Genomic DNA, 288,358 nt, shown 5'->3' on the forward strand with positions numbered 1-288,358 from the left:
CAGCTCCCTTACATGCTTTGACAGGATTGAACAAGGTGTTCCAGTGGGGAGGCAAACAGCAGAAAGCCTTCGACACCTTGAAAGAAAAGATTAGTACAGCACCTGTACTAGCACTGCCAGACCTACAAAGACCATTTGAGATCCAAACTGATGCCAGTGACTATGCCATGGGAGCAGTGTTGACACAACACGGTAAACCCATATGTTATCATTCTGAGACTTTTAATCCTGCAGTAGTTAACTATCCTACCTATGATAAAGAATTGTATGCATTAGTTCAGAGTGTGAAAAAGTGGAAACATTACTTAATGGGCAAAGAAACAATAATACACACTAATCATCAGCCACTTCAATATCTACACTCCCAAACTAAGTTGCAACAATCAAGACATTACAGTTGGATGGGTTTTCTACAACAGTTTCATTTAGTCATCAGATATAAAAGGGGCATACATAACCAGGTTGCAGATATGTTATCAAGACCCATTATAAATGCATCTACCATACTTAAGCATAATTCTATGCTGCATGAAAGCTACATAGAACAATATGCTCAGGATATGGACTTTAAAGATGTATATGCAACATTGAGTCAAGGCAAAAGAGTAGAAGAATTGGACTATCATGTGAAGGACCGACTCTTATATCATTGTGGGAAACTCTGCATTCCACAAACTGAGAGAGTAAAGATAATTAGGGAAGCCCACACTTCTCTGATATCAGGTCACTTTGGGGTAAGTAAAACAGTTGCACAGCTGCAAAGGTTCTGCTATTGGCTGAAAATGAATGAAACAATTTCTAGATATGTAAAGGGGTGTGCTATGTGTGCAAAAAGCAAGCCCAACAACAGAAAACTAGGCTTATACACTCCATTACCAGTTCCTTCTCACCCTTGGGAAAGCATTTCCATGGATTTTGTTGGAGGACTGCCCAAATCTAGGAAAGGTCATGATTATCTATATGTTGTTGTGGATAGATTCAGCAAAAAACAATGTAAACTTTGAAACGGGAACTGATACTGTTACCCGTTTTGTAGAGATAGCAAAAAAGTGACCCGATTTTGAAAAGGGGTGATGCAGAACACACATGTTTTGTTTAGAGCATAGTTTTTGGCACTTTAATTTTTTTTATGTACATTACGTTTTAGAATGACAGTGAATGGTAGTGATTTTCATGCTGATTTTAAAAAGTGGTTATTCTGCATCACACCCTTTTTTTAAAAGACCTATTTTTTGACTTTATATTTTCTAATGTATGAAATGTAAATAATTATTTTGTAAATTTAATAATTTTGGAAGTGATCTTCTTCTTCATATTTTCTTGTTTTTATTTTTTTTTATTTTTTTGTAGTGAGGTTTTTATTGATTTGCATATTTAAAAAGAAGGTCGATATCTTTTATTTTCGATATTCTACATATTTATACATCGCTAATTAAATTTTCAATCCACATGAAATAATTGTCTCTAAAAAACAAAAATAAAAATATATATAAAAAAGACAAAAATAAAAGATAAAAAATATTAAAAAAAAATTATCTCATAAACCATAAAAGAATTTGGAAAAAAAAAAATATATATATATATATATATATATATAATTAAGTAAGTAAAAATTGAGAAATTAAAAAAAAAACATTAGCAAAAACTGGGAAAAAAAAAAAAGAAAAAGAAAATTAAAAACAAACTAGTTTAAAATATATATATATATATATATATATTTAACGAAAAAGATTAAAAAAAACTAGTAAAATTAATATTAAAAAAAAAAACAAAAAATGTTAAAAAAAAATTATCTCACAAACCATTGAAGCAGCAAAGGCAGAATCTTCATATATGGTTTTCGTTCAACTGTACAAACCAACATATTCCCTCAACAATCGTTTTTACGGCGACCATATAAAATAAAATAATTATTCGTGTAAGTGAAATATAGAGACCTTTTGAACCAATATGATACTGGAGTAATGAATATCACTTAATGCAGGCTTCATAAGAACAGAGCTGTTGCTCCATAGGCAGACGTGGGACACCCGAATTTATTAGCTGTGAGGCCACTCCGCCCACCGCCGCGCCACCACGGGCGGCCGGGGGGTGGATGGTCGATTCCCACGGGCGGCCAGGGGGCGGATGGTCGATTCCCGGAATCGACCATCCGCCCCCCGGCCACCCGTGGTGGCGCGGTGGTGGGCGGAGGGCCTGCACCGCCGCGCCACCACGGGCGGCCGAGGGGCAAATGGCCACCAAATTTATTTTTATTTTTTTTAAAAAACAAAAAAAAAAAATATTAACTTTAAAATTTTTTTTTTTATAATAATTTTTTTAATTTTAAATTAAAAAAAAAATAAGTTTGTTTTAAAATGATTTGTGATTTTATAATAATTTTTTTTTAATAATAAAAATTTGTTACAAAAAAATGTAAATTTTAATTTTAATTTTTTATTTTTTTTAGAAGTATAAAATGTAGGTTTAATTTTTTTTATTTTTTTTAAAAGTATAAAATGTAACTTTAATCATTTGTATTTTTAAATAAAAATAATAATGATGATGATGATGGTTAACGTCCATTGAGACCAAATAATGATCTATCGGACCTAAAAAGACAAATTATTTATTTTGATTTAAGATTTTATTCCTATGCTCAAAAAGCTTGGAGAGAAGCCTCCCGAGTTCACCATAATTTTGGCATTGTAAAAGGCTAGGAAGGTCAGTATTGTAACAAAGGTTTTGAAATTGAGATCTAATGTGGTTGTATGCAGGGCACTATAAGAGGAAGTGGTTTTCATCCTCGATGCTCCTATTCTCACAAATATGGCAGATCCTTTCTATCCATGGCGTTTTAGGAACTGTCCAACGGCCAGTTTCACTATGGAGCTCATGAGAATTCGTTCTAATCTTTGCTATATTAATTTTCTTCTTTGAGCTAGTTAAAATAGAGAGATACTTTTGATCTTCAAGGGTGGGGTTGATGACCCTCTTATAATAGCTTAATTTTCTTTTAGATGCTAAATCTTTCTCACACCACAATTTTTCTTTGAACTTAGAAGTAACAATATCTTTAATGTTATTTATGTTTTGCAAAGCATCATTCTCATTGATCTCCCAATAGTTTAACCAGGCCCTTGTGTCCTTATGCCATCATCGGTTAAGCCTTAGGTGGTTTTGGCTGGAATTTAAAGCTAGCTTAGGAAGTCTATGATTGTCTATGTTATTGAGCTTGTGCTTGTACACCAGAAACCTGAGCATAGCTAGGCTCTCAATAGGAGAAAGACCTGCTTCTATAAGGAGAATAGGATAGGGTGTATTACTTTTAATTTTCAGGTTATAAATTATAAAACGCTTTTGGATTTGCTCAATCTTTCTCCATGATTCTCTGGAGATGCTGCATCCCCAAACTTCACAGCCATATAAGATAACAGGAATGACTAAAGTTTCAAAGAGGAACTTCTTTTTATCCCACATTACGAGGTTTGCAGTTTTACAATTATTTTCAACACCAAAATAAGTTTTCCATCCCCCATTGATCCTTTTCTCAATGCTATGGTTCCAGTTGAGCTTGTGATGGATATCAATTCCTAGGTACTTGTAAGAATACACTTCCTCCAAGTTATTATTGTCATACATAAAATTAGCGCAAGTGTCCTTCTTGGATTTGATAATCATAACTTTTGTTTTGTCAGTGTTAACAGTCATACCCATGGTAGAGCAGAAATCCTTAAGAAGCTTGAGTTGCTTATCAAGATCAGAAGGGCACCTTGCCAAAAGAACAATATCGTCAGCGTAGAGAAGAAGGATAACGACTATCCCAGCTAAGATTGTGCCACCACATCCTGCTTCTTCTAAATAACCTTCAAGCTTATCGATGTAAATGCCAAATAGGGTAGGGGAGAGGGGGCAACCTTGTTTAACTCCGATGTTACACTTAATATCTTTTGACCACACCTCATTGTTCTTTAGCTTGGCAATTACATTCTCGTATAGCCTTATAGCAGCAGCTCTCATCTCAAGAGGAATCTTTAGCTCTTCTAACATATTCCAAAGGTTGTATCTAGGAACCGTATCGAAAGCCTTTCTAAAGTCTACAAAGCAGCAAAATAAATTGGATTTATCATTACGACATTTCTCCGCAATGATCCTAAGCGTAACAAGGTGATCTGTTGTTGAGTGATGCCTTCTGAAACCTGCTTGGCCTTTAGCCCGCTTACCTTCACTTTCAAGCCATATGCTTAACTTTTTTTCCAGAATACTCTCGTACAACTTGGCTAAGAGAGGGCTGATCATAATTGTCCGATAATTAGAGGGGTTATTTGTATCTCCACTTTTAAAAATAGGGATAATGAGGCTCTCAGTCCAAGGTTTAGGGAACCCTTGCTTAACAGCTTGGTTGAAAAGCTTGTGGATGTGGGGGATGAGGACATTTTTTTTTTTAAATTATGATTTTAAAAAAAATCATAATTTTTTTTAATAAAAAAAAAGCTTGTTGAAAAAAAAAAAAGATTTAAATTTTTAATTTTTTATTTGTAAATAAAATATGTATGTTTAACAAAAAAATAATTACACTTTTTTTTTAATATAAAATACACATTTTTTTGGTTTTTTTTTTATAATATAAATTTATTTTTGTTTTTTTTTAATATTAATTTTATCTGTTTTTTAATTTTTTTCGTTAATTTTCTATTTTTTTTTTAAATTACTTTGTTGTTATTTTTTTTCCCAGTTTTTTCTAGTGTTTTTTTTTAATTTCTCTATCTTTACTTAATTTTATATATAAATATATATTTTTTAATTTTGTTTTTTTTTCCCAATTTTTTTTATGGTTTGTAAGATAATTTTTTTTAACATTTTTTGTTTTTTTATTTTTGTCTTTTGTATATATTTTTATATTTGTTTTTTAAATAATCAACATTTTAATCTTAATTTTAGTAGTTTTTAATTTTTTTTTGTTAATTTTTCTATTTTTTTTATCTAGTTTGTTTTTAATTTTTATTTTTAATATTTTTTTTTTCTTAATTTTTCTATTTTTACTTACTTAATTTTATTTTTTTTAATGTTTGTTTTTTTATTTTCCATTTTTTTTTCTTTTGCCAATTTTTTTTTATGGTTTAGAAGATAACCTCTTTTTTTCCCATTTTTTTTAAATATTTTTTTTACTATTTATTTGTTTAATGTTTTTTTTTTTAGTTTTTTAATTCTTATCATTAATTTTGTTTTCTTTTTTTACATTTTTATGATTGATTTTCTTTTTTTTTCATTTTTCATTTTTTATTTTTTATGTTTTGCTTTTAGTATATATTTTAATTTATGTTTTGTATTTTTTTTTTTAACTGTTTTTTAAAGTGTTTTTTCATTGTTTTAATTTTTTTTATTTATTTTTTTATTTTATGTTTTCATTATTTTTTTAAATTTAAAAAAAAAAATGTTCTCCCAACATTAACAGTTTTCGTTTTGAGGGTGTTTTTTAGATAATTTTTGCGCAAAAAATTGATTTTGACCGCCATTTTTAAAACATGTTGAAAATTTACCCCAAAAAAATTGTGTTATTCCAGCATCTACACTTTTCGTTTTTAGCACTGTTTTTGATGTTTTTTCGGGGTTTTTTGGCCAGAGTTCCCGTTTCAAAGTTTACATTGTTAAAATGTGTATTTTGATACCCTGTAGTAAACAGACTACAGCTGAACAAACTGCAAAATTATTCTTTGAACATGTAAGGGTTCATTTCGGATTACCCACTTCTATTGTATCTGATCGAGACACTCGATTTGTGAGGAAGTTTTGGTCAAGTCTGTGGGAACTAATGGACACCAAGTTAAAGAAAAGCACAGCTTTTCATCCACAAACAGATGGTCAGACAAAAGTAGTTAACTGGACGGTGATCTAGTTACTGAGAGGATATTGCAGCAAATACCCTAAGCTTTGGGATGAACACTTGTGTTATGTGAATCATGCTTACAATAGAGCCAAACACTCTTCTACACAGAGATCTCCTTTTGAGACCTGCTTTGGGTTCGTACCGAGGTCTCCTTTGGATTTTGTCTTTGGTAAAGATACCATGGCTGATAGACACAGTGATGTGGACAAGGCAACTAGGTTCATTGAACAGATCCAGGAGATCCACCAAGCAGTATAGGAACAGTTGGAAAGGAGCTAGGCCAAGTACAAGGCTAGGCATGATAAGCATCAAATGGATCATAGTTTTCAAGTTGGAGACCAAATCTGGCTGTATATCAGCAAGGACAGGATGCAAGGTGAAGGTAAAAAGCTAAAACCTATCAGGTATGGACCCTTCAGGATACTTGAGAAGGTTGGTGAAAATGCCTTCCGCCTTGAGCTGCCAGCTTACATGCACATTTACTCAGTTGTAAATGCAGACTGTTTGAGGTTGTTTGAACCTTCAATGATTGAGGACCCTAAAGAGCAGAGTCAATTACCTTCTGTTGACGGCCTGCTACCTGAATATCTAAATGAGTTGCAGGAAGATACAGTGTTGGACAGGAAGGTAAGGACGACGCACAGTGGACAAGTGGAATACCTCAGGATTGGGCTTAAAGGTTCGAAGCCGAGCAGTGCGAAGTGGATTGAAATTGGACAAGTGAGAGAGCAGTTTCCTCACTTAATCGATGCTTGAAGAAAACCAACTTTTGGTGGTCCAAAAGCTTTTTCAGTGAGAATGTTGTGATCCGAATTGGATCCACAAAAAACTGTCAAGAACCTTGACTGTATCGAGTTGAACAAATCTTTGAAAATTCCAAAATAGTGATCAAAAACGCCTTAAGCCAGTGGCAATGGCCGCCAACGTGGAACGACGAGGACCTCGGTCAAAGCGCGCTGACCGAGGCCCATGGAGACTGCGCAGGAGGTCAAAGCAGCCCTTGGGAGCCCCGGATCGAGAAAAGGAGGCGATATCGCTGGGCAAACAGGGCCAAAGTGGAAGAGCCTTAAGCACTCGATCACGTTGGGAGCCGGAGAACCACAAGTGGAGAAACAAAAAAGCGCTAAAGGACAAAGGCAGGACCCACGCTCTGGAAGACCGGCGGTATTGATCGGGGCACCCTTGAACAGTAAGAGGTTTTGGAGGAGAGCTGAGCGATCCCACTCAGTGATCGACGCATGGCAGCGGAGGTGAGAGAAAAATCGTCGTTGATCGCGCGCTTTCAATCGAGCAAGTCAACCGCGCTCGATGTGCATATGATGTTGGATCTGGAGAAGCCCAGATCGGACGGCTGAGATTGCGCTCGATGGAGGAAGCGGAATCGACAGGGGATTAAGCCGAGTTCTAAAGAGATTTGGAGTCTGTTTGACCGCCACGGTGGAGAAAGAATGCATACACGACGTAAAGAAAGAACGAACCGACGAAGCGTGCTGGCACCAGTTAGATGGAGACACGTGGCCACTGCCTGAGCGTTCGTGCTGACGTCGAACAAGGAATTCCAAGTGCAGTTGCAGAAGGTGAATCGCCGCAGGCGAGAGAGGAACCGAACATGCAAAGGGATCGAATGACTAAAGCCATGAATAGAGACAGTCAGAACAGAGATCAAGTGGTAAGAGACAGAGAGAAGAGAAGAGTTAATTGGAAACCCGAATTGAGAGGAGTCCAAGCAACTAAGAGAGACAGTGAACACAGAGAGCAGTAAAGCCAAGCAGAGGAGACAGAGGGCTGAGCTGACCACAGGCAGCATCGAGCACCAGAGAGCTTGAAGATTCAAGCCTTCCCATAGAGGAATCTGTCCGGATCGAGCATCACAGTTGGCTCTTTCCACTGTAGACCAAGGGTCACAAAGCTGGTAGGACGAACAAGAGTTTGTGTACTCCGAGTGGCTTGGGGAATCCAAGAACCACCCTGCCAAGCAAACCTGCTTCAGGAGAACTCGCATTGAGTCCCTGTATGTGTAATACTCTGCTTAAAGACACAATAAAACAAGGCCACCACTGAGAGCTGGACCGGAGATGTAGCCCTCGAGAATAGGGTGAACTCCTTATTAAAAATTCTTGTGTCTTTGTGTTGCTTACTGTGTTTCTCTGTTGTCTTTCCACTTATTTTCTATGTATTGGCAATCTGATCGATCTGTTGTTTCAATAACACAGAACACACACACCAGCACATGAGTCTGTAATACCTTTTGTTTAATAAATTTTCAAACTGAGGTCACTCATAGGGTGATTATCAGATCAGTTTTTCAAGCTTGTGCTTGTACAAAGTAATTGTTTTAGGGCCTCACATTCAATGGGGAATGTTACCACAAAATCTAGCACCTTAGTGCAAGGATTCACTAGGCACTCTAGCTTAAGGGAGACAATGGGATAAGCCACAACTGTCACGTTAGTAATTTTTCCCTTGTTGTTCTCTAGATAGATACTATCCCCACAAGGGAGGCTTTCTTGACGGATTTTGGAGATTAGATAACATAAGAACACCCATCCTAAATACCCTCCAATGGTTCCATTAAATGAAACACCGAAGCATAATTTTCAATAAAAAAAAGGTTCTACGTAAGATAAGGTATTGAGTTCAAAGTACCTATGGCTAAATCTAGAGGGATTGGACAATTCTGGAGAGGCTTAAATAGATCCAAACACATGTTACTTTTAAATTAATAATTGTTGTTGTAAATTAGGGTTTTAAGAAGCATAATTTCCAACATGCAAAATTTATGACAACAATAACAAAAAACCTATAAATAATGAATAATCGTAAATAAATAGAGGTTATCAAATGAGTAAATGAGGAAATAGGTTGCATGTCAACCTTAAAAAGATGGTTGAAAAAATGCATAAAAATTTATATTTTTCCTTTTCAATTTAGAAGATGTAAACCTAACCCTAGGAATAGGATGTCCAATGTATTTTATGTTATTAAATGAAGATTTTGTCGTAACCTAACTGCAAATTACCCTAAAAAATAAAGTAGTGTTTTAATTTCTTTTAAGGATTGATAAAATAAATAGATTAGTACATTTCCTAATCCTTGGGCATATGGAGTCAATGAGCGAGGTGTATGGTAGAATACATGATTGGAGTGAGTAATGAGAGAGTAAGTTTCTCCACCAAAATCTTAACAACTTTCATTCAATTAGAGATTTAAGTGCAGGGAAGTTATACTAAGGTTCCTTGATGGAAACTAGGTAAAAAAATTGCAAAAGGAGATGTTAGAGCCATCAAATATACAATATATTAAGATGAAAAATTAAGTGAAACCTAATGCTACAATAATTGAAAAATGGAAGAAGATACTCACAATAAAGTTTCACAAAATTACCATTGAATCACTTCATCAATCCAAGAGAAAAGTTTCTCCAATCACAATGTCCTCTCTAAGGAATTTCACTATATCAATGCCCCATTGTGTCTAAGAGAAAAAAGGATTAACATGCACTCTCTCAAGTGATTAATCAATGTGTGATAATGGTACTCTCCAAATTGACTTCCCTCTATTTATATGAGCCCCCCGAGTTGATTTTTAGTAAAATTGACTAAAATCCCTAAAAATTATAAATTATGTGATTACAAGTTAAGTAGGTCAATGTCAATCTTTATAGAGCTATCTCAACGATAAAACATAACAAAAAGTATCCTTTTATCCCACATGTGAGAAAAAGGTGATCAAAGGGTGACATCATCCTCTAAAAGAGAATATCTCCAAGTGTGCCATAGATGGGTCAAAAAGTACTCCTCACTAAATCATCTCGTCATCAACAAGTGTCTAGTCATGATGCAAATCCTCCTCATCCATATGTCATCATCACTCCAATCCACATAATGGGGTTGTCATAAGGCGAGGGCATGATGTCATCATTTATAAAAAGTGTATTGTCTTTATGAGATGGATTTCAAGTCATCATCATCGTCATCATCAAACTAGGTTAGAAATAAGGAAATGTCCAACAAGAAGGTACAATATTAACTCAGGGGCATTCTATAGTATTTGGGTACATCTATCTTCTAGGTAATGTCCTTGCTTTAATGTGTAGTGTTCTAGGCTCTGGAGGGAAAAAGAAGGTCATTATTAGTGTTGGATACATCCCAAGGTCAATGTTCCTCATAAAGTGGTCAATGTCCCAATTTTGGTGTATAGAATGGTAATCAAATGTGGTTGGAAATCCTCTTTAAAGTTCTATAGAATTCTTAAACAATACCTCAAGGGATGGTATTTAAGGCTAGAAGTAAGAAATTGAAAAATACTCTCAAAACAAAGTGATATCATTATCATAGGTAAAATAACCATAAGAGTAACATAGTGGGCCATATCTAATGCAAAAGGAACAAAAGTACTTCACACAAGTATCATATTCAAATGTCTCTCTAGCTTATGATTTGTAAACAATTGCCATGCTTAGATATGGAAGAGTTATCCAAAGGCCCTATTAGGTGCTTCCAACTCTAAGAGGAGGAACAATTCAACCCATAAATCATCATGTGCAAGTGGTTAGTGATATAGTAAGGGTTTACTTACGGAGAATGCCATAGTCTTTGTACCACCTATGAAATTCCATCATCCTTTAGTGTTATAATATGAAGAGGGAGAAATTGAGGGACCTAAGTTACCCCTTTCCCCAGGTTATTTTTACCACTCCTCTTGTGTGTCTTTTTATTCAATGGTTTTATTTTTCTTACATAACTTGGGTTACAAGCTTTCATTTATACATTATTTACCCCTTAAAGATGAAGAAAATGATCGCTCATCAGGGTTAGGATATTCACAGTTCCTTTCATTTTGATTTGCTCAGAACTAGGTGAGGGATAATGAGGGGGGTATAGCTAGGATTTTTCCATGCACTTTCTTATATATAAGATTTATTATTTTTCATTTTATCATCAAGGATCATGATCTTTCTTTCTTTTTGCTACATCGACCTCTTCGTGTGGATTTTTTTGGTCCCCCTTGCAAGAATGAGGAAAACAAGGAACTAATATTGGTGACAAATAACAATCAACTTAAATATGGGATGTGAAGACAAGGGACAAATGGAAAGTGTTTAGTATGGGTTACCATCGACATGCAACATCAATTAGTGCCTCCTATTTTTCCCCTCCTGGATATTGGAAATGTGGATCTCAAGGAAGGTCACATTTGGACTAAAGGAAAGGGATAACCATCGATATGAATCACGAGAACAATAATGCAACAAAAATTAGTCTATCATCCAATTCAACTTGTGATCCATATTAGAATGCCCCTAAGCATTAAATGAAAGCAATTGATTATGAAAATGATTAGGTACCTTATAACAAATGAACCACCTTTATCTGATGAGTAAGAAAGATAAAATGAAACATTTATTAAAGCATGGATGGAAGGCTAATTATCTTTGGATCATTAGAGGGTATTTGGCTAGGAAGTTGAACAAATAGGACACATTTTTTCCCTGGGGATTACTCACTTGGGTGGATAAAATATGGCTTTGGGACATGTTCTCATCGTAGAGTGCATGATCCATGTGCTTGAATGAAGAGTGCATGATAATCCCAACAATCCTTGGTACTCACAAACCTATTACATGTATCACTCTAAAGAGACTATTAGTAATAACAAATCATGGTGCTAATTGTCACCCTATGATATGGGAAAATCAAAATTTTCAGCTAAACTATGACAATACAAGAAAATCATCTAATTATGCAATAAATTCAGCATGAAGAAAACAAGGGAGGATGTAAAATCAAGAATGTAAGACACACAATCCTACCTACTTCAAATTAGCTAAATAAAAGACTCTAGTTCCACTATAAAGTTACAGAAGCTTGCCATATATTGGTAATGGAAACTTCATACCTTGAAGGTTAGACAAATAGATATAATCAATGCATACCTTTCCATGAATATTATAAGGGTAAGGGTTGTCTCTTACCAACATAAGGTCTCCTATCTAAAAACAATCTTACATATGATTAAGCTTCCTTTTTACCTTGTACCTTATTTTCCTTTTGGTATTCTAATCACAAGGATTTGATTTGAAGAAGGTAAAGAGTCTACTTGGCATATACTTCTTCCAATTTCCTCATTTTATTTAAGAATTTATGACCCCTTGAGGGTTTGGGGTTTAAAATGCTTCCAATCTATTTCAAGATTCAAAAGTTCAACATGCTCATATCTTCTTTCAATGGGATCAATCACATCTTCTGAAAGGGGAGAAAAGATGAGTCATCATATTGATCCTTTTTTGATGTCTTTGAATTGATGGGAGGGTATCCTTTTATAAATCCTTGACCAATATCATACATATGATCATTGGACTCCTCGATGTTTTCACCATGATACCTTATAAAAGGTTATCCATAAAGGATAAATTGTTTTCCATCAGAGGTGGGTATGGTAGCATAAAAAAAATCCATTTGCAAGTGCCCACCTATTGTGGTTAACAATTTTCTTGATAAGAGCATACCCCAGGCATTAGGAACATCCATGACACCAACATCCATTAACATAACAATATCAGGGTTAGCTACCAAACAAACCTTCATATATTTAATCAAACCATAAATTTGGATAGAATTTGAATCAGAACCACACACATTTATATAAGGTCTTGTAATTTTAAACTCTAATTGTTTCATGACCTTCAATGGCATCACATTAGCATAGGCACCATAATCAAGTATACAATTATGAAAAATTAAGTCATTGACTACTAATGAAAGGAATAAAGGTGTGTGTCCTCCATTTCTACTATCATAATGCATTTTTTGTAAGATCACAATAGGATCCTAAGGTTTTGTATCAAGGTTAAGTATTTTCTTTATTTTACCTCTTTGAGGATTAAGCTTAGCCAACTCAAGAAAAGGAATATGAACATTCACTTTAGTGAGCACCTTTCCCAAATCCACATCTAAAGAAGCATCATTATTCCTTTGGTGCATGTCATCGATTTCTTCTAGCATAATGCATATTTTGTAAAATCACATGAGGATCCTAATGTTCTCTATTAAGGTTAAGTATTCTCTTTATCTGACCTCTTTGAGGTTTGAGCTTAGCCATCTCAAGAAAAGGAACATGAACATTTACTTTAATGAGTGCATCCCCAAATGTAGGTCCACATCTAAAGAAGTGTCATTATTTGTTTGTGTTTGTTTCCTATGCAAATATGCTCTAGTGCAATTATTTGGTGGGGTATCATTGTTGTTTTCCTTAGGATTTTCTGTGTTGGGTGTGTGTTATATTCTTTCCAAAACTACCCCATGCGCGGGGGGGGGGGGCGGGCGGTATCCCCCCTTGTACATTGCGGCAGGTGTAGTAGGGGGGTCACAAGGGGGGCGGTATCCCCCCCTGTACATTGCAGCAGGCGCAGTAAGGGGGTCACAAGGGGGGCGTAAAATTCTTTTTGGACCCTATATTAGGTGGGTGGACCTACCTATGGTTTTGTGCATTAATTTCGCACATGGTTTTGGGCATGATGATTTTTTGTCCATGGTATTTTGTAGATCCGGTCAAGGGAACTACGATTATGTTCTAATCTTGGGTTAATGGATTATGGTTTATGGATGCTTCAGCATGTATATATATGTATTGTAACATTGAAAGGAATGTAATGAAAAATCAATCTGGTAGTCCCAGTTTTGGGATCCAAGGGAAAATATCTGTGTATATATGTTTTATGTTTTATGCTCTTGCCATTGTTTATTTTCTATTTTTTAGAATTTGTATGCAGTTAATTTTTGTACGGGATTAAAACCTACATTTGGTATTGGAGTTGTTTTCGCTTCAAGGGGATGCCTTTGCTGTTGAAGGGTTTTGATCGGCCCTGTGGTAGACCCTATTCAGTAGGAGAGCTATAAGATCAATTCTTGTGGTGAAAGAAGATGGAGAGAAGTGGAAAGATAGAGATCAAGAATTTTAATGGTCATATTTTGAGTTGTGGAAAATCAAGATGGAGAATCTATTGGTGGATAAAGATCAGTGGATCGCGGTAGATCCAGGTACTAAACCGACAACAATGTTAGTTGAAGACTGGGTGAAGTTGGATTGGAAGGCAAAGAGCACAATACGATTGTGTGTCTCAGATTCAATATTGTTGAATGTATTAGGGGAAGCTTCGGTGAAGGCTTTATGGGACAATTTAGGGACTTTGTACCAATCTAAGTCTCTAGTGAATAAACTATTCCTACGGAAAAATATGTATAACTTGAGGATGAAAGATGGAGACTCGGTGACAGAGCATCTTAACGCCTTTAATACTATGGTAAGCCAATTATTATTTGTTGATATTAAAATTTCAAATGAAGATAAGTGCATCAGTTTGTTGTGTTCTCTACCAAATTCATGGGATAGTACGGTTGTTGCAATAGGTAGCAATGCAATTTCCTTTCAGTTTGATGAAATAGTCTCATCCTTGCTATTGGAGGAGATGAGACAGAAAAATATAGAGGTCCAAAATGGTGATGCCTTGTCTGTACGAGGATGGTCCCATAACAAAAACAAAAATAAGTCCTCAAATGGGAGATCGAAATCTAGAGGGAGATCTAAATCTCTAGGAAAACCTATAAAGGTGTGTTGGAAATGCATAAAGGAAGGGCACTTCAAAAGGGACTGTAAATCTAAAGCTTCTGAAAAAGGAAAGGGATCTGATGATGCTCCTCCTGTAGAGGCAAAAACCACCTCAGATGAAGGTGGGGATGTGTAATTGGCTTCTTCTTCAAGTACACATGTAGATCATAAGGCATGGTTGATTGACTCAGGTGCATCCTTTCACATCACTCCCCATAGAGAGTGGTTCTGCGAGTATGAGAAATATGATGGTGGTGATGTCTTCTTAGGGGATGACAGGAAGGCTAGAATCGTTAGTTGTGGAAAAGTCAAGTTGAAGTTGCAAGGTGGAAGGATTAGAACACTTCTGGGTGTTTTGCATATTCCTGCATTAGCCAGAAATCTGATTTTTGTAAGCAAGATGGATGATGCAGGTGTAAAAACAATGTTCAAGAAATATACCTGCAAGATGGTTCGGGGAGCACTGGTATTGATGCAGGGAGTTCATATTGGAACTATGTACAAGCTTCAAGGTAGCATTGTTATTGATGGGTACAATAGTTCTATGGTTCCTGAAAGTGGAGCAGAAAATCTATTGGTCTCTGGAGAAAATACCATGCTATGACATCAAAGGCTTGGACATATTGGAGAGAAGGGCCTTCGAATACTTCATGGTAATGGCATGGTAGAAGGTATGTCTAATTTCTCTCTATGAAAATTGTGTATATGGGAAGCAAAATCAGGTGAGTTTCCCCTCTCATGCTAAGAGGGCGAAACATATATTAGAGCTTGTGCACAATGATGTGTTTGGGCCTATGTCGGTTCCATCACTGGGTAAGTCTATGTACTATGTATCATTTATAGATGACTTCTCAAAGAATACATGGATGCATTTTTTCAGGAAGATATCTTAAGTCTTTGACAGGTTTAAAGACTTTAAGGCTCTTGTGGAAAACTAGACAGAGAAGAAGATAAAGGTGTTGATGAAAAATAACAGTGGAGAGTTTTGCAAGAAGGAATTTGAATATTTTTGTAAGAAGTGTGGTATAGCATGACAAAATACTATTCCATACACACTTCAACAGAATGGAGTTGTAGAAAGAATGAATAGGACATTGATGGAAAAGGCAAGAAGCATGCTTGGTGGTGCCGAGTTAGGACATGAATTCTGGGCAAAGGTGGTGGAGACCGCATGTTACCTGGTCAACATATCACCTTCATCAATGTTGGAGGATAAGACTCCACAAGAGGTATGGACTGGTAAGAAACCTTCTCTTTCACATCTGAGGGTATTTGGATGTGATGCATATGTACATGTTCCAAAGGAGAAAAGAACAAAGTTGGATAGTAAATATGAAAGGTGCATCTTTATTGGGTATAAGGATGGTTTAAAAGGTTATAATCTTTGGAACCCAGAAACAAGAAAGGTTGTGTACAACCGAGATGTGGTGTTTAGAGAGGTGAAATATGTTATTAAACATGAAGTCCTACCAAAGGAACCTGAGAAGATAGAGTTTGAGCTAAAGGAGGAAGAACTAGACTCTACAGCAGAAGAGGAATTAGAAGATGAAGAGCCACAAATTCCAGCTATGAGAAGATTTCGAGAAAGAAGGCAACCAAAAAGGTATAGTCCATCTACTTTTTGTTCAAATTTTTCTTTATCTATTACTGATGATGATCACAGAACTGTGAGGAAAGTAGTAGATTTAGAGGATGGCAAAATCTGGAAAGAGGCCATGGTTGATGAAATGGCATCTTTGCACAAAAATGAGGCTTGGGATCTGGCTGGAAGGAAACCCATTGGCAACAAATGGGCGTTTAAGAAGAAGATGAATGCATAAGGCAAGGTGGAGAAATACAAAGATCGGTTGGTAGCAAAAGGTTATTCCTAGGTGCCGAGAATTGATTTTGGTGATATTTTTCCTCCTATTGCCAAGGTAACTTTTATTAGATTACTTTTGTCTATTATTGCTTCTTTTTATTTTTAGGTAGAACAAATGGATATGAAGACAACATTTCTTGATGGGGATATGGAAGAAGAGATCGACATGAAGCAACTTGAAGGTTTTGCGTTGAAGGGTAAGAAAGAACTGGCATGCAAGTTAAAAAAGTCTTCGTATGGGTTAAAATAGTCACCAAGGATGTGGTATTAGAAATTTTATACATTTATATGGGGACTTGGCTTCACTAGAAGCAAAGCATATCACTATGTCTATTTTAAATTAATCGGTGACAATGTTATTTATTTGGCCTTGTATGTGGATGATATGTTGTTGATTGGAAATAACAAAGAAATTATCCAGGAATTGAAGACCGAGTTGTCCTCCAAATTCGACATGAAAGATCTTGGCGCTGTAAACTGTATTTTTGGCATGGAAATTAAACGATATAAGGCAAAGAGGAAGCTCTGGTTAAACCAGAGGAAGTATGTCAAGGCACTACTGTAGAAGTTTAATATGCAAGATAGTAAACCAGTAAAGGTTCCTATTGCTGTAGGTGCAAAGTTATATGCTGAACAGTGTCCTAAGACACAAGAAGATGAAGAGGACATGTCTCGTGTTCCATATGAAAGTGCAACCAATAGCCTGATGTATGCAATGGTATGTATTAGACCATACATTGCACATGTCGTGGGAGTATTGAGAAGGTTTATGTCAAAACCAAGGAAGGAGAATTGGACAACGCTGAAGTGGGTTTTCAGGTATTTGCGTGGCACTAGTGATTATGGTTTGTGCTACGAAGGAAGACCAGGATTGGGTAGAGTTTTGGACATCCATGGCTTTCTTGATGCAGGCTGGGTTGGAGATATGGATCAAAGAAGATCTACAAGTGGGTATGTGTTTAATCTATTAGTATACTCCTCATTTGTCATAGAACCCACCCGCAACTCATAAAACTCCTTAGCTTTATCATCATAGTATCTCTCAAACAAGTACTTCTTATTGAAGAGTCTTTCAAACGCATGCCAAGTCAACTTGTCCTCATGTATGTCCTTGACATTCTTCATGTCTTCCCACCAAATATCTGCTTTACCTTTGAGACTGAAAAGGGCTATCCTTGCTTTCATGTTTTCTAAGTAATCATGCAATCTAAAGAATTTCCGCATGCCAAACAACCAAGCCTCTGCATCCTGAAATATCTTCATCTCTCCATCAAAGGTAGGTGACTTTACCTTCTTAAACTCATCGGCAAGTATCCCCTATAGTTCCTCTTGTACAGATGATAATGATGTTGATCATGATGTCTATCAGAACCAGAACTAGAGTAATACCTATGTCTGTCACCCTTCCTATCCGGAGTGTCCAACAACCTGCCATCTCTGATAGTGTCAGATCTATCTAACCTGTGTCTACTATGAGACCTGTTTCCATATGCCCCATTAGTTCTATCCTCATGTCCATGGTTGATCTGAAGAGGTCCCTGTCGCTGCAAATCTGACAAACTCTGAAGTAATATCACATTCACCTCTACTTGTTTCTCTTATGCTTGCATTATTTTGTCGTTGTCTTCTTTGCAGAACCTTATTTCCTTCTTTAGGCTTCTCAAGGTGTTTGCTAAGTCAGAAGAGTGCCCCACACCATGCTATCCATCTGATTGGTAGGGAGATTATATGTATTTTACCACCTTGCTAGCCATCTGATCTCTTTCCTGCAAGGCATACTATGTCAGCTAAACCAAATCACCATAGATCAACATACCTTAGCATACTCAGGGAGGATACCTTGCCTGCAAGATCATCAAATCAGTGTGATGCATGTACAACATAACCATGATAACATATAGACATATATCAATAAGTGCATCAACGCATAACCATAATACTAACTAGGGTCCAGTCGTCAATGCAAGGCCATATCAACAATGCATGTTATGACCTCATGCATGACAACAACTAATAATCCAGTATACACATTGCCTCATGCAACTATCCACTGACATAAGCAATGCCTAATCAACTACACATACACATAACTCCATGTAGTTGAGCATAAGCGATCAATTCTTGCAATCAACTTACAACACTGATGCATGCAATCAAATAACCAATAATGCATGTAATTGTATAACCAATCATATACTGATGACGATGCATTCCATAAAACCAACATTAAGTTCCTCATGATGACCTTACTTCTACCATGATTGATATGATGCAATGCAACAAGCACATGGAACGCAAGTGTAAGAGCCACACACGCAACTGACATGCATGCATGACCAATACATCCACCCATATCTGTAGCACCAAATATGAACCAAAGAGTGTGACCATGCTCTGATACCAATCTGTAACACCCCCTCCCAGGTCAACCCAAAGTAACCATGCCAACCAGGCTAAACATGAGGAGAGATTCCATTACAATCAAATTCAACCTCCTATGTCACCTTAAGGCAGTGGAATCGATGGAACATCACATATAGTCATCCAACATCATCAATAGACCTCTCAGGAGACAAGTCGGTCACTCAAACAGCATGTCCTTGGGTCCCACTGTTATTCTGCAGCTCTTAGCTCTCAGTCGCTCTCATGCTATGGGCAAGGGAGTGACCAGCAACTCAAAGTCACTCTCACAGCCCTGCCTGCTAGCGACCATGGTCCAAAATTGCCAGTTCTATGCCAGGGACCCCGGGATTTGAGCCACTTTTCTAGCCCAGAATCCCAGCCTTTGCCCTAAACTTGTTGTAACTTTTAGAAATAATTAAAAGCATGACATTTGATCAATCAAAATTCACCCTCAGTACTAAGCCTGAGCATCCCCAACCGGGACTGGAATTTTGTCAAACACTTGGCATCAATGCAACCTACAGGTCCAGGATACAAGATAGAGAATAAATTACTGAAACAACTTATGAAACATAACTAGAAGGATCACCTCCTTCTCCATTGAACTACTAGATCATCAATTAGGTCTTGCATCCATCCATTTAACAGTTACAAGTAAATACATGAAATAACCATGACATAAACCAGTCACATAACCATGCTTATAACCAACATTAAACCATGTAAATAATAGAGATAGGACAACCATTAAACCCATATATAAATCAATTCAAAAGTAAGAGAACTTAGCTTTTATTAATCATAGGCAAATCCGACCAAGTTCGGGAATTCCATGTACCACCCAACCATGGACATGGCTCAACCAAATCTCTCTTTTAGTCAGTCACCCCCATGCCGTATTCCAAGCATGAATGTGGGATCTCATAAAACAACCGATCCAAGAACAACCAAGGGAATTCAGAGGTTAAACCAACTCCACCCTCATTCAACCGTGATCACACCAAAATTGGTGCTCCAATCACAACTGAATAGAACTTGGAATGCCATCCGGAATCCATCACTATCCTTGAGGAATTTTCCATCTCCTTGTCTCTCAGGATTTACCGCAATCCAAACCCAGATCACTAGGCCCTAAACCGAGACTGCTCCCTCAGGCTTTACCGTGTATCCCGCCAAAACCAGTCAAGGGATTCCTAGGCCTTTGGGAATGAACCTTGAGACCACCTCCGCCCTGGATTCCGAAATCCATCCGACAATTCCAAAGTTCCAAAACCAAAATAAACATCCCAACATACCATGACATCTGAAAAAAGGCTAGGCTATGCTAAAAACCACTGTCATAACCCGACAAAACCATGCCACCGACAACAAGAGAACCATACACCAACATGAAAAGCCATACATGTCCAAACCAGCTAGGAAATCACACATGCAAAACGTTACCTGCAAGTATTCCTCCTAAAGCTACTTGATCCTGCTTTCCTTTCCTTGATCCTTTCTTGCTTTTCCTTTCCTTTCCTTGCTTTCCCTTTCCTTTCCTTACTTTCCTTTTCCTTTGCTCCAAACTAGAATGCACCAAGAAAACTTTAAGTGACCAAGAGAGCGAGAGAGAGAATGAATAATGAGAGAGCTCCAAACTTGAACTTGACAAAAGCCATGAACTGATCCTCAAAAGCCTTTTTATGCATGAGGCCTCTAATTTCTTCAATTTCCATTATGTTCTTTCAATTTCCTCCTCACATGCAACCAGTGACCTTTCCCCTTACTTTTCTCCTAATTTCCTTAATTTTCATAAATAAATGTGCCAAAAATGTCTTTTTTCCTTTTAATGCCTTTGCCTTAGCCTTTTCAAATTTCCTTAGCCAACACACACATCCAATGATGCCCACTAGGATATATTTGCCCAACATTAAGCTTGGAATAAGTGTCCCTTACCTGTGGTCTTATTTTGCCTTTATTAACTCTTATTACATGAAATTTTCACCAGGGTTGTTACATAGGTGTAGGTGCACCTGATGTGGACTATTGTCTTATAGCAGACGTATTGGTCGAATTTAGAGACAAGATATATATGTTGGACAATAGTGAACTCAAAAAGGTGATATTGAGGAGTTTCATGTGAAACCATATTCAGGTCACCCAGGCTACTAGAAGACATTGACCGCAGTGAATAAATTTTATTATTGACCGAATCTGAAGAAGGATGTAGCAAAGTTCATTGCTATGTGGTTCGATTGTTAGCGTGTGAAGGCAGAGTGTAAGCATCCAAGTGGATTGCTACATCTGATTACAATTCCAGAATGGAAATGGGAGGTAATTTCCATGGACTTTATCACAAGTTTGCTTAGGACAATGAGACATCATGATTCCATCATGGTTGTTGTGGACAGATTGACAAACGTTGTGCACTTCATTCTAGTGAAGTCTACATTCTCAGCTAGTAATGTAGCACATGTATTCAATAGAGACGTAGTCAGATTGCATGGTGTTCCAAAGAAGATTGTGTCTGACAAGGATGCAAAGTTCACTTCCAAGTTTTGGAAGGAGTTGTTTGCAGGTTTGCACACAAAGTTGACCTTCATTACAGCTTATCATCCAAAAATAGATGGACAAAATGAGAGGGTCAATAGGATATTGGAGGACATGTTAAGGATGTACGTGATGCATCAACAACGAAAGTGGGAAGAGTATCTTCCACTGGTAGAGTTTGCTTACAACAATGAGTATCAAGATTCTCTAAAGATGATTTTGTTTGAGGCATTCTATGGGCAGAGTTGCAATACTCCCATCAGTTGGGGCGATCCAGTTAACATGGTTTTGAATTGACCGGACATGTTGGCGGACATGGAACAGGAAATGCATGTTATAAAGAATAAACTAAAGGCAACACATGATAGGCAGAAGAGCTATGCAGATCGAAACAGGTTGTTCAAGGAGTTCCAGGTTGGGGAACAAGTGTACTTGCACATCAAACAAAAGAAGAGCGCCTTACGGATTGGATCAAGTGCCAAGCTAGCACCACGGTTTTGTGGACCCTTTAGTATTATTGAGAGGATAAGGTTACTAGCATATTAACTTGCACTGCCTCCGATAGTGAAAGTCCATGATGTTTTCCATGTGTCATTGCTTAAGAAGTATGTTAAATATGTTGATAATTTTATTAACTAGTTTGTATTATAGGTGGAACCAGATGGATAATCCAGCTGGAGCCTCAGTGTATATTGCAGAAAAAATGTGCTCATTCTCCGGAACCAAGCAATCGAGCATGTTAAAGTGTGGTGGAAGAAATTTGGGCCCAATGAAGCTACATGGGAGATGGCAGATGAGATGCGGGCTATGTATCCTTCGTAGTTTACCGGTTGAGGCAAAGCAGTTTTGGTACGGTGTTTTGGTATATGTCTTTGGTATATATTTTAGTACATGTTTGATGATGTTTTGGTATATGTACATATGTATACCGATGTAAATATTGCCATGAGTTGTGTTATAAAGCTCCAATAAGCAGTATGGGTGTCACGTCATTATAATTGTTATGTTGTTATGTCATCACATTGGTTTTCTTTTCAGCAGGGTGATCATTGTAAATACTGCATCAAGCTATGTTATAAAGCTCCATGGCCAGTATGTTTGCTTTTGAACGGTTTTACTGAGGTATAGGTGTGGTTGAACACTGAGCATGGTGTCCCCTAAGGGGGAGGGTTCTATAACATATGTGGTGAAAATTCCATGTAATAAAAAGTTAATAAAGGAAAAATAATAACCACAGATGATGAGACACTTAGTCCAAGTTGAATGTTGGGCAAGACATCCTAGTGTGGGTGTTCATTTGGTTTATTATAGCTAAGGAAATTGTTAAAGGCAATGGCTAAGGCTTTGGAAAGGCAAAATGGAATTTTTTGCACATAAAATAATGGAAATTAGGAGAAAGGAAGGTGAAATGTCACAGGTTGCATGTGAGGAGGAAAATGAAGGAAAATAATGGAAAATGAAGAAAATAGAGGCCTCATTGATAAAAATGCTTCCAAGGATCAGTTTGTAACCTTTTGTTCTCTCATTTCTCTCTCTATCTCTCTCACTCTTGGACACTTAGAGTTTTCTTGGAGCACTTTGGCATTGGATCAAGAAATGCAAAGAAGGCAAGATGAAGAAAGGAGCAAGATCAAGCAGCTACACCAATATTCTTTGTAGGTATCGATTTGCATGTGTATTTTCCTTGCTAGATTCGGCATGGATGTATTGCATGTGGTCCTTTTGATGTTATGGCATGGGTTTTTCCAGATGTGACAATGTTTTTAACCTAGCCTTGCCATTTTCGGATAGCCATGGTGTGATGGGGTTCTCATGTTTTAGTTGAGATGGATTGTCGGATGGAATCGAAGTTGAGTGAGGTGGATCTCTGAATGATAGAACACATAGCCTAGTGATCCCTAAACCAGACTATGGATCACGATAAAGCCACTGGCCTAGTAACCCCTGAGCTAGACTGTGGGTTGCGGTAAATCCAGGATTGTGTGCCTCGGCGGGACTAGGAATCCTTGTCGGTGACTGGTCAATGAATGGCAAGATATATGGTAAAGCCAAGAGGTGGATTGCTCTCTGTTAGGCCTAGTAATTATGGGTTGGGATCTGTGGTCTCGGTTTAGGGCCTAGTGATCGGTGTGGATTGTGGTAAAGGCTGAGAGATTAGGAGATAAGAAAATTCCTCACGGTGTAGGTGGATAAATCTGGTGGCATCCATGCTTGTTTGGCCTAGTGATCTTGTGGAGATTATAGTAAAGCATGTTATTACATGTATATTGTGTTGGCCTAGTGATCTAGGATGGATTACGGTAAAGCCTAGTTTCTATTGATGAGGGTGAGGTGGTTTAGCCTCAAGACGCCTTGGTTGGTTCTTTTGGTTTGAGTCCCACATTCATGCTTGGAATATGGCATGGGGGTGAATGGTTGAAGAGAGATTTGGCTTAGCCATTCTACAGTCAGGTGGAACGTGGTAGTCCCATCTCGGGTTTAGATTTTGCATCAGTGATATGAGGTTACTTGCCTTGTATATCTATTAGTATTGTACTGGTTTATATTTGGATCATATGGTTGTGATTTCCTTAGTGTTTCTATTGCTATTCTACTGGTTATGTATATGTTTTATGATAATGGCTATGTATGGCTCTCATCATGTTTTTACTTGTAAATGAATGAACAATGTATCTATGACCTAATAGATGATAATGCAGCAAATGATGTAAGGGAAAAATGCTTCTTAACGATTCTCAGATAAGTATGAGATCCCTATACATAAATCTGTTGTTTACACCTGTAGATTACATATTTGCGATATGTTTGATGAAATGCTTGTCATGGCTAGTATGGGTCTGGTTAAGGGCTTGTTCAAGTATTTGCATTTGCATCATTGTTTCCTTGTTATCTTTTTGTTACGAAGGTGTCATTCAATTTTGGGCAGTGAGCGAGGCTTTGGACTTGAAAAAGTGGCTCAAATTCCGGGGACACTGGCACAAGACTGAGCAAAATGGTCCTTGGACATTGGCATGGCTTGTCATGAGAGCATCCAAAGCCTCTTGGACGCTGTCAGGCCCATATCATGGGAGCATCCAGAGGTCTAGTGGTCTAAAACCTCAGTGGGACCCAGGGGCTAGCTACCTGAGTGTTTGGGATGGTACCTGGGAGTCCTGTCGCTGATGTGGAGGGTATGTATGTAGTGTTTTCGTCAATTCCACTTCCTTAAGGTCACATAGGAGGTTGAATCCAATCATAGTAGCCTCTCGTCACATGTTTACCTCGGTTGGCCGGTTACTTGGGTAGATGTGGGAGGAGGGTGTTACAGAGTGGTATCAGAGCATGGTTCACCCCTCAGACTAGATGGGTGGTGTGTTGGTCATGCATTCATGTCATTTGCATGTGTGTTAATCATCCTTGTGGTCTATGTGCTTGTTGCATATGCATGGTGTCAGTCATGGTTGTAGTGATGTCGCCATGTGAAAGAGGATGTTGTTGTTATGAAGTATGTCGTCATGAGTGTATGATTGGTTACATGTTGTTTATGCTTGCGTATTGTCAGTATACGTTGGTATGGTTGTTGTTGTCATGCATGAGGTCATGGTATGTGTAGTTGATATGGTCATGCATTGATGACTGGACTCTAGCTAGACTGATGGTTACATGGTTATGTGCTTATGTATTATATGTATATATGTTGTCATGATTATGTTATACACGTATTATGCTTATTTGGATGATCTTATAGATGAGATATCCTCCCCAAATTATGCTAAGGTACATTGGTTTATTCTAATTTGGTTTAGCTGACATAGTATGCATTGCAAGAAAGAGATCAAAATGACTAGCAAGATGGTAGACTACAAAGACTCTCCCTATGAATCAAATGAGCAGCGTCGTGTGGGTAACTCTTCTAATTTGGCAGACACATTGGGAAGCTTGAAGGAAGAAATAAAGAGTTGTAAGGCGAACAATGACAAAATCATGTAGGCACAAGAGAGATAAGGAGAGATTAATGCAATACTTCTTCAGAGTTTGTCAGAATTACAGCGATAAGGGCCACTTCGAATCAACCATGGATAGGCGGAAAAAACTAATGGGGCATATGGAAGTAGGTATCATGGTGGTCACAGGTCAGATAAAGAGTTGTAAGGCGGACAATGACAAAATCATGTAGGCACAAGAGAAATAAGGAGAGATTAATGCAATACTTCTTCGGAGTTTGTCAGAATTACAACGACAAGGGCCACTTCGAATCAACCATGGATAGGCGGAAAAAACTAATGGGGCATATGGAAGTAGGTATTGTGGTGGTCACGGTTAGAGATGGCATATTGTTGGATACTCCGGATAAAGGAGGTGATGGATACAAGTATTATTCTAGTTTTGGTTTTGATAGGCATCATGATCGTCATCGTTATCATCCTTATAGGAGGAGTGATAAGGGATACTTAACATATGAGTTTAAGAAAGAAACGCCACCTAATTTTGATGGAGATGTGAAGAATCTGGAAGATGTAGAGGCTTGGATACTTGTTATGAACAAATTATTTGAGTTACGTGAGTACACATATAATATGAAGGGCGAAATGACTATCTTCAAGCTGAGAGGTAAGGCAGGTATCTGGTGGGAAGATGTGAAGTGGGTTAGAGACATCAGGACAAAGGAATTTAGTTGGCATGAGTTCAAGAGGCTTTTCAGGAAGAAATACTTGTCAGAGAGTTACTACGACAGTAAGGCCAAATAATTCTATGAGCTAAAGATGGGGTCAATAACAGATGAAGAGTACATGACTAAGTTCCTGGAGCTATTGAGGTATGTACCATATCTTAAATATGAGAAGGCTAAAGTTCAACAATTTGTCTATGGATTTCCATTAGCATTTAGAGATCGGATTGAGTATGATGAGGCTCGGTCACTTGAGGAAATTATTGGGAAATTGAAGCATTTCTATGAACAATCAAAGCATAAGAATGAATCTCAGCAAGGATGCAAAGGGAAAGACAAAGGTAAAGGTAAATGGCAGCTGAAAAGAGCAAGGCCTCAGAATGCAGACAAGAAAGAAAATGTGGCACCACAAAGGTTCAATGCAGCTAGACAAGGACATGGGTCACATCAGCAACATAGAGGTGAGAGTATTTGTATGTTGGAGTGTTGAACATGCGGTAAGGAGCACCTTAAGAGAGATTGTCCATAGAATCAAGGTGGTAGGCCTTAGATATATGGTGTGTAGGAGGCACAAATTTTTGGGGATGTTGGTCAGAGCGTTCCTCGTATTTATGTAACATTTCATAACAAATAGGCAAACCATCAAACATCTATTATTGAGATGGACAGTAAGATTTATGATCGAGTTATTTCTATTTTGATTGACCCTGGATCTAATTATAGCTATGTTAGTCCTGAATTGGTGGATAAGTGTGGTTTGAGTAAGGAATTGCATGCAAAATATTGGTTAGTGTAGTTGGCTACATGTACAAAGAAGCGAGTTCATCATTGGGTAAGAGCTTGTGCATTTGATTTGAATGGTATGCCTACTGCAACACATTTGAATGTGTTACCATTAGGATCATACAATATGTTGTTGGGCATGGATTAGTTGTACCTTCATAGGACCAAGGTTGATTTTTATGACAAATCCATTGAGTGCTTGGATGACAATGGAGAACTGTAAATCTTACAGGGGAAGAAGAAAGCCACATCAGTTAGGATGGTGACAACTATGCAGGAAAAGCGCAATCATAGGAAAAGGTGTGTGTTATTTGTCATACATATTTCTAGTGACAACGACAAGGAAGTTGAGGATGCAGATGTTCTCAGCAGGTACCCAGTTCTACAGTGGTTTCAGGATGTATTTCCTGAGGAGATTTCAAAGTTTCCACCTCACAGGGAAGTAGAATTTGCTATTGAGTTAGTGTCAGGGGCAGCTCCAACATCAAAATCACCTTACAAGATGAGCACACATGAGTTGGTAGAGTTGCAGTTGCAGTTGAAGGAAATGTTGGACAAGGGATACATTAGGCCAAGTGTATCACCATGGGGTACACCGATATTGTTTGTGAAGAAGAAAGATGGTACTCCCATATTGTGCATTGACTGCAGGCAGTTGAACAAAGTGACCATCAAGAACAAGTATATGTTACCGAGGATTGATGACTTGTTTGATCAGTTGAGGGGGTAGTAGTGTTCTCAAATATTGATCTGAGATCCAAATACCACTAGGTACGCATCAAAGAGGAGGACATTTACAAGAATGCCCCTAGTTTGAAAACTATGACACAAAATTGTGTATTGGATTTGTGGCAAAAGGTTGTGAACTGTCTCATCAACAAGCTAAACTCGGATCTATACATAAGGACAATAAATTATGACCTATAACATCTGAAGCTTAAACTTATGGCACTTGGTTGATAGTTCATTTTTGAAAGTAGTCTTTTTGACATAGTGTTGGAGTAGTCTAGTGACAAAATTAAAGTTTTTGGATAACATTTTGGCTTACTTGAAGACAACTTTGGAGTAGAATAAAGCAAATAAGAAACCCAATTGAAGCATTATTTAAAAAATATCTAGGACCATACTTGAAGAGACCTAGAAATGTGTTTGAAGGTGACACTTAAGTCTTGAGCACATTTGAAATAACATTGAAAACTTGGTTGAAGAAGAACAATTGTGTTTAAAGACTTATTTGGAGCATCTTGAAGTCCTTGTTAAATCAGCCTTTGGAAGCCCTTATTGAAGTCCTTGTTTGAAGCAACTTTTGGAAGTTGTTGTTGAAGTCTTTGTCGGAGCAACTTTTGAAGGCCATTTGGAGAAGTCTTATTGAAAACTCTTTGCATTGACTTGAGGACTTGTGTAGTTGATCTTGGAGCACCATTGATGTCATCCATTGAAGCAATATTGTCTAAGCCTCATTGAAGTAGTGTTTGAAGAAGATTACTTAGGCAATTCTGAAGAGTTTTGAAGACACATATTGAGCCATGTTGAAGATGACCTTGATGGACTAGCCTCTAGAGCATTTTGAAGAATTGTTGAAGTAGATATTGGAAGGGCTCATTGTAGAAGATATTGGGAGCCTTGGAGAACTATTGAAACCACTTTGAAGAACAAAAGAAATGGGTTGTAGCCCTAGAGTGTTGGAGTCCTCAAGAAGACCAGGTTGGAGATAAGAGGGTTGGAGTCCTCAAGTAGACCAAGTAGGAGCTTGGTGGTATAATATAGGTTGGAGCCTGGTTTGATTGAAGATTGGAGTCTTCATCTAGAGTTGGAACCCTGAAGGACGTGCATAGGTGTGATTGTACAAACTGGAAATTGAATCGTTGTAATAGAGGATTGGAGTCCTCACCATTCGTTAATAAAAATATTTATTTTACTATTCATTTGTGTGTTTTGTTTTAAGTGATCTTAAATGGTAAAATAACAATTGTAAAAGGAAATATAGATTCACCCCCCCAGTATTTCCAACATAAGTCTGCTCCTGGACACAACAAAATACACAAGAAGTGATTACATTGCTTTTTCATGCTTTTATCCATTCAAAGGAGGACTAGTAAGTGGCTCTAAAATTTCAAGCTGGAAGTATACTACAACAAACGATTGACAGACCTACATTTTGCAAAACTAGCCCAATAAAAAGACAAACTTACATTAGCAATTCATAATCAATTGAGTGCATTGCTTGTGGAGCTTTGATTTTCACTTGTCTCCATGTGTATTTTCAGATCATTTAGTTGTTTGCACAAGGCATCAATTTTGTCACCATGGTGATTAACTTTGTCTTTAAGTTGTTGGAGTTTGTCCACCAAAAAATGATTGTAATAGTTTTTGATGGATTTTCCAGTTCAAATCCATATTCTCAAGGTGCAGTTCTTCAAAATGTTGTGATTGCTTCTTTCCAACCCTATTACCACTTGTGACTGTTGGGGATTAATTTTCTGAACGACATTGGACAATTATCAAGGAGAGGGAGCCAATTTCTAGCGAAGACAAGGATCATATGAAGCAAAGGCAACGAGGAAAGGCTAAATCACCACTGTCGGAGGAAACACCAGGGGAGGTAGATGGAGGCAACTTTAAAACATAGAGAGGATCGGGGGGAGAGATAAAGGGCATAAGCCACTGGTAATACAATAAACAAATAAGATAATACCAAAATGGAAAACAAAGACCAAGAGATATGCTATAAGTAGAATTGAAGGAAACTACAAGTGGCAAAGGAAATTGCCTCCAAAAAGGTTGGAAGATACGTGTGAGTTTGAGGTGAGCTGGGTTGCCCATGGAAACTCTGAGGAAGAAAAGCCTGAAGTTTATTGCACTATCTTTGTTTAGATGAAGGTAAATTGTGGCTCCCCAAATCGACCGAGAGGACGACAACGCACTAAAGAAGGCAATTGTTCTCCCACGAATAAGTCTAGTGAGAATGTTATCATCCCCAACTAACATAAATATCCAAAACGAGCCAGAGAAAGCAATTGCGTTATCAAAAACATGGATAAGAAGAATTCTGACTTCACAGGTTAGCCACCCTCAGATTGCTCGAATCGCCCCCCATAGTGCATTGTGAGTTCCACTCTCCACCAACAACTCAATTAACCATACAATCAACCCAGATTATTCAACCCTCATGACAATTGAAACCATCAATTGCAAGAATAGTCTCCCTACTTAGAGAGGTGTTTAATCGACACCATTGCAAATGCAATCACCATGAAAGCTAAACACAAAATTCATTGGAATCCACGAATTTAATCCCAAGGACAAAGAACCCACACACAACATAGATCTCCTCACCACCAAATTCCATAATAAGACACCTCCTTGAAGCCATCAAAGTTTCAGATACGAGATTAAGATATTGAATGTAGTACCATTCAACCGCCTCTCTTGGTGGACACGAGTACATTGGGAGGTTGACCTTTGCATGACTTTCATGCTCATCTTCAGGCCCCTCACTTCGTATGAAGTGCCCAAAATATGAATTGTAAACTTTGTTATTGTTGCAAATGAGAGGGATGAAGAGGGTTACTTGGGGCCGGGGGGGGGTGGCTCACATTAATGTTATTTGCATGATTTTCTATAAGATAAGGGCTTTCTAAGCAACTCTATAAAAATTGATATACGTTAATGAAACAAAATTGGTCATGGGATGTTTTGCCATCCAGATAAGTCATTGATGTCGGTCTAGCCCAATTTAAAGAGGCACATGAGATTTGCTTGCTTATCTACTTCTCTGTTTTGAAATCTGAGGATATGGTAAAAGGTCTTACTATGAAAGTGGTCAAGGGCACCCCAAATTCTGTGAAGAAGAAGGTTAAGTTGATTGTCCTTAGGAAAATAACCTCTATAGAGATATTGGATGGTGAGGAGAGAATCTCTCACTATCACAATCTAAGTAATTTATATTTCTTTTGCCAAGTTTAGTCCGAGCAAGAGGTCATACATTTCAACTTGATTGTTGGTCTTCTTGCCTAGCCCCCAGGAGTAGTTTAGCACTTGTTTTCCATTGGATTAAGGATAACCCCTCCCCCTCTTGCCACCTGTAACAATTTTTTTGTTTTTTGTCTTTTGTTTTTTGTTTTTTTAACAAGCTTGAGGCCCCTGAGAAAGGGGGCCTCATAGTTGGCCTTGGATTCGAGGACTTGGAACTTCTCATTACAACAAAATATCAAAATACCAAGATACTAGCTTGGAATGGTTCTATATTCAAATAGCCCATTATTGTAACAAAATAGAAATTGAACATTATTATTTTTTTTTTCTTTTTTTGTAAGGTAACTCATTGGAGTAATTTGGTGAAGCCCGAGATCAAATCTAGTGACTACCACTATAACACCAAGAGTATATCCAACAGCCTGTAAGCTAGATATACAAGGAATTTATAACCTAACAACAACCGAGACTTACGAGGCTGGGGGAGCCTACTCCTTGAGCCTTATTATAAGGAGCCAAAGATGTCCCCTCGTGAGATTTGAAAGCGAGTAAAAGGAATAACATTTGAGTATACCAACCATTCAATCATCCCATAAAAAAACTAGAAATGAAACATTATTCACATAAAAGAAAATAAGAAACAATTAAAACACTTACACACCTATAAATTTGAAAGACTGTTCTCTAAGTTGAAAGAAAATAAGAAACGATTAAAACACTTACACACCTAGCAGTAAAATACACCTTGTTTTGAGGATGAACCACATTAGTCAGTTCAAAACGTCGACCCAATCCTTACAATGTGATTAATCCAAAAGACTATTCTCTATAAAATACACCTATAAATCTAAAATAATAAGGCACAATAAACATTTAGCACTGTTTGTTTGTATTAATAAAATAACCCCAAAATGAAAAGTGACAACCCCTATTTATAACAATATAACCACAAAAATCTTAAAATTTAAATCACCTCTAATAATAATAATCAAAGTATGACTATAAAAAGTGGCCCAAAAAACACAAAAAACCTTAGCTTAAATCACCTATAATAATCAAAGTATAACTCTAAAAGTGACCCAAAAAACAGAGAAACGAAGGTTAAATCTCAGCTATTTATTCATTTCTCTTTCAAGAATTGATTGTCATACACATTTGTGCTGTATAAAAAATGTGAAGCACACTCCTCGAGACCACACTTTTAATGATCCGACCAGAACCCCATAACCGTTAACCACCCCTTATATCATTTGCCCCCAGCACCTTGAAGAACTAGAAGCGTGTAAAAATTTTTTATAGGTACAAGGTAAAATGGTTACCAAGTATTTCAAATAAATTGCGAAAAGCTTCTAGACGAGAGTTTCAGTATTAAGCAGAGGAGCAAAGGTTTCAAACCTTGCCGGGGAGCCGATTACAATAAACCATCAAACCAAAGGAAAATCCAAAATCCATTGAAGCCAAACGACCAGAAGGAAAAGGGTAAATGGATTCCATGGATGCCATGCTAGCGCAGGTACAGGGGTTTTCAGCTACCAATGACGATCTCACACATCTTCAGGGATTACTTAAGCAAAACGAGGAAGCTCTACGAGAGCAAGGCTCTAGACTGTCGTCCTTGTTGACTCAATTGGACCCTGCCAAGCACTCTCTTGGTTATCTATACGTCTTGTAAGTGCATTTATCCAGGCTTTCGCATTCATTCTTTTCCGCATTTGTGTTCGGTTATTTTGTCTTATGGTTTACGGTTCGTGTGTCTGGGCCCTAGGGTTTAAGTTTCTTGAGTTTGAAGTGTTGAATGCGAAAGTTCTGGGATGGCTCCGATGCAATATGAATTATAATTTTGATGAAATGCTGCTAACAATTTCATTGGACCATTGGCTTTGATGCCTAAATACTAACTTCTAAAGTTCCTGGATGAATCTGGTGCAATATTTAGTATAGTTTTAATGACATTCTGTGAACAATTTGAGCGGACCAATGCATTTCGGCAAGAGTAGCAAGATTGCTATCAACAAAATACAAAATGGACCATCTGTGGTGAAAGTCGGTGTAGGCCTTCTGAGGCACGGTGAAAGTGTAGTCTGCAATAAGCATGGAATTACATTTGAGCCCTGAGCTTTGCTAAATCAAAATGAAGACTGAAATCATAAAAACATATACTTATTCCATCTTTCGAGTGAATTTTGCATTAGGGCTTGGAAAGCATGTAAGCAAATATTCTGAATTCACAACTCGGGTTATGTCTTTTAAGCCCATATATTGTTGAAGAATTTGGCCAAATTGATAAACCTCAGCGAAGAGAAAAACAACAGTCTATAGAAAATGGTCTTGCTTTGTTGAGTAATGTGTACATGGTTCTGTTTTTAAGTCTATTGATAGTTTGCGCATGTTAGTTTATTAGTGAAGTAATAAACTAATATCTTGAATTTGCTGATTGGTTATGCCTTTGAAGCCATTCCAATAAGGACTTGTTTCTCTGTTCAGATCAACAGTGCATTATGCTATCCACCAGATTTTCATTCTAGCAGTTCTCTACCTACCTGAGTGGTTTGTTTCAAAAAGATTAGTTGGATGCATGAATTGACTTAACATTCTTGCTTAACACTTGCTTTCCCTGATATCCAGCTTTGATTTTCGACGTCTTTTTCAAAGTCAGGTGGTGAGATCGGATCTTAAGTACACGGTCCATAAAAATATGAGAGGAAACAAGATAGAACCGAGCCTTTGCGAGTGAATGAGATCAGTGTTGCACTAATTGGGAAAAAATCGTGATTTATTTGTTTAAGCCGATTTTTTGAGTTTTTTTTTTTTTGGTTTTGTTTTTTTGTTTTGGTTTGGGTGTAATGAGGAGGAGGAGGAGGTGACCCAAGCTACCCCTGTCACAAGTAGAGGACATGGTCTACCTCCTGTGGCTCCTAGTTCTTCAACTTCTAGAGCACAATAGAGTCTACTGCCAACTCCACCGACATCTACATCTAGAGGGGCAAAGGAAATCAGTAGTATTAGACTTTAGTTATTTGGTTCATTTCATTGTATATGACATTATGACTCATAATATGAGATACATTATTATATTTTTTGTTGATATTTTGAGGTTGAGTTGGGACTCAGGAGTCAGGACTTACTATTCAGGACATGATTCACTGTTATGTGTGATTTTAGCACTAGAAATGATATTAAACATCTTATATATTAGTTCTTTTATCATATTTATGTGTCAATGTATTTATTTTATGTTGTAGATGGTTAAGATATTAAAAAAATTGAAAAAAAATGAATATTTTTGTACCAAATGATTTTTTTCCCGATTATTACCGAGTTTTTCCCGATTATTACGATTTTTTCCCGCGCCGAATTAATCCCGATAACAATTAGTGCAACATTGAATGAGATACTGTACACTGGGATGGAGAATACATAGATATCTATTATGGCAATTGTCTTGCTTCTTAACAGGAAGAGACAGAGTCCCTACACAATTTTGTGATCAGATGCAGACATTCTGGAACAAATTATCTAGCAAGGAGATATAAATGTATCTCATATTATACATGCTATGTACATTGTAAATGATGTCTGCAACCTTAACAGGAGTTCGCGGAGTCCTTACACAAATTTGTGATCAGTTACAAACATTATGGAACACGTTGTCTAGCAGTAGCAAGTAGCCATAAATATATCTCATATTATACATTCTATGTACATTTTAAACTTTGAATGCAACCCTGAAAAGAGCTACTGGAATGAAATCAATCTTTTGAAGCAACAAATAATAATATGCCGAAATTTTATATTTTCCACAAGCGAAGAAAAGTGAAGCACAGAACGCAAAATAAATAATATGGGTTGCTCCTTTTAGAAATGCCTGTTGCCATGATATTTGATGGCTAGTGCAACCTTTAAAAAATCCACTAGAATGAAATTAACCTTTTAAAGCAACAAACAAGAGTATCAAGAAGGGGTCACTAATGTAGGTTGCTCTCTTTGTTTACTGAATTGGTCCCCAGTCATCATATGGACTGTGTCTTGGATGACAAATATTGAATAAATGTTGCTTGCTTCACTCATAACTACAGCCATTTCCTCATAGATGCATGCTGATCCCCGTGACTGTAAAATCTAGTACCTTAGAGCAAAGCCTCACTAAGCAATCTAGATTGAGAGCAACAATGGGAGAGTTACAACTGTCACCTCAGAAACTACTCCCTTGATTTCTGTGGTTGGATACAATCCCTGCAAGGGAGGCCAACTTCCCCAATAGATTGTAGGGATTAAGTAATCCAAATGATTTTAGGTTAAACACCTTTTAAGGGTTCTCATAGGGTTCTACTACGAGTATGTAATATTAGTGTTTTTGATGATTTTAAGGTGTAATTTCTAGAGAGTGAGTTCAAAGTTCCCTATGTTTAAATCTAGAGGGCTTAGCTAGACCTAAATATGTTCAAATACGCATCCAAACACATGCAATCAAGAAATTATACTTTGTTCTTATAAACTAGGGATATCAACCAACAATTTACAGCATGCAAATATTATATAACAGCAACAAGAAAACAACTCCTGAATCTATAATAAACAAGTGAAAGATTAGGGCTATTTAATGAGTAAACAAGGGAATAAATTACAATAATTTCCAATGGCTGAAAATACATATAACAACAGTAGAAACCATAGATGTTAAAGTTAATTTATGGCTGAAAATTGCATGTTAATGATATTTTTACTTTTCCAAATGAATGCATGCAAAGTCTAACCCTAGGACAACAAGGTCCAAGTTAAATAATGCTGAAGAATGTAGATTTTGCTGTAACCTAACCTTAATTTACCCTAGAAAACATGAAAGATAAAAACTTAAGGTTTTATTTATTTATTTTATTGGATTGGCACAACAGATAGGACTAGTGCCTTTCTCAATCGAGGGCTAATGGTGTCTAAGAGCAAATAAATCCATGGAAGAGGATCAATGGAAGCAATTTCAAGGAGAGAGACAAACTTGTATTTCCCAATTCCTTAAACCCCAACATCTTTTTGTTGAAAGAAGTTGTCATTGATGTCAAAGGCCTGTCCAAATGAAAGAGAAAGTTACATATTCAAATAATGCATTTCGAAATACTTTTTTTGGATTTTTGATGCCCCATTTAGATACCCTATATTTGAATGCAATTTTACTCCATTTCCCTAGCTCAAATGGAAGCATAACATATATGGTTGGAAAGCTTACTCTGAGGCCTTTCCAATGGTATATGGTGTTGATTTTTCTACAAGATGCATAGTAGAAAACAATTTTCTACCAAATAATTACTTCCTAATGATTTTCACACAATATTCTTACGCCATTGGTATCATTGAGCAATTGCACTTAAGGAAAATATCAATAGTAAATGCAACAGAAACAATAAAGATCATAGAAAGACACCCAATAAGTTGATTGGGTGTGATAACCCAAGCGACACCTCCACTCATATTTGGCTGGGTTGACTTGACTTCCTGTGCCGACATGTCACTACATAAATAAATTTTATTTTAATTTTTCTAGGCCAACTTGGAGATCCCTTTAGCCATTCAAGAATACCTTTCGATGCTACAAAAGATCAACACTCCCTCTTAGCGAGGGAGCTATTCTCCTTAGCTGCAAATAGATTCCCCCTTCGCTGAAATTTCTCTTCCACAAGAAAAGTTCACGAGCTTGCTATGTTGATGTAGCGTCCTGTCACATGCATGTCTATAGATATAGACCACTACATCCTGGAGCAGGCAATGTGAGTAAACGTATCCATCTCCTCTAGTCAAATCCACATGGCTCCTCAGGAGAAGGTCTACCCCTGGGCCATTCACCCCTTGCCAAATCAGCATGGCCCGACCAAATCAATATGGCTTCTCAATTGAATGCATTAATCTCCTCTGTTCAAATCAACACGAACCAGTGAAATCAACATGGCTTCTTAGGAGAGGATTTGCTTTTGGGCCATTCACCCTTGGCCAAATCAACGTGGCTTCTCAGGTCAATGCATAATTCTCCTATGGTCAAATCAGCATGAACTAGCTAAATTAGCATGGATTTTCGGGAGAAGATCTGTCCAATACTGCAAGGACATCAACACTCCCTCTCAATGAGGGAGACATACTACATCACGCCAAACTTGTCTTTGAACTTGAAGTATACAAACTTCACTCTATATGGAGGCCTGGTGAGAATGTCCACAATCTGCTTGTTTATGGATATATACTGGAACTTCACTGATCCTCTTTGCACCATGTCTTGGATGAAGTTATTTAATCTCAATATGCTTTGACCTTGTTGATTTTCTAGAGCAATCAAGACTAGTTTTAACTACTTTTAGTGATACAATTTGTCTTCTTTAGAGCATTCCAATCATCAAGCAACTATACATGAAAAATTTCAACCATTAACTATAGAGCAACAATAGAGATCACAACAAACAATAAGACAAGAGAGATCACAATAAACAACTATAGAGCAACAATAGAGATCACAACAAACAATAAGACAAGAGAGATCACAATAAACAATAAAACAAGAGACACCAAAATTTAGGCCAACGACCAGGGCAAAACCCACAAGGGGAAAACCCAACAAATCTTTCCTTATGAGAGAGAATTCAATTCATCAAAATGTACATCAAAATATTCCAATCAAGATTCCAATTTATGACCTCAATATTGTCCAAGTCAAACCAGTCAAAGAAGGGAGAAAATAGTCAACACTGGTCCAAGTCAAAGTCTACAAAAGAGGGGCCGAATTTTAGCTTGTGGTCGTTGAGCAGAAGGGGTTGAAATTCGGTCTTGTAATCACCTTAGAACTTCAGTCAAAGCTTTGAGTTTGACCTGTGGTCAAACTTGTGGTCAATGGCCCAAAAATAGAGTCAAACTTTAGTCAACAAGCAATTAGTGATCAATCAACGCACCAAGGAATATTTGGCCTCTAAGTTTGGTCTAAATCTCGGTCAAACAGAAGCAAGAATGCCCAATTCAATGCTGGTCAAAGACAAAAATAAGAGAGTTGGTCAACGCAAACAATTCTCCTTTTTCTCCTTCACACATGTGGACTGTTCTTCTCTATTTCAGATCGAATGGATGAGTGGATGATGATGGTTCCAAATGAGGTCAACAAACTTCTATTTATATGAGAGTTAGGAGGAGCGTTTTGACCTCGGGGTAAAACCGATCCAATGAGTGGGGCCAACTTGTGCAATTGAGGTCGACCTAGTCAACATAGAAAATCATAATTTCTCCTTTGATTTGCCAATGAAGATATCAATCGTAGCTACCAATTTTCAACACACCCTCTTAGCTAGGGAGGTACTTTTCATTCTCTCTCTCTCAAGTTCAATCTCCCTGACCAATCCATTTCTCTCTCAGTAACAACCCAAGAGAGAGATTAGATGTACAAGTCTAATCATAAGGAAAGATACATAGCATCAAACACATCTCATAAGCCAAAACCCAATGGCATCGAGGTTAGTGCCCAATTGACCAATGGGATCAATTAATGAGGCTCGACTCTCCAACCATATGCAATAGTTTCTTAGTCAATCACAATAATTTTCGTGTGAGAGAATAAATTCAAAAACCCACTTTTACTTATCCATGTTTGACAATCTTTAAATCGATTTTGGTCCTCTCGAAGAGAGGACTCTAATGCCATAATTATCTTCTTCAAAGGAGCAGACCAAAGTGGAATTTGGCCCTAGTTGCCAAATTTAATACTCCCTCTCAATTAGGGAGAATCCACGTGACGAACCAGCAAACATTATGCATCTTGTCGTCATGAATCATCTCTGAATTTCATCTCATCTCTGCTCTGTTGAACACTGATATGAATAATAAAGAAGAATCGATCGAGAGTGAGTCACTGCTACTCTCCACCGAGAAAAGTTAGTCCACATAACCAAAGGGAGAACTCCAATCAGACTTGATCCCCAGTGATCAAGTTGAAGAAATATCATTCATCTTAGACATAAGGAGTACGATAGTACACGATGCATCCATCGGTAGTGCTATGGCCCCTATCCATTTTTCCAAACTCATTGGCTAGATGAGAGGTACTTCCCATTTGTCTCGGACTACATGGGTAGGATGATGCAAGAACATTAGCAGGGAAAGAATATATCACATCTTGCTCACAACCACTCGTAGGGAAAGGAGAAACCACATCCTACAAACACATGTGATAAACGTACGTAGGGAAAGGATGAACCACCTCCTACAATCACATATCACAATCATTGTAGGGAAAGGATGAACCACGTACTACACGCATGCAAAACACCAAGAGTAGGGAAAGGATGAACCACCTCCTAGAGTCACATATCACAATCATTGTAGGGAAAGGATGAACCACATACTTCCGCATGCAAAACACCAAGAGTAGGGAAAGGATGAACCACGTCCTACACGCATGCAAATCTAAGTCACCTGACACAGGGATTCGGGACACGTAGGATTCGAGATTCGGGTGTCGGATTCGGACACGCTGACCCCCCGGAACAGGACACGTTATATATTATTTTATTAAAAATATATATATATATATATATATATATATATATATATATATATATATATATATATATATATATATATATAAAAAATTAGATATCATATTTCTTACACAAATTTTAATTAATGATACAAATTTATTGATTTCAAACATAGATCTTCATCTATAGCTATTAGCATGCATAGTACATACAAAATTCAAATAAATGTCAGTGGTATTGGTCACATAAATAATAAATCTATTAAAAATTTAAATCATGATTCATAATTCATAAGTCAGCATCAAACAAAGGGCACATAATTATGCTTTATTGTTAGAACGCTCTCCTACTGCTGCTTTGAAATTGATCTCACAATTATCTTCTACAAATATAATAGACCTCTAGCGCCACACTTTCTGGTATTACCCTGATTAAACATGTCAAAATAACCCCAGGCTACTGATTTGTCTATTTCCAAGCCTTTAGAGTTATCTCTCTTTCCCCTTCAACAGATGTGATATCCCTCTGTACGCATATCTAATCTGGTGACAGACCTATCTAGGGGGTTGTGAAAAGTCTTTTCATTTATGGTAAGCTAGATTTCCCATATCACCATACAAGGCAAAGACATGTGACTTCTAACAGCCCTATCCTTATGCCATTTCCGCCAACATTCCTGTAGAGAATTCCCGTCCCACTTATAATCACCATCCACTAAGTTTGAAGCTTGCTCTAATACTTCCTTTGTGAATGAGCATTGCACAAAGAAATTTTCCATTGGTACATCCTCCCAACCATCCACAAATTTTGAAGCTTGCCCTCATACTTTGTGAATGAGCCGTGCACAAACAAATGTCACATTGGTAAATCCTCCCTTTCGCACAAGATGCACCAACATGGACCTTGCCAGGTCCCCCTTTTGCAATTATCCCATGTTAGGACCTTATTGGATCATATGATGCTTCTTTCACCATCCACTAAGTTTGAAGCTTGCTCTTATAAAGTTATACTTCCTTTGTGAATGGGCAGTGCACAAACAAATGTTCCATTGATACATCCTCGCTTTTGCACAAGATGCACCAACACGGACCTTGCCAGGCCCTCCTTTTGCAGTTATTCCATGATAGGTCCTTATTGGATCATATGATGCTTCTTTCATTCATTGACGCTTCACAACCTAGTTTTGGATCATATGCCCTAGAGGCCTTGTTTTTAGACCAAATAATTTCATCTGCCTTTGTACTCAGTCTTATAGTACTGTTTTTGAGGTTTTAAAGATATCATTTGCAGTTTCCACTCCTATCTCCTTGGATTCGCAATTGATCTTGTGACTTCAAACCTTGATTCCAAACTGAAGTTGATTCAGGATTAGTTTCCCTTGCTAAATAGTTTATTTCCTTACCTACTAAAAGAAATTTCAGATCTTCTTAGAGCTTGTAAATGCTAGTGCCCCCATCCAAGGATCTTCTTCGATTCTATCTGTTCCACTAGTTTTCCAAAACAATCATCTCCCTATTAAAGGAAAAGCTTTGACCACTGCTTTACACATCACTGATTGACTTGTATACTTTTTTGGTTCCCTTCTAACACAATCTTCAACCATTACAGGTTCAATGTGTATTCCAATCATTATCTTCCCATATAACCCTTCTAACCCGCGCTGGAAACGAGTCTTGGAAACTCGTTTGTAAACAGGACACGTTCTTCAAAATCACGACACGCTCAGCAAAATCGTGACACGTTCTAGGACACGACGTGTCATAAAGGGACACGACGTGTCATAAACTTTGGACCCGAATCCGTAGCGAATCGTGTCGGATTCGCTGGATTCGCGATTCGAGTGGGCTTTTGGACGAATCCGGTGATCTAGATGCAAATCAACAATAGTAGGAAAAATCCTACACGTGTGGAAAGGATGAACCACATCCCACCGACATGTCAACCACAGATCGTAGGGAATAAGCATCCTACATGTGGGGAAAGGATGAACCACGTCCCACTGTCAACAAATGCCTATAAGCATCTCTCACTGGGGTATTTGCAGGAGAAGGTGAACCACTCATCTTGCTCATATGCCATAGGAGAAGGTGAGCTGCTCATCCTATGCATATGCCATCAACAGTAGGGGGAGGTGAACCACTCACCCTACACACGTGTCATCAATCGTAGGGGAAGGTGAACCACTCACCCTACACACATGTCATCTATCACAGGGGATGGTGAACCACTCACCTTGTATACCGCACACCTATAGGGGAAGGTGAACCACTCACCCTATGGTTGTTCATAGCTCAATAAGTACCCCAAGCCTTCAGGAGCTCCCAAAGCTCAATGTTCAATATTAGCCAAGGATTCCTTCATATAGGGAATAATGCCAAGCTGTTTTTTGAAAGTCAAGACTAGATCAATGGGAGCCTCATAGCTTCATTTAGCAGCATATAGATGTATATATAGTAAACATATTGATTTACAACAGAGATCTCGATAGCACTTAGCAATCCTCGGCTTGCACATCTTGATTAAGAAAATATTTGACTACTCCCTCTTACACAAGGAGACCACAGCCTAAACTTGTTTTTCCAAAGTGCACAGTGTCCGTCAGACAACCTGCTAATCATGAGATTTGTCCACTCAAGCATGCCATAGGAATGTCCTTTGCTGTACCTTATAAAGTGGTATGTGAAGTACATCTTTTGCAATTTACAACAAAGGTGTGCTCAAATAGCTCACTGAAGTGCTAACTCAAATGTCTTAATAGTACGCCCAACTTATTGGTTTATGCATTCAGCCACAACGAAGCTCCCATACTTCAGTCTTTCATGAAATAAGGCGAATTATAGCATCTTACTGTTCACCATACTGTGTTTCAACAATTTTACAAGATGTCTGAATAAACAACCTGTCCATTATGTCAGATCTTAAAGCTAAGGAAGAAATCAACTCCCTCTGAATATTTGAAATGAGACCTTGCCCAATGAGTCATCTGCATAATCATTTGGTAAGAGGAGCTGTATAATCCATTCGACCTATTTTGCATGAAGAGGAGCTGACACATAGCTTTTCCCAGATTTCTTTAATACTTCTACTGCCTTTAATCTTCCTGAAGATATGGTCAGAAAAGGGTGGAGCAAGGCTGACATCAACTAATGCTCAGGTTCAATCGCATCATCAAAAAGAAAGGACAAGATCACTGCAGCCATCTCCTTTTCTCGGTCAAGTCTGTAAAAATAATGGTGATGGCTGGAACAATATCAGAAGAAAATATTTGTCATCACATTTGATTTTGTACTTCATGGTTGAAGGCTTGTAATGGGATGCCTAGTTCTTGTTTCTCAGGAAAAAATATTCCTAAGGTACTTCTCCCCTTATCCAAGATGCCAAAGTCGAAGGTACTGTATATAAGAACTGAGTATACGGGGGCAGGCATACTGTTAACCATCCTCAATTCAATTCAACATAGTTCTAGCTGATTGATAAGACATACTGAATTATGGGGATGGTGTACAAAAATTCCGTCATAGAAGTACTTAGATATGCCATGCACTTATTACTGTTGATACTCTGGGAATGCTGAAATGTCAAGCTAGTTTACTTCCAATAATACCTTTCAGATCATGTATACTGTTATATAGGAACTGCCTTACCTTGAGGTGACAAACTAGAGGTTTATTGAGATCATAACAGGAATACAGTTTGTCCTGCAGACATTGATTCACAAATCTCTGCTTGATCTAAAAGCTGAAGGTATAAAGGAAATGGGATGTCGGGCCTTCTAGAAAAGTAATGCCCTAGAGTATATAAAACCACAATGGGCAACGATGACACCGTGAGAAATGAAACAAGTCATCGAAATACTTAGTGCGAGCAAGATACTGTTCACTGTGCGAGCCAGAATATTAAACATCGAGCCACAGACCCACGTGATAACACAATCTGTCATATAATTTATCTGAACCATGGAGACAGTGCGATTCTTCAGAGAGTGGATGTGAAAGGTATCAAGATGAGGAACCAGTAATTGGATTTGTGTACAACCTTTAGATCTCACAATGTTCTGAGCCATGAAAAGGAATCACGATGCATATAGCGGAGAACTGTGCCAATTACAAGAAATGTGAGACCTATGTCTTATATCAATGCGAGACCATAAATGGAAACCTGTGCCATATACAGTGATTCCAAAACGAGACCATTTACTATTTCAGAGATGCAAGATTGATATACAAGGAGTGATAGCAACATTCAAACACTGAGAGCATTACAATGATGCAAATCCAATCATAGAGAAAGCAAAAGCGAATCCTTATTCAATAGAGACCAAATCCATTAAGCAATGTCATAGGGTGAGAGTTCTGAGGCAATAAGAAATTATCCGAGAGTCCTGAGAAAATAATAAATGGGAGTGCTTGTGCTAGAAAGAGATGCAAATTCTCGATCCAAGAAGAGATGCGAAACCCTGAGCCTTTTCGTAAAATTACAGAGGGATAGATAGTTGAAAATATCAAAACTGAGACATGCCATTCCATACTGTAATACAACTGAGATGTCATACCACTATGTTGCCAAACAAGTCTTAATTGTGATGATAGTGAAGTCATAACTACGATGACAATGAAGGCCCTCCATACAACTTTGATTACATTAATATAGTTCCAAGACATGCCATATTACTGATCTGAGATGGACTGTAATACTATTGTGTGATTAACTATTGTGAGATGAGACATGGAGATGCCATTTATACAACAGGATATCAAAACAGTGTAAGCAGTGAGATTATACAGATCAAAGTCTCTATACAAATTATTGTGCAAATTCAGAAGTCATCAAGTATTATGGTAATGTGGAAAGACAAGCGCACTGAGATAGGTGGGATCACATGTGATTACAGTGATGCTGAGACTCTGACTAGTGAATCGAGACCATATAGTAATATTCTCCCATACATATCTATTATAGTGAGGACATTCCAGAGCGTGATCATTGACTTACTAAATGCAGAGATACGAGACCAAATGCAGGGATATGAGACCTGTGCCATAGTGACATAGGCAAAGGTAAGATCCTGTGACACTGTCATGCGAAGAGCCCCTGTGCCATAGTGCCATAGGCAAAGGTAAGATCCTGTGACACTGTCATGCGAAGAGCCCCTGTGCCAAGCTATGCAAATGCAGTCTCTGAGCTAACCAAACGAAGATGCCATTTGCTTTAGAACAGTTCCATATGATTGATCTAAATCTTGCTTGGGCTTGACTTCTCTTAGCTTTGATCCCATGTTAATTTTTGAGTTAACATGTTCTTTGCATAGGATAGTTACTTCGGGGATCCATATTAGCCCAATTTTCATTAGCAATCACATAAAATTATTATCATGATAGTAACTGAAGAATGAACATAGACAAAAGGCGCAGAAGACAAGCCAAGACAAGAGGACACATGAATATGGCACAAGCCAGGGAAAAACCCCAAGAAAGGGAAAACCCTTGATCAATTCTTCTTATTATAATTATCAAATGTTAAGTAAAGAATGAGAGAGAGAGAGAGAGCACACATAAAGTCAAATGGAGTTGTCAATATGTTGAGCAATACCAGTATCCAGTTGTCAAGGAGATAACCCAGTCAAGTCTTCACTGCTGTATAATGCAGCCATTTACCGAACTTCAAAAGCAGCTCAATCCTGGATGTATATGCGACCTTCTTTACTAAAGACGAGGATGGCAAAATCACAGTCCAAATAGGACCTCCATCGAATCCGATCCAAAACTTGGACTCAACACCTGGAAACAAATCACGCACATACCTTCATGCTTCACTGTTTAGGGTCTGCTCCTTTTGCTATTAGCTTCACTGTTTAGGGTCTGCTCCTTTTGCTATTAGTCACAGCCTGGTTAGGGCTAATCACTAGATATCTTCAGCCCTAATCGTCTGCTCAAGTATCCTTCTAACAACTGCGACTACCTTCTTGTGAGGCTCCTCTATAATTCGCTGGCTAGTAGGGCTACTTCCAGCACACTGTGCAGACTCACGACCCTGGTCCCTTCTCAAACAAGGATCTAGGGTTCGACTCTCCTTCAAGCTTTAGTACAGGTCTGTGGCCTTATTACCAAAGATTCTGCCCACACAAAAGTGTTTCAAAACCATACTTGTCAAATTTAACATTCGACTTGTCATGAAAAACTGGGTTCTCAGAAATCTTTACACAACTTTGATTATCACAATATAAAATTCTTTTTGTTTTTCTACAACATTACGTTCCTCATACCTAGAGTTTACTTTCTACAACATTTCTCTTTCCTTTATTGTTGAACCTGTTATTCCTTTGATTGCCATTGCCTTTGAAATTGTTGTGGTTGTTGTTGTTGTCATCCCATGGAGTATCCTTCTTGTGAGGACACTCTCTAGCATAGTGGCCAAACCTGTTGCAATTGTAGCACCTTCATTTTCTTCCTTCTTTGAATCCCTGCTTGAATCCTTGACCTTGTCTTTTTGGACCAGCATTGTTCTTCCTCTTTGCATGAGCGGAGAAAGCAGTGGGTTCATTTCCATTTGAAGGCTTGTCTCTATCCATCATCCTCGTCTCTTCTTGAGTGCATCTAGCCAATAATTCATCGAAACTAGGAATCCAGTTATTGTTAAGAATGGTGGTGTTAAACACATCCCATGCTCTTGTGAGACCTCCAAGAGCGATGAGAGTGAGTTCCCTGTCAGCAACAACTTCTCCAATAGATAGAAGATCATTCTTGATTTCTGTAATCCTCATGAAGTAGGATTGGATGGATTCCCCTCTATCCATCTTGATGTCCTTCAACTTGTTCTTGAGAAAGAGGATTTGATTTGCATTGTTTACTTTGAACATCCCAATCAACTTATCATACATCTCTTTAGATGTTCCCAAATCAGAAATATAGGCAACCAAATGCTTTTGAAAGGAATCAGTGATAATTGTTTTAGTTTTGACCTCACCTTTCTTGCACTTTGTCTTTGCAGCAGCAGGTGCATTTGAAGGAAGCTCCACAACATTTCCCTGCACATAGTCGATAACATCATTCTCGTCCAAAGTCAAATCCAAAGTCATCTTCCATGCATGATAGTCAGATTTGTCCTTGAGCTTATCCTCGGATTTGAAGTATGATGTAGTCGCCATTGAAGCTAGACCAATATTCTTGTCCAACTCTTTCTTAGTGATTGCTTTTCTCTCTCTTGCTTGGGCTTTGTCTTCACCAGGGCTCTGATACCATGTTAATTTTAGTTAACAATGATATGTTCTATGCTTAGCACAATTACTTCAATGTTCCTTTAGCAGCCCAATGACAATTTCCAATTTAGATTTCCAGTAGCAATCACATTAACCATTAATCACGTTGACAATAAAAGTAGATATAACGTGAACAAAATGCAGAAGACAAGCCAAAACAAGAGGACACCAGATTTGACGGATCCAATGTGGGGAAAACTCTTTGATCAATTCTTCTTATTATTATATCAAAATGTTTAGCAGAGAGAGATAGAGTACAAAAGTCAAAATTGACTTGCCAAATTTAAGTCAAAACAGCCCTGTCAAAATCTGCAGTCAAACTTCAGCCCTAACCGGAGATGACATATGATCAACGCACCAGTCAAACTCCTCCTTTGAAGTTCGGTCAATGGCAGTCTAACTTGGCCTCCAACAGTGGTCAAATTTAGTCTAAAACAGTCACAGAATCTGTGGTTAAACTTGGTAAACCTGTGGTCAAATAGGCCTGCAGTCAACACAGGTCAAAGTCCTTTTTCCTCGGTTTTTGTGCCCAAGAATGCGGCCTGCTGAGACAGAAATATACCCAGAAAATCGAAGTCAAATGATGCCCAGAAAGTCAAAGTCAATGCTGGTCAAACTGCAGAAATTTCTGAGATTTTCGGCCCTGCAATTCTGTCTTGTAATTTCATCCTCCTTGTGCCACACATGGGAGAGAGAGAATGCCCAATGTTGTACGAACCAATGAGAGAAGGAGAGAGAATGTGTGAGTGATGAAGATGCCAAATGAGGTGAGAGGTCACTTGTATTTATACAATTCGTTGTGGGTGAAGAGTCACGTCCATTGGGCTTCATGAGCCTACATGTTGATGTGGCCGACCTGAACAATTTGCATCAATGTTCCACCAAGGTTCTGGGATGAGGGGGCGCGGGAGCGGCCTATGCAAAAGCTCCCCACCATTTTTTAGGAAACGTGGGGGAGCGTCAGGGTCTTAAAAACTTATAAATATAAAATATAATTTATTAATTGAGTCCACTATGACAATTTGGTTTGAATTGAAAGAGTCAAAACATAATGATAAAAAAAGAAATGAAAAAAATTCTTTGCTCCTAAAGTTAAAACTGTTTCTATAATCTATTTACTCAACTAATAGTCTAGACTCTAATACCTTCTGCGTTTAGGAAAGAAAAGGATATAATTTAAAATTTTAAACCTATGCTCAATTGTTCTGTAGTCTGCACATAAATGATAAATCTCTCAGCTCTGTCAACGTGTCCTGAATTAGTTACAACCTTTGCTTCAGATCTTTGAAGATGCCACTATTTTGCTCTAAAAGGGAGACCGAGAATCATGACAAGGTCTATTCATAGCAAGTGAATTCAGATGTATAAAAGACCTCGACCATTACAAACTTCCTCTTGCACAATTTGTATTGAAGATCAGATCCTAAAGATGTAAGTGATATGCCCAAAATAATGAAATATCCAGACCTTCAACCTCCTTTAAGGCTTTAAAATTAAAACTAGTAACATAATGACTGGCTGGTAAGTTACATCCCACTAAAATCTTGGTTTATAGAGCTGTGTTTTTAATACGAATGCATTTCATCAATGAAATTGAATAGCTTCCGACAAAAGGCCGTCATATGAAAAGTTTTAACTTAAATATATGCCCTTGGTACTAGTTTAGATAGGTCCTAAATAACAATATTGCGTAAGGATCTACAGGGTTCTGGACATTATACAAACAAGCCATCAAGTATACACAGGTCCCCATCTTTTGTATTGTTAAAACTTTAAGTTACTATAGCGAAGTTCTAGAGCGAGAGAATTTATTTTTCATGGATTCCACAATAGTACTTGCAAAGGGTCATTACAATATATACACATTGAGAAGCTGCATTCAACTCACACTCTTTAGCACAGTCAAGTTTGGTTGACACTGCTCTGAGATAGATGCTGTGATGATTGCCCAATCTTCATTCACATGCCCAATGATTCGGAAAGGGCTGTTGTACTGTGCAATGATAAAACCTGCAGAATATATTTAAAATGGAGACAAGGCCGTCATATGAAAACCAGTGTGGCCGTAGACAAGGCCGTCATATGAAAGCCTGCAAAATATATTTTAAATTTTAAATTTATAAGTGAAACATGGAAACCTGGTTTCTTTCGAGAAAGTTGCATTCATACTGAAATTAAAATATTTTGACACAAGGTTAGTTGGCGTGACTTCTATGTTTCGGATCTCATCGCAAGAGTAAAATCAAAATGTCAAAACAGAGGTGCTCCACGGAACCATGGTGACTCCACGGAAGAACTGATAGCTGGAAGAAAATATCAAAACATGGAACCTCCATCTGTAGACTAGTTACGATAGCATTGTTGCTTAAAAAAAACAGCCGTCAAGACACACCAAAGGGAAACACCGCCTCAGGAAAGGGAAACGTCCCCCTGGCACGTCCCCCTGAGTTTCCTCATTTTTGGGAGCGTGGGGAAACGTCCCCTACTCGTCCCCAAGTCCTCGGAGCGCGGGGGAGCAAGGAAACTAGACCCCTAGGGGGGGGGCGAGTCCCTGTGGAACACTGATTTGCTTGTGTGGGCATAAATTCAAAAATGCACTTCCGCTTGTCCAAATTGGATGATCTTTATATCAATTTTGGTGCTCTTGAAGAGAGGAATTTAATGCAATCATCATTTCCATCAAATGAGCCAAGGTGGAATTTGGCCCTAGTTACCAATTTTAACCTCTAAGTATGGGCTGACAACCATACTGCAATACTGCATGTCATAGGTTAAGCATTCTGTGAGTAAAGTCCTTGTTGAGCTCTCTACTGGTTCTCAGAGGTGTTAAGTCAGCCCCTTCTCTTGGTGGCCATGGTTTTGGTTCTCCAGAGCCCAACATATAAATACATGTTGCTTCTTCCAGCCAGCACACAAATGTAGATGGGAGCACTCTATTTTCCTTTTCTTTTGCTGAGAAACAAAAGTGTATTGATTCAAACTCTCTCAGCACTGCCTAGATCTCCGTTGGCCCCAGTTGCTTTCTACAGTGAACAAGGGAAACCACATAAAATGAGCATACTCTAATAACACCACTTGCATTTCACAACAATTTATGGGAATCTGAATTTACGAATACAAATTAACCTCTTCCTTATTAACATTTACATTCCTAGTAGCATTCTGACAACTTCCAAGGAAATGAATGCATCTAGGCTTACATGAGTTGAAGGGCATAATTCAATTTACATAATCCCCTAAGCATTATGTTTCCGACAAACCCCAAACCCTTTGTTCATCTATTGAGCTGCAGTTCTATCCTCCATTGGTATACATTTGTTTCATTTCTAGATTTGAAGCTTCAGGTTCAGGGAAAATCTACCACCCTTTCAGAGTTTCTCTTCCCAATCTTCTTGTAGAGGGGCTTTGGATAATCCCTCACAATATGACAATGCATCTCAAAAGAACGTTGCATCTATTAGGAATGTTGCAATAGTCCAGCAACTGTGTATAAATTCTTTGCCCTGACTCTGTATTTTGTACCAAACCTCCTTCATGTTGATTCCCACTAAAATCTTAGCATCTGTCCTGCAAAAACTTGACTTAAAAGAGGAATCTACTTAGATGAATTTCCCCAACAGATTGCGGATCATTTATAGGAATTTCTTGTCTAGAACTTTAGAGGGAGCCTTAACAATTACACACAAATCAAAATTTTGGTGTATTTCAGCCCCAGGATCGAAACATACATGCAAGGGCTTCAAGGATAGAAAAGTTGAATCCCAGATCTGAACAGGAAACCAACCCAGCCCCTGCCCCTGATGTAGAGTATTGGCCCTTAATCTATAATTGGCCTCCAGTACTGTAGCATCCAATTATTCAATGATTCCGTTTCTTTGTCTTCCATAGAATTTGCCAATTAAGGCCTTGCTTATGCAATCCATAACATATTCCACACCCAAATCTTCACCTACTACCATATGTATCCTTTTCTCTTTCTTCCTTATAACCATTTTTAGTATTCCTGCCATCCTTCATAACTGCTCCAGATTCTTTCTCTCTGACATCACCACATAGAGCCTCCAAATCCAAGTTTGCTCCTCACCAATCCCTTTAGCCTTGTCACTGGATAAATTCTCCACATACACCCAAACCCCCATTGCTTTTTGTGTCAAGTTAACCTTACTATCTTGTGAACCCTTGCTCTAATGTTTGTGTGTGCCTTCAGAGAGCCAGAAATCACATAAGATAGTTCCTTACACTTCTGGCTTGAATGCAGCTAGCCTTTCTTTGAACTGAGCTTTGGCACATTGAAGGCATATGACACATCTTGTGCTGGAGGATGAACAGAGCTACTATCTCCTTCATCACACCTGACTTCAGGACACCTGTCTATGAAGTTGAACAAAACTGCAGGATCTGTACCCAGCTGCATGCCCAAAACCCATAACGAATATTAATCCTGACATCACTTGACTGCCCTCTGATGCCTCCGATTCAAACATTCCAAATTCTATGCCTAACACATCCACTTTGCCTTCCCAAGAGTTTAGTCCTAGATTACTAGATCCCTCATGAGTCCATATCCACCCCTTTGTTGGGGTTCTCCAAGTAATCCACAAGCTGATTGTCTTTTTCCACTCCAAGGAAACCCTAGAGCTTATTCCTCCCCCAAATTATTGCTAATTCGTAATCCAATTAATCGAACTCTGGAACATATCTAAAAGGGGTTTATAATTAGATGGAAAATAATACCTTCCGAGTTTCCCAACCCATGCTGTGTGGGTACATGAATCATGATGTCAGGTATTAGATGGTTCACATGAAAATATTTTTTGATGTAGTATTCAACACTATTTTTCTTAAGAGATGTTTGATTATTACAATACTTTCTGGTTGATGGTTTACAATTTGACAGGGAAGCCTATTCATCTAGTTCAATTCCAAGAGAGCAGGTTGAGGGATTCATGCTGATTGCCTCCAAGTTTATCAACTCATGCTCAACAGAACAAATACGAATAGCTCCGGAAAAGTGTATGTTTCTGTGTTAAGTTCTCTTTAATGTAACCTGTACAATGGTCTAGAATCAGTCTCCAGTAAACTTGTGGATGCTGTCCTTCTATAATTTTGCTAATTGTTTATGTTCTCTCAGATTACTAAGCTTCTTTGATGTGTATTTCTTCTCACATGTGAATTTTCTACGAGATGCGCTTGCACTTCCACATTGTATTCATACTAGTACTCCAGTCCCATTGACCTACTTTTGTGGTCACTCATCAGACATTAATAAAATTATCTTATGTTATCTTATTTTATATTTTTGTTGAATGACGCAATAATTTCCAAATTGGGGTTGAGAACCACTTAGTATTTTCTGATTGAGGTGTTTTTTCGGCTTCTTTGACAGAGAATTTTTATAGATATGATATATATTTGCATTTCTCATGTCCAAGCAAGATTTCATATGGCTGAAAGTGATAAATCATGAGCCTTCTTAAGACATCTCTGTATTTGATGTCTTCTTGATTTCATGGGCACATCAGTTACCTTTTCTGTAGTGTTCCCGCAAAATTAAGTGCCAAAAAGGACGAAATAGCCTATCGATACCCATAGGCTACAATCCTCAATAAAGGGGAAAACCCCAAAATTTCCAATTCTGGGCAAGTTTTGGGGCTGCTGAGCAAAGAAACCCGGAGTTGGGGCTTGGAGTAAAGTTTACTCAATCAATTAAGGAAGTAGAGCCCCTCAAAGAAATCTATAAATTCAAGAGGGTTGGATTCATTCAAATCATCATTGGATTGGATCAATTACTTCTGTTTTCTTTGAGCCTGAGGCTTTGAGGGTTTTAAGACCCCTTTTTTCCTCCTACCAATTTCGGTGGTGAAAGATTCCACCCTAGTTGATTAACCTATTTTCTCTTCAATATTCCTCTTCCCTACTTTGTTTTGGGACGTGTTCTTTCTTTATACAAGGAACAACGAGAGAATTATCCTTTGAGGAAGCAGCAAGGTTTTCAGTCCCAATTCATCACTTGTAACTGTTTTGGCAAGGAGGTCATATAGTCTGAAGAACAACAAGCTTTTGGTATCAATATCCCCTTTGGAATCGAGCCGAGGCTATTCAAATTCAATCGAGAACGAGGCAACGACAAATTATCCTAATCCAAGTTAGGTTCTCCTATAGGAAGAAAGTCATAGCCTTCCTAAACTTATGTGGAGCTCAAAAAATCTTGCCGGAATAAAGCCAAAACCTTCTTAAACTTATGTTGACCTAAGAATTTAATTAAGTTCCTCAGATAGAACACCAAAGGACACCGCTCACAAACAGATCACAGATCAATACATCAGTTTCTTGACATGGTTAAAATCCTCAAAGAGGGAAACAGTCCATGGCCTGAGCCAATACGACCATTTCAGGCAATTTATTAATGTAAAAGAAAGAAAATTTACATAAACTTCTCTCATGAATGGTCACCTTACAAATGACCCTCCATGCTCTTTAAAGTTTAAATAGAGATCATGGACCAATCGGGTGTTAAGCCATGGATCAAGCGTTGGTGATATCGAGGAGAGAATGAACCGTCGGATCACTTCATGTCTAGAACATATTGTGACCGTCAAATTGTAAGTTACAAAAAATACATACTAAAGAAACACACTTTACCTAACTATACAGCAAACCAAGTTATACTTAACTATTTCCTATGTGTCGGAATATCCTAAAATCCCCCCTTAGAACAACTTGGGATAGGATTGAAGGATGTACAAATATGACACAATAGGAGAAGGAAAGAGGCATTAGAGCCTATCCCCCCTTAGTGACAACTTCCTGAACTCCAACATAAATCAAAATTTAGTAACTTTGCCTTTGTCAGAGCCTTTGTAAAGATGTTTGCAACTTGATCATCGATTGAACAATATTGCACTTCAAGAACATGGTCATGAATGAGCTTTCTGATGAAGTGCATGTGTAGTTCAATGTGTTTGCTGTGCTGATGTTGGACTGGATCTTTGCATAGTTGAATGGTGCTTTGATTATCACACCAAAGTGTCGTCAGATGATGCTAATGATTATCACACGAAGCCACATGGCTTCCTTACTAGCTTCTACGACGCCATGATTCTCTCTTTCTGTCAAAGAAAGAGAAATGGCACTTTGTTTCTTGCAAGCCCATGTAATAGGTCCAGAAACAAGAGTGAAGAAATAACCTGCAGTAGACTTCCGATCATCACGGTCACCAGCCCAATCGGAATCAATGAAACCAACCGATAGAGGAGATGCTTCTGCACTGTAATGAATCCCAAATTGAACTATACCTCGAACATAACGAAGTATTCTTTTAGCTGCTTTCCAATGACTTTCATGTGGGTTTTGCATAAACCGAGCAATAAGGCCAACAACAAAGGAAAGGTCAAGACAGGTATGGGTCAGACACAAAAGTTTTTCTACAAGCTGACGGTATAAGGTACGATCAACTTCAGGGGAAGTACAAGTGACTGAAATTTTGGCTCCAGAATGAAAGGGAAAAGGGACTAGTTTACAGTCTTCCATGTGAAAGTGGCGTAGAAGATCAAGGCATACTTGGACTGGGAAAGGGAAATACCTTCCTTGGATTACAAGACTTGAAGACTAAGAAAATAATGCAAGTGTCCTAAGTCTGTCATTTCAAACTTCTTTTTAAGGTTGGACTTCACATGGTTTATAAGGTTGGGATCACTACCAGTAAGGATAAGATTATCAACATAAAGAACAAGAATGATAAGAGACTTACCCACTTTCTTGGCACAGACAATATTATCAAAATGACACCTAGAAAAACTAGTATCTAAAAGAAAGCTATCCATTTTGGCATACCAAGCTTGAGGGGCTTGCTCGAGACTATAAAGGGATTTCTTAAGCCGACATACAAGGCTGGAGTTTGTTTGTATAAAGCCAGGAGGTTGTTCCATATAGATTTCTTCATGCAAGTCCCCATGCAAGAAGACAGATTTAACATCCATGTGATGGACTTACCATTTGAAAGAGGCAGCAAAGGAAAGAACAAGGCAGATAGAGTTCATTTTGGCAACAGGGGAGAAAGTTTCAGTATAGTCAACGCCTTCAACTTGTGAAAAACCCTTAGCAACAAGACGAGCTTTATGTTTATCAACTTTTCCATGTGGTCCAAACTTGGTTCTGTAAACCCATTTGCATCTAACAAGTTTTCGTCCCTTTGGAAGAGGAACAAGATCCCATGTATCATTTGCCACTAATGAACGATATTCTTCATTCAGAGATGCATCCCAATCTAGATTGCCTGAAGCTTTTGCAAAGGTGTCAGGATCATAATTCACTGAGGCTTGAGCTAGTAAAGAAGAGGCATTATCGAACTGAGAATGTGTATCTGTAGGATCACTTGCAAGAGCATCCGCTACATCCCGAGTAGCACAGACCCATTTTGGAACCTGAGGAGCTGAAGGAGGATCCCGAGAAGGTGGGGGAGGATTGTCATCCTTGCTGTCATCATTTGAAGAAGAAATATTTTCAGAAGTAAAAGGGATAGAGAGACCTGGCACATCCGCCGTATTAGGCTTGTAGGCTGATATATTTTCAGCAAACTTTACATCTCTTCTAATGATAACATTTTTCGGATTTAGGTGGAAGAAGTCTATATCCTTTGACATCTTTAGAATATCCAAGAAAAATACATTTTTCGAATTTAGGTGGAAGAAGTCTATATCCTTTGACATCTTCAGAATATCCAAGAAAAATACATTTTTCACTCCTAGGTTCTAAGGCTTTATGTTTCTCATCGGGAATATGGGCCCATGCTTCACTTCCAAAAACATGAAAGTGACTTACATCTGGTTTAATTGAGCTACATGCTTCTTCTGGAGTGATATTCTTTAAAACCTTAGTAGGAGTGCGATTTACTATATAATTTGCACAGTTAATTGCTTCTGCCCAAAGATTAAGACTAATCCCTTTAGATTGAAGCATACAATTAGCCATTTCCTTTAAGGTGCGATTCTTCCTTTCAGCTACACCATTTTGTTGTGGAGTATATGGAACAATATGTTGTAATTGAATTCCATGCTCAGTGCAAAAGTTGATGAATTTGTTGTTAGATATTATCAGATATTAGCTTAAGAATTTGATGTCCAGATTGTTTCTCAACAAAGGCCTTAAAGGACAAGAGCATGTCAAAGACTTCACTCGAGTTTTAAGAAGTATACCCAAGTGCATTTGGAGAAATCATCAATGAAGGTTAAGAAATATTTGTCGCCAGAGAATGAAACAACTGGAAGAGGACCACATAAATCACTGTGAACAAGCTGTAAAGCGGTTGAGGCGTGCCAAGAGACACGTTTTTCAAAACTATCCCGATGATGTTTTCCTAGTACACATCCGGAACAAATGCCATCTTTGCAAGATACCATAAGAAGACCTGTCACCAAATTTTGCTCACTTCATCATTATGAGCAACAAATATTGAGGGAAGAGTTGATGACCCAAAGTTGTTAAACTTATACAACCTTGTAGAATCATCAACGATGGCAGTAGCTAAAATCTGTCTAGGATCTCTTAGGTCCTTAATTACAACATCATGAGGTGAAAATTCAACGTGTTTACCTTCACCTGAATGAGTTATCTGATATACAGATAGAAGGTTGCATGATAATGTACGAACACACAATACATCATTTAATTGACCATTGTCTAAATGAATAGTTTCAGTCTCTACAACACTAAGTGTTGGGCATGGAATCCCCCCACAACATGTTTTGGGGCTCAAAGCCCAAGTTTTGAGTAATATTATTGTAAAGCCTCGCGAATTGCGGGCGTGAAGCGCAAATTGTATGTTAGAGTCATAGGGCTGTCCGCCTTAAGTTTTGAATATAGTGTCAGCGTACCCATGGTCCGCAGACCATGGGATTGTATAAATAGAGTGAGGCTCTAAGTTGTAAAGAAAGATGATGAAATCTGATAGATAGAATAAGATAGCGAGCGTAGAGTAAGAGTCTAAGTATCTTGGGTCATAGTAGTCGGAAGAGGCTCTGTAGCTGAGTGCGCAAAGGCCTAGTAGAGTCCGCAGCTGAGTGCGCGGACCCCTGCAGCTGAGTGCGCGGACCCTTGCAGCTGAGTGCGCAGGGCGGAGTTGAGTCTGTAACTGAGGAGGAAGAATAATAAAGAGAAGTTTTATTTGAATTTCGTGTTTCTGTTCTTGTGTTACTACATGTGTGATATCATTTGCAATTATACTGTTTAGTTACTGCGCACATTTGTATGAATGGTGAACATTGTTAAGTGTAACTGAAAGCATACAGATAAATTAAGTTAATAAACTAATATTGGGTTATTGATAAGGTCTTGGGTAATAACACTATTCGGTCCCCGAGTAGGGCTGCGCGAAGGCAGTATCTCAGGCTGCGAGGTATGGGTAAGCGCGTGTAGCGACGTGCGCGCAGGGCCGAACCATGGACCGCTTGAAACCATTAGATATCCCCAGTGTGCGGAAACCTAGTTCTAGCACCCTCCCATACTACTTCGGGTGAGACCTCAACTCGCGCTCCACGAAGTGTTGCCGAAAGGGCCAGTAGTACCGGGATTTGTTTGGCTAAATCACCTCCGAACCTAGGTCAGGCCCCAACAAGCCACAAATGGTTCCGTTGCCGGGACTGGGATCTGCATAAGGGATGTCTGATGTCGTGTTACTGGAATCCAACGAAGAAAGAAATTGAAGGGTGGTTAGACGAAAAGATTCACGAGTTCGCGGCGTAGGAAAACAAGAATCCAAGGAACAGTGGTTGGAGCGCTACTTATATACGGAAATCCACGAAATTTTCCTTGCATCCTTCCCCTTTGAGTTGTATGAGTGGATCGCGAAGCTAGCAGACAGTGAGGGAAGGTGTAGGCTCTCGACAAACCAATTGTGTGAACTCCAGAATTAGTGCGCAGACTACAAGCATCGGAAGATAAGATCGCGCGTGCTGTGGACCATTGGCTCGATCGAATTATAGGAGGATTTATCACCGAGCTCGCGGTAGACACGATAGTTATCTACAGCGAGGCGAAACGAATCTTCCTCAAAGGACTGCAAGGTAAGTACATTAAATCTTTGAAAAGCGGGTTATATCTATCAGCCTATAGGCCTTGTGATGATCACTGTAACCTGTCATCATGAGTTTCTGGCTTTTGGAATCCAACTTAGAGCGCTTAGCAGGTGGAATCCAAACATATGCAACTGAGCCAAATACTTTGAGGTGACTGATCTTAGGCTTACGGCCAGACCAAACCTCTTCAGGAGTCTTCCCTTTAACAGCCTGAGTAGGTGATCGGTTAAGAAGATAAACAGCAGTAAATACTGCTTCAGCCCAGAATTTGTTTGGAACACTCCTGTGTTGTAACATGGAACGAGCCATTTCAACAACCGTGCGGTTGCGACTCTCGACAACACTGTTCTGCTGAGGAGTGTAAGGAGTCGTTAATTGACGTTTGATGCCATGAATATCACAGAAGTTGGCAAACGCTGAGGAACAAAATTCCCCCCCATTGTCGGTCCTAAGGGTCATGATGTTACAACCAGATTCTTTTTCAACTAAGGTTTTAAATTTCTGAAAGGTACTAAGAGCATCAGATTTATTTTTTAGAAAATACACCCACATCTTTCTACTGAAATCATCTACAATAAGTAAAAAATATTTGCAAGCAGTGATAGAAGCTGTATTCATAGGACCACAAATATCAGCATGAAGTAACTGAAGTACCTTGGATGCGCGCCAAGATTCTCCATCTTTGAATGAAGACCGATGTTGCTTTCCCGCTTGACAGGCGCTGCATACCCCCAACTGCTGAGTCTGAATATCAGGTAATCCTGACACAAGTCCCTCCCGAGAGAGCTGAGAGAGATACTGCATATTTAGATGCCCATATCGCTGATGCCATAGAGTGCTGATGGGAGAGACACGTGCTGCTAGAGCTACTTCTAGAGAGTCACCGGTGTCAAGTAGCCTGTATAGACCATGGTCCTCTAGGCCAACAACAACTGTTAGACTAGTCTCCCTGTCAATAATGGAGCACTTGTGTGCACTGAACACAACATCAAGCTGAGGAGAATTCCTCATAATCTGGCTGACAGATAGCAGATTAATTTCCATACCAGGGACATAGTATACATTTAGAAATATGAGTGTGCGCCCACCAGACTAAATTTGAACTGTACCTCTGCCAGCTACTGTGTACTTTTCACCTCCGCCAAATACCACGGAATCACTGAAAGGTGAGAAGTCAATAAACCAGTCACGCCTGTGAGAGAAATGGCGTGATGCATCAGAATCAATGTACCATGCAGAAGAAGGAACATGATCTGAAGACCTTTTAGCCATAAAGGCGTAAAAGGCAGAATCTGTCTGCTCGGAATGTTCTGCAGCATTTGCTGTCTGATGTGGCCCTCCCTGTTTCTTCTGTTCAGAAGCAATCCTCTGTCGGCAATCTTTCTTCATGTGACCGAACCTGTGACAGTAATTACACTGCACACTTTTCTTCCTAGCAGGATCAAAAGGCTGAGAAGAGCCTTTCTGCTGAAAGAACTGAGAGGACTGATATTTTGCAGCAAATGCATTTTCCGAGGATACTGATGAAGCACTACTACCAAACTGCTGTTTCCACCGATCTTGCTGCAGAAGTTTGGTACATAACTCTGGAAACTTCAGATCAACATTTGTGGTGGTAATGTTGAGTGTTTCTATGAAGTGTTCATAGGATTTCGGTAGACTTTTCAAAGTAATGACTACCATATCTTCTTCCTCCATGGTCCGACCAATGGCTTCGAGCTGATCTCGAATGTCTTTAATTTTGTTGAGATGTTCCTGTAAAGACATATGTTCGTCCATCATGATGGAGAACAACTGATTTTTGAGAAAAAAGGCTCTGCTTTTGTCAGATGTCTCGTGCAGTTCTTTCAACTGTTGCCAGATTTCGGCAGCTGTCTTGCCAGAAGGAATCTGTGGTAACTGATCATCAGCGACAGAGAGCTTGAGAAGCATAACAGCCTCTCGATTTCGATCATCAAATTTATCTTGATCGGTACCAGTTGTACCGGGACGAAGCTCTTTGCCCAAAATGAGCTGATCAAGACGCCTGTATTCAAAAATGGTCAACATTCTTTGTTTCCAAATGTTATAGTTGCTGCCATTAAAGCGTTGATTTCCTTCTAACATCAGATTGGTGAGCGTGGCCATTTTCCCAAAGACAATACAGAAGTCCAGCAAAAATATATCTCCACAGTCTAAAAAAATAGCAATAGAGCAGATTCCACTGCTGTAGCTGTACCCTTCTTTCACAAGTCTGCTTGAAGTGATTGTATTGACTATACAGCTGCTGATTTAACACAGGCTGCAGAACAAATTCTCCACAGGCAGCCTTGAGCAAACAAATGCCAAACTTCAGAGATCAAGTTTCAGGTGATGCCTTTTCAAATGAAGAAACCGCAAATAAATTCCAAGAAAATATCAAGATGATTGTATGAGACACAGAACTTTAACAAATTCTGCCTTGAAAGAGTATGTGCAAATGTCAGACCGACGTGGCAGCTGCCCCCTGATAATTTACGCACCAGTGACTCCGAATCTAAGAAGGGGATTTCGACTCCAACAAATTCCAGGTTTCGAAACCTCTCAAATCCGTTCTTCCGAACGGCTGTTCACGCCCCTCCAGCTGAAGCTCCGACGCGATCTTGGATCTCGTCCAAAATTGAACTAAAAAAAAAACGGTAATTTCTGACGCAAATGAGAGGGCATAGGGTCCCGAAACCTTGATGCGACGATTAAATTCCAGCTCGCTGCGGTCAGTTGCCAAATAAATACGTAGACTTAAAAAATGAAACCACGTGAGCCGTCCACGATTGTATCATATCAACGAAGGGCCAAAACCTTTTCGGTCGGAGAATGCCGTCACGTGAGCTGTCGTTTTTGATAAATCCACGCTGCCGTTGTTTTGTGGTTCCACTGTCGGAGAATGCCGTCGTCTCAAATTTTCACGTCCAGCGACACAAGGCTTCAAACGACAAATAGACTGCTGCTCATAACACCACGATCCAGCTCCTGGGGTTGTGATGCAAACTGGTGATGCTGCGTTGGAAATGTGAGGAAGATGCAGTGAATCCCGCGCCCACTAGACGGTCACCGCCACAAAGAACTGTAGCGAGTATCCAAACAGAATCGGTATACCAGCAAGGGAATTTTGTTCTAAATCAGATCCAAGAGTTTCTTCAACTTTTAATTCCTCAGAGAAATGATAATGCAGGAGAAGAATCCATTTCTGTATCGAGATAGACGACTGTAAGCTTTTATCACAGTGAGCAAAGCCGAGGCTAAGACTCAGTGAAGGCTACCTGGCTTACAGAGGGCTCGACCTTAGAAAGGATTGAAAGAAAGAACTCAAGAGATTAGAATGCAGAGAGAATAACTGTTCAAGAAATCTCTTAACCTCGCTCTGATACCATAAAAGAATGTCGAATGAATTAATTCAGAATGAGCAAGAAGCTCAATGATAATACAGAGATATTTACAATAATAGAAACATCAAGTTTCTATGTAGAATATGGAAACACTCAGTTTCATCTAAGAAACTGCTTAAACGAAAAAATAGCAACAACTAAAAGAATGAGTATTAAATACTAATTAGGAATATTCTAATAGCTAGCAGACAGTCAGGGAAGGTGTAGGCTCTCGACAAACCAATTGTGTGAACTCCAGAATTAGTGCACAGACTACAAGCATCGGAAGATAAGATCGCGCGTGCTGTGGACCATTGGCTCGATCGAATTATAGGAGGATTTATCACCGAGCTTGCGGTAGACACGATAGTTATCTACAGCGAGGCGGAACGAATCTTCCTCAAAGGACTGCAAGGTAAGTACATTAAATCTTTGAACACTTGGCTTAAGATGCTATTGTGTGAAAAGCGGGTATGCGAATAAATTGATGTTTGGGGCTATGCGAAGTGGGAGGATCTATAGAAATGAAGGTAGCGCAGAGATAGAAAATATTGTGTGAAAAGCGGGTTATGCGAATAAATTGATGTTTGGGGCTATGCGAAGTGGGAGGATCTATAGAAACGAAGGTAGCGCAGAGATAGAAAATAGCCCCTTGATTTTACCGCGGTGAGAAAGTGAGGAAGAGCTCGCGAAAGTTTCTCTGAGGAGCGCAGTTAGTCTGATAAGGCAACCAATTCCACGCCTGCCACCCCCACCTACGCCACCACCAGTTTCACCATCTTCGCCTCCATCTCCGCCCACACCACCTCCGCCACCACCACAGTTCAATATGGCGAGCGTGATAAAATTGCCGGTATTCAGAGGAGTAGGGAACGAAGATCCGGATTAATTTTGGTTCGTGGTAAGGGTCGTATGGGAAGCACAAGGAGTCGTGGATGAAAATATAAAGAAGGCAATGCTGGTAAGCGCATTGCAGGATCGCGCACTAACATGGTACATTAAGCATTCTAATGACCATCCAAACGCGGGGATCGCAGATATCCAGGCTGCGCTGAACATGGAATTTAGCAGGCCAAAGTCGGAGACACAATCGATTATCGGGTTTAAGGAGATCGCGATGCTTCCAGGCGAGACCTCATGGGATCTGGACCAAAGATTGAAGAGTATGATTCGCGGAGTCAACATGACCTTGACGGATGGACAACACTGCGCATGGTTTGTAGCATCACTAACACTGCATCTAAGGACGGCGCTGTCGTAGCAGAAGTTATCCACCCAAGTCGAAGCTTTGGAGATTGCAATGAGACTACGCGAGACCTCAATACAAGATCTTGGCCTAGGAGTCCAACAAATCCACGCCCAACTGCAAAATTTGTGTCTGGAAATGTAGAGTTTGAAACAGGACAGGAAAACTCTGCCAAAGGCGCGCGAGGAGGTATGGTGCATAAAATGCAAAGGCCAGGGGCATGACAAAGACCATTGTCCAGTCTTCGCGAACTACTTGGCGGGAGGAGGGCCGATGCCATTAAGACCAGAGGCACAAGCAAGATCGAGCGCGGCGCCTGCATTATGGTGCGCGATTTGTCAGATAGGAGGAAAACATGCTACGGATAATTGTCATCTATTATAGAAGTATACGCAGACGTCCCAGCAATTGTTTTGTAATTTCTGCAGGTCGATAGGCCATGATGAGCGCACCTACAGAAGTTACGAGCTGATGATGGATCGAACTCCTACCTATAGAGTACAGACCGAAACGCGAGCCCTCGATCCAAATGCAGGGATGGCGCGTGCTGGATTTCAGGGGCGCAGACGAGGTCGAGGTGGAATGGGACCAGGAAGGGGTCGCGAACAGCTAATTTGTTACAATTGCGGAGGGCCAGGGCATTATGCCCGCGATTGTACAAATCCGACGAGAGCATCATGTTTATATTGTACTCAGTTTGATCATGAGACAAAGGACTGCCCTACACTGATAGCGAGGCTGCACGATAAAGGGATACTCCAGCCTCCCCCGACTCAGAATTTGCAAATGATGAGGTTTGAGCCGCGCAAAGAGGACCCGAATGTAAACATAGTGCTCAGAAGCGGTATCACGACAAGAGATGACAAAGGTAAGCAGCCTGAAGAAAGTGCGTGGGTTCGTAAGGCTCCTACAAAGGAACCTGAATTTGATTTAGAGCACGCGAAGGAGACATTCATGGAAGCTAAGAAGAGCTTCAATGAGGCCTCCACTTCAAGTAGTAAGGATCAATTAGAGCAGGAGATGGATCCTTCAGTGATCACTACCTTTTTGGAGACATGTATGAAGTTGCTGCGCGACAGCAAGGCTGTGAAAGGAAGTTGAGCACCGCTGAGGCCGAATATATTGTTGCTAGTATGGCCTCTTGTGAAGTTGTTTGGTTGAGGAAGCTCTTTAGTGAGCTGTTTGGGCATGTGTTGGATACCATCGTGATCCACTGCAACAACCAAAGTGGAATTTGTCTTTTTGAGAATCCCATGTTTCGTGATCGCTCCAAGCATATTGATATGAGGTACCACTTTATCTGGGATATGGTACAACGGGGAGCAATAAGGCTCCATTACATTGGGACTGATGAACAGGTCTTAGATATTCTTACTAGGCCCCTCGAGAAGGTCAAATTATTAACCTTCTGTGAACGACTTGGAGTTGTGGAAAGACGAGTTGGATGTTGAGCTCTGGGAGCTTTGGGGGGCTTGGGGTACTTCTTGAAGCTATTAGCGACCATAGGGTGAGTGGTTCACCTTCCCTTAGTGGTGCGCTGTGTACAGGATGAGTGGTTCACCTTCCCCTGTGATACCCCATGATGGTTGATATATGCATAGGATGAGTGGTTCACCTTCTCCGGCCGACACATCCTACCGGTGCAGTCCGGGACTCATGGGAAGTACCTCTCATCTAGCCAATGAGTAGGGAAATGAGAATAGGGACCATAGTACTACAGATAGACACATCGTGTACTATCGTACTCTCTATGCTAGGATGTTTGATATTGATCTGGGATCAATGGAGACTGACTTTGGTTCAACGGAGAGTGGTATGACACACTCTCGGTCATTTCTTCTTCATTATTTCTTCATGGTTTAGCAGAGCAGGGATGACAAAGATGGTACAGATTGTTAGATAGTTTGGCAGGTGGAGTTCTCGCTAGTTGAGAGGGAGTGTTAAAATTGGCAACTGGGGCCAAACTCCACCTTGGACAACTCATATGATGGAGATGATATTTTTATTGGATTTCTCTTTCCGAGAGGTGTAGGATTGATATAAAGATCATCTCATTCTGACAAGTACAATTGGAATTATGAATTTATTTCCTCTATGGACAAATTGTTAAGGTTGGCCAGAAGTCAAATGTAGGCTCATAAGGCCCAACAGGCATGTCTCTTCACCCTCAATGTTGTGTATAAATAGAAGAGACATTTTCCTCATTTGGACACACATCAACACTCATATTTCTCTCTCCTCTCCTCATTGGTTCGTACAACAAATAGGAGCATCTCTTTCTTCATGTGTTGACTTGGGTTGACTGGAAATTATACGTTGAAAATCGCAGATTTGTTTTTGGGCTATTACAGGGACATTGACCAGCGTTGACCGAGGGTCAAACTTCATCTTTTGATTGCGTTTTTTAGGCAGGAAATTCATTTTTCTTAGGCCGCAACTCTTGGCACAAAAATCGAGGTGTTTGCAGCTATTTGACTAGCATTGATTGCAGATCCGTTCACTGTGTGTTGACTAGGTTTGACCAAGAATTTTAGGATTGTTTTGGGCTGATTTGGACTATCTTTGGAGGCCAAGTTGACTGGGTTTGACTGCGCTGAATTGGAGGAGAATTTTTGCTGGTTTGACCAACGTTGACTTTCTGGTTAGGGCATCTTGTTGATTGCAGTTTGATTGGACAATTTTGACAGTGTTTGGGCAAGTAAATTTTGTATATTGTACTCTCTCTCTTTGTAGAACTTTTGAAGAATAATAAGAAGATTTGATCCAAGGGTTTCCGCACATTAGGGTTTCTCCTTGGCATCTGCCAAATATTGTGTCTTCTTGTCTTGGCTTGTTTTCTGCTTATTGTGTATGTTCTATCTGCATTTACTATCAATGTTAATGTGATTGCTAATTTGGAAATTGATATTGGGGTAATAAGAAAAATTGAAGTAAATTGCTCCAAAGTATCGAACATACCATCATTATCTAAAATGAACACCACAAGTTACAAGTTCTCATTTATATAACATGTAAGGGTGCACATAACCAAAATAATATCGAGTGCAATCCATCTCTGAACCGAAAATACATCAACAAATAGGCTCTAGATGGCCTCTGACATCCAAAAAAATCATGCTACAACAAATACCTAGATATCATCAAAATCATTGCCTATCTTGGGATCTTTGTCATTAATACCACTCTCAAAGCAATACGAGGGCTTGGTGCTCTTGATTAAATACGATTTCCATACCCTAGTACATGACAAAATACAATGGAAACATTGCAATCCGCCCAATCCTGAAAAACTGATAAGTCTACTGGATTTTGAGTGAGATCTAAAATTCTACTTTCTCCATATGAAATCCAATGAGGTTGGAACCACTCTCAAACATCTTGAGTCATTTCATGGTAATGTTAAAAATTTATGTTAAAGGATGAAAATGAAAAATAAAAGGTATATATATATATATATAAGGATAAAGGATAAAGATAAATTTATTTATATATATATATATATATATAGATGATGTTTCCATTTTTGGGAGGTGACATTTCTAAACATACCTGTTTCAGAAACTCTGAAACTTCTCGGCGTTTCGTGCAACTTAGGCTAAAAGTAACCCAAAGGTCATGTCTCATCATGAAAAAGGGTGTATCTCTTCTTCAAGGGGGCATGCCCTTGCCCAAAAATCACTTTCATTCTTCTAACAATGCTCTCTCAAGCTCAACGCCATCCTCCTCTAGTCCATGTCATCAAGCTCATTGTTCATCAATAGGGGTGTAACTTCCAATGTATAATGGAAGGTCTTCCACAAGGGTGTATCACCAATGCCCATTAATAAGGGTGCAATATCCAATGTATAGTGCAAGGTCCTCCACAAGGGTGTATCATCAACGTCCAAGAGGTATGAGTGAAGCATCATCAACATCCTCTAAAGGACTATGAACATATTCGGATCATCATCAAGCATGCGTTCAAGGAGTCAAGTAAGATAAACTAGCATGGTTAAAAGAGTCATTAAAGCTACTATTCTTTCTTTTTGCAACTGTGTCAACCACTAGGCAATTTCCAAGCCCTTCTCATTGAATGAGGTAAAGCAGGGAACTAGTAAGAGCAATTTACAACAACCAAACAGAAGAAAGGATAACGGATTAAGGACAAATGGTAAGTGTTAAGTATGAAAGGATATGGACACAACAAATCAATCAAGCCCTCCTATTTGTGCCCCTCGTAGATAGTGAAAGAACAACCCCAAGCTGTACACTTGATTTGGAAGAAAGGATGACCACCAAAGGTGAAATAAGGCTACAAGCACAACTTCCAAGCATCATGATCCATTCTTTGTTTTGAATCCATGATCCCTATGTAGATGCCCTAAGACTTTAACTGTAAGCATTTCGTATGAGACAATGACTAATGTAACTCATGGTAGATGTACAATCATGTGGTGAGCAATCTCATAAGTGGACGAGCTGACCAATGTGTAGGCGAGAGGTATTTGAGAAGCTGCAATCTGAGGATCATCTGAGACTGTTGGCTGGAAATTTGCATCTTAGGAGAAAATTTTCTCCTAGGGTTTCCCATGTATATGGATGGGAAATAGTCTTAATCTCAATTTGAAGGGTATATATTTATACAATCATTCCATGATATATGCTAAATAAAAATTTCCCTCCCAATTTTTTACATCGTTAAAATTAACCAACCGCTATATAAATTTGTAGTTTCAATTAAAACAAATAATAAACATACTTTTTTAAAACAAAATATTTAATAAAAATAAATAATATTTTTTCTTAAAAATAAATACAAAAAAATATTTTTTTTTTTCTTAAACACAAGGAATTCTGTAAGGAATCCCAAAGTGTTACAAATCACAAGATAAAGCTTCAGACACTAAGCCCATTTTGTTGGACATCCACATAAAGATGGATTTGGTTTATGTATCCATATGATTTTTGAGCATTGCATATTTGTATCTCAAGCATATCAGGAAACATGTTCAACCATGGGAATCAGTGCCCTTTTAACTTCCAATGGTCACAGCTGACATGTTATTTGTAGATCCCATTAGGAAATAAGAAATTGTAGGAGACAACTTTGCTAAATGCCAAGAATTCTATTGAAGCAATTTAAGAGCTTGGAAGAGAGGCGACATGTTTTATGGCACTATAGGAATATATGAATTTAACATGATTGCATCAATTTGAAGAATGGAGAAGTGAGGATTTGATGATGCAAAAAAAAGAACATATTCCTAATTCTCATTGTTGTAATCAAAATTTTAGGTTTTGTTATGTTGACAAGGTTCTTTTGTAGGTTAATATCTAAACTTAAGCAGGATAGAGTTTTTTATCCCAAATATAGGAATTTTTAATTTAGCTGTAGCCCACCGAGTTTCAAGTTCTTGCAAAGGTTTAATGCCCAAACCCCATCATAACATGAACTGATATATACATGTTAACATGCATTTAACTCGAAACATAAGGAATACTGTACCCTTTTTCTTTCACAGCTGATAAAAGAAATACATGCAAGCAGCACATACAATTTACACACAGTGTACACAGTTATTTTTGGTCAATTAACCCTGGAAAAACCCACAAGGGAAAAACCAGTTCGTAAGGATAATTTTTATTGCTTCTTAGGGAAATTTGTACACAGCAACTAACACAGGAATTCTCTCTTTTTGTAACTGAAGTCGCTGATTAGGTTCAGCAGATACATAGCAGAAATTTCTGCCTCCACACTGCCTCTAAAAACACTCCTCTGGAACCTCAAATACAATGCTGATCTACCCAGAAATTATTGCTGGAACAGATCTCAATTTCTGAGTTGAAAGGGTCCTGAAATTTAGCAGGCTGTCTCCTTAAGTCTCAGTCTGAACTGAGCTGAATGCACAGGGTTTGGACTGTTGTTTTCTCACCAGGAAATTAGCTGGGACTCGTTCTCAGCTCTCCAACTAATCACACACCCGTTAACTGTCATCTCGGTCCTGAATACAGCTAGAGATTACGGCCTCAACTTGACCCTGGAAAACGCCAGAAATATGGCCTCAACTCGGCCTAAAACCTTCTGCAAACTCTGCCTGAATCCTCGCCTCTGTTCTTGGCCTTAGCAGCTCTAAAATCTCGGCCTGGTTATGACCCAAAATCTTGGGATTCAAGCCTATATTGGTAGCTGGAAACTCGGGTTACCTTTCCCTGTATGCTGCCTCCTTTCCCTGCAATCAAACTCTGCCTCCTTGCTCTCACTCGAGCTCCTCTCTCAGCCTTCTGTGTTCTCCTCTTCTTGTGAGAAGAATTAATGAGAATAACCCTTTTCTTTTTCCTTTTATCCTTTTTTTTTGTGAGGGAAACCTAACCTTAGAGATATGATAGTTGAGATTAAATTTCAGCTCATTAAATCAAGGGTAGAGATTATTTCACTCTCTTGAACCCTTCTCATGTTGTCCCCCTAACTTAATGAGCCTCTTAGTACGTTTTAATCTTTTAGTACCATGTTCACTTTTTCTCTCATAAAGTGACTTTTAAAACATAAAAGTCACTTTAATAACATAAAGTTTACTTAGTACTTTTCACATAAAGTCACCTTTAATACACATGTGACTTTAATAGATTAAAGTATCTAGTACATATCTCATAAAAAATACTTTAGCTCCTTGACATTAATAAAACACATAATTTCACTAAACAAAATGTTTATTAATGTGTCTTCCTAGGCCAAAAGGATAAATGCATAGGAAACACTTCCTTGGTACCATTTTTCTCAACACTCCCATTTACCGAGGAAGTTGTTTCCCACCACTCCATCTTTATCTTTGAGGTGGATATGCTCACCCCTTGGTAACATCCTTTTACCTACTACTCTCGCCACATCACCATCCAACCTCTCTGGTGGTCTGCTCTGCCTCACTGACTCATGTTCTTTCTTCGAAGTACTATAAAGCCCTCTCGGCTTCCTCCTCCCTGAAGAAGTCTCTTGCACAAGTGTGGGAGCCTTGTCTCCATCTCTTGACACCTGTGGCCTTGATGAAGATGCCCTTGTGGCCGGTAGTGATTCTGTAACTTGTGTCCCTGTCACCCCAAAAGTTAGTGTTCTTCTCGACCCTTGTGAACCCTGAAACCTGTAGTACACTCCCTTGCCCAGGAGCTTGCTGCTCTACTTGATCATCCTCAAGTGACCTCCTCACGGTCTTGGCAAGCTGAAACATGAACCTGTAAAGTCCCCCCTCATGGACACCAATCACTAGCAGATGTTATGCTAGATCCCACAGGATATATCAAGACCTGTCCATCCCGAAACAACACAACCGGAAATCGATATTAGGTTCCTCCTCAGCCTCGGGACATAAAGGACCTCCGACATATTTAGAGGTGGCAGTGAGTCCCTTTGAAAGGATACAATCCCCACTCTTGCTACTCTAACCTTGGAGTTATCTCCAAGTACAACATCCAAGTCTAAACCCTCTGTAATACTCATAAAGTGCTCCCTTACTCTAGTCATATGGCAGGATACGCTACTGTCTATAAGCTAGACACTTGTGGATATAGGAATAGTGGCTAAGCTCACCACCAATACAAACTCTATATCAAACCTAGAGGCGAACTCCTCCACCTCAGTGGATGTTGCCACATCATTCTTCTTCCACTTCTTCTCGGGACACTTGGATGCATAAAGGACCTCCGTCATATTTTGAGGTGGCAGTGACTCCCTTTGAAAGGATACAGTCCCCACTCTTGCTACTCTGACCTTGGAGTTGTCTCCAAGCACAACTTCCAAGTCTTAACCCTTTGTAAGATCATAAAGTGCTCCCTGACTCTAGTCATATGGCAGGATACGCCATTGTCTATAAGCTAGACACTCGTGGATATAGGTCTAGTGGTTAAACTCACCACCAACGCAAACTCCATATCAAACCTAGAGGTCAACTCTTCCACCTCGTTTGATGCTACCACATCCTTCTTCTTCCCCTTCTTCTCGAGACACTTGGATGCATAGTGACCCATCTTCTCACAAGCAAAGCATTTCAATTTGCTCATGTCTTTCTCAAATTTTGTTTCCTCCTTTTGCTGCTTGGCCCCAATGGTGGACCTCTGCATCATCTTCTCGCCCTTAGTCGCAAGGGCAAGATGCTCCGCCTCATCTCTGCCACCACTCTGGCTGCCACTCTTGGCACACCTCTTGGTCTCCTCCTGGATGAAATCATTCCACATCCTCCTCCAGTCTGGAAAATGCCCTCTGGCCACAATGCCATGTATGAATCCATCCTACTGATTGGTGAAACCATCTAGTGCAATCTTGATCAACTAGATCTCGGGAATAGGTGGTTTTTGGTCACATGAGGAAATAGGTGGTTTTTGATGGCATTGAGAATGATTCTCTTCGCTTTTACATTCTTCTTGTTGAACTCAGTCAACTGAGTAGGATCCGTAGGAGGTTGCACAAGACTCTCCACAATACCTCCAACTCAAACAAAAGCGTCATTGCCTCCTTCCAAGTGTCAAAATTTTCTGCCCCTGCCAATTTGTCCTCCACCCTTATACCAATCGCCATGACCCTTCCCAACCAACAAAATTTCAAATCTCTCACAGATCTGTCACTAGGTAGCCTTCCTCCCTCTCAACCAATAGTCCTTTGGGTTTCTGAAGATGGTTTTAGGTTGTCTTGTCACTGTTCTAGCAGAAGGTAGCTTGTTGGTCTTTTCTATCAATTGAAGAAAATCTCAGATCTGAGGCTTCCTTTCTCAGACTTGGAGCTTCCCGTTCTCTGATACCATGTGGAAATTTTTGATTTAGCAATAGTCCACCCAATTTCGAGTCCTTGCAAAGGTTCAATTCTCAAACCCCATCATAACATGAACTGATATATACATGTCAACATGCATTTAACTAGAAACATAGGCACTACTCTACCCTTTTTTCTTCACAGCTGATAAAAGAAATTGGTGCAAGCAACACACACAAATTATACATAGTGTACACAATTACTTTTGGTCAACTGGCTCTGGAAAAACCCAAAAGGGGAAAACCAGTTCTTAAGGAGAATTTTTATTGCTTCTCAAGGAAATTCATGCACAACAAATAACACAAGACTTATCTTTCTTTTTGGAGCTGAAGTCACTGCCCAGGTTCAGCGGATACATAGTAGAAATTTCTGCCTCCACACTGCCTCTAAAAACACCTCTGGAACCTCAAATACAATGCTGATGTACCCAGAAATTATTGCTGGGACAAACCTCGATTTCTGAACTGCAAGGGTCACGAAATTTAGCAGTCTGTCTCCATAAGTCTCAGGCTGAATTGAGCTGAATGCACAGGTTTTGTGGACTGTTGTTTTCTCACCAGAAAATTAGCCGAGACTTACTCTCATCTCTCCAACTAATCACACACCCTTTAACTGTGACCTCGGTCCTGCATACAACCAGAGATTATGGCCTCAACTCGACCTTGGAAACCACTAAAAATATGGCCTCAACTCGGCCTAAAAGCTTCTGCAAACTCGGCCTGAATAGCTCTGAAAACTTGGCCTGGTTATCACTCAGAATCTTGGGATTCGAGCCTACCTTGGTAGCTGGAAACTCGGGTTACCCTTGCTTGTGTTACCATTCAAACTAGCAGGGGACATAAAGGGGATCCCTAAAGGGCAAATGCTAGGCCAAGGGCAACAAATGGAGACTTTGCCCATTTTCACCTTAGCTAAGGGTACCTTCTATTTATTGACTTTCACCGATGGGAGGAGACCTTGTATATTATGGAGTCACAAATGAAGGTGTTGATTTGGGGTAGCATCAAATGTGCTCTAGCCATGAAAATTGGTGGAGAGGCTAAAGCACATGAGATCTCCAAGACCCAGAAATGGTTTGGGGAAATTCTACCCGATAAGAGAGATTTTAAAATAATTAATATTTTTACTGGGTTCCTAAGTCTAAACTTAGGAAAAAAATATTAATGGGTATTAATATAAAACTGGGTTAGAAGGTTTTAAATGACATGGATCAAGCCAAATCTAATCTTAATCTTAGCCGTCGATTAGAGATTTAATCTCTGCTATTGAAGACTCAACAAAAAAAGTATAAGAGGAGGCTTGAGGGTCAGTTAGAGACACACCAGAGTGATTAGTCATTCGATTTTCTAGAGCGGGGTTTGCTAAGAAAAGTTGAATCAGTGATCAGTTTGCAGCGAGGCGCAGTGAGTGTTGCACAGAGAGGTAGAGATAGTGTCGAGAGACCAGCGCAGAGGCAGAGAGGCAGACACAGAAGCCAGAGCAGGCCATGCAGAGGCTAGCTGAGACAGCGTAGAGGCCAGAGGGCCTGCGTCATCCACGTAGAGGGCAGCAGGAGTGACGCAGAAGGCCGTAGAGGTTGCGCAATGCCTCAAAGCGCTGATGTAGAAGGTTCCAGGTTGACGCTGAGGCCATGTGGGCCGATGTTGAGTTTCAGAGGTTGCTGGAGAGGGTTTCGTGGTCTGAATATCTGTGTCTGAATAGAGAGGTATTACGCTGGATTATTTTCTCTGTCGGGTGAGCTGGTTTGGCACCCAGATGTACTCATGAAAAGACTGCATAATAATATAACCCTCAAAATTGCTGCATCGGTTTTCCGAAGTTGGGTTTTTCCGGGGACGAGTTGTCCAAAAATAACTGTCCCTTGTGTGTTTGTCTATTTCTTTCAACTTTTGATCTGTAGATGGTTGAGACTGTATTGTGTTTATATATGGTTAAATAACTTGTTAGTAATTAAACAAGTAGGCGAAATAAACCAGAGAATTCAGATAGAATTTCTAACGGGTTAGTCTTAGAAATTCCAACATGGTATCAGAGCATTGCAGATCACAGGAGAGCTGAAGGCACTAGCTGAGGCAGAGGATTTGCAGTAGAAACAACTGTCCTGAGAGACAGAAGCTGTTCCTAAGCAGAAAGTAGCAGAGAAGGAGTAACGCAGAGGGCCTGCGTCATCATTTCGAGCCAGAGAGAGGCCAGCGCAGAAGCAGAGGAAGGTAAAAGAAGCTCACGAAGAGCCACGTCATCCTGCTCAGCAAGGTAGGAGTGACGCAGTTGGCTAGAGGAGCAATTCAGCCTTGTCGGGATTGCGCAGAGCTAAGAGGCTCAGTTTCTTCAGCTGTTAGGGCCTAGGGAGCTGTGGGCACATAGTGGATTGTGAAGTTGGTGGGGTGCTATTGCTGTCGAAGCATAACAGTACCTAACGCGACAGAACCAAGGTAGAGGGAGTCGCTACCTAGGAGGATTTCTAGCCAAGAAATCCAGATCAGTGTTGTAGGAGCAAAGGGGATCAGAGAGGTGCAATTCGACTGTTGGCAGAAGAATTTCCAGGAGGGAAATCAAGACTCAAAAGGAGTCTAGAAGAGAACTTCCAGGAGGGAAGTAGAGACTTAGAAGGAATTGAAGAGAAGAGAAGAGATGGCAATGAACGGACTGAGGGATTATGACAGGTTGGACGGAGCATCTGACATTGTCATCTGGAAGGCCAGGATCATGTCTGTTCTGTGTGCCATGAGTGCTCATGTACCTCTAGAAAAGAGGTGGGGAGACATCGAGCTGTAGTTAAGAGGACTACAGGAGATGTGGGGCAGGATCCTTGAGGTACCCAAACTTTTGGATCATATCCGGCTACGGGAGCCCCGAGAGATGGGCATATCTTCCCTAGTTGAGAGGGAGAGATAGATACAACATTCTTGTCTTCACTTGGAGGAAAGAATGGAGGATTGGGTAATCATCTGGCATCCGATGCTCTTTGAGGATGTGTAGGGCATCCAAGATAAGAGTAGGCAAGAGGATCGATATTCTTTGAGGGTTTGGAACCCAAGATAAGAATAGTCCTAGGTCATACTCAGTGAACACATGAGTGGGTATATACCTTGAGAGACAATGATGAAGGGGTCTATAGTCATTGGTCTTACCAACATTGTGTTCTGATATGATGAGAGATAGAGTTGTCAGTCAAAGCCTTGCTGTGGAAACAATGTTGGTCATTATGATGCTAAAACAAATGGGTTACTAATCCGACTCTTCTTATGAGATCTCTCCAGTATTGAGAATAACCGTGTACCATTTATGAATACCTCCCTAGTTAAGAGGGAGTGTTGAAGAAAGTGTAACTAGGTTCGGTCTTCATTGTGACTTGTAATTATGATTTTATGTAAAGAAGAAACAAATGTATTTATTGTATTCCTTGCATCATGGGTTTCATGAGCAAGAAGCATTTTTCACAGGTCAAAGACTTCTTCTTGATGTCTTTATGATTTTTTGTCTTATCATAAATATAATAGAGAAGTCATGAAGTCATGTTACACATGTCAAAATTGCACTCCAAGACATTGTCACTATCCCTCTTGCAGTGGGATAAAAGAAAGGTAGTATTCTCCTTAAGGAAATGTCAGCTTACCTCCAGGATCTCATGTCGGCCTAACTAGAAAGCATAAGTCACTATATATATATATATATATATATATATATATATATATAGAGTGACCTCACCTCATAAATGACAAGCAATCTCGGAAATCTCTGATATAACTCAATACGGATCTCAGAGCGAAGAAGACAAGGGTATTATAGTGAGGAAGGAAGGCTGCTTCTAGTGCGAAGATATCTCAAATACTCTCGGGCTAAGTCTGTCTCATTATTGTCATTCTAGTGAAGAACCGAATACTGTCTTAGGACAGTGTCATTACAGTGGGGGACTACATCAAGCATTGAATTGTGATAGAAAAGGACCGAAGGAAGAAAGGCTCTCTTGGATCAAAGAAAGAGATCAGTGGTAGTCGAGGACTGGGTCTAGAACTGCAAAGAAAAGGAGACTGAGACTCTCTAAGAGACAATGACATAGCAGTACGAAGGAGGAAGACTGAAGTGATACAATGCGAAGAAGGAAGACTGTAATGTGAAGGCTGAAGCGTGCATAACATAATAACAAGTGTCTTGGAGGTAAACTTGTGTCAAGTATCTTTGTCAAGGGTCTTGGTATTCGTCAATTAAATCTCTATAAGAAGAGATTGAAGGGTTTTCCTCTCAAGAGGAGAGGTTTTTCCCTGGCTTGGAGCGTACATCTTGTGTACTTGCATTTTGTTGACCTTCTTGTTTTGATAACTGTTTGATGATTGAAGAGCACACTAACATAAAGAAGTTAACTCAAGTAAGCAAAAGAGGTCACAAGCAGTTATCATAGAGGTAAGAATCATTAATGTTAAATTGCCCTAGATTCTTCAACACCACGGGACTAGAATCCAAGGTTAATACCTAAAAGGGGTGGGGTCTAGGGGACAAGCGCACAGACCTAGCCCATTATTTCCACCGAATCCCCCCATTGATCCATGCCCAAAAGTGTCCATGATAAGCAAACTGCAATACTCAATTTCCAATGACAAGGCATGCCTTTAAGTTCATGTGGCCCACCTTCAAACATACGATCATGTTAGATGGGCGAGGGACCAGATGGCTGCCTCAGGTAGTAGATAAATGGCATAATGAGCTAGCTGGTGGCTGCAAGGGGCTGGTGGCTATCAGCTGAAGACCTTCTTGGAGAAAAAATTCTCCTAGGGGTAATACCCACAAAATGGTGGGTAACAACCTGTATGTTGCTTCCTTTCCTTGCAATTAAGCTTTGCCTCCTTCCTCTCACTCAAGCTCCTCTCTCAGCCTTCTACGCTGTCCTCCTCTTCTTGTGAGAAAAATGAATGAGAATAATCCTTCTCCTTTTCTTTTTGTCTTTCTTTTGTAAGGGAAACTTAACCTTAGAGATCTAATGGTTGAAATTAAATCTCAGCTCATTAGTTCAAGGGTAGAGATTATTACCCTCTCTTTTCCCCTTCTCATGTTGCCCCCCACACTTATTGAGTCTCGTAGTACTTTTTAATGTTTTAGTACCATGGTCATTTTTTCTCATAAAGTAACTTTTAAAACATAAAAGTCATTATAATAACATAAAGTTTACTTAGTTCTTTTCACACAAAGTCACCTTTAATACACGTGACTTTAATAAATTAAAGCACCTAGTATGTATCTCATAAAAAATACTTCAGCTTCTTGTCATTAATAAAGCACATAATGTCACTAGACAAAAGGTTTATTAATTTGTCTTCCTAGGCCAAAAGGATAAATGACTAGGTACCATTTTTCTCAACATCATTAATGGACTTATCTTTGAAATAAAGTAAAACTACTCAATTATCTTTACCTTGAACTTGATTGTACCTCTTAAAGATCTCAATGGATTGTTAAGAGCTTAACATTCAAGTATTAATTTTGTGTTTTATTCCCATTAAGTATCCCTCGCAATAATGGTGATTCCATGACCTACATATTGAATGAATGCTTGATAGGCTAGCTAATGCAATTAATAACCAAATCATGTCAGATAGTACTTTTAAGCATAGTAGCTCAAGGAATTAGCTCAACAGATTATTGGCAACGTTGTTGGGCATTTGGCTAGTTTTGTGCTTGTAGGTGCTTGGTTTGAACGCCCCTTGGCTAGGCACACTAGGTTACACCAATGGTTTTACGAGGTGTGTCATCTGTGAATGTGTGGAAACATCGCTTGGGTTTCCCCATGATGTTTTCCTTGGAGAAGAATCATAGAGACACATAGGGTTACCAATGCAACACACTTCTAGAAAGCTGGAACATGTGAACACGAAGAAAGAGAGTTGATTGTTGCCTTAGATTTTCTCAATGTATGCTATTTTCTCTTCAAAATTGTCATTGGACCATGCGTGTGCATTTAATATTTCTAATAACTTGTCTGCCATTACAATTTATGCCCACTGGGCTTGACTTAGGTACAATCACCGTTATAAGCACTCTTGAGTTCAGAGTCACCAAATGGATGGAGTTTAACCCTTTTGAAATTATATAATATTTGATGTCCTTCATAAATGACAAATGATTTCAAAAATATATCTTTTGTTTGAAGGATGATTTTTGACTTACCCTTGTAGGATGGGTTTGAAACCCTTGGAAGGGGTGGGAAGGGTTCAATTTTGATCATTGCTTGCAATCTTGAAGTCAATTTTGATAGGTCCAGTCATATTTATGGTAAGGAAATATTTGTTTATTTGACGTTTTTTTTGGCATGAGTCATAAGGATTGGTTTTTGATTACCTTTTTGAGTTTGCTTGGATTCAATATATATATTAGGATATGCTCTTTTTAAACTCCTTTGACAAAATAGCTCCTTTTGGTTAAACTGCCCCCTATAAGGGGCATTTCTATGCTTTCAAAAATCACCTAGAACATGCACATGGTCTTAGCCATATTTGGTTGCTATACTTTGTACTTCTTTGTGATGGTTTCCCTTATGCCTAGTTGTGGACATTAAGATTGTATGATGTTAATTTGGAGTCAAAATGTAGCTTGTATTATTTGTCTAGGTGAGGCCTTTGGTTTTCTCTTGACCCTTGCCTAGAGGTTCAACTTACCTCCTTAACCTTTACGAGTTTCCATTCCAAGGCATAGGACATACGAGTAGACTAATAGATGGATCATCTCTAGGTGGTCCCAAATTCAGTGTCCCCCCTCTAGGTGGGGCCACTGGTTTTCTCTAGACCCTTGCCTAGAGGTTCAAATAACCTCTTTAACCCTTTAGGAGCTGTCATTCCAAGCCATAGGACATACATGAGCAGACCAGTACATGGATCATCTCTAGGTGGACCCAAAGTCACCCTCCTCTAGGTGTGTAAAGTGCCAGGGCAATTATTTTTTGTGTCTTAGACTCTTGGTCGGTTACAAAATTACTTCCAGAATTCCAAACCATCCCAGGGTTGCGTCATAACAATTAGTTTGTAATAGAATTACAATGATCCTTGTAGAATCCCTTGACTGGCTAGAGTGACCTTTGCTTAGCGTGCACAGGAAGATGATTGTTCACATGATGATGTTCGTCCTACAAAATACTATCTCTCAGATTCTGGATTTTTTGTCATTAATTGCTTATGCGGATTTCAAACTTTAGCCCTCAAGGGGTTCAACTGCCTAGAATTTTTGATAGAATGCTTCAAATCACTCCTTGCTGGTCTTCAAAACTTCAGATGCCAGTCTTAGGACTTGGGAATTGCAGACAAAAGTGATATTTGCTGTGCCAAAAAAGCGTCAGATGAAAAAACCAAGAAAAATTGATGTTTATAAACTAGGGCGGAATATTTCACTACCGAAATTGATAGGAGAGAAAGGGGGTCTTAAAACCCTTAGAGCTAATACTCAAGAAACAAATGAGATGATCCATAATTGATGCTCCAAAATGAATTCATCCCTCTCATTTTTATAGATTTCCTAGAGGGGTCTCTTCTTCTAAAATGATTGAGTAAACTTTACTCCAAGCCCCAATTTTGGGTTTCTTCGCCTAGCTGCCCTAAAACTTGCCCAATAGTGGTGATTTTTGGGGTTCCCCCCTTTATGGAGGACTATTGCCTACGGGGTGTTGACCACTCTGTGTTAGCTACCCTATAGTAGTACATATATTTCAAAGGGGCTCCATGTTTGAGCAGTCAAATCTCCAGAATTCCATCATCATCATTCATCGGTTTGTCAGAATTGTAACCCAAATTATGCAAGTTTATTGTAAATGATGTTAGTATGACCGTTTACTTACGTAACAACACTTAGGTAAGCCTATGATTTTGGCAAAGGATTTCATCCTAGTAAGTTTTCTGATCTCACCGAATTATGTGTGTTTCTAAACACGGATAATCAACAAAGTTTTTCTTCCAACATAAACCCCAAAGCTAGGGTGGAATTCGTTGACAAGGTCTTAGGTGAGTCCTAGTGTTATATACAGTCTTTTGCAAAAGTGTGTGTGGGAATAACTTAAGCACATTTGGCTAATTATTTTATTACAAGCACACCTGGTTTATACTAGGTCAAATTGTGTCATAGAATTGGGTAAATTATTAATGGTCTATGTTTAAAGTTGTTTTCCCTTTTCAAGGGTTGAATTAATTGTAATATCTTGATGTAAAAATTATTTTGGTGCATGGCCCCTCATATTTAGACACCATGGCTAAAATATTTGAGGGTGGAAAAAATTATTAATTCCCTTTAGTGTCAATTAATTAATTTTTCTGACTAAATTAAATTAAAATCCTAAGCTAGAGAATTAATTAATTTTGAGTCAAAAAATAGTTATAGAGAAAATAACATTCTCTCCATGTGGAAAAACGAATTTTTGGAGAAGGTGGTCATTCCTGATGAAGAATTAAATTTGACAAACCCAATTCCAAGGCAGAAAAATCACAAGAAATTCTTTGAGGCCAAAAGAATTATTGTTTCAAGAAAGTTAATTTTTCTGGGTCCATTTATTGGAAGAAAATTCGTGGGTTCAAAAGAAGTCCAATTTTCAAGGTCCTTTATCAAGGAAATGATAATTTTTTACAAAAATTGAGCTTATGGACCAAGGTGATTAAGTCAAAAATGATTTTTTGAGGAAAAAAGGTCAAAATAATATTTTTTGGACCAAGAAAAAAAGGAATTATTATGGAATTCGAATTTCTTCATCAAGATCAAGGGACAAGATTTATTTTTGGCATGGATCAAGCACCAAGTTTCTGTTATTATCTAGGATCAAGTAAAAAATGTGCAACTTCTTGGACATAGCCATTTTTGACTTGGAGGAGGATCTAGATCTCTCTATTTTCTATATAAGAAAGCTATTTGCTCCTCATTTGTGATGGAAAATTTTGTAATCAAGCTCCGAGTCAAGCTCTCCTGGTTGTAATACTTTTTTATCAATAAAGCAAAAAGTCTTTGGGGTTTACTCTTGATGGTGTTCTTCTTCAGTTTTCTTGTGGTAATGTTTTTTGGATCATGTGCTTAATATTATACTGAATAAATTTTATAAATTATTATTTCTTTAGCCATTTGTTGGATCAACTATTTACACAGGTATCTTGTATTAGTTGATGGGTTTTAGAGAAACATTTTAATTTGATTTATCTAGCAGGTATCTCTAGATTTTGAATTTTATTTTGTTATCTATGCCTTTTTTGATCTAATGATTTGATTTTAAGTGTGTAGAGACTTCTGGTATTCAGATCTTGGGCATGAGGGGAAGTCTTAGGGTAGACCAACCCACTCTCAAGTCAAGAAAACTCAAGATCCCATCTGATTAAATTTCATGGCATAATTGAATAGACCTACTAACATAGAGCTTTTATTTGCTAATCCTGGAACAAAGTAGTATTCATATTCCATCTATTTAGATACTTTTATAAATACTTTTGTAAATATTTATTAACCCTTTTTGTATATAGATCTCTAACCCTAATTGTACATAATTTATTTCCTATGTAATTTTTTTTAAGTATTAGATTGATGTGGCAGAAGGATTTTTCTAAAACATTTTGTGTATGCCAAGTGGATTGGTTTGGTTATTGAGGGAAATTGATTTTTTTTAAGGCCTTATTCACCCCTGCACGTGATTTAAAGAGCCCTCGTACTCTCCTTCATCAACGTGTGGTCTAGCTGTTAGGGTTATGAAGGCTTCATTTTCAAATTTGGCAAAGGATCTATCACTAGAAGTTAAAAAATTCAAATCAAAATTTTTTGTTGGTTGTTTCCTCTTCTACGTCCAAAATAAAAAATTTCTGGGGTCGTTTTTCTCTGTAGAAGCAAAGCCAAAATTTTATTGGATTAAAATCCCCTTATTTGTGAAAAAGAAAACCCTTGCATTTCTGCTTCAACATGTGCCCTAGCCGCTAGGGTTTTGAGAGCTTTCAGTGTCGAATCTGCAGGAATCTATCACTCGAAAGCTTGGAAATAATCTCTATTTTTTTTGGTATGGCAAGGGACTTAAGGGCTTAAATTATTTGCAAATTTTTGGATACCTTTCTTCCTAGGTGAGGATTTTGATCAGATATAATTTTTTTTGGAAGCCTTTTCCTGCATCGATTTGGTTGAGTTGTTGTAGGAGCATTTTTTTCTTTAGGGCCGAGAGCGCCTTCTTCGCCCCTGGTGCGACATCCCTCTATTCGAATGACTTGCAAATGGAGGCCACAGGCAAATTTCTGGTGCATACATTCGTTGGGCCACAAGGCCGCAACCCTGTTCAGGAGTTGTTTTTCCTTTAACCGAGAACCCAAAAGAGGCTGTCCTCTTCTTTGGTGCGAAGACCATCTATTCACTTGGATGTTTTGCAGCAAGTTCGATTTATTCTCTCCAAGCGACTAAGTTTGCAGTGGAATAATCTCTTTAAAGTTTGACTTTGGAATGATTAAATATCTTGGTATATGGGTTTGTTTTAAAATTTAATTTTTGAAGCTTTTCTAACCATAAAGTTCTATTCCTTCGTCCCTAGCGTAATCTTTCCTTGAATTTGGATGTCATTTTTTCTAAAAGGGGATTTTAACTTTGGAACAAATCATTTGGGTAAGTGGGGTCAATTAATTTTTTAAAGCGGGGCTCTATGATATTTTCGACCCACTAACTCCACAAGCTAATTTTACTAACCTTTCTCTTTTTTTTTAATGAATTTAATTAATTTTTTTAACATTAGGTTTATTTTCCTAGTTTACTAATCTCATTTGCAGTTTGCACTAAAGTCATTTTGCAATTGGATCTAATTATTGACTTCATAGTGTGCTTCATTAGATAAGTTACATTTGCTTTATATTGCTCAAAACACCTTTTAAAATACATTCTCTGTGAAGTGATATTCCTTATTAACATATCTTTAAGTCACTTTGCATCTTAATTTATTGAGGCACTTGTGTTATTTCATTTAAATCTAATTATCACCCTTTGTTTCATTGAGTAAATTGTTTAATTGCTATATTGTCTCATTACAACTTTGTTTTAAGAAGATTGCTATAATTGATAAGTTTTGAGACATATCTTGTTCTAATTATCTCATAGGAACAATGTGTTAACTCACATTCAATTTCAGTTAGATCTAATCTTACATTTCACATTAGCTTAGATCTTGCATTCATTCTTCATTGATCATTGATAATTAGAATTGTGGGCTAAATTTATAATTGCAAGTTTATTGTGTTTAGAATATCATCTTTTCTCATCCTTGCAATTGTCTTTTCTCAAGGTTCATTGTTCATATATCTGGATATCGTGGTTTATTGATTTCTTGCACTACATTACCTTACAATATTGCTTACCTTATAGCTTGAAGTATCATTTATTTGGGCATTGTTATTAGGGCACTGGTCTCATCTTAAATGTCATTTTGATCTAATTGAACATGTCTATCTCACATTGATTGATCAACTTGCCTTCAAATCTTTATTTAAGTTATTTAGGGAAGTGATTGCCTTGCCTCTAGATCTCCTAGACATGTTGCTTCAACAAGTTTCCCATCATCAATCATCTTTAGGGACTACCCCCTTTGACTTAGCTAGGAGAGAGTCTAAACAGAGTGAGTGGGGATCAGAGTGACAACCCCTACTCTGAGCATTATGCCTTAGGTGTACACTTTGGGCGACAACACTGGGATTGATAGGCTACTTCACCCTCAATTTGTAGAGGACGTTACAAGGTGAGGCCTCTGGTTTTCTCTTGACCCCTGCTTAGAGGTTCAATTGACCTCCTTAACCCTTTAGGAGTTGCCATTGCAAGCCATAGGACATACATGAGCAGACTAGTAGATGAATCATCTCTAGGTAGTCCCAAAGTCAGTCTCCCCTTTATAGAAATAGGCCTTTATTTGGAAAGTAGGCACCCATTGTTTCTATCATTTCTTGGAGGATAACATTTGCTAGTGAATTTGCCTGTTCATAGTGATTGATGACTGTGATGGGGGGTCATCTTCTCAGTCCCCCCACTTGGACTTGGCAGCTAGCTTCAACGGGCCTTGAGAGCCTCTCTTCTTCAACATTGAGCCTTTCAACTTTCTAGCATTTTTTTGTACATCTTATATTCTCTTCTAACTAGATACTTGGCTTTGCCATAGCCTTAATGTGCTATGAATTGGCTCTTTTTGGGTCGCTCAAAATAACAAGGAAATTCTGTATATTTGGCCTGAAATCCAACAAGAATTATTTTGGATTCAATGGAATTTCAGATATTAGATGTTTACATCGCACAATTTGGTTGCAATATGTTGAAGAAAGTGTAACTAGGTTTTGTCTTCATAATGACATGTAATTATGGTTGATGTAAATGATGTAATAAAGAGAACACAATTATTATTGTAAACTTGCTTCATGGGTTTCATGAGCAAGTGATTTTATAATAATAGGATTCTTCATTTAGAAGTCTAGAATTAATTTCATGTATGAAAAGCTCTTCTTGAGCCTATGTTTATGTATACAAGTCTATAGAAATGTCTAGAAGCCGTCCAAAGACAAGCACAATCCCTCCTGAAGAAGTCAGTGTCCAAACAATAACAAAGGAAGTCAAGTCGTATGGAGACACACCCGTTCAACATGACATGTTGGCTCAAGTGAAGAGGCAAACCACTATTTATATGCGGCTAGGGTCACCACATAAGGTAGAGAATTCAGACAAGTATCTCTGTGTTTTTCGGATGGGTACTACAAAGATGAAGTCTCGGCCTCCTCACGGTCTTGGTGGATATCATAGAAAAGGGCTCGGATGGGTACCACAGAGATGTAGTCTCGCCATATATGTGATGAGAAGGATCTCGGTAAACACACCTTGTCTCAGCATACATTCTAGACGCAGTCACAGTCTCGACATATTTGTGATAAAGAGGATCTCGGTGATCCCACAGTGACACACTCTGTCTCGACATACATTCTAGACGCAATCATGATCTTGGCATAGATGTAATCATGGTCTCATTATAGATACAATTATGATCTTGATGGAGACATAGTTACAAGGTCATGATTTCAGTGAATCTAGTTGTAACTCTCATTTATATATATACCTATCTCAATATAGAGATCTCATTGTTATGGTGAAGATCTCAGTGAAGGTACAACAATGGTGCAACAATAATGATCTCGGTGGTGTAGTAGTGATGGCCTTGGTATTGCAACAATGATGACTTCAGTAGCAGTGATGATGATCTCAACAATGACAAAGAAGAGGATTGGTGTCTTGGTTTTGGACTGGTCAAATAGGTCAATGGTCATGGTCTTTGTATTCGTCAATTGGAATATCTATAAGAATAATTTTGTGCCGGTTTTCCTCTCAAAGAGTGAGAGGTTTTGGCCTTGGTCTTGTCTCTTTTGTTTTGGTAACTATTTGATGAAGTTAGAAAATACTCTCTAATAATAGAGAAGATTGTGCTAATAAGAAAAAGTAAAAGGTACCTCACAAATAGTTATCATCGTGAGAAGAATCATATTGACTTAAATTGCCCTAGATTCTTCAACACAGTAGGGGTATTCGAGCGTGATGAGTCCATTTGTGTAGGAAAACAACAATTTCATCAATTCAAAATTTTATGTTTTCTAAAGATTTCTTAATTGGATTCCATTGATGACAAGCTGGAAAAGGTTGAAAACATAGAATGTCTAGCCTCCTCCTTTAGCTTTTAGCTAGATAAAGTTTTGTATCTCTCTTTGCTTTTAGCATTCAAATAAGATTTGATTTCACTCTCCCTTTTGTATTTTCACCGAAAGTACCTTTTTAATCCCATTGACCTACTTTTGTGGTCATTTTTTGGACATTAATAAAATTAACCTATCTATTTTATTTGAATCCCATAAAAGGAGTTTTATGCACTTTAATGAGAATAATGCTAGAAGTTATACATCTCGCATGCATATTTTCCCAATACAGTTCTTGCAATTCTTTATGTTGCCAGTGCATTATAGGGATAGCTACATCTGTTCAATTAAAGGCAGGCCTCCAGTGAGTTCTTGTTGCAAGTTCAGTAGAAGCATATAAGAACTGATATTATGAAGCCTTGCCAGGAATGAACTTATATGATTATTACGAAGGCCCATTGATGCCTTGAAATATATGGTGGTTGATGTTAGTTTTTATGGTATCGGAGGTGTTCTAGTCTCGAAACTTTGTGGAGAGGCCAAAACACATGAATTCCCCAAAACCCATAAATCATTTATGGAAATTCCACATAGAGATGACTCAATTAAATTAATTGACCATATTTAAAACTTTCTCAAGTCTAACTTAGCAAAAGTGGTTAATTAATAGGAATTAATTGAGAAATGTGTGAATTATCTATAAACTCACACGGATCGACTTGGAGATGATCTCAGCCATCAATTAAGTTTTAATCTTGGCCGTTGGAGTCCCAACTGAAGATTATAAGAAGAGGTTGATGGGTAGATGGAGAATACATCAATGTAGATACTTAGTGGTTTGGGTAGTTCGATTTTCCAGTGCAAGTGATTCAGTAGGGGAAGTCGAGCCAATAGATCAAGTAGCAGGTGGGAGAAGAGGTCAACAATGTTCCGGAGAGTTAGAAAGAAGAGGCCAAAATTTATCTCCAGGAGGTTACATAGGGGTTGCATAGAGCCTCAAGAAGGCAGTTTGATTTCGCTGAAGGGAAGGTCATTTTTTGTTCTAGAGGCCGGGAAGATTTTCCACAGTGCTGGAGAGACATTTTCCCAGTTAGCAGTAGGCAGGACGGCTTGATTGGCAGCAATTCCGGTCCAAGCGTGTGGGGGTTTGCGCAAGGGTGACACAAGGCCTGCATAGAAGGTTTGGACAACTAGCTTTTTGGAGGCAGTCAGGTGACATTTTATTGTGCTCAGAATTTCTGTTACATATAATAATATAAACCCTCACTGCTGCAACCAGTTTTCCCAGATTGGATTTTTCTTGGGACTTTTGTACAAAAATAACGGTGTCATATTTGTAGTGTGTGCGTTTAGCATTTCTCAGTTTCCTGTTTTGCTTCCGCAGAATTTTATTTGGTGAAGAAATTGCAGTGTGAATATTTCGTTATTTTGCCGGAAACAAAATAAACTGCATAATTAAAAATACAGTTAGAAGAAATATTTCCAATTGCTCCGTTTCAAGGAATTTTCATAGTTGATGCCCTGAAAGGTTTCTTATTCTTTCCAACCAGAAATTATGCTTTTTGTTCTTTGTATGTTTCTGCTTTTAGTATTCAACAAGGAACGCGTGCTGAAGTTCACTTTTACTGTTAAACTGTTGTTGATTACTTTTGATGAAGGTTGATTGATCATGATGTAGCCAGTTCCTTTTCCAGTGCTCTTACTGCTTCCCAGTTCAACCAGTGAACTGTGTTGTTATGTGAGAAACATGGATACACAATCAAATTGTGAGAATTTAGAAAATCTCAGAATTATCTATTCATATTTTTGTTGTTGTATTTATTTCACATTTAGACAATTGAGATATGGTGAGCTGTTTATTAATTACTATTCCGAGAAATTTAATTTTGATCAACTTATTTTGGATAGAAGATTGCTTAAACACATTCAAGGGTACATGAATAATTAAGTTTGTTATCAACTTTTTTAGTTTTGTGATGCATAATTTGTTCTGCTTTAATGCAGTGATGTGTTTACTATCTCAAGGGTTGCAGGCTATTGATTTATTTTTTTATTTTGTGTGCAGTCACTGTTCTCTGCAGGAGATTAAAGGAACAAGCTATTCAGTTGCAAGTGCCAATACAGGCAATCATTCCGCTGCGAACGGCTGTTCGGAAACTTCAACCTTCTCCCGAGCATTTGACTCCTCTGCACCCAGACCTTTTGCTTGTATGTTTGCTGGCTAAATGCTATAAAGCTGCATTAAGCATTTTGGAGGAGGACATCTTTGAGATTGATATACCAAAGGATTTCTTATTGTATTGCTATTATGGGTAAGAATTCATATCCATTACCTCTCAAGCATACAATTTGCAGTGCCTTTCTTTGCATCCATAGATGTTACCAGGAAATACTTATGTCCCTGTTTCATCTTTCTTCTAATATTTATCAGGATGTTTGTTGAAGAATTTGATCTGTACACACTATTGATGGGTCAATTGGAAATTGTAAAACATACGACAGTAAAAATCAAATGGTGTACCTAGCCAACAATGTCCTATGAAATTTCTTTTTGAGGAATGCATATATTTTGCTGATTAGTTTTCCAAAATGTTGTTGTATAGATAAATATGTTTTTGAAACATGAACTATTGCAGTGTTGATAGGAAAAAGGGGATATTATCTTTGTGCGACACAGTCACTGCAGGTTTACTGCTATTCATAAAAATTAGTTCTCATTGGTCACACTATGCAGATGATCTGGATTAAATTTGTTCTCATTGGTCACACTAAGCGTATGATCTGGATTAAATTTCTTCTCATTGGTCACACTATGCATATGATCTGGATTCTGTCCATGTAGTTGTTTAGAACCTATGTTGCTTGGGGATCCATGCCCTCCAAAAAACCTGCATATCTTGCATTCCCGAGTTTCAGGGACCCTTAGGAAATGTCCTGAAACTGCTGGGGATTTCACTGGGGACTTGGGGACTTGCTGGCTATCCCCAAGACATTCCGGGCAGATTTCAGGGATGTTCTGGGAAGATTTCAGGGACATTTTGGACATATTTCAGGAATGTTCCGAGTAAATTTCAGGGGAATTCTGAGCATATATCTTCAGTATTGACAATCATAGACATTTATGATTAGACAATAAGATCATTTTGCCTCCCCATTATTTTTGTGTTGCACAGAATCCAAATCTGTTATACAAGTTCTAGCTCGAAAAATGGGTTTTTGATGATGGGTTTCCATTTGGATTTTGGTTGTTTAAATATTGTATTTTTAGCAACAACATTACAACAAGCTTGTCTCCATGTCAGGAAAATAGGAAATCCAAACTTTCAAAGGGCTGATCCTTGTGGTTATTGCTCTTGTTCTTCTCAGTTTGGGTCATCATAAGTTTTACATATTATACATGGGTTTCTGGTGAAATGGGCATGACATGGGGAAATGTAAACACGCTGGAAATGTGACCCCTCAAAAATGAGGAAATAGGGAAATGCGATAATGTGCTATTTTAGAAAATTATATTGAAAGAAAACATTTACGTTTTAACATTATGAACTAGAATATAGGTTCATGAATAAATGAGCAAGTGCTAACGCCCAATAACATTTAAATGAGAAATATAAAAAACATTTGACAAGTGATACATAATCCAAAATATGTTATTTAAACCTAATCGCTAATCAGTGGATCCCAGGCCAAAAATGGGCCAGACAATTGCGTCATACGGCCTTGCACATGTCATATGGACATTGAAATGCAGTGCAGTGCCTGAAACGTGTTTCAGCCTAGTGATTTGGGATTTCCGTACTGAAACATGGCTGATATTGGGGAGGGGGGTGAGGCTGGTATGTGTTTCCTGCAACATAGGTTTCGAGGAGTCATTCAAGTCCAATGCTTCCACCATCCCAACCTCAAGCAGTGTGACATCAAATAGTAGTTTACTTGGATTGGGTACTAAATGTTTGAACAAATTTCTATTCAACTGTCTTGTTAATCTGAAATATGAATCTAATCTCTATATAGAACCAAAGTGTTTTATAACACAGCTGTAGAAGTCTGCAAGACCTATTGGGAAGGGAATGCCTTTTATATTTTAACATAATTATCATTAACAAGAAATATGAGGAAGAAAAGCTGCTATAGAGACAATTCTCTATCTTATAGATCCTTCCTGGACTTTCTTGCAAATAGTTATACTTGAGTTTCCTAAAGCTAAATTACATTTTGCTTATGTTTAGTGGCCAATAATGGAATGCTACTGCCTTTTTTTTAAATTGCTTGAGTTTTTTTCAAAATATTTAAGTGTAAGGGATGTGCATAATACTTGAAGCAACTACACACACACACACACATATCATTGCTGTATCCAATACATGCCGTCTAGCCGTCCTAAGATGTGTCCCTCTGTCCCTGCCATTCTCTTGTCCCAATAATGAGTGTGTCATAGTTTAGAACTGAACATGAATGACAATATGCTTTAACTTTTCAGGTCTTCATATGTTTTGAGACATGATATTGGTTGTTTATGTTTTCTAAAAACACGTCTCTATAAAAATTGAAGACATGATATTCGATCTATAAATTTATAGTCAAATATAATTTTGCTTTTTCCTTGATAAGATATGTAAGATGATATAATATTATTAATGTCCAACAAATGACAACAAAAGTAGGTCAGTGGATTAACAGAGTACATCAAAGTAAATTTAAGAACATAGCTAAAGGATTAGCTCAAAGAAACAGACAAAGGCATATTGAATACATAAATGCATGATTGTCAACTCATGAGGAACATGTCAAGAGGAGCTGGAACTAAATGCATCGTTTGGGGTTTTGACTTCTTTTGGGGTTTTGAGGTTCCCATCGCTATTGATGGGGACAACCCCCTGAAGGTGGAGGCTCTATTGTGGTAGAAGTTTCAAACTGCAGTTAGTCTAATATGAATTTGCACTTTGCCCAAGATTTTCACCATACTCTACACCTATATAAATCATTCAATGCAAAATACTGTTTGGGTAGCAGGGAATGCTGGCAAATAAATAATAAATGACTGCAATTGCTACCATCTGATGGCAGAATCTGGGCAACTGAGATGATGATGTTGAGAAATCTAGGGGTAGCAAGTGTAGGTGATTTCTCTTACTTCGATGACTGCTTGTGATGTATTTTTACTTTACTTGATTAACTTCATCATTCCTTTATTATTATTAGAGTTCTCTATCATCAAACAGCTACCAAATCATAAAGAACAATAAAACAACAGGACACAAGATGTAGGTGATCAGCCAGGGCCAAAACCTCTCCAATTGAGAGGAAAACCCACTAGAATTCTTCCCTTATAAAATTTCAATTGATAAATTCCAAGACCTATGACCCTTGACCAAAACCTGCCAAGACCAAGTCGACCTTCCTTCTTAATGAGATTTCCTTACATCCAACAACTTCGACCTATCAGCTTCACAACTTTGACCTTGATGCATTTTCAGCAACATCGACCTTGCAACTTCATAACTTCGACCTTGCAGCTTCATAGCTTTGACCTTGCAACTTCACAGCTTCGACCTTGCAACTTCACGGTTTCGATGCAACTTCACAACTTCGACCTTGCAGCTTCAGAATTTCGTCTAGCCTAGTAACTGTAGAAACCATAACAAAAGAGAGAGAGAGAGGCCCAAAACTTTGATTCTTCTTCTTCTTCTTCATCCTTTTCCAACTTCTTCTTTAAGGAGATCGAACTTGCTTGAGAGTGTGTCCAAATGAGGTTGAGTTCCTTCATATATATAGCCTTTTGAGGGGTATGAATTGCTATCTTGAGGTCAACTTTCCCCTTCATTTAGGTCGACTTGATCTTTGTGCCATGACGAGGTCTTGGAGGGTCTTTTGACTCTATTTTGACTTAAGCATTTCGTCTAGCCTACTAATTGTAGAAACCCTAACGAGAGAGAGAGAGAGAGAGGCCCAAAACTTTGATTCTTCTTCTTCTTCTTCATTCTTTTCCAACTTCTTTTTTAAGGAGATCGAACTTGCTTGAAAGTGTGTCCAAATGAGGTTGAGTTCCTTCTTATATATAGCCTTTTGAGGGGTATGAGTTGCTATCTTGAGGTCGACTTGTCCCTTCATGTAGGTCGACTTGATCTTTGTACCATGACAAGGTCTTGGAGGGTCTTTTGACTCTATTTTGACTTAATAAATTTTTCTTTACGATATGTAACTTGTCCAAATGGGTTTTCAATACATGACAATGATTAAATTGACTTTATGACAAACGTAGAAGCACTTAGTGGGTGGTTGACCTAAAAATAAATTTCCCTTGAGCATGAAACCGATGCCTCAAGAATAATAATAAATTTATTTTTCTCTTTTCATTAAATACATAAAATCATGGTTACATATGTCATTATGAAGACCGAACCTAGTTACATATTTCAACGCTTCCTCTTAACTAGGGAGGTATTCATAATACATACAAGGTACTTGGACATTCTCAATCTGAAGAATTGTCATAAGAAGAGTTGGATAGATAACCCATCTGTTTAGCATCATATCATCCAACATTGTCACATAGAAAGGCCTTGACTAACAACTCTATCTTTGCATAAGATCAGAGCACAATGCTGGCTAGACCAATGATTTGTAGACACCATCATCATTGTCTCTCAAGGAACATACCCCACCCAGGTGTTCAAAGAGTGTCCTTGTAGGACTATTCTTATCATGGATTCCCAGTTCTCAAAGAATATTGGTCATCTACAACTACTCTGGTCTTGGATGCCCTACCACATCCTCAAAGAGTATCAGATGCCAGATGCTTACCCAATCGTCCATTCTTTCTTCCCAAAGTGAAGACAAGAATGATGTATCTATCCCTCCCTCTCAACTAGGGAGGATATACCCATTCCTATAAAGAAATGTACCCAAGCTCCCTCTTATCCAGGGACTTGTCCAAGCTCCCTCTTAACTAGGGACTTGCTTCCAACCTCCTTCTTAAACAAGGATTTGTTTCCAACAACAACTTTCTTCTTTAGTGGAGATCATGGGACTTTTAGCCGTGTATTTAATTTTATCTTCATTATTATGGAGCCTTCATCTTGTAGGGCATCGATCATCCATCACTTTCCTCAAGTCAGTCATGTCATCCTTCCTCTTATCGGAAAGTGATTTTCTAATCCACATCTGGCTTTATGTTTCCTAATACAACTACCTCTTCCACATTATGTTTCCTTTAGAATCTTCCATCCCACCACATGAGTGCTAGTTGTAGGTGACATCCACAACTCTTTTTCTGGTAGCCCTTCATTAATCCATCCAGACGTTGTTAAAAAAATGAACATCAAATCAAAATTGCCTTTTGTGATGGCCTTTCATCATGACATCTGCTGCTAGAGACATCAACATCTTGCATATTCATAAACACATCTCCAATGCTTTCAATGTCAAGGGTCTTCTTCTTTTTTAGACTTTATCAAGGTCTTCATACCTTTCCCATGGAGATGTCATATCTGATTCATCAGATGTTGATTCCTTGTGAACTTAGTTGCTGCTTTCACGATCTCTTCTTTCTTTCTTCACATATTGCTCCTCAGGAAAAACCATTTATAGTTATTTTGTCTTTGTCAACCACCTCATATTCCATATGAGGACATATTATGTTGATTTCATCTTGTCAATATGTGAACCATGCCTTCATGCATCTTTCCAACGAAAGAGATCCCTTTTCTTTGATCATGCTCATGAGGTAGAGCATTCATCCATGTTATCTGCAACTATATGATGACATGACTCAAAATACATACATACCTCATTTCTTCTTTTTGGTCATCTAGACTTCCTTCAGTAGCTTCTTTGATTGAAAGTACTTCAACCATTTTGACTTGTTGTACTCTTTTGTCATCATACCATCATCCCATGAATCCTATACAAGATGAAATTTTTTGACCTATTGTACTCTTTTGTCATCATACCATCATCCCATGAATCCTATACAAGATGAAATTCTTGGCCTTTTCTGCAGTAATCCTAGGTCATACAAGTTGCTAGAAGATGGACAAATTTATCTTTTTTCTACTTCGCTTGACTTGACTTATTTTTCTTGTTATTTTGGTTTGCAAAGGAGACCTTTCTTGGCACAAAACTTGACCCTTGATGGTGGTTGTGTTGCTGCAAAAGGATGTCCTAATACGTCGCACATGTGGAGAATATAACCCAAAAAAAGACCCAAAAGTTTTTCATTCTTCCTTCCTTGTGATATTGATTGTAGAATGTGTGAAATTCCCAAGAACACTTCAAGCGTATAACCCTTCTTTGGATGAGATAGGGTTTTGAGGTCTTCTATCTTTGAGATGTGATGATCCTTGATATGAATGGTCCTTCTTTATGATTGATACTCTTGATGTTTCCAAGATGATCTCTTTATACATCATCCCTTGAGTATCCTTCTTTGTGCTACCCTTCCTTGATGTAGTCGCCTTAACTTCGACACCATGTTGAGAAATCTAGGGGCAACAAGTGTAGGTGATTTCTCTTACTTGATAATTGCTTGTGATGTATTTTTATTTTATTTGAGTAACTCATCTTTCCTTTATTATTATTAGAGTTTTCTATCATCAAACAACTACCAAATCATAAAGAACAATGAGACAACAAGACACTGATATAGGCGATTAGCTAGGGTCAAAACCTCTCCAACCGAGAGGAAAACCCTCTAGAATTCTTCCCTTCTTATAAAACTTCAATTGACGAATTCCAAGACCTATGACCTTTGACTAAGACCTGCCAAGACTAAGTCAACCTTTCTTCTTGATGAGATTTCCTTACATCCAACAACTTCGACCTACCAATGTCATAACTTCGACCTTTATGCATCTTTAGCAACTTAGACCTAGCAGCTTCACAACTTCGACCTTTATGCATCTTTAGCAACTTAGACCTAGCAGCTTCATAACTTCGACCTTTATGCATCTTTAGCAACTTAGACCTAACAACTTCACAGCTTCGACCTAAAAGCAATCTCACAGCTTCGACCTAGAAGCAACTTCACAACTTCGACAACTTTGACCTTGCAGCTTCACAGCTTCGACCTTCGACCTTGTAGCTTCATAGTTTTGACCTTGCAGCTTCATGGCTTCGATGCTGCTTCACAACTTCGACCTTGCAACTTCACAACTTTGACCTTGAAGCTTCATAGCTTTGACCTTGCAACTTCACGACCTCAATGCAGCTTCACAACTTCGATGCAACTTCATAATTTTGTCTAGCCCAGTAATTGTAGAAACCCTAACAAAAGAGAAATAGGGATAGGCCCAAAACTTTTATTTTTCTTCTTCTTCATCCTTTTCCAGCTCCTTTAAGGAGATCAGACTTGCTTGAGAGTGGTGTGTCCAAATGACGTCGAATTCCTTCTTATATATAGCCTTTTAACGGTATGAATTTTCCCTTGAGGTCGACTTGTCCCTTCATGTAGGTCGACTTGATCTTTGTGCCATGAGGAGGTCTTGGAGGGTCTTTTGACTTAATAAATTTCTCTTTACAATATGTAACATGCCCAAATGGGTCTTCAATACACGACAATGACTAAATTGACTTTATGAAAAACCTAGAAGCACTCAATGGGTGGTTGACCTAAAAATAAATTTCCCTTGAGCATGAAACCCATGCCTCGAATAATAATAAATTTATTTTTCTCTTTTCATTAAATACATAAAATCATGGTTACATATGTCATTATGAAGACCAAACCTAGTTACATATTTCAACAAAAGGCTCCACTGCATGATTAGTGTTTTGTCTTTCAAGTCATCTAGGTTTTTGACATTACGTCATTCTTGCACCCTCCAATATATATATGTATGTGAAGGTTAGAGATTCCTTGAAAGAAACATTGTTGTTGCTGCAGGAAAATCAGTAATAGTATGTCACATAATTTTTGTCTGTCAATTGTGTAGGAAATTTCTATGCATTTGCCAGATTCTAGCTTGTTTTAAACAACTGTCTTTGGATGTTCTTGCCTACCTAGTCAGTAGTCATAAACCATCATCTCTATAACTTTTAGAAAGTTGATTGCTTCCAGATCGGATATGGTGGTTAGAAATTAGAATAAGAGCACTTCCATTTCTTTGAGGCTTAATCACTGAAAAAACATGGCTGATCTGAGGCCCATAGTACCATTGGATACATGCTTTGAAGTCTTCTCAAAACAACATTCATATAGATTGGATTCACTTTCAAAATGAATCATTCTAAAAGGAGTAGAATGCCCTTTCCCAAGAAGCAAAATTCTCTATTAGTTTACAGTGGGGAAATCCAATTCGACTTCTCATCCTTGATCCCCAATAAAGACTCTCCTGAAGAATTAGTAAAAAATTGAATTAAGTCCGACAACACTCTGCTATATATCTAAAACAATCTTCTACATATAACCAACTAGAGATTTTCTTTTGATAGAGCAACATTATTTTGTCTAATGAAGAATCATTAGGACAATTTTAGAATGGTTCAAGCGTAATGCACATATTGGTTAGAGCAATAATAAGATGTGAAATGTGATTCCAATTTACATGTCTAATTGCGTAGTTTCCATATTATGTGTTTATTAGTTCTCATTATTCATCCATAAATGAATATTTTGTGTTCATCTTGGATAGAAATGGGTCAACCTTTCGTATTCTCTATTGCATTGGGACTTTAAATCTGAATGTTCCATCTGAGGATTCCCATGATGTCTTGTGGGTCGGTTGTTCATCCATGATCCAAAATGGATCTAGTTTGCCCTCGAATCAAAGTCTTCAAATGCAGATGAAAGTGGGATCAAGTCGAAGTGCTCATCGATACGATTCCAACGGTGCGAACGACGCGTAAATTTGAGTCCGGATGGAGAAGTTAGAGCTAGTCAAAGTTTATGGAAAATTAGGGCAAAAAAGTCAAAAGTCAAAGGTTAATAGTCAACGGTCAACCAAGTCAATGCCTACGTCAGCAGGGACATGTGTCAACGTGAGAATGAGCTATGGGTCCTGGATGATGTCAGCACAGGAGGTGATGTGGCAGTTTGTGATTGGTTCATATGGGCCAATCCGGTGTTGACACATGGCATCTCGGATTTTGCTTAATGTGGCCTTATTTCCAAAATTTTGGGGATCAGGGAGGGTTGAACCCCTGACCTCCTGGAGTGGCTGAGTTTTCGTCGAAGGACCACACCGGACGGGCTACTTTGGGACTTGTTCAGATTTGGGATTAGGTTGCATTTATGGTGTATCGGTTGGAGTTGCCGGAAAAACACCGGACGGTTGGGGTCAACGCCACGACCGCTAGACCTTTGTATATATTTATTTCCATATAGCCCGAACCTTATCATCCAAATCAAACCATATATCATATAAACCAAACATATCCAATGTATAATGTAGCCAATGGCGGAATGGTTGGGCGGGGCTTTCAAACCCTCGACCCACCAAAACACTATATAACAAACGACTTCGCATACCTCCGCTAACCAACGTGCCAAGGGTGTGACTTGGTTAACCAAGCCACCAAATTTATATTTAAACTATTGCAGGTGTCGTACCTACCATACCACCAGTGCACAGACCGAGGTGGTTGTATGCAGGACGAGGTGGTTTTTGCCAAACAGAGGGTGGTTTTGCAGGGACAGAGGCGGTTTTGGACCATTTCAGGGGGTTTGGAGGTCACAATGGCCAAATATGGTCAAGTTTATACTCGTTTGACTCGAAGTAACATAAGCAAATTCACATAAAGTCTGTAATACCTTTTTCATTAACGGATCAAGTGGTATCAGAGCTCCAAGGTTTTTAGGGTTTGACAAGTTTGTGTGAAGATTTGAATGCTTACTAGGTTGAGGCTTGGACGAGGTGAAGGTGAACTTGTTGAGGTGAATCCAGAGATTGGAAGGGTCTTTTCACAAAGAAGGATGGCAGATGAAACTCCATTTGGGTCAAAATCTCAATTCTTGGATAGTTTCATGACGATACGTGCAATGGTGGAAGAGATGTATCACGAGTTTAAGAAAAACAAAGATGAATGCACTTCATCACCTAAAGATCAAGAAGATAACAAAGATGAATGCACTTCATCACCTAAAGATCAAGAAGAATAGGGAAAAGGAGGAATGCTTCCTCCACCATCTCCTCCATCATCGTCATCATCATCGTCTTCTTCTCATAAATCTAGTCCTTCCAAGAAGAAAAAGAAGATATCCTCTTTGATCAAATTAGATGTAAAATTTGATTTGTCAATTTATGTTGGTGAACTTAACGCTGAAAGCTTGATAACTGGATAAGACAAATTGAAGTATATTGCAGGGTGCAAAAAGTTGATTTAGAAAGGAAGAAGATCTAGCTTGTTAGCCTTCGACTTGGAGGAACTGCACTTGTATGGTGGGAAGGCAAGACACAAGCAGATCTCCAAAAGCATGGTAAAATCATTTCAACTTGGAATGAATTTGTTTCTGCCATTAAAATGCAATTTTATCCTTTGGCTTATATGCAACAAGCAATGCTGAGTTGGAAAACACTACATCAATTAAAAGGTCAAAGTGTTCAAAGTTATACTCAGGAATTTCGTAAGAGAGCTTTAACATTAGGCATATCATTGGATTCACCAGAGACATTGTTGAAATACATAGGTGGTGTTCATCGTTATTTGAGGCATACCATACTTATGTTTAATCCAACTAGCTTAGATGATGTATCGGTCCAAGCAACTCATCTAGAAGGTAGAGGCAAAAATGTAACCCAAGATGTTGAGAAATCATCCAAACCTATTGAAAGCAAGAATAAAGGCAAGAAGAAACTTAAATGGAAGGAGAAGAAACAAACACTGTGAAGAAAGATAAACCTTCATGCACTCATTGTAAAAAGGAAGGTCACGATGAGGCACACAGCTGGTCATTGCATCCGGAATTGAAGCCTAAGAAGTTTGGAAGTAAAGAGTGGAAGAATGTTGCTGCTATTCAAAAGGACTTGGGATCAGTTTTAGGTGATGAGACAACAGTTACAGTTACAGGTATAAAAGGTAAAGATTCTAAAGCATTTACAAGTACTTGTTCGCATTCTGTTGATAATGATAATGACGAGAGGAAAATAAATGAGCTATTTCACATTAGAGTCATTTCCAAGCATACTAAAATTGATACTTTATTTGATAGTGGTCACAAGTTAATTTGATTTCTGAAGCAATTGTAAAGAAGTTGGGTTTAGAAACAAAACTTCATAAAAAGCCATATCCATTAGGTTGGGTTTGTGATAAAACTAAGCTACAAGTTACGAAACAATGTAAACTTTGTTTTGCTATTGGGTCAAAGTTTGTAGATGAGGTTGAGTTAGATAGTCCCATTGGACATATGTGGAATTGTATGAGGAAGTCCATACTTGTACGATAGAAATGCTATCTTCTATCGAACTGAAAATAAGTATCAACTCACTAAGGATGGAATTGAATATATTGTAAGGGCTCAAACTCAAAGATAATTTCTCTCTCATAAATTCAGGGCAGATGAAAAGGATTGCAAATTCAAGTAAACACTTTTTACTTATGATTAGCAAAGGATATTGATAAATTTGATGCCTTCCAAGGCTGTAATCCTAAACAGAAAGCAGATCTAGTTAAAGTTGTTTCCAATTATGATATTCTGTTTCAAGAGCCTAAAGGGCTTCCACCCAAGCGAGAGATAGAACATGAGATTTATTTGCAGCAAAATGCTCCACTACCTAACATTGGAATGTACAAGTATTCAGCTCTAAAGAATGCAGAGATAAAGAAGCAGGTATAGGAGTTGCTCGATCAAGGGTAGCACATCACTGTGCGGATCACCTATTGTGTTAGTGCGAAAGAAAGATGGTTCGTGGAGAATGTGCATTGATTTTAGAGCATTAAATAGAATCGCAATAAAGAATCGTTATCCTCTTCCTCGTATTGATGATTTGTTAGATCAGTTAAAAGATGCAGTTTACTTCTCTAAATTGGACTTGCGAAGCGAATACCATCAGATCAGAGTTGCAGAACATGATGTATGGAAGACTGCTTTCAAAACAAAGCAAGGACTCTATGAATGGATGGTTATGCCTTTTGGCTTAAATAACGTTCCAGCGACATTCATGCGAGTCATGAATGATGTATTTAGACCATTCATTGATGATTTTGTAATAGTCTATTTAGATGATATTCTTGTTTTCAGTAGAACATGGGATGAACATGTAAAGCATGTAAAACAGATTTTAGATGTTTTGAAAAGAGAAAATCTCTATGTAAAACTGTCAAAATGTGAATTTGGTAGAACATCTTTGAATTATTTGGGTTATATTGTAGGGGTGGTGAATTGAAGATAGATCCCTCTAAGGTCGAAGTCATTGTAAATTGGCCTAAGCCCAATACTGCTACAGAAGTTAGAAGTTTCTTAGGGGCAACACAATATTGGAGAAAGTTTATTGCTAACTTTTCTTTGATTGCAGCTCCTTTACATGCTTTGACAAGTGTGAAACAAGTGTTTTAGTGGGGAGGCAAACGACAGAAAGCCTTCGACACACTGAAAGAAAGGACCAGTACAATGCCGATACTAGCATTGCGAGATCTTCAACATCCATTTGAGATCGAGACAGATGCAAGTGAATATGCCATGTGGGAAGCGTTGATGCAGCACGGGAAGCCTATATGCTTTCATTTTGAGACATTCACATCAACAGTAGTTAACTATCCTACATATGATAAGGAATTATATGCATTAGTTCAGAGTGTTAAAAAGTGGAAACATTACATAATGGGTAAAGAAACAATCATACCCACAGATTATCAACCACTACAATACTTACACTCACAAACTAAATTGCAACAGTCACGACATTGTAGGTGGATGGGTTTTCTACAACAATTTCATTTTGTTATTAGATATAAGAAGGGCATACATAATAAGGTTGCAGACATGTTATCAAGACCAATTATAAATGCATCCACAATACTTAAGCATAATTCGGTAATTCATGAAAGTTACATTGAACAATATGCTCAAGACACAGATTTTAAGGATGTATATGCAACTTTAAGTCATGGCAAGCAGGTAGAAGAATTGGATTATTTCATAAAGGACAAACTCTTATATCATTTGGGAAAGTTATGCATTCCACAAATTGAAAGAGTTAATATAATTCGAGAAGCACATACTTCTCTCATATCAGGTCATTTTGGTGTAAGTAAAACAGTTGCACAATTACAAAGATTCTGCTATTGGCCACAAATGAATGAGACAGTTTCTAGATATATTAAAGGATGTACTATGTGTGCTACAAGCAAGCCAAGTAATAGAAAATTAGGCTTGTATACTCCACTTCCAATTCCTTCTCATCCTTGGGAAAGTGTTTCCATGGATTTTGTTGGGGGATTGCCAAAGTCTAGAAAGAGTCATGATTATTTGTATGTAGTTGTGGATAGGTTCAGTAAGATGTGTATTTTGACACCATGTAATAAACAAGTCACAACTGAACAAACTGCAAAGTTGTTCTTTCAAAATGTATGGGTTCATTTTGGGTTACCCACTTCTATTGTATCTGATCGAGATTCTCGATTTGTCGGGAAATTTTGGTCAAGTTTATGGTAACTAATGGACAAAACGCTAAAGAAGAGCACGACATTTCATCCACAAACAGATGGTCAGACAAAAGTGGTCAACAGGACAGTGATACAGTTGCTTCGAGGATATTGTAGCAAGCATCCCAAACTTTGGGATGAGCATTTGTGTTATGTGCAACATGCTTACAACCATGCAAAACATTATTCTACTCAGAGATATCCTTTTGATACTTGTTTTGGTTTTATACCAAAGTCTCCCTTGGATTTTGCCTTTGGTAAAGACATAGCAGTTGATGGACACATTGATGTGGACAAAGCAACCAAGTTAATTGAACGAATCCAGGAAATTAACCAGGCAGTACAGGAACAACTGGAAAGAAGCCAAGCAAAGTATAAGGCACGACATGACAAGCATCGAGTTGAGCATAGTTTTCAAGTTGGTGATCAAGTCTGGTTGTACATTAGCAAAGAAAGACTACATGGGGAAGGTAAAAAGTTGAAACCAATTAGATATGTTCCCTTCAAAATACTTGAGAAAATTGGTGAAAATGCTTTCCGCCTAGATCTACCAGTTTATATGCAGATCTATTCCGTCGTAAATGTTGAAAACTTGTGATTGTATGAGCCTTCATTGATTGAAGATCCCGAAGAGCAAGGTCAACTACCTTCCATTGAAGATCTTTTGCTCGACTATCTCAATGAGCTACAGGAGGATACAGTTCTTGACAAGAGGATAAGGACTTCGCGACGGGGAAATATTGAGTATCTTTGAGTTGGACTCAAAGGTACAAATCCAAGTAAAGCACGATGGATAGAGATTGGAAAAGTGAAGGAAGTTTATCCTCACTTACTCGACAGCTAAAAACAACTTTTGGTGGTCCAAAAGCTTCCAGTGGGGAGGAGTGATCCAAAATGGATCTAGTTTGCCTCCGAATCATAGTCTTCAAATGCAGATGAAAGTGGGATCAGGTCGAAGTGCTCGTCAATATGATTCCAATGGTGCGAACGACACATAAATCCGAGTTTGGATGGAGAAGTTAGAGCCAGTCAAAGTTTATGGAAAATTAGGGCAAAAAAAATTCAAAAGTCAAAGGTCAACAATCCACGGTCAACGATCAACCAGGTCAATGCCTACGTCAACAGGGACACATGTCAACCCGGGAATGAGCTACGGGTCCTGGATGATGTCAGCACAAGAGGTGACGTGGCATCTTGTCACTGGGTCATATGGGCCAATCCAGTGTTGACATGTGGCAGCTCGGATTTTGCCCAATGTGGCCTTGTTTCCAAAATTTTGGGGATCAGGGAGGATCGAACCCCTCACCTCCTAGAGTGGCCAAGTTTTCACCGGAGGACCGCACCGGACGGGCTACTTAGGACTTGTTCAGATTCGGGATTAGGTTGCATTTATGGTGTATCGGTTGGAGTTGCCGGAAAAAGGCCGGACGGTCGGGGTCAACCCCACGACCGCCGGACCTTTGTATATATTAATTTCCATATAGCCCAAACCTTATCATCCATATCAAACCATATATCATATAAACCAAACATATCCAATGTATAACATAACCAATGGCGGAATGGTCGGGTGGGGGTTTCTAACCCTCGACCCACCAAAACACTATATAACAAACGACTTCGCATACCTCCGCTAACCAACGTGCCAAGGGTGGGACTTGGTTAACCAAACCACCAAATTTATATTTAAACTGTTGCAGGTGCCGAACCTGCCATACCACCAGCGCGCAAATCGAGGTGGTTTTTGCCAAACAGAGGGTGGTTTTGCAGGGACAAAGGCGGTTTTGGACCATTCCAGGGGGTCTGGAGGTCACAGTGGCCAAATATGGTCAAGTTTATACTCGTTTGACTCGAAATTTCGCGCTGAACGCAATGGTGAGGTCCATTTTCACATTTGAGACTTTGTTTTCGAGCTCATACCTGTAACAACATTTTGAAGACAAAATAAAGCGGTCAGCATTGGAAGCTAAAGGACCAGGAGACATAGCTAGGAAGTTTGGTGAACTCCTTTATTAAATTTTTTTGTGTTGATGTGTTTGTATGTGTTTTCAACTTGTTTATGTGTTTATGTTATTTGTAATCTTTTCGATCTGTTGCACTAAGTAACATAAGCAAATTCACATAAAGTCTGTAATACCTTTTTCATTAACGGATCAATCCATTTAAGCAAAAATATAATCTAGTGTTTCTAATACAAATCATAAGCAAGAGGTTGTCTGGATCCTACACACAACCTGCAACCTTACCCACCCAAAAAGCACACACACCAGTGCTTGTTCTTCATATCTTCTCACATAGGTTTGGTATCTTCTTCATTGTCTAGAGATAACCCGTTTGTTTTCCATTTTATGATTTTTAGTTGTTGGTCTTTTTACTAGTATAGATTCTTGGTTTTGTTGTTTTTCCTTTTCAGGAGATGCCTTAGGCATTTCCACATTAGATTGTTGCTTGATTTACTTTTGAGTCCCATCGACCTAATATGGCCGTTTTTTGACATTAATGATTAATCTGATTGTCTCTTTCTTTCTTTCTTGCTATTCTTATCGACATTCATTTTCTATAATTAAGTCTTCTCTATGCCACAAGTCAATTGAAAACTAAAAAGTTTACCCATAGAAAACTTTTGTTTGCCACTGGGATATCCCTTGTAGAAGAAACAATTGTAAGCACATTCCACTTTTCAATGCCTCAAAGAAGTGATGTTAATGTTTATTACATTAGATGGGATCTATTTGTAATGTCCCCGATTGATTACTAGCTCACGAGAGGACGAAGTGGCCTATCCAACCCTGTAGGCTATAGTCTTTAATAAAGGGGGAAACCCAATTATCGAATGTTTTGGGGCAATATTGGGTAAATTTTGGGGTAGTTGGGGCAGAAAGCCCAAATTGGGTGTTGCACTTGCAACCCCTCACATTTGAGGAACCCCATGTGAAAATATATAAATAAAGAAGAATTGAAATCACATTTTCATCATCGATTTGGATTGGATACCTCTTTTTTATTTTTGAGCTAAGGTTCTGAGGGTTTTAAGACCCCTTCTTATTGATTTGTTTTGGTGGAGGTGATCCCACCCTAGCTAATCCCTTGTCTAGTTTCGATGGAGCTGATCCCACCCTACCTAGACACCTCTTTTCTTGTTTTGGCTTAGCACATTTCTTTAGAACAATTTTGGTTTGATTTTGGCACACAAGGAAAAATCTATGTGAGGTCATTTATTAGACCATTTATAAGACAACAAAGGACATCGCTATTTGAAGGATATCGACAAGGCTCTTTCTACACAGGCGACAACGTCTCCTCTATAATCTTTTGGGTTTTTGGTCTCCAAGCTCGTGGATGATGATGGATCAAGTTGAGTTTGGCTAGTTGCAGGGTCGCATGACGAAAGTATAAATTGGTGTCTCAAGGGGCATTTTGGGAGTTGGTACTTGTTATTGAGGATGTTTAGCACAACGTCATCATCCTAATTCAACCCCTAGGCTGTAAGGCAACAATACCCTAATTAGCATCTCTCTGAAAACTACAAACCAACACAATTAGAGGTAGAGAAACATGTACGAGCTTGGACTATGCAAGCAAGGCAACACAAACCAACACAATCAGAAGTTGAAGCATTACTTCACTACGGGGAAAAGCGGTTAAGGAAGGGTCTGTCATAAACGACAAACAAGTTGGTGACAACACAATAGACAGTGACTTAATTTAATAGAGAAACAATAGTATGGGATAGTACTAATAGTGTGATTTACAATTTACTAAATCTTGGCATTGTAATCAGAACTGTACTGTGGATTATTCGTTGGAGGAATCTACTGTTTATTGGGAAATCATTTGTAATATACCGAAGTTTGTGGAAGAATTTTATTGCTATTAATGATCCTTTAAGTTCTTGTGTTACATAGATGAAGCCCATTGCTTGATGTCTAAATGAATATGTGTTGTTGTGTATGGCCTTTAATGATTTATTGGAAACCTTGGCTAAAATAGGAACCCTAAGGGGAAGAAAATTCCCTTGGGATATCACAATGGTATCAAAGCTATGTATCCTTCCAACTTGTTAGTGCATGAGCCTTGTATGCTTCCAGAAGATACAACTAACGTTACAATCAGAAAAAAAAATGGGGGATAGGGAAGGACGAAGAGGACTAGATACTAGTGAACTCTTGCATATGCTAATCCATGGGTAGACATAAATATCCAAATTCCTAGTGCAAGGGCAACAATAGATGGCCTAAGAACAAAAACAAATGATGCAACTCATCCAAACCATAAATGATTTGAGTTACAACATTGCTAATGGTTTGAATGTTGGTAACAAGACTAATGCTAAAGGGAGTAACAACCATAATCTTGGCCTCTTCAATACTTTTGTATAGTCTAATGCTAGGGCAACTAATGGAAGTAATCATAGACACTTCCTCGATTTTTAGATGGTCAACCTAAAACAACCCAAGGAGCAACAGAGCATAATGGACTCTAATGAATGCTTTCAGGAGTATGCAATATTGGAAGAGAATACATGGGAAACCATATATTTCCAAGAATACAACAACATCAAATACAAGAATAGACCTAGGGGGTAGCATAATCAAGATACAAGGTAGGAAAGCTAAACATCCCCTCTTTTGATCGATCACCTAAGTGCTCAGCAAGGGTTTGAGTACAAAAGTTGGATACCTATTTCTGACTCAATCCCATGCAAGAAGTAGACGCTATGCAATTTGCCACATTACACTTGGAAGGGGAGGCACATGAATGGTGGTACCATGCACTGGTCACCTTGGGACACTCAAGCATAACCTCTGATGTGGACTTCACCCAAAGGTTGATAGAACGTTTTGATCAATAGGAACCTGATATCCGTTTTAGAGAGTTGGCACAACTCAAACAGACCGGGTCCCCAGAAGCTTATATCACAAAATTCGAATGGGTAGCAGTCATGGTGACCGAATCTTGAAATAGAGGTTGTCATTCTTTTCATAGAAGGTTTAGCTAAACCATTACACGGGTGGGTCAAGGCTTTCAAACCAACCACATTGTAGGAAGCTATCACCAAGATGCGAGATATGGGCAGTTCAACACCCCAAGTGAAGACTCCACCCACACCTTGTAAAATTATGGTATGTTCTATGCTTAGAGCAGTTTACTTATTTTTCTTCTTATTAGCCACAGATTAGCAATCACATATACATTAAGTAAAGTGCAGATAGAACATTAAATGATCAACAAAAAACAAGCCAAGACAAGAGACACAAGATGTGGCGGCTAGCCAGGGACAAACCCCAATGCGGGGAAACCCTTTGATCAAATCTTCTTTTATCTTCAATAGTTCAGCAGAGAGAAATAGTACAAAATCTGAATTCTGTAATTTTATATCAGCAGCAGCAAACCCTAGATCAACAAAGTCAAACTTGGTCAAACTAGCTGAAATTGACCTCTAAAATACTTGGTCAATTTCCGGTCAACTTGTCCTCGAACAACCTGAAGAAACAACCCTTGAACAACCCCAAAAGTTCAGTTAATTTGCAGATTTCTGAAGTCAACTTGCAGCCCTAAACTAGGGCAGTCAACACTAGTCAAACCAGAGGTTAGATCACCTTGATTTTCGTGCCAAAAATTGCGGCCTACCTAGGAGAGGCAACCACACCCAGTCTGCGCTTCAGGAAGGTCAACGCTGGTCAAAGAGATGACCTGCTGTCCTAGTGTCCTTTTTGTGTCTTCCTTGCCCTAGGACGTCTTCCTTTCAGTGACACGTGTGAGAGAGAGAGAGAGGCTCCTTTTATGCGTAGGAGAGAGAGAGAGAGAGAGAGATGAGTGAATTGAATTGTCCAAATGAGGAGAATGCTCCTTGTATTTATATGCAAACGTTGAGGTTGAATATACATGACTGTTGGGCTTTTGAGCCTACATAAGTTTGCTGGCCGACCTTGACAATTTGTCCATAATCAAAATAAATTCATATCTCCATAAATACTGATTGGAATCAGATGATCTTTAGATCAATCCTACACCTCTCGATGAGAGGAATCTAGGAAAAATATCAGAAGCCATATATAAGGTGATCCACATGGAGTTTGGCCTTAGTTGCCAATTTTAACACTCCCTCTCAACTAGGGAGAACTTCATTTGTGATCCGTCAAACCGTCCCTGCTATCCATCCATCAAATGCACTGTCCAATACAGCTTGACCCTACTCTGCTCTGCTCTGCTTTGCTCTACTCTCCTCTGCTCGAACTATGAAGAAGAAGAAATGATCGAGGATGTATCATACCATCCTCCACTGACCCGAAGTCAGTGTCAGAGTGTAAACCACTCTCATTGATCCCATATCAGTATCATTGATCCCAGATCAATGGAGGTCATCCTAGCATAGGGAGTATGGTAGATACAGCAATGCGTCCATTGATAGTACTACTATGGTCCCTATCCTCATTTCCCTGCTCATTGATCAGATGAGAGGTACTTCCCATGAGTCCCAGACTGCATGGGTAGGATTCCTCGACAGGAGAACTAATCATCTTGTCCACAGGAGAACTAATCATCCTGCCCAGTGGATGCCACAGAGAACTCATCATCCTGGCCCACAGGGGAACTAATCATCCTGTTTCACAGTCGCCATGGGGTGTCACAGGGGAAGGTTGAACCTTTACCCTGTACATAGTGCACCACCAGGGGATGGTGAGTCGCCCTCTGGTCACATGTCGCTCCAAGAAGTACCCGTGCCCCCTTGGATCTCCCAAAGCTCAATACATCATACTCGACCCTCATAAGAGGGTCTCTGAACGACACCAAGTCGTTCTCGGAAAGTCAGGAATTTGACCTTTCCTAGGGGCTTTGTTAAAATGTCGGTGACTTGTTCATCTGTACCGATATGTTGGAGCCTTATTTCTCCTCACTGCACCATATATCGAATATAATGGTACCTGATATAGATATGCTTGGAGTGATCATGAAATGCAGGATTTTCTGATAAACGGATCCCGCTCTGGTTGTCACACAGAATCACGGTGGTATCCAATGTAAATCCAAACAGCTCACTGAAGAGCTTTCACAACCAGACTGCCTCATAGGAGGCCATGCTAGCAGAAATGTACTCTGCTCATCCACGATATTGAGGCAGATCCCAAAGAGAAACAACACCCGAAAGTGCTTTTTCGGTCCATCACACTGCCTGCCCAATCAGCATCAGTATACCCAAGTAGTCTCACATCTCTGACAGTGTATCTCAACCCATGAGTGATTGTGCCACGAAGATATCTCAACAGATTCTTGGCACCAATCCAATGCGAGTGGTGAGGCTCAACCATATGTTGACTCAATGTGTTGACTGCAAAGCATATATTCGGACGGGAGTTCACCAAGAACATTAATGCTCCGACGAGTTGACGATACTCGGTAGTATCTTGTAAAACAGGTCTGGCAGCACTACCGCTTAACTTCTTGAAGTCAAGCTCCATCGGGGTAGTTACGGGCTTGCAGTCCACCATGCTGAGTCTCTCCAATATCTTCACCACATATTTTCCTTGAGATAGGAAAATCTCCCCTGGTTTCTGCCAGACTTCCAGCCCTAGGAAATAGTGCATAAGTCCTAGGTCTTTCATCTCGAACTCATAAGCCAGCTCCCTCTTACATTCGTGAATGAGAGGGTCTACACATGTTAGAAAGAGGTCGTCAACATATAGCACCAATATGAGAGGCTTGTCATCTATAACCTTAAAGTAAACTTTAGGGTCGAATTCTCTCCTAGTGAATCCCAGCTTCATCAAGTAGCTATTGATCCTCTCATACCATGCTCGGGGTGCTTGCTTTACCCCATAGAGGGCCTTCTTCAACCTGCACACATGAGATTCTCGATCATAAATCTCAAATCCTTCAGTTGCTCCACATAGACCTCTTCTGTGATCGAACCATGTAAGAACGCAGTCTTGACATCCATCTGATGTAGGTTCCATCCTTGCGAAGCAACAAGGGCTATGATCTACCGGATGGTGGTATATGCCGGGCTATGATAAGGAAAATGCCTTAAGTTTCCATTGATCTGCTCATTCTTCTCCAGCCGTCGACTCCCCCGTGGCTCCTTCCTCACGTAAATTTCTTTGTTTTATTGTTATGCCCTCATCCTTATCTATATCCGCTATAAACCCTTATTCTACGTCAAACTGCCCATGCTACTCCTTTCACACAGTCATCTCTACGGCTTTCCATCAATTTCTCACGCATCGCTCCATATCCCTCCACGCAGGTCTCTCACCCTCATCACCTAGCACTCCATCATTCTTTACTATCTCATCCACGTTGACTTGCACACTGCGAATTTTTTTTTCTTCGCTTCGCATTCACCAAAATACCATGCAGCCTTTCGACTTCTTCACCATTTCTTCAAGCTGTCTTTGCCCACCAGCATTTGCCCAGCTCTCCGCAGATTTTCTACCACACGTTCCTACCCTTCTGCTGTCATCCATTGCGGCAACACGAAACCTTGTTGCCCAACGCATTTCTGGTCTCCACGCGCTCATTCCCACGCTGCTCCGAACCTGCCTTATTGTGTGAGCTCACTGTAATTGGCGTCTTCCAAAACCTGCATCCACGTTGCCCGCAGTCTTCCCTGTTGTTACGCTGCCTCATCCCCTCGACCTTTGCTCCTCACGCCTATCTCCCACTGCTTTCTCCCGCTGCCATCAACCTGACATACCGACGCACAAAAAAAAATAGACGACGGTGAAACGAGACAACAGGCGTAGGTAATTTTTTTTTTTTTGTTCTCTTATCACGGGTTAGGTTTCCTTCTTTATGCGTACGCAGTATGGTATAAATGCGTTTTTTCAGGTTTGAAATATATGTAGTTGCTAAGTGTTTAATTTTCTCGCATAAGGTTACGTTTTAGATTTTGTCTTTTCAGCTAGCGTATAGTTTGGTTTAGGTTTAGAAGTCTTAATCTTTAGTTTTATTTAGATTTAGTTATATTTTGATTTAGTTTTGTTAGATTTTAGACTTTAGTTTAGATTTTAATTGTAAGTTTTGTTTAAAAAAAAATATAACAAATAAAAAGTTCATAAAAATTATAAAGCTTTAAAAATCATAATTTTTTTTTTTTTTTTCCTTATAGTTAGGTTTTGAATTATTTTAGTTTAGATTTAATTTTGTTAGAAGTAAATTTTGATACAAGGTTTCCTTTTTAGTTTAGTTCATTTGTTGGATCTAAAGTTTCATTTTTGTTTAAAAAAAATAAAATAAAAAATAAAATAAAAATAAAAATAAAAATATTTTGGAAACATTTTGCCAGATTCAGTCTTAGCTCAGGAATTTGTTACTTTTATCTCTTCTGCTGAGGCTAAAATTTTGATGTGGAATTAATGTTTATCATTTTTATGTGATTTAGCATGCTTGAGTAGTCATTTTGAAGATTAGCTAATGAATGTGATCTCTGGTTAACATTCGAAATTACGTGGTTGTTTAAAGCATTTATCTTGCGAAATTGCTGGAATATCGTTATTGAGTTTTAATCGCTAGATCACTATTAAAGCATTGTGCATCTATCGAATATTTTGCATTGCTTGAGTTATCTGATGGTAAAGGATTGTTGATGAGTTCATCTTTTCGAAGCATTTTCATTCAACGATTAACTCTATAAGGCACTGGTCTGTAAATTTAATAAATCATTTTAGTGTTGGTTTCCCTTCGTGTCTCCCAACCCAACTGATTTACAATTGGTCATCCATTTTCCTATAGGGTCTAGCCCCCTTAGCCGCGGGAGACAGGCTTAAACGGAGAGATCGGGGATCAGGGTGACAGCGCCCGGTCTGAGTGTTGTCGTGACAATCTGTGCGACAACATTTTTTGGCGCCGTTGTCGGGGATAAAGTTTTTCTGTCCTTGGTCCTTTCATTTCGAGCTTTTCCGTGTTTCACTTCTTGTCCAGGTGGCGACTCTACTTCATATATTATTTTCAAGAGTGTATACTAGAAGACATTAAAGCAGTCTGTGCAATCCTACTCCTGATCTTGAAAGGGTCCTCAGGGTACGATTACACAAACTCTCTTCTCGTACACTTCTTGTTAACCTCGGACAAGAAGCCCTCTCTGATATCCATTTGCTTTTTACTAGTCAAGTTAGGCACAACATCATGGATATGTATGCCCCTTGCAATTTTTCTAACATTCCAGGGTATCCCAATGCTCTTCCATCAATTGGGATAGATAAGTTGCCTAGCTTTCAGGGAGATAATGCGATTAGTGCAAATTCGCATCTGAGGGATTTTAGCATATGGATGGCTAAGTATGCAAGGTCTCCTGATTTCGATCATGAAGATGTTAGAATGACTCTTTTTATTTTAACCTTGGGGGGCGATGCTCATGAATGGTTTACTGAAAAGCCTCAGAATTCATTTGATTCCTTGGAATCGATCATTAATTCATTTAAAGAAAAATATGGAGATAAGAGAGAAGGAAGGCACCTCGTAAAAGCTATTAGCATAATTAAAAAAGAGAGAATGAAACTGTTGAAGAATTTAGTAAAAGGTTTAATGGTATTGTTAGAGAGTTACCTCAAGGCTATAAACCTACAGATAAATCTCTCAGATTTTTACATTGATGCCTTTAGTCCTGAGCCATCTTATGAATTATGGCGTGCTAGGCTTAATGATTATAGAGATTTCCAAGCCTTGGCTGTAGAGCTTGAAAAGGACAAGGCAACGTCTGGGAAGTCTGAGATCCCAGGTTTTGATAGCGCTGCTACGAAACTAAAGGAACCTAAAGGAAAAGCAGTTCAAGAGCCTGAAAGCAAACTTGTTCTCAAGTTGCTCCAAAAGATTGAAACCATGGAAATTAATCATAACAAGGAAATAGCCACTTTGCAGAATAGGTTGATTCAAATGAAAATAACACAAACACAAAAATTCCAACCTCGAAATAATAATAATAGAAATAACAATTGGCAAAAGAAGGGTCAGTCTAGTGAGCAAAGACCTCCTAATCCGATAACTAATTTGGTTGATAGTGCTCCTCCTTATTGTCGGGTTTGTGATGCTCTTCATGAAGAGGCCACTTGCTCCATTGTTAGAAGAATATTGGATAATGGAATGTTTGGGATAGGTGATCAAATAAATGTGGTAGGTAGCAAGTTTCCTTTGTCTATGGATGATTGGATAAAGGTCAAGGAAAATAGTCGTGATGTTATGAATCCTTCATCAGCTTTTAGTATAAATAACCTTGAAAATGAAGATGACATTTTGGCTAGGTTATATGGTGAAAAACCCTCTCCCGAGCAAATCTTGGAAATTGCTAGAGCTAAAGGTTTGACCTACCAGAGAAGGGATAAAGATCAAAGCGGGAATCAAATTCCCCCTCGAACTTTTAACCCTGGTTTAAACTCTGGATTAGATGTCGATTTGGGAAGTTGGTTTAACAATGCAAAAATCTGGGTTCCTGTCTTCGAGATTGCTAAAATCCCTTCCCAAAGGACAAGTTAGTAAAAGCTATTCAAGGTTCTCAAGTAAATACTTCTCAACAGAAGACTCGAGAAGTTGACTATCACGATGCTCCCATATATTTGCAAAGCTTAGATGCTGATAACAAAGATCACCAGCCTTTCTTTATCACCTTACTAGTTAATGGATATAAATTGAATAATTGCATGTTGGATTCTGGTGCATCAGCTTGTGTAATGACTAAAAGGGTCATGGAACAGCTTAACTTAAGAGTTTCTAGACCCTACTATAACATATGTGTCATGGATTCTAAGAAAATTGAAGTGCATGGTTTAATCAAAGATTTGCAAGTTCATCTATTAGTTTACCCAGACATCATGATTGTCATGGATATTGTTGTTGTGGATGTGCCTGATGCCTGGGGTATGCTTTTATCTAGAAAGTGGGCCTCTGATCTAGGAGGAAGTATTCAAATGAATTGGTCATATGCTATGATTCCTTCTCCTAGGGGTGATGGTTTTGTAAGACTAAATAGAGAGCCCGAAAGAAAATTTCATGTCAAAGATCCTAAGAGACCTCACAACGAGATAATCAAAGAGCAATCTGACATTGGGAACTATGCCATCATGTCTAATTTCATAATTCCTCCCGATGATAAGATTAAGGATCTCAAGGATAAAGTTTGGTATATGTACTTCGATGGTGCATCGTCTAGGCATGGTAAAGGTGCTGGAATAGTGCTTAAATCTCCCCTTGATCACATTTTCAAGTTTGCCTATCGATTAGAATTTGAAGCAACCAACAATGTTGCTGAATATGAGGCTATATTGTTGGGTCTTGAATTGGCAAAATCTTTGAAGATTAGGTTGCTTAGCATTAAGGGTGATTCTGATTTAGTTATCATGCAGCTTAAAAATAAATTCACATGCAAAAATCAAAGACTAAGGAATTATCGAAATGTTGTGTGGGATGCTATGGAGCACTTTGATGCTCTTGACCTCAAAGCTATCCCAAGAGAGCAAAACAGTTTGGCAGATGAACTTGCCGTAGCTGCTACTACTTTCCAGTTATCTGATGAGCTAATTAATGATAAGATCAAAATGGAAGTAATATTTAGACCATCTGTTCCAGATAAATCAGAACATTGGCAGGTCTTCAATGATGAAAAGCAAGTCATTTGTTTTCTTAATAGTTTGGATGAGTTTGAGGATTTCCGGATAGATTCTGAGGAGGATGGATCTTTAAATCATGAGCATACCTTAGATCCTACTCCTAGGAATGTGGTTGCCTTAGAGCAACATTTTGATCAGCATGATGCCACGAAGTTGAGAGAAGAAAATAAGATGGACCCAGGCGAATATCTCGAGATAAACATTGGTACTTCTGAAAATCCAAAGATTGTTAAAACTGGTAGAGGTACTAGTGTGCAGGAAAGAAAAAAGTTAACTAATTTACTTTGAGAATATCGAGATGTTTTAGCTTTTTCTTATGATGAATTAAAGGGCTATAGGGAAGATGTCATGGAACATACTATCCCCTTAAAAGATGAAAATGCTAAACCCTTTCGCCAGAAACTTAGGCAAATTAATCCTAAATTAGCCCCTTTAGTTCAGAAAGAGCTTGCGAAAATGCTTGCAGCAGGAATTATCGCTCAAACCAGGCATTTGACATGGTGTTCAAATCTGGTGATTGTTAGGAAAAAGAATGGTACGATAAGGCTTTGTGTCGATTTTCGAAACCTTAATCTAGCATGCAAGAAAGATAATTACCCTTTGCCAAACATGGAGACTTTGTTGCAAAGAGTAACCGGTTCTGGAATGATGTCGCTGCTAGATGGTTTTTCTGGATACAATCAGGTATGGGTTAAAAAGGAAGATCGTCATAAAACCACATTCACCACACCATGGGGTACCTTTGAATACATCAGAATGCCGTTTGGATTAACAAATGCTGGGGCTACATTCCAAAGGGCTATGGATTATGCTTTCAAGGGGTTAATCGGGAAATTTATTGAAATTTACCAAGATGATCTTACTGTTTTTTGTAAAGATGGTATTAGTCATGTAAATCATCTTAGGCAGGTTTTCGAAAGATGTAGAGAATACGGGATTTCTTTGAATCCAGCTAAGTCTGTTTTTGGAGTAACAGAAAGGAAATTACTTGGCCATATCATTTCTAAGGAAGGAATCAAGATTGATCCTGAAAGAATTGAAGCAATCCAAAAGATTCCTCTCCCTCATAATCTTAAATCCCTTTAGTCTTTCCTTGGAAAGATAAATTTTATTAGAAGGTTTATTCCAAATTACGCAGAAATAGCTAAGTCTATTCAAAGTCTTCTAAAGAAAGATGCAAAATTTGTTTGGCAAGAAGGCAACAAAAAGGCTTTTCAAGAAATCAAATGCGCTATTGCAAGAGCTCCTGTCTTAGTTAGTCCGGATTATTCCAAGGATTTCATGGTTTTTTCTTTCTCTTCCGAAGATACCATCGCTGGTGTCCTGCTACAAAAGAATAAAGATGGTCATGAGCAGCCTATCGCTTTCATGAGTAGAGCACTTCAAAATTCCGAATTGAAGTACAATACCATGGAAAAGCAGGCTTATGCCTTGGTCAAGTCTCTTAAGCATTTCAAAACTTATGTGGGTTATTCTAAAATCATTGCTTTCGTCCCACATTCTGCTGTTAAAGATATATTAACTCAAACCGATTGCTTAGGAACTCGCACTAGGTGGGTCACTAAAAGACAAGAATATGATTTAGAAATCAGACCCACCAAGCTAGTCAAAGGCCAAGGTTTGGCTCAGATGTTCACTGAAGGTAATGAAAGGACGATTGGTTTGTTTTGTCTTAGCGATCTATCTTCGCCGGAGTTGCAAAGATTAGGAGAGCATGAGTGGTACAAGGACATAGTTTATTACTTGATGAATCTTGCATGTCCTAACCATTTAGTTGCTCATAAGAGAAGGGCTCTTAGACTGAAAGCCACTAAGTATTGCCTTATGAAGGATGGCCTTGGATGGAGAAATCCTGAGGGCATAGTGCTTAGGTGTGTTGATGACGTTGAGTCCAAGAAATTAATCTCTGAGTTTCATTCAGGATTTTGTGGTGGTCATTATGCTGCTAGAACTACCGCCCACAAGATCCTGAGAGTTGGTTATTTTTGGCCTTCAAATTTTATCTGATGTGCACAAGTTTGTTAGCGCTTGTCAAGCCTGTCAACTATTCACTGGGAAACAGAAGCTTGCTGCCCTGCCTCTACAACCTGTCATTGTAGAGGCACCTTTTCAGCATTGGGGTCGGGACTTCATAGGGAAGTTCCATGAAAATTCTAGCAATGGCTACTCATGGATTTTGACTGCTACGAATTATTTCACTAAATGGGTTGAAGCCATTCATGTTAAGAATGCCACTGAAAAGGTTATTATGGATTTCATTGAAAATAATATCATTACTAGATTTGGTGTCCCTGCTAAGATCACTACTGACAATGCCAAAGCTTTTAGTTCCTCAGAGTTTTCATCTTTTTGTTTCAAGTATGGCATTGTTTTATCTCATTCGTCAAATTACTATCCTCAGGGTAATGGTCTGGCTGAATCAAGTAACAAGAATCTCATAACCATTATCAAGAAGATAGTAGGAGATAATAAGAGATCATGGGATAGCAAAATCAAGTATGCTTTATGGGCAGATAGAATCACTAAGAAGAAAGCTACTGGTAAATCTCCCTTTGAATTAGTTTATGGCTTGGATGTAACTTTACCTGTGCACCTGAAATTGCCAGCTTATCAGCTCCTTCAGAATTTTTCTACTAATAAAGATGTTGTTCATAATAGAATAGATCAGATTGTGGAGTTAGATGAAGCTCATAGGACAACTTTTGATGCTATATGTAAAAATCAATCTAACATTAAGAAAAGCTTTGATAAATTCTCTCGATCTAGATCTTTGCAGGTGGGAGATATGGTACTTCTTTGGGATCGCAAGAATGAGAAACCAGGAAAACATAAGAAGTTCGACAGTTTGTGGCTGGGGCCGTACATCATTCGAGATATAGCTGGACCAAACTCATTCCATTTGAGCAGATTGGATGGCGAACCACTTGATCTACCAGCGAATGGCCAAATGCTCAAACTGTTCTTCAAAGATGATATCTAATGCCATGGGGCATCCTTTGTATTGTATAACTCCTTGTTATTTCAGCATTTTATTTCTGATTTAGGATTAGATTTACTTTCCTTGCTAATAAATGAAGAGCTTCTATCTTTTATGTGCTTAGATGTTATATGCTGATTTTTGAATGGACGCTACTTATTTCTGTTGTGTGTTGCGTGGATGCAGATTCTGGATTCTCACATTCCTACAGTGCAGCAACGTGTCCCCAAGTAGAGTCAGATGTTGACCATTACGTGTCAACTACCCATAGCAGTACACCCCCTTTTTTTGCAAGAAGGGATACCGCTTGATCGGCATGTTCGTGCCATTCGACAGTCATCGTCGACTTGATCATACTATGTTGTAAACCCAGTCTGCATGTGTGAATTGTAAATAATCTTAGCAGATATGAGTCATGTATGTAAATCGCCTAGGTGGACCTAATTTTCTAGTGATAATCTACGTTCCGGAAGGTTTTGATAATTTTGCAATTCTTGTGTTGAATTTTTAAGTAGTTCCATTCCATTCTTGCACCCTGTTAGAGAGGAAGGGCCTTCCTCTTTAGCAAGGATCGCAACATTAGTATGATATTTATTTTCTTAGATGTTGATGTTAATTTCTTATTGTCATTGCATATATTGTGGAATAGAGACAAACAATGTAAACTTTGAAACGGAAACTGATACTGTTACACGTTTTGTAGAGATAGCAAAAAAGTGACCTGATTTTGAAAAGGCGTGATGCAGAACACACGTCTTTTTTAGAATGGTAGTGATTTTCATGCTGATTTAAAAAAGTGGTAATTCTGCATCAGGCCATTTAAAAAAAAAAAACCTATTTTTTGACTTTAAATTTTCTAATGTATGAAATGTAAATAATTATTTTCTAAATTTAATAATTTTTGAAGTTGTCATTTTCTTCATATTTTCTTGTTTTTATTTTTATTTTAATTTTTTTGTAGTGAGGTTTTTATTGTTTTGCATATTTAAAGAAGAAGGTCGATATTTTGAATTTTTGATATTCTACATATTTACACATCGTTAATTAATATTTTAATCCAAATGAAATAATTGTCTCTAAAAAACAATAATTTTTAACAATTGACAAAAAAAATAACCATTTTTAACATAAATATAACTAAAAAACTACACGTTTTGATAATTTTTTGTAATTTTTTGCTAGAGATGACATGTCAAAATCACAATTTTATAGGAAAATTTTAACTAAAAATGGTTAAATAATAGTTTTATTTTTATGAATTTCATTTCAAAAAAATAATAATCACTGTTTTTTTTCAAAAAACAATGAGTAACATAAAAATTAATGCGAAAATCACATAATACAAATATTGAACACATAACAACCTTAAGTGAGTGCTTATTCTTCTCATAAAATGTCAAAGTCAAAACATTACAAGTATAACTAATTAATAGTTTCAAAAATGAGCTTGATTTCCAAGTATAACTTAAATTTAATCGACAATGTCACGTAATTCAAACTCTTCGTCCTCTGGAGTTTCATCATTGTCTTCTTCCACAATATTTTTTGCGTCATTTTGATCATTTTCCTCCTCTAATGGATCTTTGATGTCTGCGAATCTCCCAATGTATGCCTTTCCAGTCATTCCATGTAATGGTGGTTGGGGTTCCTTTGCCTTTTTTGCCACACGCGATTCACTAAAGTCCCATTTCTTCAACCCAATTTCTTTCATTGTATCTGGAAGAAATTGAAGAGCATTAATTCTTTGCTAAATAAAATTGCACTGTATTGGATCTTTTTCAATGGCAATGCAATTTCTTCCTTTTTGAAGGCAACATGTTAGTGTTATACCTAATTATCAAGCACCAAAGAAATAATGAAGTAAATTAGTACAATGACATATAAATTAATAAATAACATGTTGAAATTCAATTCCATATAATAAAACTTACCTGAGCCAGAAAATAAATCCAAAACCCAATCTCCTTCATTTGACTGCCGCAAAGACATGGCTAAATCGAGCTCCTAAATAACATTGGGTTACATTGTTTAAATGCTCAAACAGCTTGATCGAGTGCTTAAAAAGGGCTAGTTTGACACGCACAGATTGTCACGACAACGCTGAGACCAGGGGCTATCACCCTGATCCCCTGATCTCTCCGTTTAAGCCTGTCTCCCGCGGCTAAGGGGGGTAGACCCTGTAGGGAAATGGATGACCAACTATAAACCAGTTGGGTTGGGAGACACGAAGGAACACAACACTAAATAGATTTTATTAATTTAATGAACCAGTGCCTTATGGGTTTGATGTTTAAACGATTACTTACTAGATGTTGCAGAAATATAAATCGTGTACAACAATTATTTATCATCAAATAACTTGAACGATGCAAGATATCCAGTAAATTCACAATGTTTTAACAATGATCTAACAATTTTAAAACCTCGAAAGATAAAGCTCAATACACAACCACGTAATTTTGAACATTAACCAGATATCATATTCATGTAGTTAATCTTCAAAATGATCATTCATGCATGGCAAATCACATAAAATGATAAACATTCATTTCACATCAAAAAATTTAGCCTTAGCAAAAAAAATAAAGCGTGATAAACCCCTGAGCCAAGACCGAAAAATATTTCCAAAATATTTTTATGTTTTTCGGATAAAACAAAAATTAAATCTAAATGAAATTAAAAAAAAATCTAAATCTATACTTTAAAAGAAAAGAAACTCCCTTTTTATAATTTTTTGTAAATTTTTATACTTTTATAAGATTTTAAGTTCAAAACAAACTAAAATCTTAATAAAAAAAGGGGCTAAAACTATTCTAAACTAAAAAAATAAATAGATAAATAAATTTCTTCCTTTTTATTTTTTTACTGATTTTTATGACATAAAACAAAAGTAAAGTAAAAGCATATAATTCTAAAAAGCTAATCTAAAACTATAAAATAATCAAATCTAAATTAAAATCGACAACTTTAAATCTAAAAAAAAAAAATGAAAAATGAAAAAGTAATTAATAAAATAATATTTTGAGTAAATAAATGCAGAATTTCAATTTTTTAATGCATTAAAAATTCGACGGATGAGATTAAGAGATATCTTGATCCTCATCGACGGTCGAGATCATTTTGACGTGGATCACTCGAACTAGCTGTTGGGAATTTTCCCTTTAAATAGGGTGCTAGGGGTCATTTGAGATCATTCGATCTGTGAGTCTTGTGCTGAAGAAGCTCTCTTGTAAACTTTTTCTGGTGCTAATAAAGAAAGACTTTGGGGTTGAAATCTTGCTGGTGTTACTCTTTGGAAGTTCTATGAGCTATTTTATTTTCTGCATATTTTAGCTTTCAGCCATTAGTAACAGCTTATTGAAGAGTATTGTTGAGCATAGGTATCTTGTTCACTTGCTAGGGTTTGAATGGTATTAGATTTTCTGAAGTAACAGCAAGTATCTCTATTGCATTTGAGATCTAGTACTGCTTTTTCTCTCTTTATTGATGGTTGAAGTGAGCTGTGCAGGAAACCCTTATCGAAGAAAACCAGTGGGCGTTTGGGGAAGTTCTCGGCTGAACCAGCCAACTCCCGCAAGCATTTTCTTTCAGAGCCCAGCTAGTTTTGATCTTGGGTTTATCATTTAGTTTATTTTTCTGAATTGCATGAGAGATTTCCTGAAGTTTTTCATAGTAAATCTGGAATCTCTGATAATATTACTGCTGATCACTGATAGATCTGGCTGTTTAAGAGTCAAAAGTCGTAAATGTTGTTTAGCTAATCTGGGGTTTTAATTTTGTTTTATACACATCATTTTTTGGGTTTCATTTTCTCTTGCAGATTGCAGGTACAGGGTTTTGAGAAATTCTTCAGGGTTTCTAGAGCGGGAAAGATTAAAATTTTCTTTTCAAGTTACTGGATTACAGTCACTACCATTCGCTTCTGCTGCCATCTCCATCGCTGCTTCTTCTCAAACCGCGATTCCTTCTGGCATTCTCAGCCACCACCCATTCCATCACCCGCACAGTCCATTTCAAAACATTTCTCACGTAGTCATCTCTGCCATCCTCACGCAGCATATTTTGTCTCACAACCTCAACATTCTCAGCCCAAGTCGTTGTTCCTCGGTGCTCCATGGATCTGCAAACCTTTCATTAATCCTCAGCTGGCGTTTTCTGGCTCCCAACGCAGTTTACCAACCCTTCACGCACGTCATTCCTGTGTGCTGCCCCTACAACTCGTCCTTCTCTGCTGCGTCCTCAGGTTGTCACCTATACCCGTGCTATCCTTCTCATCTACACAACTGTATTCAAAAGAAAAACACAGTCGCTTCTAAAGCCGGCAACCAGAAGCTGAGGTTCCATCCACGCAGTTTCACCTGCGTCTTCTCCATCACCTGCACAGGAAAGCTTCATTTTTCGTTTTGGGCCCTGCGCTACAAGCATTTGAAGCCTTTCTTCCTGCGTCCAGCCAGCATCGCTGTTCTCCCTCTGCCGCTCCGCGATCGATCCATTATCGCCACCGTCCAGTGCTTGAAGCCGCAAACCTGCGGACACAGTTAAATCACATTTCGATTTTTTTTATTTACGTTTCACGTTTTTAAGCTTTAGGAGTTTGCGTTTCATTTTTTTTAAAAGGTTACGTAGCTTAGTTCTTTTTTAATTTTAATTTTAGTTCTATTAAATCTTAGTTTTATTTTGACTTTAATAAAGATGCGTATGTATAAAATATCAAAAGCATAAATATTTAAGGGTAGCATTTTAGTTTTAGTTTTTCTTTAGTTAGGGTTTTAGTTTTTTTATATTTTGTTTAATTTTTTTTAGATTTTAAGTTGTAGATTTTAATTTAGATTTGATTATTTTATAGTTTTAGATTAGCTTTTTAGAATTATATGCTTTTACTTTAGTTTTGTTTAATGCCATAAAAATCAGTAAAAAAATAATAAAAAATAAAAAAAGAAGAAATTTATTTATCTATTTATTTTTTTAGTTTAGAATAGTTTTAGCCCCTTTTTTTATTAAGATTTTAGTTTGTTTTGAACTTAAAATCTTATAAAAGTATAAAAATTTACAAAAAGTTATAAAAAGGGAGTTTCTTTTCTTTTAAAGTAGAGATTTAGATTTTTTAAAATTTCATTTAGATTTAATTTTTGTTTTATCCAAAAAACATCAAAATATTTTGGAAACATTTTTCGGTCTTGGCTCAGGGGTTTATCGTGCTTTATTTTCTTTGCTAAGGCTAAATTTTTTGATGTGGAATGAATGTTTATCATTTTATGTGATTTGGCATGCATGAATGATCATTTTGAAGATTAGCTACATGAATATGATATCTGGTTAATGTTCAAAATTACGTGGTTGTGTATCGAGCTTTATCTTTCAAAGTTTTAAAATTGCTAGATCATTGTTAAAACATTGTGAATTTACTGGATAACTTGCATCGTTCAAGTTATTTGATGATAAATTATTGCTGTACATGGTTTATATTTTTGCAACATCTAGTAAGTAATCGTTTAAACATCAAACCCATAAGGCACTGGTTCATTAAATTAATAAAATCTATTTAGTGTTGTGTTCCTTCGTGTCTCCCAACCCAACTGGTTTACAGTTGGTCATCCATTTCCCTACAGGGTCTACCCCCCTTAGCTGCGGGAGACAGGCTTAAACGGAGAGATCGGGGATCAGGGTGACAGCCCCCGGTCTGAGCGTTGTCGTGACAATCTGTGCGACAACATTTTTTGGCGCCGTTGCCGGGGATAGAGTTTTTCTGTCCTTGGTTCTTTCATTTCAAGCTTTTTCGTGTTTCACTTCTTGTTCAGGTGGTGACTCCACTTCATATATTATCTTCAAGAGTGTATACTAGAAGACATCCAAGCAGTCTGTGCAATCCTACTCCTGATCCTGAAAAGGTCCTCAGGGTACGATTACACAAACTCTCTTCTCGTACACTTCTTGTTAACCTTGGACAAGAAGCCCTCTCTGATATCCATTTACTTTTTAATAGTCAAGTTAGGCACAACATCATGGATATGTATGCCCCTTGCAATTTTTCTAACATTCCAGGGTATCCCAATGCTCTTCCATCAGTTGGGATAGATAAGTTGCCTAGCTTTCAGGGAGATAATGCTATTAGTGCAAATTCGCATCTAAGAAACTTTAGTATATGGATGGCTAAATACGCAAGGTCTCCTGATTTCGATCATGAAGATGTTAGAATGACTCTTTTCATTTTAACCTTAGGGGGTGATGCTCATGAATGGTTTACTGAAGAGCCTCATAATTCATTTGATTCCTTAGAATCAATCATTAATGCTTTTAAAGAAAAATATGGAGATAAGAGAGAAGGAAGAGACCTCGTAAAAGCTATTAGCCTAATAAAAAAAAGAGAGGATGAAACTGTTGAAGAATTTAATAAAAGGTTTAATGGTATTGTTAGAGAATTACCTCAAGACTATAAACCTACAGACAAAACTCTCCAAGATTTTTACATTGATGCCTTTAGTCCTGAGCCATATTATGAATTAAGGCGTGCTAAACTTAATGATTATAGAGATTTCCAAGCCTTAGCTATAGAGCTTGAAAAGGACAAGGCCACATCTGGGAAGTCTGAGATCCCTGGTTTTGATAGAGCTGCTACGAAACTAAAGGAGCCTAAAGGAAAAGCAGTTCAAGAACCTGAAAGCGAGCTTGTTCTCAAATTGCTTCAAAAGATTGAAACCATGAAAATTAATCATAATAAGGAGATAACCACTTTGCAGAATAGGTTGATCCAAATGGAAAGAGCGCAAACGCAGAATTTTCAACCTCGAAATAATAATAATAGAAATAACAATTGGCAAAGGAAGGGTCAATCTAGTGAGCAGAGACCTCCTAATCCGCTAACTAATTTGGTTGATAATGCTCCTCCTTACTGTTGGGTTTGTGATGCTCTTCATGAAGAGGCCACTTGTCCCATCATTAGAAGAATTTTAGATAATGGAATGTTTGGAACAGGTGATCAAATAAATGTAGTAGGAAGCAAGTTCCCTTTGTCTATGGATGATTGGATAGAGGTCAAGGAAAAGAGTCTTGACGTTATGAATCCTTCATCAGCTTTTAGTATAAATAACCTTGAAAATGAAGATGACATTTTGGCTAGGTTATATGGTGAAAAACCCTCTCTCGAGCAAATCTTGGAAATTGCTAGAGATAAGGGTTTGACCTATCAGAGAAGGGATAAAGATCAAAGCGAGAATCAAATTCCCCCTCGAACTTTTAACCCTGGTGTAAACTCTGGATTAGATGTCGATTTGGGAAGTTGGTTTAACAATGCAAAAATCTGGATTCCTGTCTCCGAGATTGCTAAAATCCCTTCCCAAAGAGACAAGTTACTAAAAGCTATTCAAGGTTCTCAAGTAAATACTTCTCAACAGAAGACTCGGGAAGTTGATTATCATGATGCTCCCATATATTTGCAAAGCTTAGATACTGATAACAAAGATCACCAGCCTTTCTTTATCACCTTGTTAGTTAATGGATATAAATTGAATAATTGCATGTTGGATTCTGGTGCATCAGCTTGTGTAATGACTAAAAGGGGCATGGAGCAACTTAATTTAAGAGTTTCTAGACCCTACTATAACATATGCACCATGGATTCTACGAAAATCGAAGTGCATGGTTTAATCAAAGATTTGCAAGTTCATCTATCAATTTACCCAGACATCATGGTGGTCATGGATATTGTTGTTGTGGATGTGCCTGATGCTTGGGGTATGTTGTTATCCAAAAAGTGGGCCTCTGATCTAGGATGAAGTATTCAAATGAATTGGTCATATGCTATGATTCCTTCTCCTAGGGGTGATGGTTTTGTAAGACTAAATAGAGAGCTCGGAAGAAAATTTCATGTTGAAGATCCTAAGAGACCTCACAATGAAATAATCAAAGAGCAATCTGACATTGGGAACTATGCCATCATGTCTAATTTTATAATTCCTCCCGATGATAAGATTAAGGATCTCAAGGGTAAAGTTTGGTATATGTACTTTGATGGTGCATCGTCTAGGCATGGTAAAGGTGCTGGAATAGTGCTTAAATCTCCCCTTGGTCACATTTTCAAGTTTGCTTATCGATTAGAATTTGAAGCAACCAACAATGTCGCTGAATATGAGGTTATATTGTTGGGGCTTGAATTGGCAAAATCTTTGAAGGTTAAATTGCTTAGCATTAAGGGGGATTCTGATTTAGTTATCATGCAGCTTAAAAATAAATTCACATGCAAAAATCAAATATTAAGGAATTATCGAAATGCTGCGTGGGATACTATGGAGCACTTTGATGCTCTTGACCTCAAAGCTATCCCAAGAGAACAAAATAATTTGGCAGATGAACTTGCCGTAGCTGCTACTACTTTCCAGTTATCTGATGAGCTAATTAATGATAAGATCAAAATGGAAGTAATATTTAGACCATCTGTTCCAGATAACTCAGAGCATTGGCAGGTCTTCAATGATGAAAAGCAAGTCATTCGTTTTCTTAATAGTCTGGATGAGTTTGAAGATTTCCGGATAGATTCTCAGGAGGATGGATCTTTAAATTATGAGCATATCATGAATCCTACTCCTAGGAATGTGGTTGCCTTAGAGCAACATTTTGATCGGCATGATGCCACGAAGTTGAGAGAAGAAAATAAGATGGACCCAGGCGAATATCTCGAGATAAACATTGGTACTTCTGAAAACCCAAAGATTGTTAAAATTGGTAGAGGTACTAGTGTGGAGGAAAGAAAAAATTTAACTGATTTACTTCGCGAATATCGAGATGTTTTAGCTTTTCATTATGATGAATTAAAAGGCTATAGGGAAGATGTCATGGAACATACTATCCCCTTAAAAGATGAAAATGCTGAACCCTTTCGCCAGAAACTTAAGCAAATTAATCATAAATTAGCCCCTTTAGTTCAGAAAGAACTTGCGAAAATGCTTGCAGCAGGAATTATCGCTCAAACAAGGCATTCGACATGGTGTTCGAATCTGGTGATTGTTAGGAAAAAGAATGGTACGATAAGGCTGTGTGTTGAGTTTCGAAACCTTAATCTAGCATGCAAGAAAGATAATTACCCTTTGCCAAACATGGAAACTTTGTTGCAAAGAGTGACCGATTCTGGAATGATGTCGTTGCTAGATGGTTTTTCTCGGTACAATCAGGTGTGGGTTAAAAAGGAAGATCGTCATAAAACCACATTCACAACGCCATGGGGTACCTTTGAATACATCAGAATGCCGTTTGGATTAACAAATGCTGGGGCTACATTCCAAAGGGCTATGGATTATGCCTTCAAGGGGTTAATCGGGAAATTTATTGAAATTTACCAAGATGATTTTACTGTTTTTTCTAAAGATGGTATCAGTCATGTAAATCATCTTAGGCAGGTTTTCGATAGATGTAGAGAATACGGGATTTTCTTTGAATCCAGCTAAGTCTGTTTTTGGAGTAACGGAAGGGAAATTACTTGGCCATATCATTTCTAAGGAAGGAATCAAGATTGATCTTGAAAGAATTGAAGCAATCCAAAAGAGTCCTCTCCCTCATAATCTTAAATCCCTTCAGTTTTTCCTTGGAAAGATAAATTTTATTAGAAGGTTTATTCCAAATTACGTAGAAATAGCTAAGCCTATTCAAAGTCTTCTAAAGAAAGATGCAAAATTTGTTTGGCAAGAAGACAACAAAAAGGTTTTTCAAGAAATCAAATGCGCTATTGCAAGAGCTCCTGTCTTAGTTAGTCCGATTATTCCAAGGATTTCATGATTTTTTCTTTCGCTTCCGAAGATACCATTGCTGGTGTCCTGCTACAAAAGAATAAAGATGGTCACGAGAAGCCTATCGCTTTCATGAGTAGAGCACTTCAAAATTCCGAATTGAAGTACAATACCATGGAAAAGCAGGCTTATGCCTTGGTCAAGTCTCTTAAGCACTTCAAAACTTATGTGGGTTATTCTAAAATCATTGCTTTCGTCCCACATTCTGCTGTTAAAGATATATTAACTCAAACTGATTGCTTAGGGACTCGTGCTAGGTGGGTTACTGAAATACAAGAATATGATTTAGAAATCAGACCCACCAAGCTAGTCAAAGGCCAAGGTTTGGCTCAGATGTTGACTGAAGGTAACGAAAAGACTCTTGGTTTGTTTTGTCTTAATGATCTATCTTTGCTAGAGTTGCAAAGATTAGGAGAGCTTGAGTGGTACAAGGACATAGTTTATTACTTGATGAATCTTGCATGTCCTAACCATTTAGTTGCTCATAAGAGAAGGGCTCTTAGATTGAAAGCCACTAAGTATTGCCTTATGAAGGATGGCCTTGGGTGGAGAGATCCTGAGGGCATAGTGCTTAGGTGTGTTGATGACGTTGAGTCCAAGAAATTAATCTCTGAGTTTCATTCAGGATTTTGTGGTGGTCATTATGCTGCTAGAACTACCACCCACAAAATCATGAGAGCTGGTTATTATTGGCCTTCAATCTTTTCTGATGTGCACAAGTTTGTTAGAGCCTGTCAAGCTTTTCAACTATTCACTGGGAAACAGAAGCTTGCTGCCCTGCCTCTACAACCTGTCATTGTAGAGGCACCTTTTCAGCATTGGGGTCTGGACTTCATAGGGAAGTTCCATGAAAATTCTAGCAATGGCTAGTCATGGATTTTGACTGCTACGAATTATTTCACTAAATGGGTTGAGGCCATTACTGCTAAGAATGCCACTGAAAAGGTTATTATGGATTTCATTGAAAATAACATCATTACTAGATTTGGTGTCCCTGCTAAGATCACTACTGACAATGCCAAAGCTTTTAGTTCCTTAGAGTTTTCATCTTTTTGTTTCAAATATGGCATTGTCTTATCTCATTCATCAAATTACTATCCTCAGGGTAATGGTCTGGCTGAATCAAGTAACAAGAATCTCATAACCATTATCAAGAAGATAGTAGGAGATAATAAGAGATCATGGGACAACAAAATCAAGTATGCTTTATGGGCAGATAGAATCACTAAGAAGAAAGCTACTGGTAAATCTCCCTTTGAATTAGTTTATGGCTTGGATGTAACTTTACCTGTGCACCTGAAATTGCCAGCTTATCAGCTCCTTCAGAATTTTTCTACTAATAAAGATGTTGTTCATAATAGAACAGATCAGATTGTGGAGTTAGATGAAGCTCATAGGACAACTTTTGATGCTATATGTAAAAATCAATCTAACATTAAGAAAAGCTTTGATAAATTCTCTCGATCTAGATCTTTGCAGGTGGGAGATATGGTACTTTTTTGGGATCGCAAGAATGAGAAACCAGGAAAACATAAGAAGTTCGACAGTTTGTGGCTGGGGCCGTACATCATTCGAGATATAGCTGGACCAAACTCATTCCATTTGAGCAGATTGGATGGCGAACCACTTGATCTACCAGCGAATGGCCAAATGCTCAAACTGTTCTTCAAAGATGATATCTAATGCCATGGGGCATCCTTTGTATTGTATAACTCCTTGTTATTTCAGCATTTTATTTCTGATTTAGGATTAGATTTACTTTCCTTGCTAATAAATGAAGAGCTTCTATCTTTTATGTGCTTAGATGTTATATGATGATTTTTGAATGGACGCTACTTATTTCTGTTGTGTGTTGCGTGGATGCAGATTCTGGATTCTCACATTCCTACAGTGCAGCAACGTGTCCCCAAGTAGAGTCAGATGTTGACCATTACGTGTCAACTACCCATAGTAGTACACCCCCTTTTTTTGCAAGAAGGGATACCGCTTGATCGGCATGTTCGTGCCATTCGACAGTCATCGTCGACTTGATCATACTATGTTGTAAACCCAGTCTGCATGTGTGAATTGTAAATAATCTTAGCAGATATGAGTCATGTATGTAAATCGCCTAGGTGGACCTAATTTTCTAGTGATAATCTACGTTCCGGAAGGTTTTTCGTCTCACCGATCCATGATCGGCAGAGTTTTCCTTCAACCTAACCCCAAAGCCGGAATGAATTTTGTCATTAGAATCTTAGAGAAATCCTAGTGTGTTAATCTGCTAGATTATAGTTGTGTCGCAGAACTGGGTGGTTTTTGAGGGTCTATGTCAAATGGGTTCTCCCCCTTGAGATGTAAAGATGTAAAAGTCATGATGTAAAGTGTCTTGAGGGTTAGAAAATGTTTTAATCCCCTCATAAGTCCTAAGTCCTAGGTCCTAGGTGATTTTTCCAAAGGCTAAGTTCAAGGATCCATTTAAAAATAAATTAAAAATTAAAAAAAATAACTAAAAAATAAAAATTAAAAAAAATAAAAAATAATAAAATTTATAAAATAAATTTAAAAAAATATAATAAAATAATAAAATAAAATAAAAAACTTAAAAAATAATAAAATAATAATATTTTGAGTAAATAAATGTAGAATTTCAATTTTTTAAAGCATTAAAAATTCGACGGATGAGATTAAGAGATATCTTGATCCTCATCGACGGTCGAGATCATTTTGACGTGGATCACTCGAACTAGCTGTTGGGAATTTTTCTTTTAAATAGGGTGCTAGGGGTCATTTGAGATCATTCAATCTGTGAGTCTTGTGTTGAAGAAGCTCTCTTGTAAACCTTTTTTTCTGGTGCTAATAAAGAAAGACTTTGGGGTTGAAATCTTGCTGGTGTTACTCTCTTGAAGTGCTGTGAGCTATTTTATTTTCTGCATATTTTGATTTTCAGCCATTAGTAATAGCTTATTGTAGAGTATTGTTGAACACGGTATCTTGTTCACTTGCTAGGGTTTGAATGGTATTAGAATTTCTGAAGTAATGGCAGGTATCTCCATTGCATTTGAGATCTAGTACTGTGTTTTCTCTCTTTATTGATGGTTGAAGTGAGCTGTGCAGGAAACCCTTATTGAAGAAGATCAGTGGGCGTTTGGGGAAGTTCTCGGCTGAACCAGCCAACTCCCGCAAGCATTTTCTTGTAGAGCCCAGCGAGTTTCGATCCTGGGTTTATCATTTAAGTTTGTTTTTCTGAATTGCATGAGAGTTTTTCTAAAGCATTTCATAGCAAATTTGAAGTTCTGAAAATATTATTGATGATAACTGACAAATCTGGCTGTTGTAGAGCTATAATTTTGTAATTTTGGACCATTTTGCAGGGTTTAATATTTGCATATATTTCTCAGGGTGCTTGTCTTCCATTACAGTTGCAGGGTTTTCTGAAGATTTCCAAGGATCTGTCTAAGTTATTTTGTTGTCCAAGGGTTGCAGATATCAGTTGTTTTTTAGATCTGGAGGGTTTCGATTGCATTGCGGGGAGAAATTTCTCGAGAACTTTTGTGACCTGGGCAAAGCCCTTGCCGCTTGGCCAGCTGCCTGTTCGCTGCATAACCCATCTAACTCCAAACCTGCATTCTTCATCACCTGGAAACGAATCTGCCAAAGGAAAACGCCTTAAGTTTCCATTGATCTGCTCATTCTTCTCCAGCCGTCGACTCCCCCGTGGCTCCTTCCTCACGTAAATTTCTTTGTTTTATTGTTACGCCCTCATCCTTATCTATATCCGCTGTAAACCCTTATTCTACGTCAAACTGACCACGCTACTCCTTTCACACAGTCATCTCTACGACTTTCCATCAATTTCTCACGCATCGCTCCATATCCCTCCACGCAGGTCTCTCACCCACATCACCCAACACTCCAGCATTCTTTAGTATCTCATCCACGTTGACTTGCACACTGCGATTTTTTTTTCTTTTCTTCGCTCCGCATTCACCAGAATACCACACAACCTTTCGACTTCTTCACCATTTCTTCAAGCTGTCTCTGCCCACCAGCATTTGCCCAGCTCTCCGCAGATTTGCTACCACACGTTCCTACCCTTCTGCTGTCATCCATTGCTGCAACACGAAACCTTGTTGTCCAACGCATTTCTGGTCTCCACGCGCTCATTCCCACGCTGCTCCGAACCTGCGTTATTGTGTGAGCTCATTGTAATTGGCGTCTTCCAAAACCTGCATCCACGTTGCCCGCAGTCTTCCCTGTTGTTACGCTGCCTCATCCCCTCGACCTCTGCTCCTCACGCCTATCTCCCACTGCTTTCTCCCGCTGCCATCAACCTGCCATACCCACGCACAAAAAAAAATAGACGGTGGTGAAACGAGACAACAGGCGTAGGTAATTTTTTTTTGTTTTTTTGTTTCTCTTATCACGGGTTAGGTTTCCTTCTTTATGCGCACGCAGTATGGTATAAATGCGTTTTTCAGGTTTGAAATATATGTAGTTGCTAAGTGTTTAATTTTTTCGCATAAGGTTAGTTTTAGATTTGTCTTTTCAGCTAGCGTATAGTTTGGTTTAGGTTTAAAAGTCTTAATCTTTAGTTTTATTTAGATTTAGTTATATTTTGATTTAGTTTTGTTAGATTTTAGACTTTAGTTTAGATTTTAATTTTAAGTTTTGTTTTAAAAAAAAATATAACAAATAAAAAATTCATAAAAATGATAAAGCTTTAAATTTTTTTTTTTTTTTATTATATTCTTATAGTTTAGGTTTTGAATTATTTTATTTTAGATTTAATTTTGTTAGAAGTAAATTTTGATAGAAGGTTTTCTTTTTAGTTTAGTTCATTTGTTGGATCTAAAGTTTCATTTTCGTTTAAAAAAAATAAAATAAAAAATAAAAATAAAAATATTTTGGAAACATTTTGCAGATTCAGTCTTGGCTCAGGTATTTGTTACTTTTATCTCTTCTGCTGAGGCTAAAATTTTGATGTGGAATTAATGTTTATCTATTTTATGTGATTTAGCATGCTTGAATAATCATTTTGAAGATTAGCTAATGAATGTGATCTCTGGTTAACATTTGAAATTACGTGGTTGTTTAAAGCATTTATCTTGCGAAATTGCTGGAATATCGTTATTGAGTTTTAATCGCTGGATCACTATTAAAGCATTGTGCATCTATCGAATATTTTGCATTGCTTGAGTTATCTGATGGTAAAGGATTGTTGATGAGTTCATCTTTTCGAAGCATTTTCATTCAGCGATTAACTCTATAAGGCACTGGTCTGTAAATTTAATAAATCATTTTAGTGTTGGTTTCCCTTCGTGTCTCCCAACCCAACTGATTTACAGTTGGTCATCCATTTTCCTATAGGGTCTACCCCCCTTAGCCACGGGAGACAGGCTTAAACAGAGAGATCGGGGATCAGGGTGACAACCCCCGGTTTGAGCGTTGTTGTGACAATCTGTGCGACAACAAGGAGAATGCTCATTGTATTTATATGCAAATGTTGATGTTGAATAGACATGACTGTTGGGCTTCTAAGCCTACATAAGTTTGCTGGCCGATCTTGACAATTTGTCCATAATCAAAATAAATTCATATCTCCATAAATACTTATTGGAATCGGATGATCTTTAGATTAATCCTACACCTCTCGATGAGAGGTATTTAGGAAAAATATCAAAAGCTATAAATAAGGTGATCCACATGGAGTTTGGCCCTAGTAGCCAATTTTAACATGAATACCTCCAAAAGACAAGTACAATAAGACATCTCAGAAGGAAGAAGCCAGGAAGGACCGTTTGGATGAAGAAACTCAAAACAAGTTTAGAGGCAAGAAACTCTCCTTCACCTGCAAGGAGCCATGGGAGGTCATCGATGTTTGGGAAAGGGAAAGATTCACTACATTGAAGTAGTCCCTAATAGTGACAATGAAGATGATACGACATCAACATCAAGCAAGGGACCTGCCGTTTATGAAGAAACACCATCTTTGGAAGAGGCTAAGGGAGGCAAGAAGCCATGTCCAAAAATTGAAGGAGATACTATCGCTACTCTCTTAGGAGTCCCCAAATATCACACCTTCAAAATCAAGGATGCCGTATGAGGAAAATGAATCATGGCATTGATTGCTGGTGGAGCGACATACAACATCATTGATGCAGCTGTGGTGGTAAGGAGAGGCATCACTATCAAGGAATTTGAAGGTTTTGAATTGAGGGCAGCTGATGGGTATAATATGACATGCACACAAGTAGTTCCACGTTTGAGCCTCAAAATAGGTAATTATACCCTGGCTGATGATTTTTATGTGATAGAGTTGGCAGATGCTAATGTGGTGTTGGGAGTACAATGGTTGTACTCGCTAGGAAGATTTGTGATGAACTACCAAGTGATGGAAATGGAAGTCCGAGACCCGAATGGCAGCAAGGTTGTATTAAGAGGCATGACCGATGGAGGCCCCTGAGTTGTAACAGCCAAGCAGATGAAGGTCATACCTAAGGAAGGCGAGGTAATTTGCATGACAGGTCGTAGGAGAACAAGCCCCAGGTCGTGGAATAGCAGCTTATAGGCTTATGAATGCAAAGAGGATGTTGAACATTGACATATGCACATTCATGAAAGATTGGGGAGCCCACCTCCTAGTGGAGTACTTCAAAAATAAGTTTGCCTGCAAGCTGATGGATGGTCTCAACCATGATGACAGGTACAAGGTGGAAGATGGAATCATTTTCTTTGAAGACCAGCTATATTTTGTCCCTGAATCTTCACTCAAGAAATGGCTCCTTAGGACCACACACGGCAAACCAGCTGAAGTCACATGGGAGTCCCACCCTGCGACCCTCCAATCAAGGATTGTGCACGTATGGAACAGACTTTTGACAGGTCAAAGGCTGATGACAAAGGCCCTGAAGAAAATCTGATCACAACAGCAGTTTCTCCTAAAGTTGATGCCAGTCTTATAATAGGGGGGAGCACAAGATAGACTGGCTGTAAGAATCACAGAAAATAGCATGGAAAAAGGTATGTGGTGGCAGAGATAAAGAGGTAAAATGCTAAGTTCTATCTACAAAACTTTTCTGTTTTTTGCAAGAGTTACACTTTACGGAATTTGGTAGCAAAAGCTGTCAATTTTCCTGAAGGGTCTCATACCCTTGAACTATGTGCCAAATTCTGCTATGGAATTATTGCACCCAATGCCTACAATGTTGCTGCAAAACTTCTTGGGATGATTGCAGTGATAAAAAGGGGAAATCTGGTCTGAAAAAGGGAGGTAATTTTCAGTCGGAAAGAAACCATGATTGTATTGCAGGCTGCCAAATCATTCTTTCCAGGGACAGGTGACTGCAAAGGGTGCAGGAAGATATATTGTCATTGGACCCTCACAGGTTGATGGACCTTCCTTTTGCACAAGGAAGCAGTTACTAAATAACCAACCATACATGGAAGACAGCACTTTAAAAGGTGGAAAAGGGTTGCCTTCAAATGAAGTGAAGACATCAACAAAGCATGGACAGCCGGTGGAAATTATTGTAAGGTTATTACCACCAAAAGAGCGATCAGCCTCCTACACTTTTTTGCCCAAAACTCGCCTATGATTTGGAAGGTGAAAGCAACAACTATTCCATGGTGACATCGTCAACCAGCAATATTATTATTGGGCTGCAAAAAGAAAAGGGAGGTGCTGGTATAACAGCAGTAAGGATTGAAGGAATTCAGCTATTTTTAAAATTTGAAGGAACAATTATGTAGTTCCCAAACTTGCAATTGCTTGATTACAAGCAATGATGGGAAGGGGGACTGTAATGTTCCCAATTGATTAATTGCCCATGGGAGGATGAAGTAGCCTATCCAACCCCATAGGCTATGGTCTTTGATAAAGGTGGAAGCCCAATTATCCAATGTTTTGGGGCAACATTGAGTAAATTTTGGGGTAGCTAGGGAAAGAAGTCCAAATTGGGGGTTGCACTTGCAATCCCTCACATTTGAGGAACCCCATTGAGTAAATTTTGGGGTAGCTAGGGAAAGAAGTCCAAATTGGGGGTTGCACTTGCAATCCCTCACATTTGAGGAACCCCATGAAGAAATCTATAAGTAAAGGAGAATTGGAATCACATTTTCATCATTGATTTGGATTGGATATTTCTATTTTTTTTGAGCTGAGGTTCTGAGGGTTTTAAGACCCCTTCTTCTTGATTAGTTTTGGTGGAGGTGATCCCACCCTAGGTAATCCCTTTTCTAGTTTTGGTGGAGCTAATCCCACCCTACCTAGACACCTCTTTTCTTATTTTGGTACAGTACATTTCTTTGGAACAGTTTTGGTCTGATTTTGGCATACGAGGAAAAATTTATCTGAGGTCATATATTAGGCCGTTTACAGGACAGTGAAAGGCATCTCTATTTGAAGGCTACCGACAAGGCTCTTTCTACACAGTCAGCAACGTCTCCTTGGTAATCTTCTGGGTTTTTGGTCATTGAGCTCCTGGCTGAGAACGGATCAAGTTTGAGTCTGGGCTGCAGCAGGTCCAAAGTATAAATTGGTGTTCTGGGGCACATTTTGGGTGCTGGTACTAGTTCCTGAGGATATTTAGCATAGTGTCATCACCCTAAATCAGCCCATAGGCTGTTAAGACAACAGCAGCCCAATTAGCATGTCTCTGAAGGCTGCAGAGATCTAATAGAGCAACCTGTACAAGCTCGGACTGTGCAAGCATGGCAGAAGAAACCAATGCAATCAGAGGTTGAAACATTACTTCACTGCAGGGAAAAACAGTTAAGTGTGTGTCCGTCAGAAACAGCAAACAAGTCGGTGACAGCACAGTAGACAGTGAGCTAATTTAGTAGAGCAACAGTAGTATACTATAGTAATAGAGTGACTTACAGTTTACTAAATCTTGGCATTGTAATCAGAATTATACTGTGGATTATTGGTTGGAGGAATCTACTGTTTATGGGGCAATCAGCCATATTTTACTGAAGTTTGTGGAAGAATTATATTACTGTTAAAGATCCTTTATGGTCATGCATTACAAAGATGAATGCCCATTGTTTGATGACTAGATGAATGTGCACTGCTGTGTATGACCTTTTCTGATTTTTTAGAGACCCTAACTAAATTAGAAACCCTAAGGACAAAAAAATTCCCTTTGGGATTTCATACTATTTGCAAGAGTTAGCGGTTCTCGTCATGTATGCTAATTTTAACTAATGTTGGTTGTCATGGGAATTTTGTGCCCTGGAAGCCCATAAAGGTCTTAACTTCATTTAATTATGAGAAAGGTAGCATTGGTTTGAGGGTAGACTGGGTGTCAGCTATGAGTGCAGGGTACATGATAAGGATCTGAAGTCTTGGGGTATGTGGTACAGGGTATAGCTAAGATACATTTCGTCAAAAGAAATTTGGGCGCTAGAAAAAAATTGCTTTCCTCTTGTATTAAAAGATGAAATGTTCTGTTATTAGGAAATGGATTTTTTGTTCTGTTAAATTTTAACATATGTTCTGTTAATATAATACAGGGGAATGATTTTTATTGGATTGAAACGCTTCAACAAAGCCCTAGAATTTTTTCAGCATGTGAGTGGGTAACATATTCTTAAGATGACTCTCCTGCTCGTTTTTTTCTTCACTATTTTTGACAGCTGCTGTTGCATTATTAGAATGGCCAATTATGTTGTTTTTCATGCAGGCTATCACAGCCCCAGCGACAACTTTAACTGCAATAACTGTGGAAGCGTACAAAAAGTTTGTCCTAGTTTCTCTCATTCAGACTGGTCAGGTTAGCTTTTCACTGGGTTTCATTAATGTTAATATATAGTATGCGGCTACAAAATACTTAGTTTACATCCAGATTCCACAATTCTGTGAAATTACGTGGAGGATATTTTAACTGATACTCTTGATCTGTTCATTCTTCTTTCATTTTATTTCTCTTATAGCCTATTTTTGTTTTCTCAAAATTTATTACAGGTTCCAGCATTTCCAAAATACACACCTGCTGTTGTCCAAAGAAATTTGAAATCTTGCACTCAGGTATATGTAGTCATTGTTGTACATTCTACAGACATGATTCAGGCTGTGTTCACGTATGCCAACATTTAAATTGGCTAGTTTATATTTTTCACTGATCTATGAAACATTTTCCCTGCTTGGTTTGATTGACTGTACTAGTTAGTGTATGGTGTTTGAACAATGGCAAGCTCTCTGATATTTTAATTCTCACATGATCTGTACATCATAAATTCTTGTATATTATGGATTAGATTGCTTATCATATATCTAATGTTGATGTTTGTAGCTCGGATGGGTACTTTGCACAGGTCTAAGTGTCAAGACATGTGGAAGTCGTCCAAAGTCTTTATCTTAGTAATCAAGCGAATTCTTAAAGTGAAGTATCTTTTATAAAAATGAGTTTAATATCGAATGAAATGTAAAGTTTTTACATTAGTGAATTAGATGAATCTAGACCATTGACCTAGACTTAATCTCAATAATTAATCTCATTCAGACATTAGGGTTATGGAGACTGTCATCAATTGTTATTTGATTTGGTTAATAACTCAAAATTATAAAGGCAAGGCCAAGTGAAGAAGAAAGACACACAGTGATTGAAACACAAAGGACAGTGACTGAAGGACACCTCAGCAAGGGTGATAAAGGAATTTTATCGAATGATCTACAACAGATGTAGGCAGTACACAGGCTGTGCAGGCCAGCACAATATTAGGTTGCGTGTAAGCCGTATAGGAGACCACATGTGTGGGCCATATAGAAATTGTGAGCAGGCCATACAGCAGCCAACAGTTTGAGTGGTGTTTCAGGAGGTGTTGGAGGGCCATACAGGTGCCCAAGTAAAATTCTGAAATTTGCTATCGCTTCTAAAATTCTGAAGTTCTAATGTTTTCTAAGAGGGGCCATTTTTACAGTAAGGGAGCCGTTGTAAGCTTTGAAGTTTTTTCTGGGGAAAATAGAGTTCGTAATTTCTATTAAAAAGATATAATAGAGATTACATGCTGTTGATGCCAAGGCATATGCAGTAGTGTTTACAATAACCAATACTTCAGGGAAGTATGCAGATAAAGCCCTCAGACAGGGCATCCAGAAACAGGGTATGTAAACCCCAACAGGAGTATACGCCTACCCTAACAAACTAATATAAACAGTAAATAAACGATATCTCAAAAACCCTCAAAACAGGGCAGCAAGAAAAATGGATCTGTAAACCCCAACAGGAGGATACCCCTACCCATCTCAAGCCAAAATAAACAGAAAAATAAACAATAGCTCCTGGAGAAAGTGCAGAAGGTTCGAAATGACCGCCAAAACAAAGAGGAGAGGCACGAAATGGAAATGGGGCAGCCAGTGTAGCCACACCCCCCACCCCCTCAACTCTCCTTCTGTGAGGAAGCCAAAGGAAGATACCGCCCATATATCCAAAGAAGCCATAAGAAAAAACCAACCAGAAACAGCCATTGAAGAGACGGCACGAATCGGTGCAGAGACAGACTCCACACCACAGATCCCTCAACGCTTCCAATAACTGTCCAGGTAAGCCAGCGATAAACCAAAAATAGAAACCCACAGCTCAGCAAGGGAACCCATCAGGGCCCAACAGGAGCAGTGGAGTTTCGGATCCGGGGGCAGAGGCGGCTGGGGCAGCCACCTCGCCCCCACAAGGCCAGCAAAGCCCCCGCCCCCGCACCAAGGTTCAGCACGGACTAGGAAGGTCCTTCAAAACAGAGAGTCTGAAGAGAGTCGAAATCCGCCGAAGATCAGCAGAGAATGAAGGAAAACTCCGCCGCTGCCCAAAGAACAGAGCACGAAACCGGAACTCTGCTTATAATATAAACAGAGCAGGCACACGACCCCGGGGACGGCAGACGATAAACAGAGCCGCGCTGTGGTGAAAAGAACCGCCTGAGAGAAGGTTGCAGAGGCCGAAGTCTGTCTGCACCACCGGCTACTGGAACCGTTGAAACAACAAACTCCCCAGACGCAGCAACCCCCGGCTGAGATGAGTCACCAAGCGAAAGGTGTATGGGCGGCGGAAGCCTCACCAGAGGTAAACCCAGCCGCCGCAGGCGCAAGCAGCAAAACCAGAGCCGACGAAACCCTAGCTTCTCCCGCGCGTCGCTCCTCCCCTTCCGATCAAAAAATCTCGTCGAGGAATTGATTCAAAGCTTTGAAGTTATTTTAACGAGAAGCTGATTTAAAAGACAAATATTTCTCTATGCATGTGAAAAATTGGTTTCATTTGCTTCTGTTGTATTGTGCATTTTATTTAGTGAGCTAAATTTAACATTTATTTTTTAGCAAGGAAATCACTAGGTAGTAATTTGCCTAAGGACTGGTTGAGAAAAATTAACATGGTATCAAAGCTCACATTCTAAAGAGGAAGCCAATTTTCAAGTTTGTACCAGTGTTGCGAAATCACAATTTTTTTCCTGAAACGATTAAATCGGCGATTTTTTGATTTTCAAAAAAATTGCAATTTTTTCCCAAAAAATCTTGATTTTTGTAATTTTTTTTAATTATGCTGATTTTTACCGATTTATCCCAATTTTTACGATTTTTTTCCAATTTCGGACCCTCGCTGATTTAATCTTGATCGTGGTGTTCGCAACATTGGTTTGTACTACAGATCATAGCAGGTCTATAAACAAGTAGTAAATCTTGTGGGTGCTTGAAGGATGAAGCACAATTGCACGACAATTTGTTGAGATCTGAAACATGGCAACAAGTCTCAGATTCAACGATGGATTGGATGGAAATCCAACTTCCTGTCATAGAAAGCAAGGGTTATGCTTTTGAAGGAAAATGACCTTTGGGAAAATGTTAACCAAGTAGTTTCTTCACTGGCAGGTCCACACCAATCGATAGCTCATGAGAAGCAGATAAGCCCAATGGGTGTTCTTGGATATAAAATTATAGAAAATAAATATAAATAAACATTAGTAATAAAAATAATGATTATTCAAATAGTCATTAGTTAAGTGAAAAGGCATGTCTAAAAGACATACCCAATCATGAAAGGACACCTGCCTAGGTATATAAGTAGGGCCTCATTGTAACATTCAACATCCTTGTACATTATATATATATTAATAAAATATTATTTACAAAAGACATTTGTGTATTTTACATTTAAAGTCAACAAGCTACAGTTTTGTTGCTTCAGTGGTATCAAAGCCATGCGAGTCTTTGAACATTATCCGCCACACAATATGCTGTTAAGTTTTCGCCCTGAATTCATTGAGAAATTAAGTAAAATTCAAGAAACGTTTTAGCGATTAGCAAAATCAAGTGCAAAAATTACAACATGTCTAAAGGAGACTAACATTAAAGAATGTTCTAACCAAGAAAATGATGCAGAATAGGATATTGAAGAAATTGATCTTGATGTGGATGAGTATGATATATATCAAGATGATGATCCAAATGAAGTTGATCTTGATGTGGATGAGAATGATATCAATCATGATGGTGATAAAGATGAGCCTGCTAGCTCGGAGACTGTTGAAAAAGCTGAAAAAGATGATGAAAGTGAAAATGAATAGAGGAAAGAAAAGTCAAAGGAATTACCAAAAAATTCGGAGGAGTCTCCTATAGAGTTTAGCAGCTCCCCTCTTAATATTTCTCTTGATATTCCTCATTCCTCATCCTTTGATTCAAATGAAAGTAGTGATGGGGATAATAATTATGTTTATGAAGATCAATATGAAGCTATGGAAGACGATGAATCTCAGCAAGTTCGAACTAAGAAACATTGATTTGAAGAGTTCCAAAGTGAATACTCGGAAGATGTTGATACATGACTGAGTAAAATTGCAAAGACTGATTATTATTTTGATCTCTTGAAAGAAATTGGATATGAAGATGAGAATATATTGTTGGGGAAGTATAAATGGGACATAATCTTGGGAAGAGGGGGATTCGCTAAGGTATACCAACAAAGAAAAAGTTCACGAGAAGAAGGAATGGGTAGAATGCATCAAGACAAAATTCTCTATTGTGAGAACACTAAAGCATCCCAACATTGTGCAACTCTACGAAGCTATGTTGCAGGAAACGTGGGGCAGAAGGGCGTTTCCGTACGGAAACGGGTACGAAACGCTGAAACGCGTTTGGTACGGCCCTGAAACGCGTTTCAGGTCGTACTGCCACGTTTCACGAAACTGAAACATGGCCAGTACGGCCTGAAACGTGTTTCAGGGCCGTACGACCCACGTTTCAGCATTTACTTGTTTTTTTATTTATTTTTTATTTTATTTGTTTTCTAATCTATTCTTACGTTAGCATAGTGACTTCTAGTTGCTTCCAGATGCCTGTCTAAAGTTATAAAAGTGAACTTTTGCCCTAGTGTTGATATACAGTTCATGGTAATGTTAAATTCTTAAAGTAAAAGTGATAGTCTCCTTTATTTTTCAATTTCATCCTTTTACTTAAATTTTTAACATTACCATGAAATGACTCAGGATGTTTGAGAGTGGTTTCGCCCTCATTGGATTTCATATGGAGAAAGTAGAATTTTAGATCTCACTCAAAATCCAGCAGACTTATTTGTTTTTCAGGATTTTAGGATTGGGGGGATTGCAATGTTTCCAGTGGATTTTATCATGTACTAGGGTATGGAACTTGTATTTAATCAAGAGAACCAAGCCCTCTATGCAGGGGAAACACCCAATAATCAAGAGAATGTAGGGTACTAGGGTATGAAACTTGTATTTAATCAAGAGCATTAAGGTCGTTCAACTATGTAGGAGGAGACTCCCAATCAAGCACGAGACAAGAAATTAGAAATTTCTCGTGGCTGATTTTGGATATTTCTATTTTCATTATGTGATTATTCATGAGTAAATGTGATGCAAATTTAGATACTTATAGTTTATGCATTGACAATTGACAGTTTTATCATAATGTAATAAATTAAAATGTATCATATATGCTTTATGATTGAACATATTTCTTAAATGTCCTAATATCTCTATATCTATATATATATATATATTCGCGTTTCCTTGTTTCCAAAATTTGGGGAGGTCGCGTTTCGTATCGCTTCCCGTTTCGGAAACTCGCACCCGTTTCCCCGTTTCGTGCAACCTTGCTACGAAGTGATGGCCAACAAAGAAAATATATATTTTGTGATGGAGTATGTTAGCGATGAAACCCTACTAAACAAAATAAAGTTCGCTACCCGTAAAAACGGACTTACCTGGAGGATATATCAAGGAAATATTTCCAGCAGCTGATCAACGCGGTTGACGTTTGTCACAGAAAGGGAATTTGTCACAGAGACATCCAAACTGAAAACCTACTTTAAGATGATAAGGGGAACCTCAAGGTTGCGGATTTCGGGCTGAGCGTTATTCGCGAGCAGGTGGGGAAGGATGGAATGTTTCACATACTGTGCGACACTTTTGGGTTCAGCGTGCCCAAGGTTTTAAGGCAGAAGGGTTACGATGCTCGCAACGTAGACATATGGTCATGTAGAGTAATTCTATACGAACTTAGGTTTGGGTGTTTACCATTTGGTCATGACAATTTGCCTGCCATGTACAAGAGAATGATGAACACACAATACAGTTGCGAGAGGCCTTGCTTCGTAGGTGAAGTTCGTGAGCTTCTTTTTCAAATGTTTCATCCTAACCCTAACACCCAGATCACCATTCTTGTGATCATTGAGCTACCCTGGTTCAGAGAGGGCTTCGAGGATTAGAATCTATCATTGTGTCACCAAGATCTCATTGAAAGCTCATGCCCTTTGGATGTAGATTTGCCCTTCATAGATATGGAGACTGAACCGAATCCCTCATTCCTGAATGCCTTTGGTCTATTGGCTTCATGGGGCAAAGGACTGGATCTCGCTCCTTGGTTCGGGGATTCAAGAAGGCTACTAAGATTCATGACCAATCAGCCGGTTTCAATGATTATATCGAAGGTTGAGGAGATTGTGAAGGCCAGTGGATTTAGTGTCAGAGAGAGAGTGAGTACGGTGGATAATGAGGGATTGAAAATTGGTTGGGAAGAGTGATTGGGTGTTGAAGCACAGGTTTTTGAAATAGCGTCGTCTTTGTACACAATGGATGTGATTAAAACTGGAGAGGATTTCTTGGATTAGTGAACACAGATGCCGCATGAGTTATCTGTGATGAAGATTTGCGATGCAACCATTGAAAGAGACAAGCCGTTGGCATATGTCCGATGGGTAGTAATTTAGGAACTAAAATAAACATAACTATAAATTAGTAAAATAACATAAATATTAACTATAAAGTTACTTTATAAATGTTATTAAAGTTACTTTATAAACTTATAAAGTTACTTTGTTAAAAAATTAATTAATTAATTTATATATAATAAATAAAATAAAATTAAAATAATCTATATATATATCTCTCTCTCTAAGGGATCTAATTCCAAGACAATAGTACCGATGACTTACACATGCCGGAAAAGATGTGGGCAAGGAAGAAGTTATTAACGATTAAGCTTTGAGGACAAAGCTTCTTGAAGAGAGAGGCAATGTTATGAATATAAAATTATATAAAATAGATATAAATAAACATTAATAATCAAAATAATGATTATTCAAATAGTCATTAGTTAAGTGAAAAGGCATGTCTAAAAGACATACCCAATCATGAAAGGAAACTTGCCTAGGTATATAAGCAGGGCCTCATTGTAACATTCAACATCCTTATACATTATATATATATTAATAAAATATTATTTATAAAATACATTTGTGTATTTTACATTTAAAGTCAACAAGCTATAATTTTGTTGCTTCAGATGCAATGACAGATCATCCAATTGTTCACTTGTTTGAGGAATAATCGGCTAGAGAAATGTTCGACGCTTTAGTGGGTCCTTTTCAGAGCGACACCATGAACAGGAAAATGATATTGAGAAATAAGCTTAGATCTGTGCAGATGTCCAAATTTGACAATGTTTCTAGCTACCTCATGAGGATCAGTCAGATAGATGAATTGGTCAACTTGTATTAGTAGGGGAGAAAGTTTCCAATGTATAGTTAGTTAATATGGCATTGAATGGTTTCTCAAAGCCTTGGGAACCATTTGTCAGGAGTATTTGTGCTTGGGAGAAAGTTCCCACTTTTTAGGGGTGTTGACCCCTACTGGTCAACTACCCATGCAGTGCACCCCGTTTTTCTTGACAAAAAGAAGCAGCACCTGATCAGCATGTCCGTGCCATCCTGCCATCATCAGCAGCTTGATCTTTTTGATTGTAAACCCAGTCTGCATGTATTAATTGTAAATAATCCTAGCAGACATGAGTCATGTATGTATTTTGCCTAGGTGGACCTAACTTTCTGATGATAATCTACGTCCCGGAAGGTTTTTCGTCTCACCGATCCACGGATCGGCAGAGTTTTCCTTCAAACCTGACCCCAAAGCCGGGATTGATTTTGTCATTAGAACTTTAGGAAAATCCTAGTGTGTTAAATCTGCTAGATTATAGTTGTGTCGCAGAACTGGGTGTTTTGTGAGGGTCTGTATTAAATGGGTTTGTCCCTTAAGATGTAATTTTGTAAAAGTCATGATGTAATGTGTCCTGAGGGTCGAGAAATGTTTTAAATCCCCTCATGAGTCCTAAGTCCTAGGTCCTAGGTGATGTTTCCGAAAGCTTAGTTCAGTGATCCATGTTAAATGAATTAAAAAATTAAAAAATGAATAAAAATAATAAAATAATAAAAAATAATAAAAAAAAATTAAAAAATGAAGCAAAAACCCTAACTAATAAAATAATAATATTTTAAGTTAATCGACGGATGAGATCAAGAGATGTCTTGATCCTCATCAACGGTCGAGATCATTTCTACATGGATCACTCGAACTAGCCGTTAGGATCATTTCCTTTATATAGGGTCTTAGGGGGTCATTTCAAATCATCTGATCTGTGAGTCTGTACTGAAAGCTCTCTTGTAATCTGATTTCTGATTAATAAAGAAGACTTTGGGGTTCAAACTGGCTGGTGTTACTCTCTGGGATTGCTGTGAGATCTTTAATTTTCTGCATATTTCAGTTTTCAGCCATTAATCATAGCTTGTTTTTTTTTAGAGTAGTGTGAGCACAGGTATCTTGTTCACCTGCTAGGGTTTGAGGGCTGCTAGGGTTTCTGAAATAATGGCAGGTATCTCCATTATTTCCTGAGATCTAGCAGCTTTCTCTCTCTCTTTGCTGAGGGTTGCTTGAGATGTGCAGGAAAACATTTTTTGAAGGAAATTTTGTGGGCGTTCGGGGAAGTTCTCGGCTGAACCAGCCAACTCCCGCAGGCTCTTCTGTGCAGAGCCCAGCTGATTGTGCCCTGGGTTAATCATTTAAAGTTTCTTTTCTGTTTTACATTGAGAGATTTTCTTTCTGTTCACAGTGAAGTTCAAAAATTTCTGATATATTGAAAATATTGCTGCTCTTATTGTTAAATCTGGCATTTCAGAGGCCAAATCTGTAAATTATTAAGCTGTCTTAGGGTTTCATTTTTTTAAGGGTTTTTCAAATTTTTGTTTTATTCAGTCTTCACTAGGGTTTTGTTTTCTTGTGTTTGAGGCTACAGGATTTTCATCAAGAAGCATTTATAAAAGAAGTTCCCAGCCACCGATAAAGTTCTGAAGCACGGGCCAAGCAAACGCACTGTCACCGGGTTCTCATTTCCGATACCGATTGCTGCTGTCAAGGCCATCACTCGGGTATATACGCGTCGGTAGCCAGGTAACGTGGGAGGTAATTTTCATCGCGGTTTCAGTTTATCCGCGTCTTGGTGTTTATGATTAACCATTTCTCAGTCTTTAATAAAAATAAAAAATCATATTCATTTTCTGTTGGTTTCATAAATCCATATATCGACTTATTGTATGCCTGCAAGAGAAGCTCGAATAACTGTATGATTGCAATCTGTGGTCCTGGGCATCGAAGCCGTAAGAAAGTGACAGAGTGCAAGCTCAAATCGATTTTTATTCTTCCTCTGGCCACCGTCACCTGTGCTGGTCGAAATTTTTTTGAAAACGTGTTCAGTTTTGTGTATTATCGACCTTCACCTGCAACAAATATTGAATCCATTTCCCCCTGCGTGTTACCTCCGCGCTGCATTTCTATTTCATTTCTTCCGCCTTTGAAACTGTCGGATCTGCGTGTTATGTCCCATTTGGTAAGCATTCGGGTTGCCTAGCGTCAAAGTCCTCTGCATCATGTTTTCGATATCCACTGACAGCGATTATCACCGAGGTCGAAATGATCTGGTAAATCAATATGGCATGGTTGCTGTATGCCCGAAACTCCACCTGCAAACACTCGCGTTTTTCTGTGTCGGCCGTCGAAGGGCAATCCACGATTTGTAGTTACGGGCCAGATCTAGCCATCGTAGCAGGTATCATATATATAAAATGTGTTTGCGTGGTTGCATAAATGGTAAGTCGGGTTTCCATCTGAGTTTGGTTTCATTTTGAAGGATAGCGTAGGGTTTGGATGGTTCATTTTTCGTTCAATTCGTTTTCCAAATTTTTACGCTTAGTTTTGATTTAGATTTTAGAATTTTGACCTTAGTTTAATTTTCATAATGGTTAGATTTTAGTTTAATTAGACTTTGGTTTAAATTTTTTTTTAAATAATTAGATTTTAATATAAAGTTCCGTTTTGAAAATGTGAAAAATAAAAAAAAATAAAAAATAAAAATATGAAAAGGTTCATTTTATTTTTAGATTAGATTTTGTAAATTTTTTAAAAAAATTTTAATTTAGATTTTTCATTTAGGTTAGATTTAATTTAGAATAAACTTTTAATTTTAGATTTTGATAGTGCTGTTTTAGTCTAGGAATTAAATTTTTAATTTAGGCTTAGTTTTATAGTTTAGTTTTAATAATTTCTAGATTTCATTTAAAAAAAAAAAAAAAAAAATTTGAAAAATATAAAAATTTTGTGGAAAGTTATTTTGCCAGATTCAGTGGTTTTTCGCGATATATCTTTATTGCTGAGATCTAAAGTTTTTTCAAGCCGAGATGCGAAATTGATATCTGTTAATGGTTTATGATTCTCGTGGTGATTAAAAGCATTCATCTCTTCAAATTTTCAGTTGCCGGGTATCATTTTGGTCACATGATTTAGCTAATGCTAGATGGTTGCTGTTTATGGTCCATGTTTCTTTATCATTTAAAAAGTAATCATTTAAGCATTGATTCCACAAGGCACTGGTCTGCTAAATTAACCAAATCATCGCGTGCTTTTTTTACATCGTGTCTCGTGTCTCCCAACCAACTGGTTGACAGTTGGTCACATCATCTCACAGGGTCTACCCCCCTTAGCCGCGGGAGACAGGCTCAAACGGAGGGATCGGGGATCAGAGTGATAGCCCCCGGTCCGAGCGTTGTCGTGCCAATCTGCGCGACAACAAGGGGCTTTGCTACGATTGCATCTAGGCAGAGACTTGGGAGGAGTCTAAAGCCAACAGGCAAGGACGACATGAGAACGTGTGTAGAGATTTCACCTACAAGCTATTAAACTCTTGTTGACATTTTTTCAAACACTTAGGTAAACTCTGGTTTCTGACTCCAATAAATATTCAACAATAATACAATTTTTTCACACATTCAACTGTCATTTATGAGAAGAAATACAAATGACTAAGTCTTGAAAATATTTGCAGCATAACAGAATAATAAATAATCACACTATTTGATGCAAATATTTTGGGCAATGCCTCTGGAGAAACTCCGGAGGAAAAAGCAGTCCACAAGAGAGAAATTTTATTGAGCTCACGAGCTCACAGAAAATTTACAGAGAAATGCACAGGAAAATTTCCAGCAATTAATAGTCAACTTATCTCACTGAGTCTTCTCCCGATTTCTGTGCCAAACACCTAGGAAAACGTGCAAGAAATACATCGATTTCTGTGCCAAGTCTATCCTAGTTTGACAGCATATGGATTCCTAGAAAATTGTGCCAGCTGCTGTATCACTATTATTCAAACTGTACCAGCAGAACAGAAAATTTCTGCCTTGATTTCTGTGCCCTTTGCCTTGAAAAATGTGCCTAGATTTCAATGTACAGCCAGAATTAAATGTGCCAATCTCTCCTAGATATATGTGCCCAGCTCTACTTTCCTTGCCGCTCCTTCCTAAACTTTCTTCAGCTCCTACTCCCTTTCTCTCTCACTCTTCATTAAATGAAGAAAAACTGCCTCTTCCTCTCGCTTTTCTAGATCTCAATGGCTCAGATTCATTTTGGCCATATCGAGATCAACCGTCATGGCTTAATTTCACATTGGGCCCCACTTAAATCACCTAAGTGACACAATTTTATAAAGTTACACTCACTTGATAAAAGTCACTTTTTAGCCATTAATATAAAATGTACATTTTCCAACTTTATAAAATCACTTTATAAAGTGCCTAGAGAGAGAGAAATGTGCTCAGTCACTTCTGTATGCTATGCACTGTCAATGTAGAAGTATAATTGAGCTACCAAAAAGTAATACTCCCTCTAGCATCTCCACCACCAGAATTTGTCTCGAAGCCCATCTCAATACCTGTAGTTGCTCCCTCTGACCCTGAAGCCTATCCTACTACTTGCCCTGAAACCAAAGTTGAGAACCTATCATTGCTAACCATGCTCCGAGGAGTCCTATCATACTCTTGAGCATCTATCAATGCCATATCATACCAACTGAATCTCCTGGCAGTGCCTGATGAATCACTCTTCCTAGTTCGCTGTCCCCTCTTAGTACCCGACACTAATCTTGTATCCAAGATTCCCTTGGATACCCCCACAAGCTATCCCAACAACGTGTGTGACTGCCCCTGTCTGATGCCAAATGCTATCGCTGCGTCCAAGGTCGCTCCCTTTGAACATAGAAGCACCTGTCCATCTCAGACAAAACTCTATATTCATTATCATTAAAGGATGATACTAAGACCACATCTACCATCAACCTTGGAATAAATAACATCCCTCTCACCTCCAAAAGTTCTCCTGACCCTAGCTGGAATCTAACACATCCAACCCCCTTTATAGCATGCAAGGTACTAGCTCCACAACTCATTTGGGAATCTGAGCCTATCTCCGAAATACTATAGAACACTGACCTCATCCTGTCATGTGACTGGATGCTCTAATTTCCACTAGCCATAGCTCACTGTCCTCCTACACAGTTGTATTGCTGTTCGAAATACAAGCAATAAGAGAACTCATTCTCAAATTTCTCAGCAAAGTCATCAATCTTAGTTGATGCTACTATTGTTGCCTGAGCCTTTTTCTTCTTCTTGTATGGAAACTGGCTTGCATAGTGACCGGTCTTGTGAGATGCAAACATGTCACTTTTCTCATGTCCTTCATAGAAGTAGATCCCCCACTTCCCTTTATTTTTTTAAGCAAAACCGGTGCAATCCCTGCAATATTCCTTGTGCCAAAAACACAGTCTATTGAACATCAAAGACCTGACTCTGATACCATGAAGAAATTTCACCTACATGCTATTAAACCCGTGTAGACATTTCGTCAAGCACTTGGGCAAACTCTGATTTTTGACTCCAATAATTATTCAACAATAATGCAGATTTTTAACACATTCAGTTGTCATGAGTGAGTAGAAATATAAATGACTAAGTCTGGAAAGTATTTGTAGTTGAACAGAACAATAAACAATCACACCCTTTGACACATATTTTGGGGAATGCTCTTGGACAAAACCCTAGAGGGAAAACTAGTCCAGAAGAGAGAAATTTTATTAGGTCAAAGAAAATTAAGGAAACTTTTGAAGAATTTTCAACCCCCACTCCGGTTATCAGTTTTCCTTATTACTCCATGCATTTAGTTTTAAATCCAAGCATGATAAAAATTCTAAAAACTGGAAATAACAATATTTTCTGAAAACACAAATTTAGAGAACTCACAATCGCTGAAATTGTAGAAATACAACATAGCAAAATTATGAAATCCACACACAGAAAATAACACAGTGATTTTTGGTCAATGTGACCCTGGAAAAACCCCTTACAACTCTTGGGGAAAACCAGTTTGAGAGCTCTTCTTTATTTTTGAAAATTCTTTTACAGAAAAATTGAAATACACAGTAAAAATTCCAGCAACCAGAAATTACAACTTATCTCAATTTTCGTGCTTGAACTTTGCTTCGAAAATCATGCCAATCAGCAAACAGCCAAAACAAAATTTTTTCCAGCAATAAAACAACATTAAATGTTGTATGACTTGCCTCGAAAAACGTGCCCAAAACTTGCTGTAAGGACATTACGGACCGTACAGATTTCAGCAGTACAATTGCCTCAAAATTTGTGCCCTTGCTACTGTCCCTCTTCCTCGATCTCTATGTTGTCCTTCATTCTCGATTTCTGTGCCTTTCTCTTGCTATACGGCTTTGCCTTGGGATGTGTGCCAATAAATGCTGCTGCCAAGATTTGCCGAAATGTCTTCTCGCTGATCTCCTTCACTTCTTCACTGTTCATAAATTTTCTCCTTGCTCTCTCTTCTCTTTCTCTCAAATGCTCATGAAAGAATGAATAATCTTTTCCTCTTCTCTTCTCCTTTTACTCTAAATGACCTTTTGGGTTACCCTAAGCTGAGATTCATTTAGATCTAGGGATGATAATTGTTAAGTTTAGGTATGTTCTATGCCTAGAGCAATTTATTTTAATTTTCACAGTTAGCTCAATATCTTTTCTAGATTAGCAATCACATCAGCATTAAAGTAAACTGCAGATCATAGTTTTAAAACTCCGACTCCGACTCCGACTCGGCCGAGGATCGACTCCGACTCCGACTCCGAAACGGTAATGACTCGGCCGACTTGATTTCAATGACTCGGTCGTTGTAAAAAATACATTAAATATTTATTTTTTTAATAAAAAAACATAATTTTAAAGATTTTCATTCATGTTTCCAAACACACAGCATTATAATATAGATGGAAGACAACATATGATCAAAGTAGGCTCATGAACCAATCCATTATATCAAAATGGTACCCAATGGCAATACATAGTCAACTGTCATACATGATCAAAGACTCAAAACAAAAAACACATAACCAAGGAGGCTAGAAATGGCCTCTACAACAAAAGTATACTGTGACCAGACTCCAGTACTAGTACTACAGCTACTGGCTAGTAGCTACTGCCAGAGGAGCCAAGATCATGTCGATCAATCTCTGGATCATCATCAGAGTCAGACAAGGGGCCCCATGGCTCCTCCTCATCATCTTCATCTCCAACTGCAGTTGTAGAAGTGGTACCACTAGCAGGCTGTGCAACTGCAGCAGATGCAAGCTGAGATAGAATAGATATGCGGCTGCGCTTCTGTCGTGGCTGAGTAGAGGAAGCACCTACAATTGGAGTCCTTGCTGGCTGTGAGACTGAGGCTGGTGGATTGGGATCTGCATTCAACTGAACAGCATGTTCAAATTCAACTGATGTCTCAATATCTAAATCTAAATCAAGATCCTCATCAGGATAAAACTCTGCTGGACGACTCTCCACTACCCAACCTGATGTTGGATCAATGTCTTCCAACACAATGGGATCTGAATCAGGTCTTTTGTTTAGCAAATGGTTTCGTCTGAGCCGGAGGTTGTATTGGACATAAACTAGATCATTTAATCGTTTTTGATCCAAACGGTTTCTCTTCTTTGTGTTACTTGGGAGCAGGAGTGAAAACGGGAGCGGGAGCGACATTTTCAGAAGCTCTTGGTTTGGGAGCGAATCCCAGAGGAGTTCGACAACCAATGTCACTAACATCAAGGTACATAGAGGGATTGGTGCTCTTGATTAAATACGAGCTCCATACCCTAATACATGACAAAATTCAATGGAAACATTGCAATCCTCCAATCCTGAAATCCTAAAAAACTGATAAGTCTGTTGGATTTTGAATGAAATCTAAAATTCTACTTTCTCCATATGAAATCCAATGAGGCCGAAACCACTCTCAAACATCCTGAGTCATTTCATGGTAATGTTAAAAATTTAAGTAAAAGGATGAAAATGAAGATTAAGGAGAATGTCACTTTTACTTTAAGAATTTAACATTACCATGAAATTTGAATAGCATATCAATAGTAGAGAGCATTTGAGTGTGTTAAATAGGGTTTGGGAGGGGGAAATGGACCCCAAATAACATTTAACTAATTCATAAAACACATTGGAGTTCAAACCAATCAGCAAACACTTCAAAATTTCATTAAAAAAATGTCAAATCACTGTTTTGATGGGGTTACAGGCCACTGGTTATGACTCGGCCGAGTCAATACAGAAACGGCTGAGTTGGCCGAGTCAGCCATGACTCGGCCTAATGAACCGTTTCCTCCACCGAGTCACATTTTTGGGCAATGAAACGGATCAACTCGGCCGTTTCCGTTTCGAATCGGTTGAATTTTAAAACTATGCTGCAGATAGAACATAAACATAAATCGCAGAAGACAAGCCAAGACAAGAGGACACAAGATGTGGTGCTAGCCAGGGACAAACCCCAATGTGGGGAAACCCTTGATCAATTCTTCTTATATGTTCTTCAATAGTTCAGCAGAGAGCGAGATAGATAGTACATTTACAACAGAAGTCAACACTTTGACTTATCTAGATAAGAGCATAGATCATCTCTAAGAAGATGATACATGAGATCAGTTGAAGACATGCTGCTTCAACTGATTCTCCAAGGTGACTCCTTCACCTATCATCGTGCTGCATCTCGTCATCATGCTGCACCTCACCATGCTGCACCATGCTGCACCCATCATCACAATGCTGCATCTTATCATGCTTCATCAATCATGACAGTACCCATCACTGTACTGCATCATGTACCCTCATGTGCCATTGCTGCACCTTGTTTTGCCACCATGTGCTTGCTGCACCTTGCTTACCATACTGCTGTCCCAATTGCTATTGCAGCACCATGTCTTGCTGTTGTCCCAATTGCTATTGCAGCACTATGTCTTGCTGCTGTCCCAATGCTTACTGCTGTCCATGTGCCTTTGCTGCCATGTCACAACTGTCCCATGTATCTATACAACACTATGTACCTTGCTGTCCCATATATCTTGACAACACTATGTACCTTGCTGTCCCATATATCTTGACAACACTATGTACCTTGCTGTCCCATATATTAGCACTACTGTACTAGTTGCCTTGCTATCCCATGCATCTAACTATCAGTCCACAAACAACCCTCAATTCGCTGCATGCTACTGCTGATTTCTGCCTAGGGTTCTGTGCATGTACTTGACTGGTTAGGGCACACCAACAAGCCTAACATATAGGGAGAATACCCCTGTTTGCCTCGCTGTCCTTAGAGATGACAGCGACCTAGTTAGGAGGTCCTTCTCTCCCAACAACTGCTGTAATTTTCCCTTACTGCGTTCCTATAAACAGAGATATACACCCCAATATCATGTGTAAAACAATCACGAAACTCACCACTAGTCTGCGGCTTGATTTGCACAGTAAGACTGCTCCAATGTGTCACCTCAAGCCATCCTTCTTGCCTCATGCAATGACTAAGAGCTACAACTCTTCTTCTCTAATATCCTCACCCAAAACAGTCAACAAACTCGGACCTACCTCAACCTTCCTTGCTCCAATTGCATTAGGGCATCTAGCGTTAGGGCTGCTTTAGGTTTGCGTTAGGGCAATCTTCTATCTATGCCTAGGGCAACCTTCCATGTGCGTCCAGGGTAGCCTTCCATGTGTGTCTAGGGTAGCCTTACATCTGCGTTTAGGGCAACCTTCCATGTGTGTCTAGGGCAGCCTTCCATCTGCGTCTAGGGCAGCCTTCCATGTGTGTCTAGGGCAACGTTCCATTTGCGTTTAGGGCAGCCTTCCATGTGTGTCTAGGGCAGCCTTCCATCTGCGTCTAGGGCAGCCTTCCATATGCGTCTAGGGCAACCTTCCTTGTGTGTCTAGGGCAGCCTCCCTTCCTCCAACGTCTAGGGCTTCCACTCTTAGATTTCTCTTCCACTAAAACCCAATACAAGTGGAGAGAAATCAAGATAGAAGTGTTTGTGAAATGACTCTCAAGTCATTTCCTTTTATACTAAAACGTTGAGCACATGTGGGGTTTATTTGGTTGCTGGCCGACCTTGACGAATTGTCTTATAACACAAATAAATTCATAACTTCTTGAATACTTATCGAAATAGGATGATCTTTAGATCAATCCTACACCTCTTGATGAGAGGGATCCAAGAAAAATATCAGTTGCCATAAATAAGATGACCGACATGGAGTTTGGCTCTAGTTGCCAATTTTAACAAGAATAAATGTGCATTTAATTCTCACTTTCTATTTTTTAACTCACCCACTTAAATAAAAACCCACTTAGCCCTTTATTTCCGTAGTCACTTTTTCACTTTCTAATTCTTCATTGACTTTAATAAAGTCACCTTTAAATTAGAATGTAACTTTACCATTTATAAAGTCACTTTTAAATTAGAATGTAACTTTACCACTTATAAAGTCACTTTTAAATTAAATTGACTTTACCACTTATAAAGTCACTTAAGGAGAAAAGTACAAATAAATTTGGACACTTTTCCCTAGGCCAAAGATCAAAGCCTTAGGGAACCACTTGTCCTATGGTACCCAAATTTTAACACTCCCTCTTATCGAGGAAAGTGTTCCTCACGACTCCCATCTTGTCTTTGAAGTAGACATGCTTTCCCCGTGGTAAGGCTTTGGTGAAAATGTCCGCTACCTACTCATTTGTGGAAATGTACTCAAGCTTGACAACTCCCTTTTGGACATAGTCTCTAATGAAGTGATACTTGATCTTGCGAAGCCATATGGCCTCACAACTAGCCAAACTAGCAGCCATATACTACAACCCTCCTTGAACTCGGCCAACCATATCACAAGATAAAGACATAAAATTGTCCTTCCTTCTCCTTGCTAACTCGGCTCCTTGAGGTCTGTGGCTTCTTTGGCAATTCTTTAGATGAATTGCACTTGTGATCGATGCCAAATGATCTTCACTTCATCTCTTCTTATAGTGATCTAGGTGGTGTCACTTTCCACCAAGGGTCATGCCTTCTACCCGAAGCCAACTTGAGCCTACATACAAAAACGCACTAACATAAGAAATAAAATTCTTTTTGTTTGACTTTTGCCACTTCATTCAAGCCCTAGGTGCCTCTTAGCCCTTCAAGGTTGCTCCTCATGCTTTCAATGAACGACAATGATTTTCTCCATGTGTAATGCACCGTACGCGAATGTGCCAAGGAGTTAGGAACTCGTCAATGGAATACTCTTCCATATGCCATGTCATAAATGTGTCCAATCAACCCAAGAGAGTGCGTCATAGAGATGTGTTCCAACCTCTCTAAGAAACAGATAATATGTTGCATTACTAGAAAATTGTGCCCTAGAAGCAGGGTTGACGACTAGTAAAAGCTTTATCTAGCTGTGAAAAGGGAGTATATAAAATAGAGTGCACTAGCTATTAACCTTAATTTGGATAAATTACATAAAAATTAACCATGAATAGCTAAATCAACCTCATCATGTATGCACAAAGGTTAATGCTCAAATATAATCATAGTGCTCACAACTAGTCACCAGCAAATTTAATCGCCACGAACATGTGTGCCAATGAGTAGTGCACTTTAATAAAGAGTTGGACCAAGATGTTACTAATGGGATTTACACACTGATGTAGAGTGGTTATGTTCTAGTTAACAGGGGATTAAAAATTGCTCTGGATAAAAAGCGATCCCCTGAGGTACATTCCAGAGTCTGGAAAACTAGAAGAAAGTAGTGGTGTTTTAATGCTTTGCAAAAGTGAGTGCTTATAGATATAATGGAACCCAGCCTATTGGAGGAAGAAATCTTCCTATATTGCTTCACTCTCAGACATTCATCCAGCTTGGCTGTCCTAAAGTCAGACCAGTAGTTTCTGTTGAAATGGAAAAACACATTAACAATGATAAAAGACCAACTTCTTTTCCAACACTAATGTTTATAAATTCAAAGCTTTTTTCCAAACACCAATGTTTATAAACAGTTGAAGCCCATGTGTATGCTGAGCCAACATCAGCCAATCTTTCCTAACTCTTCGCCGACTTATCAAGCATGCTATTCAGTTTGCAAGGCTGAGCTGCTGTCTTGGCTGATTCCTTTTACAATGGTCTGTGTCCCTCAAGATTTTACAAAATAACTGTCTGTTTTAGTCTTGTACTGTTTACATGAAGTTGATTTTCTAAAAATTTCTCTTTTGAGCTGAGAAAGCCCTACTGATCTGTAGCAAAAATTTTAATAAACTTTCAGAACCTCATTTGTTTTTGATCTCTTATTTTTCTTTCTTTGCAGCTTGGTTTTGCAGTTCCTATTCACACTTACTGAAATTTGACTTTATTGAATTTACGAAGATAAAAATATAGCATTACTAAGCTGGCAACCGTTTTGGAGAAATCTTCCTAACTGTAGATGTACAAGTAGCTGTCATGTACTCTAAAGAAATAGACTGGCAATATATTCCCAAGATAAGCAAAATATTGTTCTTGGAAGTTGGGATTCGTATTTGGACAACTAAATTTCCATTTTTCTGCCCAGGGCCATTTCCTTTTGTTCCATCAATGGATCAGATCATATTTGTTTCTATATTTTCCTATGTTGTTTCTATGTTTACTAAAGTCTCTAAAAGAAGAGGATTGATTATTGAAGTCTCTTTGACCCTAAACATGTTTCTTTTTCAATGATTTTTCTTCTACTTTTTGTTATCAGGAGATCAGATGATCCCTATAGGCTCTGTTATATCTGTTGTGTTGTTGCTTCATTCGCTGAAGACTCTAAAACAAGAGGATTGATTGCTGAAGTCTCCTTGAGCAATCTTTTCCACTAGTCTCATTATTCCGGTGAGGATTTTTGCCCCTTACCTAAACTGGTCTTCTCTTGTCCTCTACTTTATTGAAGCCATTTTAAACTGTGTCTCCTTCATTCAAAGGATTCTTTTGGTTTGTAAATTTCTGAAATGCTGTGAACTATACTCATGGGAAGCTCTGCACCTGATTACTACATTCTTGAAGTAGTAATGATATCAACACAGATTTGGGCACAACATTTCCCCCAAACCAGTGGCTGTTATCCAGAATCATCTTTTTGTCATCTTGATTTGAACTCTATAATAAAAGGCCCCCTTCAGGAAAGAGAAACCTTCTTTCATAAATCCAGATTAAGGCTAGACTATCCAATATAAAAGAGATTTGTGGCTACTTTACTAAATTTAATATGTAATAGTCCGCAAATTTTGATAGTCATCTCACATTTGATTTCTCAACAGACATGTGTTAACATTACAAGGATTCAAGTAGACTTTAATTACATTTGGGGCTGCCTACCCCTTTTAATCTCACATACCGTTCCTTGGGGTGAATCTGCCATAAAAAGTTCTTCCCCAGCTCCTCTTTTGCTGAGTGCTGGCATAACTACAGATTCCAGAGTATAGGTCCACAGCAGAGGTTGCGTTCAAAACACTGTTCACGTCCTTGACTAAGCCACTCCTTTCGAAAATCCCTCTGTTTAGAGTTGGACACAATGAAGTCTGAAGTTTGAGTTTCCCAAAAGGGCCAGGACTTGGATAGAAAGATGACATCTTTGGTTATGGGTGGATTGTTTTGCCATTCACAATTCCAATCTTAAGATCTCCTTTCAATCCAGTCCCTGTGATTGTTGTCTGGAATTAGTTCATAACTTCATTGTATTTCTCTCTCTTATTAACTACAGAATTCTTGTTTGTAATGCAAGATGGAGTCATAAAAAACTATTTACCATATCTTAAGATCTCCTTTGAATCCAGTCCCTGTGACTGTTGTCTGGAATTAGTTCATTGTATTTCTCTCTCTTATTAACTACAGAATTTTTGTTTGTAATGCAAGATGGAGTCATAAAAACTCTTTGCCATTCTTTCTGGATCTGGAAAAGCATTAGGTGCATTGTCCTATTTCAAGTACAATAGGATCTTATTGTTTTCTGTATGCAATCTTTTTTAATAGATGGTTTTGCATTATGTTAGCAAAACTTGTGTCATTATACGTGGAATTTTCGAAATATGGAGCTAGTGCAAAATGACTGGGAAGCACTCTGGGAACTTGTGCCAACTGTCCCCTACAGGGGAACTTCCAGGAAATGTTTCTGGGATGTTTCGTGGCAGTTTCTAGTACAGAAGGGGAATTGCCAGCCCCTAAAAAATTGGTTTAAAAAAATCCCTAAGTGATATGTTACTCAACCCCCGGTAGAAAAATAGAAAACAAGTAAAACAATAATGTAATATGCAGAAATAACAGCAGCAAAAAGAAATTAAGTTATACAGTTTATGAAAACACAACAGTTTTTTCTACTATTTATGCATATATTATAAAAATATCTCTTTAATTTCCCTATTTCATAAAAGTATGAAAATGTTGATTCCAAATCCTGAAAGTCTTTTCTGTTTCAGAAACCATTTCCATTTTTCTCTTTTAGGTGGCATAGCTTATGCATTAGTACTATATGGTCACTAATTCCACTGCACATGTTCTGTGTTGTGGATATTCTTACTTGGAATTCATGAGCAAGTCCATAGAAATGATCTTTCTTTCATTCTTTAACTCCAGGTAGATAATAGGCATGCACAATAGGTGACATAGCTTATGCATTAGTACTATATAGTCACTAATTCCACATGTTCTGTGTTGTGGATTGTCCTATTTAGAATTCATGAAGAATTACACGTAAATGATTTCCATTCATTTTTTGAATCCGTGTATATAATAGGAGCGATTTCCATTCATTTGTTGAATCCTCGTAATAATAGGTGTGCATAACTAGAGACTGACCATTTCCGATCATTGAATCTGCTTGAATGCTTGAAACTAGGTTAACAAAAGAAACCTTTTGAATTGTAATTTCTAACTTTTTATTTGTGCTGTTTTTGTAGCCCTACATTGATTTAGCAAACAACTACAGTAGTGGGAAAATTTCTGTATTGGAAGCTTGTGTCAACACGAACACAGAGAAGTTCAATAATGTGAGATCTCTATCTTATTTTGTTTCATCACAAGGAGTTACTAAATTAGTACTACTATTTAGTGAAAGTTATTTGTTGGGGCAAATAAGAAGTTTTCATCTTGGTGTCAATCATTATATCCTGCAACCTTTGTTTCTATTGAGTGCTCTTGTTGATTGCTTTCCTATATTGCTCTTTTATCTGTTTCTCATACACTGAAATCATTGTTGAGGACACAAAATCTATTTTTTAAGGCATCAGCTGATTATTGGGTCTATTTGCAGGATAGTAATTTGGGGTTAGTCAAGCAAGTTTTGTCATCTCTTTATAAACGGAATATTCAGAGATTGACACAGACATATCTGACCCTCTCTCTTCAAGACATAGCAAGTACGGTACAGTTGGAGACTGCTAAGCAGGCTGAACTCCATGTTCTGCAGATGGTAATTTCCATTTATTGGAAATGTCTCGTGTATTTGCTTGTGAAAAATGTTTTCCATTCCTATAGTTTCTATTATTCCATTTTCAAGTTCTTTGTGCAAATGCTATAGAGGCGTGTTCCAATTGAAGTAGCCTCTAACTGTACCTTTTTGTAATAATATATATTCAGATTCAAGATGGTGAGATTTTTGCAACCATAAATCAGAAAGATGGGATGGTGAGCTTCAATGAGGATCCTGAACAGTACAAAACATGTCAGATGACTGAATATATAGATACTGCGATTCGGAGGTATGCTATGTTTAGAAAACCTAAATGCTTGAGTAGTTCAACTGTTTGTTTTTTTCATGAATGTTAATTCCATGGATTGTAAATGTTTAGACTGTCATTTTGGTCATGTATGGATCAGATTTGTTTGCTATGGTTGCAATAACTTCCTATTGTCTTGTCAATAGTTTCTAACTTTTTTGTTGACCTTTCTTAATAGTTCCCAATATCCTTATGACAATTTGTTTGTCTTTTGGAAAATATAATATTTTTTTGGTGTGAATAAAATTGAAACAATGAATCCATGTTGGTGCCTAAATCTTAGTTTTTGGTGCTGTTCTTATGTTTTGTACTTAGCTGATTGATTTTAAACTGGAAAAACTCTTGATATGAGAAGTTTCCAGTGTCATTGTTCTTTTGTTATACAAAGGGAAAGATATTTACATGGTATATTTTCACCAATAGATTGTAAGTAGATGTTTCTCATAAATCTTTCCCTTAATATAAGACTTACAGCTCTCATTCACAACACTTTATAATCTTCCTGTGGTGCATTCATTTCTGTAGCACTTTGTAAAATAAAATGGTTGGAAATTCAAGTTAGAATTATAGCTGAAGTTTCTCAAGCCTCGATCTCCTGAAGTTTCTCAAGTGGTGGGAACATACTTCTTGTTTGATGGAGTTAACACCTTTCTTATGTTTCCTTTTGCTAGGGTGTAGATGCGGTGTGGTGAAACACTCTTCCTTGGTGGTGTGCTCTAGGTCCCTAGATTGAGCCTTATATTTTTTTCATTAGGGCTTTATTTTGGTACTATAGTGGGGTTTTGCTAGAAATAATTTTTTTTATAATGGCAAACATGTTGAGGTAGATCATCATATTTTATATTGTTTTGTGGGGGTGGCGGGGCTATCCCCTTGTCAATGATTATGATATTATTGTTGAAACTTGACTCCTTCATTGCACAATGTTGGAGGGTTGTTAAGCATTGGAGGATGTGTTATGGAGTTATTATGAGTGTGCCCTTACCCTGGTTGCTGTATTTGACACATTGTCAAAATTGTAGTTGTTTCACATGATGTATGTTACCTTGGGACCAAACATGCTATTTAAAGGTAGTGGTTGCACATTTATAGAGAGTGTGCCACTTGGAAATCATTCTTTTACTATGTGAATGAGGCTTCACTTGGTCAAAACCATATTTAGTTTACTTTGAGGATGATTACTTGTCATTTAGAGGGTTTGACCATCTTGTGAAAGTCCTTGAAGATGGGGAAGTTACACATTGAAGAAACAATGCAAGGGAAGAAGAGTTTAAGCACTCCACTTGATGGCACTCTTGCACACTTACGCATACTGGTTGGAGCAACCTGCTTTGGGATTAACAAGTGTGGAGGGTATGCGGCTTGGAAGTCATTCTTTTATTTTGTGGTGGGGTTTTACTTGGTTAAAATCATGATTAGTTTACTTTGAGGATGGTTACTTGCCATTTTGAGGGTTTGACATGGTCAAACCCCATCTTGTCAAAGCGTTAGGGATTTACAATGTGGAGGGTTTGCACATTTGTTCATGCACCTTGTGGACCACACTTGTATTTTGAGGAGGTGGTTGAAGAGTGCTCTTTGTTGGGAGTGTTTTATGTATTGATGGATGTGTTATGGAGTTATTTCTTAGTGTGCCTTTGCCCTAGTTGCTATTTTTGAAACATGTTCAAAACTATAGGTGTTTCACATGATGGATGTTACCTTGGGTCCACACATGCTATTTCAAGGTAGTGGTTGCACATTTATGGAGGGTGTGTCATTCTTTAATTATGTGATGGGTTTTACTTGGTCAAAAACATAATTAGTTTACTTTGAGGATGGTTACTTGCCATTTTGAGGGTTTGATATGGTTAAACCCCATCTTGTAAAATCCCTTGAAAATGGGGAAATCACACATTGAAGAAAGAGCAGAAGGGAAGAAGAGTTGAAGTGCTCCACTTGATGGCAGTCTTGCACACTTAATCATGCATATTAGTTGGAGCAGCCCACCTTTGGGATTCACATGTATGGAGGGTTTGCACATTTGTTCAAACTTCATGCACTGTGTAGACCACACTTGTATTTGGAGGTGGCTAAGGAGAGCTATTCTTTGGGAGTATTTTATTATTTTCATCATGTATGCATCTTGGAGGGTGCACTTGGAGGATTTTTCTAGCTGGGAAATGGAGCACACTCTCCTATGTAATGGAGTATTTTATTTATTTTTGATCATGCATCTTTGAGGGCCCACTTGATGTTTGGCCTTTTTAGCATCTTGACATGGTCAAAAAAATATCTTTAGTGATGTGTTCTCTCTCTTGGAGCTTTATCTTGCATATTATTATATATTTAATATTTCTATATGGATTGACCTCTCTTGGAGAGAATGGAGATTAGGGATCATATTTGACATGTCAATCATGATGACAATAAGACCTAATTACTCCAATTTTTTTATTATTGTTTGACTTGTCATGGAGTGACTTAGGAAAATATTGTAATTTATCATAAGAGAGATTGTAGCATAATAATTTATTATATACAAATAATTGTATAAGATGATATAAGATGTTACAATGAGGCCCTGCTTTTATACCCAAGCAGATGACCTTTCATGAATGGGCATGTCTTTTAGACATGCCTTTTCAGTTAACTAATAACTTTTAAACATAATTACTACTTGATTACTTAGTGTTAATATTATTTATATATATTTATTTTGTTATGAATTATATTCATAATAGAGATTAGGCACCCTCTATAAAAAGATGTTTCTCCCCATGGCTCCATTATATATCAAGCTTTGAAGATTAATGAAGAAGTGAGATATTTCTTTCTTTTGTTGTATGGTCTTGTGTTAAAATTGGCAACTAGGGCCAAACTCGACATGGGTCATCTTATTTATGACCACTGATATTTTTCTTGGATTCCTCTCTCCAAGAGGTGTAGGATTGATCTAAAGATCATTCGATTATGACATGTACAAATGAAGTTATGAATTTATTTTGATTATGGTCAAATTGTCAAGATCGGCCAACAAACTTATGTAGGATCAAAAGCCCAACAATCACGTCTATTCATCCTCAATGTTGCATATAAATAGAAGGTGACTTAGCCTCACTTGGACACACTCATCTTCGCACTTCTCTCTCTCTCTCCTCATTGATTGGGTACAGATTTTGGTTCTCTCTCTTTCCACATGTCCGAAATTTCAAGAGGTCAAAATTTCAGGAGAGCGAATTTCAGGAGGCCGAAATTTTAGGAGACCGAATTTCTGGACAATTTGACCATGCGTTGACCTCCTTTGACTGCGTTTTTGTGAGGGCTATCTCTGTTTGGGCAAGCCACAATTTTGGGCACAGAAATTGAGGCTAAATGTTCACTGTTGACCAGCGTTGATTGCAACTAGGGCTGACCGCAGGTGCGTTGTTTGACCAGACTTTGACTTGGCTGAATTTGACTGTTTTGAGGGCTATTTTATCTTGCTGTTTGGAGGCCAAAGTTGACTGAAGTTGACCGGTTTGCTGAGGGTCAAAATTGCCCTGTTGACCAGCGTTGACTTTTTTGGTTAGGGCTCTTTTGCTGCTGTTATAATCAGATTTGTAAATTGTATTATCTCTCTCTACTGAACTATTGAAGACTAAAAGAAGATTTGATCAAGGGTTTCCCCACATTGGGGTTTGTCCCTGGCTGGTGCCACATCTTGTGTCTTCTTGTCTTGGCTTGTCTTACTGTTTATGTTTATGTTCTATCTGCATTTTACCATCGTGTTGATGTGATTGCTAATCTGAATAATGATATGGGGCTAATAAAGAAATTGAAGTAAAATTGCTTTAAAGCATAGAACATACCATTGTTGCCTAAAATTAACATGGTATCAGAGGTGAAGTGAAGAGAAAGCGCAAGCAAGAGTGAAAGAGCAATCACCAGAGGCAATTGGACAAGGACAAAAGGTTCACTGGGTTCCTCATCCTACTTTTGGGCTAAAGACAAGCTCCATGATAAATTTGACTATCATGGATGGAAGATGTTTCTTGATTTGACCTTGGAAGAAAAGGAAGTGATGGACTATGTGTAGGGTAAAATCCCTGAACCTCCTTCAAATGCACCGACTGCTGCGAAGACCAAGAACAATAGGGCTGAAGTCAAAGCAAAGAAGATTGTCAGGGATTCCATTGACAACCATCTGGTGGCCTACATCTCTGAATTGAAGACCTCCAAGGAGATCTACTATAGGTTGGTCAGCATGTTCAAGGTTAATAATGCTAATCAAATTCTATTTCTCAAGAATAAGTTGAAGGATATCAAGAAGGGCAAGGACGAGGACATTCAATCCTATTTCTTGAGGATTATTAAGATCAAGAATGATCTACTCTCGATTGGAGAAGTTATTCTTGACAGGGAACTTACTCTCACCACCCTTGGAGGACTCCCACCTGAGTGGTATGTATTTAGAACCACCTTCCTCAACAATGATCGAATCCCAGGGTTTGAAGTATTGATGTTGAGATGCATTCAAGAAGAAACAAGAATGGTGGAGCAAGAAATGCCTTCTAATAGAAGCAACCCCACTGCATTCTTCGCTCATGCCAAAAGGAAAAATAATGCAGGGTCTAAAGATCATTTCCATGGAAAGTTTGGATCTAAGAGAGGAAGGAAGGGCAGGTGCTTTGTTTGCAATAAGTTTGGCCACTATGCAAGGGAGTGTCCAAATAGAACGGACACATCACATGATGATGATCACAATCATTCTAGGGGCAACTTCAACAACAACAATAAAAGGAATGGTAGGTCCAATGGCAAAGGAAAAAGGAATGCGAGACATCAAGGAAATGGTTGACCCTCCAAGAAATCAAGGAACTCTAGGTATGAAGAATCAAATGTTGTTAACAATAAGCAAAAAGAGTACTATTTTATATTGACCCTCTCCACTGCCTCTCCTCTGGACACTTTGGGAAATTGGTTGATTGATAGTGGTGCCTCAAGGCACTTCACCGGATACAAGGAAGCCCTCTCTAATCTGATAGAAAAGGAGACAAGCTTCGAGATCATCCTTGGAGACGATGCTACCTATCCCTTGAAGGTAGTAGGGAATGTTACCCTTCAATTCAATCAAGGTAACACTATTCATTATAAGAAGTACTATATGTACTTGATCTCAAGAAGAACCTGGTGTCCATTTCAGCGATGGAGGACAAAGGATTCATGGTGGCATTCATCGATGGAAAGGTACGTGATTGGAAAAGAAATTTTAAAGATGCTTTTACTCTTGGGTTTAGGGTTGACACTTTGTATCAAGTTGGAGGAAGTCCATTGGGAGCCATGTCTTGAGACACACCTCTACAATCTAAACTATGGCATTAGAGGTTTGCCCATCTTCATTATAAGGCTCTACTCGATGTGAGACAGATGGTGACAGGTATGCCCGAGTTCAAAGTAGAGCATGAAGGTGTATGTCCAGGATGTGCCGAAGGAAAACTTACAAGGGGACCATTCCCTTCAAGTAATAGCAATACCACATATATATTGATCCACTCCGACATATCTGATATGATGTTCGTAAACTCTTTGGGAGGATACTTATATTATCTCACGTTTACGGATGATTATTCTTGCAAGCCCTGCATTGACTTCTTGAAGAAGAAGGGTGAAGTGTTCACTTGGTTCCGACACTTCAAAGTTTTGATCGAAAGTGTTGAAGCCTTGATCGAAAACCAATCCGAGAAGAAAATCAAGATATTGAGAACTGATAATGGGACCAAGTACGAATCCAATGAATTCCAAGATTATTGCAGAGAAGCTGGCATTAAGAGGGAGACTACAACGCCATACACTCCTGAGCAGAATGGTGTGGTTGAAAGGAAGAATCACTCTATTGTAAAAGTAGTTCGTGCCATGCTTCATGATCAAGGCCTTCCGAAGTTCCTATGGGCTGAAGTTGCAAATAGCACGGTGTATGTTCAAAACTGATGCCCTCATCAAGCATTGGACTCCAAGACTCCCAAAGAAATGTTCACTGGTAAGAAACCAAATGTCTCTCATTTTAGAATTTTTGGAAGTCCTGTATATTTTCATGTGCCGAAAGAGAAAAGAAGCAAATTGGGTGCATTTGGGAAGAAAGGAATCTTTGTGGGCTATAGTGAAAATTCTAAGGGATATAGAATTTATGTGGCTGGTCAAATGGAAGTTGAGATATGTCATGATGTCACCTTCGACGAAGATATGGCCCTCAGGAAGATCAACAACCTTCCTATCCTAAGGAAGGACAAAGAAGCTGACATCAGAAATCAGGGTACAAAAGAAGACGAAATGATGCTTGATGTTGATGAACCTATGGATCCTATTGATCCTCCTCCTCATGAGCCCTCCTCCTCCAAAAGGAGACCCTCGTGGCTTAGGGAGTCTCTCAAAGATGCCGAGAGACACATTGCACCTAGGGGACTTTTCGTGAAAGCAAGAAGCCGAACAGGTATCAAGGATATTTGACCGCCATGAGCACTATCATTCAAATTGAGCCTTCATCACTCGAAGAAGCCGTGAAGCATCAAGTATGGAAGGATGATATGAATTAAGAATACGAGTCAATTATGAAGAATGATGTCTCGGATGTGGTCCCTAGACCCCAGGACAAATCGATTGTCACCTCTAAGTGGCTCTAGAAAATCAAGCATTGCGTTGATGGAAGTGCAAACCCTCTCATTCACAAATGTAAGAGGGAGTTTGCTTCTGAATTTGAGATAAAGGACCTAGGACTGATGCACTATTTCCTAGGGTTGGAGGTCTGGCAAAGCGAGGTGAAATTTTCCTCTCTCAAGGAAAATATGTTGTGAAGATATTGGAAAGATTTGTGATGGTGGACTGCAAGCATGTGACTACTCCGATGGAACTTAACTTTAAGAAGTTATGTGGTAGTGCTACTGGACCTAAATTGGGAAATGATTTTGAGTATCGTCAACTCATAAGACCACTAATGTTCTTGGTGAACTCCTGTCCGAACATATGTTATGCAGTTAACACATTGAGCCAATATATGGTTGAGCCTCATCATATACATTGGATTGGTGCCAAGAATCTTATGAGATATCTTCGGGGCAGAATCACTCATGGACTGAGATACACTACCGGAGATGTGAGGTTGCATGGTTATTCTGATGCTGATTGGGCTGACAGTGTGGTGGATCGCAAGAGCACTTCTGGATGTTGTTTTTCTTTGGGTTCTGCTTCGATATCCTAGATGAGTAGGAAGCATAAATCGATTGCCTTGAGCACCGCCGAGGCCGAATACATAACTGCTAGTATGGCCTCCTGTGAAGCTGTCTATTGAAATTTGATGACTAAAAATTTTCCTGCAATCCCAACCCGGTTTTAATTTCACCTTATCACTCCCATTTAGTTAAATGCCCTTTCATTTAAACATACATTCAACATATAAAATTCTGGAAATGAATACACAGATTTTTGGTCAACTTAGACCCAGGCAAAACCCCTTCAATCTTCTCCAGGGAAAACCCTGTTACAGAGCTCTTCAAATTTATTTATCTTTCAAGTTCAGGAAAAATACATTTACAGAAAAAACAAAATAGCAAAATACAACTTTATCTCTTTAGCCCAAAGCTCCTTGAAAACTATACCCACTTTGCCTCAATTTCCGTGCCCACTTGAAGCTGAAAATTTGTACTGTACAGATACAAATGTATAGATTGTACTGTACGGATTTCGTACGGATTGTACGGATTTCTGTACCGTTGTACGGATTTTTTAAAAACTTCTCTCAAATGGCGTGCAACTCACAACATTCAATGTTGTTCGTATTGTACCTTATGCTGTCTTCTATGCCTTGATTTCCGTGCCCAATTTTGCCCAGAAATGATTCCTTCAGCTTGCTACAACAAATTTCTCCTTCATAACTTTTCTCTAGCTCTCAGCCTCCTTTCTCCAGTCTTCTCATGAAGAATGAATGCAGTCTCTCTTTTCTTTTCCCCCTTTTGTTTCCCTTAATGACTTTTGGGCAACCCTAAGATCTAATGGCTTAGATTCATTTAGATCAAGGAATGAGAATAAATGTGCATTTAATTCTCACTTTCCATTTTTTAACTTAACCATTAAATGAAGTACGCACATTGTACTTTATGTCTAAAGTCACTTTTCACTTTATAATTTAACATTGACTTCACCACTTATAAATTCACTTTCACTTTATAAAGTCACACTTAGGAAAAGAATTATTTTGGACACTTTTCCCTAGGTAGAGACTAACCCATGGGAAACCACTTGTCCAAGGTACTTTAAAAATCAACATTGCCTGGTCGAGGAAACTCTTCAATGAGCTTTTTGGACATGTGCTAGATACCACTGTGATCTTCTGCGACAACCAGAGTGGGATTCGATTATCAGAGAATCCTGTGTTTCATGATCGTTCCAACCATATAGATATCAGGTACTATTTTATTCGGGATATGGTTCGACGAGGAGCAATAAGGTTCCATCACATTGGGACTTATGAGCAGGTTGCTGATATTTTGACAAAGCCCACGGGGAAGGTCAAGTCCTTGGCCTTCCGAGAACGACTTGGAGTCGTGGAGAGACCCTCTTATGAGGGTCTTGTATGAGATGGACATTGAACTCTGGGAGCTCCGGGGGGCTTGGGGTACTTCTTGGAGCGATGAGCAACCATAGGGTGAGTGGTTCAGCCTTCCCCTAGTGGTTTGCTGTGTACAGGGTGAGTGGTTCAGCCTTCCCCTACGATACCCTAGGCAGGATGAGTGGTTCATCCTTCTCCTGTTGAGACATCCTACCCATGCAGTTTGGGACTTATGGGAAGTACCTCTCATCTGGCCAATGAGTAGGGAAATGAGGATAGGGACCATAGTACTACCGATGGACGCATCGTGTATTACCATACTCCCTATGCTAGGATGACCGATATTGATCTGGGATCAATTGGAACTGACTTCGGGTTAGTAAGAGTGGTATGAGACACTCTTTTGATTGGAACTGACTTTGGGTCAGTAAAAGTGGTATGAGACACTCTTTTGATTGGAACTGACTTCGGGTCAATAAGAGTGGTATGATACTCTCCTTTTATTGAGACTGACTTTGGGTCAGTAGAGAATGGTATGATACATTCTCGATCACTTTTTCTTCTTCATAGTTCAGCAGAGCAGAGCAGTGCATTGGTGGAAAAGATAGTACAGATTGGCAGATGGATTAGCAGATGTTCTCCCTAGTTGAGAGCGAGTGTTAAAATTGGTAACTAGGGCCAAACTCGACATGGGTCTTCTTATTTATGACAACTGATATTTTTCTTGGATTCCCCTCTCCGAGAGGTGTAGGATTGATCTAAATATCATCTGATTTTGACATGTACAAATGAAGTTATGAATTTATTTTGATTATGGTCAAATTGTCAAGGTCGGCCAACAAACTTATGTAGTCTCAGAAGCCCAACAGTCACGTATATTCATCCTCAACGTTGCATATAAATAGAAGGTGACCTAGCCTCATTTGGACACACTCGTCTTCACACTTCTCTCTCTCTCTCCTCATTGATTGGGTACGGATTTCTGGGTCTCTCTCTCCGCATGTCCGAAATTTCAGGAGACTGGAATTTTAGGAGGCCGAAATTTCAGGAGAGCGAATTTTAGGACAGTTTGACCAAGCGTTGACTAGCATGCGTTGACGTCCTTTGGCTGCATTTTTGTGAGGGCTATCTCTGTTTGGGCAGGCCGCATTTTTGGGCACAAAAATAGACTGTTGACCAGCGTTGACTGTGGCTAGGGCTGACCGCAGGTGGGCTGTTTGACCAGATTTTGACTGGGCTGAATTTGACTCTTTGGCTGAAGTTGACTGATTTGCTGAGGGTCAAATCTGCCCTGTTGACCAGCGTTGACTTTTCTGGTTAGGGCTCTTTTGATGCTGTTGTAAATTATCAGATTTGTAAATTGTACTATCTCTCTTTTTGCTGAACTATTGAAGACTAAAAGAAGATTTGATCAAGGGTTTCCCCACATTGGGGTTTGTCCCTCGCTGGTGCCACATCTTGTGTCCTCTTGTCTTGGCTTGTCTTATACTATTTATGTTTATGTTCTATCTGCATTTTACTATCGTGTTGATGTGATTGCTAATCTGAATATTGATACTGGGCTAATAAAGAAATTAAAGTAAAATTGCTCTGAAGCATAGAACATACCATTGTTGCTAACATCTTGCTATGCTTGTCGGTGTTGTTGGTTAATGTGTTGTAGGAATCCCTGGCTATCATTCTAATTGATAGGCTGATTCATTTGGGAGTAAAGCAATGTGAGGAGTTTCTCCCTCTTGTTCTACTTGTTAGGCTGTGAGTCCCTAGAAAATCATAAAGTTTGAGACCTTGTTGTGATGAATTCTAATCCTTATTTTGATGAGGTGTTTTCAAGATCCACTGATGAGTTGTCAGTGAAATCTAGATCTAAATCTAGAAGATCTAGAAGGTCAAATTGATGTATTATAAATTCATATCTTGGGATCAATACAATGTGATATACAACGACATTAAGCATAACAATTTCTAAATTGTAGCAAACACAACAATGGCTGATTGCTTATGGATTGATCAAGAAATGGCTCGCTCTGGTCTGCACACTGATTGCTTGAGGATCTAATTATCTTCAAAAGATCGCTGATGTGACTTAAGAGAACAGCATAAAGAGATATATGTTTTTCTGCAACTCTTATATATACAGATTATTCAGAGTTTCAGATGTCAGGTTTGAGATTTCTGTAGAGTGAGGGTTTTCTATGTGTTGCCCAGTTCAGATTTGATTGAAATATGAGTTGTTTGATGGCGAAAATGTGTGAAATCCAGCCATTATTTGGAGAAACAGTGAAAAAGACAGATTTGATGGATGAGAATGATAAAGTTGAGTAAAATCGGTGCCCATGACCATGCCTAGCTTAAGAGACATTGTGATGTTCCATGTTCACAACAATTGGTTCTCAACATCACCATTATTTGAAGCCGATTTTTGGGTTTTATTTTTTTGTGGGAAATTGCTCTCGACATCACCACCTTTTGAAGCTGATGGCAAAGTTGAGGCCTCCATTGTGTCTTCTTGTTCTTTGAGGAATTTGATTTCAGCAGCACCGCGACCCTTTTGAAGGCCTCGTCTCACAAACAATTTTGATCTGACAATGTCTTGCACTCATGAACTATGCACTCAGGGCATCACATTTAATCAGAAACAGGCATGCGAAAATAAAGGAAACCGTGCAACAAAAAAAACATAATGCTATGACTTGTAACAGTTGGTAAAGATTGCAATGAGCTTTGAAGATAATGATATGGTGTTGAAGACAAGATCAGCCAGAGAGATTCTATAGGAGGAAATATTGTCTGGTGCTGCTGTTGCACTGGAATCAAACCCTTGTTTATGAAACAAATATCGACATTAGAGCTTCTGAAAGTAGACAGTTTGCTCTCACTTTCAGAAGCTTTCTTTCCTATCAGGGCAAATTCATTATGTATGTTGAAGCTTTCAGTGGGTTTTGTAGGCCTGTTAGAAGAAAAATACTCACTTTATCACATTTTGAGGCCAACTCCATCATCTTGTTCTGTCTCTGTAAACATTTGATGGGATTAGTGTCCTAAATTTCATGTGCTTATGGTCAAACTTGCAGACAAATTATAATTGAAAAGGAAATTGCTCTTAGGTGGCGTGAGCTAGTTCATGCCCTGTTGATTTTTTGTGTAGCATCAGGAGGTATTCCCGCATGCCAAAGAGGTCTCCAAGTCGACCTAAGAAATTAAAGTAAAATTTATTTTTGGGGCATCAAGTCGTCCCAGCTCATGAAAGGGTGTGTCCCTTGGGTTAATTTATCCCATTCGACTAATATATAGATGATGTGACATCTCATTTTCTCCACCAAGCAAGTGAATTCTTCATCTTTATGAGGTCTCTTGGACAGCCGCACGTGTGGAGAAAAGAAGGATGAGTTGGCTGTTTGACTGAGCTGTTTCTCTCTTTGTTTGATCGACTTTGACTCGAGTTCACTGAACTGTTTTGGGCCGAGTTTAACCAGAGTTGATCGAGTTGCATGAGGGCTGCTCGTGCGCAGGAATTTGACTGCAGTTGATCATAGCAGCCACAGGGCCAAAGTTTGATCACAGGCTGACTGTTTGACCAGCATCAACTTTGAACATTTTCGATAGTTTGACTACCATTGACTTGCTGCTACTTTGACCAGGTTTTGACTGGTATTTGGATTTGTACTTGGCACATATTTGTAGACAAATTGTTGATTTGTAAACATTGCTGAAGAATAATTTCTCCTAAGAAAAGTTGTTGGGTTTCCCATGGTAAAAATATTGCCTCCATTGTGCATGGTTGTCTTTCTATGATCTTTATTGTTTTTGCCGCATTTACTGTTGATATTTTCTGAAGTGTAATTGCTCGATGATATCAGTTGCATACAAATATTGTGTGAAAATCATTAGGTAGTATTTATTTAGCAAAAAATAATATTCTACTGTATTCTTGTGGAAAAATCAACATGGTATCAAAGCCTTATTGAAAGAGCAACCTTTGAAGTTAGCTTAAGAGACAAGTGTCCAACAATGTAAAAGGGGAACTGAGGAGAAAGCCAAGTATAAAAAGAATGAAGCCAAGGCAAAGAGAATCTTGGTAGATTCCATAAAGGAGCACTTGATTCCTTATGTTGCTAAATTGAAGACTGCCAAGGAAGTATATCATGCTTTGGCAGGATTTTATGACAGCAACAACGCTAGTAGGAAGTTAACCTTGAGAAGTTGCCTTCGTAATATCATGATGACTAGATCAGATTCTATTTTCTCATATCTTATGAGAGTCTCCCAGATCAAACATGAGCCTGTAGCCATTGGAGATACCATTGACGTTACAGAGCTTGTTATAGTGACTCTAATGGATTTCCCTCCTCATGGGAGGCTGGAGCCATTTATTCAGGGAATTTGTGCACAAGAAAAAATTGCCTAAGTTTGATAAGCTATGGATTGATTGTGTCCAACAGGAGACTAGATTGTTGTCTAGGAATAATGCGCAAAGTACACAGGATGAAGAAACTAAATCCTTTGCAAATCATAAAAGGAAAGGAAAAGGAAGAAGGAACTTTGGAAAGTTTGATAAGAAGAATACAGGAAGAAGACCCGCTCTTATTTAGGATCAAAAGAAGGATATGTTAAAGGTCGAGTGCTTCATTTGTCATGAATTTGGACACTTTGCCTCCGAGTGTCCAAAGTTTATTATGATGATGATGATGGGCATCCACCTCAGAAGAAAAGGATTTTTTGCTTTTGAAACTATTACCATAGTAGTGATGTTTGGTTTGTGGAAAAGGCATATGACAAGCTTCCGAGACTCTCTTACAGATTTGTCAAAGAGGAAGTTGACAATTCCCTAAAATCCTCAGATCAAGATATAAGTACTTCATATTTTTTCTCCCTTGATTTTTATTATTACTTTTGTTTTTAGTTGGCCTCTTTTCCTTGTATTTTTTGGTTGGTTGTAATTTTTCTTCAATGGCCTCCTGAATGGAGTTCGTAGAAAGGAAGAATAGATCCATTGTGGAGACTGCCAAAGGCAATGAATCATGCAACAGATGGTAGTATCAAGAAGTACCAAGTGAGATTTGTGATAAGAGTGTTCTCCCGGAAAGAGGGGGTAGACTATGAGGAGATCCTTGCTCTATCCGCCAGATGGTCAGGTTCTTGTATGGCCTAAGAGCTTGAGTATAGACTCAACAAGATTGATCGATGTTCGAGAGGGAGGATTGTACAAATTGTTAGGACATTTAGGACCATGATAGATTGCCAAAAGAGCTTCCAGTTTTGAGGAAGCAGATAGTCAGGCAGAATGGAAGGAGCAACCTTCCAAGAGGATGTCATGGGTTGAGATTGTCAAACTAGATGCTCAGAGATGGGAGGTCTATAAGTGCAGTGTGCCTTATATGAGAGGACCATGCCATACAGTAGGATATGCTTCTGCGACAAAGGGAGTAGTAGTGGCAGAGGGGGTAGCTAGGATTGCCACAGGAGGATCTGCTTCAATGTCAGAGGGGGCAACTAGGTTTGCCACAGGAGGATCTGCTTCATTATCAGAGGGATCACCTAGTCAGTGTCACTAGAAAACAACTAAGGTGATGGATCTAGTGAAGGAAGCTTAACCAATTTATGGTTGAGCCAAGGCATGTAGTGAAGCATGTGTTGAGGTACTTGTGTGGTACAATTGGATATGGTTTGAGATATGCCTCAGGTGGTGAAGTGAAGTTGCAAGGATATGCAAATTTAGATTGGGCTAGAAGTGCAAAGGACAAAACGAGCACCTTGGGGTGTTGCTTCTTCTTAGGATTAGATATGATATCCTGGTTTAGTAGGAAGCAGAATTCTATCACACCTTGTACAACAAAAGTTGAGGATATCGCAGCCAGTGCTGCAAGTCAGGAAGCAGTGTGGCTTCAAAAGCTACTTGCAGGGATATTTGATTAGGAGCTTGAGACGACATTGATATTTTGTGATAATCAATGTTGTGTTCAACTTTCAGAGAATCTAGTTTTCCATGATAGGTTGAAGCATATTGAGATCAAATACCACTTCATTTGAGACATGGTGCAGAAAGGAGCAGTGAAGCTCTAATACATATCCATAGACAAGCAGATTGTCAACATTCTCACCAAACCCTTGTCTAGAGCAAAGTTTGTATACTTCAGAGACAAGCTTGGCGTGATGCAGAATGTCTCCCTCGTTGACATGGAATGTTGATGTCTTTGTAGGATTGGGCAGACCATCTCTTGAGATGCCAGAAGGACTTGGCTAGGTCATGTTGATTTGTCTAGAGAAGTTAGAAGGAATTGGTTGGCCATTTGACTAGGGTGAATTGCCCAGGGAAACTGTAGGATTGGAAATATCTTCTCCTCAAAAGCTAAAAGGACTTGGCTGGGTTGTGTTGATTTGGCTAGAGGAGATAGATGAAATTCACCTGAGAAGCCATCAAGGACTTTGGTTGGGCCATGCTGATTTAGCCAGGAGTGAATGGTCCAGGCGTAGATCCTTTGATGGGAAGGCATAAAGGACCTTGGCTAGGTCATGTTGATTTGACCAGAGGAGATTGATACATTTACCTGAGGAACCATAAGGGACTTTGGTCGGGCCATGCTGATTTGGCCAGGGGTAAATGGCCTAGGATACTCACATTGCCTACTTCAGGATGGCGTGATATATAGACATCTACCAACATAGCAAGCTCATAAAATTTTCTTGTGGAGGAGAAATTTTAGCTAAGGTGAAATGTGTTGCCACTAAGGAGAATACCTCTCTCGCCAAGGAGTGTTGATCTTTTGTGTAGCATCGAGAGGTATTCCCGTATGCCAAAGAGGTCTCCAAGTTGGCCTAAGAAAATTAAATTAAAATTTATTCTTGGGGCACCAAGTCGACCCAGGAAGACAAGTCGACCCAACTCATGAAAGGGTGTGTCCCTTGGGTTAATTTACCCGATTCAACTAGTATATATAAATGATGTGACATCTCATTTTCTACACCAAGCTAGTGAGTTTCTTCTTCATCTTTCTGAGGTCTCTTGCATAGTCACAAGTGTGGAGAAAAGGAGGATGAGTTGACTGTTTGACCGAACTGTTTTTCTCTCTATTTGAAGGAGTTTGAACCGAGTTGACAAAACTATTTTGGGTCGAGTTTGGCTAGAGTTGACCAAGTTGCGGGAGGGCCGCACATGTGCGAAAATTTGACTATAGTTGACTGCAAGAGCCATAGGGCCGAAGTTTGATTGTAGGCTGACTGTTTGATCAATGTTGACTTTTGAGCATTTTTGCTGGTTTGACCAACAATGAGTTGCTGCTACTTTGACCAGGTTTTGACTGGTATTTGGATTTGTACTTGGCACAAATTTCTAGACAAATTATTGATTTGTAAACCTTGTTGAAGAATAATTTCTCCTAAGAAAAGTTGGGTTTTCTCCCAAGGTTGGGTTTCCCAGGGTAAAAATATTTTATCTATTGTGCATGGTTGTCTTTCTATGATCTTTACTGTTTTCATTGCATTTAATGTTGATATTTTCTAAAGTGTAATTGCTTGATGATATCAATGGCAGTGTTGATAATATTGGTATCGGGAAAATATCGGCGAGGGTCCAGAAAATATCTTATTGGCAATATCGGCGAAAATATCGGCAAGCATAAAAAATGCACAATATATTCATTTTTTTCAGATTTCTAAACATATGAAGCAATAACAACATGAACTAAACACATTGGCACATAAATATGAAGAAGGCACTGATATATATGATGTCAAATAGAAATGATACATCAAACTTCAAAGACGATACCAAATCCTGCTGATCCCTGATAATTGTCCAATTAAGGACTCAAACAAAATAATATCACATATCCTGCTGATCCCTGATAGTGATAATTGTCCAATCAAGGAATCGACAAAATAAGTTCACATATATAAAACTTTAAAAGTATTTCATCATCATGAGTTATAAACTTATATGTAGCAAAAGTTGCAAAGCAAATAAAACTAGCAGCTATCTATCTGAGACCATTGGCCTCTCCTTAGCAGCTTTCTTTCTATCTTGTTCAGCCTTTGCTTCACGAGCTTTTTGTGTAACCTCTGCACTAGAAACCATACAAGGCATTACATCTGCATCATATGCAGAGAGTCTAGCCAGATGGTATTTCAATCGTGTAACCCGTCCTGACATCTTGGTACCACACAAGTTGCATGATATATATGCCTGATTTGCCTCACCAACAACCTCCCCATACTCCCAAAATGGGTCCAAGGCTTTTGGCATATTTGACATTTGTAGTGAACTAATTCAAACCTAGGGCACAAAAAAACAAAAAATTGGCATTAAACCCCCCAACACAAAATGAAAAAATAATAAGTAATAACCACCTCATTCAAAAAAAATTACTACATTATTTGCATTTTGCAATGTGAATGAAAAATGGCAATAAGAGGGTGCATAAGAAAGTTGAAAAAAAAATTGAAGCTTGCTGTCCAAATATGGAGAAAACCCTTGCATTGGTTCATGGGCATGAAAATCATAGCAAATGGAAAAAAACAAAGAAACAAAATGTTGGTAGGCAAAGAGGCAAGCAAGCATAACCCTAAATCTATGAAAAAATCATTAACATAAGGGTTTTTAAGAACATAACTATTAATGGAAGAAATGAAGTTTGTCTCACTATTCTTCAATCTTTGATCAACAAAAAAATCTTAATTGGTGGTGATAATCGTTGTTTGATCCTCAAACCCTCCTTGACAAGCACCACAAAACTCTTTCCCTTCCTTCTCCAACACTCAGAAACAAAAATGAAGAAAAAAAACCAATTTTTCCTTTTTGTAGCCGCGGAAAAACATGCCCGACGATATTTTATATCGTCGCGCGATATTTTGCCGAAATATCGCGATATTTTCAAGAGCGATATTTTGGCTCGCCGAAAATATCGCGATATTTACGCTATTCGGTGATATTTCGCCGATATTATCTACACTGATCAATGGCATAAGAATACTGTGTGAAAATCATTAGGTAGTAATTATATGGCAAAAAATAGTGTTCTACTATTCTCTTGTACAAAATAAACATGCCCTGGTCCACCTCGAAATGGAATAGGGGGGTTTAAGGACATTCACAATTAATTGTGCATGATTTTGGATGCATCACTCTATTTTGCGTCTATTTTGGCACTTAATTGCCTTCTGCCACAATGCACATGTAAGAATAGGATGAAAATAAAAGTGGTTTACTTGGAGCATTAGATGTGAGCTAGTTCATGTCCCAGTCCACCCTGAAATGGAATATGGGGGTCTAAGGACATTGGCAATTAATTGTGTATGATTTTGGAAGCATCACACTCTATTTTGCATCTAGTTTGGCACTTAAGTGCCTTCTGTCACAATGCATACGTAAGAATAGGACGAAAATTAAAGGGGGTTACTTGGAGCATTAGACAATAGTCTTTTGAAGTCAAAAATAGAAGATACCTCCCTGGAAATGAAAAAGGAGGTCAACATTCAATATTATAATCAACCATAATGTCCCAAGTGGAATTTTTCCCTTAAGGTTCTACTTTTGACTAGGGTTTTTCCAAATAAATAAAGAAAAGACTATGTAACAACAATGCACATTCTTAAAATATTAGGTATCCTTCTATGTATGCATGAATATTAAAATTTCCACAACATTATGATCCCTTAACCAAATCACAATAGATTAGGGCTAATTGCGCATTGAATAGTGATTGTATCCAACCAATAATCCACAAGTACAACATTGATTTGCAATGTCAACAATTTAGTAAACCAACATTCAATTGTAACTGTGCTATACTATCCTATCCAAGTGTTACTATACTAATTCACTATCCACTATGCTGTTCTGAGTCTACTACGATAGGAGTTCGAGTCTTCTTCTTGTGGTTGGCCACAAATTTAGGTAACATAGCCTTTCCTTTCCTCAATCTAGTAGACCAGAACTCGGATGCACCGTGAAGAATCACACTGATTGAGAGACGTTGCCCATCATCTAGTAATGCCTAATTGTCCCACAAAATAGCTTTGCTATTTGAAAAGGGGCCTCATTAACCTTTACTTGACTTCATTGCAATAGAGAGGGCTTCCATAGACTCTATATTATTATGTAAACCGCTATGCCTCAGATCTTTAGGCATAAAACCTTTGCCTTATTTAATTAGGGCCTTGGTGGCTGTATAGACAATAGGAAAAGGGCTTTGTTGTATGAATAAGGGCCTTGCTGGCCTTTGTTTTTCCTTCGATGGGGCAAGAAGCTGAGTCATTAGCTGCTGGTGCTGCTACCCTAGAGCAACCATAGTTTGCCTAGCTTTTTCCCAAAATTGGTTGTCCTCCATCGAAACCTTCCCCGAAGACCACGGGTCAGTGACATCAACCCAATTGCTCACAAGCTGGCAGGATGAGCTAGCACTGATACCACTGCAATATCCTAAGGGAATTTTGACCTTAGGGTTCTACTTTTGACTAGGGTTTTTCCAAATAAATCAGAAAAGACCATGTAATAACCAATGTTGCATTAATCGTTATCGGGATATTACGACGAGGGGAAAAAATTGGAAAAAATCGTAAAAATCGGGAAAAAATCGTAATATACAAAAATATTCATCTTTTTTTCAATTTTTTTAATATCTAAAGCATCTACAACATAAAATAAATACATTGACACATAAATGTGATAAAAGAACTAATATATAAGATGTGTAATATCATTTCTAGTATTACATCACACATAACAGTGAATCATGTCTTGAATAGTAAGTCCTGACTCCTGAGTCCCAAGTCAGCCTCAAAATATCAACAAAAAATATAATAATGTATCTCATATCATGAGTCATAATGTCATATACAATGAAATGAACCAAATAACTAAAGTCTAATACTACTGATTTCCTCTGCCCCTCTAGATGTAGACGTCGGTGGAGTTGGCAGTGGACTCTGCTCTGCTCTAGAAGGCTGACGCTGAAGAACTAGGAGCTACATGAGGTAGACCACGTCCTCTACTGGTGACAGGGGTAGCTTGGGTAGGTTGTGTCACCTCCTCCTCATAATTTTTTTGAAACGAAAAAGTCGCCGAAAAAAATCGTTGTATTTATCAGGCGATTATATCGCCGGTTTAAAAAAACCGCAATTTTACGATATAATCATGATTAGTGCAACAATGGTAAGAACAATGCACATTCATACAATGGTAAGTATTCTTCTATGTATGTAGGAAAATAAAGTTTTCCACAACAATATGATTCCTCAACCAGATCACAATAGATTAGGGCCTAAGTTGGAGGACACGTCCCTTACGGTCTCATATCTTGTATTCCACGTCCCAGACATGAAACGTGGTATAAAACGTGTCAAATACATTTATTGTGTCCTAGAATCGTGACATGTGTTTGGGTAGTGGTAAAACGTGCCCTAATGTGTTTTGATTTTAGGACACGTGTTCCATCAAAATCAATTATTAAAAGTGTGCAACTTGATGTTTTTTTATAGATTTTCCATCTCTATTCGTGAGGTATTCCGCTGGAGTCAAGTTTGCTATGAGGTATTCCGCCAAAGTCGAGTTTACTGTGCGTTTTCAGTGTTCACATCTTGCTAGAGTTGCCTTGCGTTTTCAGTGTTTGGACATTAGCAGAGTTGCCTTGCGTTGACTCTCAAGCTTGTGATTGAGTGTGCGACTAAGAGTTCTGAGACAGGGCTAAGCACACGACTGAGTGATTTGTGGGCGGACCAAAGGTGCCTTTTCACTTGAATGCCTCTCCGAGTAAGTGTGTTCAAATATATCCACACATTAAAAGAATGATCCACGAGTCTGAGTTTGTTAATGCTACTAATAGAACAAAAAAACATAGAATTTCGAGCAGAATGAATTTCGTAATCCTTTCAGAGCTTGTAGAAACAACAAAGGTATTTCTATTAACTGCCAAAGAATGTATTTATAACATACATGCATTAATAGATCTTTCATACTTAATCTTATCTGTAGAATTATACCTTTTATATTACTTGTCATAGCTGTGTGCATTAACATTCAACAAAAGTATTGTCAACCATGTAAATAATTTAAAGAGTTCTTGTGTGATGATTTTCTAACTTGTCCACTTGAGCGAATCTAATTGAGGCTAACCTTTGTTCAACCCAAGATTTGAGAATGGTTTGTATAATTGTTGAGCAAAGGCGTTTCGGAATTTGCATTGGTGTCCACCTTTTGAAAGTTTTGTTGGCATATGAATTTGTCACCATTGGAGTGTTCAAAGAAACCCCACATAATGAAAATTTAAATACATCACTAATTCACCAGAACTTTGCCTTGTAAACCATAATGGAACTTAAATCAAAACTTGATGTTGTAAACCTTAACAAAATTTAAATCAGAAGTAAATTTAAATCTGAATGATTTTTTGTGACGTGTTTAATCGTATTTTCTTGTGTAGGTGAAGCGTTTGACAACTGTTGCAACTTGCAAGTCATTTTTTTGTACTTGTGGACTGTGTAAGATTAGGAAGATAACAATGAATAGCTCAATTGTCCGTGGCAGTTGGAATAGGTCAAAGGAAAGACACGTGTGGTGTTGTTCGTGTGCCCCCTTCCAAGTTTTTTAGTATCTGGCAGTGACAGTGCCCCAAGTGCTTCGAGTGAAGCTTTAGGTGCTTCTAAGCCCACATATGACCTTGTTGTAGCAAGACAACAAGCACAACAGATAAAATACCCTTTATGGAAGTATGTAACGAAGAAACAAGGGCCAAGGGTTGGTGGGGGAGGGAATGTCCTTTGGTCTTGTAATTTCTGCAAGGGTGAGTTTAAGAGCACTTACTTTTGAGTCAAGGGCCATTTTTTTGGCCTTCCTTGTGGAGTTGGAGCATGCAAATAGATCACTGCTAAAGAAAGAATGGATTTGGAAGAGGAGGATGCAGTTGCCTTGGGGAATGTGGTGACAAGAAGCAGGAAAATTAAAAAATACTCTTCCACTCTTGCAGAATACATAGGCCTAGCAGATTTGGGAGTGGGGCTTAAATTCAAACAACAAAAAAGAGGGCAACCCAAACTTATGGTCCAATGTACAGGATTTATCAGTGTGAGAAGCGAGATGAGGTTGATCTTACAGATGCATTTTTTTTCTATCTCAACTTCATTTCTTTTAATGTTGCATGATCACCTTTGTTTATTGAGATGTGTCGATCTCTTATTGATATGGCTCCAATTGGGTATGTGCCTCCATGTTCAAAGAAGGTTAGAACCAAAATGGACTAGTCTTCTTGAAACAGTGGATGCTCTTGGAAAACACAACGATGCATAATATTTGGGTGAGTTTATTAAAGTTATTGAAAATTTAGGTGTTAAATGTTGTGTGCAAATCATCACAAATAATGCACCTGTTTGCAAAGATGCTAGCATGATTGTGGAAGTTAATATCCACAAGTATTTTGGACACCATGCACTGTTCAATCCTTGAATTTAGCACTTAAATCTATTGCTTCAAATGTGACATGGATTGGCAATCTTATTGAAGATGCATGCGATATCCGAAATTTTGTACAAAACCATACCAATGCCCTCACAATATATAAAGAATACACACATCTATCATTGTTGAAGATTGTAGATACTTGGTTTGCTTCCTCATTCATCATGCTTAAGAGGTTGAAGGAGGTGAAGACCACTCTTGGGGCCATGGTTATTTCAAATATTTGTTCTTTTTGGAGGAAGATCGATCAAGATGCTTCAAAAAAAAGGTAAATGCCGCATCGTATATGATGGTTGGTGGGAAAGGGTGGATCTGACCATAAAGATCATGAACCCTATCATTTCTTTCTTGCGGTTTGCAGACATAGACCAACCCAACTTAGGAGAGGTTTATGAGGGTTGGGATTCCATGATTGAGTCTGTGAAGACTATTGTTATGGAGAATGAGTGCCCTGCATATGAGACATCAACAAAGAGCTTGTGGTCCACCATACATGATATTCTTATCTCTAGGCGTGATAAGAATTGTACACCTTTGCATTGCTTAGCTCACTCTTTAAATCCCAAGTACTACGTTAAGAGTGGCTTCGTGGTGGGACCTCACAGAGATTCCCTCCACACATGGATGGAGGGATTTCACAAGGGAGGAAGGCAACATTCAGAAGCATATTTTAGGATAGAGCATATTTTCTTGAGGTTGAGGAAGGCTTTTTAGAGTTCTCCACTGGCACTAGGAGATTTGGGGGTTATGATGTACTTGGAGATAGGGGGCTCAAAGATGCCTATGCTTGGTGGGCAACTCATGGGGCTGCGTACGAACCTTCATCTTATTTACAGGTAGAGGCAAGAGTGGTTGAAGGGAAAGACAAATATGTGGGACGTTTTTCCTGATGATATGGGTTTGGACGACAATATTGAGTCGGCGTTAACCAACATGGATCTTAATGACCTAGTGCTAGAGCTAGTTACTTTTGATGATGAGTCCCTTGAGGGGTCATCCTCCACACCAACAAATGCAACACCGGATCTTGGATTGGGCATGGATAGAGCAAAGTCAGATGGCGGTGGCAGTGATGGTGATTATGACATGGAGGATTTGGACTATTGATAGTTGTGACTAGTGAGTCATGATCAGTACCTCTGATGACAGTGACGAGCTATGGTATTCCTACCTATTTTGTATCTACTCTATTTTGTATTTTCCGATACATTTTGATTTTGATGACTTAATGGAAAATCTGCATTTTATGGTTTTAATATCTAGGTTATCCTTCTAAATTTCTTGTTTTATTTAATCAATCATGATATTTCTAAATTTCTAGTTTCTTATGTGCTTGAACAATTGTTAATACATGAACAATGAACATTGAATTGTGAACATCATTGATGTAGTAAATTAATGAACTAACTAGTTCTAAAATTGTAAATAGTAAATTACTAAATAGATATCACCATGATTCATATTTGTAGATGTTCTAATTTCTAAAAACTATGGATTAGGCACTATATTTCAGTATTTTTTTAACACACACATATATATATATATATATATATATATATATATATATATATATATGTTAAAAAAATACTGAAATATAGTGCCTAATCCATAGTCGTGTCCCTTGTGTCTTGTTTCCGGGCTCATCATGTCTCATGTCGAATACTCATATTTACATGTCCTCCATTCCCCGTGTCCTCGTGTCATGTGACTTAGATTAAGGCTGATTGCCCAATGACAAGGAATGTATCCAATCAATAATCCACCAGTACAACATTGATTTGCAAAGTTAACAATTTAGCAAACCAACATTCAACTGTAACTATGCTATAATATCCAATCCGAGTGTTACTATATTAATTCACTATCTACTGTGTTGTTCTGATCCTACTGCAATAGGAGTCCAAGCCTTCGTCCTTTGGGTAGCCGCAACCTTAGGTATCAGAGCCTTTCCTTTCCTCAATCTAGTAGACCAGGACTGGGATGCACCATGAATAATCACACTGAGTGAGAGACATTGCCCAACAACTTGTAATGCCTAATTGTACCACAAAATAGCCTTGCTATCTGAAAAGGGTCCTCACTGTCCTCTGCTTGGCTTGGGTGCCACAGAGAGGGTCTCTGCATCCTTTGTATTATTTTGATGTAAACCGTTATGCCTAAGATCTTCAGACATAAAACCTTCGCTCATTTAACCAGGGTCTCGATGGCTGTACAAACAATAGGAAAAAGGGCTTTGCTGTCTGAATAATGTCCTTGCTGGCCTCTTTGCCTTCGTTATGATCAACAAGAACCACAGAGAAGACTCTCACTGCTTTAAAGCATACCTTATTGATCAACAAGAGAATTTCATCCTTGCTGGGCAGGCATAAACGAGTTATTGCAAGAGATCAAGTTGTAACAGAACAAAGAAAGAGAGATCTAGCTAGGGTGGAATCACCTCCACCGAAACTAGACAAAGGAAAAGGGTTCTTAAAACCCTCAGAGCCTCAGGCTCAAAGAAAACAAAGATAATTCAATCCAATTCAATGATGACAAAATGATTCCATCTCTCCTTTATTTATATATTTCTTTGTGGGGGTTCTTATCCTTAAGTTAATGTGAGGGTTACAAGTGAAGCCCCCAGTTTGGGTTTTTTGCCACAACTACCCAAAGTTTACCTAATGTTGCCCCAAACACTGGATAATGGGTTTCTCCCTTTATCAATGACTATAGCCTATGGGGTTGGATAGGCTACTTTGTCTTCCCTTGGGCAATTAATCCATAGGGGACATTACAGTCCCCCGAAATTGCTTGTCCTCAAGCATTTGCACGTTAGGGTGCTGCTCGACTTCAATTTTCAAGAATGAAATGCTCCTTTCAACCCTTACAGCTGCCATGTCACAAACACCAGCAGCTTATTTTTCTTATTGCAGTGATAACCCTACTGTTGGTGAGAGATGTCTTCCTGTGATAGTCGCTGGCCTCCTTGACCAGTTCATAGACCATTTCTGGGTCAAGAATACAAATATATGCTATTGCTGAGGCGAATTCTGTTCTTAGACATGCAACGTTTCCTTCCATTTTTCTTGTTCCAACAGTTTCTTCACTAGCACATCCTTCACCAATCAGCTGGGGTTCATATTCCTCTTCTTTTGGGAATGAGTGATAGCTACTGTTAGGGAAGATTGCGCTTTTTGCTTGCTGATCATAATCACTTTTATGCACAGGCTCTACGTAGGCTTCTTTACTCGAGTCCTTCAGCTTACCAATATTAATATTGGTCAAGTTGGTGCCAAATGATGCCATATTAACTATATAGTATACCCAGCCTTGGATTGCCAAATAATTCCACAGCTACAGGGTCACCTTGATGAATAAATGTAAGTAGATGTTCGTGGAGCTGTTTTTGTCTGACCATTTCAGTTTCCAAGATTTTGGTCCCCTGGCTTGCTCGTCTTGTATGTAATTTCATAAAAATCTTCCTCCTAACCACTTTGTAAGGCAATTTTGACATGCTGCACCAATTTTGCAAACAAATTCAACAAATTTACCATCCTCTTGCTTCTTTGGACCCTTTAATGCTTCATGCCTGATAGAATCTACATCATGGTATTGATCCTGCAATTGCCTTAAACAGAAGTTCAAGGTACCAACTTCTTCTTTAATGGCCAGCACATTGCTTTCTGTTTCAAAATCCGTTTTTTCAGGGAATCCAATCCTTGATCCAGAATTTTTTTATGTTATTGAATTGTATCAATGGGGCTAAATTCCCCTTTCATATCCCGCAACAATTGTTTTTCTTCCTGTAAATACACTCTCGTGCTTGACTTTGTTTTGTATCTGGTATATCCTCTCATCAATTTCTTTTAACCTTCATCTCTGTTCAATATGATTTACTGGGGTAGTTGTAATATTCTTGGACTGTATGGACAGGTTGGATGGATTTTTCTTGTCTCCCAATCCAATCTCTCCTGTCTGCATTCCTAAATGTTCTCTAGCAACTCTAAATGTACTGTGATGAATCACATGTATGACATTGAAAACAGGTTGGACATGCACTGGGAGTTTTTCATCCATATGGATGATACCCTTTTTATGAGCTCCATCTTCATTTATCGATCACCTTATCAACAATTTCCGAATATTTACTATCAGAAGTAGGCATTGGACAGGTTGCATTATCAGAATCAGAATCCTGCTTATCCGTCTTATGTTTGCCTTTTAACTTTCTGTTATTTTTCTTCGCGCGGGCTACATAAGCGCCATCATTACCACTGGCAGTAATTGGAATCCTTAATGGCATGCTTGTTTCAAACATAGAACTATTTGACATGTGGAGCCCATCATTTGCATTAACCAACTGCACAGAAATTCCACTGCTTGGTACAACAGGCTGCCTAGTTTTCTCTCAAGTTGATGGATGAAAAACTCTAAGATTTTTGCTCCGCAACATATTGCTGTTGTGCCCTTTGATGAACCCGAGTTTGCTTTGGAAATCCATGTTGATGGTGTTGATCTGCATTCCTAGAGGAATCTGATTCTAGTACAGATACATCTGTTTGCAAAGCTCCAGATGCTTGAGACAAAAAACTTGGTGAAACTTTCATATCCTACATTGTAATCACATGAGCTTCATGCAGAGCAGTAGTGTCAAGACTCCCTCTCCCTTTCACATAGCCCTTTCATTCATCTTCATTTGATGTTTTAGGTCTTCTTTGCTCACATTGTTGATTCTTCAAATCTTTCTCGTTTTCCATTGTCATATTTTGCAACATTGATAGAGTATCACAAACATCATTTTTTCCGAAGTTCCCTTCAGTTGCAGCCACATCTGAAACTTAAATGGCATTTCTATCAGAAAGGGTGTCCCCCTCATTGAGAATACAATTCTGCTCCCTGAGATTTGGTTAGCTACTTTCATCTTCATTGGTAATACATTTCCCCTCAGAAAAACTACCACTAGGAATATTTTGTGCTTTGTCAGGAGCAATATGCAATAATTTTGAATTTTTATTTTGACTGACAATGACATGCTCTTGCTGCATAGCTTTGGACTACACTGGTCCACTAGATATAGTCTCACCTTTAGGACTGCCCCCCTCCAGAGATTGTGCAGCGCTTCTGTTCAAGTCTTTCATTTTTGCGAGAACTTTCACCTTCTGCGCTTTTGTTCTCTCCTCTTCTTTTTGTCGCTGCTTTGCATGTTGTGCCGCAATTTCCTTCATCCTCGTATGTTGGGCCTTGTTGTCGCATAGAATGTCTAGGCAGCGTGAGAACGCTCAGAGTAAGGGCTGTCACTCTTAAATCCTTACTCACTCCGTTTAGACTCTCTCCTAGGCAAGTCAAGGGGGGTAGTCCCTAGGTGAATAGATGATGATAGCTTGTGAAAAATAGACTCTAGGAGATTTTAATGATGGATAACTCGATGAATTTAAATGATTAAATCAAATTGATAGATTAAAATTTTAAATGCCAAAGTAAAAAAGACATGACCACAAGATAGAAATAATTTTAGACGAATGCCTTCGATATCTGAATTAACCATCAATAAAACAAGCTATCCAGAATGATTTTCAATATGTGACAAAATGTGACAATCATAAATAATCTACAAAATGGCCCAACACTGTCACATGCAGAAGATTCTAGATTTAAAATTATTTGCGCTGACTGCCCAAATCTAGATTTAATAATTTTTTTTCAAAAGGCAAACATGATTAAAAATGTTATCACACCTTGATCATAGGAAAATTATAAAACTTGCATTTAATGACCAAATGACACTAAGGAACTTTAGGTTAAATTTTTTTAATTATTCCTCAGAAATTTAAATTAATCAAAGGGTTAAAAAAAATAAAATTTTTAATGGGCCACATGCCACATTAAAAATTCTAAAGTTTAAGCGAATAAACCCCTTAATTTTATTTATTCTCAATCACAAAATCTTTTTTAGATTTTCGTAATCTTTAAAAAAAACTTTAATGTTCTAAAATGTTTTTTGGATTTTTATTTTTATTTTTTGTTTTTTGCTTTTTTGTTTTTAGGTTTAGGATTTCTCTTTTTTTTTTTTTTTTTGAAGTTTTCAATGTTTAGAAATCTTTTTATGATTTTTATTTTTTAATTTTTTTTTTTTAATTTTTTAATGTAAATGAATTCAAAATGAAAGTGAAAAACAAAATCAAAATTGTTTTTAAACAAATTTAAATGTTTTAAAGGATCCACGAATTTTACCTCTAGAAAACTTAAATTTACCTAGGACCTAGGACCTATGAGGGGATAAATTATTTAACCTTCAAGACACTTTACATCATGATTTTTTACATTTTTACATCTCAAGGGGGAAAACCCATTTGCAAAAGACCCTCACAGACTACCCAGTTCTGCGACACAAATATAATCTAGCAGATCAAGCAATTTGTAATAAAATAACCTAACCAAATAGTTAGGAATATTCCCAAATCACTTTTACATAGACTCGATCTAGAACACTAGGACTCCCCTAAGATTCCAGTGACAAAATCCATTCCAGCTTTGGGGTAGGCTGAAGGAAAACTCTGTCGACCATTCGAGAATGGATCGGCGAGACAAAAAACCTTCTGGAATGTAGATCGTTACCAGACAACTAGGTTTACCTAGGTGATTACATACACGACACGGATCTGCTGAGATTATTTACATTATACACATGCAGATTGAGTTTACACTATAAGATGATCCTCAGGTTGACAATGATAGCTGGATGGCAGGAACACGTCGATCAGGCGCTATCCCTTTTGCGAAAAAAGGGGGTGTGTTGCTATGGGTCGTTGACACGTAGTGGTCAACATCTGGCTCTACTTGGGGACACGTTGCTGCACTGGAGGAATGTGAGAATTTAGAATCTGCATCCAAGCAACACACAACAAAAAATAAGTAGCGTCCATTTAAAAATTATCATATAATGTTAAGCACATGAAAGATATAAGCTCTTCATTTATTAACTAGTCTAAGAACACAAAAAACCAAATCTAACTACAAAATGAAACATTGAAATAACAGGGCATAAGGTTAGAAATACAATACAAAGATGCCCCATGGCATCAGATGCATTCAATTTGGTGCATACTGAGCATTTGCCTACTTTCAGGAAAATCTATCGGCTGTGTCTCGGATGTGCCATGTCCAATCCTGCATATAGTAGGACTTTTTTCTATTCGAAAATCAAGCTGCTTATGGCCATTTGATGCATCAAATCGCTTTCTCATTCTCTTTCTCTTGCGTTTTTTCTTTGTGGCAGGCTGTATCATTGATGACGTGGAACATTTTGTTTCAAAACTCTCAGATGAAGTATGTAGGGTATGCATGACATGTCTTTCTTCATTCTGCATTTGATTCTTATCAGTTTTTGTTTCATCCGGGTCACCTTCAATTAGCCACTTTTCAATGGAACAAATGACCTCATCATAATAAGATGGAGCTTGATGCAGCAGATAAGGAGGCTTCTAATCTATTGACGTCTCCTTGTTTCTTTCATCCTCTGGCCGATGTTGAAATTTCTGTACTTGTATTGTTATGGCATCCATCTGGCTAGAGTGTTCAACCTTCATAGCACTAATTTCCCTGGCATGGTCTTACTCCATGCTCAATGATTATTCTGAAGACATATGTGACTAGCTTCCATATCTTTTATTACTTTGTCATTCTTTGATTTGCTTGCATGGTAGCCAACTGATTATTATAATCGAATGTCATGATGGTCATTTCTTCATCCATAGTTAATAACTTGTTTTGCATAGAATTAATTTCTCTGTCATGATTAGCTTTCATGGTTTCCATCTCCTTATCTCGCTTTTCTAGGTGGGTGTCTGAAGTTCTCATATCATTGACGTAATCAGTTACAAATTTTTCTTGATTAAGCTCCATATTTTTTACCAGCCGCATTAGTTCTTCTATAATTTGCTTATGATTCTCCCTTTCATTGTCGACACTGATTTGATAATTTGTCCCTGTTTTTCCACTGTCATGGATTTGATATGCAATGGTACAAGTGGATGACACATTCTGATATGGAGAATTGTTTTGAAATCTTTCATCGACAGCTGGATGCTTCACAAAATCACTTTCATTCTACTGCATAATTTTAGGGGCACCATATCAATCTTTAAAAGCATTGACGACATTTTGTAAAGAAGCGAAAGAATCTTCAGGACAATTATTAAACCAATTCAAAGCATCACCCTCTAAAAAAAAGGCAAATAGACGCATTTTGACATCTTCATGATCAAACTGGGGAGAACTACAATATATGAGCATTATACGAGAAAACCTGCATAAATGCTTTCTAACAGCGGCTGAATCACGACCCGAGAACAAAGACAATTTATGAATGGCCACTTCTGGAATATCATGGAGAACATTAGTAAAATGACATGGGGTAAATGAATAATCCATGATGAATAATGAGGGACCAAATGGATGATAGAGAGAGACCTCTGCTCAAGAAATTAAGAGATCCATAAGAAGGGAGCTTCTAGTAAAAATTCTTGTAGAAATGAAAGAAGTGGAGTCGCCACTTGAACATGAATCTAAATCTAGGATCCAAAAGGCAACAAACAACCGGATATAAGGGAAGGGCTTCTTGTCTGAGAAGCAATAAATGAAGAAACAGAGTCGCCACCCAAACAAGAAATGAACCAAGATGTCCAGGTGCTAAAGGTGCAGATGAAACGATTAACGAGATGACGAAAGATAGGGTGATGAAAAGATCAAATGATGCCAGAAATGTTATGTCACTTGACAGGCTAATAAATGGCAGAAAAGATGAGATGATTAAAAACGATGAGGAAATGTCGTTGAAATGCCGAGAATAAAATGTGCCCGGCAACAATGCCAAAAAATGTTGGCGTTGTCGGCTAAAATGAATGATAGAAAGATGAAAGGTGAATGTTGTGAGGACCAAGGACAGAAAAACTCTATCCCCGGCAACGGCGCCAAAAAATGTCATCGCACAAAATGTCTAGGCAGTGCGACAATGCTCAGAGTAAGGTTTGTCACTCTTAAATCCTTACTCACTCCGTTTAGACTCTCTCCTAGGCAAGTCAAGGGGGGTAGTCCCTAGGTGAATAGATGAGGATAGCCTGTGAAAAACAGACTCTAGGAGATTTTAATGATGGATAACTTGATGAATTTAAATGATTAAATCAAATTGATAGATGAAACGCCAAAGTAAACAAGACACGACCACAAGATAGAAATAATTTTAGGCCAGTGCTTTCGATATCTGAATTAGCCATCAATAAAACAAGCTATCCAGAATGATTTTCAATATGTTACAAAAGGTGACAATCATAAATAATCCACAAAAACGCCCAACACTGTCACATGCAAAAGATTCCAGACTTAAAATTATTTGCGCTGATTGCCCAAATCTAGATTTAATAATTTTTTTTCAAAAGGCAAACATGATTAAAAATGTTTATCACACCTTGATCATAGGAAAATTATAAAACTTGCATTTAATGACCAAATGACACTAAGGAACTTTAGGTTAAAATTTTTAATTTATTCCTTAGAAATTTAATCAAAGGGTTAAAAAAAATTAAAATTTTTAATGGGCCACAGACCACATTAAAAATTCTAAAGTTTAAGCGAATAAACCCCTTAATTTTATTTATTCTCAGTTACAAATTCTTTTTTAGATTTTCTTAATCTTTCAAATAAAACTTTAATGTTCTAAAATGTTTTTTGGATTTTTTTTTCTTTTTTTATGTTTAGGATTTTTTTTTTTTTTTTTTTTTTTTTTTTCGAAGTTTTCAATGTTTAGAAATTTTATATGATTTTTTATTTTTATTTTTTAATGTAAATGAAATCAAAATGAAAGTGAAAAACAAAATCAAAATTGTTTTTAAGCAAATTTAAATGTTTTATATTTTTAGAATTTTCTTTGAATCACAATACCTAGCCTAAGCCTGAATGAATTAATAAAGAAATTTATACAAATGCTCACCTGACTAACCTAAAACTAAACCAAAGAAAATAAAGACAAATACAACCCTAGCCCGTATTCTTAAATTTTTTTTTCGAATGTTTGTTTGTCTGTAGGTAGGAGAAGAGGAAGGAGCTGAGGCAACATTGGAGAGGTTTCGATGGCGGAAAGGAGGAGAATATTTGCAGGTGAGGAAATCCGCAGGAGGGAGCCACGTTTGAGGGAGTGACTGTGTGAGGATGCTGGAGGAGCTTGTTGCATGGAGATGGACTGGTAGCGACGCAGAGACACAGGTTTGCATGGAGGGGGAAAGGGACAACACACAGATGGCAAAGGAAGATCGAGGGGCAGTGAAGGGATGAAGAGTTTGCCGCTGCAAGTTAATGGAGGAAAAGCAGGATGCGACAGAGAAGGATGAGAGAAGGACTGCGTGGAGAGAAATATGGGTGGTCGGAGAGATAATATGGGAGGTCATGATTATCTATATGTTGTTGTGGATAGGTTCAGCAAAATGTGTATTTTGATACCCTGTAATAAACAGATTATCGCTGAACAGACTGCAAAATTGTTCTTTGAACATGTACGGGTTCATTTTGGATTACCCACTTCCATTGTATCTGATCGAGATACCCGAGTTGTGGGGAAGTTTTGGTAGAGTCTGTGGGAACTAATGGACACTAAACTGAAGAAAAGCACAACTTTTCATCCACAAACAGATGGCCAGACAGAAGTAGTAAACAGGGCAGTGATCCAGTTACTGAGAGGTTATTGCAGCAAACATCCTAAGCTTTGGGATGAACACTTGTGTTATGTGCAACATGTTTACAACAGAGCCAAACACTCTTCTACACAAAGATCTCCTTTTGAGACCTGTTTTGGTTTCACACCAAGGTCTCCTTTGGATTTTGTCTTTGGTAAAGATACCATGGTTGATGGACATAGTGATGTGGACAAGGCAACTAGGTTCATTGAACAGATCTAGGAGATCCACCAGGCAGTACAGGAATAGCTGGAAAAGAGCCAAGCCAAGTACAAGGCTAGGCATGATAAGCATCGGATGGAGCATAGTTTTCAAGTTGGAGACAAAGTCTGGCTGTATATCAGCAAGGACATGATGCAAGGTGAAGGTAAAAAGCTAAAGCCTATCAGGTATGGACCTTTTTAGATACTTGAGAAGATTGGTGAAAATGCTTTTCGCCTTGATTTACCAGCTTACATCCACATCTACTTAGTCACAAAATGCAGATTGCTTGAGATTGTTCGAACCTTCAATGATTGAGGACCCTGAAGAGCAAAGTCAATTGCCTTCTATTGATTACCTGCTACCTGAATATCTTAATGAATTGCAGGAAGACACAGTGCTGGACAGGAAGGTGAGGATGATGCGTAGGGGAGATATTGAACACTTCAAGATTGGGCTCAAAGGTTCAAAGCCGAGCAGTGCAAAGTGGATTGAGATTGAACAAGTGAGAAAACAATACCCTCACTTAGTCGATGCTTGAAAACCAACTTTGGTGGTCCAAAAGCTTTTTCAGTGGGAAGGCCGTGATCTGATTTGGATCCATAAAGAACTGTCAAAGAACCATGACTATATCAGGTCAAGACAAATCTCTAGAAATTCCAAAACAACGATCAAAAACACCCTGAACCAGTGGCAATGGCAGCCAGCATGGAACGACGAGGACCCTGGTCAAAGCGCGCTGACCGAGGCCCATGGAGACTGCGCGGGAGGTCAAAGTAGCCCCTGGGAGGCCCAGATCGAGAAAATAACTGGGTTTTTGATGCGCGATTAGCGTGCGTATCGCTGGGCGAACAGGACTGAAATGGAAAAGCCCAAGCACTTGGTCGTGTGGGGGAACCATAGAACCGCGGGGGGAAAGCGAAAAGCCCTAAAAGTACAAAGGCGGGACTCGCGCTCTAGAAATCGGCGGTATTGATCGGGGCGCCATCAAACGGTAAGCGGTTTTGGATGGAAGCGGAGTGATCCCACTCAACGGTCAATGCGTGGCAAGCGGAGGAGAGAGAAAACCGCCGTTGATCGCGCGCTATCAGTCGAGCAAGCCAACCGCGCGAAACATGCGTATGGCCTTTCTGGGGGACCCAGATCGGGCGGTTGAGATTGCGCTCGATGGAGGAAGCGGAATCGACGAAGGATTAAGCCGCGATTTAATAGGATTTGAGGTCCGTTTGACCACCACGGTGGAGAAAGACTTCATCCACGACGTAATTGAAGAAACAAACCGACGAAGCAGGCTGGCGTGAGTTAGAGGAGGACATGTGGCCACTCCCTGAGTGTAGATGATGACGTTGAATAGGGAACTCCAAGTGCAGCTGCAGAAGGTGAATCGAAAGAGGCGGAAGAGGAGCCGAACAGTCTTGGAACGGATGGCCAAAAGCCATGAACAGAGACAGAACAGACACGGAAGTCAGTCAGTCAGAGAACCTGAGAGGAGGACTGAACACAGAGAGACAGAAACCAGAGAAAGAAGGCAGTAAAGGAAAGCAGAAAGAGGACAGAGGGCCGAGCTGACCAGAGGCAGCGTCGAGCACCAGAGGCTTGAGAGATTCGAGCCATCCTAGAGAGGATTTGTCCGGGCTGAGCACCACATTGGGATCTCCACTGTAGACCAGAAGGTCACGGAGTTGGTAGGAAGAAGAAATCTGTGTAGTCAAGTGTCTTAGGGAATCCAAGAACCACCCTACCAAGCAAATCTGCTCCAGGAGACTCATAGTTATCCCTGCATTGTAATTCTCTGCTTAAAGACAATAAAATAAGGCCACCATTGAAAGCTGGATTGGAGATGTAGCCCTGGAGAATAGGGTGAACTTATTAATTTCTTGTGTCTTTGTGTTTGCTTACTGTATTTCTCTGCTGTCTTTCCATTTAAATGTCTATGTATTCGCAATCTAATCGATCCGTTGCTTAAATAACACAGAACACACAACAACACATGAGTTTGTAATACCTTTGTTTAATAAATCTTCAACTTATGTCACTCATAAGGTGATTATCAGATCAAAAAACCTCCTGGAATGTAGATCGTTACCAGAAAACTAGGTTTACCTAGGTGATTACATACACGACATGGATTTGCTGAGATTATTTACATTATAAACATGCAGACTGGGTTTACATTATAAGATGATCCCCAGGCTGACAATGATAGCTAGATGGCAGGAACACGTTGATCAGGCGCTATCCCTTTTGCGAAAAAAGTGGGTGTACTGCTATGTGTCATTGACACGTAGTGGTCAACATCTAGCTTTACTTGGGGACACGTTGCTGCACTGGAGGAATGTGAGAATCCAGAATCTGCATCCAAGCAACACACAACAAAAAATATGTAGTGTCCATCCAAAAATCATCATATAATGTTAAGCACAGGAAAGATATAAGCTCTTCATTTATTAACTAGTCTAAGAACACGAAAAATCAAATCTAACTACAAAATGAAACATTGAAATAACAGGGCATAAGGTTAGAAATACAATACAAAGATGCCCCATGGCATCAGATGCGTTTGATAGAGTGCATACTGAGCATTTGCTTGCTTTCAGGCAAATCTGTCGGCTGTTTCTCAGATGTGCCATGTCCAATCCTGCATATAGTAGGACTTTTTCCTATCCAAAAATCAAGCTGCTTACATCCATCTGATGCATCAATCACTTTCTCATTCTGTTTCTCTTGCTTTTTTTCTTTGTGGAAGGCTGTATCACTGATGACGTGGAACATTCTATTTCAAAACTCTTAGATGAACTATGTAGGGTATGCATGACATGTCTTTCTTCATTCTGCATTTGATTCTTATCAGTTTCTGTTTTATCCAGGTTACCTTCAATTAGGAACTTTTCAATGGAACAAATGACCTCATCATAATAAGATGGAGCTTGCTGCAGCAGATAAGGAGGCTTCTGATCTTCTGATGTCTCCTTGTTTCTTTCATCCTCTGACCAATGCTGAAATTTCTGTACTTGTATTGTTTTGGCATCCATCTGGCTAGAGTGTTCAACCTTCATAGCACTGATTTCCTTGTCATGGTCTTCCTCCATGCTCAATAACTTATTCTGAAGACATATCTGACTAGCTTCCATATCTTTTATTACTTTGTCATTCTTTGCCTTTATGGTCATCAAGCAATTTTGCATATAGTTTATCTGTTTCTAATGATTTGCTTGCATGGTAGCCAACTGATTATTATAATCAAATGTCATGATGGTCATTTCTTCATCCATATTTAATAACTTGTTTTGCATAGAATTAATTTCTCTGTCATGATTAGCTTTCATGGTTTCCATCTCCTTATCTCGCTTTTCTAGGTGGGTGTATAAAGTTCTCATATCCTTGACGTAATCAATTACAAATTTTTCTTGATTAAGCTCCATATTTTTTACCAACCGCATTAGTTCTTCTATAATTTTCTTATGATTTTCCCTTTCATTGTCGACACTGATTTGACAACTTGTCCTTGTGTTTCCACTGTGATGGATTTGATCTGCAATGGTACAAGTGGATGGCACATTCTGATATGGAGAATTGTTTTGAAATCTTTCATCGACAGTTGGATGCTTCACAGAATCACTTTCATTATGTTGCATAATTTTAGGGGCACCATATCTATCTTTAAAAGCATTGACGACGTCTTGTAAAGAAGCGAAAGAATCTTCAGGACAATTATTAAACCAATTCAAAGCATCACCCTCTAAAGAAAAGGCAAATAGACGCATTTTGACATCTTCATGATCAAACTGGGGAGAACTACAATATATGAGCATTATACGAGAGAACTTGCATAAATGCTTTCTAACAGCGACTGAATCACCACCCGAGAACAAAGACAATTTATGAATGGCCACTTCTGGGATATCATGGAGAACATTAGTAAAATGACACGGGGTAAACGAATAATCCATGATGAATAATGAGGGACCAAATGGATTATAGAGAGAGACCTCTGCTTAAGAAATTAAGAGATCCACAAGAAGGGAGCTTCTAGTAGAAATGAAAGAAGTGGAGTCGCCACTTGAACATGAATCTAACTCTAAGATCCAAAAGGTAACAAACAATCGGATATAAGGGAAGGGCTTCTTGTCTGAGAAACAATAAATGAAGAAATGCAGTCACCACTCAAACAAGAAACGAACTGAGATGTATAGGGGCTAAAGGTGTAGATGAAACGATTAACGAGATGACGAAAGATAGGGTGATGAAAAGATCAATGATGCCAGGAAATGTTATGTTGCTTGACAGGGTAATGAATGGCGGAAAAGATGAGATGATTAAAAATGACGAGGAAATGTCGTTGAAATGCCGAGAATAAAATGTCCCCGGCAACGGTGCCAAAAAATGTTGGCGTTACCGGCTAAAATAAATGATAGAAAGATGAAAGGTGAATGTCGTGAGGACCAAGGACATAAAAACTCTATCCTCGGCAGTGGCGCCAAAAAATGTTGTCGCACAAAATGTCTAGGCAGCGCGACAACGCTCAGAGTAAGGGCTGTCACTCTTAAATCCTTACTCACTCCGTTTAGACTCTCTCCTAGACAAGTCAAGGGGGGTAGTCCCTAGGTGAATAGATGAGGATAGCTTGTGAAAAACAGACTCTAGGAGATTTTAATGATGGATAACTTGATGAATTTAAATGATTAAATCAAATTGATAGATTAAACGCCAAAGTAAACAAGACACGACCACAAGATAGAAATAATTTTAGACCAGTGCCTTCGATATTTGAATTAACCATCAATAAAACAAGCTATCCAAAACGATTTTCAATATGTGACAAAAGTTGACAATTATAAATAATCCACAAAAACGGCCAACACTCTCACATGCAAAAGATTCCAGATTTAAAATTATTTGCACTGACTCCCCAAATCTAGATTTAATAATTTTTTTTCAAAAGGCAAACATGATTAAAAATGTTTATCACACCTTGATCATAGGAAAATTATAAAACTTTCTTTTAATGACCAAATGACACTAAGGAACTTTAGGTTAAAATTTTTTAACTATTCCTTAGAAATTTAAATTAATCAAAGGGTTAAAAAAATTAAAATTTTTAATGGGCCACAGGTGACATTAAAAATTCTAAAGTTTAAGCGAATAAACCTCTTAATTTTATTTATTCTTAGTTGCAAAATATTTTTTAGATTTTCTTAATCTTTAAAAAAACAACTTTAATGTTCTAAAATGTTTTTTTTTTGTTGTTCTATGTTTAAGATTTCTTTTTGGATTTTTTTTTTTGAAGTTTTCAATGTTTAGAATTTTTTTATGATTTTTTAAAAATTTTTATTTTTATTTTTTAATCTAAATGAAATCAAAATGAAATTGAAAAACAAAATCAAAATTGTTTTTAAACAAATTTAAATGTTTTATATTTTTAGAATTTTCTTTGAAATCACAATGCCTAGCCTAAGCCCGAATGAACTAATAAAGAAATCTATACAAATGCTAACCTAACTAACCTAAAACTAAACCAACGAAAATAAAGACAAATACAACCCTAGCCTGTATTCATAAATTTTTTTTTCGAATGTTTGTTTATTTGTAGGAAGGAGAAGACGAAGGAGCTGAGGCAACGTTGGAGAAGTTTCGATGGCAGAAAGGAGGAGAATATTTGCAGGTGAGGAAATCCGCAGGAGGGAGCCATGTTTGAGGGAGTGACTGCGTGAGGATGCTGGAGGAGCTTGTTGCGTGGAGATGGACTGGCAACGATGTAGAGACGCAAGTTTACGTGGAGGGAGAAAGGGACAACACACAGATGGCAAAGGAAGATCGAGGGGCAGTGAAGGGATGAAGAGTTTGTAGCTGCAAGTTAATGGAGGAAAAGCGGGACGCGACAGAGAAGGATGAGAGAAGGATTGCGCGGAGAGAAAGATGGGCAGTCGGAGAGATAAGGAGCAACAAATGAATGGAACGCTAATTTGGAGGAAAATCGCAGAGAGATAATGAGGAAAGCGCCGCGAGAAAGGAGCACGCATCAGAAGATCGAAGGAGGGTTTAGCAGGGTGATGAGGAGAGGGAGCCGCAGAGAAAGGTTTGGGGGTTTTAATGAACGCATGGATAGCGTTGGGGAGAAATGCGTAGAGGTAATGGAGCGTGCATAGAGCTAGACGGATGAGGAAGGCAGCGAGGGTTTTGAGCAGAAGATGTAGGGGGTATGGAAACCAAATCAGAATGAGAAGGGGAAGCAGAAGGATGATACTGCAATGTAGGAGATGAGTGACAGTTGCCTGAAAGGCGAGGGTTTGGAGGTGAATACGCAGGTTTTGAAGGAGCTAGAATGGCAACAGAGAGTAGGGCTTGGACAGAGGATAAAGAAATCTGAAAATTTTCTGAGAAACCCCAAACGCAGACAAAAAATTAAACCCTCAAAAATTTCCCAGAAATAATTAAGATGTCACACTTTTGTTTCAGATTAATCCTTGAAACCCTTATAAAATCTCTAGATCTGAAAAAATTAAATTAATTCCCTGAAAAAATAATGCTGATGGACCTCCAGAGATCCAGATCTTACCCTCCAGGGCCTAGATCTAGACTCTATACAACTTTCAGCTTCAGATCTGCAGCTGCAATACAATAGAAAACACCCAAACGATATACACAATGACCCAAAAAACACTAAAACCCTGAAACCCAAAGTCAGAAAACTGAAGAAAATTACAGATCTATATACAAAAATGGCAGATCTATCAGATCTAGGGAGTGTGAGTCTGACTCCGCTCCCAGATCTGATGATCTGAGGCTCTTAACAGCCAGATCTAACGATTTAGCACAACAACATATATATATATTTTTTTAGAATTTTAGAGGAGGTACTAAGCTTGAAACCTTTCATGCATCACCCATAAAAATAATATCTTATGATAAGCCCGGGATCAAATTCAAACTGGGCTCTTCAGAAAACACGGATCGGGAGTTGGCTAGTTCAGCCGAGAACTTCCCCGAATGCCCGATAATCTGATAATCAAGGATTTCCATGCAAAACTCAATTCAGCCGTCAATTATAGAAAGAGAGAACAATAATAAAATTCAGATCTAATAGAGATACTTGCTATTATATTCAAAACTTAAATTACCATTCAAACCCCAGCGACTAAGCAAGATACCTGTACTCAAATTGCTCTTCAGAAAGCTATATCAATGGCCAAAAAGAAATATATGCATGAAAATAATACATCTTACATCATTTCCACGAAGAGTAACACCAGCAAAAGTTAACCCCAAAGTCTTTCTTTATTGCTCATAAAAAGATTACACAAGAGAGCTTTTCGGTTAGTACACGATCCAAAGATTGGATGACACTGACTGACAAATGACTTGCTATTTAAAGATAAATCTTCCAACGGCTAGTTCGAGTGATCCTTGTCAAAGTGATCTCGACCGTTGATGAAGATTAAAATTTCTTTTAATCTTATCTTTCGAAATTTTAAATATTGAGGAAATTTCAAAATTTTCAATTAAATGCGTTTTAATAAATTCAAAAATTAAAATTTTGCATTTATTTCCTCAAAATTTTGACTTTGACTTAACCCCAGGGACCCAAGGCATAAAATTCAGCAAAATAATTAATTAACGTTAGTCCCCGGACTTGTTAAGATTTAATTTTTTAAAGGATCCATGAATTTTACCTCTGGAAAACTTAAATTTACCTAGGACCTAGGACCTATGAGGGGATAAATTATTTTTCTAACCCTCAAGACGCTTTACATCATGATTTTTTACAGTTTTATATCTCAAGGGGGAAAACCTGTTTGCAAAAGACCCTCACAGACTACCCAGTTCTGCGACACAAATATAATCTAGCAGATCAAGCAATTTGTAATAAAATAACCTAACCAAATAGTTAGAAATATTCCCAAATTACTTTTACATAGAATCAATCTAGAACACTAGGACTCCCCTAAGATTCTAGTGACAAAATCTATTCCGGCTTTGGGGTAAGCTGAAGGAAAACTTTGCCGATCATCCGAGAATGGATCGGTGAGACAAAAAGCCTTCCAGAATGTAGATCGTTATCAGAAAACTAGGTTTACCTAGGTGATTACATACACGACACGGATTTGCTGAGATTATTTACATTATACGCATGCAGACTGGGTTTACATTATAAGATGATCCTCAGGCTGACAATGATAGCTGGATGGCAGGAACACGTTTATCATGCGCTATCCCTTTTGCGAAGAAAGGGGGCGTATTGCTATGGGTCGTTGACACGTAGTGGTCAACAAGCCTCATAATCATGTGAGCCATGATATTGTCGAGTGTGAGACTCCCACGCTGATTTATTATCCACACTCTCTGAACCATGTGTATCGCTACTCGGCATAGAAGCAACAACCTGCCTACTAGCATGAGAACTGGATGTAATGTTGACCTTAATTTCTTTGATTGCTGACTTTTTGGTAGGGACTTTTCTTCACCATTCGTTGTCACCTTCATGTACTTTAAACCTCGCATTATCTGGCCTTCTTTCTCTAATGACTTTGAAGTTCCTTGGCCTCCTTGAGGGTTCTACTTTTGGTTCAGGCTTAGGTACCGTCCTTAGGAGATTCCTTTTCTGAATATCATGATTCTCTCTTAACGATCTTTCTCGTTTCTTCAAAAATTATTTACAGAAGATATTTCATTGTTTTGCTCATTATTGGTTTTTATATTAATGCCAACTTTGGCATTTTTTTCAAATCTTTTAGCCCTTGCATTCAGTTTAATATATTTATTATTTACCCTTATCAACAAGTGCTTGATCTCTCTGAGTATAAGATTCATCTTCAGCATCAGGCACCATATTAAGAATTTTTGGTGGATATTGTGTTGATGGAATCTGATTACCTTTCTTACCTTGTAATTTCCTTGCATATCCTCTTCGGCCATAAATCTTAACTTCTTCATCTACAATATTTTTGCTTTCTTCCTTCCTCTGTACGTTATTATTGAGATGATCTATCTCATGAGCCAAAATACAAGCCTCATATTTTACAACCTTCCTCATATAACCAAGATCATCCTTGTTTTTATTTTTTTGAAAATCCCATTGTTCTATTCAACAGTCAACAAATCTCCTTAAACCACCAACAAAACAAGTTCAAAAGCATTTTCATTAGTGGTCTGACTTGGAAATTGTTGACACCTAATCATTAGGATTGGTTGAACACTTGTAAATAATGTAAATAGTAAATAATGGAAAATAAAGAGTCATTGGGCGGTGAAGCCCAAGAGTCACTCCCTCATGTATATAACCATGAGTAATCTTAATGAATAAACATAATTCATTTGAGTTACCTCCTGGCCTGACATGGTATCAGAGCCAGTCCCAAATGTTAGTTGTTTTTCTGCTTTGTAACTCCTATTGTCTTTGCTCCCTATGTCCCAAATTTTTGCGCTACATCCTCTCTCTGCCCTGACTGTGTTACAATTTTTTTGAAGTCCGTGTGGATTGAGCTATGGTGTGATGCAGTATAGTATGCGGTGAGCACCTTGTCATTAGGGCCAGGGCCTACCCAAAAGAGCTTGGTCGACACCACCATTGGCATAGACCTCATCGTTGCCGAAAAAATTGACCCCATAGTCCCTGTAACATTGCAGTGAGCCTTTGGCTTCCTTGACATCAAGTTTTCCAGGCTCGTGTCCTCGTATTTGCATTGTATTGGTGACATCGACTATGTATATTCCCGAAGCTGCGTTCAATTGTGGTAATATTCCAAGCACTTCAGTAGAGAGGGTGCTTCCATGCAGGAATGAAGCGCAGCGAAACATTTAATTATCTCTGGTGCAACGTGATGTGGATTGAGGTTGTTGAATGTCTGCATCATTGAATATCTGCATTGAATGATACTCGCCTCCATACACAGCCGACTCCTCCCATACGCTACTCCCTCCCACTCGGACCCTCCTCCATACGTCGTCGACTACTCTGCACAATTAATAACGCTCCACCTCTGTTGAATACATTGTAATCCCGGTTTATATATGCAGTCCCATTGTCATATGTGATTTATTATGTGCGCTTTTCTTAAATATTGTGTTTTTAATACGTTGACCCTCCGCTGGCCTCCATATCACGCTGTCTATGCTCACTACCTCCCCCAAATACTTCCCTTATATGCTGTCTACACTCTCTCCATACCCGCTGTATTTGGTCCACGCTGTTTCCAGGCCCAAAATAACATAACTCTGTTTTTTTAATACATGCATTTTTGATATAACGCAGGCTTGACATTTCATTTTTTATATATTACTGTGTGGCCTGAACCTGCCTCCCTCATATAAGCCCCACCACATAATACCCTCCCCTCATACCACCTCCTCCAAGTAATAACTCTCTAAAATATTACCTTTGTCCCACATATCAGAGTGAGTTTTTTTACAATTTTACACCAGAACTACCATTTTTTTGACCATTAGGAGTGCGAATTTTATAGATTGGCAGAAGAAGTATTGTTTTACAATACACAGATTTTAAAATGCACTCATTGATATCTATTGTGGGAGTGGTTTTCATTGGGAAGGAGAACTACCCTGAGTGGTCTCGGAAGATCAAACACACTCTGATTTTCGATGAGCTGTGGAAAGGAGTTTGTGTAGGAGGAGATAATGAACCGACAAAGCCTACCTCAGACAAAGAATTCACCATTTGGGAAAACAAGAAGAGCAAGGCCTATGCCTTGATTGCAGCATCTGTAAATGAAGAGGCGAGTCACCATATTTCACCATTTTCGAGTGCTTTTGAAGCCTTACAAAAATTGAACACTCTGCGCTTGAAGTTGTTCAATTGATGATTAAATTGTTCAGTCTTGAATTACAAAATGATGATCCTCTTGCTCTTGCATCAGAAGTAAAATCTATTATGCATGATATCAAAGTCACTAATGTTGAACTAGACATTCCTTTGATAGCTTTTGTTAAGGCACTTTATCCCACTTATTCAAATTATCTTGAGTCATTGCAAGCAAATGGAAACCTCAAAGAAATTACCTTTGACTCCCTTGTAAATAAATTTGTTGAGAGAGAGAAAGCTTTTGGGAAGAAGACAACTCCTCAATTTTCTGAAGAAGCTGTCTTGCACACAGAGAAAGGAATCATGCTCAAGATTCTTCTAGAGGAAGAGGTGGTTGAAGAGGAAGAAGAAATTTCAGAGGCATGGGGGGCAGATACTCTCAAGGAGAAAAGTCTGATCTTCATGGCATACATTTCAATAGAGATAGATCACATGATGCATCCACATGCAAGTTGCTTGGGACAGAATTGAGCAGGAAAGAAATCAACCCAAAGGTAAAACCAATGACAGAGAAAGGTAAAGCACGTGAATCTGCTCACTATGTTGTGGCACATTGTAGTATAGGAGTAAATGAAGCCCTGTTTAATGCTTCACTTGCTTTTTGGAAAAATGATTGGTTGCTTGATTCAGGAGCAACTTGCCACATGACTTTTAGAAAAGATTTTTTTGAAGAATTTACTGACATTGTTGATGGAGCAATATACTTGGCAGACAAATCAAAACTCAAGCAAGTGAGGAGAAAACTCTTCATGATGTTTTATATCTCCCACAGCTAAGGAGAAACTTGCTGTCCTTGGTCCACATCCGCCAGCAAGGACACTCCATTCATATGTTTGATGGCAAGGATGAGGTGAGAAAAGCATCAGATCATTCACTTGTGATGACGGGGACAGAAGAAGAAAGACTTCTCAAGTTGCAAGGTACCTTTGCTCGTGCACAAAATTTCTCATACAGTTCTCATTATGATGAAGGTACAGTTCCATCAAGTCTATTATGGGATGCTAGATTTGGAGACTTGAACTATGACAACCTTCACTTGTTGAAGAAAAATGGTGTTACTAGTTTGCCTAGAATTCCTAGGAAACTTAAGCGATGTGATGCTTGCATTCTAGGAAAGCATAGCAAACAATATTTCCATGATTCACATTCTAGAGCACATAGAAAACTTGAACTCATTCATTCAGCTTTATGCGGTCCAATGCCTGTTCCTTCTGCAAATGGAAATAAATATATGATGACATTTATTGATGGCTACACCGGAATGTGTTGGGTTTATTTATTGAAGAACAAATCTGATGCTTTTCAAACATTCAAGAACTTTCATACATGGATTGAAAATGATGCATAATCTCATATTGGCTCTATTTGCATTGATAATGGAAAAGAATACATTTCAAATGAATTTGAAAACTATCTTCACCAACATGGGATCAAACATCAAACAACTGTGCCTTATAATCCCCAACAAAATGGAGTAGCTGAAAGAATGAATAGGACAATCCTAAATATGGTATGTTCCATGATGTTTTTCAAGAATGTAAAATTGATGTTTTGGGCTGATGCAATTCTATGTGCTGTATATGTAAAGAATAGATGTCCATCTAATGCTATTAGAAACAAGACTCCTTATGAAATGTGGTATGGACACATTCCTTCGGTAAAGCATCTCACGATCTTTGGTTCCACGTATTATGCTTGATACCAAGGGTACATAGAAACAAATTTGGTGAAAGGAGTCGTAAGTGTATCTTCTTGGGGTATTCAAATACCTCCAAAGCATATCGTCTCTATGATGAAGTTAATAAAAAGTTTGTTGTATCTAGAGATGTAATATTTCTTGAATCTTCCAAAGCTGACAATGTTATTGAGCGACGACTTGATCGCTTAGATAGATTCGGACATGCAAAATCATTTCAAGAATTTGATAATCAGATTCCACATCTTGAAGGGGGGATTCCTATACTGGATCAATCTATGGAATCTTCTTCTAAAGCACTCTCTCTCCCACATGAAACTCCAACCACTGATGATACTTTGAGTGATGTGATTGACAAAATTAGGAGACTCAATCTTGATTTGTTGAGAAATTAAGGGCAATGCAATTGTTCTCTTTCTCTTTACTATGGTAACTGCTTGATATATTATTTTCTCCAGATTTGACTGGTATTATTAACATGTAGTGTTATCATCAACCAACTATCAAAACAAGAAAATCAATCATGCACAAGTCTACAAGATATTGGCACCATGCTAGGGCAAAAATCTCTCCAAAATCTGAGAGGAAAAACAATTTTAACTCTTTCTTATAGAATCTTTGTTGAGAAGTTACATGACCGAGACATTGACTCAGAAATGCCTTCATCATCAAATGACAATACCTCAAAATGTGTACCCAATCATATTGTACAATTCTGCAATGAATGAGCATGACAATCTGCACCAAACAATTTGAATAGGCTCTCCCAGCCTCAATCTATCCTCGAATTACATGTAGATGCCTCATACGTTGCTAGAGTGATGATTAGGGCTTGTTTACAAGACTTCAAAAGGGTAACAACATTGACTATCCAACACAGCGAGGGTAGAAGCCTTCGATTTCAGAACGAATATATATGCGAAAATGGAGTTAGGGCTCTCCTAGCCCTACGATACCCTCGCACCTTTCAACAACAGTCTCCTTCTTGTATTTGCGGTTATAACAACCCTTCAAACCAACCATATGGTTAAGTAATGCAAGACCCTAACCCAGATCTGAATGCCTTGAGGAGGAGCAGGCTCATTGGTGACTTTGCATGAGGGGATAGACTTCCTCACTTGCTGCCTCTACCCTTCCTTTCTTCGACCTTAATGCTGCTGCTCTTCTTCGTGAGAGAGATGAAATGAATTGCATTTTGGAGGAGCCAAACGTAGCCTATATATGGGCTTGCCCTCTCATCCATTGAGCCGACGTGAGCCTAGATTAGGTTGATATGCCCCTTTGATTAAGTAGTTTGGTCGACGTAAATCTAGAAGGCTTCCATAGTCTTCCTTTGAGTGGTTTTCTTGAGTAAATCTGTGGGTACACATTTGAGTATTTCCTTGATGATATAGAAGGACTTACATTCATTTCATTTACATAAATAATACATGACTGTCTTCATTTATACACGATTTGTCTTGAGCTCTTAATTAGAGCAAAAATAATTCTTTTAATACAAAAATACATTAACGTAAAAACTTGACATAATGAAGACTGAACCTAGTTACACTATTTTCAACACTCCCTCTTAACTAAGGGGGTATTCATACATACATGGTACATGGCCATTCTCAATACAAGAGTTCTCATGAGCAAAGAGTCAGATTAGTTATCCATCTTTTATAGCATCATTTCAACCAACATTGTTTCCATATAGCAAGGCATTGACTAACTGCTCTATTTCTCAAAAATAGATCAAAGCACATTGTTGGCGAGACCAATGACTTATAGACACACTCGTCATTGTCTCTCTTAGGGTCATACCCACCCAGGTGTTCTCCGAGTATGCCCTACTAGGACTATTCTGATCTTGGGTTCCCAGCCCTCAAGAATATCAGTCCTCTTGCCCACTCTTGTCTTGGATGCCCTACCACATCCTCAAAGAGTGTCGGATTGCAGATGATAACTCAATCCTCCATTTCTTCTTCATTCTCGGACGATAGAAATGTAGTGTTTTATCTTTCCCGCTCAAATAGGGACGACACATAAACCGGACCAAGCTTGTCTCGAAAAGACACAAGCTTCTTGTTCGACAGTCTGCTCATCTGTGGGAACATACTCCAGCTTCAACAATCCCTCTTGCACCAGCTTCCAAATATAATGATACTTGTTATTTATGTGCTTTGTCTTCCCATGAAGCACTGGGTCCTCAGACAATCTTATACAACTGGTATTATCACAATGAATAGTTGTAGGGGCCAACGGTCCTGCAAATAAGTCGGATAACAATTTCCTTAACTAGATCGCTTCCTAGCTGACTTCACATGCTGCTACATACTCGGTTTCCGCAATGCTTAAGGCAACTGTGTCTTGCTTTCCGCTTATCCAAAAGACCATCGAGGATCCTATATTAAAGCATCCTTTGGTTGTGGTTCTTCCATCCTTTTCGCTGCCTCCCCAATCGGAATTAGTAAATCCAGTCAGAAGTACATCTTTTCCCTTTTCATATTTTGGGTTGTAATGTATGATTCCATGCAAGTATCTCGGTATATGCTTGGCTACCACCCAATGATCATGACGAGGCTCCATCTAGAACTCACTGAGAACATTCACTGCAAAACATATATCTGGCCGAGTATGTACTAAGTACATCAAAGATCCAATTAATTGCCTGTACCTTGTGGGATCCACCAGACTAGATTCAGAATTTCTCAACAGTCTCAGGTTCGTGATCATTGGAGTCATCATAGGCTTGCACTCCATCATATCAAACCTTTTGAGAATTTCAATTACATACTTTCCTTGACCCAAATAAATCTCATTGGGTTCTTGCCATACTTCTAGTCCCAGATAATAGTGCATGTATCCTAGATCCTTCATATCGAATTCTATAGTCAGTTGTTTCTTACATTCCTGAATATGTTCTTCTACACTAGTTAGTAGAAGATCATCTACATATAGTAAGATGATAACAGGTTCATCTCTTACCACTTTGATGTAGAGGTTAGGATCAACAAAACTTTTGGTAAAGCCCAGTCTTTGCAGATAAGCATCCATCTTGGCATACCATGCTCTAGGTGCCTGCTTGAGGCCATATAGAGCCTTTTTCAACCTGCAAACATAGCCTTCTTTACCTTTGACTTCGAATCCCAAAGGTTGCTCAATGTAGACTTCTTCATCTATGGTGCCATTTAGGAATGCAATCTTTACGTCTATTTGATGAACTTTCCATTTCATGGATGCAACCAGAGAAATCAACGAATGAATGGTTGTATATCTTGCTGTAGGAGCAAAGGTTTCTTCATAGTCAATTCCTTCTTCTTGTGAGAAACCCCTAACCGCAAATCTTCCTTTGTATTTGTCTATGCTCCCATTTGCAGCACGCTTAATCTTGTAAGTCCATTTTGAAGTTACCACAGTGTTGTTTTCTGGTCTAGGAACAACTTCCCAAACCCCATTCTTCATTAACGAATGATATTCCTCATTCATGGTAGATTTCCATTCAGGATGTTTGGAAGCTTCTTCAAATGTGGATGGCTCATTTTCTATTAATTTTGACATGTAGGCTGCATACCCAGAGTACCTTTTGGGTTTCTTGCTTTCTCTAAACTTTCCACTAGCCTGATGTCCTTCAGCTTCTTGAAGTGTGGAGGTCAACCAATTAGGTCTCTTCCTCTTTTCCGGAATAGTGACAGGTTTGCTCGGACCTTCATCTTCTTGATGAGTACCTTGTTCTTCTTTGTTGACTTCTACCTCAAATATAGGAAGATCTTCTTCATCGGAATCAGATGAAATGTCTTTTGATCTTTTGAATGCAATATTTTCACCAAAGATTACATTTCGGCTTACCTCTATATGATGTCCTTCCTTGATGTAGATTCTATAGGCCTTGGATGAACTATTATATCCCACAAATATTCCCTTCTTTCTTGTTGGATCTAGCTTCTTCCTTTTATCCTTGGGAATGTGGATATATACAAGACATCCAAATATTCGTAGATGATCCACATTAGGCTTCTTTCCAGTGACGACTTCTTCAGGTGTTAGATTATTCAGAGACCTGTGGGGACTTCTATTTTGAACATATACAACAGTGTTTGTTGCTTCACCCCATAGGAATTTCGGTAGATCTTGGTCATGAATCATAGCTTTGACACTTTCTTCTATGGTTCTGTTCTTTCGTTCTACTACTCCATTCTGCTTAGGATTATATGGAACTATAAGCTCCCTCTTAATCCCAGTCTCCTTGCAGAGGGCTATAATTTCCTTTGAAGTGTATTCTCCACCATTGTCAGATCTCAAAATCTTGACTTTCCTTTTTGTGAGATTTTCTACTTCGGCTTTGAATTCTTGAAATTTTGAAAAGACTTCATCTTTGGATTTAAGAAGGTAAACCCAAGTTTTCCTGGAGTGGTCATCTATAAAGGTGGCATAGTAGAGATGTCCTCCAAGAGATTTGGTCATAGGACCACAGACATCACAGTGTATAAGATCAAGTATTTCTTGAGCACGGGATGTGCTATGTGCAAATGGCTTCTTTGCAATCTTGCCCAATGCACAGTCCTTGCATATACCTTCATGTTCTTCCTTAAGATTTGGGATTCCATTTACTATGGAGTTTAGGGTTGGAAGAATGTTGAAGTGTAAGTGACCCAACCTTCTATGCCATAATTCACATGGGCTGATTTCAGTATGTACGAGTGCTTGATTTGTAGGAGAGGCTAATCTATATAATCTGCCTTCTCGAACACCGATGGTTCTAGCATTTTCAAAACTTGAATCTTTAGCCCAAATGACTATCTTTCCATTTATAAAAGCTACTCTATCACCCTTTTCTTCTAAAGATGAAATAGAAATAAGATTTTTGCACTGACCTGGAACATAGAGGATGTTGTTGAGATGAATGCTGCTTCCGTCATCAAGCTTGATGGAGGTAGATCCGATGCCTTTCACTGGATAGTTTTTGTTGTCACCAAGCTCCACAGAATAGGAGCACTTTCCCTTGGAGAGAGTCTTGAGTTGATGATGGTGACCAATCATATGCCTTGAAGCTCCACTGTCTATTACCCAGATGTTTTTATCTTGGAATGTGCCCGAGAGTGCGGAGAATAAACCATCAGCTTTTGTAGACCTATCAGATTTTGGAGATTAGATAAACCCATGCTTGCTTGATCTTTTGATTGATGAGGTTTGTTAACCATAGCCCAATACTTGCCAACTATTGCATGAGGGAGTTGATCTTTTTTCTGCCCTTGGATGAACCACACTCTGATAGCATGTTGAGAAATTAAGGGCAATGCAATTGTTCTATTTCTCTTTACTATGATAATTGCTTGATATATTATTTTCTTCAGATTTGATTGATATTATTAACATGTAGTGTTATCATCAACCAACTATCAAAACAAGAAAATCAATCATGCACAAGTACACAAGATATTGGCACCATGCTAAAGCAAAAACCTCTCCAAAATCTGAGAGGAAAAACCCTTTGAACTCTTTCTTATAGAATCTTTATTGAGAAGTTACATGACCCAAACATTGACTCAGAAATGCCGTCAACATCAAATGACAATACCTCAAAATGTTACCTCAAAATGTGTACCCAATCATACTGTACAATTTTGCAATGAATGATCGATCTATCCTCACATTACATGTAGATGCCTCATACGTTGCTAGAGTGATGATTAGGGCTTGTCTACAAGACTTCGAAAGGTTAACAATGTTGACTATCCAACACAGCGAGGGTAGACGCCTTTGATTTCAAAACGAATATATATGCAAAAATGGAGTTAGGGCTCTCCTAGCCCTACGATACCCTTGCACCTTTCAACAACAATCTCCTTTTTGTATTTGCGGCTATAACAACCCTTCAAACCAACAATACGGTTAAGTAATGCAAGACCCTAACCCAGATTTGAATGCCGTGAGAAGGAGCAGGCTCGTTGGTGACTTCGCATGAGGGGACATGCTTTCTCGCTACGGTTACCCTTCCTTTCTTCGACCTTAATGCTGTTGCTCTTCTTCGTGAGAGAGATGGAATGAATTGCATTTTAGGAGGAGCCAAACGTAGCCTATATATAGGCTTTCCCTCTCATCCATTGAGCCGACGTGAGCCTAGATTAGGCTGACATGTCCCTTTGATTAATTAGTTTGGCCGACGTGAATCTAGAAGGCTTCCATAGTCTTCCTTTGAGCGGTTTTCTTGAGTAAATCTGTGGGTACACATTTGAGTATTTCTTTGATGATCTAGAAGGACTTACATTCATTTCATTTACATAAATAATACATGACTGTCTTCATTTTTACATGATTTGTCTTGAGCTCTTAATTAGAGAAAAAATAATTCTTTTAATACAAAAATACATTAATGCAAAAACTTGACATAATGAAGACCGAACCTAGTTACACTATTTTCAACATGATTTAGTGCCGACTAAATCTTGATTCAGTGCCAACTCAATCAACTAAGCAACCTGGATCATCTCAAAAAGGTCCCCTAAAGTGGCTAACAAAGACACTTGAACGTGTTCATCCTGATGAGGTTGGAAAGATAGGAACAAGAAATTCAAGCAAGCAAAATGGAGGTGATGTAGATGATTCTGATTCACCTGTTGATATGGATGTTTCTTATGATTGTGAACTGAATTTGTCTACAAATTTTGAAGCAACTTCCTTCAAAGACGCTGCTTTTCATGATGAATGGAAAGAAGCGATGCAAAAGGAGTATGATGGCTTGATAAATAATGGCACTTGGAAGCTGGTTGATCCTCCATTGGGAACCAAACCAATTGGTTGCAAGTGGGTCTACAAGAAAAAGTATAAAGCTGATGGCTCACTTGACAAGCACAAAGCCAGTCTTGTGGCAAAAGGTTTTGCACAGAAGGAAGGGGTCGATTATGAGGAGACTTTTGCCCCCACAGCAAAATGGGCTACCATCCAGACACTCTTTGCCCTTATAGCTCAAAACAGTTGGAAAGTCCATCAAATGGATGTAAAAACTGCTTTCTTGAATGGAGATATGAAAGAGAATGTTTTTATGTCCCAGCTTGAAGGATTTGCTGTGAAGGGACATGAACATAAAGTATGCAAACTTGTGAAATCCTTGTATGGCCTCAAGCAAGCACCACGAGACTGGTATGAAAAGTTAACTGAGCATCTTTTGAAACTCAACTTCAAACATTATGATCTTGATGATGCAACATTGTTTGTCAAGAAAGTTGGCAAAACAGTTGTATATCTTGTGGTATACGTAGATGATCTTTTGATGCCAGGGAACAATGAGAGCTACATTGCATGCATAAAGAAGGAATTGATGAAAGGTTTTGAAATGACTGACTTGGGCTATGTTCACTACTATCTTAGTATTGAAGTAACTCAACGTCCGAAGTTTATATTCCTCTCTCAAAAGTACATTGGAGATCTGTTGAAAAGGTTTGGCATGGTTGAGTGCAATCGTCTGACTACTCTAATGGAACAAAACTTAAAGCTCACATCCATTGAAGGAAAATAATTTGAGGATGCAACAAAGTATAAACAACTTGTAGGAAGTCTCAACTACCTGACTACTACCAGAGCAGAGATTTTGTTTGCTATTGGAATCCTCTCCAGGTTTATGCAAAAGCCTTGTGAGGGACATTGGTCTACTGCAAAAATAGTTCTAAAGTACTTGAAGGGAACCCAAGAATTTGGACTCAAGTATACATAGGTGGGCGACTTCAGCTTGATTGGATACTCTGATTCAGACTTCGATGGAGACAAAGAAACTGGGGTATCTACTTCAATTTATGCTATGAGTCTTGGATGAGGAGTTGTCTCCTGGAGATCACACAAACAATCAGTTCCAACAGATTCCACAACAAAGCAGAATATGTGGTAGCAGCTGAGGCAACAAAAGAAATTGCATGGCTTAGGAAAATTTTGGAAGATTTGCAGGTAAATTTGCATGCATAAAGAAGGAATTGAGGAAAGGTTTTGAAATGACTGAGTTGGGCTATGTTCACTACTATCTTAGTAGTGAAGTAACTCAACGTTCGAAGTTTATATTCCTCTCTCAAAAGAAGTACATTGGAGATCTGTTGAAAAGGTTTGGCATGGTTGAGTGCAATCCTCTGACTACTCTAATGGAACAAAACTTAAATCTCACATCCATTGAAGGAAAATAATTTGAGGATGCAACAAAGTATAAACAGCTTGTAGGAAGTCTCAACTACCTGACTACTACCAGAGCAGAGATTTTGTTTGCTATTGGAATCCTCTCTAGGTTTATGCAAAAGCCTTGTGAGGGACATTGGTCTACTGCAAAAATAGTTCTAAAGTACTTGAAGGGAACCCAAGAATTTGGACTCAAGTATACATAGGTGGGCGACTTCAGCTTGATTGGATACTTTGATTCAGACTTCGATGGAGAGAAAGAAACTGGGGTATCTACTTCAATTTATACTATGTTCTTGGATGAGGATTTGTCTCCTGGAGATCACACAAACAATCAGTTCCAACAGATTCCACAACAGAAGCAGAATATGTGGCAGCGGTTGAGGCAACAAAAGAAATTGCGTGGCTTAGTAAAATTTTGGAAGATTTGCAGGTAAAACAAGTACATTCAACTCCACTCATGATTGACAACACCTCTGCAATAAAGTTGGCCAAGAACCCAAAGTTCCATGATCAAACGAAGCACATCAATACAAAATACCATCATGTTGAGGCCAAGACAATCCATCTACGCCATTGTTCCACTAATGAGCAGATTGCAAACATCTTCACCAAAGCTCTTGGAAGAGAAAAGTTTGAAAGATTCAAAACGATGCTTGGACTCACCAACATCCCTTCAGATTAAGGGGGGAATGTTGACACCTAATCATTGGGATTGGGTGAACACTTGTAAATAATGTAAATAGTAAATAATGGAAAATAAAGAGTCATCGGGAGGTGAAGCCCAAGAGTCACTCCCTCATGTATATAACCATGAGTAATCTTAATGAATAAACATAATTCATTTGAGGAGTTACCTCCTGGCCTGAAAAAAATACTTGATGGTGCCCTATATTAAGCTCGTCCCTATTGTTTATATTTATAGATGAGTCACTGCCTCCACTCTTCTCAGGCTGACTTGGAGATACTTGATGGCTCCCTATAGTAAGCTTGCCCCCATTGTTTACATTTCTAGATGAGTCATTGCCAACACTCTTTTCAGTTTGGCTATTGTTTCCAACCTCTTCCTTTTCCTTCATTAAGATACCTTGGGATTGAAACTCACGACTCTCATCAACTAAACACGGAAACACAATATTGGTTAGATTCTGTCCATTAGATAAACCTTGCTCAAACTTCTCATCGTTCCTAGACTTATTTTGAATCTTGATACTTGTAGAGCCATGATTTCTCTTACTACCCAAGACATTTGAAAAGATTTGTAGAAATATGGCGATAGAATTGCAACTGCTCAAGAAATTTAATCTAAAGCAAGAGACACAATTCTACTGTACTGCTTTGTAGAAATTAATTCACCATAACATTCACAAACATGCATCAATCACATACACAAGTACACATATTTATCTAGGGAAACTAACTGGTAAAAACCCCTTAAGCTTGCTTGCATTAATCAGATGAATAGAGAATCTATTACAATTTCTAGCTCCTACTCTGAGCTCAACTTGCAAAAGAATAACTGTTCTCTCTGCTCAATGAGACACTCTGACCCAGAGCTAGTAAATTTCTGCCCCCACTTGAGTTTTTGTTTCCTTGCGCAAATTGACCCCAATTTTTTTGGATTTTTTTCCAAATTGATTGTGCAATTCCTAAGGATTGATCATTGATTGCAAGCAACACATGTACACTCAAGACTAGTTTACAATTGATGTTACACTTATTGAAAAGTGTAACTAGGTTTGGTCTTTATAATGACATGTGTGATTGTGATTTTATGTAGTTGATGTAAAGAATAAAATACAACTATTATTGTAATGCTTGTCTCGTGGGTTTCATGAGCAAGGAAATTTATTTTTGGGTAAGGCTCCCATTGTGAGCCCTTAGGATTGGTCATAAAGTCAAATTGAGTCAATGTCATGTATGAAGGACCCTTCTTGGGAATGTTACATTTTTTTATGAGTCATTAAAAGGATAAGAAGGTCCTCCATGACCAAGCAAAAGCATCTCCTTCAAGACACATTTTCGCCCAGGAAATTTTCAAGATAGCTTATTTACATTGGAAAACCACTATAAATAGGCAGCTTGACCTCATTTCAGCAGCAAACAATTCGGTCAAGAACAAGTCTGCAACAAGAAGTGCGAAGATCACTTGGGAAGGAGCCTCATCATCAACGAAGAGAGAAAAAGGAAGAGCAAAGTCTTTAGCATCATTTTCGGATCTATTTTGGGTCACTTTGATATCACACATGCAAAGAAGAGGAGGATCATTTGCTGCAGAAGAAGCCAAGAAGAATTGCAGTCCTCTTGGGTAACCAAAAGGGAAGCCAAGTTAAGCTAGAAGGAGACTCTATCTTAAGTGAAGGAATCAAGGGCATTTTCTAGAAGGTGACACTTTCCAAGAAGTTGCAACTAGGGTTTTTGAATTAGGGTCGAAGATTGTAGACCTAAATCAAGGGGCCGAAATTCTAAAAGGTAGCCGAGAAGGAGGATGAAATAAGAAGGTTGACTATCGTTGACTCGAAAGAACTTGTCAAGGAAGCTTTGTGTCGGTCTTGGAGAGGCAATTAGGTCAAGGGTCTTGGTCTTGGTATTCGTCAATTGAAGTCTCTATAAGAAGAAGTATTCGTTTGGGTTTTCCTCTCAAGTAGGAGAGGTTTTGGCCCTCGCTGATAGCCTGCATTCTGTCTCTTGTCTCTTTATTGTTTATACTTTGGGAGCTGTTTGATGAAGAAGAACACCATAATAATCTAACTAAAGAGAAGATCATAATCTATTGAAGTAAAAAGCATTCACAAGTAGTTATCTATCATAGAGAAATCACCTAATCTTGATGCCCTAGATTTCTCAACAACATTGCCTTGGAATCTCCACCATAACTGAGCAATGTGAATTCCTTGCATGCATGAGCTATTTTTGGTTGATTGATCAGTTAATTGGATGATCTCTGAGTTAGACTGTTGTCCCACTGCACAACTGATCTCCAACTAGTTCTATTAACTATTAGAACTAGTTTAGCTGAATACAACAAGAAATAACTGAACTGGATTGCTACAAATTAGCAATTACATATGCATAATTGAACTCCAAGCCCTCTAACTGGAATTTACTGAGCTAACTAAGTGATAAGAGCCATGTCACCTCAGTGAACTGCCTCCAAGTTGTTTGCTGATGTGGAAATTTCAAAATTTTCTCAATTTGACCAATGACAAGTCAAATTGAGCCTTTCTTGCTACTCTTCTCAACAAGATTATCTCCTTCACTAGATACTGATGGAGGTCACGAGTAGGGTTAGTCCAAAAATCATTTTAGTTCCTCATGACTGCTTTCAGTTGTGTGCCCATATCCTCCAATTTAGGTGCTTGTTCAATCTTGGGAGTCATATGTGTTTGATCCTTGCAATCACTTGCAACCTTTGATCCTTGCAATCTGATCCCAGTGCTAGTTTGTCTTGAGGCATTAAACTGAATAGGAACATGGTGATTGCTGCCTACATTATTCACAAGTGGGGCAAGAAGCCGAGTCATCAATTGCTGTTGCTGCTGCCCTAGAGCATCCATATTTGCCTTGCTTTTTCCCATAACTGCATGTCCTCCATTGAAACCTTCCTTGAAGGCCCTAGGTCAGTGATATCAACCCAATTGCTCACAGGCTAACGAGATGAGCTAGCTCTGACACCACTGTAATATCATAAGGGAGTTTTCCCCTTAGGCTTCTAATTTTGACTAGGGTTTTTCCAAATAAATAAGAAAAGACTATGTAACAACAATGTACATTCATATAATAATAGTTTCTTTTCTATGTTGCCATCCACCGCATGCTTGATCTTGTAGATCTACTCGGAAGTCACCACTAACTTCCCTTCATGTCTCGACACAACTTCCCTTACATCATTCTTCATGATGAACTGATATTCCTCCATCATGACATCCTTGTAGACTTGCTGGCCTGCTGCGTCCTCATGGTTGGATGGCTCATAATCAATAAGGTAACTCATTAATGCTGCATATCTTGAGTACTTTGTAGGACGTTTTCTTTCTTTGAAAGTGCCATGGGGAGCTGCATGCCCCAATTTCTTGCAATGTGCTTCAAAGCCACGTTGGCCTCTTGTTGAATTTTGGAATAGTGACCCTAGGTGGGTCCACTGGCTCATTGGGCCCTTCTGGGCCTTCTTGATGTTTTGAAGGATGTTTCACAGGTACGAAAGGACCTAAACCCACATCTTTTGGAGCTTCATGCTCTTCACCATCAATATCCATGTGAGATTCTTTGGATTTCTAGAAGGTAGTATCCTCATCAAAAGTAACGTCTCAACTGACCTCAACCTGTTGTTGTCCTAGAGGCTGGAATAGAAATCTTGTATGCCTTTGATGACTCACTCTATCCAATAAATCTTCTTTTCTTCCGAGAAGGCTCTATCTTTGTCCTTCTGTCTTTGGGTACGTGAATGTAAATATGACAACCAAAGATCCTTAAATGCCCGACCTCTAGTTTCTAACCTGTGAAAACCTCTTCAAGAGTTTTGTTCCCCAATATCCAATATGGGCTTCTGTTTTGAACATAGAATACTGAATTGGATGCTTCTCCCCATAAGAACATGGGTACATCTTGGTCATGAATCATTGTCTTGGAAGCTTTCTTAATAGATCTGTTCTTCCTTTCAGCAACCCCATCCTGTTGAGGGTTGTAAGGGACTAGTAAATCCCTCTTAGTCCCAGCTTCCTTGCAGAAGGCAATGAGTTCCTTGGAGGTATATTCTCCTCCATTATTTTATCTCACAATCTTGAGTTTCTTTCCTGCCAAGTTCTCTACTTGAGCCTTGAAATCTTGAAACTTGTTGAAAATTCATCCTTGGACTTCATGAAAAAGATCCATGTCTTTCGGGAGGAATCATCAATGAAGGTCACATAGTACATGAAACCACCCAAGGATGATATTGACATTGGTGCACATACATCTGAATGTATTAGATCCAAGATTCCCTTGGACCTACAATCATTGTTCAAAAATGATCCCTTGACATTCTTGCCAAGTGCACAACCCTTGCAAACACCTTCATGCTCTACCTAGAACTGTGGAAGACCCGTGACCATTTTCCTCAATGCTGGTAAAGCCTTATAGTGAATGTGAGCAAATTTTTGGTTCCATTATTCGCATAGATCAGAGTTATCATGTACCAATGCTCAATCCCCCCTCTTGAATCCGCTCTCGAAGCGCGTTCCGAGTGGGAGCCGATCAGGAGTGCCTCGGAAGCGTGCTCCCAAAATTTGCTCCTGGAAAATATTTTTCGCTCCCTAGCTTTTTTTGAATAAAAAAATTTGCAAACATGTTCCGAACACAATTTTTTTCAAAGAAACACAATTTTTTGAGTGGGGCAACTAATATTCAAGCCTATGGCCCTAGTATTGATGTGCAATTCATGGTAATATTAAATTCTCCTTTATCTTGCATTTTCATCCTTTTACTTAAATTTTTAACATTACCATGAAATGACTCAAGATGTTTAAAAGTGGTTCTGACCTCACTGGATTTCATATGAAGAAAGTAGAATTTTAGATCTCACTCAAAATCTCGCAAACTTATCAGTTTTTTAGGATTTCAGAGTTGGGGGGATTCCAATGTTTCCATTGGAATTTGTCGTGTACTAGGGGATGTATTATGGCACTCGTATTTAATCAAGAGCACCAAGCCCTCTATGTACCTTTATGTTAGTGACATTGGTTGTTGAACTCCTCTATCACGCCCCATTAAAAATGTACCCATCACTTAAACAAAATCTTGACTTGACATGCTACGTTTTTTCTAGCTTATGTTAATGCTTAGCGGGTGATATTAATGACAGATCCCAAGATAGGCAATGATTTTGATGATATGTAGGTATTTGTTGTAGCATGATTCTTTTGGATGCTAGAGGCCATCTACAACTATTTGTTGATGTATTTTTGGTTCAGAGATGTATTGCACTCGATGCTATTTTGGTTATGTGCACCCTTACATGCTATATAAACGTGATGCTATATGGTTTAATCCATGTTTTTATGCTTTTTATATCTAATTCATGATTCTGCATGCTTTTGTTGACATATATGCATCAAAATATATATTATATAAAAATTCGCTCCTGTTTTACTCCCGACCTGGGAGCTTTTGAAAATGTTGCTCCTTGCTCCTGCTCCCGTTTCTAGCTCCCGCTCCGGCTCCCAAGCAACCTTACCAATGCTTGAATTGATTGTCCTAGGAGTTTGTACAAGCCTCCCTCTCGAACACCAATCACCTTTGCAGAATGTATGCTGGAGCCTTTCTTCCATACAAGAACTTTTTATCAATAAATGCAACTCTAGGGTCTATACTCTATGTCTTCCAATGATGATGTAGAGATCAGGCTCTATCTTCAAAGCAGGCACATACAATGCATCATTCATACAAATGTTACCTCTTGGCTCCAACTGGAAAGATGTTGAGCCAACGCCTTTGACTGCATACTTGTTATTGGCACCAAGCTCCACTTTTTGTGTTTACTTCTTTTCTACCAATTTTGAAAGATTGTCATGGTTACCTGTCATTTGTTTGGAAGCACCACTGTCCACTAGCCAAATGTCATTGTGATATGCAACAATCCTTGTAAGGGCAGAAAAGAAGAAATAATTTGTATCATCAATATTGTCATTCCTTGATTTCTTCTGATGTGTATGATTATCATCAATGTCTGTTGCAGAAGCATGCTGCTTGCCCTTCCTCTTCCTATCATCCTTACCTTTAGGACACTTGTCTTTATAGTGACCAAATTTGTGGCAATAGAAACAATGAACCTTTGACATATCCTTATTCTCTTGAGGAGTAGGTGTTCTACCTGAATTACTTCTCTAAAAGTTTCCAATTTTTTTTTCTTCCTTTACCATTCTTTGTATGAGCTGCAACTGCTTGGGACTCACCATCTTGAGGTCTCTAAATCTTACCTTTTGATACAAGTCTAGATTCCTCTTGGGTACAAGAAGTCCACAACTGCTCAAAACTTGGAATTTCTGTTCTGCCACAAATGCTTGATGCAAATGCGTCCCATGAATTAGGCAACCCATTGAGAGCTATAGTCACAAGTTCTGATTCATTAATATCTTCTCCAATGGCCTTGAGTTGATCCCTCAATTGAGAGATCCTCTTGAAGTAGGAAGCCATAGTGTTGGCTCTAGTCATCTGCATATCACGGAGTTGATTCTCAAAGGACATCTTTTGACCAATGTTGTTGATTGTCTATAGCCCTACTAGGGCATCATACATTTGTTTTGAGGTTTGTAGCTCTGCAACATAGGGAATCAAGTGATCCTTGATGGATTCAATAAGAATCCTTTTAGCCTTGATTTCAATCTTCTTGTACTTGGCCTTTCCCTCAACATCCTCAGGTTCAATGACCTTTCCTTTCACATATTCCATGACAATGGACATCATTCTCTTCAAGAATGAGATCAATTCTGGTCTTCCGAGCCCTAAAGTTTGTTGCACCTTCTAGCTTATTCTTAGCCTTAAAAGAGGGAGCCATCTGCTTAGAGATCTGGTCACAGATTAGACGTAAAAAGTTGTCTTCAAGGAGTGATCTCAATGCCCTTTCTTCACCGAAGCTCTGATATCATGTTGTTTTTTCAAGTACAATATATACAAGCACAATTTTTTGAAAACTGATAATTACTGCCAATCATATTGACATTACTTTAGCACATTCTAGACTATCGTTAAGCAATTACACTTCAGAAAATTCAACCATAAATGCAGTAGGACAATAGAGATCACAATAAAATAATAAGGCATAGAAATACAAGAAATTTTTACCCTGGGAAAACCCTAATTAGGGAAAAAGCCAACAATGTTTTCTTCGGAGAAATTGTCCAATTCAACAAGAGATACAATCTGATTTTCCAGTCAATCTAGGTCAAACTGACCAGTAAACTAATACAGGTCAAACCTTGTCAAGCTTACCAAAATAACCTCAGTCAATCTGTCGTCAAGCTGCCCAAAAACAGGTCAAATTTCACCCCCTACTCTTGCCCAGAAATCTTGGTGTGCTGCCTAGAATACACCCAGAAAGATCTGGTCAGCGAGTCAGACCCTGCGACCCACACGTGTGGTCAATGCTGGTCAAAGTGATGATCTGCTACAAAATTCTGCTCTTGAGAAAACGCGGCTTCTCCTACAGACTTCTTCTATCCTTTGGATGTGTGAATAGAAGAATATATGCTATGTGATGATTCGAATTGAACTCCTAGTGATGAGGTTGAATGGCCCTATATAGTAGTTTTGAGGTGCCCCAAAAGGTGTATCCTAAAGCTGGGCTGACTTGACTTTTGGAGGCAATTTCAAAAATAAAAGATTCAAATTTCCCTGTTTTAATTTGGAGCTGACTTGAATCCGAATTTGAATTTTTGCTTCTTTTAATTTTGTGGGCTGATGGAATTGAAGAATATCGATCGTTGCTACCAAAATTCAAGAGTTGTGACTTAGTGGAGATACTAGAGAAAATTGATGTAACATGTGAGACAGAGGACCTTATCCAAAAGCTTTATGCAACATGTGATAAAGATGAAATAATGATAAAAGTTGATGCAACTAGTGATACCCAAGGCATAATACGGGTGATTGATGCTCAATTGATACGAAAGACTCGATGGAATCAATGAATGAAGCACAAAATAATAGCAGCAATAGTAGCAAAAGCAATTGTGAAGAGGAAAAAGAATGACAAAATGGTCTTTCCAAGATGTTTGGTCAACCTTGGGAAGAGAGATCATTCAATAGAAATTGACATGACTTGGGATACACCAAAGAAAATAGATTTCATGTTCCAAATTACTGCAGAGTCCAAACCAATTCAGTTTGTGATTACAGGATAAGTGCCATCATTTTCAAAGAGATGGTCATATGGAGAGTCATTGTTTTGATCTCCATCCTTGTCTTCAGTGTCGGAAGACAAATCACCTAATTGAAATGTGTAAAAAGTTAGAAGAAATCTAAGAAAACAATCCAATATGGATGGATAAATTCATGGAAATGGAATGAATAAGTAAAGAAGCTACACAAGTTTTATCGCCTAGTCAAAGCGGAGATAAAGACACAAAAAAACAAGAGTAAAAGATGGTACTCTCCACACCTAAAGGGGTAGAGGACAATGATTAAAAAACTCTCCTACACCTTTGGGGGGGGGAGTAGATTGATGAAAGGAAGATTGGTTAGTGTTAAACCAAAATCCACCACATTATTAAAAGCAAATTGGTTAGTGGTCATCCAAAAATCATGTCAAATTTTGGTGTAGCTGCGGTCAATATTCCCAGCTACTCCAGGTTGGCCCATAAAAGAAACGTAAAAGAACAAATTTTGAACTTAAATTGTCCCTAAAAGTCAAGTCGGCTATCCAAGAAGTACAAGTTGGCCAGCCTCAAAAGACACCTATTTGGGCTCATGATATGACCGTATAAAGGCTACTCGTCCTCCTCCTCAAGGCACCAATTCGGATCACTCAATTCTTCTATTTTTTGTCCACACGTGCGAAGGAGAGAGAGAGAGAGACAAGTCCAGTAAAGTTCGACCCGAAGTTTGACTCGTGTTGACTAGCATTGACCAAATTTTCTGAGGCATGGTTTGATTGAAATTTCTGAGGTTTTTTAAGGCAGGTTGATCGAATCTTTGTGAAGCTTCAGGAGGCTGAAATTCGGTCCGTTTCAAGGCAGTTTGATTGCAGGTTGATTGAGGTTATTTTGGATAGTTTGACTAGGTTTGACCTGGGCTTGTTTATTGGGCAGTTTGACTTTATTTGATTGCAAACACAAATATCTCTTAAACTGGAAGGCTTCTCGGGGCGTGCCACATACCACCAGAAAGATATCGACGAGGAGAATCCATCAAGGATGATCTTGACACCAAAAAACAATGAATTGCCATGTCATATAAGTCGACAAAAGGTGAGGCATCTCCTGGTGCTGCTTGGGTTGACATCAATGACAACCACCTATCAACAATAATTTGTAGTTCATTTCGTTATCTTGTTAGTGAACTTGTTGGATGTTGTCTTTCATTGTTGTTATGTGGTTGATGGCTGTATTAAGGAATAAAATTGAGAATTTGGTCCCAGTTTCTTTGCTCTTTGCTTGAAGTATGGCTTTGTAGTGGAACATATTGGGCTTAGTTAGTGATAGGTGGTGAACACTTAGTCTTTATCTTGTCATTTTTCTCCAGAGTCTTCCTTGCCTTTTTCTTGTTTTGTTGCCATTTTATTTTATTTTATTTTTTATTTTCTTAGATAACTAGGATTGAGAAGTTGATCCTAGTTTCTTTGCTTGAAGAATGGCTATGATAAAAGTTTAGGACGTTTTGATATAATGGAAGGGATTCATTTCTATGCTCGTTCTGAGCATATTTAGATTGGAATGGCCTATTTCCTTGTGGACTTAACCAGATATGTAGTTCACAGATACAATGCATAATTGTTGGAAGGTACACGCAGTTTATCGTGGATCATTCAGCCCATTTTACCTCAGATTATAAGAATGAACTTCACATCAACTATTGATATAACAAACTTGATCAGTCTGTACAACAGGAGATTGAATTTTCGGAATTTATTATCTTAGGTCTTGTTAATGATTCAGGTCAAATGTTTGTACTTGTTTATCTAGATTTGTTTGAATTTGCTGTCAGTTTTTCTTTTTAGATACACGAATATAATTGCCAACTTTGAAATGTTCTTAGGTGTAATGAGCTACCTTTAATACTATCTGCTGTGAACCTTGCCTGAAGGCTGAAACTACCATGCATTGATGAGAAGACACGAATATAATAAAGTATGCACAACATTAAAATAAGAAATTCAATTAATCAAACATGCTTCCAATCTTGGGATGCATGTCTCATCTCCAAGATGGGATTTTAATTCAAGAATTTACCACATTGTCAAATGCCACAGATATATGACAATTCATACACGAGGATTTCCCATCATGAATCTCTGAACCAACTAAAATGAACTGATTTGTTTCCTAGCCTACTATCCTTGCCACATGTGCATTACCTACTGTTTGTGTGTCATATGATCAACCCAAACGATAATTATGACTATTATTACCATATAGATTATGTGTAAGATAGCCAAAGTTGTGATTTAGCTTCACAACATCTTACCAACCACACTTATCTGTAAAAACCACAAGTGCAGGTATTCTTATTTGATATACAATGTAAAAGGATCATACTGTAATCTAGAACAATCCATATCCAATGCACGAATGCAATTGCCAACTTTGAAATGTTCTTAGGTGCAATGAGCTATCTTTGATACAATCTGCTGTGAGCCTTGCCTGAAGGATGAAACTACTATGCATTGATGAGAAGACACGAATATAATAAAGTATGCACAACATTAAAATAAGAAATTCAATTAATCAAACATTCTTCCAATCTTGGGATGCATGTCTCATCGCCAATATGGGATTTTAATTCAACAATTTACCACACATTGTCAAATGCCACAGATATATGACAATTCATACACGAGGATTTCCCATCATGAATCTCTGAACCAACTCAAATGAGCTGTTTTGTTTCCTAGCCTACTATCCATACCATGTGTGCATTTCCTACTGTTTGTGTGTCATATGATCAACCCAAACAATGATTATGACTATTATTACCATATAAATTATGTGTAAGATAGCCAAAGTTGTGACTCAGTTTCACAACATCTTACAAACCACACTTATCTGTAAAAACCACAAGTGCAGGTATTCTTATTTGACATACAACTTAAAAGGATCATACTGTAATCTAGAACAATCCATGTCTAATGCACATTGCAGTTAGATGGCAGAGGGGTTTTAGTCCTTAATGATATTATTTAAAACGAAACTCCATTTTCAGGGTATCACACTTCCTTTGACTTTATGTGAACCTGTTTGTGATTATATTGCCAGTTTTGACCATACATTGATTATGGTGGAGAATGGAAAGAAACTCTGTTCTTTGAGTACTATCAATCAACTAATAAAACATTAATAAAATAAACAGCTGACATATACACAAATCAGACATGGCAGAAAAGGCTTGAGAGCCTCACTGTATTATATTCCTCACACTCTCAATGTTCAAATAATGATAATAGTACAAATAAATACATGAGGAAGTTTGGCTCAAGATAGTACGTCTATCTTGGACACTATGGTTGAGCAAATCTCTCAACCAAACACTAATCGAGGAGCCTAACTAGTTGGACAGAATCTCTCAACCAACTAAGCCTAAACTGACTCTTAACCATGAGGAACAAACTCAATCTAGAAAGGTAGGATTAAGTCCAACTTTCTTGATTTTAATTAATTTAATTGTTTTGGACTTATAATTGTTTTCATCACATGAGGGTGAGGCTAACATTCCCCCCCCTCAATGATAAGTCCAAAATAAGAACCAGGAACCATCTTCCAAGTTCTCATGCTGAAACTGTTGATCCTAAAAAACGATGCCTGAAAAAACACCAAAGCTGGATGCTGAAAAAAACTCCAATCTGAAGAGAACATGAATCAACTGCAAGTCTGATTCATCTCTGAATTTTGCTTGACGACTCCATCACATGCCAAGCTGCAAAAGGATCCATCTATCCTTTTCTTGCGATCAACATCCTTTGTCCACCGACAAAATATTGAAAACGGCCGCTGGCTACTTTGATGTTGACCGCCCATTGGCTACTTTGATGTTGATGAACGCTCACTGGCTGATTTGACGATGCCCACTCGTTGATTTGTTGATGATGCCCATTGGCTGATTTGGTGATGATGCCCACTGGATGATTTGAAGATGCCCATTGGCTGCTTTTGATGATGTTGTCGAGACTTTTAGTCTGACAACCACCCTTAATTCCCCCCTTTGTTAGCTGAAAGGAGAGACAATCATCTGCATTTGATTTCTGAATTCTAAACTCCCCCCCTTCAGGTGTAGGAGAGTTTCACTGTTGTACTCCCACTTTCAGGTGCATGAGAGTACCATCTTCATTTGATTGTTGGCTACAATAGGTGAGATTGAATTCTGTTGTAAAACTTATATAATCATTTTACTGTTGACGACCATTCCCAAGGATCAATCCATGCATAATTGATTTTTAATCTGGCAGGTTGGTCTTGTTTGCAACATTTCTCTGATGAATGATTTTGCTTACCACAATGGTGACAAGGATGGAGATCAAAACAATGATCTTTCATGTGACCTTTTCTTTGACAATGTTTGCATGTGGGTTTGTCTTCCACTTTCTCATGGCTTGTTGATGTTATTTGATCAAGTAATCCTGCACTGATGAACTTGATCGGCTTAGAATAATCTGGGATATGCAAGTTATTTTCATCTCCATCATATCCTTTTCCTCGTCGATTTTTGTTACTTTTGATTTCTTCCCACGACTTAATGATTGGTTTAGAAGAAGCAAGTTCAATTTGATCATGAACAACTTCTACACTTGAAGTTGTTTGGATGAGTGATTTGGAATCAACATCTTTATTTTCCGCTGTATGGTTGAATGACTTGGAAGCATCACTCTTCTGTTGCAACTCATCTCTTTGTAGTTGCGACTTCAGTTGAAGAAACTCAATTGTCTCATGTGCTTGATGTAAATTCATTGAAATATCAGCAAGAGTTGCTTTGCTGATTTGCACCATGTCTTCAACAGTTGAGAGGATCAAATTGTTAAGAATATGTAACAATTGAATGCTTTTCGCCATGTGAACTTGTTGGAACTCACGCTCGCTTGCTTTTAATACTTGTTGGATTTTTAGAACTTGCTCGCTTGAATGCTTGAGCTTGCTTGCTGTAGATATGAACAAGCTTGATTGTTGTTTGAATATTTGCTTTTGTTAAAGTTGAACTCGCTCAGTTTCAGGCTCACTTGATGTTGTGAACTTTGCACTTGCTTGAACTCTCACTCTTGATTTATCAAAAAAAGACTGTCGAATACTATCGAAAATGCACCCAAGAGAAACGCTTACAATGATTTGAACGACTCAGTTAAAAACAATGGATTCACCTGGTTTAATTGATTCCCTATTAATTCAAAGCTTGGGTGTCGGTTTCAACCGAGAATGCACCCTTACAATTCAACTTAATTTGACTTTGATTACAAGCCAACTTACAAATTATGATTTGCAAGTTATAGTTTTGTATTGAGCTTATTCTTAAAAAAATGGTGCAAGTGAATTTTCCAAAAAATTGCTTTTGAATTGATCCAATTGTTGTTGATGTAGATGACAACTTCATTAACTTGATTGGATGTTGATGTAGAATCGTCTTTGACAACTTGATTATGTATTGCTGCTTCTTGATTGCTTGTAGTTTGCTTGATTACATAAGTTTGAATGGAATTGTTTATGTGCATGCATTGCCTTAATTTGTTGTGTACTTCGTGTGTACCATATTAGAAGGATAGTGTCAAAACTAGACACAAAAAATAAGCAACATCAAGAATCATGCACCATCACAAACATGCTCACAGTGTACCTAAGATCCCCTTATTCAATTTCGGGCAGATCTAGGACACAATCACCATAAAAAAGATATGTTTTTATTAAGTACTGAGTACATCAACCTTTTAGCTTTACAACGTCGTTGTTGAAACTTCTCAAAATTCTAGAACTCCTTCAAAAATTTCAAAACTACTTGGAAGCAAATTGTCTTCAAAACTGTCTCACACACTTTCTTCACAAAATATTAAAATGACCTCCTTAACAAATACACCTTATCACTCCATTAGAAGGAAATAAACCCTTGCTTTATAAAAATCCCACTTGTCACTCCACACTAAAAAAATGCACACTTATCTCTCCACTTTTAACAAAAATTTCAAAACTACTTGGAAGCAAATTGTCTTCAAAACTGTCTCACACACTTTCTTCACAAAATATTAAAATGACCTCCTTAACAAATACACCTTATCACTCCATTAGAAGGAAATAAACCCTTGCTTTATAAAAATCCCACTTGTCACTCCACACTAAAAAAATGCACACTTATCTCTCCACTTTTAACAACTGCACCTTCCTTTTACTTTAGAAACATAAACTAAATATGGGTCTCGAACCTTCCTTTCACTTTAGATACGTTTATTACAATGCTATACACTTTCTCACTCTATTTATAAACTTAAAAAAATTCTTTTAAATTCCCATTTAAAATAATTTTAATGAATCACTTTAATAAAGTGAATTAAGGTTTATGGAGTTATTTGAAAAAATAACATGCGTTCACAAAATTTGATCAAAAGCTACCACGACACATGAAATTCTTCACTGAAATCACTGCCTTTTGATTGTTTATCGGAAATTCTTCGAAAGGATCAGGCACGTCCTCCATTACAACCAATGCCGTCTTCATCATTTTCTGCGCTTTTTAAATTCTTGCATATCAAGAAAACATATGCTATAAACAAATATCTTCTGCTTTGGCTTTATTCTTCCACAACTGCTCTTAATAAATGTTGGTTACTGTTGCACAACGAACCCGTGGCTGGAACCAATTTCATGCAACCTCTTCACGATTTCACTATACTGTACTGCACCAACTCCAATTGTTCAATGACAAGTCCCACTTCTCCACATGGAGAGAAATGTCCAGGCTCCACATTTGATAGACACACTCAAGGCCCAACTGTAGGGATCATCTTCAACCAATTCTCATCACCCATAGATAGTACAGAACTTCCATTACGCAATCAAGAGAAGCATGCAGTACATACAGAACTGAAAATTTAAAGCTTCCACACTATAGTTATTGCACTCACCCCTTTATTTAGACCATAAAACAATCTGTTGGAAATGATAGATGCATACTTCAGAACGTTGCAATCTACATTGGGTTGTTAGCAATCCAATTCGGCTAGTCCTCCTGGCAGCTTCAACATTTACTATTGCCCAATTGCAAAAGAAATTACACAAGCACAATAATCCTCCCTTGGACCTCTTTCCAGTAATCTGGATCAACATATATCACAATTTGACCTCCTGAATCAAAGCGGAGATATGGCAATCGGTTCAAATTTAAACGCTGCACTTTCAAATGGAAAATTCTGGAATTCAATCAACTGCTCCTATTACGAGGACAAACTCTGGTAATTTACTTTCGGCAACAGGGCTTATAACATCGAGTCCTTTATTGTCCTCTGGAGCATTGAAGAAGGTTACCTATGGTCCCCTAGATCTTTCGGGCACGCTTCTAAATGAAAACCAATTTCTACAACAACGACTCACAAAATTGTTGTCACCCAGCAATCACACTCGGTTTTTCTAAAATCCTGCGCGTGGTTTCGGTAGCTCTGGAAGTAGAGACAAGTGGCCCTGAGAGTTCTTTAGCCAGATACGGTATTGAAATTCTTCATCCACAACTAGATGCTGCTGCTGTTCAACTTACACCTGAAGAGGCGTATGAACACCAAGTTGAGACATGTGCGCACTCCATTCGAGAATCAATGGAGAGTGCTGCAAGATTTCGGCTTTGACTGTGTGTTTTCTGGAGCATTTGAAAGGAAGCGGTGGACGAAATGAGGGGACAGAAGTAGCTTTACCACTTCGTGATGAAATCTTGCCGAAATGACCACGTTTTCAATCTTTTATGAACTTTCGAGGCTCTGAGGGCAGTTAAGAGACGAAGCTACTTTGAGGGCAGTATTCCCAAGTCGTTCAAGGGGCTTTTAGGCCTGAGATTTCTAGGCCTGTTGGGCAATAATCTGACTGGCCAGATTCCACCTAAAATCGGCCAGCTGCCATTGTTGAGCGATTGGTTCTCAAATACAATAAATTCGATGGCGGCCTTCCTGCAGAGATAGGGAATCTAACAAAGCTTGAATACTTAGATCTGGCCTATGCTAATCTCGATGGCAGCATACCAAAAGAATTGGGAGGTCTCAAGAATCTCCATAATCTGTTTCTTTACAAAAATAAGTTCACAGGAACTATCCCGCCCGACTTCGGCAACATGAGTTCCATGATGTCCTTAGATTTATCTGATAACTTTCTCTGATCACAACGTCTTCAATGGACTATCTCAACACAACCTCCAAACCTGAATTTATTCAATGTACATGATTTTCTTCCCTCGAGGAATCTTCCTATTGTACGCAGAGGATATGGATCTCAACGATTGTATCTGGGTGCTCCCACGGTCTTGGCTATTCTCTCCACACAAAATTCCGTGACTACTTACTACAGGAAGCGGTCTTTTCCACTCCACAATTCGCACAGCTCCAAGCTTTCAAATACTCCAAAATCTGCACATGCTGTTCAATAGCTCGTAGCTCATCAACTCATTCGGTCTACTTCAATGTGCCGAGCTCAATATTTAGAATTAGCCTCCACCAAGTGCATGCTAGACAGTTTCTTCTCAATGCTGCTTACAATAGGAATGTAAGCCAATACTCTAACACGACACACAATCACCATGGCTCTGATACCACTTGAATATGATTCAATCAACTAATAAAACATTAATAAAATAAATAGTAGACATATACACAAATCAGACATGGCGGAAAAGGCCTGAGAGCCTCACTGTATTATATTCCTCACACTCTCAATGTTCAAATAATGATAATAGTACAAATAAATACATGAGGAAGTTTGGCTCAAGATAGTATGTCTATCTTGGACACTATGGTTGAGCAAATCTCTCAACCAAACACTAATCTAGGAGCCTAACTAGTTGGAGAGAATCTCTCAACCAACTAAGCCTAAACTGACTCCTAACCATGAGGAACAAACTCAATCTAGAAAGGTAGGATTAAATCCAACTTTCTTGATTTTAATTAATTTAATTGTTTTGGACTTATAATTGTTTTCATCACATGAGAGTGAGGCTAACACTATATACATATGACTCAAAAGACATAGATTGTCCTATTTACCTTGAGTTATTTTTGGACCAGGTAATGGATTTACAGTATCTACTGATATTTGAGCAATTTGCTAAATGAGAGATGGGAGCTTCTCCTTGCTACTTCTCATAATCATTCGGAGCTTCTCTGAATGAGAAATTAAGTCACCGCTTTCGTGTCGTGTTCGAGTTATGCGACTTTGAAATTCAAATAAAGTTCGACTTTGAAAAATTCATATAAAATCACAATCATATACACATTGAGATATATACAAGTTGCGACAATATCGGAAAATAAAACCATACTTCAGAAAATGTTATAAATTGATGTATAAACAATATTGAAAAAATGGATTACAATTATTATTCCATGTCTTCTACTCCTTTATCATCCATCCCATCATGTTTATATATTATCACACCAAACTACTTTTACATAAAACCATACTTCAGAAAATGTTATAAATCGATGTATAAACAATATTGAAAAAATGGATCACAATTATTATTCTGTCTTTTTCTCCTTTATCATCCATCCCATCATGTTTATATATTATCACACCAAACTACTTTTATTCCGGGGAATGTTTTATCACAAGTAAGCTTAATGATGGATGTGTAAAAACTCTTTAAACATTAGAAGGTAGGATTATCTCAGTTATTATTTTATGCCATCTTCTCCTTCGACATCCATACCATCATGTTTATATATTATCACACCAACCTACTTTACTTCAGGAAATGTTTTATCACACACTTTACGATGGATGCATAAAACTCTATAAACATTAGAAGATAGGATTATAGATTGCGTACGGTAAGTGTGAGGACCATTTTAACATATTTCCGAGAACACTTCCAAGCAGAATCATTGCAACTTATACCATCAACAATTTTTCCATTGGTGGGATAATTGGTAACTTGGATGCCATTCCAGTTCTGCCATCGGTCCATATATAACATGAACTCATTCACCATTGCAATGCAAGACCATACACAGATTATGCTTTTAGGGTTGGTATTTTTGCGCTGGGGTAAATTTATTTTTGTTTTTAGTTATAAAGCGTGAAAAAATCCCAAATCACAAAAAAATTCTGCCAAAAAAAAACAAAACTTAACATGAACCTAAATGAATGTGTGGCGAATTTATTGATTTTGTTCGAGTTGGTGAACGTATTTGGGTTCAAGTTCGATACAGGTTCGAGTTCATCTTCAAGTTCTATGAACCAAATCGAATAAGTTGGAATTGGGTTGAAGTTTGGTGAATTTCGAATATGAAGGATTTTATTCGCCGAACACGGTGACTTGGATGGGAAATGGGTGTGTTGGTGGAGCATATTTACCGAGTAGGTGGTTGGTAGCAAGCTGAACTGAATTTAATCATGATCTGTACTCAACTGATTAAGATTTTGTAATTCCATGCTTGATAGCAGCAAATTAGCTGTGTTATTTTACTGACTCTAGATTTAGGAAGCTATCTATAGAAATAGTTATTCCACAAACTTCTGTATTTGTATGAAGATACAGTCCACCCTTATTCTTGATTGCGCAATTGTAGAAGAAGCTTTTGGGAAATAAGTATTTGGAAGTATTTGTTTATTTATTTTGAGACATACTTGCTCCACTCTTTCTAAACCCTAACTAATGTGAGGATTTCTGATTCAGTCTTGCAAGATTCCATTTTTTGTCACTGAATCAGTTTGGTCTGCCTAATCTACTCATGTTTTAAAGAAAAATATTTGTTTTACAATGCTCCAAATATAGGCTTCAGAAATGAGTAGTAATTGGTTTTGCTTGATATTCTTTGCTGCTTTTAACTACTCTTGATCTGATGTCGTTGGAGAGCTCAGCATAATTGCGGTCCATGTCATGGTTATTAGGATAACTTGTTAAACTAGTGGTGAATACCATCTTTTTCTTGTAATTTTGAGATGTTTTGGCAATGGTGACACAATCTTTCCAGATGTTGAGGTTCGATATAATTTAATGCTGATGCTTCTACACATACATCTTGGTTTCCATTTTGTTTCGTGGACTAGAGCCTTCATGGTTGATTTTCGTTTGTTACAGAATCATGGCACTATCAAAGAAGCTCACCACAGTAGATGAGCAGATTTCGTGTGATCATTCCTACCTGAGTAAGGTAAATGTTTGTTCCCTTTCTCACAATGCCAGCAATGTCTATTAGATTAAATGCTAAAAATGAAAAATAGATAATTTGAGGGTTACTACTACTAGCCTCTATAGAGGATTTTAGTATTGGGTTTTTAACTTTTTTTTATGCTTTCAAGTGTGTTTACTCAAGGTTTTTGGGTGTTCATCATGGCTTAGGTGGGGAGAGAGCGTTCAAGATTTGACATAGATGATTTTGATACTGTTCCCCAGAAGTTCACAAATATGTAACAATGATGAGAATCATCTTCAAGGCTCGCTTATATTCATTGCTTTCCAAGTGAATTGATAGTCTGTTAACAATAGTACTGTGGCTGAGTCCAGAAAGGATATCTCTCGGTATTATCACTTGACATGCCATCAAAAAAATCTCAAATTTCTCAATGTCTAGTCTTGATTTTGATTTTGAATGCGACTTTTAGTTGTGACATTTGAGCACCTCGAGTGAACTACAAAGTTGCATGTTTCTCAGTAGTGTATAGGCAATGCTTTTGGGATTACTTATATTTTTAGATGTGTTATGCTATCTTTTGGCTTCAATTTCATAATATTGGTGTTGGCAGTCCACACCTTTTCCGGAAGTTATTACCTCCAGTTGAAAGTGGATGTAGTACCCTTAAAATTCTGTGAGCTAATGTATAAGGATCAAACAGACTGTTCACTTGTCTTGTGTGGAGCTTCGTCTCCATAAAGAAACCCTGAGCTCAAAATTAAAAAAAATTCGGACTCCCTAGAGTTTGAATAATATGTGGGATTATTGCATTATAGTGGCTGAGTTTAATTTGTTCTATTGCCATGCATTATAACTGCGGTGGCTATGATAAGAATGTACATGCTCAATTTTTCATGTGTATATTTTGTAAATGCTCTACTACACTCCGAATCTTGAGTAGTTGTACTAATTTGTAATTGTTTCATATTTCTAAGTAATTGTTGATATCGCACAAAAAGTTCAAATTTGAATTGAAACTTTTGACCCAATTTTTTAGTACTATTTTGTTTGTGGCCATTTTAACGATGTGTCGTGAATCATCTCCAATTGCTATTTAGTTATGGTCATATTTATGGACATTCTTGATGCTACACAAGCAAGTTTTCAAGTTTGATTTGTTGAAGAAAAGTGTAACTAGGTTCGGTATTTTTCAATATAATTTTGATCTTTGTACTTGTCAAGAAAAAAAATATTATTTGTATAAATGATATGAATGAGTTTCTTGCTCATTCTATAGGTCTAGGAAAGTCAAAGAGTCAAAATTATGTTAAAGAGCTCCTCTTGAGCATTTATGTAATGTACATGGGTCAACCTAGTGTTAAGTAGCCCTCCAAGACAAGCACCATCCTTCAAAGAAGAACACTGCTAGCAAAACGATGTAAATTTCAGTCATGTCGACCTACAAATGAATTAAAAGGACAGTCATGTCGGCTCAATTAAAGACACAACGATTCACACTTATGTCGACTTATTTATGGAAACATAACCACTATATATACCCAATTAGGGTTTGCGCAAAAGAGCAAGGCAAATTTTCAGATAAGGCTCTGAAATCTCGGATGGGTACATGACAAATTCTCGGATGGGTGTAGGACAATAAGGTGCAGTCTTGGTGATAGTTACAATGAAGTCCTCACATCTCTCTGCTGTCTAGGCCTAGTCACAGGGTCATAGTGATAGTTTCGGCATTCATAAGGATCTCGGTGAAGTATATATATCATAGACACAGTCATCACTATAATCATGATCCTAATGAAGATGAAGATCTCAATTATGATCCTAGTGAAGATAAGGTCATGCTGCAGATCTCGGTGTATTGGTGAAGACATGTTATCAAAGTCATAATGAAGACAAGGTAGAGATCTCGCTGACATGATGATAACCTCAGTGAGAGTGCAGCTATGATTTTGGTGAAGGCAGAGCTATGATAAAAAAGTGATGATCTCAGTGAGTCTAGGAGCAGACCTCATGAAGATCTTAGTGGTATGGTGAAGACCTCAGTGAAAGTGCAACAATGAAGATCTTGGTAGTGCAACAATAATGATCTCAATAGTGACAAGGAAGAAGAATGGTGTCTTGGTTTTGGAGTGGCATAGAAGGTCAAGTGTCAAGGTCTTGGTGTTCGTTAATTGGAATCTCTATAAGAAGAATTACGTGTGGGTTTTCCTCTCCAAGAGGGAGAGGTTTTGGCCCTGGCAGAATGCCAACTTCTTGAGTTCTTGTCTCTTTGTTTTGATAGCAGTTTGATGAAGTAAACACACACACTAATAATAAGAAGAAGATCAAGCTAAGATAAATTGTGAAAAACACTTCACAAATTGTTATCAAGTCTAGAATAATCTTACTAATGCTAGCTGCCCTAGATTCTTCAACATGGTATTAGAGCTAAGGTGATAAAGTCAAAGGTAGGGCAACTAAAAGATACATTCAAGTATCAGTCTACAACAACAATATACAATGTTACAGTTTTGAATTAGAGTCTCTCTCAACTTGATGACCTATGCTTGGATTCTTCCCACATTCTCAACCTTAGAAAACTTGGACAAAAGATGCAAATGATCATAGGCAGAAGACTCGATTAGGAGATCTCATTCAGCAGTTTAGTTCGGATATACACAACTAGATGTCTTTTATTTTACAAGTCCCATTCTACCCACAATCTCGGTGTCACTATATGAAGATGTCAACCTCAGATTGAACCCCTTCTATAAAAGGAACAATCTTGACATCTCAGGATTCTCAGAGCTTGATGATATATATTCAAGGGCATATATATAGAAGTGTGTATAAACAATACTCAATATAAAATGAAGAAGTCCTATGATACAACAATTCTAACTAATGAGTCTCTATACATCATGGCAAGCGACCTCAATACTCTATGATTCTACACAATGCTGCATACTACAAGGTTCCATGGTCTACTTATGTAATAGCAATGCATTGTCGTCCCAAGTACATCAACAGTTTGTCAGATGTATAAGTCGAAGTGACTCGAAGGCAAAGAAGGCAATCTTCTTATCATTACAAGAAGGATCTCATCTGGAGGAAGCATCCATGCACGTCTGCTTCAACCACTTCCGACATGATCAAGGTGAATATTTCATGTTCACATGACAAAGAAAGTATCTTTTCATTCTATAATTTTGGTTAAATGATTTCATGATTGCAAGGACATCTGTAGGTTTGATGGGTCATCAAGGTTCCTTGCATCAAGGAGGATAGTCATAGTCCTTTAAGAAGCCGAAGTCATTAAACATATCAATAGGTCGCCTTTGAATTTATGGAAAGGGATGCTTATGAAAGATCCCCTCACATAGCAATATTGGAGATATCAAAGTGATGTAGATGATAAACTCATTCTCTAAAGATGCAATGAAGGTGGTCGCGTGAAATTTGATCTACATGAAAGAAAAGGGTATTAAGGGATGTAGGATATCTTCATAAGATCTCATCTTCAAGATCTAGGAAGAAAGATAATCATTGTCATTCTAATTGATAGGCAAGGTAACAAATGTCCATGAACAAGAAGGTTACCTCATTCAACAACTTGTGGTCTCTATGCTAGATAGAGAGACAAATTGATGACAAAAATATTGAAGGTTAAAAGAACTCAACCATGTGTAGAAAGGAAAGGGAAGGTTGGTCCTCAAACAAGACATAGTAAGTATAGATGAGATTTAATGGCATAGAAAGATTTTGGAAGCTCGTCACTGAAAGATGGAGGAAGTTGAAGAAAAGGGCCATTGAAAGAGGGAGTAACAAATATCTCCTATGAGTAAGATACTATCCCTCACAAAAAGGTACTATCATAAGCTCCTAAATCTTGTATTATAAGATATGACAATGATAATAAGATGCATCATGGCATCATGGAAGCATTAGAAACAAGAGCTCGTGACATCACCATGGGAATCATGAAGGACAAAATCCATGGCAGACAAACATGTAGGGTATATAACTCTTGGGAACCTCAGTGAACATTGAAGAAAAGAAAAGAGTCATCTAAGCTCATCATACATCAAGTTAAAAAGGAAACATCTGCTAGTTGGGGATATACAAGATCCTCAGAATTCTCTGATGGAATCCTCATCAAAGGGTTCTCTAATCTAGAGAGGAAGTAAGTGTTTCAACAAGAATTCCAAACTATGGAATCCATGAGATAATGATGTGATGACATGAAGCAGATCAAGGGATTGAAGATCTCTTCAATCAAGGAAGTGCTGAAAGAAGCCTCGATGACCTGAAGGTAAAATAAGGTATGTATGCTTGTGTTTAATATTATAATGACATGTCATGTGGTTGCAGGTAACATGGATCATTACTTCTATCTTGAGAAGCATGACCAAGAGAAAAATGATCTCCTCCTTTGAAAGGATGCAGGAAGGCATAAGTCGCACTAGATGAAATCAACATAATATGTCCTCATATGAAGTATGAGGTGACTAACTACAATGAAGAAACTCTGATTGAAAAGACCTGGGAAGGAAATGTGTGAGGAAGGAAGAGACCGTGAGATATGCAACCCTAATGAAAGGAATCAACATCCAAAGACCAAGAAAATTTGAATAGGAAATCCCCCGGAAAGATATGAAGACTTTGATGAAAGTCTGAAAAAAAATGATGACCCTGGACAATGGATATCTTTGGGAGATGTGTCAACATGAATGCAGGACGCTGATACCTACAGGAAGATGTCATGATGAAGAGCCATCTAGTAAGGTACGATTTGATTTAATGTTATGTTTTGATTTCTTGAATAATATCTGGATGAGTGCATGCAGGGCTACTGGAACAAGACTTGTAAGTACAAGTGCAACTAGCATTCATGTGGTGGATGGAAATTTCTGAAATAATCATGATGGGAAAGAAGTAGCTATATAACGAAGGTTACATATATGTATTAAGAAGGCCACTTTCCATGCAGAAAGGAATGACATGACGAACCAAGAAGGAAATTGATTGATGGTTGATGCCTTACAAGGAAGAAGCTCAACTGAGCGCTATGACATCAAGGAAAGAAGTTGGTCAAGCAGTTGAAGGGGACACGAAGAAAAAGTTGCTGATGAAAAGAAGAGTTCCTTGTTAAGGAGCTCTGACAGGTCCCCGATCAAGAGGGAGCTTGAATTAGATCACCCTTGATTACAAAGGAGTGACAATTGTGTTTTTTTATTTCATGTGTCATGCACTAGACCAAGACTAACAACCGTAAGTCTAAGTGAAGACCATGAATGGTAATGTAGACACATGATAGACACACCATTCTCGTCTTCACCTAGTAAGAAAGAATGGAGGGTTGGGTAATCATCTGGCATCTGATACTCTTTGAGGATGTGTAGGGCATCCAAGATAAGAGTAGGCAAGAGGACCGATATTCTTTGAGGGTTGGGAACCCAAGATAAGAATAGTCCTAGAAGGTCATACTCAATGAACACCTGGGTGGGTATGTACCTTGAGAGACAATGATGAAGGTGTCTATAAATCATTGGTCTCGCCAACATTGTAGCTCATGGTCTCGTGGAGAGATGGAGCTGTTAGTCAAGGCCTTGCACTGTGACAATGCTGGTTGATACAATGCTATATAGATGGGATTACAATCTGATTCTTCTTATGAGAAATTATTCAGATTGAGAATAACCAAATACCATTGTAAATACCTCCCTAGTTAAGAGGGAGTGTTGAAGAAAAGTGTAATTAGGTTCAGTGTTTTTCAACATAATTTTGATCTTTGTATTTGTTAAGAAAAATAAATATTATTTTTATAAATTCTATGAGTGAGTTTCTTGCTCATTCTATAGGTCTAGGAAAGTTAAAGAGTTAAAATTATGTTAAGGAGCTCCTCTTGAGCATTTATGTAATGTACATGGGTCAACCTAGTGTCAAGTAGCCCTCCAAGACAAGCACCATCCTTCAAAGAAGAAGACTGCTAGCAAAATGATGTAAATCAAAAGTCATGTCAGCCTACAAATGAATTAAAAGGACAATCATGTCAGCTCAATTAAAGACACCAATTCACATTTATGTCGGCTTATTTATGGAAGCATAACCACTATATATACCCCATTAGGGTCTACGCAAAAGAACAAGGAAAAAATCTCAGATAAGGCTCTGAAATCTTGGATGGGTGCACGATAGAATCTCGGATGGGTACATGCCAGATTCTTGGATGGGTGCAAGACAATAAGGTGCAGTCTCGGTGATAGTTATAGTGAAGTATTTGCATATCTCTCTACTGTCTCGGCCTAGTCAAATGGTCATAATAATAGTTTCAACATTCATAAGGATCTCGGTGAAGTATATATATCATAGACACAATCATCACTATAATCATGATATCAATCATGATCCTAATGAAGATGAAGATCTCGGTTATAATCCTAGTGAAGATAAGATCATGATGCAGATCTCGGTGCATTGGTGAAGACATGTTATCAAAGTCATGACGAAGACAAGGTAGAGATCTCAATGACATGATGATAACCTCAGTAAGAGTGCAACTATGATTTCGGTGAAGGCAGAGCTATGATTAGACAATCATGATCTCAGTGAGTCTAGGAGCAGACCTCATGAAGATCTCAATGGTATGGTGAAGACCTCGGTGAAAGTGCAACAATGAATATCTCGATAGTGCAACAATAATGATGATCTCAACAATGACAAGGAATAAGAATGGTGTCTTGGTCTTGGAGTGGCATAGAAGGTCAAGTGTCAAGGTCTTGGTGTTCGTCATTTGGAATCTCTATAATAAGAATTATGTACAGGTTTTCCTCTCCAAGGGGGGATGTTCTGGACTTGGCAGAATGCCAACTTCTTGAGTTCTTGTCTCTTTGTTTTTTATAGCAGTTTGATGAAGTAAACACACGCACTAATAATAAGAAGAAGATCAAGCTAAGATAAATTGTAAAAAGCACTTCACAAATTGTTATCAAGTCTAGAAGAATCTTACTAATGCTAACTGCCCTAGATTCTTCAACATGATGTTTGACTGGAAATGCTTTCTTCATTTGTGACGATAGAAAGGATCGATCTTCTTTAGATGTTTCGAATTGTGCTGAGAGTGGCCTAATGTTTGAGGTTGTTCTAGAGATTCCCTGTATTGCTTGTGACTCGTTACATTTCCATGCATAAACAATGTAATGGTTCATTGAGTGTGAGATGCCAAAATTTAGTTGCACTAGACATGTAACAACCAACACTGAAAACATAAACGGATTAGAAGAAAAGCTAATCTTTGCAAGACAACCATATGTGTGCAAATATGATTATTGGGACTTACACGAAACACCATAATTCAAACAATAATTTCACCGTGTACTTTCCAATCAGTTTCTATTGTGTCTATTCAAGAAATTGACTCTTTGCATTGAATGCAATAGTAGTGATGAGATTGGAATTGATGAACTTAACAATTATAACACTTCCCCTTTGATTTTAAAGCAAATTACTGATGGAAAAGCGTACATAGTTCAAATTTCATGTGCAAGAACAACAAATCTTCTTTATAAAGAATTCACTCTGGGAAGAGTAGCTACTGATCCCGATTATTTGAGAAGATTTTTTCTCAAGTTGATCACTCTTACCAATATTCATTGCAAGATATTTCAAGATGACAATCAATAAGTGGAAGTGGGCATGTTAACTAGTCAGAGAGCTTGTTAGACCATATTGCAATACAAATTCACATGTGATATTGCATGTTTGAAGCATCCACTGATTATTTTTTCCAAATCAGGTTTTGGAGCATACAAATCTGTTTGTTAAGAGATGGTGCAATACATTCACTTAAATCATTTCTATTCTATCTACCAACATGAAGTGCTTTGGAGTTTTGTCTATTCAAAATCACAATCAAATATTGACATGTAAATGAGTGGGTTGCAGTTAGTGTATGTCGACGAAGCGAGGATCCATGTTTTTGAGGGGGTAATCTCGAGCTTGTAGGTCATAGAGTTAGGTCATGGAACAATCTTTGTATTGATGAAGCTTCACAAGACATTTGATGGTGGTACATTAAAACAAAAATGTAAAATGAGCATTTGCAATCCTTGGGTTTTTCCACACTTTTGGCCAACACACATACAAGATTTTGTAAATGCTCTAGAGGTTGGATATAAAAGGTTATACAAATCAAGTCTTGCACTGTGGCTTCACAAGGAAACATTGTTTGTAGGTTACAGATTGGGAAAGGATGGAAGAGGAGTTTTCACAGGGTGTAGGCTTTTTCCCCAAAGGTTTTATGTGTTTATAACAGTGCAAAAAATTGGATTGTAAATATCACGAGATTGAGAATGACATTATACATAGAAAATTTGCACCAATGTGGTTACCACATTTTGCACATGTTAAAAATGTTGAACAAAATATTAAGCTATTTATGATTCAGCTTTGCTCTAATCTATAATGATAAATGTAAATAAAAATAAAAAAAATAAAAGGCAATATTTGAGCAATATGCTTTGTTATCTTCTCCACATGCCCAAAATTTTAAGAAATTTTGAAATATCTATATGCATAAATATCAAAATACATTGTTTTAGTATATCAATGGGGACCAACTATTTTCTATAGAAATATTTTTTTGGAATCCATAAATATTAATCCAAAAAAATATATATTCAACAATTGTGTGTTTTGTTTTGTGTTTTTAGAAGGATACCATCCCATTCATTGCTTTATCGATATATCTCAATTGTATTATTACTAAAGTGGGAACACTATCAAATTAGAAATAACAAGTTTCATTTTATCATGATCAGTTTTGGGATTTGTGTGTTTATATCTGAAAAGAAATTGAGATATGATTGGGTTGAAAGTCAACAATGGTATACAATAAGGGATTTAATCACACTTTATTTTAGTATATATGCAATATTTTATCTTTAAAAAATAATAAAATATGATTCAATTGGGGGTATGAAAACCTCACAAACAAAATTCGACAAAAAATGTGAGAACCTTATCTAGCAGAAAGAACAAAATCATCTTTATTAGTACCTCAATTAGAATAGTACTAAAGAGGGAATGCTATCAAATCAATGCGTGCAATTTGAGAAACTTAAAACTCATTTGATCATTATCCTTTTTGGGCTTTGTGTGAGCATTTAAAATATAATTGGGTTGAAGCTATTGAAATCAACAAATGAAACATGATAAAGGATATCATCACTTGTTTTCGGGACATGTACAAGATTGTGTATTTTAAAAATATGATTGGATTGGGGGTTTAATAATCAACAAATGGAATTCAACAAATAAAACTCATAGTCTGATATATAACAATAATACACTTATATATATCATCTTGACACATCCAACAAAGAGAAAGGGATGTATAATAATACTTTGTTTTGTTTGCGTTTGTTTGGTAAGCATTACATTCTATATACAAGATCTTAACCCTCATTGAACTTTAGATTGGTAAGCACCAAAATGTTTAATCATGAGCAACCGTGACTTCACAATACCACAATATTTGTTGGTACAACATATCATTAAAGAAATGTGTCCAATATGAGATGTACAATAATACTTCATTTTGTTTCTGTTTGTTTGGTAAGCGTTACATTCTATATACAAGATTTTAACATGCATTGAACTTTAGATTGGTAAGACTCACAATTTAATCATGAGTAACCATGACTTCACAAAACCACAATATTTGTTGGTACAACATATCATTAAAGAAATGTTTCCAAAGAAATCTCAATTGAGACATTGTTAGTGCATAGAAACATCCAAGTTGGAGATGCTAGAAATGTCCATATTAACTCTAAATGTAACACCAATATTAGTGTGAGTATTAGATGCGTGTTAAGTTTTGACAGATTTTTCTACGTTAGAATTGTAGTTTTAGATGCATGGACATCTACATCAAAGATCTATGTTTTAGATGTAGAAACCTCTACTATTACATCTAACATTATTTATTGCCTTTTAAATGCAGTTTTAGTTGTGTTATATAGATAAATGCACTTTAACATCTATATTTTTTTTTGGTTATGAAATTAATGTAATCTTAGTTGCATCACACACAAACAATACATACATACATCTTGTATATTAAATATATTATAAAAATAGTAATTTTTGTATTCGTTCATTTGTAGAATAATATTGTGTTTTGTTTGCATTTGTTTGGTGAGCAATACATTCTATATACAATATTTTAACATGCATTGAACTATAGATTGGTAAGAACCACAATGTTTAATCATGAACAATTGTGAATTCACAGGACCACAAGATTTGTTGACGCACCATTATCATTAAAGAAATGTGTCAAAAGAAATCTCCTTCACAAGATTTGTTGGTGCAGCATCATTAGAGAAATGTGTCCAGAAAAATCTTCTTAATTGAGACATTGTTAGTCCATAGAAACATCCAAGTTGGAGATGCTAGAAATGTCCATATTGACCCTAATAGATGTAACACCTACATTAGTGTGAGTTTTATATGCATGTTAAGTTTAAATAGAATTGTCTACGTTAGTATTGAAATTTTAGATGCACACACATGTACATCAATGTTTATGTTTTATATGTAGAAACATCTACTATAACATCTAAAATATTTATTTCCTATTACTCTAAATTCAATTTTAGTCGCGTTGTAGATAAACTTAAACTTCTATAATTATTTTTAGCTATGGAATTAATGTAGTCTTAGTTGCATTACACACACAAAACATGACATATATACATACCATATATTAGAAATGATTTGTTGTTTCTCATATATTTAATATATATTAAATAAATTGTAAAATAATAATTTGACATTCATTCATTTGTAAATTACATAATTAAATATAGGTTTGTGTGAAGTAATAATTTCTTGCTAGTGATGCCTTAGCCTCATCATTATAAGATGAATTTGTTAAAAAAATTAGAAGCTGCTAGGTTTTTCAATTACCCCCTAATTACTTAGTAGATAAATGAGAAATTGTATATTTAATTGTCAATTCGGTGCTTGTTTGGAACTTGTGAATTATTGTCCACGATATATGCAAATACAATTTGTTAAAAGATCTAATAATTCACGACGAGTTCAACATGTGTCAGAAATATTTGCTTCTTCAACTTGGTATACAAACATCATATATGCGTTGCAACATTTACAAGCACCCCTGGGTTTGACTACAAAACAAAAGCTAGATTCCTAAAGTTGAAAGCTGTGCAATTTTGCATTATAGATCAATGCTTGTATTGGAAAGATACTGGTGACATGTTGTTGAACTGTTTACTTGAAGATGATGCACAAAAAGCCATAGAAGAGTTTCATAAAGGGGATTGTGGAGGAAACTTGTTTTAGAAGAAAACTTCTAACAAAATTTTAAGGGTTGGTTTTTACTAGCCAACATTGTTCGCTGATGTATATAAAAGAGTTGCTAGTTGTCATGAATGTTAGATTTTTGAAGAAAGGAGGAAACTGCCCCCGCTGCCCCTAAAACCTATTGCGGTTGAGTCACCCTTTCAGTAATGGGGACTTGATTTCATAGGTGAAATCCACCCAGCCTCATCCAGACAACATAAGTGGATCTTGACAACCAACGACTACTTTACTAAGTGGATTGAAGCAACCCCAACTAGGCATGCTATGGATGCGGTTATCATTCAGTTTTTGGAGAATAATATATTGTCTAGGTTTGGATGCCCTCGGAAGATCATCACAGACAACGCTGCTGCTTTCAACTCCAGGAAGATGGTGGATTGTTGAAGCAAGTATAACATAATCCTTGGGCATTCAACAACCTATTACCCCCAAGGTAATGAATTGGCCGAGTCCTCTAACAAAAGTTTGGTCAACATCATCAGAAAACTGCTGCAAGAAAAAAAAAAAAAAATGGCACAAGAAGCTCGTGAATGCATTGTGGGATGACCGGGTAAGAAAAGCAATAGGTATGTCTCCTTTCCAACAAGTTTATGGAATGGTTGTTGTTTTTTCTTCTTAATTAGGAATTCCAGTGATAAAGTTGCTACAGGAGGATGAAGTGGAACTAAATGATGTGCAAAGGAGGATCAATCAAATGATCCAATTGCAACAGACTAGGGAAGAAGTTTTCAAGAACATTTAGGTGATACAAGACCAAATTAATAAGATTTATGACAGGAGGACCAATGCAACTTATTTTTAGAATGAATACATGGTGTTAAAATGGGATGCCAGGAATGAGGAGAAATGAAAGCACAAGAAGTTTGGGAATTTGTGGAAGGGGCTCTTCAAAATTGTTGCTTTCCATGTGAACAATGTTTACTTGGAAGTCATGTCAATGGCAGGATGCTAAAACATTACCTTACTTGAGATTCAACTGATCCAACGCTCCGTTGTACATACCATTCTATTTTCAGTACTGTAAGTGTGGGTGATTATCATTGAAACTTTAAGCCCGAGGAGAAGGCCCTAAGGTTCTGGTGATCTACTGCCATGTGTAAGGTAAAGGTAAAAACAGACAGCCAATTAAGTTTCAATCTTTAATATTTGACTCCATAGCCCAATGGTTAGGCTACTAGTCTGCAGTGTTCTTATTGAGAAATGGCAACAAGAGAGTCCAGTTTAATTTGTCCTTGAATTAAACTGGGAATTAAATTTGAATTCTATTCTCATAGAAACTTAAAAAATAGTTAATTAAGTTTATTAAACTTACTTAACTTAGGAAATTCGAGTTGGAAGTATTTATGTTGTCATGTGTATGTTCTCCCTACTTTGTAGGAGTCCAGTATGAGTTAATTGTGAGTTGGAAAATAGAAGACTCAATTTCATGAGTCAGTTTAGTTAAATTAGTTCTCAAACTGATTGAGAGAACTAATAGTGTGTTAACAATCAGTGGTGTTACTAATGAACTCCACCAATGCTACTCTAGTTGACTGAATATTTACTCATCAGAAACTCATCCATGTTGATTGTTTAACGAGCATGAAAAGAGGACCAAAATAAAGCTTGTTCCATATATATGAGTTGTATAATGATATTCATCTTGTTTTTAGGTTGAAAAAACCATCCTAAGAAAAGAAAGAGGCAGTCGAAAAATGTCTGGCAATGCAAATCCACTCATCACAAAAATCTCTCTAAAAGGGTGAGATGGTTTGCAAGATGGAGGCAAGGTTGATGCAAAGGTAAGAGGTCAATCATGGCTGCAAGGTTGGAAAGTGGAATGAAGGAAAGTAATTTTATCATAGCATGGAGAAAGACATTAAAGGCCATGAGCATATGAGAACAAAAAGAAATGATAAAAAGGGTGGGGATCCCCGATAAGGTGATGATGACTAGAAGTAATAGATAAGGAGAGACATGATGCTCAATTTCGATGTCATGGCGGAACTAAATAAGATCCCCAAACGTACAAATGAACACATCATGGGCACCAAAATGATAATCAGGTGTTATTCTAGGGCGCACATGAAGGGTAGGCTCTACTGCACAAGTTACAACATGTAAAAAGACATGGTTAATGTCACAACATGATGAGGGTGGGACCTAAGGAATAGTGAAATGGTGTGTGAAAGGTCAAAAATGTAGTAACAATATGGATGAATCCTAACCCTATATGCCAGTTTCGACTGTATACCTCAATAGTACAATGAAAGTGATGAAAACTTTGTGTTTCTAGATAAAAGATAGTCAAAAGTTCCTCACAAAATCATTTGTAGCATGATCAAATAATAAAAATATATGAATTTTTTAAGAATGAAAATTTTGAGATAAGAGGAATGGTCAATGTGAAAACAGACATTTTGGATCCCCTTCTCGATAGAAATAAGGAATTTTTTGACCGTCATGTTCATTTGTCACCCACAAGGAGACAAAATCTGGAGAAAACCCTCTTATAGTGAAAACTTGTTTTCCAGATCCTAAGAGAATTAGGCCAAAAAATGAGATTCTAACACCACCATGTAAGTGTTATTAACATCCTCTTTCATTTGATGTAAATTTTCTACTACTTTTCCTTTAAAATCCTATGTTAGGGACCCTCTATCCAAATTGAATGCACTTCAATGCTATGTTAAAGAGCCAAAAGGAGAATTGCTTAGCCCTTCAACGCTCCACTAGGACACATACAAGGCACAATTAGGGCTAACAAATCTCACTTTCGTCTATGGAAGAGTGTTGAAGAAGGCATTTATCATATCTAGGAAAGAGAAAGCTTGTGTTAGACCAAACGATTGGTACATGGATGTATTTTAATGTCTTCTATAATGCTCTCCTCCCACATTTAACCAAGCTAACCGATCCATTGGGGTAAACATGTTACAAGAGGCTATTATGATGTGATTCAACACCCCAAGTAGAGTTAAGGAAGTGGGACCGACAAAAAAAAACCAATCTGACCTTATGTTGTGGTATTCAACAACCCCCCATTTATTAATGATAGTAGTTAATATTACATTAATAAATGGGGACCCTTAAAAAAATCTATCCAAAAAACAAAACTTAGCATTTAGGCATTTCTTTTATTTTTTGGAATAAAGCAAAGATAACAATCAAAACCCCTTTTTTTAGAAAACTACTAAAAAACTTACCTTCTCACATATAGCATGATTAAACCCACCAAAAGACCTTTCTAACCCTCCAAAATCAAGTAAAATGATTAAGTAAGGACTCTATGCTCGAAACTATCATAAAATCCAACATAAACTAAGTCCTTAAACTTTTTAGGCTTAAGTCTCGCATCGCATATCACCATTCATAAAGGACCCGCTTTAAAAAGGTTATTGCGAAACATGCGAGATGCGAAATTGCGATGGCATTGTAACCTTTATCACATCGCATTTCGGGCATTCAAATGAACACCGTATACTTACCACCACTCGATATTGCGAAATGCGAACAAGACCTAGACCCACTCCTTAATATATCATAAGCAAATGTTTTAGGTCTGCCACTCAGTGAAAATGGTCTTTTACATAAGATAAACCTGGAAAGTAGCTACATTTTGAAACGACTAACGAGCAGCTCGCATCTCACATCTTGCAAAAACACAGTGGGAGGTAAGAAAGGTGAAAATGCATAATGCGATATTGTGATCCGCAATATTTCTTCGCAAATCGCACAATCGCTATCATCGCAGTTCAAAGGCTCGTCACCCTAGAAGCTTTATTCTCATTTTACGATGCCGACATTTATGAACATTAAAGCTAAGGGATAACGAATCATTAGTGGGCATTTAGTAAGAGATAACTGCATTTATGTGTGAAAAGCCATTTAGTGTGATATGATATCTTCTTACGTGTATTCAAATAAAACTCCTTTTATCACCTTTACAAGCTATCTGCATTATTTTGTTTTACGTTCATCTTTGTGTATCCGATAGCTGTTGTTCTTCACTTTCAGGAAAAATCCGTAGAGCAAAGCATTGAGAACAATGGTGAAGAAAGGCAAGGCAGTCACCTCTGAGAAGTCAGAAATGACTCCTCTGTTTACGGATACTACATGCAACAAAGAGGGAGGAACCTCTACATGGGAGGCTATGTATAATATATTGGAGGAGGAGCAACTAAGGATTATGGAAACAAAAATTACAGTTGATGGACGTGATTCCTCAGACGCTTCCATGTTAGAGACGACATGCTCATTTTTACACCGCATAGCTGCGCGCTCGAAGATAATCCCTTATACTGACATGGTTAAATGGGTTATTGATGAAGCCGACATCTCAGACAGAGAATTCAAGACAAGAAGCCAAGAGGTTATGGGATCTTTTACCCTAGACAACCTACGGCTTATGTACCACCTACTAGAGCCACAAGTCATCTACAACAGGCAGTTCGTGGAGAAGTTTTCCAAAGAGAACGACGACCCAGCAGACTGCACCCGGACCTAGTCAAATAATGAGGAAAAAATCAAGAAAGACAAAAATGGTATGTACACTACTTCGTCTATTTGTCCCCCTCATAGTTTTGCAACGGCCATGTTATGTAGACTATTTGGAAGACTCGATAGTACTAAGTTCTCCCTAGAGTAGTTACCGTTAATAGATGTAGCTGTTAACACAACTGTAATGAATTGGGCACAAGTTTTGTCTGACAATTTAGCAAAAATAATTATCGACTATAGAAGGAAAATAAGTGTTTCTTCGAGGGTTTACCCTCCATTTTTTATGAGCGCCTATGTAATGGATGCGATTTGTTTTAGTTCAAAATTCCCTATCATGGGATGGAAATGGACTGTTTGAATTCCACTTCCCATTCACATATACCACAAGGACATGTGGGAATACAATCAACCACATTTTTTCAAGATTTGTCATGGAGTTATGCTCCCTATTCACAAGCAGCTTTATAATCGAGATGCCCCCAGGTTTTCCCAAGAAGCTAAAGTAGACATCCTCTCGGTGGCCAAATGGTTTGGGAAGGAAACATTTACATATATCAGGGTTTTTGGCAGCATCACCTCCCCTCATGTCCTCCCATACTATGTTCCAGACAAATTGATGGCTAGAGAGATAGACTATCAAACAACTAGTGAGGGAGGAATGTGCAAGACATTAAAGGAATCAAAAAGGCCATTTGGCCTACATTCCTTGTATAGCGTGGAGCATTTGCATTACACAACCTAGGGCATGCATTCAAATAAGCAGAGAACATGCTATCTCTGTGATTACCTAAATTCCCTGGAAGGCAATATGACCTGTTCGACACTGTCGAAAATTTCACCACTCTGGTGAAAATAAAAGTATTCAGTAATGAGGAAGATGCCTTTGATGACATCTTTTTGCAGAAAAACACCTTCACAGAGGTGAAGCATATGGCACAACTACTTTTTGACCGTGAAGATCTGGAAAATTTTTACAGTTACAGAGAAAGGAGGTTAGCAAAGGTCCCATTGGACCAATTATTGATTGAACCAATAAGGGAGCCTACTCCCAGTGTGACTATAGAAGGTGACTCCAAAGAAAATTCTAAGACCGATTCTAGAGCGGAATCTCAAGAGAAATCTACCAGGGAATCACAATAGTCATCACAAAATGGGAAAAGCAGAAGCATGGAGTCAGTAAAGGATACAACCCAATCTACACAGAAGATAGTTGAAGAAACTTCAGTCAGCAAGTAGGTTGAAATCCCTACTACCTCTGCACAACCAATAAAACCCCTGGTAATTGATTTAGAGGAAGAGTGGGACAATTTTAATAAAAGTCTCAACACAGAGGAACAGGCGCTAGAGTTGCAAACTCCACAATAGAAAACAACTCAGGAAATTACAGTGGAAGAGACTGCAAATACACAAGAGGTAGAGCACATCCCTGTTACCCCCACTTCCGAAATAGTTTTGAGAATTGAAGAAATTCCCCCTCTAGATGTGTTTTATAGCCCACAACATAAGGCCGTGGTGAAAAGACAAAGAAAGAAAAGGAAATTGGACTCTACAGCTGCTACTACCCCTGAAAATGAACCAATGGATGTTCTATGGAAAGACTCACTCGTTGACCCATCCACCAACCTTACTAGACTCTCACAGTTTGCAGGTTCTTACGCTACAACAACCATGGATAAAGCAACAAAAGTACAAATGTTTCTTAGAGAAAAGGAAGATAAAATAACATCGCTTGAGAAACAATTACAACAAGCAAAACTTGACTAGCAAGTAGAGATACAGTTAGCCAAGCTACAACAAGAATTCAAGTAGATGCAAATAGAACATCGAACTAGCTTAGCCGAGAAGGAAGCACAGATATAGGAAATAACTGATCTACACAAAGACGATCCAAAAATTGATCAGTTTGTTACCGAAGCACTCGGTCTTAACTCCTAGCTGATGCACCAGAAAGAATTATTGTGCCAGAATATTTCACAGTGGAAATCTTATTGCGAAACAAGCGATAAAATGACAAGTCAAGTCATGGAAATGAGACTTGAATACGATGAGATCTTTAAAAAGGTCTCTGATTTCATTGCCTGGCAGAATACAAAAGATGGGAGAAAAGCTGACCTACCTAAGCTAGAAGAATCACATAAATAAATCCTATTTGCAAGCTAGGATTCTCAGCTTAAAGAAGCAGAAAAGGAAACAATAGATGCGGCAGCAGCAACAAACAGTGTCATAGAAAACATCAATGAAAATTTACATAGTGCCAACCTTGTGGCAGAGTCCATTCCAGGTTTCCTTCCTAATGCGAAACAACTTGAACAACAATGGAAACATGCAATGGAAGAAAAAGCAGAAGTGATAAGGCAAATGACCAGGTTAAACTGGGAGGCATATTGGCAACATTTGGTAAAACCTCACAGCCAATGGATGACCCTGCAATGCCTAACCACTTCTACGGAGAAAATGGCGCCAGCACTGACTGATGTCGTATTCGCTGGACAGTTGAAAGCTGAAGTCGACCAACCAACACAACTCAAGCCCATGATGGATATTTGTGATCTAAAGGACCAAATGCAGGATAGTTAGTCACCTTGTTTATTTCCATTTTGATTTTATTTTTGCACAAATTGAGGTAGGTCGTTTAAACCTCTTCAACTATTTTTGTAATAATCTATTTTTAGTTTTATAGTTCAAGTATTTAAGACCCCTTTCATGCATTTAGAGAGGGGTCCAGAATTTTATCAGAAACAGTCTTCAAAACATGCACTTTTGTCCGTTTGAGGAAGTTCTGGTGAACTTAATGGAACATGATTGATTTTATCTGATTTAGCATCTTCTACTGAAATTAGACTTTTGTACTCTTAGATGGTGTTGAATGGACTGAAGATAGATCAATATTGTTGAAACACATGAGTAGAACGTTTTATAAATGGTACTTTTATCTTGTAATCTTTTTTACTTGTGTATTAAGCAATGATTTATTTTCGAATTATTTATGTATGAAAGTTTGAATTTTGATTGCCATTATTGCACTTTTGTATGGTGATGATCTATATTTTATACTGAATATATGAATAATTCCTTATGTGATATATCTTTCACAGTCGTTTCGACTAACTTTTTATATGAAACGATTATTGTTAAAACGGATTCACTTCTCATCACAATTGAATGATCTTTATTACCAACTGCTTTTAGATATTATTGTAGATCACATACATCAATTTAATCCCGGGTATATTTATAATTAGATAGTGCTTAAATTAGGATAAAATGCATGTGATTGTTAGCTTAGATTAGATTAATTTTAGCTTAGACATTACTTTAAAACATCATATATCACCCCATTAGCATAAGCATTAAATAGATTGGGAAATTGGTCCTATTATCTCCAGTCGGAGCCACTACTCCAAACGGAAAATGAGCTGCCAACCAAGGTCCGGACCGGGCGGTTTCCCCCCATGTTGAAGCAATGATTTTTGAGGCTTCAACACCTTACTTAGGAACTACAGACCCTTCAAGAGGCAACCAGCCCTTCCGGGTGCTTAACCCTTGAGACAACTTGTATTTTTATTGATCTGGACCCCCAAACAGTCCCATGACAAGCCATGCATGTGAATGAGGCCCTCCAGTCTCTCCCACAACAAGGCATGCCAATGACTGTGGCCTTTTTCAGGCAGTTCTGAGCTAGCGACCCTAGATTATGGGCCCAATTTTTAGGGCCAGGACTTAGGCCACTCCCCAAAACTTCATGAAACTTTCAGAAATGATAAAAAACATAAAATAAGGCTACTACTGCAAACATTTGTACAAGGAATTCACTGGACCCCTACTAGCCATGACATGCATTTTGTCAAACATATCACAAATATGTAATCTACATGTCTTAACAACATATCTAAGCATAGGGGTCTCATACTTATCTGAGATTCGTAAAGAAGAGTTGATGTCTTATCAAAATAGCTGCATTACCATGTATTAATTCAAATAATCATTCACATTTCATATACTAATCAAATAAGGATGAGAGCCATAATTAAAGTTTGTCATAAATCATGCTTATAACCAACATATAGCTAACATAAATAACAAGGATATAACAACCATAAGACCACATATGAACAAGTAAATTTACACATGAAATACCAAAGGAGAAGGAGCTCTTATTAATAAATGCATAAGCCAACCAAGTGAAGGACTTGCACGAACCACTTGACCATAGATTGGGCTAAACCAAATCTTTCTTTAAGCCAATTACCCTCGTGCCATATTCGAAGCATGAATGTGGGACTAAAAAAAAACCAACCAAGGATTCCTCAATATTTACAATATATCCCACCAATGGATTCCTAGGCCTAAAACCCTCATCAATACAACCAGGCTTTACCACAATCCCACCAGATCACTAGGCCTATACAAGCATGGATGCCTTTGGATCTCTCCACCTAAACCGTGAGGAATTTGTCTATCTCAACCTCTCCTCTTGACTGTGTATCCCACTGTTACTAGTCAAGGAATTCCTAGGCCTACGAGGTCACCATCCTCTCGGCTTTATCATGTATCCCTCCATTACCGGTCAAGGGATTCCTAGGCCCAATCAATAGCATTCACAATCAGGCTTTGTCGTATATCCTTACCCCAGGATTCCTAGGCCTTGTGATCAATCCCGAGACCACCCCACTCAGCTTCGAATCCATCTAGAAATCCAGCTCAACCAAAACAATAGAACCCCATCTCACCATGGCTATATGGAAATGGCAAAGAAAGGTTGAAGAACATTGTCACACATGGAAAAACCCATGCCAATGTAAAAAATAGAACCAAAAACACACATGCATGTATCATGCATGCCCAAACTAGCAAGGAAATCATACATGAAACTCGATACCTACAAGTAACCCCACTATACCCGTTTGATCCTGCTCTTCCTTGCTCGATATTTGCTTCCTCTTTCTTACTTGTCTTCTTTCCTCCAATGCTAGAGTGCTCGAAGAATACTTTAAGTGTCCAATATTATGAGAGAGAGAGTAGAGAGAGATCCAAAATTGAATTGAAAAAAAACTACAAACTGATCCTCATAATATTTTTTAATAATGAGGCCTATTTTCTTCATTTTCCATTATTTTCCTTCATTTTACTCCTCACATGAAACTTGTGACCTTTTAGATTCTTTTTCTCATAATTTCCATTATTTTCATAAATAAATGCCAATAAATGCCACTTTTCCTTTCCAAATCATTTTCCATTTTCTTTGTCAATTTCCTTAGCCATAATAAACCAAATCAACACCCACACTAGGATGTTTTGCCCAACATTCAACTTGGAATAAGTGTCCTGTGACCTTGGTCTTATTTTTGTTGAGTTTATAGGAGTTATTCAAGATTCAAACATGCACAACAATAAATGCAAGAAATACACAAAACTGAAAATTAAATCACACATTAACACAAGGCGAATTTTACGTGGTAAAACCTTGACAATGTGTCAAGGAAACATCCATGGGGCAAGGGATTGGAAACTTCTTTTAATCAAGAATTAATCTTCATCATACAAGTTGGCCGACCATGCCAATTAATATGGGCTTTTCCTCCGTTACATAACTCCTCCTGGTTATGAATCTTGTTATAAAAAATAGCTGATAGTAATTAACAAATTTTACTCAACAAGCTCCATCTTGACAACAATTTTCATAATCCCTTGCTCATGCCCATTCATCATCTCTTCTGCAAGCCAAGAGAAGCCAAACACCATCACAACTTCTCTACTGTAATTGGCTTCGTGAATATGTCTGCACAATTCTCACATGTATGGACCTTCTTGAGAGCTACTTTTCCGCCATCGATCACATGTCTCAGAAAATGATACCTTACATCAATGTGCTTAGTCTTGTTATGATAAGATGGATTTGTAGCCAAGTGAATAACACTTTGACTGTCATAGAATACATTCACTTTCTCATGCGTCCTTCCAATCTCATCAAGTAGACCCTTTAACCAGATTTCTTTTTTACTGGCATCTTAAACAATTATATATTATGCTTCGGTAGTGGACAAATCAATTGTTTCTTGAAGCTTTAACATCCACCTAATTCATCCACCTGCAAGAGTAAAGAAATAACCTGTAGTACATCTCCTTTTATCCAAATCATCTGCATAATCAACATCCACATATTAATAGACTAATCCTTCACTACCATTAAAGAAGATGCAATGGTCACTTGTGCCTCTTAAATACCGAAGCACCCATTTCACTGCTCGCCAATGTTCTCCACCTGGATTTGCCATGAACCTGCTGACAACTCCAACTACATGTGAAATGTCAAGTCTTGTAGATACCATCACATACATTAAGTTGTCTACACCATTAGCATATGGTACACGAGACATACTGATTTTCTTCATCAGTTCTAGGACTCAAAACCGAAGAAATCTTAAAATGGGAAGCTAATGGAACATTAACAGGTTTCACACTGTTCATACTGAACTTCTCAAGTACTCTTTCAACATACTTCTGTTGTGATAACCAAATCTTACCATTTTTTGTGTCTCTATATATCGCCATGCCCAAGATATGTTTTGCTGCTCCAAGATCCTTCATATCAAACGTCCTAGAGAGCTGAGCCTTTAACCTGTTAATCTAAGTTGTCATTGATGTCAATATGACATTGTTGGAGACGGAAAATATTATTGTGATACATGACTAAACCCTAACTTTGTTGGCAAAAGCCTAAAGGTGTGAAACCCTAATCCTAAGTGCATACCCTAGATGCCTCATGAATACCTAATTTTGTATGATGTTCTAGCCTTGTTGAAGATGCTCTAAATAAAGAACACACTTTTTTCCCTAAAGACGAATCCCTAGCTTGCAAGAAGCTTGGAAACCCTAAGTCTAGCAAACCCTAAATTCTATGTGAAGCCCTAGCCTATGAAAGATGTCTTAAATATGAAGTGTATATATCATAGAGAATATATTCCAAATTGTTGTAAGAACATGAATAAAAAGCATGTAAAAAGACTATAACAACCATACATATGATATACCATATATTGACACATATACCTTATACTTATTTATAAATATAAATACAGTATAAATATAAATACATATGGTATAAAATATATCAAATAAGAAATAACATGTAATCGAATATTGGAGATTTATTTAAATATTCACATTACAAATACAACAATGTGGTCCTTACCTATCCACGCTAATACACAACAGTGTCATATCTTGACATCTCACTCCTTGTTGTGGTCCCTGCCCTCCCCACACACCACTACCGTAACAAAACTCCACTACCATCGGTCCTATCCACATCATCACAACTCGACATATGTGGTCCCTGCGCTCATAAACTCATCTATCGTTAATTTTCCCTAGATCAACGAGCAGGTGCAATTGTCTTCTTTACATTATGTCGGATCTCCAATTTCAATCGACGTGCCTAAAAAATGAATATATATATATATATATATATATATATAATGTGGAATTCAATGACTGAGCAAGTATAATGAACTTGGTGAATAATTTCAAATAAGACCAAAAAGATAAAGATAATTTAGAGATGAACGAGGAGGGTGTAGAAGATTAAAGTTTTGCAAATTTCTCTATTGGGTAGCTTAGACTACAAACCCATGAAAGAATTACAGTCCTGTGGTGTATCAAATTGACAAAACCTGTGAAACTTTGGTGAAGATAAACAGAGGAGCATAAGGACAACAAGGAGACCGAGGAGGGATTTTGAGAGCAACCTGAGTGCATGCAATCGCCTATTACCTCAGGAAATCTTTAGCGGGGATGGTTTCTTCTGAGCGTTTGAAGGACTCGGTAGTTACACATAGATACAAGACTGTGAATTGTGTATAACATATCGTAATATATGTGGATCGATGGCACTGAAGTTCGGTTGGTATAGAACTACATTCGAATGTGGATTGGTTAAATTTGACCAGCGTTGAAGGATCTGAGAACGAACTCGTAGAAGAAAATCGAGACCAAACCTGGATATGCCTGTGACTGAAATTCGACACTGAAAACTAATCTGAGGCCAGATCTGAAATCCGTTAAGGCCTATACAATGTTGCATCTCATTAACTGTTGGTTTTGTAAATGAACCTTGAAGAAAGCTATTGAAGAACCATTGTAGGCAGTTCTGAATTGTCTAAAGACATTCTTGATTGGGCAGATTTGTTGAACTTGATTGGGCAGATTTATTGCACAAGTTGGGTAGCCTTGTTAGGCTTGGATAGACAAAACTTGTTGGAGTCTCCTCTTGTAAACAGAATAGGGCCAAGTTGAGGCGCTCTCTAAAGTTACTTTGAAGAGTTTGAAGACTTGTCTGAAGAGTATCTTGAAGACCTTGCTAAGCAACCCTTTGATGCAGACTTGGAGAGGATGTTGAATACCCTTTGAAGTTGTTCATTGAAAACATCTTGGAGCATTATTGAAGTTCTTGTTGAGCTTGTATAAGCCTCTTTGTTGAAGCAACCTTTCGAAGATTTGATTGAAGACATTATTGAAGACCATGATGCATTGAAGACATCATGAGGTGATTTTGAGACTTTGCTTGGAGTTGGTGCTCCTAAACTCAAGGTTGGTGCCTTGGATAATATAGGGTCGAACCCCTAGAGGTCAGAGCCCCACTAAATTCCAAGTAGGTGATTGGCATATCCCAAGTTGGAGCTTGGGTGTCTTCATCAAGGGTTGGAGCCTTACCCATATTGTACTTGATTCATTATAAAGATTATATTAATAAAATTGTTTACTTCTATTATTCATTTTTGTGTTCCAAATATAAGTGATCTAACTGGTAAAAGTAACAATTGAAAAGAAATACTGATTCACCCCCCCTCAATATTTTCAACAATTGGTTTCAGAGCCAGTACCTTCATTCAAAGCTTAACAGCTTGAAGGTTGATCATTAGAACACAAATGGCAAAGCCAAGGAAGAAAGTCTCCAATCCTCCTAAATATGTGTCTCCCTCAACCACCGAAATTGAAGTTAATCAATTTTTGAAGGCTCCATTGTTCAATGGAAACTTTGATATATTGGAGGCAAGAATGATGAATTTCTTAAAGACTCAAGACATTGAAGTCTAGAAATCGGTGATTACTGATAGCATGATGAATGGAGTATCCAAAGAACATAATACAAGAGCAATGAAAGTAATCTTGAATGGGCTACCTGATTCTATGAAGGCAAATTTTAAAAAATGTTCTTTAGCAAAAGGAATATGGGATAAACTTCACGATATTCACTCAAAAGGAGCATTGAAAATGATCTCTAGTCAAGAAAATGATGGAAAACAATAAGGAAATCTAGAGCCCATCAAGGAATATGAAGATAAGAGTAATAACATCGAGGCTAAAGAAGATCTAGAAGATGAAAAAAATGAAGAAGACTTTGAAGAAAATATCCTCACTAAACTTATGGCTGCCATAGAAGAGATTTGAAAACTGAAAATGAGGAATTTAAGAAGAAAGCGCAAGTTGGTGACCAGAACAAGACAAAGAAGGAAGTTGACCTTGTCAAACTTCAAGTACAAGAAAGAGATAAGGATCTCACCAAGATTAAGGAACAATTTCATCAAAACAAGATAAAGAATCATGAAGAAGTCATATCATGACAAATCAATTGGATAAGGAAAAGAAACGAGAAGATACCTTGTCAAGCCACCTTGAATAAAAGCACAAGAGCTTGAATAAACTTGAAGAAGAGATTGGTCAATACAAGGAAGAGGTCTCCTCCCTTAAATCTCAACTAGAAGAAGCAAGGAAACAAGCACAAGGAGCTGAGAAGAAAATGGAGGCTTTGGAATTCATAGAAGGACAAGTTGATGAAGCAAAAAAGGAAAGAAATACTATGACATGTCAACTAAAAGAAAAGGATGAAGAGATTTTCCTACTAAAATCAAATGTCATCTCTCTAAAAATTGAAACACATGAAGTAACAAGGATGATGGAAGAAATGAAGAAGCAACTAGTTATGAAAGATGAAGATTGTGAAAAGTTGAAAGAAGAAATTGTCTTTCTTAAAAAGGAAGTTGACTTGCTGAATAAGAACTTGAAAAGTTCTCAAACCCTAGATGACATTCTAAGTCATCAAAGGTCTCCCCTTGATAAATCAGGTCTTGGCTATGCAGGTGAATCCTCAAGCAAGAATGATGCAAACCCTAATGCTTCAAACAACAAGGATGTGAGGAAGCCAGAAAGAAATTTTGATGCTCCCGGTTCCAGAAAAGGCAAGAGTCAAGTTGACATTGGAAGAAATCCTACTCCAAGAAGAAATGTAGATGGTGTCAAGGATGCAAGAAGAAATGGTTATCATCAAAGGATCCCATTGCAAAATGAATTCAGAAGTACGTCAAGGAAACCTTCTTCTCCAAAGTACCAAAGTATATTTCTTGGTTATTGTGATGCTTGTACAAACTTTGGACACATGGAAAAATATTATAGGGCATATAATGGTCCTCGTCAATCTCTGAGAAGCAATTTTGCAAGAAGAAGTCATGAATTCTTATTCATGAACAACATAGAGTGCTTCAAGTGTCATAACATTGGACATATGTCACGTGATTGTAACTTGACGTGGGCCCCTACAAAAGGAAGAACCATGCAAGAGAAGAAAGTTATACAAGTATGGAGAAGGAAGCAAATTGAGTCAGGAAGTCCCTTGAACACTCTAGCCAATAACACATGTTTTTGACTTGATGAATTCATCTTTGATATTCCAAGTATTTGATGTGAAGACTCTGCCAAAAATAAGACCATGCATACAGTTAGGGGGAGCTTATGAGTTTATGATCATTCTTGTAGAAGCTATCCATAGAAGAACATTATTCCTTACTTATCTGATGGACTATTGTTAAATATTTCTTCCACTTGATCACAAGGCATAAATATTTCTTGTCTAAAGAAGCTAGAGGAGTTTATGCAGGGAGGGGGAGTTGGTTCATCACATGAAAAATGTAAACACATCTATCATGGACCACATTGCCAGAAGAAAGAGCACCATGACAGAGTGAGTAACATACCTATGAAGAACTACTATTGATAAAGAAAATATGATGAAAAGAAGTATCTTGACAGGGGGAGTTCTTGGGCACCCCGTTTTCCATTGGTGTCAAAAGGGGAGAGAACGTTGAAAGGGTAAAAATATTTCCATCAATGACAAAAGGGGGAGATTGTTAATCTAGGTTGTCACTGATGTCAATATGGCATTGTTGGAAATGGAAAATATTCTTGTGATACATGACTAAACCCTATCCTTGTTGGCAAAACCCTAAAGGTGTGAAACCCTAATCCTAAGTGCATACCCTAAATGCCTCATGAACCCCTAATTATGTATGATGTTCTACCCTTGTTGAAGATGCTCTAAATAAAGAACACACTTGTTGGCCTAAAGACGAATCCTTAGATTGCAAGAAGCTTAGAAACCCTAAATTTGGCAAACCCTAAATTATATGTGAAGCCCTGGCCTATGAAATATGTCTTAAATATGAGGAGTATATATCATAAAGAATATATGCCAAATGGTTGTAAGAACATGAATAAAAAGCATGTAAAAGGACTAAAAATCATGTATAACAACCATACATATGATATACCATATATTGACACATATACCCTATATATATTTATAAATATAAGTATATATGGTATAAAATATATCGAATAAGAAATAACATGTAATCGAATATTGGACGTTTATTTAAATATTCACATTACAACTACAACAGTGCAGTCCTTACCTATCCACGCTAATGCACAACAGTGTCATATCTTGACATCTCACTCCTTGTTGTGTTCCCTGCGGTCTCCACACACCACTACCATAACATAACTCCACTACCATTGGTACTATACACACCATCACAACTCGACATTTGTGGTCCATGCGGCTCATGCACTCATCCATCGTTAATTTTCCCTAGATCAATGAGTGGGTGCAGTTGTCTTCTTTACATTATGTCGGCTCTCCAATTTCAATCGACATGCCTCAAAAGCGACTATATATATATAATGTGGAGTTCGATGACAGAGCAAGTATATTGAACTCGGTGAAAAATTTCAAAGAAGACCAAAAAGATAAAGATAATTCAGAGTTGAATGACGAGGGCCTAGAATATTAAAACTTAGCAAATTTCTCTGTTGGGTAGCTCAGACTACGAACCCGTGAAAGAATTACAGTCCTGTGGTGGCTTGAATTGACAAAACCTGTGAAAATTCGGTGAAGATAAACAGAGGAGCATAGGGACAACCAGGAGACCGAGGAGGATTTTTTAGAGCAATCCGAGTGCATGCATTTTCTTATTACCTCAGGAAATATTTAGTGGGGATGGTTTATTCTGAGCGTTTGAAGGACTCGGTAGTTACGCATAGATACAAGACTGTGAATTGTGTATAACATATCGTAATATATGTGGATCGATGGCACTAAAGTTCGGTTGGTATAGCACTACGTTCAAATGTGGATTGTTTAAATTTGACCAACCTTGAAGGATCTGAGAACGAACTCGTAGAAGAAAATCGAGACCAAACCTGGATAAGCCTGTAACTGAAATTCGACATTGAAAACTAATATGATGTTAGATCTAAAATCTGCTAAGGCCTATACAATCTTGCATCTCATTAACCGTTGGTTTTGTAAATGAACCTTAAATAAATTTATTGAAGAACCATTGTAGGCAGTTCTGAATTGTCTAAAGACATTCTTGATTGGGCAGATTTATTGCACAAGTTGGGTAGTCTTGTTAGTCTTGGATAGACAGAACTTGCTGGAGTCTCTTCTTCTAAAGAGAATAGAGCCAAGTTGAGGTTCTCTCTAAAATTACTTTGAAGAGTTTGAAGACTTGTCTCAAAGTATCATGAAGACCTTTCTAAGCAACTCTTTGATGCAGACGGAGAGGATGTTGAATACCCTATCTTGGAGCATTATTGAAGTTCTTGTTGAGCTTGTATAAGCCTCTTTGTTGAAGCAACCTTTCGAAGATTTGATTGAAGACTTTATTGATGATCATGATGGAAGACATCATGAGGTTATTTGGAGACTTTCCTGGGGTATAATGAAGTGTAGTGACGACACCTTCTAATTGAAAAGGTTGTCATTAATGATGTAGCATGGAGATGCAGTGAAGCCGAAGATTGACAGGGCTCATTGAAGAATACTTTGGGAGCTGTGAAGAACAACGTAACATATCTTGACAAAGCAAAGCTAAAGGATTGGTGTCCTTGGAGTTGGTTCTCCTAAACTCAAGGTTGGTGCCTTGGTTAAGATAGGTTCAAAGCCCTAGAGGTCAGAGCCTCACTAAAGTCCAAGTAGGTGCTTGGCATATCCTAGGTTGGACCTTGGGTATCTTCATCAAGGGTTGGAGCCCTATCCATATTGTACTTGATTCATTATAAATATTATATTAATAAAAGTGTTTAATTCTATTATTCATTTTTGTGTTCTAAATATAAGTGATATAACTGGTAAAAGTAACAATTGAAAATAAACACTGATTCACCCCCCTCTCAGTATTTCCAACATAACCTGTTAATCTCTTCCATGCTTTTGTTTGCAATAAGAATATCGTCAACATACAAAACTAAGATAATGAATATGCCATTGAAACTCTTAAAGTATACATAATGATCATACTCACTTCTAATAAAGTTATGGCTCACCATGAAGGAGTCAAACTTCTTGTACCATTTACTAGGAGACTGCCTTAGGCCATACAATGATTTCATGAGCTTGCAAACTAATCTTCTGCTGCGACCTTGTACAAAACCTTCTAGTTGTTCCATATATATCTTTTCATCCAAATCACCATGTAGAAAAGCTGTTTTAACATTTAACTTTTTTAACTCAAGGTTAAGTAATGAAATTAGTGCCAACACAGTACAAATAGAAACAAGTTTTACAACTGGTGAAAAAAATCTGATGAAAGTCAATACCTTCATTCCTTTTGAATTTTGGAAAAAGGTCTAGCCTCCAACTGAATTTGTTGATTTGGTGATACCTGTTCCTGTTCAATTCTTTCAACTTCTAATTTTAAAAGACAAGATTCATCAAATGTTACATCTCTACTAATGACTATCTTACGTGAAGTAGGATACCACAACCTATATCCTTTCACCGCATAGTCATACCCAAAAAAGACATAACAATTCGATTTTGGATCTAATTTTGAATGCTAATTTTTGGGAATAAGAGCAAGGCATCACAACCAAATATCCTTAAATGTGAATAATCACAAGACTGGCCTGACAAAAATTCTTCAGGAATTTTACAATTAATTGCATCTGAAGGTGATCTGTTAACTAATTAATAAGCAGTGGATACTATTTCTGCCCACAACTCCTTTTGCAGGTTAGCATTGATGATCATACTTCTCACTCTTTCCATAAGAGTCTGATTCATACATTCATCAACACCATTTTGTTGAGGAGTATAAACAACAGTTTTATGTCTAACAATTCCTTCATCCTTATAATATTGTTTAAATTCTAGAGAAGTAAATTCACCATCATTGTCAGTTCTCAAACATTTAATTGATTTTCCTATTCGTTGTTCTGCGATTGCTTTAAATTGTTTAAATACATTGAATACATCAACTTTCTTTTTTAACATAAAGACCCAAACTTTCCGGGAGAAATCATCAATACACGTTAAAAAATATAAAGCACCTCCATATGATATAACAAGAGATAGTCCCCACAGATCAGAATGAATATAGTCCAAAATTTCTTTACTATTATGACTTCTAGTTGTAAACCACAATTTACATTGTTTTCAAGAATTTTACAATTAATTGCAACTGAAGGTGATCTGTTAACTAAATAACAAGCAGTGGATACTATTTCTGCCCACAACTCCTTTTGCAAGTTAGCATTGATGATCACGCTTCTCACTCTTTCCATAAGAGTCTAATTCATATGTTCATCAACACCATTTTGTTGAGGAGTATAAGCTACAATTTTATGTCTAACAATTCCTTCATCCTTACAATATTGTTTAAATTCTAGAGAAGTAAATTCACCACCAATGTCAGTTCTCAAACATTTAATTGATTTTCCTATTCGTTGTTCTACCATTGCTTTAAATTGTTTAAATACATTGAATACATCAACTTTATTTTTTAACATAAAGACCCAAACTTTCCGGGAGAAATCATCAATAAACGTTAAAAAATATAAAGCACCTTCATATGATACAACAAGAGATGGTTTCCATAGATCAGAATGAATACAGTCCAAAATTTCTTTACTATTATGACTTCTAGTTGTAAACCTCAATTTACATTGTTTTCCATATACATAATGTTTACAAAAATCCAACTTCAAGGATTTCAAATCAGGAAGTAATTTACGGCTCATCAGTACCTGAAGACATTTCTTGCTCATGTGACCCAATCACTTATGCAGTAGGAGAGTACCTTCTTCTTATTTTTGTTGAAGTTTCTAAGTCTAACAGTTAGAAACCCTCCATGTACTTTCTGATTTATTCCTTCCTACTTGTTCTGATTAATTAACAAGTTATTTACCATGTAAACACTGAAAATAAACACAAGTACATGCTCAACACATTATAGATCATCAACTAAAGGAAACATAAACAAGCACACAAATGACACCGTTATTTTTGGACTAATGCTCCCTGAAAAACCCAATGGGGGAAAATCAGTGCAGCTATCTGAGGGTTTGATTTATTAAGTAGTTTCAGAATACAATCTGGGTGCCAAGTCCAGCTCACCCAATAGAGAAAAATATCAGCATTAGTACCTCTCCTTCGGAGAAAGATGCTCTAGCTGAAACCCTGAATAAACACTCCGACATCTCTTCAGCTCCAATCTGCCCCACGAAAAACCTCAGCGTCAACCTATAGGGACTGTGTCAGCCTCTTCTGCCCTCTGCGTTATCTTTCCCGACAGTTCTAGTAGTTCTCGACAGTTCCGGCTTCTGCCCTCTTCGTTAGCTTTCACGGCAGTTCCCGACAATTCCTGTTGTTCTCAACAGTTCCGACTTGTACCCTTTGCATCAGCTTTCCTGACAGTTTCGACTTCTGCCCTCTGCGTCAGCTTTCCTGACAGTTCTAGCAGTTCCTGGGAATTCCGGTTGTTCCCGTCAGTTCTAGATTTTGCCGTCTGCGTCATCTTTCTCGGCTGATCCGACAGTTCTAGCTTCTGCCCTCTGCGTCAGCTTTCTTAGCTGTTGTGGCAGTTCCCGACAGTTCTGGCTTCTGCCCTCTATGTTAAATTTCCTGACTGCTGCGCTGATCCTCCCAACACTATCTCTGCCCCTCTGCTTCTATATTCACTTCCCCTTAGCTATAACTTTGGATCACTCTCTCAAGTTTCTTAGCAAACCTAGCCCCAAAAAGTTGAAATCTTGATCTCTTGGTGTGTTCTCCAAGTGACCCTCAAGCCTCCTCTTATACTTTTCTCATTGACAAATCAACGACCGAGATTAAGTCCCTAATCAACGGCTAAGATTAGATCTGGCTTTATCCATGACTTTTGGACCATTCTAACACATTTTTATATTAATTCACATTAATATTTTAATTTCCTTGAGTTTAGACTATGGGACTCCATTAAAAATATTAATTATTTTAATATCTCCCAAACTGTTTAGAATCTCCCCAAACCCTTTCTGGTTATTGGAGATCTCATGCGCCTTAGCCTCTCCACCAAATTTTGTGGCTAGAGCACATCCGATGCTACCCCAAATCAACACTCCCTCTTAGCGAGTATTGTGCTCTAGCAATACTCCTTACTGAGTATTACTCTGATCATCTGGCATTGGTCCATGATGCTAGGAATTTTGCCCATCATTTGTACTGCTGCATCTCGTATTGCCACCCATGGCTCTACCATTGCCATTGCTTCATTTGTACGACAACTCCATTTGCATCCATGTTGTTGCCCATGGCCCTGCCACTGCCACTGCTGTGTCTGCACTGCATCCCCTCTCATCATGCTGCATCGTGCTGCCCATAGCATAGCCACTACTAATTGTTGCACTGCAACTCAGTTACTGAGAAGTAAGGAACTGATCTCCCAACTCTGACACCTCTATCAGGCTAGAGACACCCATGATGCTATAGCTCCCCCTGTCACTGACAAGTGCTCCCTCTCTGAGCTCTACGCTGCTTCAACAACTCCCTGCATCTATCACCGTTGTACACCTCTTTGTGCCATCCTGCACTGGTGAAACCCTCCTGTGCCTCTCGCACTGTTGTAGCCTGCTAGCCTCACGCTGTCCTGGTAATCCTGCACTGTAGCTCTCTCTACCGCTCCATCCTCATTCGTCTCTACTGACATCCACCAGTCCTGCTACTCCTCTTCGGGGCTCTCGTAGCCAGGTATAATCCAAGAGGTTGGGTACCTCAAGGATCCTGCCCCTCATCTTCTGTATTCCTCTTGACTATAGCTCAATGTCTCCCCACTTTCGCTCAAGTGGTGTGTGTTCACTCATGGCACAGTCATCATTTGTCTCCACTTCCTTCTCTGCCCTTTCTAGTGCTACCTTGGTCTCGAAAGCCTCTTCCTTGCTCTTGTTCCTTAGACAGTGGGTCGCATAATGACTGAGCTCCCATAGTGGAAGGATTTGACCTTGGAGAGGTCCTTCTTCTTCCACTTTTCTTGCTTACCCTCAGATGCTAGGGCAGTATCCACCTCCTCCTCCTTCTTGATTCTGATCCCCTTGTTGCCGCTTCCCATCTTGTTCACCCTCCTGATCTCTTCTTGGCGAAGAGCCGCCCACATTTCCTCCTAATCTGGAAGGGTCGCCCTACCCAATATGCTCTAGATAAACACCTCCCAGTCTTTTGAGACTGCAATTAGGGTTGTTCTCATCATTAACTCTGGATCTGGTGTGGCCCCTATGGAAGTCAGCTGATCTTAGATCTCCTTCAATTGACCGAGGAAGTTGTCGATTTGTTCTCCCTTCTGCATCTGGTATGACCACAACTAATTTTATAGGAGCATCTTCCTCTGAACGGAAGTATACTGATACAACTTGGTCAGGGCCTCCCACATCTCCCGTGTTGTATTCTTCTCGGTAATATGTGGTACTATATAATCATTGACCCCATCAAGAATGATACTCTTGGCCCTCGTCGTTGCTTCCTCATACCTATCATTATCAGCTGGGTCAACTGGGACTGCTATCGTCTTCAAGGCGAATTGATTGACACGATTTCTGTTCAGTACGTATAAGATTCTGGCCTTCCAGACTACAAAGTTTGAGGCTCCGTCCAGTCTGTCCTGGTCTCTTACTCCGTGTAGTGCCATTTCGCTCCTCTTCTACTTCCCTCCTGGAAGTTCTTGATGTGACTCCCTCCAAGCCTTGATTTCCCTCTTGGAAATCCTTCTTCCGATGTCGAGATGCCCCCTACTCTGATCCACTGATCCGGATTTCTCAACTATAAACCCTTGGTAGCAACTCCCTCCTCCTTGGCCTTGCCCTGTTAGGTACTGTTCTAACAAAAATACCCCACCAGCTCCACTCTGCAACTTATCCACGGCCTCCTAAACCCCAACAACCTGAAGGTGAGAGCTCCTAGGCTCTGCGCAGTCCTAGCACCGGAAAACTAGCTCCCTAAGCCAACTACATCAACCCTCTTGGCCTCTGTGTGGCTCTGCGTGAGCCTGTCTTTGCCTCCCTCAGCCTTTGTGCAACCTCTTCTTGGCCCGAACTTGATGTCGCAGGCACTACATCGCCCCTTCCTTGTTGTTTTGCTGCTAGGAACAACTTCTGCCATTCGGGACAACTATTTTCTGCTGATGTTGCTCTACTCGGCTGATGTCCTCAGTTCTCTTATGATCTGCAACCACCCTCTGATACTATGTTGAAGTTTCTAAGTCTAATAATTAGAAACCCTCCATGTAGTTTCTGATTTATTCCTTCCTACTTGTTCTGATTAATTAACAAGTTATTTACCATGTAAATACTGAAAATAAAGACAAGTACATGCTCAACACATTACAGATCATCAACTAAAGGAAACAAAAACAAGCACACAAATGGCACCGTTATTTTTGGACTAATGTCCTTGAAAAAACCCAATGAGGGAAAACCGATGCAGTTATCTGAGGGTTTGATTTATTAAGCAGTTTCAAAATACAATCTGGGTGCCAAATCCGACTCACCCAACAGAGAAAAATCTCGGTAGTAGTACCTCTCCTTCAGAGACAGATGCTCCGGTTGAAACCACGGATAAACACTCTGACATCTCCTCAGCTCCAATCTGCCCCACGAAAAACCCCAGAAGAAGCCTCTTCTGCCATCTACGTTAGCTTTCCTAACAGTTCCGGCTGTTCCTGACATTTCTAACTTCTGTCCTCTGCGTTAGCTTTCCCGACAGTTCCAGCAGTTCCCGATAGTTCTAGCTGTTCCCGCCAGTTTTGGCTTCTGCTCTTTGCGTCAGCTTTCCCGGATGTTCCAACAGTTCTGATTGTTTCTGATAGTTACAACTCATGCCCTCTGTGTAATCTTTCTTGGTTGTTCCGACAGTTCCAGCTGTTCCGGCTGCTGCCCTCTGCGTTAGCTTTCCTAGCTGTTGCGCTGATCCTCCGACACTATCTCTTCCCCTTTGCTTCTGTATTCATTGCCCCTCAGCTACAACTCTGGATCACTCTCTCAACTTTCTCAGCAAACCCAGCCCCAGAAAGTTGAAATCTTGATCTCTTGGTGTGTTCTCCAAGTGACCCTCAAGCCTCCTCTTATACTTTTCTCGTTGACAAATCAACGACCGAGATTAAGTCCCTAATCAACGGATAAGATTAGATTTGGCTTGATCCATGACTTTTGTACCATTCTAACACAATTTTATATTAATTCACATTAATATTTAATTTCCCTAAGTTTAGGCTTAGGGACTCCATTAAAATTATTAATTATTTTAATATCTCCCAAACTGTTTAGAATCTACCCAAACCTTTTCTGGGTATTGGATATCTCATGTGCCTTATCCTCTCCACCAAATTTTGTGGCTAGAGCACATCCGATGCTACCCAAAATCAACACTTTGTCTGACACAATCGCTCCTTCACTCACCTGAGTACTCCTTTGAGTCTGTAAAGATTTCAGACCTTTTCTACCTTCATAACAACTAGGGCACCTTTTGACACTTTCAACACTCCATTATGACCTGTAAACTTATAACCATTCGAGTCCAACACTCCGAAAGAATTCAAATTTTTCTTCAATTCAGATACATGTCTAATATTAGTTAATGTTATAACGATGTTATCATACATCTTAATCCTAATATTTCCCATCCCAATAGTATGACATGATACATTATTACCCATAAACACAAAACTACCATTTACAGCGTCATATGCAGTAAACCAATTTCTGTGGGGACTCATGTGATGAGAAGCACTAGAGTCTAATAGCCAATTTTAAAAATTCTGAGAGACATTACATACAGGTAAAGTTTCATCTACCATACATAATTATTCAGCAGATAAAACTTCATCTATCATACCTGAATCAACTTGATTTGCTTCCTTCTTTGGGTTTTCAGACTCTTTCCATTTCCAACAGTATTTCTTGAGGTGTCCAATTTTATTGCAGTACCAACATTTCACCTTACACTTCTTGCCCTTTGATTTTGATCTGGAAGAACCCCTTGTTTTCTCCCCTCTTTCTTTTGACCATCCTCTGGCTACCATGGCTTCTGATGCAGAGGTTTCAACATTGGACTTCTTCCTTACTTCTTTAGCTAACAAAGCTCCCACAACTGAATCAAATTCCAAGGACTTAGTTATGCTCAAACTGATAGAGGTAACAAAGTGGTCCCATAACTCAAGGCATGGAACACAACAAGGTGATAGCTTTGTTTTCTTCTTGAAATTTAACTTCCATATCCGACAAGTAGCAAATAAGTGTATTAAAAACATTTAGACGTTCTACAATTTTTGTACCCTCCTTCATCTGAAGACTGTACAATTGTCTTTTTAGATAAATTCTGTTGGTTAATGATTTGGTCATATATAACGTTTCCAGCTTTCCCCACAAACCTGTTGCTGAAGTTTCTTCAACTGTATTGAAGAGAAATCCATCCATTAGGCATAACCTGATGCTACTGAGATCTCGGGCATCCAATTCCTCCTAGTCCAATTTTTTCATGCCAACAGGTTTTTTCTTCACACCGTCTAATGCTTTGTGCAACCCTTGTTGCACCAACAAGTCTCTAACTTTCAGTTTCCACTATGCGAAATTGTTCTTGGCAGTGAACTTCTCCACCTCAAACTTTGCATTCGTCATTTTTGCCATTTTCTTAAAAGAAAAAATCTGTTTATAGATTTTCCTTCTAGGGTTCTAGGGATTAACCTTTTTCAATTTTTGAATTTCTTTCTTATAGCTAGGGTTTTCAATTTTTCTTTTTGATTTTCCCTCTTCTAGCTAGGGTTTCAGAAAAAATTAAGGGCTTCCTTCCTCTAAAAAAAAACTTCACCCTTCTTTTTAGTTTAAAAAAAAACTTTGTACAAAACCCTGTTTAAAAAAACTTCATACACCAAATTTTTCCATTTAACAATAATTTTGTCAAATTAAAAAAAAAAAACATTACCTGTTTGTTTCGCTGTCTATTCAATTGACTGATAGAATTGCAGTTTTTTTTTTTTGGTCGATTCACTATGGCTCTATGGGTCAACCCCATGGTAACATTGCTATGCATGATGGGGTTTGAAGGTTTTCCCTCTTAGTCAACACGACAGTGCAGGGTCTTTGCACGACAGGATCTGAAGGCTATCCCTCTTACTCAACACAATAGCGGTAGGGTTTCTTTTCTAACTGTGTCAGCATTAAAAAACAATCACGGCTCACACAATATCACCTTTGCAAAGAAAAATGATGAATTCTACCAATTGAACCAGCCTGCTCTAACACAGCAAGTACTCCAACTGTCGGTCGATGCACTCTGCGTTAATCAAATTTGGTAGCTTCTTTACCGAATTTGACTTCAAACTGTGACTGCAGGGTCTCTACGTTTGACAACGAATTTCCTCCCTCTCTAATAACGTTCCTCCCTCTCCAATGGTGGTGGTAGCTTCTTCTTTTCCAAACAATGACCGTGCTTCACGACAGGCTCACTGGATTTTCAAACTTAGGCTTTCTCCAACGCCTTGATCCTCTCCAACGGTGGCGGATCAATACACCACGATTTTCGAATTGAGGTGTTTCCAATTTCTCAATGTGATTCTGTATTAACCTAGCTCTGATACAAATTTCTGAGTTTAGAGGAGTTATTCAACATTCAAACATGCTTGACAAGAAATGCAAGAAAAACACAAAACTAAAAATTAAATCACACATTAACACAAGGCGATTTTTAAATGGTAAAACCTTGACAGTGTGTCAAGGAAACATCCACGGGGCAAGGGATTGGAAACTTCTATTAATAAAGAATGAATCTCCATCATACAAGCCTCTCGGGCCATCCAAATTAATATGGGATTTTCCCCGTTACATAACTCCTTCTTGTTATGAATCTCGTTATAAAAACTAACTGACAGTAATTAACAACACAAGGCAATTTTTACATGGTAAAACCTTGACAGTGTGTCAAAGAAACCTCCACGGGGCAAGGGATTGGAAAATTCTATTAATCAAGAATGAATCTCCATCATACAAGCCTACCTGGCCATCCCAATTAATATGGGATTTTCCTCCATTACATAACTCCTTCTCGTTATGAATCCCATTATAAAAACTAACGGACAATAATTAACAAATTTTACTCAACTTTATTACATGGATTTTTTATTTTTATTTTTTTACCAAGGTTTTACAAAACCTTCCCCCTTAGGGAAACACTGTCCTTGGTGTTTAATTATGCCCACAACCATCAAGACTACTGAAAAGAAAAACATAGTTCCCATGGAGCTTTATAACTTATCTCAACGTAGTATTTACAATCATCATCCTGGTGAGAATCAAACCAACATGACAACGTAACAACATGACAATCATAATGATATGGCACCCACACCACTTATTAGAGCTTTATAACACAACTCATTGTGGTATTTACATCCAAATACATACATACATATACTAAAACATCACACGAAACATATTCCAAAAACATTTGCTCAGGAAACGAATAGAGAAGGATACATAGCCCACATCTGATCATCCATCTCCCATGTAGCTTCATTAGGCCCAAAGTGCTTCCATTGCATTTTAATCTACTCAATTGCTCGGTTCCAAATCATGAGCACCTTTCTATGTAAAATACACTAATGTTCCAACTATAATTCTCCTTCTGGCTCCACTTGCAATAAAAACCAGTTAATCACATGATCAACATATTTAACATACTTCTTAGGAAATGATACATGGAAAACATCATGAAATTTCACAGTCAGAGGCAGTGCAAGTGAACAAGCTATTGCTCCAATCCTCTCAAGAAACTTGAAAGGTCCAAAAAACTGAGGTGTTAGCTTGGCACATGATCTGATCCTCAAGGATCTCTTCTTGGGCTTGATGCACAAGTACACCTGTTCCCCAACCTGAAACTCCTTAAACAACCTATTCTAATCTGCATAAATTTTCTCTCTCTCCTGTGATACCTTCTAATTCTTCTTGATTACCTACATTTCCTGTTCCATCTCTGCCAACATGTTCGGTACTATCAACACCTTGTTCACTGGATCACTCCAACTGATGGGAGTATTACAACTCCGCCCATATAGTGCCTCAAACTGACTCATCCTCAATGAATCCTAATAATCATTATTGTAAGAAACTCAACCAATGGAAGGTACTCATCCCATATCCTCTGTTGATGGATCACATACATCCTCAACATTTGCTCAAATATCTTGTTGACCCTCTCTGTCTTTCCATGTTTCTGTGAATGATAAGTTGTGTTGAAGGTCAACTTTGTCCCCAAACCTGCAAACAACTCCTTCCAGAACTTGGAAATGAACTTAGAATCCCTTCCTGGCACAATCTTCCTTGGAACACCATGCAACCTCACTACATCTTTGATGAAGACCTATGCTACATCATTAGATGTGTTAAACATAACCATGAAAAATATCAAATATGAAGGATAAGCATTGAATGCATATATTATTCATGTGATATACATTTTATAATACATTGGAGTGATTGTTGCATTGCATATTCCAAGGTCTCCTGGACTCCCTTTAATTGCTCACATTCCACACCAACACTTAGAGGATTAGGTGTCCAACATTCCCCCCTTTAATTTGAAGGGGTATGTGTGAGTCCAAGAAGAGAGATGTAATAAAAAATGTGCAAAAATATGCATGGTAGCACTACGATGAATGTGTTCTCTAAAATTTTGGTATAAGGGGGTGGTTTAAGGATGGCCCCGAACACCAGAACACTTAGTGTAGTTATTGGAACTCTTCCAAGTCTGGCAAGAAGTTGAAGTATTCTACTAGAGGAAGTGCTCCTAATTCTTTGAATAGGGACACCTTAAACCTAGAAAAGGGAGGTCTTCAACTTGCATAAAAAGGGAGAACCTCAACCTGAAAAGGGAGGTCTCAACCTGCGGTGGTTTAAAGATGACCACCAACTCTATAATGCTTAATGCAATTCCAGAAACTCTTCCAAAAATGGAAAGAAGCTAAAGTCTTTTGCTAGAGGAAGTGTCTCCAATTCTTTGAAAAGGGAGAATATCAGTTTGAAAAGGGAGGTCTCAACTCCGCATAAATGGTTTAAGGTTATTCACCAACCAAAGGCATGCTCAAAGGAATCTTTGTCTATGGATACAACTACAAATTTGATATGGAAGGTTGTGTCTCAGGCTCACTTGTGTGGCTTTGAAGCTTATAGATGACCATCGCTTCCCCCCTTGTCATATACAAGGTGAGAAGATGGAGAAAACTCAACTACAATACCTTTTAATATTCTAGAATAGATTATGACATATGACTGAAATATCTTCTTGCTTGTTGAAGCCCATTGCCAAGAAGCGATCCATCCAAGATGAATCTTTCATCTTGTAGGAGGCTTGTTTATGAAGCATTTGTTTGAAGAATGAGTGGTTTTATGAAATTTATCACATGGATGAAGATTAAAACAACGACATTTCATATGGCCAACTGTGTCATAATGTTGGAATTTAACAATGTGTTGTGACTGCTATGGAAGAGGACCAGAATCTGGAACAACCAAAGGTGTACTCTCATGAATAAATCCAGCACTCTAAAACTGGATGGGATTTGAGTAATCTGTAATATGAAAGGACACATCCTTGTCATATCCAAGACCGGTCCTATGCTTGTTATGGAAAATATCTTCCCAAGGTCTGATAATTGGCTTGGGAAGTGTAGACTAAATTCTTGCTTTTGCATGCAAATATGCCCTTGCACTCGGCTCGGTGATCTGAACAATTTTTGATAGTTGAATATAGTCAACTTTGGACTCAAAAATTGGATTATTCTAAACAAAAACAAGTTTAGAATCATGACTACGTTGTTGTAGGTCCACTTGTTGTAGCAGAGATTCAAGCTGCAAAAAATATTTTTTCTCCTGTGCATTTTGCAAACATATTCTAATGTCGAAAAGAGTGTCCTTGCCAATTTTTACTATCCCATCTTTAGTGGAATCTATTAAGGTATTTAATAAATCTAATACGTCACAAATTAGAGCCATTTTCTCCAGTTCAAATAAAATCACCAAAACTACTCCTAGGCCCAAAAATTAAGAAATATTCTCAGTTGTGAATCAATGCCTTTGGAAAACTGAGGACTTGTATCCTTACAGTGAACATTAGTTCCTCTAGGAAAGATCAGGATGGAGGCTCTCCAAATATTCCTCCATACATCCTATGGCCATCAAAACAATATATACTCTAACATACCCACTCACGACCTTCATAAAGTAAAAGAGATCAATGCATAAATGAATATATAATGAATGATTGACATTCAACAAACCATATGCTATGAGCAACAAAAAATTATGCCATCGCCAGGAATGGTCGCACGACATTCATGGAAAAATTAGCATGGAGAACCACATCTTTCAGATGGGAGTTATGACCTTCAAGACATACTACAACCTTCTCATATAAACATACAACAACCTCTCAACCTACACCATTCAAGTCTTTAAGAAACAATTCAGGCGTTCAACATTCATAGTGGAGGAGTTCATTATTCAACACCGTGGATACTATCGAGCTCTTAAGACGTTGTTCAGGATCGAGGAAGAGTAAGGACTGGGGAAAGAGAAAGAAGGGCCAACTGTTGTTCGTTCTTTCTTCATTGACCCGACTAATTTTTTTTTGTTTTTGAAAAGTTACAATATCTTCATCCCCGAGACTTCATCTCTTGTGGGAACAACAAGTTTGTTATATTGTTTGAAGCATATTTTGTGGGTTACATGGAAGTTAAAGAAATGAATGTCCAATTGCATGAGAGGATGCATGGACGGGAATATGGGATGCACCATATAGATCAACACTTTTCTTCTCTTTAGATGGCTCACTGAATTTTATGAAAATGACGTTGCAAATGGGTTTGTGTGTAGCATTCTTGATGAATCGATTTCACGAGAATAATAACAAAATCTCCTGCAGTATTTTACAAAGGGATCCCTTACATTTTTCTATGATAGAAACTTTGATGTTTGATCAAATGCGTAATAAATCCCTAACTTAGAGCCAAAGAGGGAATGAGGGGTTAGAAACTACCTTGTACAATAGTTAGGTATTTGATGATGTCCATCAATAGAAGTTGGAGACAAAGCCACTCTTTTTTCATACATTGGATGAGCCCTCGGAGGGAAGAACCATAGTTGGAGGGAGACACAAATGTAGCACACCACACGACGTGTTTCAAATGAATGAGGGAGGAAACAAAACACCAACTCCTCAAATGATATTGAGTAGGTTATGAATGCATGGATTTAAAAACAGAATATCATAAAACACTCACAACAGTTACAACAACTCTAACTCTTCGCTCTACCATTTCTGAAGCTAGAGTCAATCCAGAATAATAAAATTGAGTTTGGTTCGACTGCTCAATGCACATAGTATTTGTAATTGGGAGCTTTTTATTGCTTCAAAGGGATGCCTACCAACACACATGTAAAGAGAACACATCAATATACACCTCTATTCAACACAAGTTCTACCAAGTGTGATTCATTCCATGTCGGGTGTCACCAGTCAGCTTTCACAACTAACGCAATTAATAAAGCTTTGTTCAACTCTGCAACAACTCTATTAAGATTTTAGCGTACACATAGGACTGGAGTATTGAGTTGGGTGGCGAGGAGAGCGTTGGGTAGAGTAACAGGTGTGTAGGAAGCGAATGAAATACTGAGAGTGTGGCGTTACACATACTGTGTTATTCAATGATAAGTCAGAGGTGTGTTCTTGCCAGGGAAGAGAGGCCAAACTTTATTTTTTTGCAAGGGAAAGGATGAGAGTTTTGAAAAGAAGGAGTGTTTCTTCTCTCTTTGATTCTACAAATAAAAACAACGGAGGCTACCCAAATATTACCGAGCTCACATCACTTTGGTAGGCAGGTTGTATGGAGAGAACCCAACTCAAATATAGATGATAAAGGTTTCAGAATGATATATCTTAGTGACAAAGGGCCAGGTATGACCAATAATCTTTAATACCATGTTAAACATAACCATGCCGAAGAGAACATATGAAGGATAAGCATTGAATTCATATATTATTCACGTGATATACATTTTATAATACATTGAAGTGATCATTGTTCCATATTCCAAGGTCTATTGGACTCCCTTTTACTTCTCACATTCTACACTAACCCTTAAAGGATTAGGTGTCAAACAAGATGAATAAGTAGACTTCACTTGAATTAAGTGTGCTACCTTTTTCAACCTTTCCATGACAACCATGATGGAATCATGTTGTCTAGATGTCCTCAACAAACTTGTAATGAAATCCATGGAAATAACCTCCCATTTCCACTCCAAAATTAGAGTCGGATGAAGCAACCCTCCTGGACGCTCACACTCTACTTTCTTCATATTCATCCAATGGTAAAAATTCTTCACCACTTTCAATGTCTTCTGGTATCCTGGGTTACCTCAATATATTTTTGCATGAAACTCTTGCAAGATAGTCTTGTTGAGCTCACTATAATTCAACACATATATCATATCCCTAAATTTGACCAAACCATCTATTGTAAGATGATAGTCCACATCTTGATCACCTATACCCTGTTGTAACCTGTGCATAAACTCCCAATACCTGTCATCCTACAATCCTTCCTGTAAAATCCGATCCTATAAATATGTCCCGTAGGAGCTCATAAATGTTATGTGATTTACCTATACTCTCACGCTAAGAACATCCGCAACCTTGTCCTCCTTACCCTTGATGTGCTTGATCTCAAAGTCCAACTCAATAATCGTGGCCAACCATTTAACTTTCATGGAATTCAGATTAGACTGGTCAAACAAGTATATCAATCCACTGTAATCGCTCATCCATAAAAACCTCATGCTAAGAAGATAATGTCTCCACATCGTCAATGCATGGATGATCGTTGCTAACACAAGATCATGTGTCAGATAAGATTTCTCATGCTCATTCAGTTTTCGTGACTCATATAACACTACCCATCCTCCTACGTCAAGATCCCGCCAATTCCTCTCTTGTAGGCATTTGGACACACCAAAAACTCTTTGTCTGGATTTTCAATCTGCAAAATTGGAGCATTTATCAACAACTGCTTCAATTTCTCAAAACTTGCTGCTCATTCCTCTATTCATTCAAATTTATTACTTTTCCTTTGGAGTGATGTAATAAGATATGCAATGCAAGAGAATTTCCTGATGAACCTCCTATAATAACTTGCTAGCCTCATAAATGATCTTATCTCATCCACATTTCTAGTTGCTGCCCATTCCATGATAACTCTTATCTTCTCTGGATCCACTGCTATGCCTTCCTTGGAAACAACATGTCCCAAGTAATGTACCTATGTCTGAAATAAACTTCATTTACCGAGCTTATCATATAACTAATGCTCTCTTAGCAATCTCAATACTGTTGCTAAGTGCTCGACATGTTCTTCCTCATTTTTAGAATATATCAAGATGTCATCAATGAATGCAATAACAAGCTTGTCCAAATAAGGACGCAACACACTATTAATCAAGCACATAAAGTAGTTATATCATTAGTAAAACTAAATGGAACTACAAAAAACTTATAAAATCCATACCTAGTCCCAAAAACAACCTTGTAAATATCCTCTTCTTTGATGTGTCCCTGATGGTATCATGATCTCAAATAAATCTTCGAAAACATTATTTCTCCCTTAAGCTAATCAAACAAGTCAGCAATCCTTCACAACATATACCTTTTCTTGATGGTTACCTTTCTCAACTACCTGTAATCAATCCATAACCTAAGAGTACCATCCTTCTTCTTTACAAACAATAGAGGTGCACCCCAAGGCAATACACTTGGTCTAATTTATCACTTGTCAAGCTATTCCTTCAATTGAAACTTCAACTCTACTAACTCCAGTGTGCTCATCCTATATGGTGATTTTGATGTTGGTGTTACCCCTGGTACCAAATCAATAGAACAATCCACTTCTTTGTGAGGCAGAAACACTGAAATCTTTGCGGGAATTACATTTTGAAACTGATGCAAGGTTGGGTAATTTATCCGCATCCTCAACATCCTTACCTTTATCACTAGAAATATGCATTGTAAATAACACACACCCTTTTTTGCGACTATGCTTTGCCTGCATAGTTGTCACCATTCTAACTGATGTAGCTTTCTTCTTACCGTGTGAGATTCTTTGTTCCCCATTAGTATCCAAGCATTCAATATATTTGTCATAACAGTCCACCTTGGTCCTATGAAGATACAACCAGTCCATACCCAACAACATATTGTATGATCACAATGGAAGTACATTCAAAAGTGTTGGTATAGGAATACCATTCAACTCGAATACACAAGCTCTTACCTAATTATGCACTTTCTTCTTTGTACCTATAGCCAACTACACTAGCCAATATTTTGCATGCACTTATTTATTCAAACCGCACTTATCCACAAGGTCAGGAATAACATAACTATAATTAGATCTCGGGACAATCAAAATAGAAACAACTTGATTAGAAAGCTTACCATCCATCTCGATAATATACGCCTAGTGTTTTTCCTTCCTATTATCCAACGTTGCATAGATTAGTCGAATGATCTGTCCAACATCCCAAATTATTTGCACATCCTTTTCATTGTAAATATGAGGCCTACCACCCTAATTATGTGGAAAATCCCTCTTAAGATGTCCCTTGCCACATATCCAACACTGAAAATTTCCTTTACCATGACCTTTATTCTGCTGCCCTCCATGTTGTGACCCATTAAACTTCTTGTAAGGTGCAACATTTTATTTCTCTCCTACATTCTGGGGTCTTGTTCTTTTCTGCTACCATTTACCTTTATATTTTTCTTCCCCTTTCCAACCTTGCTAAGACTTTATCTCGCACTTTTATTTCTCATAACAATGCTTCAACTTACCAACAAAATTTTCAGGTGACTGAGGCTCATCATACTCAATCCGATATCTAAATGCTGACAAATCTTTGAACTTTGGCTTTTTCATCCTTAACATACAATACATACCCCAATAACTCTAGGAACTTGGTTGTATACTCCTCAACTATCATCATTCCCATCTTTAGCTCATAAAATTCCTTAGGTTTGTTGTCGTAGTACCTCTATAACAAGTATTTCTTCTAGAAAAGTCTCTTGAATCATTCCAACTCAACTCCTCTCTCTTGATGTCTTTAACGTGCTTCACATATTCCCACCAGATGTATGCTTTCCTTTTGATGTTGAATATAGTTATTTTAACCTTCATATTCTCTGTGTAATTATGTAGCTCAAAGAAATTCTTTATCCCGAGTAACCATGCCTCTGCATCCTCTGATTTCTTCATATCCCCATCAAAGGTAGGTGGATTTTCTTTCTTGCACTCATGTGGAAAATATCCCCTATTACTCCTCCTGTAAGGATGATAATGATGATGATCATAGTGTTTTTCAGAACTAGAACTAGAATAGAACATGTTCCCATCACCTCTCCTATCTGGAATACCCAAGAGCCTACCATATCTTATCATGTCATCCCTATCCAACCTATGCCCACCATGAGATTTACTGTGATATGCCCCATTAGCATTATCCTTTTTCCCATGGATAATCCTAAGTATACCTTGTCTCTTCAATTTTTAAAAACTATAAAGGATTACTGCATTAAATTTTTCTTGTTTCTCATGTGCCTAAATAATTATGTCATTATCTGCTTTGACACTTCTTATTTCCGCCTTCAAACTTCTCAATTTGTCTACTAAGTTAGAAGAGTGCCCACCACCACGTTGCTCATATGATCCATAGGGAGAGTCTCGTGAATTGTAGTCTACCATCTTGCTAGTCATCTTTGATCTTCTTGTTGCAAGTATACCAGGCCAGCTAAAACAAAACATGACATAATCAACATACCTCAATATAGTTCACCGGAGGATATATCGTCTGCAAGATCAACTAGATTAGCACAATATATGTATAATCATAATCATATTAGCATAAAATCATCATTTCAACCACTATCCTATTACCATACATGACCATACCGACGACATACCATGAAATCATGCATGGAAACCACAACCATGTCAATGTATGCATAAAAACATATAAGCAACTACATGCATACCCAATGCATGACCGACATACACTCATGAAAAACCCATTCAACAAAAAATCCATCAACTTTCACATGGCAACACAAATGAAACCATGACCACCACCATGCCTACACAACAAGCACATAAACCACAATCATAAAGAACACATATGCAACTGATATGTATACATGTCCAAATGAAGTGTAGAACAATAAACCAAGCATGTTTGGGTATGAAAACATCATTGTATATTTCTTCTTTGAGCAAGTGTTGATACCACAACCACATATTTTTACACTGCAGCTAGGGAGATTGGAACCCCATATTGATTGGTGGACCGATTTTATGTCTAGAGTAGGGGCAAGGCACCAAATTGAGCATATGATGATTACTACTTCGAATAGTTTGATGAGAAACACATATGGGCCAATAATTATGTGTATGTAGGAGCTAATTTTTGCTGAGGCCCTAACTTGATTTTTCCCCTTGAAAAGTAGTGGGGAGATCTGGGTAAGTGAAATGTTTTTGGAATTTTATGTTTTTTTTTGGTGGTACAATGCACTAATTGTTAACATGTTTGATGACATAGATGTTTCACCATAGAGGCCAGAAAGAGAATCTCTTTATGTTCATCGAGGAGAATTAAGAGAAGTGGAGCCAGTAGTAGCCTGGGAGGATTTAGATGAGGAGGAGGATATAAACTGTAGTGAGATGAGATAGGTGTACCAAAAATTGGAGGGTTTAATGATGGGTGTATCATTCACTCCACTTGAGGATGTACCATAACACATGTCACACCAAACTATAGGTGTGCCTTGTAGGATGGGTTGTCTTCTCTGCCGTGTGGCTAGGATGGTTTTCTGTTACCAGGAACACAGGGACTCTGATTATGATTATATGTAGGGTACCTCTTTATGACTATGTATGCTCCCTTTGGGGAAGTTTTGGGACATTAGTGTATTAGTTACGGGCTTATGAGGCTAGGTCCACGAGCCCAGTTTTGGCACTATACCATTTTGTATGTTTTGGGATGATGTATGAAAACTGTGTTCTACATATATACCTATGTATTTTGGTTGTTACTTATGCATGTGTTGATGATGATGCATTGGATCCCATGTGTTGTATGTACATGCATGCTCAATAATGTTACTTTTATATGTGTGGCAAATGTCATTCAAATACATAGTCAGCCAACGAATTAGCCAATGCATTAGAACCCCTAGGGACATGTTGATAAATTTTGATTATGGCACTTTTTCTTTTCAATATATCATTATATATGCATTTTTACTTAGTTGGGTCAAAATAACATCATTGTCTTAAAGAATAAAGAAACTTGTTAGATCTCAATATTGAAATAACATAGTGTATCACACTAAGATGACCACCATGACAAATTAAGAGAAACAAACATGATAATACTCAATATATAACATGGGTTCTTACATTACAATAATAATGTTAATACATATATGCAAACTATCTCTCTATCATGCCAATATAACATAAATTAAATTCATTACATAAAAATGAATATAGAGGCACACATTGAAATGTTTTCCATGGCATTTATAATGCCAAAAAACATAATCCTATTTTTCCACATAAACACCATTTATGGGTTTTGATTTAAAAGAAAACATAGTTTGAATTTTAAAAAATTCAAGGATTCTTGAACCCATGAATGTATTTGAATTTTATCTCACTATAATGCTAGAAATTATTATGACCTTTGTAACATTGACAATTATTTTATCCACTACATAAAAAATGAAACTACATGTAGTTTATATTAAAAACACATCAAGCAAGTATACCTCACTTTATAGTTCTTCCATGATATTCATGATGTGACACTCCCTCCCACCCCCTTGTGCTTTATTGGATTGTGAGAGGTGTTACTTTTTGAATTAACCCAACCTCCAAAGTTTGCCATGAAGATGAGGTTACAAAAATCCTATTTTTCAAAGTGGTTGGAATTAGATTTTGTCATCACCATCAATTCCTAGTCATCAATAGATTTCCCATGATACAAATTTTATCCTAATCTGTCTCCTAGATTGAAAGTTATGCTTGTTTTAAGTTAGGCCAATCCTAGAGATCCATATCAACATGAAGTTTCCATGTGGCATGGCTCTAATTTGGACCTCATGGAACCACCACGTCAACATCATGCGTGATTCACATCCTCTTACATGGGGTCCATTTGTGAGGTAGTCACCCCTGTAGGGGGTTTCATTGTGTGGTTCCACACAAAAAATGATGGTTTTTATCGTGGATTGGTTTTAGTTTTGGACCTTGCCTAGTTAACTCAAAGCAAAATAGGGAGGTACCAAGATGAATGAGGATCATTGATTGGTCCCACACCCTGATCACACTATGTAAAAGTGGAGCCTCTTTTAATGCGAGCCCCATGATGAGAGTTCCCATGTTGTGCCCCCCCATTAACTTACAATGGACCAGGTAGGGGCTCGAGGGTGAATGACGATGGTTTATCTGTCCCACATCCCGATCATTCCATTTAGAAGTGGTGCCTCTTTGAAAAGGGACCCAAAATGGTGGTGGTCCCATTAGTTGATGATTCTAACTAATGGATATTTTCACGAGAGTTTCCACCATTTCTCCAACATAATCACCCCATTATGAAGGAACAACATACTATAAACATCGACAAGTGACAGATGGTCTCCTTAGTTAATGGATTTGATAGACAATTTTCACAACAATTGTCGCCACTTCTCCACCACCGCTACTCGATTATGAAATTTCAATGGGCTATACGTACTAATGAGAAGTGGTAGGTTATGTTGATTAATGGTGATGAAAGAAAAAAAAATCTTGATAATTGTTGCCATTTCTTTGTTGCCACCACCTAATTGTGAAAGTCCAATGGGTCATCAACGTCGACAAGCAATAGACAATTCTATTGGTTAACGATGTTGAAAATGGAAAATTTCACAAAAATTTCCACCATTGACCAATTGTGAAACTCCAATGAGTTGTAAGTGTTGACGAGTGGTGGATAATGAGATGAGTTCCATTACTCCATGTTTTGGCCTTGGATGCCAATATCCTCCATTGTGCATCAACAAAAACTAGACATTCATTGAAAACATAACATATAAAGTAGCATGTGATTCTTGAGTTTGACAACAAAATTAACAATATAAATATTCCATATAACCAAAGAAATAATGAGTGATTGTCAATCATGAACATATAGTGATTTCAGTTATTCCTCCATGAGGCATACAAAACTACACATTGGCTAATAACAATGCATCACTGTCACAACTCATAATCAAATATGCTTAATCATTATACTTATATGAATGGGTTAGGTTAGCATGAAATCGAAGGAGGGACTTCCACTCTCCACCCAACCATATGCCAACTACACTGCAATATCTCTTGCAACTAACCACCTTCAAGCCAAATCCAAAGTCTGAGGGGATGCTTGCATAGGGGTAATTTTATAGTAATGTATTGGTCAAATAATTAGGAGATGGAGTCCACTATTAGGGTGGTTCATCAAATTATCTCTATAAATAAGAACCCAAATGACCCACTTACCCTCTAAGTTACGAAGCATAGGGATTCACCCAGATTCAAGGAAAAGTTGTGTTGCTCAGTTCCGTGGATTAAATCAACTGTGTAAGCAATTTAATAACTCGATTGAAAGAACTTACTGGTTCCAGCCAACAAGAAAAAATTAAGTGGTTCATTATCTCATATAAGCACTTAGTGGTGTGATTAATTATTTGAAAAAAACTTCATGGTCAATTAGCCAAAGGAAAGCACTAAGTGGCTCATCAACCAAACTGAAAGCACCAAGTGGTTAATCAACCAGTGGAAAGCACTTAGTGGTTGAATTATAATCCTTAAATAACACACTAGAAACACAGAATCACACAAATATTTTAGTGGCCTCAATCATAGTCACCATAGTTAACACCCATAATCACAAGGTACATGTTCAAGGCCACATACACTGAGAACTCAAAAGGAGAGGAGTAGTCAAGTTTCATTGGAAACTTAAGATAATGAACTTCTAAGTAATTGACTTATATTCCAATCATCAAACCTTGAATTCACTTCTGCTATGTGTGTATGTAGAATTACACTTGTGTCCCTTGGTGCAGCTGGGAGAGCACAACCCTAACTCTTTGCTGCCTTTTTCCTAAATGGTTGTCTCCATGATATGTGAGAGGTAAGGATGGAAATGGCACTGCCCTGTCCAATATCTTCTCTCATAAATGAAATGTTAGAGAATATGACAACTCCAGTTTGGCCCATTTCATATCATATTAAAACCTGCCAGGAAATCATGTTTCTTAATTGTGAGTGGTTCTAGAATTTAATTTAGTTGGGTATGGATTTTCATGGTATGCAATCAAAACAAGAAATGTCCCTTAGAATAGAGATATACAAGGACGTCCCTTCTTCAATAGTTTTAATTAATAACAATTATCAATTATTTAATCAAAGGTTCATTTAGTCGTGGTTTACCCACACTTGAGGTTGCAGTCACAATTGATGGGCCTCCAAATTAAACACAAATTAAGGCCCACCTAACCTTTATTAGGCACATGAAGGCTATATTAAACCTCTCCTTCTACACTTTTTAGCTTTAATATGTTCATTAGGAAGGTTTATAGATAATTTCATATTTGTGCCTAATATTAGTTATTTTTGTAGAATATTGTGAGAATATTGGGCATATTATGAGGATTTGGAGGAGGAGATATTTTAGGGAATTTCTCCCTAGAATAGGAGGATCAATATTGGATAATAAATCAACAATATATTGTGAAATTATTTCACAAATTCTGGAGCTCAAGTGATTGAGAAAATCTAGGAATGTGTTTCCTGCCATTTAATGCAATTTCTTAGTGTTGGGAACCAAATCCACTATTTGAGGGATTTTGGAGGGTAAAGCTTCCTCCTTTCAAGGAGAATTCTTCCTCATCATTTTGTATAAGTACCAATTTGAATTTTCCTCTAGGGTTTGGTTTTTCTTAGTCTTCTTTTGGAGAACACTTGTATTTTTGTAGCTCCACTTTCATTTCTTGCAGGGATGTAATTGTATTGATGGAATAATGAAGATCAGTACCATTTTCACCTTCTAAATCTTGGTCTCCTTCATAGGACTTTGAGTTTCCTTGGGCTTGGCCATTCGAGGAGCCTCAAAGCCCTTTTGTATAAGTTTCTTTTCTTCTTTTCACTTTTTATTCTCATGAATCTCTTGTCCTTGTGATTTCAATGAATGTGTGCATGATTCTAGACAAAATTATGAAGAGTTCCACTGTCAAACGTGTGATTTCAGTGAATGAATGCATGATTCTAGACAAAATTATGAAGAGTTCCACTGTCAAGCTTGTGATTTCAATGAATGTGTGCATGATTCTAGACAAAATTAAGAAGAGTTCCAGTGTCAAACTTGTGATTTCAATGAATTTGTGTCCAACTTGTGATTTCTGATTCTACACAAAATTATGAAGAGTTCCACAATGAAATTTCAATGAATATGTGTCTAACTTGTGATTTCAATGAATATGTGAGCCTTATTCTAGACAAATTAAATCGGCAAATAAACATAAAAACTTTCCAAAAAAACACATAAAGATTAGACATTTTATATATACCTTAAATATGAACATATGTTCTTTTATTTCTATTAATTATTAGCATATATGTGAAGTGTGAACTCATTATTATAATTAATACAAACCATGGTTATATTATAATAATGTAGGAGAGTAAGTTAATTAAAATATATGAAAATATTAGTTTAGTATATCTTTAAATTATATTATATTTATTATTTTATTTCATTAAAATTAATTATGTGAACTAATTATAATAAAATTTGATTATAGTTATTGTAAACCATTATCAATGTAGCACATTAAGTTAATTAACCCAAAAAATGTTTTTTATTTAAAATAAATTATTTTATCTATTTCTTAATTTACTTTATTACCAATTTAAGTGATAATATCCACTATTCCCCTTGATATATTTAGGTGTTCTATGTTTTGGAGTTTTCGGTAGGAAATGGACAATTTTTTTTTGGTCAAATTTTAAATATTGTTTCTTAAAATAGGTTTTTGGTTATATATATGCATTCGAGCATCCTCTAAAATTTGAATGATACTTTCATTGTAGAGGGTTTACAACTCAAACTTGTGATTCCAAGTAATCCATGTGCAAATTAGACAAGAAAATATGCTAAAAAACCTCCAAAATGTGGAATCATTATATTTTATATATTTAACTAATAATATTCTCTCATCCATGATATATTTTTAATACTAACAAAGAACAATTACCAATAAATAAAAGTGATTTTTTTTTTTAATAATCAACCTTAAACTCTTAACTACTATTAATATTTTATATTTTTAATAATATAAAGTGGCATAGTCTAATTTATAAACTAAATGACCTTTCCAGTGGAATTTGACGATATAATCTCAAGAAAAATTGTGATTTTTTGTTCTTTGATATATATTTTTGAATGTATAAATGGATTTAGTACACTAAAACCATCAAGTACTCACTCAAATTCTACATATTAAACAACCCAACTTGCAAGATGTTGTTATTATGTAACGAACCCAAGGGGGTGACATTTCAAGTTATAAAATATGCCCCCTAATGTATGAGTTTAAAAGATAAATTGATTGCCAAAATACGTTACAATAAAACTAGTGAGATAGGCTAAGGGAGACAACCACGGATGTAGGACCTACATAAACTACAAAAATCATAGTCATATATATATATATATATATATATATATATATATATATATAAAGTACATCCATGAGGTAGGCATATCCATACTCAGTACTCAAAGAATAGAGTACGGACGCCCACACAACATATTACATACTCATGTCATTAAGGAATAGCCATGATACAATATAGATCTATTGCATAATAGATATTAATAGGGCTATGGACAACAAAAGGAGTACCCATATGATGGCCCTCAAATTACATAATACATTCTCTAATGCAACTTGGGGGAGGCGATGTGCATGAGTGACGTAACCAAATTCCCTAAGGTCTTTTAATCGTCTCATTGGTACTTCTTAAATACATGTGAATGAATGAGTTGATGTCGACCATGTAGGGAGACTATCTCATTATTAGGTTTTGAGGGAGACCATCAATGATGATAATGGTTCCCAAGATGCCTAGAAAATCGATCGAGTGCAAATGAATGAGCTGATGTTGAGCACTGGTAGAATCGGCCAATATGGGCCAATGAGGAAAACCTTCTATCAACAATGAGGAAACCTACCATTAAGGAGTATAATCTCCACAATATTAGACTATTTCTAGATCTACATCCTAGATAAGGTGTTGACGTCGGTGGGAAGAGATCTGTCAAAGGAGGGACTTGATGTATCTCCCATCATTCGGCATGAAACTAACACCAAGATGAAGTCTCTAATGATAGAAAATGAAGAACTAATGCACAACTGACACAAGGATGGCTGGCGAAAAAGATAGACACAACACATCACAACAACACAACGCATATGTGAACTTGGTAGCTTAGATTGAATAGTACCATACAAACACAATGGAAATAGACGAGGCATCATCATCGACTAGAGAGGACCTAGTTTTGGATTGCGCAGTTATAGAAGAAGGAATTCCCAATTAAATATGGGTTACTCCTCACATGAATTACGCAAGGAAATAGGGGCTCAACGTATAGTATAAATTGGCTAACTGTTGGTCAGTGTGGGCTTGTGAAGTAGAGAGTTGATCATACTTGTGCATGAATTGTTCTTGTGAGAACAAGCTTTGTATTATCACTTAGATTTTTGATTAATGCAACATATAGTCAGGGTTTTGAGCAGTGGCGTTCCCCAAAGAAATAATTGTGTTATGAGTATTTTATTATCTTCCTCTTGTCGATTATTATTTTCATTGATTCTTGGTTGAGAATAATGATATTAAAGGTTTAAACGGGTTTTTAATCTGTTTTGAGTTCCGCTAAAGAGGTTGGGGTGTGATACTTTCATTAAATAGGGTTTAATTATTTAAATTTTCTGCATTTTGTTTAAAGTTGTAGTTTCACCCCATCATTATGGTATTAGAGCATCCTACTCAGAATATTATTATATCAGAGCATTCCGCATTTTGTTTAAAGTTGTAGTTTCATCCCATCATTATGCAGGAGCATCCTACTCAGAATATTATTGTACATTTGGTTGAATTAGGGGGGCAATGTTTTTAGTTATTTTTAAGAATTTGTATAGGTTGAGTGAAAAATCTATGTATGAGGCTTTCAGTGGTGAAATATTCTCAACTATTTGAGAATATCAGGGATAATTAATGTGTGTAGATCTCGTAGAAATCTTAGGGATATGAGATCCTCGAATAGGAATTAGTTGAGTATATTATGGATGAAATCATGGATAATCCACAATCATGTAATTATGCTATAAATATAAGCTTGCGAGGAGAGTGAAGGACAAAGTGTTAGACAGTGAGGGATAGTTTTTGAGATAGTTTTGAGACAGATTGTTAGAATGTTAGACAAAGCTAAGTAGAAGAGAGAACATAACAGAGCACGAGATGTTTTGTATATATATGTAAATATTGTGTGAATGAAAGAGTTTTTGTGTTTAAATCTTGTTTATGATGTGATTGATTTCGTTGGTTAATTAAGATGTAGGCTAAATTCCTCTGCATCGTGTGAATTCTATGCATGTATGTATTCGAGATCCTGGTGAATAAAGTTTAGAGAAGGACTAAACTTAGTGGAAGAGCTAAGTCTTGGCGGAACCCTGTCAAATTCGTGATTAATCCAAAAGAAGAGCGAGAGTCGTCCGATCAATAGATCGATAGATCTACGGTCATCCCGTTGTTAAAAAGCATGAAGCTTAATCCAAAATCAGACGCGATATTTTGTAAAACTGGGTTAATAGCTCAGTTAATCTGAGCCGTCCGATTAAAGGTGGCAAATCTGACAGATATCGTGTGGAAAAGTGAACGGAGGTTAATATAATTTTCGGACCCATTGAGATATCAAATGTGTTTTATTCCAGT

General features: G+C 38.0%; 1 protein-coding gene across 1 annotated transcript; it reads left to right on the top strand.

Annotated features, from left to right (window-relative positions):
- The first annotated feature begins 31,844 nt into the window (after window positions 1–31,844).
- On the top strand, window positions 31,845–232,557 carry COP13 (Proteasome component (PCI) domain protein). Its single transcript, XM_089395832.1, has 11 exons — window positions 31,845–32,340; window positions 51,326–51,441; window positions 86,599–86,845; window positions 134,960–135,017; window positions 135,130–135,219; window positions 135,411–135,473; window positions 157,370–157,459; window positions 157,723–157,881; window positions 158,049–158,170; window positions 231,689–231,761; window positions 231,950–232,557. The coding sequence occupies exons 1-11, from the start codon at window positions 32,156–32,158 to the stop codon at window positions 232,019–232,021; spliced, it is 1,275 nt and encodes a 424-aa protein (XP_089251958.1). The 5' UTR covers window positions 31,845–32,155; the 3' UTR covers window positions 232,022–232,557.
- Window positions 232,558–288,358: the final 55,801 nt, after the last annotated feature.

This window comes from Pinus tabuliformis, chromosome 1_2 (assembly GCF_031772625.1).
Source record: "Pinus tabuliformis cultivar Carrire ecotype Pingquan chromosome 1_2, CPIR1, whole genome shotgun sequence".
Lineage (NCBI taxonomy): Eukaryota > Viridiplantae > Streptophyta > Pinopsida > Pinales > Pinaceae > Pinus > Pinus tabuliformis.

What these genes read in the sequence shown, in the direction of transcription:
- COP13 (XM_089395832.1), top strand. Translation starts at nt 32,156, where the DNA reads ATGGATTCCATGGATGCCATGCTAGCGCAGGTACAGGGGTTTTCAGCT. An exon ending in ACGAATAGCTCCGGAAAAGT is followed by an intron (nt 51,442 to 86,598) that starts GTATGTTTCTGT and finishes TTTTGTGTGCAG; the next exon opens with TCACTGTTCTCTGCAGGAGA. An exon ending in ATAGATACTGCGATTCGGAG is followed by an intron (nt 158,171 to 231,688) that starts GTATGCTATGTT and finishes CGTTTGTTACAG; the next exon opens with AATCATGGCACTATCAAAGA.